This window comes from Dermacentor silvarum, chromosome 11 (genome assembly GCF_013339745.2).
Source record: "Dermacentor silvarum isolate Dsil-2018 chromosome 11, BIME_Dsil_1.4, whole genome shotgun sequence".
NCBI lineage: Eukaryota > Metazoa > Arthropoda > Arachnida > Ixodida > Ixodidae > Dermacentor > Dermacentor silvarum.
The window spans coordinates 32,491,085-32,779,442 of NC_051164.1; the positions used below are offsets into that span (position 1 = coordinate 32,491,085).

Consider the following 288,358-nt stretch of genomic DNA (forward strand, 5'->3'; position numbering starts at 1 on the left):
CCGCTTGGGGTGCCCATATAATTGCTATCGCAATAAAAGACTGAAAGTGCAGTTTACTTCTCCACAACGCAAGCTATCTGCGCTCAAAACATGTAGCAGTCGACAAGCATGCATCCATGACAGGCTTCTAGGCGTCATGCCTTCTACGCGATCCGAGGCCACGCTGAGTGCAGGCGCGCTCCGCGGAGTGCGGCAACCTGCCAACGTGTTCACACTTTGAATCGAGGAGCCCACAGAGTGTACCAGAAAATCTCTTACTCTAAATATGTTTCCTGGACCGCCTCTACTATCAGCTCTGAAAATACCGCTCAGGCACCCAGAGCATGAAAGGCAAAACTATGTTCATCGTGAGCAGCGTCTTACCCTAGCTCACGTGTGTTGTATGCCCTACGTCTCGTTTACTGTAACATTGAACAGGATAAACAGGAGAAAGATTAGAATTTATACTTAATTACCAGATATTTACAGTAGTTACCCTATACAACATTTACACAATCCTTAGAGTGCAACCCACATCGCAAACAAATCACGCTTCAGCTCTTTTCTAACAATACCAAGCAAAATGGCTCAAGGTAGAAAATAGTTCTGATAATGTCATCTGCTTGACACGTTACGTTAACTGTAGAGTGTAACTTGTAAAAGAATAACACTTGCTCTCTTTTTACTTTGTTTTGCTAAACTGCTTCCTGCAGTGCAGTTTATGAAAATGTTTATCCATTCATTCCTCATTTTTGCGGGCCGTCATTCATACATTTAGTTCTTTGTCAGAATCAGGGAGTGAGGCTAGCATATGACAGGCCAGCAATTCTTGCCAGCATGTCCTCGTGGTTCGGGTACTAGCACCTTCTCTGCTGCGCTTTTATAATACGCAAATAGTACACCAAGCCATGCAGCCCCAGCATTCTCGTCAACTTTTTTTCAAATTGAAACGACGTGGTCGGCAGCCACGCAAACTATTTTCCTGCCATTAACGCACTAAACCACTTGAACCGTGGCCCACGAAGCCCCTAAATCAATAATGGGTGTCGTTTGCCTCATGTCCGGCGGGTTCATGTGCCAGCATATCACTCCAAAGTAAATAAAATAAAATATTACACAGCTGAAAGAAACTCGCACTTTCCCGCAACTTCAAAAAACTGAACATTTTATCACTGCTAAGACCTAACGTCGCTCCGTGAGCTTTATTGAGAACTTGAGCATGTTTTTTTTTTCTCTCTCTCTTTCTCGCAGCCACAGCAAGTGAATTTTGGGACTGTGCTAGGCCGGTATTGCACGTGGGTGAACTCAGTTTTCGAAATGCGCAAAGTTAATTTTGGAGTGGGCCAAGTCAAGTTTGGGAGTTGGCCTGGTTGGTTTTGAACGTGAGTCAACTCAATTAATGGGCTACATTAAATTTGGAGGTGGGTCAAGTAAATTTTGGGAGTGGGTCAGTTGAGTTTTGAACATTGGTCAACTCAATTTTCGAAATGGGTAGTCAATTTTGAGGGCGGGCTACAGGTATGTTGGGGGTTGGCCAAGAGAATTTTAGGAGTAGGCTAGGGCAGTTTTGAATGTGGGTCAACTCAATTTTCGAATTTGGCAAAGTCAATTTGGTAGTGGACTACCCAAATTATGGGTGTGGGGCAAGTCAAATTTAGGAGTAGGTCAGGTTGGTTTTCAATGAGGGTCAAATCAATTTTCTAATTGGGCAAAGTCAATCTTGGTGGTGGACTAACCCAAATTTTGAGTGTCGATGAAATAAATTCTAAGAGGGGGCCGGGTCAGCTTTTCACGTGGGTCAACCCAGTTTTTAATGTGGGTCAACCCAAATGGGCAACACCCATTTTGGGGGTGGCACTGCCAAATTTTATGAAGGAGCTAGGTCGGTTTCAGACGTAGGTTAACTCAAATTTCAAATTGGGCATAAATAATTTTAAGGGTGGGCCAATTTTTGGGGGGAGCCAAGTCAATTTTAGGAGTGGGCCAGGTATGTTTTGAATGTGGGTCAACTCAAGTTTTCGAATTACACAAAGTAAATTTTGGGGGCGGGCCACCCAAATTTTTTAGGGTGTGCCAAGTTCATTTTGGGAGTCGGTCAGGTCAGTTTTCAATGTGGGTCAACTCAATTTTCGAATTCGGCAAGGTCAATTTTGGGGGTGGACCACTCAAAATTTAAGGGCCGATCGAATAAATTTTGGGAGGATGCCAGGTCAGCTTTTAACGTGCGTCAACTCAATTTTCGAACTACACAAAGTCGATTTTGGGGGTTGGCCAAGTCAATTCGGTTTTGGATGTACGTCAACCCAAATTTGGGGCTGGGCCAACCAAAGTTTTGGGGTGGGTCAAGTGAATTTTGGGAGTCGGCCAGGTTGATTTTGAACATAGCTAAACTCAACTTTCGAATTGGGCAAAGTCAATTTTCGCGGTGGGCCACAGAAATGTTGGCGGTGAGCGAAGTCAATTTTGGGAGTGGGACCAGGTTGGTTTTAAATGTCGTTAAACTCGATTTTCGAATTGGACAAAGTTATTTTGGCAGTTGGCCAGGTTGGTTTTGAACATGGATGAGTAAATTATCGAATTACTCAGTCAATTTCGGGCGTTGGCCACCCCAATTTTCGGGTGGGCAAAGGTAATTCGGTCTTGAACGTGAGTCAACTCAAATTTAGAGGTAGGCTACCCAAATTTTAGGGGTGGGTGAAGTCAAATTTGGGAGTCGGCCAGGTTGCTTTTGAACATGGGCCCACTCGGTTTTCGAATTGGGCAAAGTCAATTTTACGGATGAGCCACCCAAGTATTGGGGGTGAGCGAAGTCAATTTGGGAGTGAGCCATTCAAATTTTTTAGATGGGCCAAGTCAATTTGGTTTTGAACGTGGGTAAACAGAAATTCGGAGTGAGCCACCTAAATTTTGGGAGTGGGCGAAGTCAATTCGGTTTTGAATGTGCGTTAACTCAAATTTGAGGGTGGGCCACCCAAAAATTTGGGTGCATCAAGTCAATTTTGGGAGTTGGCCAGTATTTTTTTTTGAATATCGGTCAACTCAACTTTCGAATTGGCCAAAGTCAATTTTGGGAGAACGCCACAGAACGTTGGGCGTCAGCCAAGTCAATTTAGGGAGTAGGCCGGGTAGGTTATGAATGTCGGCACACTTAATTTTCGAGCTCGGCAAAGTTAACTTGGGGGTAGGCCACCTAAATTTTGGAAGTGGGTCAAGTCAATTTTTTTTTATTTGGCCAATGCCAATTTTTCGGGTTGGCCGCAGAAATATTGGAGGTGGTCAAGTAATTTTTGGAGCAGGTCAAATCAGTTAAGAACATGGGTTCTAGCGGTCATCGTCATCTTCATCGGCCGCCTTTTACTTATGGCGCGCTCAGGTGCATGCGCATGTGCCTTGTTCCTCCTGCTGAGTGCTCCGAGGTTAGAAAAACAGAAGAATAAAATATAGCTTCTTCTGCTCCTGCCATCGGCCTGAACGGTTCCGTGTTCTTTTGCCTGCCGACTCACGCATTGTTATAGTGGACCTAACCTTCGTCCCTATTATGTGGTGACCCGGACGTGATTACAAGGCGAGCATCACACCATGGAAGGGATCACGAACGACAGACCGGTGATCGGCGCAGAGGGCATCCCCACGGTGTAGGTTTACCTGCCATCATTTTGGCCAATGAACGCTGCAGCCTGGTTTACACGCGTGGAGGCCATCTTCATCCTTCGGCGCATTACTTCGCAACAAGTGAAGTTTTACTACGCTGTCTCTACACTCTCAACAGAGGTGGTTGCGGAGTTCTACGACGTTGTGGACGCGCCCCACGGAACCACCCCCTGTGACCACTTTAAAACGACGGTGCTGCACCGCACATCTGTGTCTGTGCGCAGGCATCTTCAGCAGCTTCTCAACAAAGAGGAGCTCGGCGACCGGAGACAATCGCAACTTCTACGTCGCATGCGGCGTCTTCTCAGTGACACTAGGCTGGACACAAACAGCCCGCTGCTGCGAGAACTGTTCCTTCAGTGCCTGCCGCAGAATGGGGTTATTGCCTTGGCTACCGCACCAGACGACCTGTCCCTCGACAAGCTGGCGGAGCTGGCCGATCGCGTCATTGACTATTCAGCAAGAGGTACTGTGGCAACGGCATCTACCGCACCGCCTGTCGCAACTCGAAGACCGACAGTCTCGCCTTGAGCAACTGATCGATGACCTTGCCGAGACTGTTAATGCACTACAACCACCGTCCCACCCTCGTCGACGAGACCACATTCCCGTTCCAAATTGTCTCCTAGGTCTAGCTCCCGTTCAAGCCCTCGTCGCCGCGTATACTGCTGGTACCACAGCAACTTCGGTGCCAGCGCATGTCAGTGCCATTCCCCTTGCGGCTGGCAGGTAAACATAGCCACAGAGCCACTGATGGCAGCCAGTGACTCTTGCCATACGACATGCCGCCTGTTCTGCGTCGCTGACGGGATTGCCGGACATCGATTTCTCGTGGACACAGGTGCAGAGGTCAGTATCGTTCCTGCCATGCTAAGCAGCCAACAGCTCTGCTATCAGCGCTCTCTTACGATCGACTTGGGTCTCCGACGCACCTTCCGTTGGGCATTCGTAGTTGCAGACCTACGCATGGCCTTATTGGGTGCTGATTTTCTGACCCACTTCGCCCCCAGCGTTGATCTCCATGCTCGTCGACTGGTCGACACGATGACCAGTATGTCTATATAAGGCATCCCGCACCGTACGACATTAACCACTGGAACGGCGCCTCAGATACCATCATCTATGTACGCCTCAATTCTGTCAGACTTCCCAGCCATCACTAAGCCTTCCAACCTTGAGCTGCCAGTACGTCACAACGTCACGCATCACGTCCCTACTGGCCCTGCAGTGTTTTGCCGACCCAAACGCCTCACTGGGGACTGCCTTGCCATCGCCAAAAGAGAATTGGACCACATGCTTCAACTGGGCATCATCCGTCCTTCGTCGAGCTCTCCACATGGTTCCCAAGCGTAAGCCTGGGGATTGGCGCCCGTGCGGCGACTACCGTACCCTCAACGCGCGCATCGTCCCTGATCGCTATCCCCTCCCTCACATTCACGACTTTTCTGCCAACCAAGTAGGAGCAGTGATTTTCAGCAAGATAGGTGAAGGCCTGCCACCAGATTCCGGTTGAGCCGGCGGACATCCCCAAAACTGCAACTGTGACACCATTCAGGCTTTTCGAGTACGTCTGCAGGCCGTTTAGGTTGAGAAACGCTGCTCAGATGTTCCAGAGGTTCATCTACGAGGTAACCTGGGGACTCCCCTTCGTATTTGCTTATCTCGACGACCTCCTAGTGGCTAGTGTTTCCCCCGAATAGCATTGCGACCATTTGTGCCTGCTGTTTTCTAGGCTGCAGGAACACGGCCTACGCATCAATCCCGCAAAGTGCATCTTCGGTGTCGACGACATTCAGTTCCTCGGACACCGTGTGGCTCGCGAGGGAATCAGACCATTAGAAAAGAAGGTTCAAGCCTTGCGCGTCTTTCGTCGCCCAACATCAATCCGAAAACTCCGCGAGTTTCTTGGGCTGCTCAACCTCCACCGCCATTTTCTTCCCAACATTATCATGCCACTCACCGACCTACTCAAGACCACGAAAGCTCCATCCTCCCCACTGACTTAGACGTCTTTACGCCGAAGTATCCTTCCAAGCTGCCAAAAAAATGTCGCAGTTTCGCCCGAAAGGCGAAGCATCAATTGCGATAGCAAATTAGTAGAGAGCTATTCCAAGTAGGGATAGTAGTTTTATCGGATGCATAAACTTGGACACATTTGGACTAACTGAATTAACAAGCGTGGTGTCAGCGCGCACAAGCAAACCAGAATAGATCACACCGAATGACCGCAGACAACGACTGTCAAAACGCTGGCAGCAAGCGCAGCCGCCGCAGTGCACGAATTGTCCGCGCGGTCAATCGCTTCAACGGAAACTGAGTGGCGAATGCACAGCGCATACAAAAGTCAGAGCCGTGGGGAGATAAGAGACGGTGCAGGCGACCGCCAGCGCCGGGCAAAGTACAGAGGAGTTGTGCAGAGGAGAAGTTGTTGGCAGAGGTGAAGCTGCCCCCCCTCCCTTCCGCGCTGCCTTGCCGCTTTCTTGCTTTCGCGTGGGAGATTGAGTGGCCAGTTCCCCTTGCGCCCGGTTGCAAGATAAGCATTTGGTGAAGCAGCACAGCGTCGCCCCGCCTCCCTCCCTCCCTCCTATACCCCTACGGCCTTTCGCGCGACGGTCGCGTTTGCTTTCCGCCGTGCGTTCACTCTCCATGATAGCACGCCTCCCCCGCTCGCTTTCACTCGCGCATACGGCGCGCGGCGAGGGTTTTATCGCGCTTGGAATCTATAGGGAACCTCACGGCGACGGCGACGGCGGCGACGACGCCGACGGCAGAAATCCGGTTGAAGTGTCCATATAATTGCTATCGCAATAAAACGCATTGGCGGATGCCACACTGCTGGTGCATCCTTTACATGTTGCAAAAATGCGTCTCATCAGCGAGGCATCTAGTACGGCTGTCGGCGCGTTGTTACAGCAGTTCCAGCGCAACTCGTGGTACCCACTCGGGTTTTTCTCGCAGAAAGTGAAACCTGCAGAAACGCGATATAGTACGTTCGGTCGTAAGCTGCTGGTGGTATACTTAGGCATTGGACATTTCCGACACTTCCTGGAAGGCTCAAGGTTTCACGTCCTCACGGACCACAAGCCTTTGACATTCGCTTTTCGCGGTAACCACAACATTTATACCGCGCGAGAAATACGGCGCCTCAACTTTATCTCCGAATTCACCATGGACGTTCGGTACATTGAAGGCCCAGTCAACGCGGACGCAGATGCCCTCTCCCGTATCGACACAATATCAATGCCCACACTTGACTGAAGAAATCGCCGCCGCCAACTTGCACACGTCGAACTGCGGGACATCCGCTCATCCTCCAAGTCACTGGCGCTGTCCGACGTTCCCCTTCCTTTTCCTTCGGGCACCATCGCTTGCGACATCTCACGGGGTCGAACACGTCCGTTTGTCCCACTCCAGCTCCGCCGTCACATATTCGACAAGCTTGACGGCGCAAGTCACCCGGGAGTTCGTGCTACGCAGCGTCACATTATGACCCGCTTTGTGTGGCCGAGTGTGAACTCCGACGTGCGCCGCTGGGCGCGTGAAGGCCTTCACTTTCAATGCTCCAAGACGACACGACACGCGAAATCGCCAATTCACTCCTTTCGCCCGCCCGACGCTCAGTTCGATCACGTTCACATCCATATAGTTGGCCCATTCCCACCATTCAGAGGTCCTCGCTACATCCTCACTTGTGTGGACCGTTATAGCCGCGGCCCTGAGGCGTTTCCTCTCACCGACGTAACGGCACTTACCTTGGCTTCAGCGTGTGTCAGGAGCTCGATCTCACGCTTCGAATACCCCAGCGTTGTCTCCACCTATCGCGGCCGACAGTTTGAATGCGATCTCTTCCGTGAACTCACGTGTTTGGCGTCCGCCATGTCCATACTACCGCGTACCACCCATGGGCCAATGGAATGGTCGAATGCCTTCATCGTCAACTTAAAGCCGTCTTGCTGGCTCGCCAGGCTCGCACTTCTTGGGCTGAAGATCTTCCTCTCGTCCTGCTCGGCGTGCGCTCGTCTTTCAAGGAAGACCTCGGCTGCACAACTGCGGAGTTCGTCTATGGCACAACGTTGCGTATACCTGGTGAAATTTTCGCGCCAGCTACTGTCGCCATGCTCGATCCAGACAGTTACGTTCAACAGCTCTGCTTCCTCTTTTCACGCCTGAGTCCTCGCCCCAATCTGGATGGAATCGTCGACTGGCGTTTTGGTGAGCAAGGACATGACTACAGCGAGCCACGATTCCGTCCGGCGTGAAGGCATCCGGCCATCCCTTATGCCTCCCTACGACGGCCCTTTCAAGGTGCTCAGCCGGACAGAAAAAGACTTTCACGATCAAGCTCAGTGGACGTGAACAAGTTGTGGCTATAGACAGAGAGTCAAACCTGCCACCTGGCGTCCTCGCCAGCATTATGCGCTTTCGACCACTTTACCACCGAGGAAACGAAGAATTTACCCGACCACCCAACACAAAGGACCGTTTCTTGGGTGCCCGCGCATCGCGGCGCTTCTTCTCAAAGGGGGGGGGGAGCTCTCTTGTGGCCATCGTCTCTTCATTGTCCTACCATTATTTATGGCACGCTCAGGTGCATACGCATGTGCCTCATTCCTCGTGCTGCATGCTGCGAGGTTAGCAAAATAGAAGAAGAATAAAATCTCGCTTCTTCTGCTCCTGCCATCGGCCTGAAGAGTTCCTTGTTTTTCGCTCGCCGACTCACTCACGCATTGTTATAGTGGACCTAACATCGGTCCGTAAACGGGTCAATAAAATTTTGGAATTGAGCATTGTCAATTTTGGGGGTGGACTATCCAAATTTTGGGTGTGGGTCACGTGATTTTGGGAGTGGGCAAGGGTGGTTTTGAGCGTGGGTCAACTGAATTTTTGAATTCGGCAAAGTCAATTTTGGGGGTGCGCCATGCGAATATTCGGGGTGAGCCAAGTCAATTTTGGGAGTGGGCCATGTCAGTTTTGAACATGGGTAAACACAATTTTCAAATTGAGCAAAGGTAATTTTGGGGTGGGCCACCTAAATTTTTAGGGTGGGTCAAGTCGATTCGGTTGGAAAGGTCGGTCAACTCAAATTTGGGGGTGGGCCACCCAAATTCTGGGCGTTGGTCAAGTCAATTTAGGAGTGAGTCAGGTCGCTTTTGAACGTGGGTCAACTCAATTTTCGAATTGGGCAAAGTCAATTTTTTTGGTCTGGGCCATGGCGTCTGTCCGACGCTCTGGCTATTCACCGTGAGATTTTGCAGTCCGAGCCGTAGCAGCTCCAGCGCTAGGAACTTTACGTGATTCCTTGGTCTCGATGATTTTGGAAACATCGGATGTTAACGCTGGACGCCGGATTTCCTGCTTCATGGGGCACAGCTTTCGCATACAAACAAATACATTCCTAAAAGGCAAGCCCAGACTATAAGACATTTGTGAAGCATACTGGCTCGCCCTTACTTGTTCCATACCAAAAAACTACAGCTAAATATAAAACCCAGATAACACGCGGTTTCACATAGCGCAACATTCGCTGACATGTCGGAAGACGTAGTTGCTAAAATTTCTCACTGTCTGCCTGAATTCTTGCGAGTACTTCAGTCTTTTTCTCTGTCATGAACACGCGAATATATCAGATAAAGAATAAGTCGTGCAGTCTTTGTAATGTACTTGAAAAGAAAATCACTCCCCACTTAAGATTGGCAAAAGTAGAGATGGAGCAGTGTAGCCATGCATTGACTCGAGCAGCAGCTATCTTTAATATGGCACGGGGCATCAAAGCAGTGCCGCAGACAGTGCGTCGTGCACGATGTATGCAAAAAACGCCGTGTATCAAAGGAAAAAACTCTAAAATGGCATTTTATAGTGCTTTATGTACTTACAATAATCTAGAGCGGTTATATTTCCTTTGACTCGATTTATAGGCTAATAATCAAGCAGAACCGAAAGTTCATCTTTCTTTTAACAGCTTTATGTAATAGACTATTAACAGAATATTTCTGCGCCGGTGAAGAACATTTCTGCATATTTTCTTTACATTTTGGGTTATTTTTTCAGTGATAGCTTGCACACAACTTTTTGTGGCACTGAAGGGAACGCTACGGAGGAAAATTGAACATAAGAGCGCTCCTGAGGAAAAGTAGTCCCACATGCTCACGCACGCTAGTTTAAGCTAGAGAAGCGATAAACATCTTTCTTACAACCACGAATTAATAGGAAATACATCAATATAGTGATAAGTAAGAGCAATTCTTTTCTGCCTTTCTTTTTACGTACTTGGGCCATTGCGAAACCGTCCTAAATCGAAGCTGTCCGTCGATTCAGTATCCACTTCCAGAAACGAACATTAGTAGCCTTTCTCCTGTCGACAAAATGGTGGTAAGCGAATCTTGTGTGTTTCTTCGGTGTTCCTCCGAACTAATTGCACTGACGAGCACCATGTTGTGCTCGAACCGCAGTCGGTCACACGCACTACAGCTGGCTCGAAGTTCCGGTTGAGAGCCTCGCGTTGAAACCTGGCCGTCGCACCGGGGAAGTTGGCGCTAGCGTTGCCGAAGCGTGCACCGCCGTTGTCGGGTTCCTGGAGAGCTAGACGACGGGAACGTTTGACCTCAACATCGCGCTCCCACAACTCGTGGTCCACGGCTCTTCGCTGACGTTTCGCCTGGGCTTCCGATGCCCTCACGCTAGAATCGGCACGCCGACGACGAGCCCTGTCCCGAGCTGGTTCATGCTGGATGAATTGCCATGAAGGAATGAAAACATTTATTGGGTCCTGCAAGTTGAGAGTTGCCTCACAAAGTGGGCTGCTCCCACGTCGGGACCGGCAGGCAGAGCCTTTTGGCCGCGTCGTGGGCTTGCTGGACGACCCATAGTTGCTCGGTCAGGTCCGGGCTGCGAATCGCTGCCTTGAGCCTGTCCCGATCTTTCGTGAAATTTTGGTTGGTTCGGTTGCACGACCAGAGCATGTGTTCCAAGTCAAGTGGTGCATAGCAGTCTGCATAGTCTTCTTGGTGTAGGATAAGTAATTGTTTGTAGCAGTCTTAAAGGTAAGTGCCTGTGGCCTTTTTAATGTGGCGTGTGGAGTCCTAAATTCTCGTTGGCTGAAATAGAAATGTTGTGTGAGCTCGTTGTATGTAGAGGGGCCATGCCTGTTCTCTTGGAGATGGTTTGGACCTTCGAGGGTGGCGTCGCGGAGGATCAATTCTAGCGCACGCTTATCAGCCATCTCGATGAGATTCGGAGGGGGGGGGGGGGGGGGGGGGGGCGCTTCTCTATATTGCTTAGATCTGCTGGGAACCAGCATAAGGAGTGGTAATAGAGCTTGGTCTTTTTGATGATGTGTAATGCCTGCTGTGATATCGTACCTTTCTGAAAAGCTCGGACTGCACTTCCTGAATCTCTATAAATATATGGTCTACTTCTATCAGTTAGTGCTAGAGCGATCGCTATTGGCACCGTGACCTCGGGTTTCTCCGCGACCTCTGGTTTGTCAGTGTTGACCGTGGCTGAGTTTATGGTTTCGCCTTTGTTGTCTACCAGCGCAACAGTGAAAGCTTTTCTGTCCACATGTCGGGCGGCGTCTACGAAGCAAACTCTTTGCTTTCCCTTTGCGAATGTTCCATGAAATGTCTTAAAAATTAAATCTGTCTGTTACGTAAGACAATGAATGCCTCATACCCCCTTAAGCAATGGCTCATACCTCCGTAAACGCAGCCACCTCATTGCGACGACCGAATAGAAGTGAAATTCTACGCTGGAATGATTAGCGGAAACGCAGTCATCTGTGGAAGCAGACGACGACGACGAACGCGGGAGCAGTGGCACGACCGCGTGCCGGCCACCTGTGCAGCTCTGATAGCAGCTGGTTTTTTTAGCGTTATACTTTGCCGGCGCAGGCTAGCGCATACAAGCTTCGCCTGAAGAAACAGCCGTGAAACGCTACATGACTACTTGGCGCACTGACACGCCAGCACAAAGAACACCCCAACAGCTTCGCCTTCATTGCCGCAGAAAGTTGTTCCCGAATATTACGTATAAGAGTCAGGCCACGACCATGAGTCGTATGCCCTAGTACTGGGAATGCTATGAAAAGTCCTTTAGGCAGGGTCGCTGTATTTATATCAATCAGTTGTCAGATTAGCATACACCTCGGAAAGGACATAATATTTTGTTTTAATTCCCGGCAGTAGGGATGCCGTCATAGCGCGAGTAAACTGAACACGTGACTACCTGCTCGGTAGCGTAACCCCGCAGCTACTCTGAGCCAATTTGGAATTTGAAACCATGATTCTGTACACGAGTCGTGCAACGACGATTCGCCCTTAACTGTGTTTTGCTTGCACGCAGGCGTCGGATACAAGCTGACGTTCTCCAAGGTGAAAAATGCTTTCAAACTCCATGACGTCATGCATATCGTCCGCAAGACCACACCTACTGCGGTCGTCGATGATGAGAAGCAAGAAGAGGTGTCCGTCGCGCTGGGCACTTTACACAACAGGGAGTTCCCGGCGATGTTCAAGGCGCTCGAAAGCTCCCTCCAACGGCTCGGCATTGCAGGCATCGGAGTGACGGTTGCCTCGATGAAGGACGTCTACCTCAAGTAGGTTGCTCTGCATATCAATGACTGAATGTATCATTGTCAGTATGTTATTATCAATGAACATATCACGGCAATGATTTAGTGAGACCAGAAGAGTGCAATACAAGTTTATTTCATGATGACCGTTAGAGCGTGACTGGAAAAGGATAGAGAAGAATTTGAAATACAAAGCGCTTTGTTTGCTTGAACTTGAGTGGTGAAAGCGCCGCTGTAGAGTACTTTGACTGGGCTTCTTTGACATTAGAAGCAGTTAGTCAAATTATTCTTTATATTAATAAATAAGGGCATTACGCCAAGTACACTATGTAGAACTGCGCTTTCTCGTTACACGCGATGAGCGTAACCAATGATACGGTGCAGGCAAAAAAAAAGAAAATGAACGAGAACAATCAAATACAAACGCAGTAAAAATCGGAAGCATTTATGTGATTTTTAAATTCAGAAATATCATCATTCAGGAATTGAGAATATCTATCGAGGAACGTGGCTGAGTGCCTTGGCTAGCTTACCTTGGCCCACTGACAGGTCACATTAAACTAGGTTATCCGGACCCGTCAATATTGCTGGGATTTGCGCCATTCATTTCAAGATATTCAATGCTAAGTTTGAAATTCCTGAGAGTAATTACACGTCGAGTTTCCTGTCACCAGTAGGCAGTTGTGGCGTTTAGACTGTTTTGAACGTTGACGCTTTTTTTTTAATGTATTAAGTTCTCTGTACCTACGACGAATCTTTTATTGGACAAGCATAGGACGTCAACACTTGAATCATATTGTTGTAATTAACAAAAATTAAGGCCCTTAGATCGCCCCTTTCTTTTTTTTTTTCTTGTAATTAACAAGTATGACGTAATAGTTCGGTAGATTAAACCATGAAGTTCTTCCGTTCTAAACGCCCCTTCTGGAAAGTCGCCAGATTGAGGTGCATTTTAATGACTAGAAAAATGCCTCTTTTTTCTTCAGCTTCAGACTGCGCATGCGACGCAATTTACGGAATAAATTATCGAGACATGTACTTGTTGCAAAAAGGCAAAAAAAAAAGTCTACAAAACGAAAATCAACGTCTTCCCCAGTAGCCTCTTTGCATAATGTTGGTCCTGTGTTACCCTACAGGATAAACCTCGACTGGGCACCTGGGGGAAAAGCGCGAGAACAACCCGTGAAAGGTACGTAGTGTTTAGAGAAGTTATAGTTCAAATATAATTATCACAGAGAGCATTCAATTTATTGGCCAAAGCACAATGTGATTGTTGTGGCACGTGGCACACATGAATATGCATAATTAAATATGTAAATCAGGGTTCAGATAACAAAATCACGTGTTACAGATTATCTATACAAATTCAAAAACTATCATCTGCACGAAAATCAATAAATAATGCCGCTGGAAGTGCGGGGTACAGCATAGTACATAAGCAAGATATGTAGATTGAATTTAGTAATGTGTACCATTAAACATGGTTTATTTAGTTGTGTGTAACAGTCCACTACATGAAAGGACTCTATTATATATATTGTAATGAAGAAAAAGACGCACCTAGGCTCGGGCGCTCGGACTGCGGGCGCGGACGGAGAGAGGGAGACGACAAAGCAGAGAACATAGAACAGCCGGCCCAGGAACGGGTGCTGTCTCTGTGTTTCTCCTCATTACAATGGCGCAGTCTACAATGAACCTGCCTTAAGGCGTTTCCACCTTAAGTGTTCCTCGCACGGTTCTTCGGCGTGCCGGGTCCCTCCTTCCCAGGAACGCCGTCCACGCTTCCTTCGGTATGGAGCCCGCCACCCTACCACCGTCGCAAGTACCCACTGCACCGTGCGGGAACGGCGTCGAAGCCTCCTCGGCGGCTCTCGGACAGGAATATACTCATGCCCTTGTCCGCGCCATCGCCGAGCTGACACAACAGCTCCAGGGTATGACGACCGCCTTCGCATCCGTCAGCGGTTGCGTCCTGCTTGGGAACGCCATCCACGCTTCCCTGCAGCCGGCGTTCGTGGACATACCGACGTTTCGCGGCTTTCAAGACGACGTCATCCTTTGGGTTCGCAGCATCAATGCCCTGGGTGATCGTCATGCCTGGCCAGACCACACAAGATGGCTGGTTGCCGCGAAACGACTCTGCGGTGCCGCCAAGGCATGGGACAACTACGCAGACATTAAACTTGGGTCGTGGCCTTAATGGAGTGCAGCTCTGATCGCTGCTTTCGGCTCGCTCACGTATGGCTGCGTCGAGCCCGGCCAGCAGTGCTCTACGGCCGGAGCTCCTGAGGAGCACCACCTTGACGCGGCAGTAGTCCCCTGCAGCGCCTCGCCATGGAGGCCCGCCGACTGCCCCGCCGCAGAAGGCGGCTCCCCGAGTGTCGTCGTCAGCCCCATCGCAGACGGTGGGAAGCGCACGGCGACGACTGCTCCCGCTTCGAGTCACCACCGAGCGGCAGATCACAAACCGGCGTAATCGGCTGCACTACTACCCATAAGCACGCAGCAGAACACCACTGCTACTTTGACTTCGGCATTCTTCTGGCACCCGGGACTCAGTACCCGGGAGGGTTTTGGCAGATTGCCTCGCCACCTGCCCCGCTGTAGCCCCAGAATTTGAGCCAGTTTTACCACCACGGGTCTCGGACTCTGTCTACCACTTCCCTCGCTTTACCATTACTTCCAGAGACCGAGACTACTTTTGGTCCACAGCCGTCAGCGAAACGGTTCCGATACACATCAACGCCGGGGTGCATGGAGGTGCCGACGCTATCACTCCTGGAACCCGAAGTATCCACGGATCCTGGCAGGGAGATGCTTCCTGACTCGTCGGAGTCGCATCGTTGCATGTCCACGGAGTCGTTCGCCGAATTTGCTGCCGTTCACAGTGCACTGAGATAGGCCTCGCTGAAGGTCATCATCAGCAGAGAGCTGCCCGCACGCGAAAGACGCGTAGCACGCGCAAGACACCGAAAGAGACGCGCAAAAGACCAGTCGCGCAATGCTCGCGGTTTTCTCCTCCGTGTACCCGCGCTCTTGCTCGGGGCGGTGCCGCCGCCTACGAGCAGAAAAGAGAAGTACTGCATTATGACACTAACGCGCACCGACAGTGAACGCTTCGGTGGTCTCAGCACTACGACGCCTCGATGCCAGCATTCGAAGGGACGCTGGCATCAAGAAGCACTACCAACGCCACCTAGGTGGCGTTCACCGTACTCAGCACAGCGGAGCGTGGCCTCCACAATTAGCTCTGAAAATGTTTCTGAAGTTGATCGCGGAGGCTGCAATTACGACGCGCTGTACGCGCTGATTTGACTCGGTGACGATTCAGTTACGTGCTTTGTCTTGCGCGTTGTATTAGTGTGTCAGTTACGTGCTTCGTCTTTCGCGTTGTGCTAACGTGTGCAGCGTAGTGCAGCTTCCATATGCACGACGGTTGCTCATGGTCATCGACGTTGGTAGTCGTGATGGAGGAGACGTGCCACCAGGCGTCAGCGTGGGTGCATCAACGTCTAAGGGTGTTCAAGCGCGGCTGATTCGCGCGCAACTACAAGCCTCGTTCATTTTGCGGAAACGTTGCGAAGAAGTACGCGACGACTGAGCAGAGCGGCTGCTCATTGTGCACGATCTCCTGCCCTACGTGTCCAATTGCGACGGGATATACGTCGACGAGACATGCTAACCGATCGTAACCCGCAGTGCCGACCCCCAGAGACGCTGGTTGCGCAAAGGACGGCTTTCCCTGGTTTCCATAATCAGCGTGTTCCCACAACCACCTGAACTATCTTCGGCAGCGTGGATGACTGTAATGAAGAAAAAGACGCACCTAGGCTCGGGCGCTCGGCCTGCGGGCGCGGACGGAGAGACGAAGACGACGAGGCAGAGAATATAGAACAGCCGGCCCAGGAACGGGTGCTGTCTCTGTGTTTCTCCTCAGTACAATATATATATATATATATATATATATATATATATATATATATATATTCCGTATCTATTCTGTATATATATTCCGTATATAGATTCCGTATCCACTGGCATCCGTCCGAACTTCCGTAGGAGCAGATGGGTCGAAGTGCGCCAACAGAGGAGAAGTCGTCAGAAGGCGGATAAGCGCAGAAAATGCCTGAGCTTCGAGATGGCCCCAGACGAAAGGCGTATCTTTCTTGAGAAGGTCGATGAGCGGACGGGCGATGTCAGCGAAATTTTTGACAAAGCGACGAAAGTAAGAACATAAGCCAATGAAGGAGCGAACGTCTTTGGTTGAGCAAGGTGCAGGGAAATTCTTCACGGCTCGAATTTTTTGTGGGTCAGCTCGGATTCCTACACCATTAACAAGGTGGCCGAGCACTGTTATTTCGCGGTGACCAAAATGGCACTTGGATGAGTTAAGCTGGAGACCGGCGCTGCGGAACACTTGGAGGATGGCCGACAGGCGCTGAATATGGCTCTCAAATGTCGTTGAGAAAACAATAACGTCATCTAGGTAACATAAGCAGGTCGACCATTTGAAGCCACGAAGGAGCGAATCCATCATGCGCTCAAATGTGGTTGGCGCATTGCATAGGCCGAAGGGCATAACTTTAAATTGGTATAACCCATAAGGTGTCACAAAAGCGGTCTTCTCGCGGTCCATAGGATCTACGGCAACCTGCCAATAGCCACACCGCAGGTCGATGGACGAAAAATAACTCGCTCCGTGGAGGCAATCGAGGGCATCATCTATACGTGGCAACGAATATACGTCCTTCTTAGTGATCTTGTTCAGGTGTCTGTAATCGACACAGAAACGCCAGGTGCCGTCTTTTTTCTTGACAAGCACAACTGGGGATGCCCATGGGCTAGACGAAGGTTCTATCATGTCTTTTGCAGCCATCTTGTCGACTTCTGTTTGTATAATCGCCCGTTCAGCAGCAGAAACACGATAAGGACGGCGATGAATAGGGTTTGCGTCGCCTGTGTCGATTCGGTGCATGACAGCCGTTGTCTGGCCAAGTGGGCGGTTGTCGAAGTCAAAAACGTCCCGGTACGACGCTAACACACGGCAGAGCTCATCAGCCTGCGCAGGTGAAAGGTCCGCGGCTATCATTTTGTTGAATTCACTGGTAGGCAAGCTGGTGGATCCTGCTGAGCACGTCGGACTCAAAGTCGCCTCAGATGTTAGCGTGGATATTTGACAGTCGCTGAGGGATGCCAACGTTGCGAGCGCAATTCCGGATGCTAGAACACGGGCGGATAAGCCGAAGTTCAGCACAGGCAGATAAGCTTCGTTGTTGACAATTTCGACAAGCGTGTGGGGTAGGGTCACATTGTGTGCCAAGACACCGTCAGTAATAGGGGATGCAACGTAATCCCCGTCAGCGACAGCAGGAGAGGGCGTCAAAAGAACATACGTAGTGGATTGAGGCGGTAATCGCACATACTCTGAAGAACACAGTTGCGTAGGTTTAGCAGGAAGAGTCTCTGGGGCAGAAGGGAGTTCAAGTTGCAGGACACCGGTGCCGCAGTCGACGAGGGCTGAATGTGTCGAATAAAAGTCAATGCCCAAGATCACGTCGTATGGGCACTGCTCAAGCAAAAGAAACTGAGCGCTCGTCGTATGGCCAGATATAGTAACGCGGGCAGTACACGTTCCAACAACAGTAGGTGTGCTTCCATCGGCAACTCTCACTGTACGTAGCGCGGCGGGTGTCAGGACTTTCTTCAGCTTCTCACGAAGACTCGAGCTCATCACCGAGATCTGTGCACCAGTGTCGATAAGGGCCATAACACTAACACCGTCGAGTAGGACTTCGAGCAAATTAGAGCGGGTAGGAACTGTCAGACGAGGATTTCGAGGCCGGGTCGAGAATGCAGCGTCACCTCCGGGCGCTGCACTCGTTAGTTTTCCGATGCGTAGCGTCCAGAGTTGGCAGGCGACGGGAAACGGCGGGCTTGCGGCGAAGGGAATCGGCGGACATCTGGACTTGGCACAAGTTAGTTTCCATCTTGGTCTCTGGCTGCGCGGCTCTTTTCAATACAGTGTAAATAGTCTCTTTTCTCAGTCTTTCCGCACGTAACAATATTACAGGGCACGTGCACAGGATATTTTATGTGAAAGGGCCCCTTCGGCTACTTCTTCTTCGTTTATTCTATCTGGGCAAGTGGATTGACCAATGCAGGGCAGGGTCTTAAACACTGATTTTATGTTCACACAAAACACTAGCCAGATAATGTAAGCATGTTCTCTGGTGTTAATGCGTCATGCAAGTTTGCTCCTGCAGCAGACAAAGGTCATGCAATGCCCCGCCTTTTCTAGATGCAGCGGATGCCACTGTTTAAAGAATTTTATAACCGCAGTATTATATGTCAGCCACACAACGAAATACCATGAAGGAAAAAAAGTCTATATAACCATTCAATGCTTATGTAACAAAGTGTTCGTTGCTGCCAGCTATCTGTGTTAGTGATGTTTTTATGTCACTGAATGAGTCAGTTGAAATATTTTTTACTGTTTACTGCATAGATATTTTGGTATCATGAAGTAAAAAGAGGCAACTTTCTTGAGCGACAGTTCTTCGCCAGAACATTAAAGAAAACAACTTCAAAAGAAAGTGTCTGCTATTATCACTATATCTGATTGGGTTGTTAAGGACAAATAAGTGTTCATAGAAATTGGGTCGAATGCAGTAAGATTGATACCGACCGATAAGGACTGATAACACTCGGATTGGGTTTGATTAGCTTGATAACCGATAAGGATTGATTGTCGGACTTAGTCCGATAAGCCTGATAAGGACCGATAAGGGTTGATAAGGGTTTATACTGGCCGGATCAAGTTTCATAACATTGATAATGACACACCGGATGGCGTGGAGATGAGAAAGCGGCACAATGCTTACGCATACTTATACAACTCCTAGAGAAGTGGCTGCGGGATTTCTTTTTTCTTTTTTTAGCAGGTAGAAATATACCTAAAGTAATGTACATAGTGGCTACTTCCAAGCTACTTCCACTTGGAGTAGTGATGAACAGGATATAGAGGCTGCTTCTATAACTAGCGATAAAGGTAGAAGTGCCTTGAAAGACATGGCCAGGGGAAAAGCTGCTGGAGAAGATGGAATAACAGTCAATCAAGGATGGGGGAGATATCATGCTTGAAAATCTTGCGGCCCTTTATACGCAATGCCTCACGACTTCAAATGTACCAGAAAGCTGGAAGAGCGCCAACATTATACTAATCCATAAGAAGGGAGACGTTAAAGAATTGAAGAATTATAGACTCATTAACCTGCTTTCAGTATTGTATAAAATATTCACCAAAATAATTTCTAATAGAATCAGGGCAACACTTCACTTCAGCCAACCAAAAGAACAGGCTGGCTTCAGGAAGGAATATTCTACGATGAATCATATCCATGTCATCAATCAGGTAATCGAGAAATCTGCGGAGTACAATCAACCTCTATATATGGCTTTCATAGATTATGAAAAGGCATTTGATTCAGTAGAGATACCAGCAGTGATAGAGGCATTGCGTAATCAAGGAGTACAGGAGGCATACGTGAATATCTTAGCAAACATCTGCAAGGATTCCACAGCTACCTTGGTTCTCCACAAGAAAAGTAGAAACATACTTATCAAGAAAGGGGTCAGGCAAGGAGACACAATCTCTCCAATGCTATTCACTGCATGCTTAGAAGTATTCAAGCCCTCACTCCTAAGCCTTCCCAGTCTAAGAAATTATTTAATTTCTTAGACTGGGAAGGCTTAGGAGTGAGGATCAACGGCGAATATCTCAGCAACCTTCGTTTTGCAAATGACATTGTCCTACTCAGCAACAAGGGGTACTTTACGTGCACCTAAATCTAAGTACACGGGTGTTTTCGCATTTCGCCCCCATCAAAATGCGGCCGTGGCCCGGGCCGTGGCCGGGATTCGATCCCGTGACCTCGTGCTCGGCAGCCCAACACCATAGCCACTGAGCAACCACGGCGGGTCGCGCTGCGACAACGAGGAGCACGAAGGCTCAGCACGCTGGCCGGCCGCTGGTTGGTGACGTAAGCAGAGCGTCACCTCGAGAGGCGCAGCTTTGCACTCGCTGCAGCCTTCTAGTTTCGGTTTTGCGCACTCTGATAGCCAAATTTGGTTCTGCCACAATTCCGCATGTAATGGCATTTCTCTGGATCCAAAAGCTGACATGGTTTGTACGGAGAGTTTGCTTCAACATCCCAATTACGACGAGCCCGCTGAAACTAAAAGTTTAAAAGTTTATTATCGAAGTTTTGTTAAATAGCCGCTAATTACCGCGTATCACCCGTCACACCGTGGTCGTCATCGCCGATAGTATGTCTCCGAAGCAATCGTCCCTTTATTTCAGAGCGGCTATTTTTAAATATTACTTAGAGTCTTGTTAGAAATACCCTGTACAGTCACTAAATCTTGCGCGTGCAACTTGCAGGAGAAGACATCGACGGTGTCTGCAAGCCAATTACAAAACGGCGCACGGTGGCCAGGTCCTTATTTGCCCTCTCCGCCAAACGTTTCTTAAACCTTGTGCGTAGCTGGGATGTCTTCCTGTTCTTTTTTCTGGTGCCCCTGGCACTGCTGGTGGCGACTACGTGGAAATCACAAGAATTAACCCACTACAAGAAGCTGGAGCGCAGCCATAACGAGACCCTCGACATCCCTGTAGAACTGGGCGTCCACTTCCCGAGATCGCACGTCGTGGTCGGCGAGTCTGCGACCACCGACGTCAGCCGAAACCTACGGACACTCGTTGAGGCGCAAGGCTGCAGCATGCACTCCACAAAAGACGCGGAGAAAGAGCTCCGCGTACATATCGACGAAGACTTTTCAAGCTTCATCACCACTTACCCATTGGCCGTGGCATTTGAGTCGAATAAGTGAGTATGTTTACTCCATTTATTCCGTTCGATACGGTTTCAGTACTTGTGGCTGCGTTAGTTGGTTTATATTTTTTTACGGTCGAAGCAAAGCGAAACCATCTGAAGAAACGGTAGGACAGGTCTGGTCCTTCACGTGGTTTCGCACTTTTCCTACCTATAGAAGGAGTATTTTGCATTGCACTTTAGGCGTAGATACATGCTGTGAGCGGCCCCATTTAAACGGGGCGGTAGACTGCGACAAAGCTATTGTTCGTATCTTGCCTAATGTCCTGCCTATTTTCTTTTTTGTTTAAATGCAAAGAATTCTCAGCATCAGACATTCTGAGCCACTATTGGAAACATGGCTTTTGTATGCCTCCGTTGTTTGTGGTTCCCCTGTTTTTGTGCCACCAAACCTCCAATAACCTTTAACTAATCTCTACGGCGTACATGTTAACTTCCCCCTGCTATCCCTCAACATAAGTGCTTCAATGAGGCCAACCGACAGCTGGGTTGATATCTTCACATTCTAGTAAAACATGTTCCATCGTTTTCCTAGCTCTACTGAAGCAAGCCTACGCTCTTTCTTTCTTGGTTTATATCACTTTATAGCTATGCGTTATAAGCATCTTTATTTCGCTTCGAAAAGTAAAGAGCCTCCCTTTGAGTTATCATAAATTGTTTCTTCCTGATTTCGCTTTTACCTCTTAGGTACACACTCATAGAAGGTTTCTTTTACTTTACCACCATCCAGGTGATCGTCTCAGCCTCTCTGACGTTGCGTTTGACGTTGTCTGTTGCCATGTTACTCACTACACCAGTGGCATACTTGCTGGTAAGCTTCCTAGTTTTTTTTCCTCCACCGTGAATAAATGTTTTTCCTGAACAAATATCTGAACACACTTGCAACCCATTTACATTCATTCATATTCCTCAGTCGTTCTTCTACATCAGCTTCACTCTGAGCTTCCCTCCATTCAAAATTTGGCCATCCCATATCACCATGCACAGCTTCATTTGTAGTCTTCCCGTGAGCGCCCAATACGAGGCATCCCACTGGCCTTTGGTTGCCATCGACTCCGTCTTGTACCGCTGACTTCAAGCAAACAACTGCTCAGTCCTTTAAGCGTTACACCTTTCCACATACTCGGAGAACCTCGTACCTATTGCATCTCCACAGCACTCTGTGTATCTTTATGGCCGCATTCCTCTTCCACTTTGCTATTATTGTGTTTGCTTGTGTTTCCATGTATATGCTACCTTCGTTTATCCACACACCAAGGTATTTGTATTTTTTCCCGGGGTATTTCATGGCACTGTATTGGCATTGTCTGTGCAATGTTTTCACTGAACACCATTCGAATACCTCGAATAGCATTTAATATGAATTTGCCTGTTAGCAACACCAAGTTTTCCGCGTAAAACAAACCTGGAAGCTGCTGCTCTACAAGCGTGCCCACCTGTTTGTATGACAGATCAAACCCGATATTGGTTCTTTTTAGCGCCCTTTCCACCCTTACCACGTACATCATGACCAACAGCGGGGATAAAGGACGCCTCTGTTTCAGTCCCTCGGCGATATCAACTTTGTTATCGCTCCTGATTCCCTCCCATTCAACCCAACGGTGGCCATTGTCTATCTACTTGAGGGCCCCCTCACGGCAACTGTCGCGATGAAGGCGACTCTTGGGGAGCTGGGAAGTCCCGATGCGGTTGCGGTAGGTGGTAGTGGTCCTGTTGCGCCGCCTGCGGCACCACAAGCTGCTGTGCCTCTTTGTCGTGCAGAGGCAGTGTCGTAGGCACCTCGTGAGGCTCGCACAACAGATCACTCGGCGGTTGATGACGATCCGGTGTAGGTGCCGGCGTACTTGCTCCCGCGCGAACGAAGGATGGGCGCAGATGGTTTGCGTGGATAAATTTAACTTGCTCTGCCATGCGCACAAGATAGGTCACATGACTAGCCATTTGCGTCACTACCCCGTCTTGCCAGGAAGTGGTCATCGCCACGCACACACTTCACTCGCACGTTTTCCCCCACCACAATAGTACGTTCAAGGTCTCTGCGGGCGTCTGTCTTTGCCTTAAAACGCCCACTTGTCTGTTCATCATATCCACCCGAAGTCCGGTTTTATGAAAGGCACTTTCACTTTCTGTCGCCTTAGAAAATGCTCGGCCGGTATCTGGCAGTGAAGGTATGCGGTGTATTTCGGTAGGACATAAGGACGCTATCTATTCCCTAGTGCAGCTATTTTCTCTTTCTCGTTTCAGCTTAAGCAAGCACATTGTTTAATAGCACTTGTTTGGTGGTTTGCAATGGGCGCCCGACAGCCCTGTTAGAACTCGCGTGACAGGGCGGTGTTCTTTTGTGCTTCACGTGGTTCTTTTACAGCGAAGCTGTTTATGGCTAGGCTTCCGTGCGTTTTTGTTCTGCGTGAGCAAACATGTGTGCCGATCTCGGTGATAGTGAAGAAAGGGTCCAAGCGCGATGGCACAACCCTATGGACTCCGGATAGTGGGCTCAGTTACCTGTAGCGCGTCCTTGAACTACCTTTGTCACACCTGGCACCCAAAGAGGTGCCAGGCACTTCAATGTTTTAATAATATATATATATATATATATATATATATATATATATATATATATATATTGTAAGGAAGATGACGAACGTCGACGCAGAGTCAGCAGCATCGGCAGCATCAAGCGCGCAGCAGAAGCTCGAGCGAGAGGACTGGGCTCGGTGCATCCTACGACCCGCTGTCGCTACGAACTCCAATAAATCCCCTTTATAAGTGGTGGAGCCGTGCTGGGTAACATTCCACTCTACCATCCTGTAACTTCGTTCGCGGACGCTACCCTCTGCCATGCCGGACGCCGACCAGCAGACTCTTCCATCGCCACCCGTCCCTTGTGCTGGCACCGTTCGCCAGCGGGAACCTCCCATCTTCAGCGGAACCGACGACAACGACGTTGAAGAGTGGCTGTCATCTTATGAACGGGTGAGCGTTCACAACAAATGGAATGACTCGGACAAGCTGGCTTACGTATCCTTCTATCTTGCGGGCGTCGCCAGTCTCTGTTTCAGGAATCATGAGAGGGATATCCGAACGTGGTCGGCGTTCAAGACGTCGATTACCGAAGTATTTGACCGACCCGCCGTCAGGATACTCCGAGCCGAGCAGCGTTTGCGTACACGCGCACAGGACACGGGTGAGACGTTCACCAGCTATATAGAAGACGTCCTCAATTTGTGCAGGCGCGTGAACGCTGCCATGACGGAAGCGGAAAAGATTAAACATGTCATGAAGGGAATCGATGATGACGCGTTCCAGATGCTTCTGGTCAAGGACCCGCGCACTGTTGGCGACGTTATCAGCTTGTGCCAGAGCTATGATGAATAGCGAAAGCAGCGAGCTCTGACAAGGCGACATCCCACACCTAATGCGGCGTCACTCTGCAGCCTGACCACCGGCCCCGAACAAGCCTCCCTGATAGCCCAAATCAAAGATTTCGTCCGCGAAGAAGTCGCACGACAGCTGTCTCTGGTGTCCATCACTCCGGAGTCTGCCAGCACTTTGCCGTCTCCTCTCCGTAATGTGATCCATGAAGAGGTCACGAAAGCGCTGCCAGCTGTTCACCACCAGTATGCCGTGGCTACACCGTTAACTTATGCTGCGGTTGCTGCAATGGCCCCTCGCAGTGCGCCCGTACCACGTTTCCAGCAGCCTGTGCACCGCCCTCCTCCTCCCGCTCCCTGGGCCAGCACTGCCGTCGCTAACCCATGGCGTACGCCGGACAATCGGCCTATATGCTTTGCATGCAGGTATCCCGGTCACGTCGCAAGGTTCTGCCGCCGCCGATGGCAGGCGTTCGATGACGATCGACGAGCGTCCTATGTGCCGCCCGATCCAAGTGCGCCTTACGGACCCTTCGATCCATCACCACCTCGCTCCCAGATTGATCGCCGTCCTCGCTTCGAACGCTTCCGGTCACCCTCCCCACGTCGCCGATCGCTTTCCCCTATGCGTCCGCGACCCGTCTCTAACGAAGAGGGAAACTAGACGACGCAGTTCCTGAGGCAAGAACTGCGCAAGTGTCGACATGCCGAAGTCCTCCTCCTTTACCTGCCAATTTCATTGATGTGTTTGTCGAAGATGTCGCTACAGTCGCCCTCGTCGATACCGGTGCCACTATTTCAGTTATGGATGCCAGGTTTTGCCGCTTGCTTGGTAAAGTGACGACGTCTCTGTCTGGATTGTCGCTTCGAACGGCAAGTGGTCAACCCATTTGCCCTACCGCTGCTTGTACAGCCCGTGTAACCATACAGGACGTTTTATACACGATTGAGTTCATAGTTCTTTCATCGTGCTCCCACGCCGTTATTCTAGATGGGATTTTCTCTCACGCCACAATGCCATCATAAATTGCACTCGGGCTGAGATTGAACTTTCCCACCTTGGTGACCTGGCCTCGGTCGATGCTCAACCTGCCGCTAAACTTCTCGTGCAAGAAGACACCTGTATTCCCCCGTGCTCTTCAGCATTCGTACCGGTCTCGTGTAGTGCTATATCCGACGGGACGGTCTTATTCATGCCCTCTCATCACTTTGTTACCCGAAAAGCGCTTCCTTTGCCCTTTGCAGCTCTTGACCTCGCCGCCGGTGTCAGCACGATGCCCGTTTCCAATCATCTTTCATCGCCGCTATCACTGCTCCGCCGCGAATGCCTTGGTTACGTCGAGTCGGTTGATTCAACCCGAATTGTCTCCGTCCTCGACGAAATGCCTTCTACTGCCGTTCATGAACTGAGTGCCCTCTCCGTAGCCGACTCAGCATGGACAGATGTGTTCAGCCCATTCATCGCCGACGATCTGACACATTCGCAGCGATCTCGACTTCTCGCACTCCTTCAGCACTTCCACCGTTCTTTCGACGTTGCGCAAACATCTCTTGGCCGTGCATCGACAGTCGAGCATCACATCGACACTGGCTCTCACTCACCGCTGCGACGAAGACCATATCGCGTGTCTGCTACGGAACGTCGCGTCATTGCAGAACAGGTCGATGACATGCTTCGTCGGGGCGTCATTCAACCTTCACAGAGCCCATGGGCCTCTCCCGTGGTACTCGTCACGAAGAAAGACGGTTCCATCCGCTTCTGTGTTGATTTTCGCCGGTTGAACAAGATCACACTGAAGGACGTCTACCCATTACCACACATCGATGATGCTCTGGACTGTTTGCTGGTAGCCGAGTTCTTTTCGTCGCTGGATTTGCGGTCAGGCTACTGGCATGTTCCGATGGCAGAGACCGATCGCCCGAAAACTGCCTTTGTTACACCAGACGGCTTGTATGAATTCACCGTCATGCCTTTCGGACTTTGCAACGCACCTGCTGAGGGCGACGCAATGCTGAGGGCGACATCTTGTGCACGATCTTCAAGCATCATACAATAGATACGGTCTTGAGTTGCACAGTTGTTCTCCTGTTCCCCCTCCATAAAAAAGCCGCAAAGGAATAAAAAAAGGCAGCATACGTATTCCATTCCTGCGATGGACTAATTTTACGCGACAGCACTATTCTACAGCACTGACTACAACCACTTTTTCTTCCTTGCGTGCCCTCTTTCTCCTCAAGTAATTGCTCTCATCCTCTACTGGAGGAAAAAGTCAGTAGATAAGAGGGTTTAGGCTGAAAATGTGGGATGGAAACGTTTTGTGTTGTAATATTTGGGAATTAAAACATTAGATGTGCCATATATATGAGACTTATGGATTATGTAATATTATACGAAACAGTGTTGTTTAGGTGAGTAAGTTGTGATTTAATCTGTCACGGTGTACATATTTGTGGATGCGGCTTATTTTTGCCATTCCTGGGCAGATTGCGGCAGGGAATATACTACAAACATTCCGCTTATGGTACACTGAACGTTCTGCTCAGCTTGAGTACCCCAGTTTTACTTCTGAGGGAAATATATTGCTACCGAAGATCTCTTTGGAGAAGACAACTCAGTGTTTGACGGGAGGCGTAACTTAGGACGTGTACGTAGCAATTGCTTCCACAATTAACTTCCACATATAATTCGCGCTAGGGATTCAATTATTTTTTAAAGAAGAAACGTATCAATACTGAGTGCACATTAACCAGATACTAGAATCACTCCGTAATTGCGGTGACTCGTCATAAAATGCAGAAAGGGCCGTTGTACCACTTTGACTTGCTCTTAATAGAGTCTGCAGCACCTTGCCATTAAATTGTGCAAATTTCGTATACATTGATCAACAGTCGGTGAAGCAGCCGGTCAAGTAGCCGTACGAGCGAATACAAATGTTTGTCCCCTTGAATCGCTGCTTGGTTCGTTTTTCAAGAAGACACTGACAACCCAATCTGAACTCTCGTGTGCGCAGCATCCGCATGGTGCCCAACCCGACGAGTGCCATGACACTTCCCATCGCCGTCAACCTGGTGGACACGGCTTGGCTGCGAGCACTGACAGCTCAGCCGGCGGCGCAGATCAACGTCACCATCGCTTACCTAGAAACTGGTGCCAATTCGTCGCTCCAGAGCGTCATTGGCGCACGTATCTTCTCTTTGGCTTACTGGCTGACGGGTCCGTCGGTTAGCTACAAGTGGGCCTACGTCGCGTACTGCATATTTCCGCTGTCCGAGCGGGTAAGCGGAGCTCGAGACGTGCAGCTCATGACGGGCCTCTCGGGCGTCGAGTACATCTTCGCCCACTTTCTCTTCGACTTCGTCTACCACGTCCTCTTCAGCATTTCGTGGTGCGCCATCCACTACGGCTTGAGCTCCTACGCACTAAGCACAACCGGTACGTGCACCCAACTCGGCGGACTCTTTCGAGACCTCGACGTCGCGCTTACCGTATAGCGATGATGCGGAACACTTCCACTCCTGTCCGGAGTCCCGACCCTCAACGCTCGTCTACCTGTAACATTTGCCGGGCACAATCCGCAACGTGACTCACTCTTGCTACGCTCAGTTTTATTCCTCGAAATTTTCCATTTAAGCACGGGAATGCTAGGGCCGTATTGTCCGGCGATCCATTTCCCAGATAGGGCTCTTATTCTTGACGCTTCCACTGTTTTCTTCGAGGCGTGACGTAGGCGCGACGTGGACGGAATGGTTCTGATGGCCCCTTTTTGCTTTCGTGACGTGACGCAAAGTTCACGTTTTGCCAACGAAACTGAAATAGAGGTACTGAACCTAACGTTCTTGATAAAGCAAAACAGTTTTCCTCCCCAGTAACATAAAAAAAAATTCGGCAGAGACGCTTAAAGGGACACTAAAGAGAAACCAGAAGTTGAGCTTTAATGGTAGATAATCCTTTCACGATCACAGTCATACCCATTCTTACTGCGAACAGAGGTTTAATGAGCGAGAAAATAGCAATAAATTGAAGTATAGGTGCTGACGCCCCTTCGAATTTCCCGCACTCTACGTTCGTGACGTCGGAGATCACTAGCGAAACCCGGTCGCGATTGGTCGAGAGCGATTTATCGCGGTTAATAAAACGTGAAAGGAAATACACCTTAAACGTACATAAACAGCATTTGCCAACTTTTCAAACAGTTTCAAGAGAGGAAGTGCAAGTTTAGCGCAAAATTAAATAAATAATAAAAAAAATGACATGGCGCTTCATGCGGTCGGGATAGTTTCGTTTTTGCTCCATGTATCATCGCGCGCGCCTGTTCCGCTCTACAGTGTTGCAGTGTTTGGTTTCGTGTTGCGTGGCTCAAAAAAACATTGACTTTGCGCGAAACAGCCAGAAAATACCTCGTGTGTGTAGTGTTGAGGGCTGTATAAACGGCCCAAGGCGCTTGCTCATGGGCAGCGGCAGCGATGACCCGACTGTGTCCTTTCATGTGGTGCCGCGCGATGAGCCCCGGCGTTCGCAATGGCTCAGTGCTCTGCCGATGATAAACCGGCAAAAGAGCCAGAGAAACCGATGGTGTGCTCCCTGCATTTCACGCCCTCGGATTTATGTATATAATCCTACCCTCGGACAATATCTTGGCGTGCCCCAGAGGCGAGTCCTTTCTCGAGCAGCTGTTACCTCAATGTCGCCTTCATCGAATCCCCTACTGGGGCCCCTGCAGCAGTAAACTGGCGGCTCGGTGAGTGCTGAATGGCACCAAAAAAAGCCACGAAAAAACTTAGAGTACGCTTAAGCTTCGCCCTTAAGAGTGGAACGCGATAGCATTATTGGACGCCGTTGACGCCGACACCGACACCGTGTTTTCTGCGACATGGGACCCGATCAAAACGAATGAGCAGGCGAAGTCCCAATTCGACCTGCCTAGGATGCGAGCGCCATCTGGATATCATTTTCACATGTAAAGTACCCGAACGCGCGGCTGATAGAAATGCTGGAAAAGGGGTTTGTGTATGAGTTTCCTCGTAGCAGAATTAGGTTTTCTCGTACGTTCAAATTACAATCCGACGCCGATTGGTAAACAATCCGACGGCGAATCCGACGCCGAATAGTAAAGTCGTACTTTACCATTTTTCTCACGAATTTCACTGCGACAAATTCAATTTTTGTTCACCAAAACCTTGCACCATGTGAAGGGCCTGCGCGGTCGGGGTGGTTGGGGATGATTTTCTCCGCCACCCGCCGACATCTCACGCCTACGCTGGTTGCCGACGCCGGATTTTCTGCGACACGGGGCCCTTAACGCGTTAAAAACCGTAGTACGCCAAGTACGTGCGCAACATTCTACGCTTGTTCTGTCGGGAACACCGTCGCCTGGCGGACCGGACGCCTCGCCTTCCGCTTCGCTTTCCGTCGGAGCGGCCGGCGGCTCACTGCCATCGTACGCGGAAACACCTATACCGCACGTGCACGGAGGATCATTTCGCGCTCCGTTTTACTGAAGTCGCTGAAATGTAGTCCTGCTTCCCTGGCGAGCTCTTGCTTGCAAGGTTCAGCGTCAGCAACGGTATCCATCATGGCCACAAAAAATCTAAGCAAAAGTCGCAGCGAGCGCAAACGCAGCGGCCATGCAGCCTATGATGCAGCCAGCGCCTCTGCCATTTACGCAAGCGGTGACGTATCATGGCGCCCTCTGATTCGCTGAGAGCAATGAAATCCGTGACGACACTGCTTCAGCACCGAATCTGGGCTGAGAGAATTTGAGGAAGATATAGTTGGTCTTTGTTTACGAAATACTCCGCTACTAACTCCTATTTTTGCACCCAACGAAAAACTGCATGCATTCCTGAAGGTCCCTCTTTTATTCCAGCTCAACTTCCTGTTTCTGTTTAGTGTCCCTTTAAGACTGCTTACGTGCGGCAATGCAAAGCTTTGGTGAAATGTTTTCGCTTAGTCATGTTGTCGTGCACGTTGTAAACTCGCACGACTTTCCTTTCGAGACATGATGGCGGTGGTGCACCTCATTTTATAGAATCATGATTTGGCGTCGCGAGTATTACGGCTGCTGTTTCCTGTCACGTATGTGGCTCTACCCACTATGAGGGATTGGCCAAGAAATTGATGCGTGGAGAGCAGCGGCGCAATTTGGTATTGGAGGATCGTTAGCGCGTGATAGAACACCATGACGACGGTCACCCGCACACCATCGACAGGGTCGCGTGAGCAAATAGGGACGGCACGATGCCGGTTTTGTAGTAAGACACTGAGCAATTTGACATCAATCCAAGCTTTTCATGACATGATTTTAGTCTTTGCGCCGTCGGCCATTTTTGGTACCATGTTCAGGTCACGCCAGAACATGGTACCAAATGCGCCATTTCAATTTTCTTGAAATGGCGCGTATAATGCTTTCCCATTAAAAGCAGCTAGCTCAAGGTGTACGATTCATGGACTGTGTTCAGGGCGTCGTCTACAGGATTCCCTTGTCATGCGGTGAGTGCTACGTGGAACAGACGAGCAGATGCCTTAACGAGCGCTTACGTGAACACGCCAATAAAGTCCGAAATGGAAGGGACGGTTTTCTGGCCCAACATGTTAGCACGCGTGGGTGTACCCCGGAGTTCGAGCACACCACAGTTATCAGTGAGATGAGGGATGAGCAAGAACGTTTTATCAGCGAGGCAGCTCAGATGGTTAGGGAAAGAAGCGGGTGTGTCAGTAAACCTTCGGTTACCCTATCTGACAGGGAACTAAAATTCTTGGAATGTCAGGGCACGCGCAGCAGGCCACCGTGACTGTTCATTCTTTCGCTATCTGTTTTTTTTTTTCCTTGTCAGTGGAAACACTTCTTGTTCTGTGTATCTGTTCCTTAGCATGCATATATAAAGCATGTCTGTCAATAAAATAATCAGTTGGAAGTCAGCGCTTGTCCGCGTCTGCTATTCGTCCCCGTGTTTGTTTTCGCACTATGTATAGACCGCTATTGCTATCGCGTTAAAAATCTCGAAAGCCATAACACGGGGCCACCTGGCAAAACCCGGTGGTGTTACTTCGACATCACATTTGTCACCACTTAGTCAAGTTTCTGTTACACCAACAATTTGGGGAGAATATGATGAAATTAAGGGGGAATATTCGGGGTACTCATTTGCTAGGCTTCTTGCATTAACATTTAAAAAGGTTCGGTTGCATGGGCCCTGTGGCCTTCACCGAGCGCTTGTAGTGGAGCTGCGCGACAAGCCATTTGATCTGCGAGATTAATGTGATTGACCAGGCATTATACAGCAGAACGAAATACGATGAAATAATTTACACCTTTTTGCACTTTTAATTGTGTTTATTATTTTAAAGCGTAACGTTAAGAGCAGGATTGTGGATCAGAGAGCAAACGAGAGTAGTCGATATTCTACTTGACATTAGGAACAATTATAGCTGGGCCGGTCATGCAAGGCCTAGGGCACATAACCTCTGGTCTATTAGAGTTACAGAATTAGCACCCCGGGAAGGCAAGCTTGTTACGGGCCATGGTTACGCCATTAAAACACGTTGTGTATATATTCTCTTGCTTTCGCTAGGTTTCTTTGTCCTCGGTTTCCTGTCTGCTGGGCCGCTTGTGATTGGCATTGGCTACCTGGTGGCGGAATTCATAGAATCCGTAATGGTTGGAGCCACTTTGCTCTCATTTCTGTTCGTCTTCGGAGGTAAGCAGCAACCGCATTTACAGGTCTCTGGTTATATTTAACGAGTTCTCCTGGAGCCTCGGCAAGTGCTGTGCAAATGATGTTCAGGTTCGAATGATTTACAGCGAGTCAACGTGTGCGTGAGCTCAAATAAGGAGAAGAGGCGAAAGTCTTGCAACGACTTCTAATCGCATCAGCATAATTTTAAACGTGAACGGGAAATAACTGATCCGAACGCAAGTTGCTTCTTCAAGTGGAATATACAATCCATCTATAGCCGCTTTAGAAACATGCAGCCATAGAGAAAGCAAATTCAACAAAAGCGGGCATTCGGCGAAAACTGGCAACAGGCCTAGTGTTCACATTATCCAATAGCTGACGCGAGCATGGAAAAAAAATGTGAAACGAACTTAATAGACAACGTTTTTCTTTTTTCTATTCGCACCAGCTGAGACTAGAAAGTTTTGCGTATAAAAGAAGTTCTATTCACTTCGATCAAGTGAATAGAACTTCGCCTTCACTTCAGACAACGCAATTGTTTTAGCACCCTCATGGTCGTTGTTTTCTTAGCAATTAGAACACATACTTACTAACTGAATTCTTTTGAACTGTACCTTCTTGTATCCTAGTGTCATTGGTTTCCTCTGAACAAATGTGTTAAATACTGCCGAATAGACCTCGCATACCGCAAACTTTGTTGCTTTTCGATACAACCAGCAACCTTGTTGCTTGTTGTATCGATATTTCATGCGTCCATGACAGCTTGTGTCTCTCATATCTATTGTATAACATGTATGTACTATATGTTCATGTACTTCAACCACTAGAAAAAAGGACTGAGTATGAAAGGCTCAAATTACTCTACCTCATACATAATGAACAAGTAAAGATTGATAAATCAAAGTACATAGAAGTGAAAACTGGGGAAACATCAAGACACCAGCATAGCATGTACACTCCTCCTCCCTGATCCCACAGCGATGCCTTCAAGTACAGTTTTTTTTTTTTTTTCGCGACCGATCGGTGGGTGTAACAGGCTGTCAAACTCCATTGTTTCATCTGAATGTGTAGCTTCTTCTTTGACAAAGCTGAACGACGCACTGTATAAGTAAGTTGTATAGTTTCACATCATGCTTGTTTGCTGTGCATCTGAGTGAAGTGACTTGGCTATCCTTTGATTCTATAATTCTAGAGCATATGTTATTCATAGATTGTTTGTGTGAAATGAAATGAATCAATTCGCCATTTTTTCATTTTAATAATATCATGATGTACCACTCTGCTAAAATCGCCGAAAAGGGATTGCAGTATGTGTTAATAATTTTTTTTATTTTTTGTGTGCGTAATGTTTAACTACCTCAGTTTCTTTAATTATTGCATTTGCGGCAGGTCTCTCGTGACATCGTTTTATAACGCATTCAAAAACATCAATTTGAAGTGTTCACGGCGTGCATTCTATTGAGAGGCTTTTTTTTTTTTTTTTTTTTGAGCGCTTCAGTGAAAGCGTGCGCCAACTGATCGTGCATGCACTTGCAAGTCGCAGCACGGGATTTTTCAGTTGGTCGCTCGATACCTTGGAAAAGTATTTATTTTACCACTTGAACGTATTGTGGTCACCTTTATGAATGGGAACACGCGCTTCTCTTCTGTAGTGGAGACGATGTCTTGAAAGTGAAGCCAGGCCGCCGCCATCATATTCAGTGTACGATGAAGGCATTAAGGAGTAATGAAGAATATGAAGCACTTTCGTTTAACTTTCTTCGTGTTTAAGACGTCTAATTTCGCCGTACAGATACTACTGAATGACTTTGTGTCACTGGTTTCAGGAGGCAACCTGAACGCTGTGGCACATTTTGTCGGAGGTCATGGTGTCAGTCCTCAGCGATGTGCAGTTAGTTTGCCTTTAGTTTTTTACTATACCCTAGCGTTTGCATTCACAAAACAAAAGCACTTGAGCCATGAGCAGACTCCAGCTGGCGTGGCACTCTTTCAAAGGTGAAGTCAGGTCAAGCGCTGGCTTCACCTCTGCTGGTAATAAGTTGCGAGGTTAGGATGGATAGTTGGTCGTGTTGGTTAAGCATGATCTGAAGTGAAGGCGCGAAAACGACGATGGATGAAGAGCCCCTGCAGAAGTTGCGAGAGCTGCCACTGCAGAATTTTTAAAATCCTACTTGCCCTTGTCATCCACATGGTGCGCAGCGTCGTGGTGAGAGAAACAAGACAGCGGCGCTGGTCCTCCTACTGCCATTCACTCCTTCTAACACGTGTTCTGCTTTCTTTGTTCATGCAGCGCAAGAGCGGAGAAAAATTATCTGATAGGGCGATCATGATGCTTGGGGTGCTCATGGCCGGTTACACCGGTGGTTTCCGAAGCGGCGATAGGTACAGCGCGTCCGCATCGAATTCCAATGAAATAGGTCCTGTTCGCACAAGGGCAGCAAGAACGATTGGGATAGCTGAACATTTGGTATCGGTGTGGAACCAGGTGAAGCAACGGTGTCCTTATCTCCTGTTTTTCCGCATTTCGCCGCGGCTGCTTGCGGCATGTGGCCGACGAGAATGTTTGCCACGCGCTCGCGTGTTCCCTCTCATAGAGGTGGCCAGATTAGTATAAGTCATTCCTAATTTATTTATTTATTTCGCGCGATGCTTATAAAAAAAACGTCTTGAAACTGCCAAGAAATCTGTGTGAATCCTGCTAGTGTTCTGCTGTAAACAAATACCGTAGAATGCTGCTGTTATGAAGTAAAGCTGGGGCTTTAAATACGGTTATATATACAGGGTGTTTTAGTTTAGCTGCGCCAAATTTAAAAAAAAATTGCCTGTAGCAGAAAGGAACAACTCTAATTCTTGATCTACACTTCTCGGTGATACGGTGTCCATTACTTCAACAAGAAATTCAAATGCCTAATTCAATACCTACCATACTTAGGCCAATTAACTTTTCATTATGTTGCGGCACATATCTTAATCTACAAACTCTAGCTAGTGAGTTTCCAAGGTGTATCCACTTCGGACGCATTTTCTCGGGCTGCGCCAGTTTCGAGATCTGCCACTTCTTTACTGGTTTCATCTTCCGTGATCATCTTAACGATTCTGTGGCGTTTCTTCTTGATTCCAGGTGTGCTAAGCAGCATAATTGCCAACGTTGTTGTGCTTTTGACTCATTCAACTGTCCCGCACTATGTGGCGCTCCTCATTCCTTCTTACGCCATGCATTCCATGCTCATCAAGATATGGAACAACGCTGACAAGATCCAGCAATGTGAGCTGCTGCAGAAAGCTGATGCCATGAAAATAGGTGCAGTATTTTTTTTATTTTATTTTTTTACGCAGGCGACCGGTTGATTCCTTCTTGACAGTCCCATGCAGTGTTTGTTTTGACATAGGGGTCTCTAAGACAACGTGCGTAAGCACAGGCTGGGGCCCATCAGCCGTGATAGCAGGCTAGATAGAACGATACATTCGTAATTTCATCGCGATCTCCAGCTACAACAGTGATTTGCTTGCCATTAGGGAGCAGCTTTTTCCGTACAAGCATCCACCTACCTTAGGCTCGACACATTCGAACGACGCATGCTTCTTGCAATAGCTAGACCTGTTGCAACTAATGCCGATCCTTCTCCTCTAACTTGACAATCGTTAAGCTTCTATCATTAAAAAGTATAACAACGAGGGACAGCAGAAGGAAAACATTATCCAGAAACTCCTCAGGGATTTGTCTAGTATGCGTTAACATTGTGCCACTTGCTCACCTCATCACGCAGCCCGGTGTCATTATCGATGTTATGAAACTTTATCCGACCTTTACATACGATAGCGTTGCGGTGGCACGAACCGATGACGCAAGCAAACTACTGCTGGTGCCGGCACCTGGTGCGCTGGTGCTGTTGTGATCATTATCAGCCGTTATCGCCCTTTAGCGTCTTACCCATCCGCGTCGAGCAATTATGAACCATGATCAACCGTACTCCGGCGGCGGGTGCATCTGGTGCGGCCGCATGGGCCTTATCTTGAAAGTGATCTGCAATGGAGAAGGAGACCGCTAATGACTTCGTGTCTTCTCAGCCGCTTAGGTCGCGTTGAAGCGAGAGGCAGCACGAAGGTGAATTCGCACGCTGCTCTGGGCCCTCTCTTAAAAGCGATCGCTTACGAGATGCACCGACAGATGGTTTGCCTCGTTGGATAAGCATAGGAACGCTTTTACGCGTATGCAATGCGTTTCCGCTCCGATTAAATTTTTAGAAAATCTGGGGCGGTGAGAAATCCTCCAAAGTTCAAACAACGTTCTGGTGAAGTAAATGCATGGATGAGTTTATTGCCTTTGCGAAAATTCCTAACAATTACTGGATAGCGTTATATGAGACGAATGTTTTAAACTAACCAGTCATAGGTTATATACAATCAACATTTTAAAGCATGCGCATGCGGTTTAATTACAAGAAACTGATATATTTTTTTTTATTCCAACAGTTCAAGAAAGAACAGCTTCGCTTGAAATAAGGTAGTGTTTCTGCAAGGTCACACAAGTCTACTGCAATCTTTTGCAGGCTGGGTACTCCTTTTAAACTCTGACAACGAATAATCCTGATCACAACAGTTTTCCCCAAATCCTTGGTTCTACAAGCTGAAACAGTATTGTAACGCTATCCCAAGCAAGACAAAAGTTCACGCCCAAGTCAACTCACTTGGAATGGTGAACTATACGTAGAAAAACTAGGCGAACCAGACTGACGACACCTGCGTAAACGCGATCGAAAATTTCCTTTTATTGCAACAGCAATTGTAGGAGACACTCGAGGTGCATTCGCGTCTTCAGCGCCGCCGCCGTCGTGCTGTAATGGTCTATGGTGCGTGCGCGGCCCGAGAGTAAACAGCCAGAGAGACAATAAGTTTTTTTGATAATTTCAGCAGTCTAAAGTCCGGAGCTTTTTCTTTGAGATTCTCATTACCTACAAGGAGAGGGTATTTTGTAAGTGTCCACCTAGTGTACTGTTCTTTTCGGTCGCTACTGATGCCTGCAGTGGGACCCTGCTCCACCCAATCAAGGATATGTTGGCTTGGGGCGCCTGCCATGCCTCTCGTTCCTACCCTGACTCAGCCATTCAGCACTTCAACGGCAGGCTGAAATCAACAGTCCACAAGGTGGACACTTGCAGATTACAAATCCCCTTCGTGACTCGCCCAGCACGTCTTGGATGGGCTTAACAAGTGCGTGGAGTAAAAGAGAGGTTTTGTTTCGGGAATTGAGCCGCTCATTTGGAGAGCTGAGATGCAGGGCACGGCGAACTTTGTAAAACGTACTGGTATGGGACTCTTGGGTTTTGGGGCACTTTTGCAGGTCGTGTGTGAAAGACGGGAATTGCCCGAAGTGAGGGCGGGTTGGGGGATCTGGTGGCCTGTAATATTCTATAATCAGCAAGCGGGGCTGTGCGCGCCTGTTAGTTCGTGCCCGTTAGTACGCAAGTCATGTTCATGCGGGGATGCAGGTTGTGTTCGCGTAGTTTCGGCGAGTTCCTTTAGCATGTGATGGTGTGTCGAGGTTAAGGTGTTCAGAGAGGCAAGGGGCGCCTAGTGCGTTTCGCCGTAAAATGGGATCCCAAGCACTGTGGGAAGCGAAGAAGCTTTGTATGCTGTTTGCTTTGATGGACAATAATTAGCAGTGGCGTTGGCGGCGAATGTGTAATTTCTTCAACGTTTAGTCCCATACGAGAGAGGTGAGTTGATCTTCAACGTCACCTTGCGTGCACTACTGCTGTTTGTCTGCGTAGTCCGCAGAACACACAGGGAGACGTGTTTGCTTGAGGCGTTGTTGTGCGTCATTGTTCATAATCTCTAAGAGGGTTGAGCGTTATCATTGCCTCACATGACACATCGCATCGGGACAGAAGTGCTAAACTTTATTTGAAATATGGGGCTGTATGTAATTCAATTATCATAATGTATGTATACATTACATACATTCGCGGTCTGCACCAACGTTTATAGATACTTTTATCTATAAACGTTGGTCTCCACCACGTTTCGCTGCCTAGCCAAAACGCTCCCGTTCCACGCGACGTTGCTTTCGGGCCTGGGTGTCCTCGACGCCGAGAGCACGCTTTGGAGCCATTTTTGCTGACGCGTGTTTACGTGCTCCATCTGCGGACGTGGCCAGCACGCTGTTAAGACACCAGCTCCAAGCGCTCTCTTCAGGCTATGGACAAGTGTAATGTTTACACTATCACAGCCCTGCACCTGCATTTTCGGCGCATAGGAAAGCAAGCGCAGCAGGTGACATACGAACAAACTGTGAAACGCTGCCGTGGCATCGCCAGCCGGGATGCGTGGAGGCGAGCGCTATCTGGTGGTGTTGCAAGCAACCAAGTGCGGCAAGACCACCAGAGCAGCAGCAGCGCCAGCAAAGTCTGGAGAAGAGGCAAACAAAGCTTCGCCTTAAAAACTGTCAGCCCTTCCACTGGGGTGGAGATGGAAGACCAGCGAAGCTGTACTATGGTGGGAATTATGTATTTCCAATTATTACTAGTAAGATGTGATGGTGTAATTGGTTATTTGAACTATTAAAGAATGAGAAATATATATGATCCGGTGGTTTTCATTTATTTAGTGACCGCAGGTACCATGGAATTGCGGTCGCTATGGTACACCACCATATGGTGTACGGCATAGGTTGGCACGTTCTTCATAAACACGTCACCAACGCCGCGCGCGTTCGGTACGAACGCGGGCAAAACGCCGCAGCCGTTGACATCAGTTCTGCGCGTTGCTGGTGCTGCTACATGTCCAAGTTTATACTGCTCCTCAGAAATTTGAGAATGACAGCCCATAAACAAATGTCATGAAACAAAACACCGGCAGCGCATGCCTCTTCGCAGACTGTGAGTGAGTCGCAAGTTCCTCTTGCGCCCGGTCGCAAGATACGCATTTGGTGCCGCAGCTAAACATCGCCTCCCCTCCCTCCTCCCGTCCCTTCATGGTCTTTCGCGCGACGAAGAAGTCGCGTTTGCTCTCAGCCGTGCGTTCACTCCCCGTGAAAGCGCGCGTCCCTCGCACGCTTTCACTCGCACATACAGCATACGGCCAATGAGCGAGAGAGAGAGAGAGAAATAACTTTGTTAAAGGTCCTGAAGGGGCCTGGGCATCCCTTACGGTGGCCGGCCCGGTGGCTCCGCCCATGTGGGGACTGGGAGTTGGAGTTAGCCAGCCACCTGTTGGGCCTTCGGGACGGCCTGGTGTTGAAGGTCCCTGTCGGGGCTCCTGAGATGGTTGGTCCAGACGTCCTCGGTGGCAGGAGACCCGAAGCTAGCGTTTCCCGTGGGACACTGCCACAGCATGTGATTTAAATCGCACAATGAGAGTTTCTTTTAGATGCTGAGCATCTTATAGCGGCGGCCTATAGTCGTTGGCGTCGGCGTCCGTCCGCACCTCTCCTCATTCTCTCCACGCCAGCTGTGTGATAACGCCTCTCTCCCCCTCTCCACGCCATCTGTTCGATAACGCGCTTCTCCCTCGGTGTCTTCATCCGCCACCTGTGCGATAGCGCGTGCATGCGCGCCTCTCTCTCTCCTCCTCCTCTCCGCGCCAGCTGCTTATATAAACCCGGTGCATGCGCCGCTGCCTCAGTTGCTGCTTCGGTTTAGTCACGCTGCGCTGTCCGATGCGCTGAATGGACGCCAACGAATCTGTCAACGAACTGTCTGGCACATCTTCAAACAGTACATCTTCAAGCAGCCAGTTCATTAACAGAACCGCGAGCACCTCTGAAGACAAGGCTGCGCAGAGAAGAGCTCGCCACGCAGAACGTAAACGTCGGTGACGCGCAGCGGATCCAGATTCAGTTCGCCCACGCGAAGACGCTTCGAAACGTCAGCGTCGAGCAGCGGATTCCACACTTCGAGAACGCGAAGCCGCTTCGAAACGTCAACGTCGAGCAGCGGATCCTGAGCTTCGAGAACGGGAAGCCGCGTTGGTTCGTGAACGTCGAGCAGCAGAACCTGAGGTTAGGGACCGTAAAGTTCAACGTAAACGTACGAAGCGAGCGGCGGAACCCGACCTTCGGGAACGTGAAGCCGCGTTGGTTCGTGAACGTCGAGCAGCGGATCCTGAGCTTCGGCAACGTGATTAGCGTCGGTTCGAGAACGTCGAGCAGCAGAACCTGAGGTTCGAGACCGTGAAGTTCAACGTAAACGTACGAAGCGAGTGGCAGAACCCGACCTTCGAGAACGTGAAGCCGCGTTGGTTCGTGAACGTCGAACAGCGGATCCTGAGCTTCGGCAAAGTGATTAGCGTCGGTTCGAGAACGTCGAGCAGCAGAACCTGAGGTTCGGGACCGTGAAGTTCAACGTAAACGTACGAAGCGAGCGGCGGAACCCGAAGTTCGAGAACGGGAAGCCGCGTGTAAACGTCAACAATGAGAGGCTGCTCCCGATGCTGCACGCGACCGCGAGCGTACCATCACATCGCGTGAACGCCGTTATAACGACCGCGATACTCCGCATCAGCCCATGGTTCCCCTCGGCAAGATGGTGTAATTTTTTTCGACATGCTGACACGACCATCGGAGACTGAGCCCTTAACAGCTTCGCTGTAAATGTGTAAGAGTGGGGTTGAAGAAGACAAAGATAATGTTCAATAGTCTGGCAAATGAACACGAAGTCAGGATCGCCAGTGAGCCTCTAGAGTCTGTAAAGGAGTACGCTTATCTAGGTCAATTACTCACAGCGGGCCCTGATCATGAGAAGGAAAATTACAGAAGAATAAAATTGGGTTGGAGTGCATTCGGCATACATTGCCAAATCCCGACTGGGAGCTTACCACTGTCGTTGAAAAGAAAAGTGTACAATCATTGCGTTCTACCGGTGCTAACATATGGGGCAGAAACTTGGAGGTTAACAAAAAAAGAGAAGCACGTAACTGAATCGTCACGCCATCAGCGCGTACAGCGCGTCATTGCGATCAACTTCAGAAACATTCAGAGCTAACGCCACCTTGGCGTTGGTAGTGCTTCTGATGCGCCAGCGTCCCTTCGAATGCTGGCATAGGAGTCGGTGCTAGCGTTCAAGTCGGTGCGCGTTAGTGTCATAATGCAGTACTTCTCTTTTCTGCTCGTAGGCGGCGGCACCGCCCCGAGCAAGAGCGCGGGTACCGGAGGAATGTTATAATAAGCGCCTGTGTAGCTCTCTGCAAATGCGTTTGTGGCGCAAGCGATCTATCGTCGCGGACGAGAGGTCGTGGGTTCGATTTCCAACTTTTCCATGTTTGTGGAACTTTTTCTTCTTGTCTTTCTTTGTATTATGTTCGTGTACATTGAGCTGTTAACAATACGTCAAAATCGGGATCAAGTTGAGGACCGCACAAAGAGCGATGGAACGGAAAATGTTAGGACTAACGTTAAGATAAAGGAAGGGAGTGGTGTGGATCAGGGAATAAACTGGGAAAGCCGATATTCTAATGGACATTAGGAGAAAAATGGAGCTGGACAGGCCATGTTATGCGTAGCATGGATAACCGGTGGACCATCAAAGTTGCATAATTGGTACCAAGATAAAGGAAGCGCAATCGAGGACGGCAGAAAACTAGGGGAGATGATGAAGTTAGGAAATTTGCGGGCGGAAGTTGGAGTCAGTTAGCGCAAGACAGGGGCAATTGGAGATCGCAGGGAGAGGCCTACGTCCTGCAGTGGCTGCTGATGTTGATCATAGCACCCTCTGAGAGGTTAATTCAGTTAACTGGAATCAAAGCTCTTCCGGAAACAGAAAATCCAATCTAGAAGCCCAGCGTATTCGTTGTGCTTGCCCTACGCAGTCTAGCTTCTCTCTTGCTGGCGTCAGCTGTAGGAGTTGCGTTCTATGCCATAGCTTGAAAAGTTGCTCTTTTACAGGTGCATTCTACGGAATCGATTGCAGTGGCGGTCTAATGGAACTCACTTACCCTGGAATAGGCTTCGAGCTCTCCGTCGTACTAGCCCAAGGTCTGCTCTTGATGGCGTATATGATCTTCCGGACGTCTGGCTACTTGCCTTCCACACACGACCTCGCGAGCAGAGAATTGCCCGCCGAGCAAGACGTCGAGGAGGAGAAGGAGCGGGTCAAGGCGGCGCGAAAGCAGGAAGGGCTCGCAGGCTACTCGCTCCTTGCGTGGAGTCTGCACAAGCGGTTCGACACACTGCACGCCGTCCGTGGCATCTACATGGCGCTGCGGCCATCCGAGTGCTTCGGCCTGCTCGGCGTTAATGGAGCCGGCAAGAGCACCACGTTTCAGATGCTGGCCGGGCTGATCAGTGTCTCGAGCGGCGACGCGGTCACGGTGAAGGCCAAACTCAGTGGAAACGTCCGTCAGGTGAGTCGGGCCTTGTAATCTCAATCTCCACCGCGTGATGAAAAGTGTTGTGGAAAAGGGAATGTCGCTAAAGCCAAAATTCCGACCAGTGGACTTGCCTTCGTCAGTGCAAATCACTGCCCTGACGAAGATTGATTCACTTTTCGGGCGACATCCCTTGTTCGACCACCATTAATTCCTTCAAGTGCTCGTCTTCCTGAGTACCGCTGTCTTGTTTACATCGAATCTGTTAGCCTCTAGTTGTAAAAGGTGACATGAGAAGGCAAGGAAACGCTACTACTGTAGGCACGTACGACAGCGGTTGCGGAAAAACTGGATAAATTTAAGTTCAAGGTACGGTATGGTGCGTTTCTGCTATTTCTGAAAAATAAACCCCATGCAAATTTGTCAAGCAAACAACTTACGCAGGGCATGCAGATGCAGGCCGCAATAAAGCGCACCGTAGGCTTTAGGCGACACTACGGAAGTGGTCACACGTCAAATCATCACTTCTGTGCCCGTCGCGGTAGCTTTGCGGCTATGGCATTGCTTGAGGTCCCGGGTTCGAACCCGAACCGTGGCAGCCGCATTTCGACAGGGACGAAATAAAGAACGCTCGTGCGCATAGATTTAGGGGCACGTTAATGAACACCCCGATGTCAAAATTATTCCGGAGTTTGCCACTATAACGTGCCTCATAATCAGATTGTGGTTTTGGCACGTACAGCCCCATAGTTCAATTAAAGTTTAATACTTCTGCTACGACACGATGTGCCATGTGAGAAAATGAATATGCTTAACCCTCTCAGAGGTTATGATGTACGGCGCACAACAACGCCTCAGGAAAACACCTCCCCCTGTGTTTTCTGTGTACTACGCAGACAAACAGCGATGGTTCACGCAAGGTAACGTTTAACATCAAGGTAAATTAAACATCCGCCGTCAACATCACCGCTAATTATAGTCAATCAAAGCAAACAGCACAGAAAGCTTCTCTCGCATCGATTCCCACAGCGCGTGCAATCAGCATAATTTTTACAGCGAAGCTATTAAGAGCTAGTTACCCCAGAATTGTGTCCGCGTGTAGACAAAAACTATCATCATCAGCATTGACTCGAGCTTGGCATCTTCTTGCGCAGATGGTTCGTTGGCGCCCCTCGGTTTGCTCTCGTGCCGTCGAATGTCGTGCCGAGCACGAGCGCGCTCGTGCCACTGCTCCCGCGTTCGTTATCGTCGTCTGCTTCCACAGCTGGCAGCGTTGTCGCTAATCATTCCAGCGTAGAATTTCACTTCTCTTCTGTCGTCGTAATGGGGAGGCCGCGTTTACGGGGGTATGAGCCATTGCTTAAGAGGGTATGAGCCATTCACGAGCAACTGACGACGTGTCCTAACGCGTTTGAGCAATATGCCGCCGCGAACGCGCTCGGGAAAGAGTTCGTCGTTGTCGTCGTGCCGATTCTAGCGTGAGGTCTTCCGAATCCCAGGCGAAGCGGCAGCGAAGAGCCGCGGACCCCGAGTTGAGGGAGCGCGATGTTGAGGCCGAACGTCAGCGAAGAGCCCCCAGCCCCGAATTGCGGGAACGCGATGTTGAGGCCAAATGTCAGCGTGGTCTTGCCCTCCAGGAACCCGACGATGGTGGTGCACGCCTCGGAAACGCTAGCGCCAACTTCCCCGGTGTTACGGCCAGGTTTCAACGCGAATTTCTCAACCGGAACGTTCATTATAGACATGTTCGTTTGGGTGATGCCCAACGACGATACGCCCATTCTGATCGTGGGGCAATATTCACTACAGCAGGCGCACTATTGTCACAGCTTCGCTGGTTTCCACCTTCACCGTAGTGGAAGGGCTCTGATTTTTTTTTTATCTCCACCCCGTCATTCACGACGGTAGGGGACCCGTAATAATTAAGAGCCGTTGTAGTGGCAGCTTGAAGACAGCGATGCCCCCTTCCTAGCAGACAGAGCGGAAGCAGCAGCGATCTGTTTAGGTGGCAAGAGGGAAATGACATTCACAGCTAATAATCGAAGGCAAAGATACGAATTATGACAATTATTGTTTTGAGAAAATTGAGGCGCAGACGTTATACAGCTATAATTTTTGTTCATTTGAGAATTCACGAAGTCTACTCTGGTAACATCACTTTTTACGAAGTACTCCAGAAGGTTTGATGTGTGTGTATGAGTGTGTGTGTCTCTGCGTGTGTTCGTGCGTGCTGGCTACTTGCGTTCTCCGGTGAATTCCACTCGCTGCCTACTATGCCTCAATTGCGTTGCACGTCTTCTAGTCTTTCGATTCTGCCCGATTGCACCACTAATGTACCTTTCGCTATAGAGCCGTTGGCTAGTCAATAAATGCATCGTCATGAGCTGGCAGTCCGCCCAGTAGAAATGTATCAAGTTGCGCTACACCTAGATGCTTTAATTATCACGCACCAACAAGTCTAAATCTCAATAGTGTAATACAGCCTACTCCGGTCTTTTCCTACCGCACACACTTATTGAAGGGAAGCACTTCACCGCTGACATAGCCTCTATCGGAAACAATGTTTGCGCTGTGCACTAGTCAACATTGCATACTAACGCCTTACTTGAATTTTTCGTAGTTATTACTTACGGCATTCTACGGCGAATCTGTTAAGGGGAGAACAAGATCGACACGCGGTACTAACCTCCAACAACGATTTTGTTTCCAGGAATGAATGACACTTACAAACCCACTGCAAATTTACCTACAAAGGGGGCGCAGGCGTCTGTAGCGATATGGCGGGGGGTGTTCGCACCGTTGTCGTCTGCTGCACTCCGCTGTGATAATCGCGTCCTCTCTGGTGGACGCTGGCCTACGATTTACTCTCGCCTACGATGCGGAATGCATAGCAGGTTGGCGACACACACTATGACTTCAAAATACGCCATACCTTTCTCTGCCTTCATGCGTTTTCACATCTGAGAGTAGAGTTCGGTGAGAAACAGAGGCAACCGGCAACACCGAAGGAGAAGCTAGTATCGCGAGTATCAGGTAAAGCTAAGAAAGAAACGTTTCAAGCCACCTTGAGGCGATGAAAAAAATTTCGAATATACATGCTCTGCACTCGGACGCTTTTCACCCTCCACTTCTCTTCGAACAACATGCGAAGGTTAGGAGACACCGACCTGCATATATAAATACGCACAAAGTTCCACATGTATATGCATGCTCACGCCCTTGCCGTACGTATACAGTATATTCCAGGCCAACAAGGACTGTGAGGAAATTTAAGAGCACACCGGCCCTCCCGCGCAGAGTATCTGGAACCTCCTATTCTTAGGTCAATCGAAAAGACAATCCCCCGAAAAACTGCTTAAAATGCTGAGGGACGAAAGGCTACATATTCTGAACTCTCGTGGGGAAGCACTAATACTGCTAATACACCATTCTACAGGCATTCAAGAGAAGACGCCTCAATCATACAGAAAGCACAAACATACAAAATACGACTTCATTAGCAGGGACCCAGGCTCCCCCCCTCCCTTGTAAACACTGAAGGGCTTTTCATCAAATAAACACACCCTGTGGAAGTTCATTGCCAACTCCATCTTCAGAAAGACAATTTTTTCGAAACTACCACCCAATCATCCCGCCAGCAGCTGAGAGGAGTGAACTCCACAGAAAAACTTTGCCGGCCACTTCTGGTGCAGCACATCAAGAACCTGCTGGGCCATGAGGCATAAGCCAACCAGTAGGCCAAGATTGCGGCTTTAGTTCCATTGGGAGTATGAAACGTTATTCGTGCTAAAGCACTATAAGCCCCATTTCGCGAACATCCGGTGGCGGCATAGCCAATACATGGTACCAAAAATTGCCGACGGCACTGAGTAAAAACGCGGCAAGAAATGCTCGGATTCACCTGAAGGTTCTCAGTGTCTTCCCTATATGCAAAAGCTCACGCAACACTTTTGATGGAGTGTGGCCCACCGTTGGCATCAGCTTCGATCAAGCGCTAACGATCCTTCACTACGAAATCGTGCCACTGCGCAATACTTTTGATGGTGTGTGGGTCACCGTCATCATCGTCTTCTCATCATCCATCATCATCATCATCAGCCTGTATTTATGTCTACTGCAGGACGAGTCCCTGTGATGTCCAGTGACCCCTGTCTTGAGCTAGCTGATTCCAACTTGCGCCTGCAAATTTCCTAATGCCATCGTCCCACCTACTTTTCTGCCGTCCGCGACTGCCCTTCCCTTCTCTTGGTATCCATTATGTAACTCTAATAGTCCCTCGGTTATTCATCCTACGCATTACATGGCCTGCCCAGCTCCATTTTTTTCTCTTAATGTCAATTAGAAAATCGGCTATCCCCGTTTGTCTCTCTGATCCACACCGCTCTCTTCCTGTCTTTAACGTTAGTCCTAAGATTTTTAGGTAAATCGCTCTTTGTGCTGTCCTTAACTTGTTCTCGAGCTTCTTTGCTAACCTCCCAGTTTCTGCCCCATATTTTAGCACCGCTAGAATGCAATGATTGTACACTTTTCTTTTCAACGACACTGGTAAGCTCCGAGTCAGGATTTGGCAATGACTGCCGTTTGCACTCCAACCAAATTTTATATATGTCTTCTGTAAATTTCCTTCTCATGATCAGGGTCTCCTGTGAGTAATTGACATAGATAAACTTACTCCTTTACAGACTCTAGAGACTGACTGGCAATCCTGAATTATTGTTCCCTTGTCAGACTATTGAACGTCATCTTTGTCTTCTGCATATTAATCTTCAACCCCACTCTTACCCTTTCTCGGTTAAGGTCCTCAATCATTAGCTGTAATTCGTCCCCATTGCTGCTGAATAGGACAATGTCATCTGCAAACCAAAGGTTGCTGATATATTAGACGTTGATCCTCACTCCTAAGCCTTCCCAGTCTAAGAGCTTAATACTTCTTCTAAGCATGCAGTGAATAGCATTGGAGAGATTGTGTCTCCTTGCCTGACCCCTTTCTTGATAGGTAACTTTCTACTTTTCTTGTGGAGAACCACGGTAGCTGTTGAATATTTGTAGATATTCACGTATGCCTCCTGTACTCCTTCATTACGCAATGCCTCTATGACCGCTGGTATCTCTACTGAATCAAATGCCTTTTCATAATCCATGAAAGCCACATAGAGAGTTTGATTGTACTCCGCAGATTTCTCGATTACCTGAATAATGACAAGGATGTGATCCATCGTAGAATATCCCTTCCTGAAGCCAGCCTGTTCTCTTGGTTGACTGAAGTCAATTGTTGCCCTGATTCTATCGGAAATTATCTTGGCGAATATTGTATACAATACTGAAAGCAAGCTAATGGGTCTATAATTCTTCAATTCTCTAACGTCTCCCTTCTTATGGATTAGTATGATGTTGGCGTTCTTCCAGCTCTCTGGTACACTTAAAGACGTGAGGCATTGCATAAAGGGAATCGTATAAAGGGCCGCAAGCTTTTCAAGCATGATATCTCCTGCATCTTGTATAAATCAACTGTTATTCCATCATCTTCCATCGTCTTCTATCACGCGCTAATGATCCTTCAATACGAAATGGCACCGCTGCGCTCCGCGTATTGATTTCTTGACCTATCTCCCACAGTGGGTAGGAACCATATACGGACAGGAAACAACAACCACACTCTGGACGCCAAATCATGAGCGTATAATATTGATGCGAGATAGGCTGGCACCTGCGGCCGCCAGCCGCTGCAACGAGAACGACGAAGTGTCTTCTGGAACACGCGCTCCCCGAGTGTAAGCCTTGTCTAAAAAGAACACCGTTTTGCCAAGGCCTCGACTGCTAACTTCGTGACATTTTCTGGTGGAGGTGCTGGGTAAATGATACGATCGCCCGAGACACAGCGTACTCCTGACTCGTCGCCAGTGCGTAGTCCGACAGAGCTCACCCCGGTACACGTCCGTACCAGCCGTCGTCTTCAGGGGCTCCAGCCACAGCACGGTCTGCTACCTGATCCTACCAGGACGATGCACCAACCGTCTACTGCCGCGCTTGCCACGCCGACGCAGATTCCTTTGCATCAGCCGCAAACACCCAAAGTGTTCCACGGAGGTGCTTTTGAAGACGTCGTAGACTGGCTTGACCACTTCGAAAGGGTCGCCGAATTGAACGATTGGTCCCAAGAGCGCAAGCTGCGTTATGTGTACTTCGCTCTCGGGGACTCCGCAAAGACGTGGTTCGAAAACCACGAGGCGACACTGACATCGTGGGACGAATTTCGTCGGCAGTTAGTTGCCGCCCACACCAGCGCCGACAGAAAGGAGAGAGCGGAGTTGGCTATGCAGGCAAGAATTCAAGCCCCTAATGAGAGCGTCACGACGTACATTGAAGATATGGCTCGGCTCTTCAGACGTGCAGACGCTTCAATGCCCGAAAACAAAAAAGTTGGACACCTAATGCGAGGCGTAAAGCAGGAAATCTTTGCCGGCCTTATCCGCAACCCACCGACTACGCTTGCGGCCTTTCTCACTGAAGCCACTGCAATGGAAAGGGCACTACAACAGCGCGCCAGGCAGTACAATCGAAACGTGACTGCAATTTCGAGTGGCGTCCCTAACGTGACACTGGGAAGCGACGTCAGCAACCGGAGAGAATTAATAAGAGCGGTCATAAGAGAAGAGCTCCAAAAAATGCAGGCGGTCGAGTCCCCGGTCGCGCGACTTTCTGTGGCGGAGATGGTGCGAGACGAGATCAGACAAGCCATCCAAGTTCCTGAACGCTTTGGGGCACCACAGCCGCAGGAGCAAGTTCGGATGACTTATGCGGAAGCCGTACGACGTCCCTCGCTGTATAACACCTCAAACGTCGTGCGCACCACGGAACAGACAGAAGTCGGGTTCAGCCGTCGTAATACGCCGTTTATCAACGAGTCCAGGCCAAGAAAGAGTGATGTCTGGCGCGCTCCTGATCACAGTCCGCTCTGTTTTCATTGCGGCGAAGCCGGCCATATCTACAGGACGTGTCCCTACCGACGCGTGGGTCTCCGTGGGTTCTCTCCGAATGCGCCGCGTCCACGACCTGGTGAGCGTCCGGTGGAGATCGAGAGCTTCCTGGCCAGTCGTCCCAATTTCTTCGAACAGCCAAGGCACGAGCCTCACTCGTCGTCACCGGCTCCGTCACGATACCGGTCGCCAAGTCCTGCCTTCCGTCGAGACGCCCCTAGGCGCCGTTCGCCTAGCCCTGCAAACCGGGAAAACTGAGTTCAGCGACCTCCGGAGGTGAGGCCGCTGACGCCGAGTGTACCGAATATCCTCCATTACGACGCAAGCGACGACAGCGACGACAACAGACCGACGTTCAAACACTCAGGCAATCCAAGGCACGTCGTAACATCGGATATACCAGTCAGCATAGACGACGAAGAAGTCACAGCTTTAGTCGACACTGGCGCGGACACCTCTGTTATGAGCCGAGAATTAGCCGCTAAACTGTAAAAAGTTTACACGCAGTGGACTGGGTCGCAGGTCCGTACTGCCGGAGGGCACCTCTTAAATCCCGTGGGCAGGTGTACGGCACGAGTGAATATTCGCGGCTTTACGTACGTCGGAGATTTCATCATCCTGCCGAGTTGTTCGAGAGAGTTGATCCTTGGCATGGACTTCCTGCAGGCTAATGGAGCCATCATTAATTTTCAAGAGTCGCGGGTAACGTTTTCGACGGCGCATGCCATAGCAAGCAACAAGCACGACGCTCATGACAACGCCTTGCGCGTCGTCGACAACAACGTCACGTTACCACCGAGGAGTAGCGTATTAGCCCTTGTAACCTGCGACCCGTTCGATGACAATGACGGCATTGCCGAGGCAAACATTCCGTTGCTGCTCGAACGGTATATCTGCATAGCTCGAGGCCTTGTTCAGTTGCAGAGCAAACGGTCACTAGTTCTTCTAACGAACTTCAGAAACAAGTTTCAGCACGTCCCTCAAGGCACGGCTGTCGCCTTTCTCAACGAAATTGCGCACTTCTCCGACATCGGCACTTTAGAGGTGACTTCACCGGACCTGACAGATGCTACCACGCTTAGCAGCCGCATTCACATTAATGCCGGTTTGTCGGAACAACAGAAGCAACGACTATTAGGCCTCGTGAACGAATTCTCTAGCTGCTTCTCTACAGAATCTAAAGTTCACCGCACCTCCGTTTCGAAACACCGTATTTTCGCATAGGAATCGGCGCGCCCAGTTCGTCAGCATCCATATCGCGTGTCGCCAATGGAAAGAGAGGCGATTAAACGCCAGGTTAAAGAAATCCTGAACGATGACGTGATTCAGCCTTCGACAAGCCCGTGGGCGTCCCCCGTCATTCTGGTAAAAAATAAGGACAATACACTATTTTTCTGTGTCGACTACAGACGGCTTAACAAAGTCACGAAGCGCGATGTTTACCCCCCGCCAAGGATTGACGACGCCTTGGACCGTCTACGTCATGCCCAGTTCTTTACCTCGTTAGATCTTAAGTCAGGGTACTGGCAGATCGAAGTCGACGAGCGCGACCGCGAGAAGACTGCATTCGTGACACCTGACGGGCTATACGAGTTTAAAGTCCTCCCATTCGGCCTGTGTTCCGCTCCCGCCACATTCCACCGAATGATGGATACTGTGCTCGCTGAACTGAAGTGGCAGACGTGCCTCGTCTACCTGGACGACGTCGTTGTGTTTTCAAGGACGTTCGATGAACACCTGGCACGGCTGAAGAGTGTTCTTGATGCTATCCGCAAGGCAAACCTCACCATCAAGCCTGAAAAATGCCACTTTGGTTTTCAGGAACTCAAGTTTCTGGGACACGTGGTCAGCCCCCAGGGCGTTCGGCCAGATCCTGAGAAGTTGGCTGCCGTTGCTGAGTTCCCTCGTCCTACAGATAAGAAGGCTGTTCAGAGGTTTTTAGGACTCTGCGCCTACTACCGTCGTTTCGTTGAAGGTTTCTCAAAAATCGCTGAGCCTTTGACGAGATTAACACACCACGATGTGGCCTTTCTGTGGACGGAAGAACAAGAACAGGCGTTCACAGAATTACGCAAACGACTGCAAATAGCTCCGGTGCTCGCGCATTTTGACGATGATGCTGAAACTGAAATCCATACGGACGCCAGCAACATTGGTCTCGGAGCCGTCCTTGTTCAGTGGCAAGACGGGACGGAACGTGTAATCGCTTATGCGAGCCGTAGTCTCACAAAGGCAGAGGCTAACTACTCGACCACTGAAAAGGAGTGTTTAGCAGTCGTTTGGGCCATCAGTAAATTTCGACCCTACCTGTATGGCCGGCCATTTCGAGCGGTCAGCGACCACCATTCACTTTGTTGGCTTGCCAATCTCAGGGATCCATCAGGCCGCCTCGCTCGTTGGAGTCTCCGCCTACAGGAGTATGACATAACTGTCGTCTACCGATCTGGACGAAAGCACAGCGACGCTGACTGCCTGTCACGTGCTCCGATTCCACTGACATCATCAGATTTGGAGCAAGATTTACCATTTCTTGGTGTCATTGACACGGTGAGGATGGCTTACCTACAACGTGCCGACACAGACCTGCTTGCTCTTATCCAGTATCTTCAAGGAGCTGACGTTGTTGTCCCACGCCCGCTGTCATGAGGACTGACATCGTACTGCCTGCGGAGCAATGTACTTTACAAGAAAAACTTTGAAAACAGTCAGGAAACGTTCCTTCTCGTCGTTCCTACGGCATTGCGCCAAGAAGTTTTGCAGGCATGTCACGACGACCCCTGTGCCGGACACTTAGGCTTCACCAGAACACTAGCGCGCATACGCCAGCGATACTACTGGCCACGGCTATTTTCGTCTGTTCAGTACTATGTGAAAACCTGTCGTGACTGCCAGAGGCGTAAAGTACCACCCGTCAAGCCCGCCGGTCTGCTCCAACCTCTGGACCCACCTCCAGCGCCGTTCAAACAAGTGGGCATGGATCTCCTAGGTCCGTTTCCCACGTCATCTTCGAAAAACAAATGGATAATCGTCGCAACTGACTACCTAACCCGTTACGCCGAGACCAAAGCTGTACCCCGGGCAACCGCTGCTGAAGTCGCCAAGTTTTTCGTCCTCAACATTGTACTGCGCCATGGTGCACCCGCTGTCCTCATTACTGATCGCGGTGCAGCATTTACTGCTGATTTAATACAAGAAGTCGTCACGCTGACGCACAGCAACCATCGGAAAACCACGGCTTATCACCCGCAAACTAACGGATTGACAGAGCGCCTTAACAGAACACTGGCCGATATGCTCTCGATGTATGTTGATGTAGAGCACAAGACATGGGACGAAATTTTGCCATACGTGACATTTGCCTATAATACAGCTCAGCAGGAGACCACCCAGCTCACCCCATTTGAACTTGTCTATGGACGTCGCGTCACGACACCTTTAGACGCCATGCTTCCCGTAGACGACGGCACCACGACAAGCGAGGGCGCTCATGACTTTATCCAGAAAGCAGAGGAAGCTCGCCAGCTTGCTCGGAACCGCATCCGCAGTCAGCAGAGTACCGATGCCCGTCGTTACAACCAGAGCCGACGGAATGTCCAGTACAACCCCGGCGACCACGTGTGGGTGTGGACACCTGTCCGTCACCGTGGGCTCTCGGAGAAACTATTGCGACGATACTTCGGACCATACGAGGTTGTGCGCCGGCTTAGTGATGTGAATTACGAGGTCCTGCCCCAAAGCGTTGATCCTCGCTTGAGTCGACGACGTCCCCGCCCCGAAGTTGTACACGTAGTACGGATGAAGCCGTACTACACCCGCGAGTGAAGTGCACCTTCCAAACCCTTCGCCGTCCTACGCAGTGTTGTGGTTATCCTTAGCTTTTGTGGCCACATTTGCTATTAGAGTTGTCCTACCACCTTATGCACTTTATTTTACCCAGCCGACCGGGACGGTCGCTTTTGAAAGGGGAGAAATGACGCGAGATAGGCTGGCACCTGCGGCCGCCGGCCGCTGCAACGAGAACGACGAAGTGTGTTCTGGAACGCGCGCTCCCCGAGTGTCAGCCTTGTCTAAAAAGAACACCGTTTTGCCAAGGCCTCGATTGCTAACTTCGTGACAATATGAGGTGTACCACCACCGTCATGTCTCAAAAGGGACGCCCTGCAAGTTTGCAACGTGCACGACGACATGCGGATGAAGACCTGCGCGAAAACATTTCACCAAAGCGACTACAATGCTTCCGCATTCCCACACCTAAGCAGTCTTAGGTGTCCCTGCCGAATGTTCTTAAATGCGTAAGCATTTTTATGCCTACTCAACGAGGGAAACTGTCCTTCCGTCACGTAAGACGAACCACTCTGAAGAAATTCATTTATAAAACAAAATAAGTTGGAAAGGAAAAAAATCATGAGCCATTCCACTCTGTCAAGGTGGATGACCAGCGAAGCTGTGTAGCACACGACACTGACATGACACAGAATTTGGAACAAAGGTACGAACACATTTATTGCCTTGATCGGTGGTCATTATTTGTATTGATCGGTGGGCAATTGGTGTTTTTGCGGCCTGCCGGCGTCGATTGCTCTCTCGCATGTGTTCTCACCGTCGCTCTTCATATGCGCGTTGCTCCTCGGGAGTGCGGACTATACGCTGCCTCCCCGTTACGACGACGTCATCGGTAAGTACGGTTCACAATTACGGCGAAAATTTTCGCGTTCGGCCTCTACAGTGCAGTACTAAGCCGCTTTTGGGTCCGTATTTGATTGTCTGGCCCCATGCCTGAAACTTATATTTTACCCATGCTGTGCAGCAGCGCCACCACGGGAGAGCGGAAGGAAAGGAAACTAGGTACGCAAGCGCTTGGAACGGCGACAAAGAGAGGGCGGTGCGAATGTAAACATGGCCGACGCGGGTCGCACAGCGGCAAATCTTTGAGAAACCTTTATTTTCTACCCGGGAGTCTACTGATCTTGAAAATGGGGTCTATTGATAACTAATCTACTCAAAATGCATATCCGAGGGGGACGCCGACGAGCCAGCTGTGCAAGAAGAGGACAACACGAACGTGCGAGCAGGGGGATATCATGAATCATCCTCGGCGCGTTCTACTCCGGGTGGCCCGGGCGGCCGCGCTCCCGGCTGGGCCGCTGTATCTTGAAAGCCATCTGTGACGGGTACAGAATCCGCTCTGCGCTGTGTTCTCGCGGCTTTGTTCGCGTTGACGCGAGCGCAGCACGTAGGCCAATTCGCTCGCTGCTGCTGCCTCGTTTCCTCACTGCAGCGTTTTGACAGCGAGTTTCCACGGTCATCGAGTGAAATGTGTTCATGTTTGCTTGTTCGCGCATGACACCATGTTTGTTAATTTAGTTAGTATGCCTATATTTACAAGTTTACACGGCCAATAAAACTACAATCCTTACTTCGTATAGATGTCCACCAATTTGCTATCGCAATCGATGCTTCGCCTTTCGGGCGAAACTGCGACTTTTTTCATTGCATCGATATTTGCGCGGTGCTTAATTTGTCCTCCTCTTTCTTTGTTAACCTCCAAGTTTCTGCCCCATATGTTCGCCAACATAAAATGCAACGATTTTAAACTTTTTTGTGACAGTGGTAAGCTGCCAGTCAGAATTTGGTAATGCCTGCCGTATGCAGTTCAACCAATATTTATTCTTGTGTAAATTTCCATCTCAAGATCCCTGTGAGTAGTTCCCTGTGAGTAGTTGTCCTAGATAAACGTACTTCTGTAGATACTCTAGAGGCTGGCTGGAGATCCTGAATTTCTGGGCCGTTGCCTGGCTATTGAAAGTTACCTTTGTCTTATGCATATTCAACGCCACTCTTACACTTTTGCCGTTAATGTCCTCAATCGTTTTTTTTTCAATCCATCCCCTGTGTTGCTGAAAAGGACAATGTCATCTGAAAAGTGAAGATTCCTGAGATATTAACTGCTGATCCTCACTCCTAAGGCTTCCCAGTCTAATAGCTTCAAGCAGGCAGTGAATAGCATTGCAGACCGCTTTCTAGATAGGTAATTTACCTATCAAGAAAGTGAATCACGTTAAGCTAAATGCGCTGTGACTATTGTCACTATCATCCGAACTCGACTTCTCCTCCGCAGTCATTGCTGCCGCACACTGAAGCGGAAGGACAGAAGCAGAACCAAAATAAAAGGATATGATGCGTTAGCAACACGTGACTTCCACATCTCGCGCAAGAGCAGCTCGACCTGCCCTCGACTAGTCTAGGCGCGGCCATACTGCTACTGCTCTGCCGTTAGGATGACAGAGCGCCCGCTCCTCCAGTGGAATGCGCTATTAACAATTCTAAGAAATCTTTCGACCAGACTAGCGACTTCGTTGTAAACCCTCAGGACCCCGAATTCGCCAATGCTTTTCACGCGCAATTCAGCAGTTTATATTGAAAACGGGGGCAATGCAGGTCTTTTGAGCGGAGTTCCGCAGCGGCTTCTGTGCTGCGGTGAAGGGCCTGCGACAACGTGGGCGTTGTGAAATGCGAGCTTAGTGCAACGTGTGTCCAAACCCCGACGTTGATTTGAAACGTAATTATCACTTATTTTAAAGTAGAAGTTACCTTGCGCATATCTCATTACATTCGACAAGAACTTACATATTGGCCAGTAATGCGGCAATATTTGTTTATGACGTATTGTGTATGACGTATTGGAGGCCAGACGGCTGTATGACGCATTGGAGGCTTTAGCTGCTGTGGTAGCGCATGGTGCTGCAACACATCCTGCGTGGGCGCCATCCCCAAGACCATCAACAGCAAGCCGCGACCACGCTTGGACGCAGCCGCAAGTGCTGGAACTGCTGCTGCGTTCAAGCGAGGCCGTGAACCAGCAGATATTCCAGTGCTTTCAAACGGTGTTAGAACTTGCTTATGCTTTGATGTATCGATTCTCAGACTGGCTTCAATGCTTCGTTGATATTTCTCCTGTTTACAATGCTTTGTATTATTTTATTGCGATAGCAATTATATGCACACTTCAACCGGATTTCTGCCGTCGGCGTCGCCGTCACCATGCGGTTCCGCATAGATTCCAAGGGCGATAAAATCGTGGCCGCGCGCCGTATGCGCGAGCGAAAGCGCGCGGGGGACGCGCGCTATCACGGAGGGCGAACTCACCCGCGCGCTATCACGGAGAACGAACGCGCGGCGGAAAGCAAACGCGACCGTCGCGCGAAAGGCCGTGGGGGTATGGGAGGGAGGGAGGCGGGGCGACTCTGTGCTCCGGCACCAAAGGCGTATCTTGCAACTGGGCGTAAGGGGAACTTGCCACTCATTCTCCCACGCGAAAGCAAGAAAGCGGGAAGGCAGCGCGGGAGGGAGGGGGGGGCTCAGCTTCTACTCTGCCAACAACTTCTCCTGTGCACAACTCCTCTGCACTTTGCCCGGCGTTGGCGGTCGCCCGCACCGTCTCTTATCTCCACACGGCTCTGACCTTTGTATGCGCTGTGCATTCGCCGCTCAGTTTCCGTTGAAGCGATAGACCGCGCGAGCCTTCGCCCGCTGCGGTGGCTGCGCTTGCTGCCAGCGTTTTGACAGTCGTTGTCTGCGGTCATTCAGTGTGATCTATTCATGTTTGCTTGTGCGCGCTGACACCACGATTGTTAATTCAGTTAGTAAGCGAATGTGTCCCAGTTTATGCAGCCGTTAAACCACTATCCCCACTCCTAATAGCTCTCTACTAATTTGCTATCGCAATCGATGCTTCGCCTTTCGGGCGAAACTGCGACATTTTTTATTATTATTAGTATCTGCAATGCATTGGACCTTGGGGGTGATATGTGCTATTTCTTTCTTTGTTCACATTCACCGCAGTGGCAGTCGCAGATCAGCTACTGCGTCCAGCTGGGAGGCCTGATGGACAGGATGAACGCGTACGAGTACCTGTACCTGGTCGGTCGGCTGCGAGGCATCCCTGAAAACGAGTTAAAGCCCATGATCGACAGCATCTTATCCGTCGTCGATCTCACGGAGCACGCCTCCAAGGAGTGCGGCGTGTACAGGTTCGCCGATTCATATTCATGCCGTAACATTCTTATCGTACTTCACACACGTTCCGGGGCTATGTATGTATGTATGTATGTACCTATGTTTCTTTATATGCACGTTCGCTTGTATCTAACTGTTTTACCGCCTATCTGGCTCACTGAGTGGTCAGTTGTCGCATGGGTAGCGCATTGGGCTGCCAAGCTAAGGTAACAGGGTTCCAAAGGAACCATCGAACCAACTTGTGTCTTGAGTATGTGGCAATGCATACATACGTGTCCCCTTTCAACGGACCTCTTTGATGCCAACTTGGCTCACTCGGTATGTGCTAGTAGGTGTACTGCTCTTCAAAGAACGTCTTTGACGCCAGCTTGGGTAACCAGGTGTGTTCCACTTGGAACGTGCCGCTCTAATATGACGAAAAAGATCTCTTAAATTGCTCTGATGCTGAGTGGAATCAAACCCACGTCACAAGGGTTCGTCAACGACAGCGATCCGACGCATTGGCAGGCTGCACGATAAGTGCACCGTGTATATGCCGCTCTTCAATGAACCTCTCGCCAACTTGGGTCACGCGTTTTCCAGCGTTCGCACTCACTGGCGCGCTAAGCATTTCGGAGGCCACGCGGTGGCTTCGCGGCGGCTTAGGTAGAGGTCGCTTTAGTGTCCGCAGAACAAGACACGGTGTTACTGCGAATTGGTTTAGTGTTAAATAATCAATTGCGCGTTATACTGCAGTAATTTTTTATGGTAGGGTGACTAATACACAGGGGGTGCCCACGTGGCACGTACTCCTCCCTTCGCCGATGATCGTGCCCCTTAGTGAGTGCCGAAGACGCGCTGCGAAGCGCCAAACGTTGCTGTTACGTGCGTGTTTTTTGCTTGTGTCCTTGCTATTTACGCAAAGGCCCATTTAGAGGTGCGAGAGATGCAGGATTCCCCGTCAAAAACTGTCCACAAAGGTAATATTTCCAAGTAAAAGGTCCCCGAGTTTCTCTCGTGTCGGGAAAACGCGAGAAAGAAGGTCGCGTATCAGGTAGCAAGCGCCACACAGAGGCAGCGTTGAAGTCAAACGTTTCTGCGCCTAAGAGGACGAGCTACGTGGGAGGATCTTACGCAAAAAACTCTGCGACCGCCACTCGTTGATACTGATGCTTCGATTTTTTTTAAACTGTCACTTTTATTAAAATAGATAAGGCGTGATTCCCAATTGACGCTTTTTTCTATCAATTGATATTTGAAACCAATATTCGGCCACTCAATTCAACATGAGAGTTAAACGGTCGTAGAGAGCTTTGATATTATTAATAAAATCTTACTTTATCTGGCTCTATCTGGCTTTATCCGAGTATATACAGCTCTTTCAGGGCCGCTACGAATGAAATCGTCATTTTGTCGACGCTCATATCAGTTAGGGCCACGCACACCTCTTCCCTAGTCAGCAGTCGATACACACCGATTAGGGAATCAATGCACACAAATGAGCTGACCTGTCGCCTCGTAGCGGCGTCCGGTCGTCAACTCAGTCTCTCTGCTTTCTTGGGTAACTGTGTCGCGATAGATTCCACCGTATTTAGCGCCTGTCTCGCAATCAGCAATATCTGCATGTGTTGCTGCATTGATGTGTAGTGAGCACTTCCCTCTTTCCTTTCCAGCGGAGGCAACCGCCGAAAGTTGTCCATCGCTACCGCTTTGCTGGGCCTGCAGCCGTTCGTGTTTCTGGACGAGCCGTACGCGGGCGTCGACGTCGTGTCCCGCAACAAGATCTTCCGAGCCATCGCGGAGATCAAGAAGCGCACGCGGACCACTGTCGTGCTTACGTCACACAAGTGAGTGCTGCCAACGTGTTGGCCAACGAACATCGGACAACGAAGCCAATGGGAAAATTACTGTATTCGAGCGAGGGGGAACCGTGGACTCAGTTTGTGAGTCACTACCAAACTGAGCCAGTGCAAAATCATTTCAAGGTATAAGCATAGAGGAAACTAACTCGGTTTTTTAACAGTTTCAATTGTCCAGTTTTTTGCTGCACGAATCGTAATGTTATGCAGCAGATATCCGATCGACATCGAGAAAGCGGAAGGAGACGAGAACTATTTTTCAGATATTTGAGCGGCAACACTAATAATTAGATAATCTGCGGCTTCTTTCCGCAGATAAATGCCGCTCTCCATGAAATTTCACGCATGTCCAAGTGTCGCATCATGCTAAAGTTAAGCATTCGCGCTTTATTTTTGGGGCCTACTGCCTAATGCATATGACAACCTGCCTTAGATGGCACGAAAGTGGTCTTCAAATAATGTGTCACCGTATTTGACACCACTGCGATAGGTAATTAAGAAGTCTGAAGAACCACATGCTCCTTACAACACATTGACTTTTGGCCAGTTCGTGAGAAAAACTCCCGAATTATTGCTAAAAACACAATTGTGAATGATTCCTTTATTTTTCTCTGACTTTCTTCGTTCAGGTGTATGTAGTAATATGCTCACTTCATTGAAGAATGCAGGACCACAGAGAGTTATTGGAAATGTAGAAAGAATAATGAAGCGGTAAACTAATTAAAGTATGGTAAAATACAAAGCGCCTCTGGTGGGAGCTGATTCCACATCCCGCACATCACGTGGGCGATGCTCTCCCAATTGGGCTACCGTGACGGCTTTTTCTTCGCAAAATTTCTCGAATGTTTGTGGACACGTGTTAACCCAGCTCTGATAGAGCGAGTCCAACCGGCGCCACTCAAGACCAGTGTTGAATTAAGCTCGGCACTGTCTCGAATCGAAGAAGGGCCTCCTTCCACGAGAGAGCCCGTGCTCCCGAGCACGCGCAGCCAGAGTCTACCGGAACATCTTAAAATAAGTATTGTTCCTGATGCTTTAAGTTTCGCTTCTTGCCAGTTGATCGCACGCCATCTTAAACATTTGGTGCTGAAACCCGGTAACTACTACCGCAGACTACGGTAGGCTACGAGTTGACTGACCATCATGGAGAGGCTGAGATCTAAGCGGACGTCGAGACGATCCCTGAATGCCAGGATTATCAACGAGGCAAGAGCTCTCCTCGGTGATGAAACAGCCACCTTAGATCAGCTCAACGCTGTTTACGAACGTCTCAAGGCGAACAGCGATGAGCTGAACAAAATCACCGAGGTGCTATAGAGCCACATAGCTGATTAAGAGTTCGAGCAAGAATGCAGCACAGTTGTGGAATACGAGGACAACGCTACCAGCGTCATGAGTGAGCTGCTTAGCAAGCTAGACCGCGTTGTTGAGTCCACATCATCGACACCGGAGCTTCGGACTTCAAACGTAGCCAGTACTGCGGGAGCCTCTGGAATCAGGCTACCCAAGCTTACCATTGCCCCATTTGCTGGTGATCTGTATCGATGGAACGACTTTTGGGAGCAATTCGACCAGATGATTCACCGCAGCGGAAGCCTCACAGCGACGGACAAGTTCAGCTACCTGAGGTTCTTCCTAAGAGGCGACGCAGCCTCAGCTATTGTGGGGCTGTCAACCACGGAAGCCTGCTACAAGGACGCTATCGACATATTCAGGAAGCACTTCGGTGATAGAACGAGGCTCGAACAGGAGTACTTCTCGAGGCTTCGTATGTTGCCTTCGGTCCGTTCGAGTGACCCGACAGCTCTTCGGAAGTTGTACGACCAGGTCGTCGTCAACGTCCGAGGACTGGAGACACTTGGGGTGATCGAGACGTCCTTTTCCACAATGCTGTGTGACCTGTAGCAGCGGGCTTTACCACACGATCTAGTGGTACAGTACCACCGGTCTTGCGCCATTCGTGCAACAAGTGATAGCACTAATACAGCACCTATCACGGAGCTGGGACGCCTATTAAACTTCCTGTCCATCGAGCTGGAGAGCTGAGAGAAAACCAAGTTCGCGAATCATCGAGGAAGAGACAGCCATAATGAGAATGCGCTAAACAAAACTCTAAGCCCACGTCTTCAGTTCGCCATAACAATACTATGCAAGTGCCTGAGAACTGTGTGTTTTGTAAACCGAGTCAACATTATACCGAAGACTGCTCGCTTCATCTCCACTATCGCAAAGTTAGCACATTTCATCTGGAGACATGAGGTGCCTTCTATACACGACTAAAGGTCACAGGGCGTGTGATTGTAGACGCAAGGTTACGTGCTCTACCTGACAAAGATGCTATGCGACAAGTATGTGTGATCCGCAAAAAGCAAGCCAGAAGACTCGTGAAACCGGCAGAACAAATGCCAGAATGCAAGAAAGGAATCCAAGCACAAACACGACTGTGTACGCACATCTAGGAAAAAAGTTGTCGCAGTTTCACCTGAAAGGCGAAGCATCAATTGCGATATCAAATTTGTAGAGAGCTATACGGAGTAATGATATTAGCTTTATCAGCTGTATAAACTTGGACATGCAGCAGCACCGGCAACACGCAGAACTGTTGTCGACGCCGTCGGCGTTTTGCCCGCGTTCGCTCAAAATGCATGCGGCGTTGGTGACTGTTGCCGGAGCCTCTAATATAAATAGGCACTTGGTGCCGTAGCTAAACGTCGCCTCCCTTCCCTCCCCCCCCCCTCCCCCAAGGCCTCTCGCGCGTCGGAAGAAGGCGCGTTTGCTCTACATATATGGTGATTGTAAAGGAGGAAAGAGACGCCAACTTCTGCAGCCCTTAAGCGAGCATGGCGCACACCGGATGCTGGCGCTGAGCCGTGCTCCCTCAAGGGCTGCAGAAGATAGCGCCAACCGTTCCCTTTCCCTCAAGAACCACTTATCATCACCGGATGCACAGTCTATATAGGCTTGATATAGGGTACCTCGATGCCCTCCTCGCCAACCACTCCGCTTCCACTGGGTGGTCGCGTTTGTTCGGACCGTCGTCCTCGCTGCCTGCTCGCCCGGTCAACGACGTCGTCTCCGCCGATTTCCTCTTCGCCTTTTGCTATCCACGAGCTGGACTTAGTTCTTGCCATCTGCGCGCTTGTCTAGCGCAGCCGTTTTTCGCGGCTAAGATGGCAGGGGCGCCCCCAGCTTCACCGGCGCAGCCGACCGACCACCCGCGGCGTTCTTTCGTACGCAGCTCGTCGCGCAAACGCGCGGTGAGCGTAGCCTGCCCACGATCTCTGTGGCAGCTCATCGCCAGCGCTGAGGCAGTGCGGTTGCACCACGAGCAGGCGCAACGCCTCTGCCGGGCCATCAGCGAACGGCCGACATCTACTGCCTCCTCAACGACCACCTCCGAAACGGGGATGTTCGCGACGCCGCCTCTTTTAACGAACGACCCGGCCAAGCAGCTGCACGAGCTACCGCCGCTGCTGCCTCCCTGGCCACTGCGGCGGCTCGGCAGACACCATCGACCGGCACCCTCGATACAGTCGTTGCGCCCTCGACAACCCCCACGAGCTCTTCGGATGTACTGCTTGCAGGGGATTTCGTCGCTGTTGCGGGGTTGCCGGGCGCGTCTCCCGTCGAACCGCAGTACGTCCCACTGCCGATAGACGCAAACCTCGAAGATATGGACACCACTACTACACGTAAGCGTTCGCATTCCAGCGAGCTCGGTAGTGATGATGACGGTGCCTCGCGCAAGCTGCAAGCAGTCGGGACTGCGCCACACATTGCATCGACGACTAAATTGCCGCCACGTGTCACAGGTGAAGATGATCGCCACTTCACCCCGGCTAGTGGCATTATCACCGAGGGCGAGTTTCAGCAGGTTCTGTCAAAGGCGCAGAAACGCCGCCAGCGTTCTGCGTTGCCACCGGGCCTAGCCGGGAACAGCGTCCCTTCTGCCGGGACCGAGCCTGCTGTCGCTCCTGCCGCACGACCTACGGCTCCCTGTAGTTCACCTGCGCCTACTGCACCTCCTGCCGTGGATCCCGTTGCTACTGCCGGGGTTCCCACAACTTCTGTGCCCACCTCGCCACTGACAGCCCGCACAGTGCTGTTTCGTCCGGCACACAACGGTGCCGCCTTTCCCCGTACCTCCCGCCTCGCCATCGCGCAGGCGCTCTCCGCGCTGCCTGGAGTAAAGTAGGTACGCGTGAACACGAAGAAGAACATTGTGGCTGCGGACGCGGCATCGCCGGAATGGACGGAGCACCTGCTGGCCACGTCAGAGATCGCCGGGATGCCCGTGACCGCGCGCCTTCCGGCCGACCGCACCCAGAGCAGCGGCGTGGTGCAAGGCGTACATGGCAACTACACCGATGAGGACCTGCTGGCTGCCGTATCGTCGAAGGTACGTGTGGTCGCGGCTAAGCGACAGGGCACCACCCTGGTGCTGCGTTTTGCTGCCCCTTACCCCCCCCCCCCCGCAAGGATCTACATCTTCAGCATGCCCTTCGAGGTGCGGCCCTCCCGGCCTCGCCCTCTGCAGTGCCTACATTGCGAGTGCTACGGGCACGCCACAGCAACCTGCCAGAGACCGGTACGGTGCCTGCGGTGCGGTGGCCCACACCAGACGCAATCGTGCTGTTCGAGCAGGGTCAGATGCCTGCATTGTGGAGGACCACATCCAGCCGACTCGCCTAACTGCCAGCTATGGCAGAGAGAACGGCGCCTGGCCACGATAAAGGCGTCAGCTCCCACACACCTGTCGCATCGTGAGGCCCAGGCGGTCCTACGGTCTACCCCCACCACCAGCTCAGCAGCAGCTGCTTCTGGACCGCCACGTGTTACACCGACCGGAGGCAAAACCTACGCTGCAGCAGCACTCGGTGCTCCTGACAAGGAGGCCACGACCTCTACAAACCACCCCCAACCCCACTTGCAGCAGCGTGTACCACAGGCAGGCGCAAAGAAGTGGGGCAGCATCAAGCTAGGGCCGTCCCCGAAGGAGGCTCCTCAGTCCACCAGCGATGAGGAGAACAAGAACCTGCGACTCCTTCTCAGGGCGATCGCCGACCTGCTGCCTATAGACAACCAACAGCTGCGTTCTATCTGCCTCAAGGCAGGTGGCGTGCCCCCACCTAGTAGTCAACACGGCTAGTCCCCTCCCGCCTGCAGCAGGACATTGCCGCCGCCACCCGAGCGTGCTCTAGTAGAGCGCAAACTCGTTGCGGCGGCGGCAGGCAGACCTCTCCATGCACCAATTGTGGAGCGAGTACGATGTGCTTGTTCTGCAGGAGGTGTACGCTGCTACAGCCAACCTGCGTCTTCCTGGATACGTGGGCTACAGCAGCCTCACTTCATCATCACCAGCCTCCTCCATGATCGAATGAGACTTGCTGCTTCTCCTTCTCTTCCCTTCCTTTCAACATCTTTATCTCCTTTTTCCCCTTCCCCTGACGCTGCGCCGTGCTCCCTATTGGGCAGCAGAAATAAGAGTCATTTTTCTTCCTCAATAAAATCACTACTACAGGCGCACACCGCGCGTTTGTTCTCCGCTGTGCGTTCACTCCCCGTGAAAGCGCGCGTCCCTCGCGCCCTTTCACTCGCACATACAGCGTTCGGTGTGCGGCGACGATTTCATCTCCATTGACGTCATACGGAACCTCACGGCGACGGCGACGGCGACGCCGACGGCAGAAATCTGCTTGTGAGTGTCCATATAATTGCTATCGCAATAAAATCGGTGCTCCACCAAGGTCACCAACCACCAGTTTGTTCACCAGTCTGGTCACCAACCACCAACCACGAAACCGGCCAAGGAACTGCAGAAAGCTATTCGCATTAACAAACCGCCAGACCGTCATCGCGAGTAACGATCACGACGTTTATCTACTGTGTAGATGTCACCACTTAAAGAAATAAGCAAACGTCACTTGTCTTCGCTCTTGAGCTCCTATATAAATGCATGTGAACAGATAAACCGTGTTTACCGACCACCACGACCCCAAGTTTCACGTGGCTTTTTGAACTTCAAGGTTAAAAGTTCAGTAACCCGAGGAAGTGTATTTGTTATTTGTGTCCTAAATTTTAAATACAAATGTTCAAACTGTAAAAAACTGTAAAAAACTGTAAAAAACTGTAAAAAAGTCCCAAGTACACAACATTGCCACAGAGCAATGAAAAATGATATGAGAGTTTTGTAAACTCCATTCGATAGTTACACGTGTACTTGTTTATCTTTCTGCTTTGAGCGCTTTTCACCGGCTAACAAATGTTAAACGTTGTCGCTCAGTACAAGACGTGCTTTCAAGGTTAGGAACTAACTCGAGTGTTGTCGTTGATTCTATTTGCTGTGTGTGTACTCGCCGAACAGTGCATAATCAGATGCCCGACACGAAATATGTTGTTAACTTCTGAAAGGCGCAAGGGCACCAGCGATTACCCTGGAACTTTCGACGGTTTGTGCATAAAAGCCGACGCGTTTGACTGACAGACCAAATTTTGGCGATCGCCGACTGTGCTCTACTGTAGCGTTGTGCTTCCAGTGTCACTTGCTTTTGTGGGCACAAGTTCGTGCAAGAAAAAGTTGGTTTAGGGATTGAGTTTTGCTACTGTGTTCTTCAACGCCACTACAGCGTGACAATATTGTACCTAAAGCGGACAAAATTGATATATAGTTCGCCACTCTGAATATACCACTCTGATTTTATACCACTGCCACTCTGAATATACCACTCTGATATAACACTCTAATTCGCCACTCTGAATTAAAGGCATACCTTTAATTTGCGGGAACTTTTGAAAAACGCTCTTATTTACTGTACCACTTTTACGGAACCTGTAAGTTAACATATCCAATTAGTTCGCTTGAGATGATCCAACAGATACGGTTTATAAAAGTGAGATATCCTCATTTGGCCGCCGAGTTATGGGTTTGTAAACATGGTAAACATGTAAACAAGTTATCAATGTAGGCAGTTTTTGTAAGGAAAAAAAAAACAAGTTTTATATCAACATTTTGCCTCCTATAGTGGCCAGAATTTTAACTTTCGCTCTCAAAAGCAACACATTTCATTCAAATTCCGGACATTGACTGGACTACACTTAACCACACATCGACTGCCGCGGACGCACTGATAGACCTAATGTTGAACTTTAACCTTCATCAAATCGTATCATCTCCAACGCGCACACAAAACACAACTAAAAATATACTTGACTTGATGCTTATTAGCCAGCACTTTCCAATAGACCAGGTTCAAACTGATGTAGTAGAGGGCATATCTGACCATAGCATACCTATCTGCTTGCTGCCGCTCGGCTTTAGCTTTGCAGATCAACAGCGTAGATCAACTGTAACCGATTATAAAAGGGCAGACGATAACAGTGTGCTAACCCATCGTGCAGATGAGTTTGAATTTTTTTCACAGCTAGCTTCCGATGCAGCCACTGATACTAATCTACTTTGGCTCAGGTTCAAATCTACTGTTATCCACTGCATTACTAACTTAATACCAACGAAACTAAGGAAACCAACAGTGAACAATCCTTGGGTAGAAGTAATTCAGGCAAAGCGAAGAATAAAAATACTGCGCAGGGTGGTGAAAAACACAAACTGCGAGCCGTCCATTCGGCACAAACTACAATGCGCGAAAGCAGAGTTAAGACAGAAAGCAAAAAATGCCAAACAATACTACTTCAGCGTCACCCTTCCTAGTTTTATTAAAAGCAATCCTAACAGGTTTTGGAGACACCTTCGCACTAATAATTCCACGGCGTCGCACACGGGTCCCGAGGAAAGAGAGGAAAAAGCTAATGCATACAATTTCTTTCGCTCAGTATTCACCACAGATAACGGTATCATTCCTCCCATTTCATCCCTTGGTCCATCAAGCATTGATTGTCTTGAAGTCACAGATGCAGGAATACTCAACCCAATGCTAAACTTCGATCCTAAAAAATCCAGTGGCCCAGACGATATTCCAAATGAGTTCCTTAGAAAATATGCGGAATGGTGCAGCAAGTATCTTGGGCTAATTTTCTGTAAATCACTTACTTTGTCTCAGCTATCAGACGACTGGAAAATTGCCAAAATAATACCCCATTCACAAATCTGGACATAAGTCTTCAGTAGCAAATTACCATCCGATATCTCTTACTAGCACTTCGTGTAAGTTGTTCGAACACATTATCCTAAAACGCATAACCGTTTTTCTTGAGAAACTAAACTTCTTGTCTTCTAATCAGCACGGATTTTGTAGCGGTTTGTCCACTATCACCCAGCTAACCGAGGTAGTTCATTACCTCGCACTTAACATCAACAACCGCGGCCAAATGGACATGATTTTACTTGATTTATCAAATGCCTTTGATTGCGTATGTCATCGTAAACTAATCGCAAAACTAAAAAGTGTGATCGGAGAGGGATTAATTTTTTTATGGATAAAAGATTTTTTAACAAACCGCTCACAGTTCGTGCTTTTCGAAGGTATTAAATCAGAAACAGTCCCTGTAACTTCTGGAGTTCCTCAAGGTTCCGTCCTGTGACCACTATTATTTTTAATCTTTATAAATGATATTACAGAAAACATTGACTGTAGTATGAAGCTCTTCGCAGACGACTGCATTATTTATAAGGAAATTCACAGCATCTCAGACCACCTTAAACTCGACGCGTCCATTGATAAGTTAGTAGACTGGTGCGCTAAATGGCGAATGTCCATTAATGTAAAAAAATCCGTAACCATTGCAGTAACACGTAAACAGAACCCGTCCCAATTCACTTACACTATTAATGGTAAACCACTAGCGAATGTTCAACAACATAAGTATTTAGGCGTTACGTTGACGTCAGACCTCAGATGGGACACACACGTTGCCAACATCACGGCAGCCGCACTACGCAAGCTATTCTATGTAAAAAGATGTTTAAGAATGGCACCCGCGTCCTCAAAGCTTCTAGCATACACTACATTCGCAAGACCAGTGTTAGAATATGCTAACACAGTTTGGTTCCCTCATTCCCTAACTAGTATAACAAAATTGGAGTCAGCACAGCGCAAAGCCATAAGATTTGTGTATAACAAGTATAAACGCACGGACTCTCCCACTAACCTTCTGACTTCTTCTGGCATTAGGACTCTATCCACAAGAGCAAAGCAGGCACGTCTCAAGTTTTTGTACCAACTGCTGCATCACAGCTCTAAGACAGATGTGTCTAAGTATGTCGCATTTTCACAGTCGCGCCCGACTCGTCATAAGCATAAATACACATTAATTGAATATTCTTTCAACAACGGCTCGTTTGGGCAATCGTTTTTCCCACTTACGATACGTGAATGGAATCGGTTACATCCAGATATCACGGACGCCGAAACAGTGTCCGCTTTCAGTGCAGAGTTAGAACATCCATCTAACCTCTAGTACCACCCCCATTGCCACGCACACCCTCTCATTTGAACGCTAGTTCCGTCTTCTTAGATTCCTGCACTTATACAATGTATTTCCTTTCCTAATATTTGCTGGTGATGGCCTATGAAATGTGTACCAGTTTTCATGGTGAAAGGGATTGCTTATGCTGTTGCACATAACTTCGTTCTTACACTATCACTTGCTTGCTTCTTTATTCCATTCCCTTTTTTTTAACAGATTGCAATCCTGTGCCTGGTTGTGCTTCGCGTTTTCTTTCAGTATTATTTCATGTTGTTTGCACATTGCGCATGATCGACAAGGCGTTGATTCTCTTTGGTTGGCAAACTGGTTGTAATCCTTCCTCGTGGTTGTACTTCATTTCGTGTGCGCCGCATGCATGTTTTTGAAATGTTAATTTGAATTTGTGCGTGATCTTTGCTTTAAATGCCCTGTGTAAGAGCGCATGTTTACAAAATGTCGATTCTTTTTTTTAACATGATTGTCTCTTTGTAATGCCCACCTGCTATGCTCTCAACTGAGAGTGGCAGTATTGAAAATAAATAAATAAATAAATAAATAAATAAATAAATAAATAAATAAATAAATAAATAAATAAATAAATAAATAAATAAATAAATAAATAAATAAATAAAATTGGTGCACTGGTTTTCTCGCAAAATAGTTTCCGCGTTCTACACTAGCTTGAATAGTAAAGCCGGAGTTGACCTCGAGCTAAGGCGTCGTTTAGTTCTAAAATGTACGTTTCGTCTAATACTGCGCTCCGCACGAATCTCAACAACTCGCAGCATGGAAGAATGCGAGTTTTCTTGCGACCGACTCACCATCATGGTCGACGGCCAAATGATGTGCCTGGGCACGCTGCAGCACCTGCGGGAGAAGTTCGGTCAGGGCTACCGACTCGAGTTCTTTCTCGAACCCACTGTCACTGTAGACGAAGGCAAGCTCAAGCAAGCTGTGGAGAAGCTGTTTCCCGGGATTCAACTGACGGACGCCCAGAAGGTGCACCGGTCATATTAATGCGTTCTCATTCTTAGCGTACTCCATGCCCTTTTGGGGGCTATGTGTACCTATGCATCTGTCTGTGTATGTCTTTATCTATGTATGCTTGTATGGCTGTATCTAATCGTTCTCCCGCCTACCTGGGTCACTGGGTGTCAGTATTCGAATATGAGGTGGCGAATTACAGGGTGTGTGGTGAATTACAGGGTGCGTGTGGTGTGTGTGTGGCGAATTGCAGGGTCGACCACATCTAAGGTGAACACCTCATTAGTATTCAAGCCGGTAAAACAACAGCGTTTATTCTGCTTCACGAGTGAAATTTTCGTTATACGATGTGTAATCATGGTGTCGATAAACACAATAATGATTATTCGTGTCATGTACTGAACATCAGCTTCTATGATGTCTCGAATACTAATGAGGTGTTCACCTTAAATGTGGTCGACCCTGTACACATCGGCCTGGTGTCCTGAGGTAACAGAGTTCAAAACCAATCATAAGACCAACTTGGACCATTGTGTATGTAGGCATTGTGTACATACGTACCTACTCTTGAACGAACCTTGTTCATTCCGAAAGTTTTCCTTCTTCTAATTTGACTATCGTGGATCACGTATCCAGAGACGGTTTCCTCCCCAACCCCGCAAAAATCCGTGCTGTCGCCGGCTTCCCGAAACCGACTTCGCTGAAGGCCCTTCAGAGTTTTATCTTGCTCTGTTGCTACTTCCCCTGCTTTGTGCCAAATATCGCCACCACCGTTGCACCTCTGACGCAGTTTCTAAGCGCTGGCACGGACATGTCCAGTTGGTCCCCTGAATGTGATGTCACCTTCCAGACTCTCCGCCACCTGTTAACATCGCCTCCGATATACTGCGTCACTACGATCGCCAGGCTCCTACGGAAGCACATAAAGATGCCAGTGGCGTCGGCCTTGGCGCAGTACTCCCGCAACGCAAACACGACTATACAGAATATGTGGCCGACCACGCGAGTAGCACATTCAAAAAAGCCGAGACCAAGTATTCTGTCACCGAATAAGAGTGCCTGGCCATCGCGTGGGCTCACGAAGTTCCAACTCTGCCTCTGTGGCCATCCTTTCGATGTCAACACGGACCATCACGTTCTGCTTTGGTTGTCGTCCCTAAAAGATCCCTTTGACCGCGTTGGCCACTGGGCACTTAGGCTGCAAGAGTATGACATACAAGTGGCGTAGAGACCTGGCTGGAAGCACAACGACGCGGATGCCTTTCTCGATGTCCGCTACCACTTGGTGCTCCAATGGTCTGGGCACTCGACTTCGATTCTATGCCGTCGGGGCAGCGCAAGTATTCGTGGATTGTTAACATCATTAACATCCTGTCCACCCCGTCTGCCACCTTGCCTTCCCGCGCGCTCCGCCGTCCAGCCACTCATTTTGTTGTGCGCGAAAACCTACTCTACTACCGCAACTATATGCCTAACGGTCATAAATGGCTCCCATTCGTACCGCGTCACATGCGTTCCGAAATATGTGAAGCTGTTCGCGCCGGCCCACAGAGTGCCCATACCGGTGGACTGAAGAGATACGAGGCTAAGCGATCGCTTTTACTGGCGCGAAATGTACAACTTTTTCCGCAAGTACACTCGCGGTTGCAGCGCTTTCCTGCGACGCGAAGCGCCTCTTCAGCGTTCGACCGGCGCTCTCCAACCTCTACCTTGCCCAGAGCGTCCTTTCGACCGCGTCGGCATCGCCCTTTACCACAGAAGCCTTTACGGCCCACTCCCGTCTACCACGTCTTGGAACACATGGATCATGGTTGTCGTCGACTACCTGAATCGCTATGCTGAGACCGCAGCCTTTCCTGCGGCTATAGCACGTAAGGTTGCTTTCTTAGTTCTACGCAATTTCATGCTTCCCCACGGCACGCCTCGTGAACTTTGCAGGGACATAGGGCGCGTTCTTTTTTTTTTTTTTCTTTGCCCGAAGTCGTCGAAGCCCTCGTTACCGACTGCCACGTAATTCACCACACGTTGTTAGGTACGAATCATTAACTAGCATCAGTCAAGTTCTTCGAATGCCACCACTCGCTGTCGTACGGCAATTATGGTGCCCAGTTAAGCGTCGACCATCCTAGCGGACCAGTCAGACAGGATGGCTATCCATCCCTCGTGTGCCGCGCGTGGAGCTTTGTCTTCCCCTGCGTGACGCTTCCAGAAATTGCAACGTCAAGCCGCCAAGGTTCGAGGTCATTAACCCTCGTCCCGAAAAAAGCTGCCTCTCCGCACTGGAATATCGTTCAAGGACGAGCCGCCCCCTCCAGCTTAGCGCCTTCCCGTCAAGGATGCAACGCGGGAAAATAGAGCCAATGGAGTGTCCCGATTGGCCGAACATGGCGACACCTGTACGGGCTCTACGATTGGCCGGACATGAAGACATTTGATGAAGATAACGTGACCCCGACGGAGTGAAGGGGTTATAAGCAAAAGAAACATCGAGAAGAGCTAGATGTTCTTGCCGCGGGCGGCATCGCTGCGGGCGGCAGCGTCTGATTTGCTGCCGTCTGTAACGATGACTTTTTCTGTTATTTTTCCGTTTTCTATTCCTGTACTTCATATAAATAAACCTTCATTTTTCCAAGTCCTCTTCAACGTTGGCCAACTCCCGCACACAACGGCAAAATCAAATAACTGGCGGCAGCGATAGCGATAAGCCTTCGACCCAGGTAGTCCTGAACAACTGAAAACAGTGGGCAGATGAACCCACAGATGGCCTGTTGCTGCATCCGTACGTGAGCGCGTGGTTTTATTCCCTTTTGATTCGCCAGACTTCAAATTTTGTGTGTTTATTTTTATTGTTCTGGGAATCGGGCATTTGTAGCATATTCTGGCTTTGCACAAATTATTCAAGGAAACAATTTTAATCACCAGTCGGGACAGCTGCTATGGATCTTGGGAAGTTGACGAGATCAGACTTGCTGCTGTGCGACGTGGTGGGAGTTGACGCGGACGAAAGCGTGGAAAATCCATCTATCCAAAAGGCAATCAAAGATAGCGGTAATGACGACGAGAGCCTTGAGGTTGCTTGGGAGGTGGTACAGGAAACTAAGAAGCGCGAGCGAGAACATCAAGAGCGCGTGAAAGAACGTGAGCGAGAACGGCAGAAGCACGAAAAAGTGGTGACAGAGATACAGGTCGAATTTGTGAAATCACGTGCAGTGGCGGGTACCGAAGGGGACAACCTTAGGAGATCAAGCGAGCTGGAACCATGTCGGATGGACCAATGGGTTAAACCCTGCAAAGTGGGAGAGCACATTGCGTTATTCTCGGTTCATTTCGAAAGAACTTGCGAGAGGTGTGATTTGGCTCCGGGCACCTGGTCACATCAGTTGGTGACTTTGTTGCCTTGTGAGGCGGCGAACGTAGTCGCAAGATTAAATGCGAGGGACGCGGAAGACTACGGGAAAGCAAAGGCCACGCTCTTGAGGAGGTACCGAATTTCCGCGGAAGCATTTTGGCAGCGATTCAGAGAAGCGAGCAAGAAGGGCGACGAGGACTACTCAGAGTTCGCGTACGGTTTGAAAACAAACGTTGTTGAGTGGCTTAAGGGTGTCGAAGTGTACGAAAGTAGAGACAGAATTGTTGAGTCCATTTGTCTCGAACAATTCTACCGCAGCATTCCACAGTCAGTGAGGTTTTGGGTGCAGGATAGAGATGCAGTAAACCCGGTAGATAAGGCGGCTCGGCTAGATGATGAGTACGTGATGGGACGAAAACTCACCACCGAGGACGAGCGTTCAAATGAAAGGGATTATCCGAGAAGGTATATCCACTGCAAAAGACACACACAGGTAAAAGCTAACAAGAGGCCAGAATCGATGACAAAGCCCTAGGAAGGGAACCACGATAGGGGAGCTAGCAACCCTCCAGAAGAAGGGACAAAGAAGGTTGACACGAGAGAATTTGGAGACACGAGAGAAATTGGAGATCGCCGGGAGAGGCCTACGTCCTGCAGTGGACATAAAAATAGGCTGATGATTATGATGATGATGATGACGCTCTCAGCTACCACTAATTAACAGTTTGACATTTAGATTAACAATAAAACGTTTTCTCGCTACTTTTAACTAATTGAATGTAAGGGTCTAAACAATTTGCTGGAGTGTTCTCAACAATACTTTCAGCAACGTGCACTTGGTCACATGCCTGTAGAACAACCCGTCTATTTCTTTAACTTGGAGCATAATAGCTGGGCCACCCGTATAGGATGTCATACGAGTTATGTAATATTCTCGTACATTATGGTAAGGCGGCATGTAGCAACGTTTAGGGGAAGGGAAATATACGCAATGACGCAATTTTTCTTTTTATTGCGGGTGGTGCCAAGTGTAGTACATCAAAAGTTGTTTTCTCTCCGTCCAGAACCTGCTCACCTACCACCTGATGGAGCGAATTCCTTGGAGCGAGCTGTTCACCAAGGTGGGAAAACTCCAGAAAAACTTCCCCCTTGAACATGTCCTGGTGGGAGAGAACACTCTCCAAGACATCTTCTTGAACTTCGCCAAAGCACAAGAAAGTGTCGATTTTCTGGGCGACGCCGTTACGGTAGACGTTAGTTCAGCGTTCAGCAGCACAAAATCTACAAGGACGCTTTCGACAGTTTCAACAGCATCTTCGACACCTTCGGCCCCTACGGCAAAAACGGCACCTTCAAAGTTGTAGGCCTGACTGCTGCTTCTGCATATCTCTTCGCGGGAGAAGCAATAAAGGCTTTTCTGGCACCAAATGCTTAGAGCTCAACACTATTTTGCGGCTTTTGGCCGCTGTTCGTCGAAGCCTGACTTAAGCATAGACGAGAAGAGAAATAATCCAGGAGCAGAAAGAGTTTAGGCTTAAGAAATGTGTCCACTGTATGCAGGGGCTTCCCCAACCACGGCCGCTGGATTAAAAAAAAAGAAAGAAAGAAAGAAAAGGTGCGGCCTGCTGCGCCGCGTCGCCGTCAATGGGCGAGCGCGTCTCGGCTGGGTTGACAGTTGCAGCCGCTTTTTTTGGTGAGGACGCCACTGCTCCGGCAGGCGCCGGTTCGCGCTACAGTGTTGTTGCCTCAGGATTTATGCGTGTTGGTGTGCTTTTTCGTGCACATTCTCGTGTGCTTTTTTGTGCGATAGTTTGTGTGAGCAGCGTGCCTCATGTTTCTTGTGCTTGAGTACGGTTCTCTGGTGTGCGCGTGTGTGACAGTCGGATTTTTCTAGCGGTGTGATGCCGCGAAGCTGTTGTGTGCCGCTGTGCAACTCGAACGCGAGAAGAGACGCTACTGTGAAGTACCACGAATTCCCCTGCGATCTACAGCGTCGGGAAGCGCGGCTGAAGAATATTACTCGCCAATGGCGGTCAGGGAAAGGAAGCAAGTGGGAGCCAAGTGACAGGTCGCTGGTATGTTCATTACATTTTACTAGAATGACTATAAAAAGAACACGAAGATTAGCCTTTGGCTTCCGACTGTGGTCCCGACTTTGTTTCCCGGTTATCCGCAGTACATGCAAAAAAAGAACGCGCAGCCCAGGGAACTTTTTTTTTTTCGAGCCCAGGAAAAACAGCGGCCGCAGCTTCTTTTTTTATGTAGCGGCCGTGCCACTGCCAGCGCAGAGAGAATACTGAAACGTGAGAGCGGAGCTCGGATGAAGAGAAGAACGAGGGCTGGATCGGGTGCATCATCATCATCGGGTGCGGCGCCGTGGACTGTTTTCGCTGAACGATATCTTCGCATTCATCGTCTTGTAAATAAACGCGATCCATCGTCTTGAAGTCGTCTTGAAGAAACACGTAAATCCACTCCCGATTATTCCTAATAAAGCACTTCTTTTCATTTCGGGTGAGTCGAGCGGGCAGCCTTCATGGAGAGCATTGAAGCTTACTCTACAAAAGATTGGCACTCCTAGGGCAGACTTTTCACATATGTGGAGTAATCGGCGCTTCAAATAACGACTTCAATATTCAACCTGTAATGTGCAACTATAAAACGCGTTATTTACGGCCTGATTAGAGTCACTGTCGCGCGTACCAACGCGGCTGTAGAAGCACTTCTCCGTGAACCGCTGTACCAGAGCAGTGGCGCCAGAGCGGGCGCGAGGAGAACTAGGCCCGAGACGCTGTTTCGGCGTCACGCAACGGGCCGCACCATTATATATATATATATATATATATATATATATATATATATATATATATATATAATATATATGATTAACAATTGAGAGGAAAAGCACTAGCTATCTAGTGGTGCGGCAAGAAACCGAGCCTCGTTCTCTGGCTGGTATACAAACGCGGCGGGCGCCGCGCTGGTAGACACTTTTCGCTCACGGTCAACTCACACTCACTGCGCAACGGGCCTTTAAAGCAATCGTTTTAAAATTTCAAGTTCCCGCAGGGATCGAACCCAGGCACTCTGCGCGGGCGTGAGTTGCTCTACCACGGCGCCACGACAGCGCTTCCTAACTGCTGCCGAAACATGCGCTATTGACCCTTCTCCCGGCGCTCCCATGGCCGCTACCATAATTGATCACGTGGTGACGCGTCCATTGCTTGCCTCAGCTGCCTCCGTTGCCTCCGTGTTTACAATGCAAGCGCGTGACGCCGGTGCGGCGCAGCAAACCTCCATTTCGACGCATATCGTCGACGGTGACTATGTGGACGACACGAATCTTTGGCCCCAGCTTCAGAGGACATGTAAGTGCTTTCAGAGCTCATTACGCCTTGTCCAAATGGCGCGAGCAGCGTATAGGGTGCTTGTACTAAAAGCGGGGCTAGAAATGTATTCCAACCTGTCCAAATTTTTCGCTTATGAATTAAATCAGGATCACTGTGCACGTTATTTATTTGGCAACCATTTTGAAGCAGCCGCTGGTCATGTTTCTGACTCAGTAAAGTTCCTCTGTGCGGCCACTATTTGATTTTTTTTATTTTCAGTCTAATCGCTTGCGGGTGTGCTCTGCTGCGATAGATTTGTTCTTGCGGTACACAAAGCTTGGAATGCAAATGTTCTGTACTTTGTGGTAGCTTGTAGCAAAAGCGTATCGCTTACTCTGTGGACCTTCACGAAACGTTCAGCTTCCAACATTCTGGAGGGGGCTCGAGCCCCCTCCAGAGTTTTCCCGGGAGGGGCTGACACCCCCCCGCCCCAAAAGTGTCATTGCCGGAGTTCAGTCACCAACATAATTTGAGGATTCTCTTGCGTTGCCTCTGTATTTTCACTTTTGTGGTGGCTAAAAGCTTACGGCACCATTGTTGGCGCGGACGTGGACGGCATTCAATTTCTACTTTCGCTTTATTTCGGCAAATCCTGACAATAGGAGCACAAGCGCATTAGAAGCACCAGCGGCGACTACCTCATCCGTGTTTCCTCACTTCAACATGTTTTTTTTTTTTTTTCTGCTGAGAACACCATGCACAGACACAATATATTTTAATACATACACAGGACAAAGTTTATTATATTTTTAAAGAGAAGGAGGTAGCAAACTAATTGGATAGCCGATACCTAGAGAATCCCTATGGCCCATGTTGCAATTTACAAATTATAGCCCGGGAATTCGCAAGGCCGATGCACTAGGAACTAATTCTCAGGATGGCACCAGTTTCTAGATATGAATTCCCGATCATTGTGGAGAAATGCATTGGCGTTCCAGTTACTTTTGTGCTTACCCGCCGTGGTTGCTTAGTGGCTATGGTGTCGGGCTGCTAAGCGGGAGGTCGCGGGATCAAATCACGGCCACTGCGGCTGCATTTCGATGGGGCCGAAATACTAGAACACCCGTATACTTAGATTCAGGTGCACGTTAAAGAACCCTGCAAGTAGTCTAAATTATTCCAGAGTCCTCCACTACGGCGTGCCTCGTAATCAGATCGTGGTTTTCGCAGCTAAAACCCCATAACTTGTTCTATTCATACTTTTGTGCTTCGATGCATAAAACGACATTTTGTTGAGAAAGTGACTGGCACGTCAATGCATTTCTCCGGAAAGTTAGAGAATTAATATATCGACACTGGTGTCAGCCTGAGAATTAGTTCCTAGTGGATCCGAACTCCACGGCTAGAATTTGTAAATTGCAACATGGATCATAAGGTAATTAGCTAAAACTTAATTGGTTAATTTTGTTAATTCGTCGATTATGCAATTCAATTTTCTTTGCAACTAATGTGCACATTTTCGAGTAGACGAGATCATGAACTAGAATTGTGCTATCTGCCACAGGCCACCTTTAAAAATTTTGGAAACTGTTCACTGAAACACCTTGTATATAGAATTCACTCAGTAACCAACATGATGCCAAGCCGGATTCACTCGAAATCAGAATAAATAGAAGTCTAGAACTCATGCGCAGCAGCGCTTATACTCGGACTCAAATTACTGGGGGAAAAAAGAGTGTAGTTTGGCCGGGAAGGCGAAGCAGTATTAGTGATAGCGAAGTAGAAGACAATTACACGAAGGAAGATTTGTACCGCGTAAATCCGTGCAAGGATCTCACCCGTGTAAGGGCCGCACCCCCAACTTGATAGCCAATATTAAAAAACAAAAGACATTCAACCGAGAAGCAATCGCATTCCGTGCAGTGATTCTGATCGGGCTCAACAGCGAATTGTCGCGCACGGCGTACTTTCGCGCGTCGCTACTGGATGTCGAGAGGAGGCGATCGCGGAGGTTTACGGCGGATTTCATACTCGTAGTTGGAAAAATGAGGCCAAATGGCCCGGTCCTAAGAAAGGCCCGTCAAAACCGCGACATAAAAATGCGGCCCTTACACGAGTTTATACATTAGTTATAATGGCCAGCATAAATTGTAGTGAACATTCACCTAAAATTGAAAATAGTAAGCATAGTGTAATGCACGGACCATGTAAACTTGTAAATACCTCACTGGATGACCTCGAGCACTCGCTTTCACAACGCAAGCATAATGAAGAACTCTGGCAACGGAGGCGAACGGTTCGTACAGCCGCGCGATTCACCGCAACTCCGAAAATTAAATTCATCATCATTATCTGCCTATTTTTATGTCCACTACTGACGGCCTCTGTCAGTGATTTGCAATGACCTCTGTCTCTCAACTCTGCGACACTAGGGGCACGGAAAGACAACCCAGCAAGGAAGTCAGCGCGCATGCAGTTAGCAGCCATCCCTGCTCGTCCTTTGTCATTGCACCCACCAATGATTACCAACAATTAGATATGGCACGCGGGCCGCATAAGCGTCGGCCGCGCACAGTCATTGACAGCTACGGCAGGGCTAGAGGAGAAGACGTGTGCTGTCCTTCCCATTCGCGTTTGATTACGTGACCTACAACTAACCGGAATATTGAGCGCGTGGGAAGATAATGCCCATCAAGCCGCCATCCTTTTCGGCTCACTGTTACGTGCTTTTTGCCGCACCCACATAGTATGGGTCGCTCATGTATATGGCTATTGGACATCGCGGCGACAACAGCGAAAATTTGCCTGAAGTGTCGATATAATTGCTTTCGCCATAAAGCGAGAAATCGAAAATTGTTAGCAAAGGGTATGTATATATATATACATGGGTACGTTTCGGAAAGCTGGTCGGGCCCCAGCCCCCCCCCCCCCCCCCCGGAAAAATGAAAACTTTCCATCCATGATAACAGGTGCCATGCTTTGCTCTACGTTCGCTCCCCGCCCGCACTGGGTTTTTTTGCTGTGCACAAGAGATGGCCGCTGTGAGCATCACGGCCTAGAGTTACTGCATATGCTACCAAAGGCAGATACAGTAACTCTACCACGACCGATAACGCGGGAAGAACAACCATAAAGACCACGTCAGAACTCCGTGTGATAGATCTGCGCAGCGAACTTGAAAATCGAAGCTTGGACAAAGCTCGAGTGAAGGCGGTGCTCATCGAGCGGCTGTCGCAAGCGCTTCGCGATGAAGGCGACGAAGCTGAGACACGCACATTTGAAGTGATTATAGACCCCACGCCAGCCAAGCAGGCTGCATTGACAGACAGAGCATCGGCGGCGGTTGGGTCGGAATGCGAAAGGCGGCCTACAATAAAGTAAACGCTGCATGCAGGACGTCGGAAAACGACTCCGCTGCAGAGTGGGTTTTGTGCACAGGATGCGAGCTATGGATTCGACTCCAACACACGCCGTTCGAGACAGTCGAAGAGGCGGCCGCTGCGTCGAGCAATATGTGCATACAATGTGAAAAGCTCAGGATTCTGAGTGAGAAGTGCACAGTGGCGAATAGGCTAGCGGAAGAGAGGTGGTAGTTGGCTGCGGACAACATAGCAACACAGCTACAGACGGCGAGTGCTACATACTACATACAAAGAGGGTGAAGGCAAAAGCCTGCGCCCTCAAGAGACATTCATTAAATTACTTGACATTCGAATGCGTTGTAACTTTTTCTTACTTATTTGTCCTGACCAAAGGTCGCGGGTTCGAGTGCCTTAATTGACGCTACATTAACTGTGCCTAAATTAACTTCGCCCTAATTAACACCAAAGGTCGAGGGTGCGACTCCCACCAAAGGTCCTAATCGAGTATCTTGATTAACTCTATATTAATTACCTGTGCCTTGATTAACTTCGCTTGAGGCGAAGTTAATCAAGGCACAGGTAATTTTTATAGAGGTAATTTCAAAGTTTATTTAGTTAACTTCGCCTGAAGCGAAGTTAACTAAATAAAAGGTGGTGGTTTCACCTTCCCCTTAAGCTCGAGGGTTCGACTACCATCGCAGGTCGCGGGTTCGAATACCTGAACCAACACGATGACGACGGTGACCCGCGCATCATTAAAATTGTAGCGTGAACGTTGCTTGCTTGACCCGCGCAACATCAGAATCGTTGCGTGAGCGTTGCATGCCTACTCATAGAAGACGATGACCCTCACACCATAAGAATTGTTGCGTGAGCGTTTGCATATAGGTAAGACACGATGCCGGGTCAGTGTAGTAAGTGAATTACTACACCGAGTCGTCATCGTGTACAATTTCGCTTCGACGACACGGTTTTCGCTCAAGGGCGTTGAAGGTCGACTGAACGATGATACATATAAGGCTTTCGCCTTAATAACTATCACAAGTAATAGGCACTCACATGAAAATCCTAACAGGGGATTTCAATTCCAGTTATCGCAGCATGCTACTTGAATGCCTCTACAGCAGATGTTTGTGAAACACTGTTGAGGTTACAATAAAAATGATGACATAGTGTAATGCCCCTTGGCACGCAGTACATACTGAAACATCGTAGAAACGGTAAAATAAAAGCACACTACAAACGAAAATGGTAAAAAGATTAGGCATGCAGTTTATACTCTCTCACCGGGACAAGCTTGCACGGCAAGTAAAACTGCGCATGAAAAAAATATACTTGTAAAAAGTAACGAAGTAGCAACAAACATTTTTCAACCTTTTGTGTGTTACCGTTGGCCCAGTAATCAGATTGTGCAGCCACTGTTGCCCTTGCGTGCGCTAACATTCACATCATCCTTTAATGCGACATATAAAAAAAAAAACTGTGCCATGTGCATTCGTGTTTCAAGCTACATCACGGCACTATCAGTTTTCGCTGACACGGTCATGCATAACTTGCATATCATTCCACAGGGCTGGCTAGAACTCGTCACAGCAGATAGTGAGGACATGTGGGCACCACCATCAAATTCCGCAGCGTCAATTTGACCGGAAAGATAACACATACTTGTAGTCTGGTGCACCAAAGGATTATATGTAAAAAAAAAAACTGAAGTTTATCACGGCTGAGGTGGCTCGCGAAGGCCATGCACAAGGACAACAAAGAGCTGGCGCAGTGTCCTTGCGATGAGTGCAGTCGCCTCCCGCAAGCCCCCCAGCTCCTCTTCTGGCTGCTGTTGCGCCACGCGGGAGGCCCTCATCGCATCCACCAGCTGCTGATGATGCTGCGGAACTAGTTCACCTACTGCAGCTACAGGCCATGCAATGTAAACATTTGTTTCACAATGTTTGCAAAGGTTACAGTTTCACCAAGGTCACTTTTGCTATGAACATATGCATATCCATATGACGTGGGAAATTATAGTTCAAGCTGTATGCGATCTGTCATGTTACAAACGTGTTCAAAAGTAGCTAGCTAATGCTACCAAGCTACCTCTGCCAGTAAGACGTCAATATTGGTGAATAGTTGAATTGATGTAGGCGAAATGAGAAAAAAAAACCGTGTACTTAGGTTTAGGTGCACGTTAAAGAACCCCAGCTGGTCCAAAATATTCCGCAGTCCCCCACCACGGCGTGCCTCATAATCACATCGTGGTTTTGGCACGTAAAATCGCGTAATTCAAAAAACAATTGGCGTACAAAAGATCACGCTGCAGTGGTGCATGCAACCATGCAAATGTTTTGTGAATTACTGAGAGATGGCCTGAGAAAGTAGTTTAAAGAGCACCTCAAAAGGGATATATAAGTGTGCAGGAGCCAATGAGCACTTGAGCCCAATGAATACAGATGCCCCTCATAAATAATCAGGCTGTCTCTTCTGTTAACATCCACATTCATTATCATCAGCCTATATTTATGTCCACTGCAGGACGGAGGCCTCTCCCTGCGGTCTCTAATTCCCCCTGTCTTGTGTTAGCTGATTCCAACTTGTACCTGCAAATTTCCTAACTTCATCCCCCCACCTAGTTTTCTGCCGTCCGCTGCTGCGCTTCCCTTTTCTTTGTATCCATTCTGTAACTCTGATGGTCCACCGATTATCCATCCTATGCATTACATGGACTGCCCAGCTCCATTTTTTTTCCTCTTAATGTCAAAGAGAATATCGGCTATCCCCGTTTGCTCTCTGATCCACACCGCACTCCTCCGGTCACTTAATGTTAGGCCTAACATATTGTCGTTCCATTGCTCTTTGTGTGGTCCTTAACTTATTCTCGAGCTTCTTTGTTAACCTCCAAGTTTCGGCCCCATGTGTTAGCACCGCTAGAATGCAATGGTTGTACATTTTTCTTTCGAACGACAGTGGTAAGCTCTCAGTCAGGATTTGCACTCCAACCCAATTTCATTCTTCTGTAAATTTCGTACTCATGATCAGGGTCCCCTGTGAGTAATTGACCTAGATAAATTTAATCATTTACAGACTCTAGGGTGACTGGCGATCCTGAATTCTTGTTCTCTTGCCAAGCTATTGAACATTATCTTTGTCTTCTGCATATTCATCTTCAACCCCACTCTTACACTTTCTCGGTTAAGGTCATCTATCATTTATTGTAATTCATCCCTATTGTTGCTGAATAGGACAATGTCATCTGCAAACCGGAGGTCGCTGAGATATTCGCCGTTGATCCTCACTCCTAAGCCTTCACAGTCTAAGAGCTTGAATACTTCTACTAAACATGCAGTGAGGGCTCACTCTTCGATGGTCGTGTCCGGCAATAGAAAAAAACTCTAATTGGCCGTGTGCTGTATGTGCGAGTGAAAGCGCGCGAGGGTGAGGGACGCGCGCTTTCACGGGGAGCGAACGCACGACGAAGAGCAAACGCGACTTCCCAGTGGAAGGGGATCGGTGGGCGAGGAGGGCATCGAGGCACCATAGACCAACGTTTACAGATACTTTTATTGCGATAGCAATTATATGGACACTCCAAAGCAGATTTCTGCTGTCGGCGTCGCCGTCGCCGTGAGGTTCCGCATGACGTCAACGGCGATGAAATCGTCGCCGTGCTCCGGACGCTGTATGTGCGAGTGAAAGGGGGCGAGGGACGCGCGCTTTCACAGGGAGCGAACGCACGTCGGAGAGCAAACGCGCGTTCTGCGCCGTGCTCCCTGAAGGGCTACAGAATTAAGCGTCTCTTTCCACGTTTCCATATATGGAGAGCAAACACAACTTCTTCCTTCGCGCGAAAGGCTGTGGGGGACGGGAGGGAGGGAGGGGAGGCGACGTTTAGCTGCGGCACCAAATACGTATTTATATAAAAACGCCGCGCGCGTTCGGTGCGAACGCGGGTGAAACGCCGACGGCGTCGACAACAGTTCTGCGCGTTTCTGGTGCTGCTGCATGTCCAAGTTTATACAGCTGATAAAACTACTATCCTTACTTCGTATAGCTCTCTACTAATTTGCTATCGCAATTGGTGCTTCGCCTTTCGGGTGAAACTGCGACAATTTTTTTTCGAAAAAGTATTGCGACGTAGCGTTAACGCGACCTTTAATGCGCCGCGAAGACGGGGCGGACCGATCACACTCAAGGCACAGATCAGTCTCAAGATGAGTCCCCACAAGCGATGAAGACGAAGAAGCCGATATGATGATGAACATGTGCAGCCAACGAAGAAGTGACTGAGAAATGCCCACAGTATCTATAAACGTTGCTCTGGACTGTGCATATGCGTGCCCGCTCTCCCACTGCGGCGCATGCGCGCAGCCCTGCCAGCCTCTGCCGCCTGTGCCGCCGACTCTCTCTGGTCTCTCCCCTAACAGTGTCGACAACGGGGTTAGCTGTTCCATCACGTAGCCAGCGTTTTGACAGCGGTTGTGTGAGGTCACACAAACAACGCGTGGAACTGTTGTCGACGGCGGCGGCGTTTTGCCCGCGTTCGCGCCGAACGCGCGCGGCGTTGGTGACGTGTTTATGAAGAGCGTGGCAATCTTTGCCGTATACACCCTATGGCGGTGTACCGTAGCGACCATAATGCCATGGCCCCTGTGGTCACTAAATAAATGAAAACCACTGGACCATATATATTTCTCATTCTTTAATAGTCCAAATAACCAGTTAATCTTAATAGTCATAATTGGAAATACATAATTCCCACCATAGTACAGCTTCGCCATGGTCTTCCATCTCCACCCCAGTGAGAGAGCTGACAGTTTTTTCTAATATATAATCACAACATAAGCACTGTTTTCGTTAAATTTAACAATTAAATAACGAGAGAGAGAGAAACGAAGAGGGAAAGGTAAGGATCGAGGTTAACCAAGGACGTGCCCGGTTGGCTACCCTACACTTGAGGAGGGGGAAAGGGGAAGAATAGATAAGGAGAGAAAATAAAAAATAGAGTAGTCATTCGCAGAGACAGTCACAGAAGAATCTCCGCTGTCACAAGCGTTCGCACAATCCAGTACTCTACACGAACTGCAGAGGGGCTTTTGTGGCCTTTTGCATGCAAGAATGCATAGGCCATGGCCCAAGAATCTTTTCTTCCGATAGCGTTCTGTTATCTAACAGGTTGAGTTTATCTTGGAGAATACGTCCTTGAGTGTCAAAAGATGGACAGTGACACAGAAGGTGCTCGAGAGTCTTGATAGCAACCCAGCAAATTGAGGAAGTAATTTCAGAGGATACAAAAACAGAATGGACATATGCAAATTTAACAGGACTATTTGAGCTAGAGCTTACTAAGGTACGAGTCAGGACAAAAGGGAACAGAAGACGTAAACCCAAGAGCTGGTGGGATGAGGAGGTTAAGAAGGCCATAGAGAAACGCCAGGAAGCATCCAGGGAACACAGATATTCAAAGCAGAGGGGTGAACCAGAAGCTGATGTAGGCAGAAAATGGAACAACTTCTTAAACTGTAGAAGGGAAGCATCCAATTTGATCAATGAGAAGATCAGAAGAAAGGGGAGCCAATGGTTGTCAGAAGTAAACAAAAAGGATAGAAAAGCAGCGAAGAAATTTTGGAAACATCTCAACTCCTTGAGTAATAAGACTAGCCTAGAGCAGAGGTTTATAGTTACAGCTCAAGGTGTTCGACTAGAGGGAGATGAGGCAATGGAACATATAAGAACAATGATGACAGAAAAATTTAAAGAACGAAACATAGCATGTGCTCAATCAGGTGAGGATGGACTAGTCAGTGCATCGTTGCTGACAATTCCGCAATGGCTCGGCAACCATTGAAATACAATGTCGTGTCCTTCTTTGAGCGCGTGATGATGAGCGTGCCTAATTTCGTTCACTAGCTGCTCGTGTAATGCTTGTCGTAGGGAAAACTGCAGAGTTTGTAGGACTGCTTTGGAATCACTGAATATGGCCCAACGATTTGGCGGCTGCTGGAGCACGTAATTGAGTGCACCTTGAAGAGCCGCAAGTTCTGCTGTTGTAGACGTGGCATTGTGCGAGTATTTAATTTGCAAAGTGATGGCGTTCGATGAAACAACTACTGCTCCGGTAGAGCTGTTGGAAAGGATTTGCCAGTGCGAAGACCACAGGCTACAATCTGTAGTATTATAACAAGACATCATGCCTCAATACCATCTGGCTTCAAGCCTGCGAAACGCCCAACATCGGCATTGTGGTGTCTCCGGCAAATTCACGTGTGCCTCTCAGTTCCTGGGATTAGCAAAAAGGCAGACTTCTTAACACTAGCTCTGAAGCAATGTCTCTGGTTGTCATCAACGAGTATCATTTTGACTGCATACACATTTAAATAATTAACTTTCCCGTGTTTCTTACGTGAATTCGGTGATAGTTACGATCGTTCCGAAAACAAGTTTCGGAAATGCGGCTTCGGAAATAAGGTTTAGGAATATATCCGAAAACGAGCTTCGACTCCGATGGTATAGGCACCCTAGCCTTTCAGACCAGCTAAGTTCACTAGGAACCGGGACATACTAAATGTGCTTTTTGTACAGCTTGCTCGGGCAAGCGCACTCGCTTGCAGTCATTGCAGCCACTTAGTGTCACGATGCTATTTGACCGAACTAGAGTGTTCCAAGGGGATTCCTAGTAGTATTAAATGAGGACGAAACATTACCTGAAAGGTCATTCGTTTATTTCTAACGCGTTATCATTCTATGGATACTTCGCGCACTTTTCGGGGCTATCTTTGTTTGTATGTTTGTATCTAATCGTATTCCCGCCTTCCTGAGCCACTGGGTACCTATCACGCCAAATTTTTACTCAACGAAGCTGTCGCCAACTTGGGATACTGTGTATGTGCCACTGAGTGTGCGGCAAACGAGGGAGCAAATCTAAGCTTTTGGAGGCACCGGTGCGTGACGCTTCTCGTCTGGGCCGGAGGCCACGCGCGGAGTTCTTGGCGGTGCCGTTAGATGGCGCCACGTGTTCTGAAAGAAGCGCGAGAGAGAAGCGTGGATCCCTCATGACGCGTTTCTCAGTGTTCGCGCGCACTGGCGCGCCATGCATTTTGGAAGCCAAGCACAGGTTTCGTGGTGGTGACGGTCATAGAGTTTCTCACTATATTACCTAGCGGGAAAACTAGCTCTGCTGCGCTGTGGTATCGATGGGAATACCGGCATATTGTGACTTCGGATTGGCATCATTCTCGGAAAGCCAGAAAGCCTTGAAGACGCGCCTGGCTAGCGCCCTTCCGTCTGTCACAATGATTTAATTCCTGATAAAACAGAACGTAAAAAGCTGCTTTATCTTTATTATTACACAAAAAGAAGTTTTTTTTTTTATTTTGAGGGCTTACTATGGGATGTACAATTATATGAAACGTAAAAAGTATCAGCTGGCCTCTAAAGTTGGAGGGCAGACGACAAGATTCTCGCTCGCTTCGGAACAACTTGTCGTCTGTTCTCGCTTTTCTTAGCTTGATGCTACATTGTAGGTGAGTAAATTTTATGAGAGCTGTAATATGGGTGAATGAAAGCCTTTTATGTAGATTTTATTTTAAGAACGCGTTATTTGTGTAGCCATAGCCACGTTTTAGACGAAGCCTCGTACGACACCAGCCAACACAAGCCTCGCAGGCACATATCCCGTCATTCCCATGACGGCACATCGCCCTTTAAGGAACTCGCATAGACAGTGGCGCCAGATTACCCTCTAGGTGTTATAGTGAGAAACTCTATGGTGACGGTAGATGGCGCCGAGTGTTCTTAGTCAAAGAGGAGACCTGGGGCGCGATCTTGTACGCGTTCCAAAATGGAACGGAGGCGTTCCGTTCCATCGAGCCGCACACCATTGGCCAATTTCAACCGCGACGTTCAAATTGACCAATCATGTGCGGCTCGATGGAACGGAACGCCTCCGTTCCATTTTGGAACGCGTACAAGATCGCGCCCCTGCTGAAGCACAGGCCTCATAAATAATTCACTTCGACAATGGTAATACGCTGTGTCGCCATACTGATTTCATGTTAGCGCATTACTGTAATCTACAGTCATCATGAGATGGATTCTGCCGCAATTTTTTCCCCATGTGCCGCTAACGCATAAATGCCCCTTGCATGGTTCTTTTTATTGCAATAGCAATTATATGGACACTCCAAACTAGATATCTGCCGTCGGCGTCGCCGCCGTCGTCGTCGCCGTGAGGTTCCGTATGACGTCAACGGCGATGAAATCGTCGCCGCGCTCCGGACGCTGTATGTGCTAGTGAAAGGGTGCGAGGGACGCGCGCTTTCACGGGTAGCGAACGCACGTCGGAGAGCAAACGCGCGTGATAAGTGGTTCTTGAGGGAAAGGGAAAGGTTGGCGCTATCTTCTGCAGCCCTTGAGGGAGCACGGCTCAGCGCCAATTTTGCGCCGTGCTCCCTGAAGGCCCGCAGAATTAAGCGTCCCTTTTCTCCTTTCCATATATAGAGAACAAACGCAACTTTCTCCGTCGCGCGAATGGCTGTGGGGGGACGGGAGGGAGGGAGGGGAGGCGATGTTTAGCTGCGGCACCAAATACGTATTTATATAAAAACTTTTTTACCCTGTGTAACTTCGTACCTCGCCTAATTTCTATGCCTACGAGTCCTCCTTTCCTCGGCCAAATCCTTCTGTTGCACCCCTCCCGTACAAAACTGCCAATGACAGGCGGCTGCTCCAAATGTCGTAAATGCGCTTCGGTCAAGGCGTACACGCTAACAGGTTTTTCAGTCATCTGCTTTTGAATTTTCACCAATTAATGTCTGTTGCGACCACTCTGCATGTTTATGTAACAAACTTTGCCATCTTCGTATTTATCCTTTGTGCGAATTTTATGAACTTGTTATGGTCTAATTCTGCTCCTTCCTAGTATTTCGCTGTACTCAATACTGAATCTACCTTCCTGATTGCCTGGGGCCCGTTTGCACATATTTAAATATTTAAAAACCGTAACAACTGCCATTATTCACAACCTTATTAAAAAACAATACCGATCATGATGACGATGACGATTTAATGGCATTCGCTTTGAAACGGGGCGGTAACAAATAGTCACCTAGCCTGCTTGATTTAATCAGGTATGCTATACATGTTTTTATAGCTAAGCTGCTTATGGTTAGGGTTCCGTGGATTTTTCGTGTGCGTAAGCAAAACCTCAGGTTCCGCGCGAACACGCTCGTGCCACTGCTCGCGTGTTCGTTGTCTTCTTCCACAGCTGGTTCGTCGGTGTGAACGCGCTCGCGCCACTGATTCCGCGTTCGTCGTCGTCTTCTTCGACAGCTGGCTCGTCGGCCTCTCTCGGATATGCATTTTGAGTAGATTAGTCATCAATAGGCACCATTTTCTAGATCAGTAGACTCCCAGGTAGATAATAAAGGTTTCTCAAAGATTTGCCGCTGGATGATCCGCGTCGGCCATTTCGCACCGCCCTCTCTTTGTCGCCGTTCCAAGCGCGTGCGTACCTAGTTTCCTTTCCTTGCGCTCTCCCGTGGTGGCGGTATATATAAACAAACCAGAAAGACAAGTTGCCGTTCTCCATTTTGAATGCAACTTCTCTTTTGTCGTCGTAACGGGGAGGCAGCGTATAGTCCGCACTCCCGATGAGCAACGCGCCTATGAAGAGCGATCGACGGCGAGAACTGGTGCGAGAGTGCAATCGGACGCCGGCGGGCCGCAAACACCAATTGCCCACGGATCAATACAAATAATGACCACCGATAAAGACAATAAATGTGTCTACACATTTGTTCCAAATTCTGTGTCATGCACCTGTCGTGTGCTAAACAGCTTCGCTGGCCATTCGCCTTCACAGAGTGGAATGGCTCGTAATTTTTTTGGCCTTAGGTAACTGGCTCGAGCCTCAAATAGCCAGGCACTGCCCTTTGCGTTATCGTACAGATATTCCCCTTCTAATTTCTTTCTTCTCATTCTTGTAAATCTCCGTGGTCCTTCTTGTATTCATCCTTTACATACAATTCACTGTCTCTGTTTCTCTCACTTTCCTTTTGATGACTCCCAGTTGCCTATTTACTGTTTCAATTACCCTGTACTTGGTTGCCAACTTTCTTGACCTCTTCCTCTATTCTGTGTCCGCGCTTTCCAGGTACAGATACTTGTGCACTTTAGCCATTTATTTTCATCCGTGTTTGCTCGGTGCTTCTCTGACTTCAAAAGAGGCCCAACCTAGGTCACCCTGCACTGCCTCATTTGTTGTTTTACCTTTGGGCTCCCAAAGCCAACCGCCCTACCGATCTTTCCTTAACTTCCAACCCCGATAAGATATCCGCTGCCGGATTCGAGACGCTCGCTACGTAATGAACGATAAGAAAGTAAACTGAGGGGCCCATTTTATTTGTCACAACCCGTACACGTGACGTCTGCGGCAGAAAGAATATTCCACATCCACCGCCAAGGATTTTAAGTAGTGGCGCTGGCTCCCTGGGTTAGTTAAAACCCCTATATATAAAAAGTGGCGTCATTCTTAGATCTTGCCGTCACCGCGCTCACCCCGGCGTTTCCTCCTTGCCGCCTCCTGTCGCCCCAGCCTCCTCCTAGAAGATAGCGTCAACCTTTCCCTTTCCTCACGAACCACTTACTACTACTCCCCCATTGGCCAATCCGTGTCACGTGGAAGCACGCGTTGCGCTTTTGTATATTTTTTTCTTTCCAGCGCGCTCCGACTGCCATTCTCGGGCCTGTGCGACGAAAGTGCTGTACGCACAAACGGATCAAACGTGTTAGGGACAAGAACTTCGTTGTGATGGCATGCTGCTGCGCCTTAAGTTGCCGCAACCGACAAGGCGAGGGCAAAAGGCTTTTTTTGTTTACCATCCGGCGTGCGCAAACGCTTGCTGCACACTTGATATTTGCGCCGTCTCGCATCGTCGCGTTGCTACTTCCAAAACGGCATTATTAAGACCAGTTACTGACTGACGAAGCAAAATCGCGCCTCAAAAACGTCTCCGCAGGGCGCGATCGAAGTTGTCCTCGGATTTCCTCTGGTAGCGCGTTAGCTGTCGTCTGCCACGGCAGGCCCGACGCAGGCGGCGCCACTGTCGATATCGCGCCTCGATCGCGCTGGTCGCGCCGAGCGCGATAGTGGAACGGAGGAGGAGGGAAGTGGATGGCGCTACTTTTTATATATAGGGGCTTTAGGGTTAGTTCTGGTAGATAAACATAAGTACCCAGAAAGTGGATGGGAAAAACGGCGCCGCGGTAGTCAAGTTGGTAAGAGCGTCGCACGCGTGCCCCACCTGCGGCCAATTTTTTCATCCACTATCACTTCCAATAATTTATAATTTCTTTATTTCAGTTAATAAGTAGAAGTACTTGCCCCTATGCTGTCCCATGGTGTCTTCGTTTGTCGGCTTCTTATGATATGACTAATAAAATCGGAGCCCTCTTCTTCTTTCTGGGGTTTTACGTGCCAAAACCGTGGAGTTCTGATTATGAGGCACGCCGTAGCGGAGAGCTCCAGATTAATTTTGACCACCTGGGGTTCTTGAACGTGCGCTACAACGCAAGCATACGGGCGTTTTTGCATTTCGCCTCCATCGAAATGCGGCTGCCGCGGCCGGGATACGATCCTGCGACCTCATGCTGAGCAAATCGGGGCCCTCGGTTTCCTTTCTTATCTTCCATGTATGTATGTATAATATATATACAGGGTGTTTCAGCGAACACTTTCAAAATTTGTTGAAGGTTGCCTGTGGCAGATAGCCCAATTAAAGTTAATGAACTGGTCTACTCGAAGTGGCGGACATTAGTTGCGCAAAAAATTGAAATGCATAATCGACTAATTAATAAAACTTCACTAATTAAGTTTCTAACTAATTACCTGATGACCCATATTGCAATTTACATATTGTAGCCGTGGTCGCAACACGGATCCCTAGGAACGAATTCTCGGGATGACACCAGTTTCGACATATTAATTCGCGAACTTTGCGGAGAAATGCATTGGCGTTCCAGTTAATTTTTTGCTTCAATGCAAAAACCGACGTTTTGTTAAGAACCTAACTGGAACACCAATGCCTTTCTCCGCAAAGTTTGGGAACTATTATCTCGAAATTACTGGTGTCATTCCGAGAATTCGTTCCAAGTTGATCCGCCTTGCGAACTCCATGGCGACAATTTGTAAATTGCAATAAGGGCCATCAGGCAATTAGTTAAAAACTTAATTAGTGAATTTCTGTTAATTATTCCATTATGCACTTCAATATTTAGCGCAAATAATGTCCGCCTCTTCGAGTATACCAGCTCATCAACTAGAATTGTGCTATCTGCCACAGGCAACTTTAAATAAATTTTGAAAGTGTTCGCTGAAACACCCTATATATATATATATATATATATATATATATATATATATATATATATATATATATATAATCGCGCCTGTACGCCACAGGGGCTCCTCCAGGACAACAACTCGATGCATTAGCAATTAGAAGGCTGCGCCACAAATGCACTGAGTATATGCCGCTTTTCAATTAACGTATTTTACGCCAGCGTTTAAGCGAGTTGCGCCATGAATGCACTGGTATGGGCCGCTCTTCAACGAAGCTCTCGCCAACCTGGAAATAACTTGGCACCGTTTTGCCAGAGACGGGTGCCGCTGTAACGTACACTAATCGGTGCAGTGTACCGCTTCTCTGTAGAGACCTGTCTGCTCCTGCTTTCCCTTAATCCAAGTGAAAATAATTCGCTTGTAGGACATCCAAATCATGTGTCAATGCCATGTGCCATTTCGGAGACAAATAGAACATCCACCGGACGTCCAGTTTGGGATATATATCCTGCCACGGTTGTCCCAATGGATATCGCACGTGGACGTTCGTCCATGTCCATCTATGTGCGATGTCCTTGGTACATCCGTGGTATGATATGCCAAACTCGACATCCAGTGGATGTCCCATTTTGGATATATATCCTACCATGGATGTTCCAAGGTTATCCTATATGGACCTTTTTTGGCGTACAAGTGAATATTTGTCCTCAAAATGAGGCTTTGTCTAAGTGTAACAGCAATGTGTTTCTCGCATGTTCGAATCACGTACAATCCGAAGCTATAGTGTCTGAAGCTCGTGTGTACGCCGTACTTTATGAATTTTCTGACACACTTTGAAAACTTCAGTTAGTTCAATAAGCCACTTGCGCTTGGCTGAAGCCCTAGAATGGTTAGGAGTATGCTGCCCTTCTGCACTCGTGCGCGTAATTACATGAGCACGAAATGGGTGAACAATTGATGCGTGGGTGTCACACAGCGTGGGCTGCAACCGCAATGCACATTATGGCAAACACTGTACAAAGGGCCTCGGCATATATATCCCTAAAATGTGCGCAGCATATCCCCACTGATGTCACTCGCGGACACGCAATGGCCACAGGACACAAAAAATGCGGCCGAGCGGTCATGTGAGGGACGTGCGAAAGGATGTCCATGTCCTGGCAGTGGATGTACATAGAATTTCCACGGGACGTCATTCTTGTCACTGGGGCGACACTTACACAAAGTTTTGCTAAGGCGAAGGTTTTTACAGCCGAGTCTTGCGAAGTTTCCTGCTACCGTAACCAGGCCTGTTAGGGGGCAAACTAAATTGAGCTTCAGTCGGCCCCGTAACAGGCCTAGTCGTGGGCCCACCTTTGACGCGGGCACGTCAAAATTTTCTTACCCGAGTCCGGCCCGCGGACCTGGGTTTTCGTTTAAGCCCGAGCCCGTGCAGTGCATTCACCAGGAGCTACAAGGTTTATCCCGTGTTAACGTATACACCAACAACACTGCACGTACTGTACGTATTGCTCACAACATACCATGAGATGCCGCGCAGCCGACCACACAACAGCGCCTCTGAGGCACGCTGGCCTCCTACTAATTAATATATTTATCGAACAGCTATTTGGCATACATGACGCACAGTATATAAAAAGTCGTCCTGCATGGGGCCATATTACGCAACAATCCCTGTTATTTTTCCCTTCTGTTTGTCATTGTCATTGGCTGGCATGATGACAAAGTCTTCATTTATCGCCAGGATATGTCGGCCGCTCGATCGCTGCACGGTTTATCAAATCCTTACATAATACAGCTTTAGGTGCCATATTTCTTAGCATATTCATATTAAATTCTCCCTTCTCTTTACTACCACCATGACTCGGACATACTTGGACGCCGCCTTTATCGTCATGATCGTGCCAATTTAGAGCGATCGCATGATAATGAAGGATTGAACGACCGAATGAATGAATAAAACCTTTATTTCCACGAAAGGGGCGGGGCGGCCCTCAGCAGTTGTTGGGAATTATGTGGGACAATGGTGAATTGTCGGTTAATGGATTATTGGGTGAAGTGCCTCTTGGGTGAAGTACTCACTGTGTTTACAATCCCTCTTGACCCATATCGTTGCTCTCTGAAACCGAAACTTGGACTGGTCGCTGCAAAGAAGACTCCAAATAAATAAGCAAATGAGGTTTCGCGCCGTGATTACTGGGTCAACAGCTACTTATTACAGCAGAAAAAAAAAAAACAAGTTCGAACATTTTTGTGTCAGTACTCCTTTAATTGTTCTTCCGACCCTTGCACGTCTTAAAATTCCTGTACGTATGGTCAAGTCGGTCGCTCTCGCATACATGGGCCAATCGACCTTTCATGCGCCACTCGAAACAGGCCCTTTTACTGCCGTATACATATCGCAATGGCTTTCTGTGCAATGACGGGGTTATATTGCTTTCTCATGTGACTGTGCAGGAAAAGTGTTACATGTCGGATATCTCTGAGGCGGCATGCGTAACTCCAAATGAGGTGTTGCATGGAAAATTAAGTTTAACGTCCATTTAATACCGGCCCTGGAAACGTCCGGTGTAACACGCCACTAGGCTGCAAATGCTTCACTGGTTAATTGTGCGTAAATTAAGCATCTTCTTTTCACTGCAGGCTTCGCTGCACGAGCCTGCACGCAGCTGCTTGCACGAGTTTCGCTTTCGATCCGCTGGCAACACTGCGCTGCTCGTTCTGGGGCCATCCTTGCAGTCACGGGACCTCTGACAGGCGCTGAACGGGGCTCTGCGGTGGTTTCACCGCTGTAAGGAAACGTTTTACCTTGGGTACGTACAGCACAACTTTCGCCTTCGAGCGCGTGAACCATCTATCCACGACGTCTTTATGCGATTTCTAGCGTAGCGGGCACAGCGCCAGAGCTTACGGTCGCGAGCCGATGCCGTGGAATGTTCCGACGGAGTCCCGCGATGCGGCACACCTCCTCCGACGAAACTAACGTTTCGGTTTGGTCACCGCCGCGCGTAGTTTATTTCGAAGAGTGCGAAACGCGATAGAAGGGAAGTCGGATTGTTTGCCAGCGTTGGCTGACGAACTGAGGCTACCGTTTAGTCGTGATGCTCTAGTGGAACGGAGTTTCGACCGCGGGCGCACGTTCCCGTGTGGTCGCTGGCCGCACCGCGCCAGGAGTGCTTGCATTTTGTTGAAGAACTCCCGCATTTTGTTCTCTCAAGGAGGCAGCCCTCGTCGTCGGGCAGGCACCACCATGACCGAGTTCTGGCTCATCTCGGCTCCGGGTGAAAAGACCTGCCAGCAGACATGGGAGAAACTCTGCAGCGTCACGGCCAAGCAGAACAATTTGTCGACGAACTACAAGTTTCACCTTCCTGATCTCAAGGCGAGTAGTTTGCTCGCTTGTTGGCTTAGGACGCGTTACCTCCGTAAACGAAAATTGTCAAAACGCAAAGAATCACTTTGCGCGCAAGCTTTCGGTAACTAGTGCGCGGGTTATGAGCATCAGAAGCGTCTAATTACGCTTCGCGATTGGCGCGAATGAGGGCCAAAAGCTGCTCTGTAACCTGTGCTCGTTTGCTTCTAAGTGCATTTCGCCAAACTCGGGACCATATCGCAGTTTAGTGGAACAAGTTGTTTTGGCTCGTTCGTGCACGTTTTATACAAGAATGGTGGCGCAGAAAAATGAGAACACGCATGATATAAACAACATGCGCACCCCTCTAACTAATTTATTTTCGAAAAAAAGAAAGAAAAAGCGGACATTATATTCTCAAATGTGCAGAGAGACAAATAGGAACATCGATGCACATTTTTCAGTTATCGCATGCTCATCATAGTTAGCAGGACACCGACTTGGATTCGCCTTAGACTACGCACATTATACTGCATACATACAGAACCAATATGTCAAGCTCAGAAAGCAACACACGAATTGCTACCGTTCCTGAAGTGACACCTCGATGACCAGCGGTTTTTGTACTCTGTAAGCAGATCTGGATGAAGTGGCACCTTCAGTGTTCTCCCGCCTTTCTTTCTTTTCATGCCATAACTCCCTTTTCCCTGCATAGGCTAGCAAGCTGGACAGCCAATGCTCTGACTGGTGTTGCAGTAGTCGTGGAGCACTTTTCTCGTCGTGAGGATAGATTGAATTTTCTAAAACTACTGCTCCAGGAGGGCAGATGTAACTGGCAAATGGACACCTCAGGAGAGCATTTGAGATAATAATAAAGCAGGCGGCGCAAGATTTCCAGGGCACCCAAGGGGCAGCGGGGGGATCAAAGCCAGAAGTAGGTTGGTCAGTGGGTTGGGGCTGCCGAAGCCGGAGTGTGCCTGAGGTGTTCACATACAAAATTGGCTGTCCGCTATTGCGGACAGCTGATCTTATACACCCCCAGCATGCGTAGGCCTCAACGAGCCCTAATCCATCAACCAGCCCGGGTTCCAGGTTCGGTGTCTATGTTGCAGCTTTGGTGTCTTGGAGGTACTGCCAGTAATACAAAATAATGGCACCTTGTAAGACCTAGTAAAAAAGAAAAAGGTATTGAAGAAATATAATAACGCCCAGCCGCCAACTTATGATGCTAAGTTCAGCGTGCCGCGCCCCTCGACTTCAGCAACACCACTCAGAACCCTTGCCGCCGGACTTGCGTCTAGTTGACCTGTGTGCCGTTAACTTTCTCTCTCTCTCTTCACAAACATGCAGTCCTTCTGTAGGCACTTCTGGGTTCAATGCACTGATGGACCTGGGAGGCCTGCTGCGCTGCCCGCTTCGGCCTTGCTCCCGAATATACTGGCACTGCTTTCTGTGCCAGCAAATTTAGTAAAGTGCACACTCACCGCACTCCCCTCCCCTTGACGCTACCCTGGATCCGCCCCTGTTTCAGTGTTTCATATGATGTTGCACCCAATGTGGGCCCGGAAGAGACTTTCACAGAGAGCATATGTAGCCATGTGCCGATGTCTGACGAGATTGGATGGGAACGGCATCTAATATAGGAACCTTGCCGCCTTGTTTTACAGGTGGGAACACTTGATCAGCTGGTGGGCCTCTCGGACGACCTCGGCAAGCTCGACACTTATGTGGAAGGGTAAGCTGGCAGTCAGCCTGAACGGTGTTTACCAACAGAGCTGCATATGCTTACCCCTGTGATTCACATTAGAGCACTGCTGTCGCATTAAAATGCAGGTTGCCTCATAAACAAGTGCATCTAAGGGAACAGTAACGAAATATCTCAAGTCTAGCTAGACTAATAGGAAGCACGTAGGTCCCTCTTCCCTGAAGTGGAGGTCTGGTGTGCTAGGAAACAATGTAGAAGTGTCATAATTAGTGCAGCATGAGACAAAAATTCTGCTAGTGTTTTTTATAACAATGGCTACACTTGCTTCCCAGCTAAGTGTAATAATTATGGAGAAATTACATCTACCTTTTTGGATACTATATTTTGAAACGGGTTCTAGCTACTATCAAAATTGTTGGCATTTCTTGTCTGTCTTCAAAGATTCCCTAGCCCCATCTTCTGGGTTTGGTTGGTATGCTGTCCACTTAAGTCAAATGCTAGCCTGATATTGATGCCGGATGCTTTCACATGCAATTGGAGAATTTTTGTATTGTCTCTCTTTCTGTTTTGTCAAGTGCTGTTTGTAGATGGGGGGGGTCTGCCTGTGCATTTATTATTTATGCTTTACGTATAGCACCAAGAAGACATTACAGTGGGTGGGGGGTTACAAATCGTTAACCCTTTCAGACGCCACTTTATCCTGATGATTGAAAACTTACTTTCACCAGATTTCTTGCACCTTCAGAATCATAGAAAGTGTACAGCTGCAGAAAATATTAAGAAGTTTCAATTCTTTAATGAGTTTTGTCAAGTTTACAGAATGTGGACTCTATGCGGGAACTCGCTGTAGGAACATCAAATATGAGAACATCAACTATATCGTGTATTGAAAAGCTTATTGTGTATTGAAAAGCACTTATCCAGCCACTAAAAAGTTATGCCTGGTGCATGACATTGGGAAAAACAGTGAAAGAAGTGAACCTGCTACATACAACAACATACTGACACCAAGCAAGAACACCCAGCCGTCTACCTTCCCACTCATTTTATTAAAACATTTCACACATGTTATCCACAATTGCAACACAATTCAAATCATAAGTGTTCCAAATATATGAGACACATATTAAATATCATTACTTTCATCAGTGCTGTTGCTGTTGATACACTATCTTGGTGTATACAATTGTGTACATGGTGTCCGAAAGGCAAACAATAATGATAATATCAGCAAAACTTCGCTCGTGCTACATATACACGAAGTTCAACAACTTGAATCAATTAACATGGGCTACAAAAACAATAGGTAAAACATGAGTGATAATATTAGCAGAACTTCTGTGACAATACATATAAACTATGTTCAAAAGCATGAATCAATCAAATCCCGGCCACGGCAGCAGCATTTCGATGGGGTAAAATGCAAAAATGCCTGTGTATCGTGCATTGGGTGCACGTTAAAGAACCCCAGGTTGTCAAATTTAATCCGGAGCCCCCCTTTTACGGCATGCCTCATAATTATGTTGTGGTTTCGGCACGTAAGACCCCCAGAATTTTTTTAATTGGTTTCGTAATGATGTAATTAACATAAACAGCAGTGAGACAAAGCTGGTATGTTTTCGTAATTCTTTCATACTGATGTGTTGCAATTGTGCCTGTCTACCTGTCCAACCTGTATCTGCTGTGAAACATGAGGCATCTGCATAGTCTTCGGATGTTGAACCCAATCATTCGTAACTTACCATTGCTCACCAGAGTGAGCTACTTGGCCTGGGAGCAACTCAGTGACAGTTGTTTCTCATCTTGTCATAGTTGCGACTGTTATTTGATGCCCATGGAAACTGCATCTGCAATGCTATGCCATTTCATAAGCAGGCAACGCTAAGAAGCTATAGAAAGAAGGCTATAGTTTCTGACTGTTTGCATTCGAAACCGAAAAGTAGCTAAGTGTCATTCGATTCAATGTAACATCATGTGCAATACGTTTATGCCGCGAAATGTGATGTCATATAGCACGCCGCTTGCGCTCGTGACCAGAACACATTGCATACTGGAAGCTTAACGCTGCACAAATTGTATGGGATTTGTGTAGCTGTAAAGCATGAAGTAGTCATTCCGCATAAAGTGTTGCAAACCAGAAACAGTGGCACAGCGAAACTTGCAGAGTGACACATCTGTAACCGCACTACTTGCGTAGATTCCGCAGCGTTGCGTGCTGTGCATGAAACACAGTATGTAGCATTGTGCTGCAGCCACCATTTGTCAGGGTACGAGCGATGTTCCGGTGCTGTTTCCAGGGTGACCCGGAAAGTTGCCAGCTACCTCGGTGATGTTCTGGACGATCAGAGGGACAAGTTAGCCGACAACCTTCTGGCCAATGGATGTGAGTTTTATTGTTAAGCGTGGTCATTTTAGACCACTGTATTACTATTCTGGGTAAATGAAATCGCTGCCAATGTAACGTTAGCATTCCTTTTGTTCAATTTTATTCCTTCATTGTCACCCACCATTCACAGTCGGCCAATCGCAGTGATAAGAAGGGTGGGGTGCCGCTCGTACCATCGACAAGGCAATAAAAGGAATCGCGAGGGGGTGTTATCTATATGTGCTGTCATTAAAGGACTAAGTTGATGTTTCTTTTGTTTTTTTGCCACAGTGCACCAGCTTTTCAGCCCCTTTGGCTTGCAGCACTTATTCTGGTGTCACATGGGGCACTTTCAATCACGACCGAGCCCAATAAGGATCGAATTCTCACTCGCAAATGGTTTCTTTCTGTACCTTGCACAAAGGAAGATTAGCATAGGACAAAAAGGATTTCATATAGCCTATAGAAAAACAATGTTATACCGGGGTATAACCATTGTTTTCTATTGGTTGTGTGAAATACGTTCTGCCTTGTGCAATTAAAGCATGGGCCTAACCACTGGTTCACTGAGAGGTTATAGGACACTGATAGGTAATAGATAATGCATTCTACAAACTACATTTGATTTTTTTTTAATTCATAATTTCATTTTTATGTGACAGTTTGCTGTGTAACCCAATATGGAGCACACAAATTATTCAACCATAATTGGCTACCTTGCAAGCTGATTCTCCACAACAGCATAGCAAGGGCTTCTGGACAGTTAGTACAGGAATACTGATGCAAGAAGCATTTGTTGCTTCCATAAATTGTTGTCGACGGCTGTTTTTCCAAATTGCAAGTTGAATTTCTGTGTAAGTAGCACATTAGCAGCCTTTAAATTCAAATGCTGTTTATTGGCGATATGTTGTTCAACATTTTGCAAAATGTTAAACCTGACAATTCAAACAAATTTTTACTCATGCAAATTATTTTAGTTAGGATAATCAGTGTTTCTTGAGCAACATGGCCTCTTCGTCGCTGTCATTGTCCCTTAAGGACACCTCGTAATCAGCATCAAAGACCTCTGGAACAGAGTTTATAAGAATTTCTTCATTTTGTGCATTGTTTATGGCTCTTGAATTCCAGCATTGTACAGCGTGGGTTTCTTGCCCTGGTATGCCCTGTCGGAAAATGAGGTCCACGAGCAACACCAACAGCCGACAAGCTTTGCTATGCCATTTGTCGTATAAAGCCAAAACCTTCTGTAAAATTTTTTTAACCACCTTTTGAGTAAGCGGCACAACAGGTCTGCAGATGTTTCATGTCCACAAATTATCACTGGCAGGGCAAAGGGTGTCCATCGAGGGCCCAACGAGTGTGCTCAAACCCGACACCTAAAGTTTTACAGCATAAGCTGTTATGGGCTCATTCCAATAGCCGTTTCGGTTCGCGATGGTGTCCGCTGCCGTTGGGGACCGTAACCGCTATCGCCGGAAATGCGAAAAAAGTACCCGGTTCCCGCCAGGGATTGAACCCGCAGCCCGCTGCGCGGGAGTCGGATATTTTACCACTGAGCCAGGCAAGTGCTTGCTATTGGGCAGCGGAAAAATGCCCTATAAACGCTCCCTGGGCAGACGCACAGGCGCAGACGACTCGAGCCTCCGCCAGTATGGTGGCACTATCTAAGTAAGGCGCCTGCAAAAGCAGCGTGCGCAGGCGCAGACGAGATGCGATTAAGACAAGGCACGCAATCAATGCGATCCCGAGCCTCCGCCAGTATGGTGGCACCATCTGGTTAAGATGCATGCAAGCGCAGCGTGCCCGACATGTAAGTTGCAGTTGTAAGGCTTTATCGAGCTCAGCAGACTGCTGTGCAGAGAGCATTACAAGCCGCAGCTCGCCGTCGACGCCGGGCGGATAGTTCAGATCGTTCTCGTCAAAACGAGGCCAAGAGACTGCCGCGAAAACCCGTTGTGCGTGGTGGCGAAATTGGAGCTACTCTTGAGCCGCTCCACCAGCTTACGCTGTGACTGTGCTGCGTGTGCTGCGCACGCCTGTGACTTTAATGTCCCAGCTACTGAATCACAAAGCAGCAAAAACAATGCATGATAATGTGACAGGCACTTACATTGCGTGGGTTTAAGCAGCGATGGTGCTGCACCATAGCTGCACAAGCCACACTGACGGAGCATTAAAAAGAAAATCTCTAAAAAGTGCAGATTTAGGAAGCCCAGTGACCTGTAGGTCATAAATTGATTTGTAGCTCTTCATTAAAAGGCTCTTCATTGTCAGGGTAGCTTTTAGGGTGTAGAGCCCCGGCATTTATTTTTGTAAACAGCATGCCAGCCAGCAACCACCAGGCCTAGGTTTTCATAAAGGCTGCACTGACGACTTTTTGCTCACTAAAAAAAGTTGGCTGCAAGAAAGAACTTGATGTGGAGCCAGTTTCAATCAGAAACTTGGGCTGCTGTGTTCATACTTGATGCCTTTGTTGTGCGCAGTGGAGTTGGAGGCGTACTTGACGCGCTTCCAGTGGGACATGGCGAAGTATCCCATCAAGCAGTCCCTTCGGAACATCACCGACATCATCAGCAAGGTACGGCTCTTCGACTGACGCATGATCGTGTGTGAAACTGTCTCTCTGCTACAAGATCTTGTCTTGCAAAACATGCAGAGTTGAATGCCCAGCATCTCCGCTGAAGCGAAATCACAGCACACATCACAGGTCGCGTTTTTTTTTTTAGTTATTAATATTTATGAAGTATTTCAATAAGCAGCTATTGGGGGGGGGGGGGGGGGGACAACAAGCAGGAAATCCTCCAAATTTCCCCACAGAATTGAAAACATCCGGCCCAGGCATCGTATCCAAATTTCTGTGCATAGCCAACTGTAAATGCTGTTTCAATTTGCAAGGCGAACTGCTTCAGTGCGTATGCACATAGAAGCACACCTACATAAATGAGAACATGCGGCCCACAATGCTCCCTCTTTTCTCCCTCATCTTCCACGCTGGCAGCACGTTGCTTCCTAGTGTTACCACCGCACTAGCACTCATGGGGCTGTACAGCGAGCCAAGTCTTCAGCTCACGACGACATGCTTAACATCAACCGCCCCGTAAATTCTCTTTGTCATGAGGTGCTGGAAGACAGAAAAGTCGGGTGCTTGCGTGGCCTAGCTAAAGGTTTAGCCGGCTGTGCGTGGATTTGCCTAAAGATTGTCTTTGTGGCTTCATACGGCTTTGTGATTGAAAATTGATCGTTTTCAACGAAATGTTGCATTATCAGTGCAACAATTCGTAGTGATAATGCCTGTTGCAGAGACTTAATCGCCTTGTTGTGTTTGAAGAACTACAATTTCTCGGTAATTTAGGAGTATAAAGCATGCCGCAAGATGGGGCCTGAATCCACACGCATGGAGATTAGACAAATCCGCATACTGCACATTATTCCCATGTTTGGTTTTTAAGGTGCCATTTTAAGAGAGTCTAAACCTACAAGCAGCCACTGTTGGTGTTGGTGCCTTGCAGCAAGTTGGCCAGATTGATGCGGACCTCAAGAGCAAGTCGGCCGCCTACAACAACCTCAAGACGCAGCTGCAGTCCATCGAGCGCAAGTCCACGTGAGTACGCACTGGCCACCGCCAGCTTAAGTTGAATTTTTGCTTAATTTGAACTCTGCATTCAGGTTGCGTGCTACGGTGTTTCTCTATTGAGCGCAAGTTTGCAGGTTTTGATTCCTGGACACAGCAACCGCATTACAATGGGGGCAGAATGCTGCAACACTTGTATACCTAGCTTTGGATGTAGGGCAAGAATTCCCGTAGAAATAAAGCACAGGGCAGGCTGCTCCCACCGACAAAAACCAACCACAAATTGGCGGAGTGAGGCACATATTTTTTCATTCAAGACAGAGCACTGGGGTGAGTGCATGAGGAAAATATGCAAAGAACAAAGTCAGACCACGGTATAACGAAATTGCATCCGAGATGAGAGCACCTTTGTTATATCCACTAATGTTCATTATATCCGATGACTTGTTATACCAGAGTTCATCTTGAAGTTTGACGGTAAAATGGACCATGCAACGACTTTCACTTTAGTTGAATGATAAAAGCATGCAGCACTATTGTTTAAAAATGGTAGAAAATTAGCACATTCCTAATTTTGTGATTAAGTTGTTTTGCAAAACTAAGAACTATTGCAAACTATTGGTCCTTCCTTTCTCATTCACATTCTAAACCTCCGAAATGAGAAAATCTTCCTTGTCAACTACTTGACCTCCATAACAAGTTTGCCACCATCTATCTGAACACTCAACAACAAAAGTGGGATAATGATGGTGAGGATGATTTATTGGCATCCCCTTTGGAATGGGTAAGTGCCAAATAGTCACCTAGCCTGCTTGGTGTTGCTAGGTGGGGCTTAGTTGCCACAGCACCCCCCGGCACTATGCTTTGGCAGACAAAACTATGTTTTTTGGTTGAGTACAGTGAAACGGAGGGGGGGCTTTTACACTAGTTTTACAACTACTGTTCTAACTAGTTTTACAGCTAACGGTGTAGCATGACGAAGCACAGGACATAGGTACGCAGAATTAACACACACATGCAGGAACTTTTGTGTGCGTTTATTCGTGTCAATTCTGTCACCTTCACGTGACATTGTGCTCTAAATGTTGGAAATGAACGTTTAATTTCTTGCATCTTAAACAATAAAGGCATTAAACGTTTAAAGACATTCGGACTGGACCAGCAGTTTTCACTGGTGGCCTTTTGCCTTCACAGGGGCAGCCTGTTAGTTCGCAGCCTTGCGGACCTGGTGCGCAAGGACCACTTTGTGCTTGGCTCCGAGTACCTGACGACCCTGCTGGTCGTCGTGCCCAAGTGAGTGCAAAAGGTTGTTGACAGTCAGTCAGCATGGGTTTGTAGCGGATGTTCCTTGCTGCTACCGTTGATCACTGAACCATGGGGCAGGGGTTCCAAACAAGAACGAGCCTTAATTTGGCTCTGGCCGTCATCGACTGCTCGGTTCGGTGCCTGCCGAAAAAAACCCTCCCTGGTGATGGTGCACAGACTGCTTTTGCAGCCTTGCCGTGGGGGTCTCGCAAAATTATAAGTGCACATGCATCTGACCACAGATTGTCGCACGTGCATGCAGAACTGGCATGTGATGCAGTTTCCTGCTGTTTAACTCACTCCTTTGGACATTCTGACCTATTTGTTTTTATTAATCTGGTGGCACAAATAGAGTTGCGAAAGTAGTTATTAGTAGCCAAAGTAGGGCGGCTTCTTGGGACCAACTGTATCACGTGAGAACCTAACCAACTCACAGGTGTCAGCAGAATCTAATCAGTGTCGAGAATGACTTTGTTTCAATAGAGTGATATCAGTGAAAAGTGTTTTAGATTGCATTACACTGACCAATTTGTTATATCCATGCTCATTATGTCGAAGTTAGTTGGTATGTTTTTTGAGCTGCCATGCTGTTGGAGTGCATATCTCACGTTACTATGGCTCTGTTAGAGCCTTTATACATTTAACAATATACTGCTTATAATAGAACTCATTATCTTACCTGGTGACTTCGATTTAGCAAGAGTTTAACCCTGTAGTTTCCATTGTATTGTATATGCTGCGCTGCGTTTGATATCTCAATATTCTCATTTGAGCATGGGAAACTGAACAGATATACTACAGTAGCATTTTTGATACGCTAGAGCGAGCTTTCAGTTCTGGTTAGTTTAGCAGAGAAATTATCATATTAATGAACTTATAACTCAAATAACATTTCATCGTTTATTCTGTTTAAATGTGCCCTCCATGGCCAGAAATAAAGGTGAACAAGTTGTTCTAATATTCTTTGATGTGCAACTATGTTCAGAGGGTTAATGTACATAGTTTTGCGCAAAAAGGCATCTCTGCTGGTTCAAAAAGCCCTTTGTGCGGAGATCTTTTAGATGGCTTTCTCGGTCTTGCAAACGCTGTGTTGAGCTTCCTTGCCTTCTGCCGCTTGTCCAGAATGCTGTTCAAGGACTGGCACGCCAAGTATGAGAAGCTGTCGGACATGGTGGTTCCATACTCCTCCCAGTGAGTGCCTTTTCCCCACTTGAAACCAGTACGGGAGATAGCCGGTGGATTCGTTTGGCATTCACAGGTGGCCTTTACTGTGATCAATGTGACCCAAATTTAACTTGTTTTTTTTTATTTTAGGCTGGCAATTTGGTGTCACTTTAAGGGAGTGCACTTCGCTTTTAACTGAGTGCCATTTTGGCAGCTTGATGCTATGCGGCAAAAGGTTTAATTTGGAATTGATGGCACTGATGATCCACAATTAAAAAAGGCATTTGAAATGACTATTTGTGTTTGCAATTGGGTAGTTAATATTGCTTTCTTGTCATGAAATGCACATATTAAGTGCAAAAGAAGAATGGGAACCGAGGGGCTCGATTTTATTAGTCATAACCACATAAAGCCAACAGACAACGAAGCCAAGGAAAGCGTCTGGGGAAAATTAAGTGTAGTTGAAAGTTGGAATGTAGAAAAGTAATGAAAGAAAAGGGAAATGAAAGTGGACGAAAAGATAACTATGCTCGCCAGCGGGAGCCAAACCCGCCGTGAAGTGGTTCGGCTCCCGCCGAAACCCGCCGATCTCACGTACCCCACGAAGTGGGTTAGTGCAACCAGCACGCGCTAATGCGGGAGGTTGCGGGTTCGGCTCCGCCAGCGCTTTCCTTGGCTTCGTTGTGTGTTGGCTTTATGTGGTTATGACTAATAAAATCGAGCCCCTCGGTTCCCATTCTTTCATATTTCATTACGAGGGTCTCGAATCTGGCAGCCTTGATGTCATTAGGTAGCATGCGAGGGTTTATTAGCCACATGCCTGCTCTCCCAAGATCACGTGTATCGTGACGCCATCGGGCTAGAAAGGATGTTCCACATCCGCCCACCATGGTTCTGAGTGGCGCTGGCTAACACTCCTAGGGCTAGATCTAGTAAACATAAATACCCAAGTTAGTGGACGAATTGATGGCCGTCACCGTAGCACAATTGGTAGTGCAACGCACGCGTAATGCGGAGGTTGCGGGTTCGGCTCCCGCCAGCGACAAGTTATCTTTTCGTCCACTTTCATTTCCCTTTTCTTCATTATTTTCTACATTCCAATTTCAAATACACTTAATTTCCCCGATGCTTTCCTTGGCTTCGTTGTGTGTTGGCTTTATGTGGTTATGACTAATAAAATCGAGCCCCTCGGTTCCCATTCTTTCATATTTCATTACGAGGGTCTCGAATCTGGCAGCCTTGATGTCATTAGGTAGCATGCGAGGGTTTATTAGCCACATGCCTGCTCTCCCAAGATCACGTGTATCGTGACGCCATCGGGCTAGAAAGGATGTTCCACATCCGCCCACCATGGTTCTGAGTGGCGCTGGCTAACACTCCTAGGGCTAGATCTAGTAAACATAAATACCCAAGTTAGTGGACGAATTGATGGCCGTCTCCGTAGCACAATTGGTAGTGCAACGCACACACAATGCGGAAGTTGTGGGTTCGGCTCCCGCCGGCGACAAGTTATCTTTTTGTCCACTTTCATTTCCCGTTTCTTTATTGTTTTCTACATTCCAATTTCAACTACACTTAATTTCCCCGATGCTTTCCTTGGCTTCGTTGTCTGTTGGCTTTATGTAGTTATGGCATATTAAGTGCAGTCACAGAAGCTGCTTGGACGGCAACGCCATTGCTTAGCTGTATAATATTCTAATTAACTGTAATGCATGCGGGGCAACAACGCAGTACCTGTGGCTGGTCAAAATTTAGCAGTGTATGCGCAGACAGTTTTTTTTCCCCGATTAAAGCAAATGCAATTGGAGTAATACTTGTGCAATGGTACTAAACCTCTTTGTTTTTTGATGCCCTTGTTTGCCCTTTCGGCTACTATTGGCGAGGCTGCACAGTTTGGGGTAGCTGTATGTACCGGAAGGAGTATCTCATGCCAACTCTTTCACGTTACTGCACTTTCTCGTGTGACAGCTTGACAACGACGCCAATTGACACTCGCTCAACGTGGCACTAAATATGCCAATGTGACAGGGATATAGCAAGCTGTGTTTTTGAGCATTAGCAATGGAATGCTCTCTGACTATGGGGTCACACTGTTAAGCATGAGGTCACGGGTTCAATACCACGCGCCACGGTGGCTTAGCGGCTGTGGTGTTGCGCTGCTGAGTACAAGGTCGCAGGGTCAAATCCCAGCCGCCGTGGCCCCATTTCGATGGGGGCAAAATTCAAGAACGCCCATGTCCCATGCATTGGGGGCACGTTAAAGATCCCCTGGTGGTCAAAATTAATCCAGAGTCCCCCCACCACGGCGAGCCTCCTAATCAAATCCTGGTTTTGGCACTGTAGGATTCGGGAGTCGTGGTCTCGGGGTCTGACGTCAAACTCTAGCCTACGCCACCAGTGTGTCACTTAACAGGTAGCTGGCCTGCGCTACCAAGGCGTCACACGGAGGCTTAGCGGTCCCACGCTGTCGTCCGAGCAGACTTGACGAGGGTTGCTTCGTTAGTAATGAGTATGAGGTCGAGAGGCAGGGGAAACGGAACAGGGGATTCATTTACATAGGATAGGCAAACTTATTTACCGAACAAGGGGATACACGTACTGGCCGGAATACGGAGCGCAGTACATCGTTCTCGTACCATGTCGGAGCTACTACATCTTTCTGGAAGAGCACTCTCCAGATGAGCCGAAAAGTCCACTTAAATGCCCGCTGTCCTCCCTAGATCCCTAGGCCTAGGAAATCTGCAGTCACACCTTCCTCCAACCGGAGCGTCAAAAGTCACCGAAGGTTCCGCCTTGAGGGTGAGGATAACGCATAATCACTCCGGCGCCTTTGTTCGCTGAACACACTTGGAAAAGAAGCCTCGGGCGCACACGGCTCACTGTCCCAGAGAAAGGTGTGGATGCCCGTAGACAGGGGGTGTCACACTTGACTCAATTAGCGCATCTTGGCTTCTGGAATGGCCCAGCAATTAGCTGTTTCGTCTGTCGAACGGCTATGGCGGCTAGCAGTACCCATAACAAAACAGCGTAGAATGTACTTTCCCAAGAGGTTCTCGGTTCCAGCGTCAAGGTCGGCGACCAAGTGGCATCCAGCAACACACACATTCGTAATGCGTCTTGCCATGTTGTCGCCGCTGGTCTTTCCCATAGGATGTAATTTCAGGTTCACGAAGCAATTCGTCGCAGGAATCAGAAGTGGCTCGTGCCTCCGCTGGCCGATAGTAACAGCACATAACACCCCAGAATTCAGTTAAATTCAATTCAACAGGTTCGATACCCAACTGCTGTAGCCACCTTCCACTAGAGGCAGAATGGAAAGAAATGTTTGTTTACGTAGTTTTAGGCACACACTAAATAACCCTAGGCAGTTGAAATTAATCTTAATCTGGAGCCCTCAATACTACGTAATCCAAGGTTTGATGAAAACTGGTCAGAGTTTGTCACAATCACAATTTCTCAAATTGTCACAATCGGAAAATGTGCATTCACCTAAGTACAAGGAAATACTACAGTGTCCCTAATATTTCAATGTGCAACTTTGTAGCCTTGTCGTGGGGGACTCGCAAAGTGATAGGCACAGATACACCTGACCACAGGTCGTCACACGTGCATGCAGAACTGCACTGTGTCTATGTAAATGTACTATCGACCAGAAATGTTAACGGACCAAGGGATCTGACAAAAAGCTGAATATCTCCGCAGCCTCAAAACGCAGCCTGGTATTCCCATTTTCAGCCTCTACTGGTACATGCGAACAACATGGTGATATACGGTTTTACTGGCTGTTTTTAAAAGCTGCTCGGATATTTAGCGCTTTCTGAGATCCCGTTGTCCGTAAACTTTTTTGGTCAATAGTTCATCGTAAAAAAAATTATATAAGTATATGTTGCTTGCTTAGTTTTGTTCAACTTGGGCTGAAAATGTGAAGCGTGCCTTTCTATTGTATTGTTTCTCAACGATGTATCGTTATGTAGTCTTCAATTTTGTACTTCTACTCCTGCTCACAGCCTTTGTTAGAGTGTAAATGAATAAATAATAAAACCCCGCTGAATGAAGGCCTTAAATAAATTCTTGAGTTACGAGCGATTTAATTTTTTCAAAGCAGGCAACAAAACTTGTACCTTACACGTGGCCTTCAACTTTACTTTAGGACTTTCATTTTGATTGAGGCTAAAGTAGCGTCTTTTTGTGCTGCTAGCTTGCTTCGATGACGTGTTAAACAGTGTGTAACCACCTGTGATGACCTTGCAGGCTGGTCTACGAGGATAACGAGCACGGCTTGTTCACAGTCACCCTGTTCCACAAAGTGGTGGACGAGTTCAAGCTCCACTGCCGAGAAAACAAGTGAGCACCACTCGCCATCTTCATCCTAGCGTATGCACTAAGAAAAGTTTGCACCCTTTGACGCGTATCTTGTCCCGAAACAATAATCATCATCTATCTTGAGTGCTTTTCTTTTCTTTTTTTTTTTTTTTTTGCTGTGCACCCGGCACTTCCCCGTCACAAATGGCATGTGCGTTATCAGCATGCCATAGCATTCGTGACGGGAAAGTAGCGAGTGCAGAATTTCCATAGAAAGAAAGCGCGAGCCAGACAGACACCAGTTAGCGTTCGGCGACAAGATACACTCCAAAGGGTGTAAACGTGTTCTAAAGTCTACTCCCTTTCGTACTTGGCTGGCAATACTGTGGAAGCTGCGCAACTATAGTGTGCACATGGAAGTATTACTCCGTGTGTTCTTCAGAGGAATCGTTTTAAACCTTTGACACTTCCTACAGAATAACTACTTAATGTGTTACAACTACAACTTGTGGTCGAAAGTTCACATTAAGTCAAAAGTCAAGCGTATTATTTGCACATATTTGTGCTTCCAGCATATGTCGCACCTCTGCTTTGGTTGCAAGTGCAAAAGTGCAAGCGGTGCACTGTGGCGACTGGTAACAGGAACATGCTGCTCCACTCAGTAGTGGGTAAAGGTTATTCCACGTAACTAAAGCTTTCATGGAATGAAATCGTCGTATAGTCTTTTTTGTTTGCCAGTAATACATCTCTCGTTATTGTGTGCTCACAGTCACATATTACGCAAAGTAAGTTGAAGGAAACAAGAAATCCTTCGCAGATACATGCAAATCCGAGCAACTCATGCACCAAAAGGTGGCAAAGCTTTTCCCAGGCTTGTTACTGACCGAAATCCGTCTCTCGTTATGTTGTCTTTTCGTCTCATTTTGATTTTGATATTCGTTATTGTTTCTGCGTTTCAGTTAAATTTTATAGTAAGTTAGTCTTCCCCATGTTTTCACTGGCTTCATTGTCTGTTGGCTTCATCTAGTAAGTAATGAATAAAATTGAGCCCCTTAGTTTTCCTTATTCTTCTCACTCGTTTTAAACTAGTGTCAAATTTTGAGTCGAGTGCACTGCATGAATAAATCCTGCAAGCGGTGTGAAGCCCTGCACATGATTCTGCTTGCTTCGTGCAGATTTGTGGTCCGCGATTTCGTGTATGATGAGAATGCACTGCTGGCCGGCAAGAACGAGATTGCCAAACTGGAGAGCGACAAGAAAAAGCAATACGTAAGTGGCTTCCATGTACACGTTTTGCAGTGCGTATCCCAGTGGCAGTGATGGAGGGCAAATTTTTTAGGGGTGTGCAAATATACTAGTGTCACCGAATCAAATCAAATAGTGAACATTCAAATAATTTTATTTACAAATTGAATATCAGCTATTCAATTTTTCTAATACAGTCAAACCCACTTATGATGATACCGGTTTTAACAATATATTGGTTATAAAAATGAGAAGCTGCTGCACCGTCAACTTTTGTATGTTTTCTGTGGTGAAATAACACGCTTATTACAATTCCCCCGTGCCGCATTATCGGTTATAACGATGAAGTCTCGCTACTGGGTGTCCGTGCCAAAAGGTAATGCAATGTGAAATCCTTGAAAAGAAAAAGAAATTTGAGCTGCTGCACGATCTCCTGTCACCCCAACGGTCGTCACGCGCTCGTACAATGGAACCTGTTTTCCAGCCATCTCTGCATCGCCAGCCTTGCGCGCCTCTCTCCCGTCGCTCTTGCACCCCTCCGAACACGAATGGACTGCACCAACAGCGCTGCTGCCAGATCGCTTGCTGGCCCCTCATTCTGTGCTGTTCTGCAAATGGATTAAGTCACTCGCGCTCGTTTTTGTTGGCTGCGTCGAAGTTGTTCCTGGCCACGTGGTTTCTCAGCCTCGTTTGACTAGCTGCCAAAATGGAAGATGGCTGATCCGTCCACTGATCATCGGCAATGCACGTCGTTGCCGGTGAAAAGAAAGCGCACTGCTATAGATATGGATACTAATTCCTTTTAACCGATGAGGCAATCATCGCGAACGTGCTTGCATCAGATAGCGACGGTGACAGAGACAACGATGATAGCAGCATCAACGATGGTAGGGCAGGCTGCCTCAACGTTGTCCTCGCAGGAGGCTCTGCAAATGATTCAGTCCCTCTGAGGCTTCGTTTTCACGAGGGACCTTCTGCCGCACTACGTGGATGCCTTGGAGAAGGATGTCGGCAAGCTTCACGTAAACCAAGCAAGGCTGATGGCCATGCGGTTTTCTCGTGCAAGCCAGTGAGAAGTACGTGGCGAGATGCTTGTGGCGATCTCGCCCCAGCACTTCTTCTGGATTTCTCAAGCTGAGTGGCTGCCGCGGCAACCATCTCGCATTTTTTAAAAGGCCCCTTTTGATGCCACCATAGCGATGCCTTGGCGGAGTTCGCATGTTACCTTGCCGCCCGTGACCCCTCTTTGCAGTTGTTGTAGCAGTACCATTCTTGAACGCCGACAGCCTGTTACACGTGATCAAAGTGCACAGGAAGCAGAGTTATCAGCCAGATGGAGGAAGGTGGTGGGGAGGGCCACTGGCCTCCTCCCCACCATTATAGTTTTCTCACAACAGCCTTATATCCCCCTATTTTGATTTTTTTTTCAAGCAACCCAGTCATAACAATTATTGTTTGTAATAGGTGGCTTCGACTGTATTCGATCTATTCGGTGTAGAGAACCGTGCAGTGCCACAGGTCACGTGTGCCGCGAAGTCCTTCATGCTCGATGCCGTCAAAGCAAGTGTTTCACTTCGTTTTCGACGCAAAAGTAGCGCGAAGTGCGCTGCGGACAGGCATCTCTGGCTGACACAGTAGCGGACGTTGTCACTGCAAGGACTCTTCGTCGGCCCAATGCGGGGATCACACACACACAGCACCCGAACGTCGCAATTTGCAGAACAGTGCGGCGTCAGCCGGGGTTGTCTCCTTCGGTACAATGTTTGTCTGGGCCGACAGAACCAATTCAAATAACACAACGTAGACAAGAGAAGCAGCACGGTTGTTTCGTAAAGTACGACAGCATGTGCAGAGATCGGGGCCGATTAGCCACCAATAGGCACGCAGCCGTCAATCTAACTCGCACGCGTGATATCGGGACCGATCACTGATGAGCCACTTGTACAATCATATTAGTGCCAAGCGTTCTGCGACAGCCCGTTACCACATCAGCCAGCAGTGAATTTTCGTGACGGCTCTACTGCTTAGGCCATTAAACCCAATTGCACTTTAAATTTTGGTGCCGAATCAATGCAGATCTATTTGCAGCATCCGCGTGACACTTGGGAAGCTGACAAACGAAAGAGAGTGTACAAGATGGCAATGAAGTTGTTCACAGCCTTCATCTTTGTGACACACAGTATGGCGGCCTCTTGTTCTCGACGTCATTTGTAGATACACATTGTTTTCTTTTTGTAGCTTGGTGCAACTCGTGACAAGACTAGTTTTGAGTTTAAACGGTGGGCATGAGAGTTGTGCAGAAAGGAAATGGAGGAGGGGAGGGTGCCTCACATGAATAAACCACGACCTTCTAGATTTGTATAATCTTGTTTTGTTTTCTTTTGTACTTGCGCATTATTGTTTAACTGTTTTTACACTGTGAAATTACCTTTGTTTCAAAAGCCTTGCTGTGAAGCCGCTGCCAAGCGAAAGGGGTTGCGGCTTTGTCAAGCTGTATCTGACAGCTTTTTCTGCGCTTCTGCTATCTGCATCTTTCAAAAGCAGAAATAATAAAGATTTCAGAATCTTTGGTAAGTGGCAAATCAGGCCAAACCTGACAATGATAAGCGTGGACAGTGCCTGCTCTTTTCTGTCTGCACGGGCTATGCACGGTGTGGTGATCAAGTCACATGATGCGCTGTCATTCATCTGTCGCACAGATTGGCCTTAAATAACCCACCCGCTGTAAAGTTGGAATAGCTCTTCTGTATTTTGGAGGAAACTGGAAATCAAAACACAGGTTCACTAGAAAACTGAGAACCTCATCGGTAATCAGTACAACAGAATGTCCTTAATTCATTAGTTTCAGAGGGGAAAAAGCCCTTCATTCTATTCAACAAGAATTGTATTGATAAAAAACATTATCTAGACCTTCATATACTAGAACTAAGCTGTAATCAGTATTGGCATACTAATTTTAGTGTTGCCTTTAATAAGAGTATACTAGTGCATATCTTTATTTCTACGTACTTAAGTTACTGATAGCTTGCTGCATTCTCGTTATTAAATGCTGGGAGACTCCCAAGCATCTGCAGCACCGTATTTCATTGCCCAAAATTTGCAAGTATTCAATTTGGTGGAAATTTTCTGATATTGAATATTCAATGTGGATATTCAGTTTTTTTTTTTTTAATTTGATTCAACATTCGATTCGATATCCACTATTTGGTATTTGCACACCCCTACAAACTTTCATTTCTAAAACAAACCTTTCTTTGTAAACCTTCCTGGACTTTGCCAACAGTGGCTGCTGGGTGCTGCTGTTTTGCGAAATAGCTCGCATACAAGACAACATATAACTTCGCTTCCTCGGCCTTAATCCCGTTTGATTGAGGGGTCAGCTCTTTTATACCTTGGTCTCCATTTCTCTCGGTCGTAGCCCTTGTCTGGGTGAAGTCCTGCAACGGCGAGATCAGTGTGCTGCGTGTCCACAGCCCAGCGCCGTTTCAAACGGCCCCTCGGCCGCTTTCTGGGCACTTCGAGCACAACCGAGGACTGAGACAAGAAAGACCGTACAGTGCTCGTGCAGTGTCCTTCTAGTCTGTCATCGTTTGTTCCCATGCCTTTTTAGGCAAACTAACTAGCCCAATGTTGCATGCATTTTCGGTCCTTCAGTTATTGCTGTAATTGCTCAGAATTGTTTCCTGTCCCATCATTCATTCAAGTGTGAGTGACCTTCTTCCTGCCTGTTGCAGGGGCTGCTGATACGTTGGCTGAAAGTGAACTTCAGCGAAGCCTTCACTGCCTGGGTCCACGTCAAGGCCCTGCGGATGTTTGTCGAGTCGGTTCTGAGGTGAGCTTCACATGCCTCCGTGTGGTTGCTTTCATGGTCGCTCAGCAGCTGGGGTGCTCTTACCGATAAGCATCGTGTTGTGGAGTCAATTCTCGGCCTTGATGGCCGGCTACCTTCTGATGGGAGCAACATGTACGTACAGTAGGCTTCCGTTAAGACGAACACCAAGCCGAATCATCAGATATGAGAAAATGTGTGTGGACATTTGTTGGTGTCCTGTAGACTCAATTCTAAAGAAATCTGCTTAAGGCTGCATTCACACTTGTTTTTAAGCAGGTGGAAGCGGAAAAAATTGCCTAGTAATGTGCTCGCTTTTCTGCCTTAAGTGGCCGAAAAACCAAGCGGTGAACCAGATTGGTCCTGGGCTGATTTTTTTTTTTTTTTGCCTCGGTGAAAGCATAGTGTCATTCTGCTTCACCAAAAGCTGCACTGACATAGAAACATTAAAAATGGCACCAAAAGTGTCAGCGGCGATGGTAATTGACACGATGAAAAATTACTCGGTGGTATACGACAAAACTCACAGCCTCTACAAAGACACATTTCACAAGCACGAGATTTGGATGAAGATTGCCAAGAGCCGGGCAAATTCATCACCGCCGCTTTCGGGGCGTCCGCTTCTTCAGTTGCTCGCTATGCATCTCCAGAAAAGAAAAGCTTAAATCGATTAAAACTATTTATTCCATTTGTTTGTTAAAAATCAGCGTGGGAAAAGTTGCACACAATCACCCCCTAGAAAAATTCATTTTGATGACCAATGGATCAGTGAATGAACCTGTACTGCTTGAAATGGTGTGGTGACGAGTGCCACCATGTGGACAAATGTGCTCAAAGTAGGTCGATTATGCAAAAGCAGCGGTGGCAAAACAGATGTGAACATCTTGGACATGCGTAGAAAAGAATTTCTGCCTGCTTTGGAGATTTCCCCTCTTTTTTCACTTCCCAAGTGTCAATGAAGCCTAACGCGAACTTGAAATTTGGTTATCCCGAATTTTGCAGCCTCCGCTGATGCCTGCTACTTGGCTTAGCAGGGAGGTACTCTGCTAGCCACGCGAGAAGCAAATGGTGTTTCTGTAGACATAAGCGACTAGGCCATTATCGACAATGACGTAGAAGCCTGCACGGCTGTTACCATAATTAAGAAAGTCTTCGAGGTGCCTTTGCGGGCTGATGATAATGATATGAGGACGCTGCCCAGGAGCCACAAGAACCAGCTGTGCTCACTCACGCACAGGGTTCATTCAATTTACCCTGCACTTCTTGAACTAGTTCATTGCGGTTCAGTGCCAGTTCCATGCTCGTACAGAACTGTCCCGGCACCTCCTGCACAAGTCCCATACTACCTCTCCCACAAGTACAAGCAGTGCTGTGAACTTGTTTTGCACAAAACCAGCACCAGGCAAAATGAATGACGACATGCAGACAACGGCACGTTGCACTGGTGAAATGAATAGCGAAGTGCACCAGCGCCTGAACTAGTTCAAGTAGTACAAGCAAGTCAAATGGACCTATGATGCACCTGATAACGCCCCGACTACATTGTGGAAACATAAAAGCACTGAAAATATTTTTTAGCAAGCTAGGTGAAATGACAGCACTTCTGACAGAGCACAGGTCTGCAATGTGCCGGCAAGCTGCAGCTACTCAGTGACTTAAAGAAGAGCGTACAGAGCAACACCGCTTTGTCTCATGTAAATGCAATTAAACGGCTGTTTTTACATCTGCCTTTTCGCTGCTTCATTTCTTGTCTTGTGTTGTAGACATTTGGGTGCACGAGGAATAATAGTACATAGTTTTTAGACAACTTATGTTAGGACGAATAGATTTTCATGGTCCCTTCCAATTCATCTTCATGGGAGTACAGTTGACTTCCGTTAATTCGATCCTGACGGGACCGACGAAACTGGTTGAACTAAACAAAAGGCCAGAACACGCCGTTGATTCACTTGGCAGTATTTGCCTTTAGAGTTAGCTTTGCCACAATACAGCCGTGTTATGCGGTGAAGCATGCTAAGCGGGAAAAGGTGCTTCGCTTGATTGCGTTCTCATGCCGCTCGATTTGAGAGGTGCGTTCACTAGGAGCCGCGTGTAATTCAACCAGTTGACTATCTGCGTCTGCAGAAGCTTTCATTTATTGTCTCTGTATTCCTTTGTGGCGGCGATGAAATTTCATTATATTGAAATCGGGCCTTAACAATCTTCGTTGTATTGAGGCTCAAAATGCATGAACAAGTTATAAAATGTTAAATACTTTGTTATATCAAGAATTTCATCAGATTAAAGTTCATTATAATGAGGTTGAACTGCATACACCTTCAATTCCCTTGCTTGCAGCTTCCACACGCACCAGCGCCAAGGTTCCCTCTAGTAATATTTTGTAGGAAACTCTTTGCCATGGACTGAGCAGCCACCTTTACAAATCGTTGTTCAACAGGTTGCACAGTTTTGAGTTGTGAAGGTTTCCCGGTCGACCCTTCAGTGCCGTAACAACATTGCAGGTACGGGCTGCCGGTGAACTTCCAGGGCATGCTGCTGCAGCCGCAGAAGAAGACGGCCAAGCGACTGCGCGAGGTGTTGAACCAGCTGTACAGCCACCTCGACACCAGCATTGCGCAGGGGCCCGTCGATGTGAGTCTGCAGGGCTTGTGGATGACCGTTGCTGAGCGAACTCGTTCTACGAAGCCCAAGTGCAATGAAATTTCACCTCGGATAGTTGTCTGTAAATGTTATATACATGTGAAAATCTTGGCAAAGCCACAGGGCTGGTCTAATTTCCTAACAGCCTTCAAATAGCATCTAAGCCGAAGACGTGGGCACCCGGTGTTTCGTGGATATGACGCATATCTGGGGCTATGGCCTCCGAGATTTTCGGCACGCTGTGGGCGCTGCCTGATCTCAAAGATCAAGCCCAGGCCCTGCTCTGGTTTTCAACATTCTGGGTTCAACATTTCCAGCAGACCGTAATGACAGCATTTTTTTTTTTTTCCAGTTTCGTAACAAAAATGTCTATTGTTGCAAGCTTTTTGCAGAATATCCGGTCATATTTCAAACAAATTTTACACAGAGGCTGCTTTGTATCTACACTATCGGAAGAGTGGTCCAAAATTTTGTTGCATTTGGCCGTTGCGAGAAGCTTTACAAACTTCAGAGGTCACAGGTTGCCACGTATGCCCAGCATCTCAGAGAACGGATCTTTGGGGCTGTTCATTCGCAGGACATTCCCGGCCTGAACATGGGGCAGCAGGAGTACTACCCATATGTGTACTTCAAGATCTGCATCGACATGGCCGACACGCACGTACGGCTCTAGGCGGGGGCGGCCACCACCACGCATGCCTCCAGCTTGGACCCGACATTCCATCTGTTTTATTTGTCTAGCAGTGTACAGATTAGCATTGTTGTGTGTCACGCAATAACCAAAAAAGATACTATATATAAACAACGAAACAATGTTGCCGCCTCAATTCATCACTGCCCGGGCAGCCTCGTCCTGCAAAAGAAGAGAAAGACTGTGTAAGTAAACGGAAGGGGGATACCCACTACAGAAGTTTATGAAAACACTACTTGTACTTCCATTAATTCAATGTCCCACCAGCCTGCACCCATACATATTTCAACCCAGAAGTTGGCCCTTGCTGGAATTCGAACTTGGCTGGTCAGCATGAACGTGCCCAAACCCAATCTTGTTCATAATGGCTGCAGAACCCGTCTGCTAGGGGGAATGTGAATTTATCTTTTGCCCAAAAATGCATGCTCGGATAGCAACAGACCCGTCTCTTGTATTTTTGGCATTCCAGAGTTCAAAAAATGCCGAATATCAAATGCAGTGGATCACAAGGAGGGCAATTTGTTGTGGACCATAGACAGCAACAAAAACCCGTTTTGAGATTGGAGAGTATTCTGTGAAGGCAAACTCCGCAGGGTTTATCCTATTTCTTATGGCCAGAATTGGGATGCATGTTATGTTACTTTGTATTAAAGGTTGCGATTGTCAAGAGAGACATATACATTTGATTTTTGTCGCAATGGCGCATACCTAGTGGCTAAGTTGTCTTAGCCACTAGCCAAAAGCAGCCCCAAGGGGGAAATGCAAAGGAAGCTTCGCTTTAAAAATTAGGTGCTCGCTAGAATCGCGTATTACACCACATGTTTGGGCATTTCTTTTTATGCTTTACAATTTCACCGGCCGGATCATTCGATCATTTCTATCGATTTCGTCGAGATCAATTAACGGAAATGAACCTGCTGTAGATACACGTGAATGACAAGCTCGCACATGGAGACGGACTTAGATGCCTGTGGTGCATTTGATTGGTTCCTACTGCACTCTGACTCAGGTAATCTACTTTATTTATCGAGCAGGGTACCGATTAGCCCTGCTATCGTCACAACAGTGGCGCACGTTTAAGTACTGCCTGAGCGACATCATCCTGCAAGAGACAGAGACAGGGTGCATGTAAGTAAAATAAAGTACAGGATAAAATCCCTGCATAAGATTTTTAATAATACTGGTGAATGACAACCAGAAACATGGGGCGTGATCTTGTAACAGTTTGGAAGGCAAACTGTTTGCTTTTCCTCGTGTGATTGGTTGAAATTGTGCCTTTGCTGATGAAAGTCCAATTCTGACCAATTGCAAGAGTGCAAGCGAAGGCTTTGCTTTTCAAACTGTTAAAGATAACACCCATGCCGACAGAAAGGGAGCAGCTGCCCTTCTTTGAACACTTGTACTGTCGGCTGCAAAAGATATAACAGACCTCGGATCCAAGAAAAAGCTGAAACCGCAGCTTAGTACTATATTATATGCAAACAACATAGTGTTCTGCAGGTTTACTGACTATAGTCGCAACTGCTTCAAAATTCATTTCCTCACGCCCCGCAGTCTGTAAACTTTTGTGGTATATGGACCAAGGAGTCCGTGATAATGCCAGTGTTATTTGCCTATCGACGTAATCTGAAATTATACTTGGTATTTGTGAACTTTTTGGTGCAAGTGTTAATTTCAGTTCATGCATCGGAACTGCAAAGGTACTTTTGGCAAGCCTGCAGTGCTCAGGGGTTTACATTTGTCCGATTCCTACTGCACTGAATTCAATCTGATCTTGATTGAGCTTCCAGTAGCATGCAAGCTGCCTTTGGGTACTTAATTCAAATTTTTTATACACAAAGATGGTCTTATACGACGATGCTAAAGGCAGAATAGGTCTCCCCGACATGGGCCCTGCCACCCATACAGTGCTCTACAGATAGACGTCGTAAGCACAAAACAGAAAACATGATTCAATTTTAAATAGACTGACACAGTGAGTACGAAATAAAAGCAATTGTACAAGATCATGAAGGCGTTACACACTCTCTTAAGAAGCAAAAGATTATGAAAAACAAGAATTACTACGATGTAGTGAACAGGAGACCTAACAAAGAAGTAAATGTCAACGCACCGTTATTCGTGAAATGATATTGCTTGCAATTTCACAGCCTTATTGAAATCATTAGGCAATTGTTTTTCTTTTAAGTATCAAGCCTGCTTGGATGTTCATTTAAAAAGTTTTGTGACTAAACATCTGGGTTAGAAAAAGAGGAATGTTTTAAAAAAATGTCGCAGTTTCACCCGAAAGGTGAAGCATCAATTGCGATAGCTAATTAGTAGAGAGCTATACAGAGTAAGTATAGTAGTTTTATCAGCTGTAAAAACTTGGACATGCAGCAGCACCAGCAATGCGCAGAACTGTTGTCGACGCCGTCGGCGTTGTGCCCGCGTGCGGCGTTGGTAACTGTTGTCGGTGTCTCTGGGGGCGGCTCGGAGGTTTTCAACGAGATCAGAATGGCACACTCGTCGAGCAGCGTCAGTAGTCCTTACCACCTTCTCACCTCGCAACGTTTTTATATAAATACACATTTGGTGCCGCAGCTAAATGTTGCCTCCCCTCCCTCCCTCCCATCCCCCCACGGCCTTTCGCGCGACGGAAGAAGTCGCGTTTGCTCTCCGACATACGTTCGCTCCCCGTGAAAGCACGCGTCCCTCGCGCGCTTTCATATACAGCATACGGCGCGCGGCGAGTGATTTCATCGCCGTTGGACTCTATACAGAACCTCACGGTGACGCCGATGACAGAAATCCGCTTCGAGTGTCCATATAATTGCTATCGCAATAAAACAGCTAGAAGACAAGAATACCGCCAGAATGCTTGAATGCAACCAGTCTAATGTATTGTTAGTAAATGGAATGTGTGCACACACGCACCTTTGCCTCCTGTATTGCAGCAGTCCAGTCGATGGCAGCAACCTTGGGCAGCACAGCACGCAGGACGTTTATGGCTACGTTGCTGTTGTGCCGCATCGTCTCTAGCACAGCTTCTACATCCACCTGCGTGTGACCACGTTGCACTCCATCTTAGACGTAGTGCCTTGCAACAGCACACTCGTTGCACTGAGGGAGTAGTTTGACATACATAGTTGGTTTGCCACAACACGCACTGCTAGTTGGGTCTCTTTACAGTTCCAGTCAGGTGTTGAGAAGCACTTGACACACACATGCTTGCATCTTCTGTTTGCCCATTTTGGGTGTGTGTGTTGTGGCATCTTTCAGGAACCTTTCCAACTAGTCGAATCTAGCCAGAACAAGCTCACACCCAACATAAATGCTTTCGTTATATAAGATGTTTGTGATTAGCATATACAGTAGAACCTCATTCATACGTACGTCTTGAAAAAAAACGCGAAAAAAAAGTGTAATAACCGAATATAACGTATGATCAGAAGTGACTAAAAAATTTGACAAACTGAACTGTAGTTGACATCTACGTTTGGCATCCTAAGAAACATTTTGTTGTTTTCTTATTGCGTAGTGTTTTAAGACTGCGACGGGAAACCAAAACGAAATGGAGCTGGCTGGCGACGCCGGATGCCGCCGAAGCGAAACGTGATGCTCAAATTACGCCGCCTGCAGCAGGGAGCGGCGGAGCGTTTGGGTTTTTGCCTATTAAAAGCGTGCAGTACATTTCCAACAATTCCACGAGCCATGAAACGAATAGGAGAAGATGCTTATTGCAATAGGGTTGGTGGCGATATGTGAATACGGCGCGCGACGACACCGGGGAAAATGCAATGAACGATTACTTCACTGCAGACACTACTGGGCCGGTATTTTGTAGCGATGACTTTAAAGTAATAATGCCTTTTCGCGCTTATCGCGCTTTGTCAGTGGTCAGAGCGATGGTCCGCTCGCGTTATCAACGGGATCAGCCGGCCGTGAGCGGTGGATGATAAGACTATTCCAAAATAAGTCATAAGACATTGCTACAAAATCGCGGCCCTGGTACTCTCCTTTACCCAAGGTAACAAGGGCACTTTCACACTAGTAGTACTAGTACTCGAGAAGTTGCACACCACCCATACAAGGGGAAATCAAGCTTGATACCGACTCCAGCACATGTTGCTTAACAGCACAGAGGCAGCAGTATTTGCCACTATCTGATTACAACAGCTGGATTAATAAGCAAATACTTTGAAATTGTGACGTCATTGCTTGCAAGGTCACTGGCTACTCTGACAAGAAAGGCGTTCAGGCTTTTTGGCCCGACTTTTTGGGCTGTTTCTGCAATGCACACAGCTGAAATACTTTGCAGATGCAATCACTGCGTACTCTATGCACAGGTCTTTGTGTCTGAATCGCTGGAAAATTGCTTACTGCCCTGGAAACCTTGACACATTTTGAGAATGTGTGGTTATCTTAAGAACCCCACATAACCTTTCTTAGAGAAGGCCAGTGCTCTCTGAAGACCTGCCTATACTCCTGGAATACTATTGAAATGAACATTGTGGCTATGTTGCGCGAGATCAGTTCGACGAAAATTACTGTCCATGTTTTCTAGTGGAAGTATTATTCGCCAAACTAACCACACGATCTTTGTGCTTCAATTATAACTGAATCTGCTCGGATGCTTTTTACAGCGATAGCTTTCTCTGTTATGGACTCCTAGGGCTTCGAGCTTGAGTTCTGCTAGACATCTTTTTTCTTATCCCACGTCACACCATGTCAACCAAAGTATGAAAGAGAAACTCAATTGACGCAATTCCTACAGGAAAGTTTGAAACTCGGCTAGCTAGCTGTGTCCTGCATGCACTGTTTGCCCATGCTACCATTCCGTAGCTTATAACTACTGTTCACAGTAAAACTAGCAGTTTAGAAGGCCTAATCAACAACCACTCACATGTTGTACGTCAAGCCGCCAGCTGTCGTAGTCCGTCACCAGGGCAATAGCAGCATACAGCAGGCCAGCCTCCTTGGCCAGTACCACCTGCATTATGTGTGCACAACCAACATTTACCACAATTGTATGACTTGCCAGTGCACTACTGATTACAGACCACATTTGCCCTGCTTTTAGGCGGTGGCCATCTTTTGCGGGAACTGACTGAACGAACGGCTGAGATAACGCTCAGCCTGTTCTCTCGCATGCTTGCCGCCAATGTTCACCCGTCAGAGCTTTGTCATCAGCTGTCCTGTCATCAAACCCACAGTTCCTGCACGGGCCGCACCGTTAAATGGCGACTGAGGTTGAGATTATGTGCACTTTCTCTAAACGCGGGTGAGAAGTAAAAAAAAAATTGTGTCTATAGCACCATTCAGAAATTCATCGACGATTACGATACTCCCCAATGCAAATTTCGAGCGCAGCTGTTTAGGTGTTTTGCATTTGCGATATATTAAGGCAAAGAATTTGATTCTGAACGACAGGGTCCTCTAGGCAGCGGTGCTGAGCCTCTGCTCGGGCAGCTCGTTTAGCAGCAGCGGCAGACGAAGTCATTTCCACCGGTTGCGTAGCTCATTGTTCAGAAAGCAAAAACAAGCAGGCAGGTGCGTTACTGGTCTTTAGGAGGTGAGCTAGCATGCAACCTACTTGCGACCCTAAAAAACAACACTCAATTTGTTGTCCTTTCCTGACCGTTACACGACAAGCACACCGCTTCATGTCCTACAGCTGTTTTTTGTACAACTACTCTTTCAACTCTCAACATGTATGCAGCTTACACCAGAGAACTTGTAAGCCCCTTCTGAGTACCTATGTGTGAAGATCGGCCAACATCCTCTTCAACACTTCGCAAAAACAAACGACAAGAGCTGATGCCAAGCTACCATTTCTACACAAGCTGCCCACGGTGTCTTCTAATTCTGGTAGGGCCTCCTCAAGGCTGCCTAATCGGTCATAAATAAAAATAGATCGCACTGCACTAGAGGTTATGCAATGTCACAGCTTGGCAACTACAGGGAATCATTCCTACAGGAAAACTGCTGAAACAGGTGGAAAAAGAGCAACAGTAGCGACAGCAAGCTGATGTCATCGGCGCAAAATTCATGGAACGAGAAGACTGGACTTGTAGAATGTAGAAGCCTGAAGTAACTTTTCTCTATATAGTGTCACTTTAAAGGGATGCTATAAAGAAACACTTTAAATAAACACTTTTAATAAACACTAGAGAGAAACACTAAATCATTTTAGACTGACTACCTTTCAACACTTTGTTTTTACTAATTTCACATTAAAAGATCGGATGTCAGCAGAAGAAATGAAGGTCAAATTTCTAGTTACTTGGATTTTGTGCCGAAATCCCAGCTCTGGTGATACAGCATGACACCACAAACTTTAATGTATTTTGTGTATTTGGGCTGTCGTGGTTTGCTAAAACATGCCATGTTTAATGTTTTCTTCTTTTGGAACACAGTGCAGCCCATATTTACCAGTAAAGAACTTAACTAGGTCCAAGCAGGTGCAGTCAAATTTATAGATGTCGCAGCCAGCTCGTGCAGAAACTTCAGGGCAGTGTCGTCACCTGTCTTTCAATTTACTCTCTAATGGCAAAAGAGTGGCTCTTCTGCTATTGCAGTAGGGCAACTGATTTATTTTTATTTGTTTACTTATGTATAATGCCCTCGGGACATATGCAATGAAAGTGGGGTGTGGTTACAAAGCAAATGGGATAAAAAGAAAATCCACCATTTGTGGTAATAGCTTAACGATACTCCTGATCATACAACGTTAGCCAATGTTTCACGAAAACGTTTGTCATCGGTGATAACTACGACACTTAGCGGACAGTGGTTCTATTCTTGGGAAGCATGGCTGACAAAATAAGTTTTCTACCTTATTTTAGCGACCGACGCAGCTTGAAATGTACTGCGTCCGCAGTACGAGGTCATCGTTAATCGTGGTAAAATGGCAAATTTTATGAAACAAAAGGCTGGCAACTTTGCGACGCACAGTTAGTTTGACAATTGCTAGGTTAGCTTTTATTGAGGTTGTACTCACAATTAGATTATATTTCCAAAGGATGAAACAAACAGAATTTACTAATATAGTTCAATTTGTTTTCTTCTCATTAGCCTTCATTTAACTATCTTTTTTCTAACACAGCACAGCTCTTGCCTCACTGTCTCTTGCGTCAGAGCTATCAATGTCTAAAGCAAGCAAAGCTGCACCTCGGGCACGGTGGTCATGTTGATGACGTCGCAATTCCAGGAGCGGAAGAGGCAGCTCTCGACGCGAGTCGAGAAACGCGGGCCCTCAATGGTCACTACCGTGCCCGTGCCGTGAAATGGGATGTTTATGGCTCGCGCAGTCTTGAGCAGAACCTGCAATGACAACAACAGAAGCAGTGGTAGGCCAGTTACGGGGCCATTGAAGATTTATTCAACAAGCTAAAAAAAAAGATAGCAAAAGGACATAAACATGGGCAAGTTGAGGTGGATTCATAGCTGGTTTCGGTAGCAAGACGACGCTTCTTTTTTATACCTACTGCAGCGCTATTAGTATATCACTATAGCAGTAGCGGAAAAGTAGAGAAACAGTACATCAGCAAAAGACAAAGCAAGAACTTGCAAACAATCGAAACAATTAACACATCTCCCCCTGCGTTCCGCGTTCGCTTTCATTTGTCCATGTGCTTGTTCGCTCAGTTACGCCGAGGACAATGCCGACGCTCGCCACAGGAACGGGCGCCTAGGAGCTGCGCTCTAAAATTTACTTTGCCAGCTAGTTCCCTTGGCGGTAACCCCTAAAATGCGGCACAGTCAATTTCTAAGCAAGCTTGCATTTTACCAGTCCTTTCAAATGGTGTATGGGGAATTTTCACCCTTGCAGAGGGAGAGTGCCGTGCTCCTATGAGCCAGGCAACGTGCAGTGGTTCCTTCAGTGGGGCCATTAGAGGCACTTTCTCCTTTTTGCTTAGCTTCAGCTGCATCGCGACTGTGTCAGCGGACCACCTGAGTTTGGGTAACAAGATATTAAATTTGGCAAAATATAAATGGTTAAAAAAAAACACAAAGGAGCTCTTGTGGCGCAAAGGTCTTGTATTCTTTAGTGTCCCACATAAAAGGCTCCTCATCAGGTTTGGGCATTACAAACAAACAAGCGCAGTGCATAGATCACGCACTGGAAAGGGTGTCTTCAATGTAGTATCAAACTGTTGCACAGTGTGATAACATGTGAATTTTCAAACAAAATCCAGTGAGCCCTTCCTCTCAAGGGAGCCCCACTTCCAGCCAGAGTCAAGGTCACATGCGCAAATGCCTCTAAGTAAGATGCACTGCCTGCAATGTCACCAGTTATGGCATGTGACCTCGGTAAATCATCCAATGAATAATGTGGAATACCGTCAATTGGAGTGCGCTGCACAGTAAAGAGAGGAAGAGAGGGAACACAACAAAAAAAAGGAGGCGGGGCTCGGGACCTATGGTGCAGGCCCTCGGCTCTGGCATGGGAGAAGGCAGGGAAGGAATGCCACTTGCAGATGCTAGTCAAGGCAGAAGGACAGGCTCTCTAAGCTTGCAGTGAAGCTCACTTCCTGGCAGCCAGGTAACATGGCATTTCAATTTGTTCTATCTCCTCTAATAGCGAGAGACGATGAAAAAAAAAGAAAGTCACAGTTTTGCCTGAAAGGCGAAGCATCGATTGCGATAGCAAATTAGTAGATAGCTCTACGAAGTAAGAATATTAGCTTTATCGGCCATAGAACTTGCACACATTTGCTCAATAACTAAATTGACATGCACAGTGCCACGCGTGCACACGTAAACCTGAACACATCCCGCTCGATGACCGCGGCAACTCGATGTCAAAACGCTGGAGTGAAGAAGCACGGCAGCAGCAGCAAACGAATGGACCTTTGTTCTGTCTCTCGCTTCAACGGGAACTAAACGACAAAAGTACGGCACATACGAAGCTACCGGCACTCGGCGCGCCACACTTTGTCCACATCGAAGATCGCTTTCAAGACAAGACTGTGCGCTTCCGGGCCTTCCTCCTTCATGCGTGTGATTGAGCCACGATTGGCGGCTGACTCTTGCAAGCTTTCACTCGCACATACAGCGTGCGGTGCGTGGCAACTACGTTATCGTGTTTGGACTTTATACGGAACATCACGGCGATGACGATGCCGACGGCAGAAATGCGCATGGAGTGTCGATATAATTGCTATCGCAATAAAAAAAAAAGCTCCCTCAGCGACACTTTTCAACTTCCATCATATAACTAAAATTTCCTGTGACACCTTGTAATGTTGCAGCTGTTTACTGTCTATGATATAACTGCTGAAAGCTGCACAGGTCTCAAATGTTTTATTCTGAATTTCTAAAGGTACTTCTGGTTTCTTAGCTTAATTATTCAACTTGCCAATAAGTGTGCTGGTGTAACTTTTCTTCTTACATTTCTTGGGGGTCTTTTTTTTTTCTACTTTTCTGTACATGTGAGAAGTAAAGAAATGATAACAGTTATACAGTATAGACCACTTATAACGTAACTGCTTATAGTGCAAGACCGGATATAGTGCGGTCTTTTGAGACTCCCGTTAATTTTCCCATAGCACTCCATGTATACACGTACCGCTTATAGTGCAGTTGCGGGAAACGAAATACCGGTTACAGTGCGGCTGCCTGGGAGTACGGAAGTCAGCGGAGACGGCGAACGCTCCCCTCAAACGGGCGCCCCAAGGAGTGCTCGAGGAAGAAAGAGAGACGAAGTGGAGGAGAAGGGCACGTGGTGCGAACGAACAGCCAGTGAGGCTGAAACCAGTATCTTGAGTGCGAGTCGTGAAATACCACGGCGCGCATAGCGAGTGAGGGCCACGAAACGGCCAATGCTCGCTTCACGATAACGGCAGTAAACAAAACTTCAGCGAGCAAGCAGGCGGCGCCGGCACGGCACGGCGAAGGGCGCACGCGGAGACCGTGAAATGTGAGGGAGGAGGGCAGCAGGGAAGCGGATTTCGCCTTGGCAACTCCGCCGCTTCGATGGCTCCCCTCGCCTTCCCTCGTAGCTCCCTCACTTTCGACTGTCACCGTGCGCCCCGCCGCCATGCACGCGCCGCCGCTACATCCGGCCCGGCGCCAGCTCCCCTCGTTTTCTGCCATTATAGGGAAGCGGGCGTTTGCCGGCGTGGGTAGTTTCGTTGGGCAGCCTGGGACAGCGCCGCTGCTTCCCTCTGCGCCGTAGCCGCAGCGTGCAAGGTCAACACGTGACTAGAAAGTAGAGGAAGCATAAAGGAAGAAAGCAGGGTTCACTGCCATTTTCTACTCGTGGCTGCGGTAGCGTGGCTGAGACGTCGGCATGTTCCGGCGCAACGCAGAATCGGCGACCTTGCCATTTGAGAGAGGGTGAAATGTCCGCCGCGTTTTTTTTTTCGTTTTTTTTTTTGTTTGTTCGCGCGCTACATTGAGGGGTCTCCCCTAAGCTTTTACTCTATGGCGGTGCCAGAGCAATGCCGGTTGGAGGCGCCGCCGCGTGATTTGGTATGAATTAACGAGATTTGACTGTTGAATGCAAACATTCCAGCCGCATTCCTCGACTGTCGCATACGCGTGGCGGCTCGGTGCACATGTTTTGCATATGTGTGGGCCTTGAAAATTGTTGCTTTGGTTATAGTGCGGTACCGCTTATAGTGCGGATATTCGCGACTCCGACGACTTACGTTAAAAGTGGTCTACACTGTAGTATTCCCATAATACATTGCATCAGATTTGCCGATTGGACATTACCTGAACCAGGCGACAGGGACACAAGATGAATCTAGGGACGCAACATGGTGCTGAACTTACAACTGGAGCTTTATTTTGATGTGCGTCTGAAGAAATAGTCACAACAGCATCAAAACAATGTGAAAGAAGGCAAAAACAAAAATAATATATTTTTTCACTTTCTATTGATGCTGTAGTCCACCTCCAGCTAGCCGTTCAGGTAGCTGTTAGTTCAGCGCCATGCCCTGTTGTCGTCCCCTAGCGCTGGTATCACATCAATTCCCCTTCAATGGATAGGAAGGCTAACCCACCTGGCGAAGCCCCTCGTGGAAAGGCATTGCAGCTGAGATGTGGCAGACACCCTTTGGTGAGTTGTGGCTACCGTCGTAGAAGGTCGACTCCCGTTTGGTCGTCCTACACACATCGCCAAAACAAGTCGCAGCCACGTAAATTATTTCTTTGCTCCAAGATTGTATTGTCGCATGGACACGACAGAAAAAAACAGGCAGAAGAGCTCAAAAAACATTCCAAGCTTATAGACCCTTTTCATAACTGCCAAGCTAGCTTTCCTGCGAGGAAGTCTGCCAAGCTAATGGCGGCGTGGTCATTTTTGCAAACAGCGTTTACAAGCACAGTCTTGCGACATGAAACATGTAGAAGTGGCACTCGTGACAAACATGTGCCAGCTAGTAGCATTTCACATTTATTTAAATAATCACTCATCTCACCATTGGTTCCATAAATGCGCATTGCAGCAAAGCACGCTCGTAAATTGAAAAAGGGGTCTATTGGGCAAACATGTGCCTGCAATAGAAACCATACCACTTGGCCGAGGTGAAAGTGACGACGGCATGGTCGGCAGATGTCAAAAGTGATTGACATGCCCTTACAAGTTTTTTTTATTTTCCATCCAATCTTGAGCTCACACTTCACAAGTTTCTGTCCAGTTGAAGCTGGAGTATTTGCCTTATGTTTGAGACCCTGAGAGACCTTGAACCTTTCTTTTTTTGAGACCTTGAGTTGGAGAACTTGAGGATCGAGACCTTGAGCGGTATTTCATGTTCCTGAAGCTATTATAGAGAACTCAGGCTCGGTTTTATTCTTTTTGATTAGTAACTATAGTGCCAGCATTTCTTCAGCGAAGTATAACCTTGGTTAGCCAAACATACTGTTATGCCACAATTGTTCTCATTTGTGTCCTGTTCAATAAATGGTCAAAATTAAATCAACCCTACTTTGAAAGCACTTTTCCTTTTAACAACTTATATTTTGAACCCGCACTGACCGTTGTCTCCTTGCTGGTATTTACGCGTGTTGTACTAATGCATATATTGAGTTGTTTATCCCCTAACCTAAGAGTGATTGAAACCACCTCCCCACATCTATTGCATACATCTCACAGACATTGATGCCTTTAATAATGCCAGTATAACAGTTACTGTTATCGGTACTAAGTCTCTGTAATGCCCATGGGCTTTAAGAATGCAGGCATAGATAAATATTACATCATGATGCATCATAAGTGAACTGGCAGTCATTACAATAATTCAGGAAGCCAACACGTGCATCACGTGCAATCTGATGAGACAGGTCTGTCCTTTTCTGTAAATGGCTGCAGCATTCGTGATACGGCCAAGATCTGATGCTTAAAGCATGGCTGCTGCAAAAACGCATGAACGTAACACTGATAGCACCAAAATAAACTTCAGTGACAGGGAAAACAACTTGCATGTGGCAGTCCCAGAGCTTAGAATTTTTTTACGCAGAGGGCATGAATATTTTTCGACAAAGAAGCTGACACGCTTGATATTGCGCAGTCATGGGCAAGCCAATGCTGATTCAGCAAGGCCTTTTGTAGCCTTTCCTCATTTTTGTCATTCCCACTGAACTGAATGTTGAGTTGCTATGCCAATGTAGAGCAATTGACCCCGCCCACCATCCTGATGAGATTACCCGCAGGAATAATATTTATTATTTAGCTCAGGCACTCATGAGAGCATTAAACAGCAACTAGGCAGGTTGATTTGCCATATGCAAAAGGTGTCACAGGGGGCCTTCTTAATTTCCACCCAGAACAGCAGCACTAGTTGACTGAACAACAAGAACTAACAATGGCAGCACAAGCACTACAATGGGTGACATGTCACCAAGCTGCAACCAAGTAGATGGAGGTTTTTTATCTAGCGACTTCTAAATCAAATCAAATTATGAGGTCTGATGTCTCAAAGGAATGCATGAGCTATAGGAGATGCCGTAGCAGGGAGCTCTATATTAATTTCAACCCCCTGTGTTTTTATTAATGTGCACCTAAGTCTTAACTACACAAATGCTTTGGCAATCCGTCCCCCATCAGAATGTGGCAGCTGCAGACGGGAATCGAACCCACGACCTTGGGCTCGGAGAAACACGACAATGATAAGTATGCTGCTAATAGTTGTGAGTTGCGACACACATTAGGAAGGTCAGAAAAGGCAGTCCTCAACAGTTACTACCGCAAGAAGAGAAATTTTGGTTATCCGGGACGTAAATTTGCCTTTCGGCAACGATTTCATGCACACTGTTGTCAGCAAGCGTACCTGTCGATGAACTGGTCCAGGATGACGATGTCACCCGGCTTCATTTCCTCGCGCAGGGAGCCACAGGCGGTGGTGGCGATGACGTGGGTGCAGCCCATCTCCTTCAGCGCCCAGATGTTGGCCCGGTAGTTGACTTTGGACGGCATCACCGAGTGCTTGCGGCCATGCCTGCATACGTAACCGGGGTTTCAGTGGGGACGGACGAATAACATGACTAAATTACCGACAGTTATTCAGGCTCCACCATTCAGGCTCCGCCTAGGAGCCCCACGAAAGCACGGCCCATTTTCACTGTCTGCCATGAGCCGCACTCGTAATCAAGAAAGAGGTCATAAAGGTCACGTGTGGCATGGTCACTGAGCTCAGCACCCATCCAATCGGCAAGCTTAGCCTTTTCACTCTAATTGATACCATTTGGACTCACAGGATTTATCTGACTACACAAACGCAGCAATTCAGTTTTCAAAAACAAAAGTGCTATAATATAGAAAGGTCACTGAGAACGTTGCACACACCCATCATGTACTGCCATGTGCTTAATACTGCAAGAACTCCAAACTTTGCTTTGAGGGACTATTGCACACGTGCCCACCATTTCGAGGCAATCCCGAATTCCAGCTAAGGAAATACTTTTCGAAATGTTTCTTTTTGCACATCACATACCCTTAAAGGGACCATGACACGAAATTTTCTGGCTTAAATTACGCACTGTATGTTATACCGTACGCGTCCCACAGCAAGCTAACAAAATTTGAGAGCATTCGGTGGAGCAGAAAGCTTCTATTTGAATTTTTTTATGTTGCAGTTGAACTGTAACGCAGCCTTGTGACACTGAATGATGATGAAATGAATGGGCACCCCTGGAAACTGCTTCGGGTAACAGAAGCCGGTCTCGAAGGCCATACTTTTGTTTACTGCAAACACCAGAAATGATTGCAGGAGCTGGAAGTACGTCATGGCCGTCATGCGTCGTTTCGCTTTTACACGTGCGTCTCGATGCATCTCTGCGGTATGCTGCTGCTTTTTACTGGGAAGTTAGGGAATTGCGGGCACAAATCAGCGGCGACGCCATTGCTACGCTGTTGGATGCTACGCTGGTGGGTGCAATGACAAAGGCAAGTGCCTCTGCCTCGAGTTGTTGCTAAACTGGACTTCGCCCTGCCATCTGCTAGCCGCCTGGTTAGCTCAGACGGTAGAGCGGCTGCCCCAGAAAGGCGGTGGTCCCGGGTTCGAGTCCCAGACCAGGACAAATTTTTCTTCAACTGCAAGGCTTTTCTTTCAAGGAACCAGTATGAATTTCCTTTGTAGCAATTGCTTCGATTGGGTCGATGTCTCATTTTCCGTTTAATTACTTCTCTCCACCTAGCGGGTTTCCACTGAACTACTATATTATGTCATAAACTGAAAACTGTTGGATGACTGTGTCATGGCCCCTTTCATAAGCCTGGAAAAACAAACCCACACAAAGTATGCTAGAAACAAATACGGATGTTGTGAAAACATCTGAAGTAAACATGATTCAAATTAGAATCGTGCAATAAAATTTTAGCCATATGAACGTAGCAGTGTGTCCATTCGGTACTTTTCACATACTATTTGACCCAACACAGCTTCATATCGAAAGGATATGCCTTTTTTGAGCCATGCATTGGTAATTCAGGGTTAGTTATACTACCTTAACAGGGTTAGGTATATACTACCATTCAGGGTTAGGTATACTACCTTAACTACCTTAGTTAAGGTAGTATACTAACATTACATTTTTTATTTGCCATTCTTTATGCGTTACAAGCACACTAAACACTAGAAAGAAACACTGGCCAGTGTCAGAGCACACTAGATAATGTACTATAATAAACATTTCTATGAAGGCAGTGTGGGTTTCTGCATTCAGGAGGTTGATAGGTCACGACAGCACAAGTCACTGGTTCGCTTTAATACCGAGACCACTGCAGTTGCCACATGTGAGGACAGCCAGAATAAACGCATCCAGCACCATTTGGTAAATTTTTTCTACGAGTTCATCACATCATCACACCTAGCCTTACTGACTCACAACGACAGCAAATTTTGTTCTGTGTCACGACATAATGATAAAATGCAGACAACAGCAGCTCCGGCATTTCAAGACCAACTTTAGTATAGAATCAAAAAGCCTTAGAAGCATTTTCCAAGCTTGATACTTGCGTGGCGAAGCGTCATCCTTTTTGCGAGAAGTGTGTGGTATCCTTTCTACAATTTCAACAACACGGGTCAGTACTGCACAACAATCAATAGCACCAGCCACCCTACAGCTACAGTGCTTCTATCTCGCTCACTTCCTCGTCTTCCTATGTCAGGTGCAACTTATGTCATCTCAGCTTCCCGTTTCATCATCATCGTCATCATTCATACACGTTTACGGGTGAATTAGATGGCTATTAGACAAGGTCCATTAGGCTATTACACAAGGGGGAAGGGGTTACAGTAAAAATGAATGAAAAAAAGACAAGGAGGTTACGAGTTTCATACAAAACACAGGCTATGGATTCCTTTGAAAACAGAACTAGCACACTGAACGCAACAGAAAAGTAAATAAGTACTATGGAAAGTCGCACTATAAATCGTGAAGCACAAAAACGCACAGCAAGCAAATATATAGAGGTTACAGGTTGATATGACTGGTAGGCAACCAAAGACTACCGCCCACAATTTTACCATGGGATTTTTTACCATGGGGATTTTGACAGTGTCTGCTTGGGCAGTCAACTTATTTTCAGTAGAGATTGACCATACTGTAATCTACAGCAGCCACAGACTGAATTTAGCAACTTTTTTAAAATTTTCTGCTAAGTTACAATGGCCAAAAAAAAAGGACAGTTTAAATTCTGTGATGTCACATTGACGTGGTTGTAAGGGGTTCCGGTGTGAAATTCAAGAATTGGAAGTCTGGTCTTCGTTTTCTCTCCTAGTAACCAACCTCTTCCCACAAAATTAACAAAAATTGAGTTTTTAAACCTTATCAGTCTAAACTGATGGTCACTTTAGGTTGCGACAGTGAGCAGGAGTGGGAAGTAAAACTGGTGTGAACAAGATGGTGATTCAAGCGAGTTGATCTATGTTCATGCTGATCTTTTTGAAGCGCAACAACAGAGACAGCAGTATAGAATCCAAAAAAACTGGAGACGTGCTCTACTTGCAACAGAAAGTTTATTATTCTGTCAGGAAAATGTTATGTTAAACACTGAACGAGCAATCACGCAAGCACAGCACAAACTCACTATCTGAATAAACTCGAACAACAAGGGTTTCATTGTAGATAGTCCGTACATGAATATGGTAGTGCAGAGCCCAAAGATTACAGGCAGGACAGACAGGAGGCAAGACCACATGCGACGGTCTGTACACTAAAAGAGTGGATCCCTTATCTAGCCAAGGGCCTCACCTTGCCAACAGCACGCAGTTGACTTCGCCAATCCGCCCACTTATAAGAACATCAGAGGGCTGAAAGAAAATCGAGTAGTTATGAGACTTTATTCTCAGTTACAGCACTAGTGCCAACTAAGCAACATGCTGTATATGCACACAGAAAATGAGAGACATCACCCTTAATAGATACGAGACAGTGGTTTAGTGGCTATAGCATTCTGCTGCTAAGCACGACGCCACGTACTCAATTCTTAGTCTTGGTCGCCTGGGTTTCATTAACGTGCAGCCACAGCAGGCTACACATTAATGAAGCCCAGGAGGTCAAGATTAATCTAGAATTTGGAGCTCTCCACTACAGTGACTCCTGTAGCCAATGTGTTGATTTCTATTGTGTTCACAGCGCTAACAGACTTAATGAAGTAAGGGATGGGCAAGAGTGAAAGTGTGCCCACTTACAATTTTCTTTGCATGAAGGAATGGATATACACACTACAGGAAAGAAAACATGGCAAAGGAAAGTGGTTCTGTTGCCTCTTATGGACTCAGTGGACGAACACTTGAGTTGAATGGTGGGTTTCAACTTTTAATGTCTCAAAGCAACACATGGCCTACGTGAGATGCTGTATAATGAAGTACTCTGGATTAGCGTTAACTATGCTCTGTTTAATACATATCAGGCAATGCTACGAAATCTAGATAGACTTATCTCACTATTTGTACTTGCAACCAATGTACTGTGTGTCACATACAGAAGATATGAGGGTAAATCAAATAGTAAAGACTGTGATCACATAACATCTTCATTTCTACACAGAAAGAAGAACTACACTTATCACCATATGTGCCCTTCATAGCAATGCACTTTTCGTATTGTGATATCAGCCTCTGTGTCCTGTCCGCAAAGAAGGCGGATACTCAATGTCAAGCATGCCAAGGTTTGTGAGTGGTAGCGCTGGCTAACACTCCCAGGATTACATCTGGTAGTAAAAAAACATAAATACCCGAGAAAGTGGATGGGAAAATGGATCCGCAGTAGCTCAATGGTAAGAGCATCACACGCGCAATGCAAAGACGTGGGATCGTTCCCCACCTGGGGCAAGTTGTTTTTTTTCATCCGCTTCAATTTATATTAATATATCATTTCGTTAATTCAATTAGTAAGTACAAGTGATTTCCCCTATGTTGTCCTTGGTGTCTGTGTTTGTTGGCTTCTTATGAAAAGTTGGTCATCGTCCCTTGCTTTTTGCAAAAAGACCAGCAACAACACTTAAAGCTAACTCAAGGAGAAAATAGGGAAAGACGGGGAGGTTACCCAGTTCGTTCAGTGCGCGCATTGGGGGGTAGGGCGATGTATTAATGTATATGGATCTCACGCACAAGGTTGTGGTTACTGGGTCCTCTATGAAGTCCAGCGCTTCAGTGTTGCTGGGACATGGAGAAGACGCTCCGAAATGGGCCAATGAAAAGCTGAAAAATCTTTCATATGTGATTTTCTGCCTTTAATGCCCTAAGTGGCCTTCACTATAGGAACATGCCAGCACCAGTTCACTTCATCGGCCAATATCTGGTGAAGCGTTAAGATGAGAAAACAAATATTGAGCCCCCGAGTTTGACACTCTGAACATGCACATCTGTGAGGCTGCTGCGTGGCATGATCTCAGGTGTTCTACTGTGATTCTCGTCAAATTCATGTTCTCCCCAGCAATAAAATCTTTGCTCCATCGCTCTTAAATAAGTTTCACCCTTTAAGGCTTATCTTGTCCCACAACAATAAAGTATAAACCGCATGCACGCGATCTTGCGCGCGACAGCGACAAGCGACGCGATGGAGATGGCTGTCGCATTCGCTCGTCGCCTACAAGTCGTACCGCATGCAAGCGACGAGACGAGCGACGACTTTGAGCGACGTCTTCCCGGTGTTGCCAGTATGAGGGCAGCAAATACTCGCCGAAACTGGCGTGATGGGTGTTTTATTAATTTTAAGTTGATGTGTTTTAGTGTAAAGAGCAGCATAAATATTTCTAAAGGTCTTGCACTACGTTCTTATACTTGCACGTATCAAAATTTAGTCGTTTTTCTCGTTCTGTGCGACAATCGGTAGTACTTGACTGATGTATATCCAGTTCCAGCTTCGCCCTATTGGCTAGTTGCTCATAGCACTTCCGGGCGACGAATTCTAGAGTTCCAGAACCGAGCGATCGAGCGACAAGAACGAGTGATCTGTTCGCGCGACGGCCCGTTTCATCGCTCGAAGCCATCACTCGAAGCCGTCGCCGTCACGCACAAAATCGCTCTCATGCGGTTTGGGCTGAATCGCCATTTGCCTTGCTTGCGTTTCCTTTCTTGAAAACTATGCGCTTGCTACTTTACTGTCAAGCATGCAACATCAGATTGATAATGAGCAGGCCATTCATGACCTGGAAGTACCGGGTGCGTAGCATTAAAGAAAGGGAACGCAGGAAAGTTAGATGACGATTTTTGTTGTGGGACAAGGTAGGCCCCTAAGGGTGCAAACTTTTTTATGAGTGATTGATTGAACTGAAACCGGATTGCAATCATGGAACTCAGCTGAAAGTAAAACCAAACACATGGTAGTTGATGTTAGCACATATAGTCACTCATAAAATGGGCAGAAAACAAGGTCAATATGTGTTTTTTTTTTTTTTTTTTTTTTTTTTTAGAATTACATTATTGAATGTGACCTAAAAGCTGCATAATGTGATTTCACATAACGAATCATCGATCGATCATGGTATACAAGCTCAGAGAAAACAGCTCCCGTTTTATGAGAACAAAAACAGAGCTTTAATTAGCATCCCATGCATATGAAAAAAATTACAAAATTTATCGCTGGCATAATACGTGATTTTTATGGCTGCTGCAGATCTTAAGTGGCACATAGCAGATAAGAATGGGCAAATAATTCTGCTATAAGTTAAATTCCACTGCAACGCAATACATTCCCTCGAGATGTCATCCCGTCCCACTTAGAATATAAACTCAGCTTCTTCCAGTCCCTCGGTCTCTCTTCTAAACACTTCTTTATTCACTCTATAAAGGATCCGTCATGAGCATGGGCACCTGTTCAGTCAAATTACCTATTTTCTATCACTACAGTAATTACCGGTGTTCAGGCGTCAGCCGTGCGTTATGACATTCGTGATGCAGTCAACAGGCTTTCCACTTGCTCCCAACGAATCTCCCGCCTCTTTCAATCTCATCTATTGCCGGCAACCATGCGTGCAACAGCTCGTCGAAAGAAAAATGATCGCGATCATTCAGTGAAGCCAGAGGCGGTAATCGCTGGCTACCAGCAAAGGTAAAGATTAAAAGACTGCACTGCCACCTGCGTACCTCTCCGAATGGCGTGCTCACTGCATGCTCCTTGCGGTCTTCCAGGATGTCCGGGTTGTCGAGGCCACTGCCTCCGATGATGCCAACCTGAAACGATCAACGATCGTTAATTGGCACGAGCTTGCAATGCTCTCGGCGCGATCGCACTCACTTTGATGGCTTTCTGCGCTCCCGCCATTCTCGACTGATATCAAGGGATGTCGACCCTCCGATTGAGAAGAGTCGATCGGGTGGCTTCGATGGCGAAGTAGCACGTTCTTCTTGAGCACTGTCGTCAAGATTTCAGCCGATGTTTAGACTGACGCCGCAGATCACTTTAGTACCACTTGAATGAGGGGCGTCGGCTACCGCCAGCTGGCTGACTGCGAACTAACGATGATGATAGTGCCGGCGACTTGTTTTTCATGTGCGCTGGTACAGTCTGGTACGGTCAGGTTACAGTGATTACTGAAGGAAACTATCAGCGTTAGAAAAAGAAAGTATGTAACTGTGTAAGGACGGTCATGCATACGCGTTGCTGAATGCGCTTAGTTCTGGTTTCGGAACATCGCGCTTGCTCGCTCCGCTGACTTGCTTCGGCAGGAATGCTTCAACTTTTCAGCACCTCCTAAGTACGAGTATCTTTTTCGCCTCATGAGTACGCAGTCCTGCATATCCGCAAAAATATATGATTAAGAAAAAAATTGAAGAGCGCATAGCGTGATCCGGATCTCTTTTTCAGATGCAAAGAAATTATTTAATTTCGTTTGTAAAGGAACGCCAACTGTGTGTGTGAGTGTGTGTGTGTTTTGCGTACAAAAACAGCGCAGCTCACCATGCCTCCCGAAAGCCCACGTCTTTTTCATATCTACTCAATGCATGCTAAGTTCAAATAATTTCAACGCCAGTCCGCACAACGATGCCAGTCAGTTGAAAACATACATAATAGAGCCCTCGCCATCTAGCTGTTTGTGCTGGCAGAGAAGTGTTTCTGATAACTGCAGCTGGCAAGTCTCCCAATATGTGAAGCAGACGACGGGACGTAGGCGCTCAGTGCTTACAGTGATTTGACACTGCGGGTTTTAAGGGCTGACGCACCAGAAACCGCATTTTCGTGTGCCTGCTTTTGAGAAAGGTCGTCACTTGTACGAGACAGATCACATTCGTGGCATCAGGCAGTATATAAAGCAGAAAACGAGCGCAAATTGCGATGCAAATGCACCACGCGAACGGAGCTCACCGCGGCAAGCTAAGACGTGGAACTCCAGCAGTTATATTCCAGATGTTATTTTGCTTTGCGCTTTAACATTACCACGTATTTAACCATGGAAATATGCGAATGACACAAAAATTATGGACAGAAAAAAAAGGAGACATACGTCTTCTTTATTCTGTTTCTTGTGCTGCTTCGCCGATCGCACATGTGTCAGTAAGTTCCCGCTCTCTGTCCGTCGTAGTTCTTTTATATTTGCAATGCTTCCCCATTCTTATAATTGCTTATAAACTAGCCCAATCTTCAGTCACGGCCCATTTTAAATAGCTTAGCGCGATGGGAGCCGTCGGTGGCGGCGAGTGTGAACACGCCACTGCGTTGGCGTTCGCCGTCGATGCACAGCACAGTCGTGTGCCGGACGCAACCAGAGTTGGGAATTGCTAGGAAGGAAAATGTACATTAAAGGAAGACTGATACACTGGTAAGACGGCAAAATGACTACAAGTCTGAGTGTTCGACTTCGGTGCCCAAGCTCCGGAGCCGTTACACTGCGGAGGCGAAGACAGGCAAGTGGGACACGAAGCTCGTGCGTATGAACGGCTCTTTTATTAACGTTAGAACAACTACATCATAGCAAATCAGCGTCGGAAATGTACAGTGCCCAGCGATTGAAGCGCTGGCAGCGCGCAGTTTCTTGTTTTTTTTTTTTTTTTTTTTTTTTTTCTTTTCGTGCCACAGGTGAGCGCCGTGGGACCAAATGGAGTCATAATGCGTTACGAAGGTTCTTGCTTTCACTCTACACCACAATAGTGCAAGTCTCCCAATAGCTTTTAAACGCACTGCATGATTAACACATAGGCAGCCACGAGAGTTATTTTGCAGCATCACTGATTTACATTTCTTTTCTATAAGAACAGCCTTCAGCATAATTCTTCACCATAGTTCTCTTGAGAAGGCTCATCACTTCTGTATGATGAATTATCGTAGCCATGCCCTAGCGGCAATAAGCAACCTGAACAGTTCTTGAAACTTTCATGCAGGTTCAACAATGCTTCCAGGACTTCTCTCAAGTTTCATGCCACTGATTCGCAATGTGTTCAGTTTTGCGCTCATACCTTAACAGAGCATGTGTCACAACTGATGGGCTAGTGAAGCTGTGCATACTTAAAAAAAAAAAAAAAAAAAAAAAAAAACTGTCAGGGTCAATTTTTACAACTAAGGTTTTCTTTCTTTCTTTCTTTTTTTTTTTTTTTTTTTTTTTGAATGGAGCCCAACAATTACATCTCAAACACACGCAGTTTATTATAAAGTCCCTTGTGAAAGGTACGTGGACTATTCAACTCGTAATCACAGTTCAGTTCGCAAGCAAAGGTTGATCAATGCATTCAAGAGGCGCATTAGGTATATGGCAGATGCTGCACCAACATTTGAAGCTGCAGCAGCCATACGACAGTAAAATCAGTCAAGAGATCTTGCTTTTGCTTCCAGGACTACGGTGAGAGCACTTCCAATTGCTCTTAGCTCGAGCGCAGCGCTCCGTATGAACCAGGCAATTCTACTCCAAACACTCAATTTTGACCAGCCGGATGTGGAGCGCATGGCTCAAGGAAGTTGACCACTAGAATGTATCATTAGAGACGTCATTAATAAATGGACGGTGGCTCTGAGTGGGACTACACACAGAGCAAACAAAATGAATTGCTTGAAAGAATGCGCTGATGGGGTATAGTTGGTTCATACTTACATGCAAGGTTTAACAAGGTACACGCCTTATCTCATGAGCTGCCATCTAAATATGTCGGAATGAAGAATTCGTTTTTCTTGGCAAACCACTGCACCTGACTTTCACGATTTGTTGCATTTAAAAGAAAAGGTTAAAATCTAGTGAATCAAGGAAGCAGTTTCGTTTAGGTCATCATTTCTTTTACCAACTGCATTGTTGAAAATTGAAACCAAAAAACTAAAATACCAACATTTTAACTCTTTAACTTGGTAATAAAAAATTCACCAACAATTACGATACTCCCTAATAAGAAGTATGAACGCAGCTATGCATGTTTTTATTTCACAATGTATTGAGGCATCGCACCGATCACCGCACCGGGAAATGAAAGGCCAACCTGCATGAGAGACCGGAAAACGCTTGCAGCGAACTTTCTGGGGTTTTTTTTCTTTCTCCCGCTCCGCCTGCACCATCTCGTAGCAGTCGTTGCGAGTCTTGAACGGCACTTTGCTTTCATCTTTCGCTGTGCTCGTTCGCTCGGTTACGTCGAGGAAAAACACCGACGCTCACCCAATATTGCGCTCTAAAAACTACATCGATTCTGTAAACTGCATCTAATAATATTTCTAGCGCAGACAAAATTGATGTATTATATGCCATTCACAAATACATGACAAATTTGTGAGTAGGCCTTTTGTAAAACCCTCGTTAACATTGTAACAATTTCACATAAATTGTAAATTGATATGTATCAAATTTGTTCAATTTAGTTGCTCCAACAGAGGCAGTTTATAGAATTGCAATCTCTCATTTTGGTGTAGATTTTGGCATTTGTAAACTTCACGCAATATTCTTTAAGCTTACTAATTTTCGGTAATTTTTTTCTCTTTAATTGCATCCCCTAAATCGAGATTCTGCTTCGAGTTACTAGAATTTACCTTTTGCTCCCAGGTGCAACAAATGTCATTGAAATGAGTGCAATGGTTGTCTCTTAAATTTAAATCATTCCAGCATTTTAGATGCACTAGAATAGGAAACCTCCGAGCTATGTAATGCCTCCTGTTAAAACTGGTCAAAAGAAAGCAGACACAGGACAAACGCCTGTCTTGTTTCTGTGTTTTTCAGTACAGTCTTTAGGTGTACGGTTGTTTAAACCTGCAAGAAGGTCTTGCATCCTTACCCCGCTACAACTGCCTTAAATGTATACAAAAGGAAAACATTGGGTCGAGCTAGATTAAAACATTTGGTTCCTGTTATAACAAATTGCCATTCTCAGTGCGAACAGAGTTGTTTTGAGCAATCAATGACAAAAATGAAATATCGGGAGCGATGCCACACTGGCACCTAGAGCACTGCACGGGCCGATTTCTTTCAGCCCGGGCCCGGCGCGGGTCCGGTTTTACGTTGGGCTGCCCGCCCGAGCCCGAACAAAAGTTTTATGGCCAAACCCGGGCCCGGCCCGGGCCCGGAAAATAATCTACGTTACCCACCCGGCCCGGCCCGCCACCCCTTTACCTTAGGCCTGAGCCCGGCCCGAGACCGAAAAAGACATGTTTTTCAGAGTCGAGACGCACGAGGATAACTCGTTGCACGTTACATCACACCACCACAAAGTCCGAGCCCGGCCCGGGCCCGCGTCAAAAGACCCGAGCCTGGCCCGAGCCCATGCAGTGCTCTACTGGCACCTCTCAAGTAACATCAGCACTAGCTGATTAACACACAGTGCCCGAGAGGGAAGTCTTGTGGGGATTACGTCAACTCGTCTGTCTTGGCACAGGCGATTCAAACTGACGAGCAGCAGTGGCCCCTCCGGTAGCAATTTTCTATGCAACAAAGTCATTTATTTATTTGTTTATTTATTTACACATTCCTCACGGACTCCTGTTTGGAGTTTTGTGTGATGGAGAACGGTACATTGATATCGTACAAATATATTGGCACATCGAAAACAATGACAGACTCCCAGGTGAATGATCTATCGACCTGCTTAATCATTTTTCTTTGTGACCCTGTAAAGTGGCAGCAGGCCAGAGTGAGACAGGAACAGGCAGGCTTGTGAGAAGAGGGCTGTATTTGTGCATTGGACGCTGGGCTCGAAGACGATTGGCGGCAGGAGGTGTTGTGGCGAAGGTGGGTGAGGGCGCTCGGGTGTGGAGAGAGAGAGAGAGGCGGTGCGGAGGTGGGGCGGCCTAAAGCAGGCTGCACGAGCTCTTCTCCCGGAACGGGTTCGCCTTCTGTGAGTGGAAGCCCACGAGCAGGTAGTCGTCACTCTCGTGGTCCTGGATGTACTTCTGCACAGGAGCGGGAAGGGAGACCCGGCACAAACTTGAGAAACAATACTTACTAGGCCTGCTGCATGCCACAGGGTGCCACTAAACTTTTGGCGCTGGTTCATACGTGTTACAAAGTAAATAACGTCTCCAACCAAAAGACAGCATTAAATCTGACGGTTTTTTGTTTTTTTTTCTGCCCTAGGCCACCATCCATTCAGCTCCTGAGGAAGGAGCCGGCTCTTCCCCGAGACCGTGAGCTTTGTGAAACTCCCTTTTTTTGAGGAACACTTTTGACACACAACACACAGCCCTGTGTGTTGTCTTTTTACTTGCGCCTTCTTGTGTCCATGTTACCTTTCGCGCTGCATCAAAAGTGTTCCTCATGAATCACCAACAAGCCCCCATCGCTACCCTTGTCCCTTTTTTGGTTGCAGACATTATTGAATTCATAAGAAGACCAACCAATGAGCAATAGAATGAGATATTATGGTCGTAACCTTAAGAGGCATGGATTGGAGAGCGAACGGGGGCAGCCAACATTTGAGTTCACATCAAAAGAAAGAAGTGGAGCTGGGCAGGCCATGTAAAGCGTGGGGCAGACTATTAAGATCTACAGAATGGCTGCCAAGGGAAGGAAAGCGTAGTCGGGGACAGTATAGAACTACCTAGCGTGATGTCATTAGGAAATTTGCAGGCATAAAATGTAAGCTGGCACAAGACAGACAACAAGGGTAATTGGAGTTCGTTGGGGGGGGGGCGCTTCATCCTGCAGTGGGCATAAACATAGGCTGATGATGATGAAGTCCAACCAGACAGGTAATAGCCGCATAACAGCTAATTGCTCCCCTGCCCCTGCCCCAGCAGCAGAATGGAAACCAATCTCGAAGGCCATGCTTTCGTGTACTGCAAACGCTGGAAGCGATTGCAGCAGCTAGAAAGACGTCATGGCTGCCGTGTTTTGGACACCACCTACTTTGTCGAAATGTTTAGCTTCCACGCTCACACATGTAATGAATTATCATGATTGGTGCTTCGACTTGAAGAGTTATGCCTCCCACATTTTCAGTAACTTGTTCGCAGAGCAATGCCATTGACATGGGCTAGACTAACAACAGAAATGGTTTCCAACCATTCACATTTCATTCCCATATGAAATTAGTTCCTGTTTTTACACAGACAGTGCTAAAGGATGACCTGAATGGGATTATTTCAGCCTGCGTTGAATGGTGCAATGATTCTGCCAATACTATTACTAGTCTCTTATGCTCTTTCATAACGTCTAACAGACTTTCAAGAAACAAGATGGCAGCAGTGACTCGGCAAACGCACCTTGAGGTCTTCAACCGCCGCAGACACCTCCATGCGCTTGAGGCCAGCCTCTCTGCGCAACTGCTCCACTATCTTTCGCTGCTGCTGCAGGTTTGACATCTACAAAACAAGCAGGGGAGTCAATCAGGCCTTTTCTTTCTCTACATATTACGTTGCACAATGTAGAGGAGTGATGCGAATAATAAACACTGGCAAGACCAAGCACAGGGGCTGCCCATGCTCTGTTTCACTAAAAATGTGCAATTTCATGAAAGCCGTGGGCAGCAACAGCCAGTCGACTAGTCACCAAATCCCCGAACCCATCTGCACATGAAAGCAGTAAGTGCCCACAACGCAAGTTGTCTAAACTGCAAGTGTCACGATCCATCGCATGCATACAAACTTTTCCAATTAAGAATAAAGGCAACATGCACCTGCCTGCCCATTGCATGTCCTGCAAGTGCAAACTATAGTTTCACGAGATTCAAGATTATGGGCAGAAGTAAAGAAACTAGAGCACGCAATCTTTTGGAGCCCTTTTATATTGGGAAAAGAGGAACAGATTGCATCAGCAATACTCCTGTGAGTCTATGTGGAAGAAAGATTCACTCTCTTTTTAATATTTTCCCCTCGTCTTAATGAACCTGTACACAGGCACATTATTTCGCAAGTATTTTATGGTCTTCTAGGGGACTGTAATAAACCGGTTTTGAGTGTAGTGCCCATGGTGTACAGACTTCTGTCCTGTGTGTTTATTTGCGCTACAACGGCTTGACAAAGAGGGAACATGCATATTCCAGAGCAGCTAAACTGGAAAGTCAAGATTGTGGTACCACCAACAGGATGCATGTAGGAAGGCCAAGAGGTGGTTTAGTTAAGTGACAAAACAGGACGGGAGCTACACTGACACGGAGGCAATTGATAACTCACGACAACGTTGCGAGGAGACGAGGCGCGCCTCCGGAAAGGTTCAGTCGATCGATTCTTTAACATTACCGCACTAGCGTCGAGCAGGCAGCTGGTCAGCACTTTCTAATGGCATGAAGCAATGATATCAGCAAGAACCTGTTCATCTTTTGCTGATATAGTCGCTTCGCAACATTTGAAGGCGTCCATTGGCTGGCCAGTCGACTCTTGCGCAGTACTGTTGAAGAATCGGTCGACTGTACATCTCAAGGGAAGGTGCCCTAGGAAGTGGATAAAACTATCGTACAGAAAAGTGGAAAGAAGTGAGTGTTGGGTGCAACCTTGGTAAGAATGTGACCGCCCCATCGGTCACTGTATACACATTTGCGTATGCTACTTGTTGCCACGTCTATACAGGTGCAGACAAAAATCATTGGTACACGGGAGCTGGTGGCCAAACTGCATCCCACTGCCCTCTAGCAGCCTTGGGAAGAAGCTAGAAATTGTATCACGCATCCATTCAGGCCAGCGCTGATAGTGTAGCTGTTATTGTAGTTTGCACGCAGTACACACACCCTCACGACACAGGCGACTATGCTATCAGCACCACCGTGCTGGCGAATTTCCAACTGCAGAAACTGTGAGAGTTGCTGCAATGCATGGGTAAAGCAACTGATCAAGAGTTGCAAACTGACCTATCGGCACTGGCCCATGTGCACGCATAATACAATTTACAGCTTCTTCCCGAGGCTCCTAGAGAACACCGGGATGAAGTTCAACCCCAGCTCCCATGTTCCAATTACTTTTGACCACATCTGCCCAGTGGCAGCAAGGGAAAAGACCACGGACATTGAGCTTCAGGTAAACTGAACGCTCTGCTTACCTAAACTCAAGACGCCCACTTTGCTCAATGCGCTGTTTATGTTTGACGGCATGTTCATCGTTCTGTCAGCAATAGTGATGGAGCAATTTGCCCTGTCTCCCTAACGCTTGCAGCCAATAACTAGCGTATGCATGTGCTCTGAGCAGGAAATTTACCTTTTCTTTTTATGACGAAACTCGGCATGACTGACTGCACAATAAATCGATATTCAATTGCTCCATAATTACGATGACTCTCTAGGTGATGCCAGAATGCACTTTGACTTGCTTTCAATGCAGTCTCCGGCGGCTTGAAATAAAATTACACAAATTTGACACGTTTATCGTTAGTCTACCTGAAGGCGGAAACTGTGGCCTAACCAGTCGCAGCCCTCAATGAACTCGACCTTCAGTGAAACTACCTGGCATGATTGAAGCAACAGGTATGACTGAGCATTTAAAGATTCAAGTCAAACATGCTGAAAACAACCGTGCAGAGGCTTTAGATCAGACTTGACTCGAGCGCAATCGAAAGTGACCGTGCAAGAGGCATTAAAAGGCTCCAAAGGCTCTAATGCGTAATCGAAAACAAAGAACCCACGTAAAAAAATAGTACTTAGGCGTTAAACGAAATCTAGCACATTTTTGCACGCGCAGACTATAACAAACCTCTGAACATGGGTGCGGCACGAAGTATCACTAGCAGGAACTGCGTTTCGGCACTTCTGCGTGCCGATCACTACCGGTCGTGGTGCCGATGCTCGTTTCCTGTCACGAACCCCGCTGGCGGTGGCTCACGTAAGCCGGAAGCCAAACAGCAGTTTCGAAAGTTTCAAAAGCGAAGCGCCGCTGTCATCTCCCGTCGAAGGTATGACAGGCAGCGCGACATCGGGAAGTGACACACGACTTTGAAAGGTGATCGCGACCATGAGGAAATTGTAACCGATACAATACGTTTTTTTTTCAATAGGACTCTGGCATCGGTTGGCTTCGAATCCAACGAAATCGTCAGTAAAGCACGATACAGGAACGAACATGAGTGCCGGAGGGGCTGGGCGCGTCGACTCCGCGCAGGTTAGAACAGAGCTTCCTCGACTACCAACGTACACTAAAATTTGATGGAAGGTTCGTCTCTGCTACGTCGAAAGTGCCAATTCTCAACGAGGTGAGATGGTCGTGCAAGGAAGTGAGAACCGTACCTTTTTATACAGGGAGATTCGGAGGCCCTGCCTTGGACTTGTTGCACTTCCTTCTCAGTAAAGATGGCGCACCGGAAACAGGATGCCGACCGTAAACAACACTGAAACAAAACCTATGTTATAGTAATTTTTAGTGTCCTGCGTTCTTTTAAAGTAATATCTATATAGGAAATGTATCCACTAATAAGTAAGCTTGTTTTGGTTTGCTTCAGATCATTCAATATCTTATGACGTCAGTAATGACGCCAGAACTCTTATCCAATCGGAGCATTGAACTTGAAAGATAAATGGCGCGAAATTTTAATTTTCCCCTCGGCTACGTGCTTTTTGGTACATCCGACAGGTCGCTTTCGAGCGCTTTAGAGCTCTGTGACGGCACGGTTTACATTCACATGGTCTACATCAGCCGTCTCACCTGGCAGTCTCACACTCGGCACTCAACAGTCTCATCTGGTTCATTCGGAGAACTAAGGAAGCTAGGAGGGACTGTCACTTTTGATCTGACAGTGCTAACGAGATTCGACAGAATTTCGGTCACGTGTCTTCTCCGATTGCTCTAGGAGCTGCTGAAACGTTCGGCTCGGGCAGGCTTTCTCTGTTTCTAATCTTGAGAGGGCTCCACATCGCTACAACCCAAACCGGAGAGCTGTAGGAACCTGTCGAATATGCCATACGCAATGTTTGCAGCAGCTTACAGATGCAGCGATCGCTTTATAAAATTCCCGGCCCTGTTCGAATTCCAGGCATGCTTCGCTGTCCTGTTGGTGCAGGATCACCTGGGCCCAAGCGCTACAGAGGAGTTTAGAACGCCACTAGTTTTTGCCGCATTACGCTGGAAGCGGAATTCAGTGATACGCTCTACTGAGATTCCAGCACTCATAAAATAAATAATAAATAAATAAAATTCTTGTAGGTCAGAATTATTCCGGATCCTCAGGAGTCTTCCGCATCCTAGCTGAAGCTTCGTGTAGCTAAAGCAAATAGCATCAGACAGCCTTTGGAACGCGACAAATAATGACATTGACTTACAGCACGCCAGGCCGCATTTCGATGGAGGCGAAATGCAAAAACGCCCGTGTGCTTGCGTTGTAGTGCACGTTAAAGAACCCCAGGTGGTCAAAATTAATCCGGAGCCCTCCACTACGGCGTGCCTCATAATCAGAACTGGTTTTGGCACGTAAAACCCCAGAAAGATGAAGATGAAGATGACTTACAGCGCCTCGTGTTCGTTCATTCTGTCCTTCCCTAGGCTGTCTACAGCGGTAATTGCTAATGATGAATGTTTACTAGTTTATACTAAATTATAAGCTTTGTTGCATGTGGAAACGTAATCACTGAGTCATGCTAGAAGTAGGCTCAATGTAATTTGTGTTTATGTTATCTCTCTCGAAACTGTATTAGCGGAAAAATACACGAACAAGTGAAAAGAGGATGACAGGATACACGCTAGACTTTTAATTACTATGCTGGTTTATTTTGCACGTAGCAAAAATGTGCCAGATTGAAAGCACGTGGCACCGTGTAATCGTAGCCCCTGTCATGAAGCCGCGGCCTTTGAACGCTGCGCATACCGTCCTTTTTGTCATCATATCACTTGCTCACCCTGAGAGCCTCTGCTTACATGTTCACGCGCTTGCTATATCTTGTTGTACGCACTAAATAGATCGGCAGCTATTGAAAATTAGACGACGAGTGTGTTGCTGTCCTCTGTTGGCTCGTTCATGTAAGTTCTCGGTAGTACACAGCGTTTAGTCTTAACCACGTGGCGACATTATCAGCCAATCACTTTCGCACTGTGCGAAGAAAGCGTGCTGCTTAGCAGTAGCGCACCCAGGATCTCTGCCAGGGGGGGGTTGACAGTTTGCCATTACCATCTAAACAGCACTAATTTCAATTTCTTCACGGGAAATTGTCAAGAAAATGCGCTTTTTGCGAGTGTGCAGACGATTGCGCGTCTTACATCTTAGTTGCAGTACTCAAATACGCAAGGAAAGAAAAGGGGTTAAACAAAAGGGGGGGGGGGTTAGGTCGTCCTCAGGGGGGGGGGAGCGTGACAACCCCCAAATCCCCCCCCCCCCCCCCCCCCCCCCCCCGTCGGTGCGCCACTGCTGCTTAGTACTGTGCCAGGAATACTGTCGCCTACGTGTCCGGTGCTACTCATGCGAAATCTCGCGAGAGTTATTGTATCCTCGAACGTGAAAAAATATACCGCCCCAGAAACAATTGTACAACCCAGCTCTTAGGTCATGCTAAGTCTTCTATTTCTTCTCCGGAGCAGCCTTAGGTGACTGTGTGACCCTTAGATGCTATGCCCTCTTGGGACCTTTAGTACATTATAATGATTGTCGCCTCCAATTCTTTACCAAAATTAACTCAATCGGAAGCGATTATACGCAGAATGTTCATCCCGGATATAGAGTCATAAAATCGTATTAATGCGGAATTGTGTAGTAGTGGTTCAGGGTTTTTTTTTTTTTTTTTTTTTTTTTTTTTTTTTTTTTTTTTTTTTGCTGACAGCTTTCCCGACGCGAGTTTATAGGGGTGTGCGAATGGTAAGTTTTGAGACCGAATCGAATATGAATCGAATAGTGCCAAAAGCGAATAGAACCGAATTTCGAATATTTTTCTAATAATGAACAGGCCATTTTCACAATTAATATAAAACTGTGCTCACATCCTAGTGATCGTAATGTCAGCAAACCCAAAGTGGTGGCTTTGGCGTTGAGCTGCATGAGTCCGAGGACGCGGGATCGAATCCCGGCCTAGGCTGCCGCACTTCGACGGGGGCGAAGTGCACGAACGCCCGTGTACCATACGTTGGGTGCACGTTAAAGAACCCCACAGGTGGCCAAAATTAATCCGGAATCCCCCACTACGGCTTCTGCCCGTTAAAACCCCAAATTGTAATTGTTTAGCGTTAGCAAGTTCATGTCATTACATTACACGTTATGAAGCGTTGTTTAATAAAAACACGATTGGACTATTAGGAACGAATAAGCAGTTTGTTCGCATTCAAATGGCTCTTCGGAGAGTACGAATGATGCTGTTTGACAGGTAATATCTGGCTCCCTGAGCGATGTAGCTTGCTCCACTACGTAAGTTCGCATGCTTTTGCCTGTAACTACATAGGGCCGCCAAAACGAATAATATTCGTAGGCATTCGAATATTATTCATCACTATGAGATTTGCAGACGGAATCGAACCCTTGTTCGGTTCGTTATTCAAAAGTTTCGAATATTCGCATACGTCTACGAATCTGATTTAGACAATTCTGCAGTCGTAGAATTGAAGCAGCAAGTGAAGTGGGAGGTAAGGCACCAAGGCAACCATGCAGTAGGTAAGCTCTCCCAAGTAACAAATGACCTAATAAAGAAACGGCAAAACATGAAAGTGTCAAACTCGGGAGACCAGATAGAATTCGCTGAACTGTCAAAACTGATCAACAAGAAGAAAGTAAGGTATATTCGAAATTATAACCTGAAAAAGATTGGGGAAGCAGCAAAATATGGACGCAGCATGAAATCGGTGAGAAGAAAACTTGGCATAGCACACGGCAAGATGTGCAAAGATAAGCAGGGTAATATCATCAACAATTTCGATGACATAGTAAAAGCAGCGGAAGAATTCTATACTGACTTGTACAGTACCAAGAGCAGCCAAGCTACTTTCATTCGAAGTAGTGATGAACCGGATACAGAGGCTCCTTCTATAACTAGCAATGAAGTTAGAAGGGCTTTGCAAGACACGACCCGGGGAAAAGCGGCTGAAGAAGATGGAATAACAGTCGATTTGATCAAAGATGGAGGAGATACCATGCTTGAAAAGCTTGCGGCCCTTTATACGCAATGCCTCACGACTTCAAGTGTACCATAAAGCTGGAAGAACGCCAACATTATACTCATTCATAAGAAAGGAGACGTTAAAAAATTGAAGAATTACAGATCCATTGGCCTGCTTTCAGTATTGTATAAAATATTCACCAAAATAATTTCCAATAGAATCAGGGCAACACTTGACTTCCGCCAACCAAGAGAACAGGCTGGCTTCAGGAAGGGATATTCTACTATGGATCATATCCATGTCATCAATCAGGTAATACAGAAATCTGCGGAGTGCAACCAACCTCTCTATATGGCTTTCATTGATTATGAAAAGGCATTTGATTCAGCAGAGATACCAGCAGTCATAGAGGCATTGCGTAATCAAGGAGTACAGGCGGCATACGTGAATATCATGGCAAATATCTACAAGGATTCCACAGCTACCTTGGTTCTTCACTAGAAAAGTAGAAAGTTAGCTATCAAGAAAGGGGTCAGGCAAGGAGACACAATCTCTCCAATGCTATTCACTGCATGCTTAGAAGAAGTATTCAATCTCTTAGACTGGGAAGGATTAGGAGTGAGGATCGACGGCGAATATCTCAGCAACTTGCAGATAACTTTCTTGTCCTATTCAGCAACAATGGGGACGAATTACAACAAATGATTGAGGACCTTAACCGAGGACGTGTAAGAGGGGCGTTGAAGATTAATATGCAGAAGACAAACATAATGTTCAATAGCTTGGCAAGGGAACAAGAATTCAGGATCGCCAGTCAGCCTCTAGAGTGTGTAAAGGACTACGTTTATCTAGGTCAATTACTCACATGGGACCCTGATCATGAGTACGAAATTTACAGAAGAATAAAATTGGGCTGGAGTGCATAAGGTAGGCATTACCAAATCCTGACTGGGAGCTTGCCACTGTCGTTGAAAAGAAAAGTGTACAATCATTGCATTCTACCGGAAGATATGGGGCAGAAACTTGGAGGTTAACAAAGAAGCTCGAGAACAATTAAGGACCGCACAATGAGCGATGGAACGGAAAATGTTAAGCCTAACGTTAAGAGACGGGAAGAGAGCGGTTGTGGATCAGAGAATAAACTTGGAAAGCCGATATTCTAATGGACATTAATTAAAAGAAATAGAGCTGGGCAGGCCATGTAATGCGTAGGATGGATAACCGGTGGACCACGTGGATACCAAGAGAAGGAGAGCGCAGTCGAGGACGGCAGAAAACTAGGTGGGGTGATGAAGTTAGGATATTTGCAGGCGCAAGTTGGAACCAACTGCATGTATATACAGGGTGTCCCAGCTAGCTATCACGCAGCGCGATTAAAAAAGAAAAAAGAGGAACGGCGTTACGCGAAGCAAACCTAGTGTGTATTGTTTCCAGTGGAGTAGCCGCCAGTAATTTTTTCGTTACTGATATTTAATTAGGTAATTGTAATGAATTATCTAACTCGAAAAGTATAGTCATATAATTATCAAAGTATCAATGAGAAATTTGTAGAGCAACTCGAAAAACTCCCGATACAGCTTTCTGTTACTACATACGTGTTACATAAATGTGTTTTTCTGAGTGTCAAAGATGCCTGCGAATACACGCAAAGTGCCGCGAGACGCCAGTCTCTCGGCACTGACAATTACCTAATTAAATATCAGTAACGAAAAAATTACTGGCGGCTACTCCACTGTACTGGAAACAATACGCACTAGGTTTGCTTCGCGTAACGCCATTCCTCTTTTTTTTTAATCGTGCTGCGTGATAGCTGGTACACCCTGTATAGCTGTAACTCATTCCAGTTTTTACAGCGGAGCTGTTAGAACCTCACTATAATGATCATTCCGTCGTCCGCAGTTTCGCCGAGCTGGGGGAGGGAGAACTGAGAGAGAGTAAAAGCAGAGTATAAAAATAGCATCGCGCAGCATAGCGGATGCGAGGTGGAGAGGAGGAGTGAGGGAGGTGGTAGTGGGACGCGTAGAGCTACTGTCGACGCCGACCGCGTTTCCCCGCGTTCGCGCCGAATGCGCTCGGTGTCCGTGACTGCAGCCGATGCCTCTGGCGGCGGCTCGGCAGGTTTTGACCAGAGATCTGGATACTCGTCGCTTCCGAAAGACTCAAGCGAGAGATTGCTAATTTTAGCATTCTCAATCCGCACTGGCATGTCAAAAAAATTATGCGTGACTCTGCTATCGCAAACACCAGAGACCAGCGGAGATGGGGGAAGCCCAGCAAAAGTTAGACGAAGTGTGTGGTTCGCCACTTCTTTACTAGGTTTTCCCCAGCTCCGCTGGTCTCTGGTGTTTGCGATAGCAGAGCCACGCATAATTTTTTTTAATGGGTTCGTAAAATGGAAGTACGATTTTCCAGTTGGTTACGTTCTAGTTTAATCCTATTGGTAGTCCAATTAGACTCATTTGGGAATGTAAAGTGGGCCTAGCTGGTTCAAACTGGCAAGTCCAATTGGACTCAATTGGTTGCATACCTGATTCAATCGTAACCAATTCGAGGTAATGATGGTAATGATTTCCCAAATGTTCCCAAATGGGCCCAGTTGATTCCAAATGGCAGATCGAATTCGACTCAAATAGTTTCACTTCTCAATTGTGCCAGTTGGAACTAGGGATTTTCCAATTGGGTCCAGTTCATTCCAATTGGCAACTCCAGTTGGTTTCTCCACTGACCCAATCGTAACCAGTTGGAAGTAACGATTTTCTATTTAGTTTCGATTGCTGCCAGTTGATTCCTATTGGAAAAGCCAATTGGAATCAATTATTTTTTTGACTGGGGAGGAAAAAGCACTCACTGATTGGTCTTCGCCAGGCTCGCCGATTGGTCCGCGCCAGTGCTTCCGGCATTATCCACGTCACTCTCGGAAAACTGGGAGACGCACGTGCTCTCACGTGACAGTGTTATGCAATTTTTTAGAGGCAATATCTTGCAGATAATTCATTAGTTCTCTTTTCCCTCAACGCGCACAAGTTCAACAACATTCTCTTTTCTGGCCATTTCTTTTCCCAAAGAAGCATGATAATGACAGATCCGACAGACTTCAGAATGTTGAGTTACACTGGAGTGGTGAATCGCGAATACATCTAAGAACTCTCAGCCTTGCCGTGAGCCAACTCTTGCTAATAGAAAAAGAAAAAGAACGAAAGACTGGCTTGAAGTTCCCGCCTTCCGCCTGACGCCATCACGTTAGGGCGGCGCCTACTCGGTACTAGTACGTACAAACAAAGGTTTTGTTGCATTCTAAAGAAGCCGAAGGCTCCATCTAGAAAGTATTGATAATTTTTTGTGAGCAAGAATGGTCCAAACGTGCGAAGATACTGTGAAATCAGTGACGTCATATCAATGTACTGGCGCTGCGTCAGAGCGCGAAATTCAAAAACACAAACTTCGCGCTTCATTTCCTCCGCTAATGACAAACCTTGTCCCGTCAAACAAACACAAATCGAATCTCGAAAGAAAAAGATACCTCGCCAGAGTAGGCTAACTTGGAGTGTATCTTTAGTGTTCCTTATCAGCCTTGGTCGTAGAAGTTAGTAGCCACGTGTATGTTGCCGCGCGCAGTCACCTTGATGGTTACGACGGAGGACCGCTGTTCTTGCTGCAAAGGGCAGCATTCCGGTTTGTCTGATGGAAAGAACCCTGCGCCAACCCACAACCTTCATCCTCATCATCATGATGCTCATTATACACGTTGCCCGAAACCAATCGACACGTCGAAGTGGCTTTACCGTGAACTTAATTACCGCCAACATATCATCATCGTCGTCGCCGGGCCGAGCGCGAGCCGGGTGTATCTCGTGGCGTGGCGCACCAGCTGTGCCGGTCGGGGGGCGGCGGCCGACAACCCGGCCCACGGGGAGGCCGATGGCCATCGGCAGCAGCTCCGAGCGTTCCACGGACCGCCGGAGACAACCGCTACCCGCCCCGCACAGAGCTCACTTCGTCGACACACGGCTGGACGTGAGTTCAACGGGAAGACGCTACGCGGCGCGGTATATTGCACCGCCGGCAGAATCGCTGGTCAAAGCAGCTGTCCCATCACGCTATATGCAGTGCACCTGCCACACGAGGCAGCTGCCGATTAAGCCGCGTCCCATTATATATATCATCGCCGGGAAGAGACGCGCGATATCGTGACGGGTCATATGCGTGGACTGCCGCGGCCTCCATGGAGTGTCTTTGACGCGCCGCGGCCGAGTCGCGTTGTCACGTCGACCTTTGCGTCGTCAGGCTGTTGACTGACGACCGCTGAGTAGCAGTTTAGCGTTTTGTAGCTACGTTCGTAGCCGAAAGGAGGTAACGTGAAGATACAGGTTATCGAAGATCCAACTAGCCAGCGGTGTGGCGACGCTGAGAAATGTGAAGCGTCGGGTCGACACTTGAAGAAACGTATACGCTTCGTGTGGTTAGCATTGTCTAGCTTAAAACTGATAAGCAGCAGTTTAGCGTAATGAATTATATTTGTGTTTGCAAAGGAAGGGGTAACGCGAAGCTGATACCGGCTACCGACGATGGTGTGGAGATGCTGAGAGCCTGGTGTGTCAAGTGAAGAAACGCTGCATGTGGCTTAAACATTGCCTTCTTAAAACACGAACGCGTAACTCGCGTAACGTATGGTTGCCAGAACTTCGGAGCAGCGCAATTCAACATTGCACGCAGGGCCCGATGGCCGTGCACGAGCCCCACCCGGGCCGCCAGTGCCGGTCGGTGTCGTTCGACGACGGCAAGCGTCGCGTGATCGCCACCGACCTGGACCCGGAGGTGGACCCGCTCAAGCTCAAACCCATCGTGGGCCGTGTGCCGACACCCCGGCCTTCGCGCACCGACTGCGCTGTGTCGGCCACGCCGCCCGACGAGCACGGCGAGAGCTCGCGGCCTCCCAGCGCCGCCTCGCAGACCAGCCTCTCCTCTCACGAGCCGCCGCCGCCCCAGCACAAGGTGCGCTGTGTCACACACGCCCTCCCACCCGCGGTGTGACAGACGGCTCAGATGTGGCTCATAGAACACCTACCGCCCCATGAATTCTCCTGAACGAGACTTCGGGATATACGCTATTCTGGGCGTTGTGAAATTTCGTCATGTTGTCAATGTCGCCATCGTGTCACATCCGATTGGTTCGCAGGGCTGCTACTTCCTTTCTGGTTGGCTCACACTGTATGGCGGAATTTCCCAGTGTTCAGAACAACGTGCACTCCCATGTGTCCATTCCATTCTCGTGGACACATGGGGGTGCGTCCTGACTGGGAGCTTGCCACTGTCATTTCATCGTTTTCAAAGTTAAGCTAGAAACGATAAGCTAAAATATTCTAGTTTAACATTAAGCTATAGATATAGGCTATAGATGCACTATTATGTCGAGCGTTCGATCACCCACCTGTTATCAAGCAAGTAGGATTTCAGGTTAGCGAGAACTTCAGAATCGCGTCCCCAGCCATGTCCTGTTTTTTACCAAATATTCGAAATTTCCCACAAGTTTTCCCACAGTATTGTGCTCCTCCTGCTTCTTAAAAAAAATTTCACCGCCCATGCACCCCGTACAGATGGTAAACCAGCGAAGCTGGTTTACCATCTGTACGGGGTGCATGGGCGGTGGTATGAGCCACACGTTATTTCTTTCTTTCCTATGATTTTTGTTTGTTTGTTTGTTTCTTGCTTTCCGTCCTTCTTTATTCATTTATTTCTTGTCCCTGTCTCATACACACATACCTGGCTCATACCCGCATATCCAATTTGGGTATGCGCCACATGTGATTTTATTACCGTTAATCTGACGTAAGTGACGAGCATGTGGTGTTATTATTGCGATAGCAATTACATGGACACTCCAAGCAGATTTCTGCCGTCGCCGTCGCCGTGAGGTTCCGTATAAAGTCCAAGGGCGATAAAATCGTCGCCGCGCGCCGTATGCTGTATGTTCCAGTGAAAGCGCACGAGGGACGCGCTCTTTCACGAAGAGCGAACGCACGGCGGAGAGCAAACGCGACGTCTTCCGTCGTGCGAAAGGCTGTGGGGGGACGGGAGGGAGGGAGGGGAGGCGACGTTTAGCTGCGGCACCAAATGCGCATCTCGCGAACCGGGCGCAAGCGGAACGGCGACTCAATTTTCCACGCGAAAGCAGGAAGGCTGGAAGGCGGCGCGGGAGGGAGGGCGTGCGGCTTCTACTCTGCCAGCAACTGCGTACTTGTACTTTGCGCGGCTCCGGGCTGTCGCGCGCTCCGTATCTTGAAAGCGATCTCCACACGGCTCTTACCTTTGTATGCGCTGTGCTTTCGCCGCTCAGTTTCCGTTGAAGCGATAAACCGCACAAACCTGCACTCACTGCTGCCACCGCGCTTGCTCACGCTAGTGTTTTTAAAGTGGTTGTCTGCGGTCATCGAGTGTGATCTATTCATGCTTGCTTGTGCGCGCTGACACCATGGTTGTTAATTCAGTTAGTAAGCGAATATGTCCAAGTTTATGCAGCCGATAAAACTACTATACTTACTCCGTTTAGCTCTCTACTAATTTGCTATCGCAATTGATGCTTCGTCGTTCGAGCGAAACTGCGACTTTTTGATGTCATGACCTATCAGTCATGTTATTCATGCATTCGTACTCTTCCATGCCAATTTTTGGTATATACCAAGTGAACGAGACGCGAGTTTTCGTTAGGTTTTCGATAGGTTTTTCGATGGGTTTCCTTCCGCCGGAGGGTTTCTGTGGTCGGACCACGAGTGTTTCAGCCTAGGTATATACAACTTCACTGTAAAAAAAAAAAAGAAAAAAAAAAAAACTCGGGCGACACACGGCACGGATCACATCCAATACATATTACAGTCGGTAGCCCGCGCGTGGCACCAGACACGACTACGAAAGTTGTCGGTGAGTGCGCATCTCCTTCATTATTTAAAGCTGGCTTTTCCACATTAAGGGTCTTTGTGCGGAGAAGCCCGCGTAAGTTACTTACAGGGAAGCCGAAACCAAACGTGGGCTATCTTGCGCGCGACAGCGACAGGTGACGCGATGTAGATGGCTGTCTCGTTCGCTCGTCACCTACAAGTTGTGCCCCACGCGAGCGACTACTTCGAGCGACAGCTCCCCGGTGTTGCCGGTATGAGGGCAGCAAATACGTGCCGAAACTGGCGTGACGCGTGCTTTATTAATTTAAGTTGATGTGTTTTACTGTAAAGAGCAGCATAAAACTTTCTAAAGGTCTTGGCACCATAGGCGGAAAGTTTTCATTCTTCCGGGGGGAGGGGGCTGGAGCCCGACCAGCTTTCCGAATATATATATATATATATATATATATATATATATATATATATATATATATATATATATATACCATTTGCTAACAATTTTCTATTTCTCGCTTTATGTTTATGGCGAAAGCAATTATATAGACACTTCAGTCAAATTTTCCCTGTTGTCGCCGTGATGTTGGGTATTAAATCCAATAGCCATATACATGAGCGAACCATACTATGTGGGTGCGGGAAAAAGCACGTAACAGTGAGCCGAAAAGGATGGCGGCTTGATGCGCATTATCATGCCACGCGCTCAATATTCCGGTTAGTTGTAGGTCACGTAATCAAGCGCAAATGGGAGGGAGTGCTAGCGTCTTATTCTCTAGCCCTGCCATACCTGTGAATGACTGTACGCGGCTGACTTTTATGCGGCCGGCGTGTCATATCTAATTGTTGGTAATCATTGCTGGGTGCAATGATAAAGGGCGAGCAGGGATGGCTGCTAACTTCATGCTCGCTGTCTTTCTTGCCGGGCTGTCTTTGCGCGCCCCTAGTGTTGCAGAGTTAAGAGACAGAGATCATTGCAGATCACTGACAGAGGCCATCAGTAGTGGACATAAAAATAGACAGATAATGATTATGAATTTAATTTTCGGAGTTGCGGTGAATCGCGCGGCTGTAAGCACCGTTCGCCTCCGTTGCCGGCTTTCTTCATAATGCTTGCGTTGTGAAAGCGAGTACTCGAGGTCATCCAGTGAGGTATTCACAGGTTTACATGGTCCGTGCATTACACTATGCTTACTATTTTAATTTTAGGTGAATGTTTACTACAGTTTATGTGGCCATTATAACTAACGTATAGACTCGTGTAAGGGCCGCACTTTTCTGTCGCGATTTTGACGGGCCTTTCATGGGACCGGGCCATTTGACCTCATTTTTCCAACTACGAGTATGAAATCCGCCCTAAATCTCCGCGATCGCATCCTCCCGACATCCAGTAGCGACGCTCGAAAGTATGCTGCGCGCGACAATTCGCTGTTGAGCCCGACCAGAATCAGCGCACGGAACGCGATTGCTTCTCGGTTGGATGTCTTTTCTTTTTTTTTTAAGTATTGGCTGTCAAGTTATGGGTGCGGCCCTTACACGGGTGCGATACTTACACGGATTGATACGGTAAGAATCTTCCTTCGTGTAATTGTCTTCTACTTCGCTATCACTAATACTGCTTCGCCTTCCCGGCCAAACTGCACTCTTTTATTTTTTTAGTACTTTGGGTACGAGTATAAGCGCTGCTGCGCATGACTTCTAGACTTCTATTTATTCTGATTTCTAGTGAATCCGGCTTGGTATCATTTCAGTTACTGAGTGAATTCTTTATACAAGGTGTTTCAGCGAACACTTTCCAACATTTTTGAAGGTTGCCTGTGGCAGATGGCCCAATTCTAGTTCATGAGCTCGTCTACTCGAAAAGGCGGATATTACTTGCACAGGAACTTGAAATCCAGAATCGACTAATTACCAAATTAACCAATTAACCTTTTAGATAATTACCTTATGGTCCATGTTGCAATTTACAAATTACGCCACATGAACCGCAGCCAACAAACATTTATTGCGATAGCAATTATATGTACACTCCAAGCGGATCTCTGCCGTCGCCGTGAGGTTCCGCATTAAGTCCAAGGGCGCTAAAATTGTCGCCGCGAGCAGCTGCGGTATGTGCGGGTGAAAGCGCGAGAGGGACGCGCGCTTTCACGGAGAGCAAGCGCACGGCGGAGAGCAACCGCAACGTCTTCCGTCGCGCGAGAGGCCGTGGGGAGGTGGGAGGGAGGGGAGGGGATAGGCACCAACTGCGTATTTCGCGGCCGGGTGCAAGGGGACCTGGCGACTCAATCTTGCGCGCGAATGAAGGAAAGCGGGAAGGCAGCGCGGGATAGGGGGTGCGGCTTCGGCTCCGCCAGCTACTGCGTACTTGTACTTTTTTGCCGCGGTCGGTCGCGCGCGCCGTATCTTGAAAGCGATCTGCAGATGCCTCCTACCTTTGCACGCGCTGTGCTTTCGCCGTCCAGTTTCCGTTGAACCGATAGACCACATGAAGGCCGATAACCACATGACATGTAGCCACTTTCGCTCGCTGCTGGTGTCGCGCTTGCTCACGCCAGCGTTTTAACAGCGGTTGGCTGCGGTCGTCGAGTGGGATCGTCGAGTGTTTGCTTGTGGGGGCTGACACCATGCTTGTTAATTCAGTTAGTAAGCGAATGTTTCCAAGTTTGTTTATACGGCCGATAAAACGACTATCCTTACTCCGTATAGCTGTCTACTAATTTGCTATCGCAACTGATGCTTCACCTTTCGGGCGAAACTGTCTTTTATTGAGCAACTTTAAATTAGCTCCTCAGTTTCACTGAACTTTTTTTCAAAGCGCGTAAACAATTTATTTTGAAAGTTGAAAAACGAGGCCAGTAATTTCGAAACAAAGTAACACCGTAGAGCAGCGTGTTACAATGAGTGATACGACTGCCGGACGAGGGCAGGCGCTTCATTCAGCCACGTGACCGCATGAATATCTCGCCTGAAAAGCCAACCAAAACAAGCGCGACCGAAAGCTGACGCGAGCAGACGATACTACGAGTGCAAAAATAGCGGTCGGGCGGGTCCGCATCACACCTTACATGACACCAGTCTCCCGCGCTACGGCCGGTCCGGAGTAGCGCGCACCCTTGCTTCTTTAAAAAGTGAGCGCGCACCTCCAGCCGTGCCCCGCGGCCGGCCGTACCCGCGCGTACATCACTGAAGGGGGCAGCTCTCATTGGTCTGTTTCGCTTGCGGATCGTTTGCCGCCGGGGACCGCGGCAGTTTAAATTGGTCCAGGACCGATCGCTCCATGCGGCACGAAAACCCTGCTTGCGGCAGCTTATGTGGCGCGCGTTTTGCCGCTAGCGTCGCCGGCCCTTAACACGTTGTTCGTGGGTCGTTAGAATGTAATTTAATGTAGTACACTTGAATATAAAGCTTGGAGTTTCCGAAATACCAGTTTGCAGTCGTATCATCCAATTTCAAGCGAGAACGCGATCGTATCAATCGCATGAAAATACATGCTGTTGTACGTACATGTTGGCCGGGAAAAAAACATCATATCCCGAAAAACGTATTACGCAGTACTGTATGAACGAGGTTCCACTGTGTTTTATCCATATTCGAACTTTGGAATTAATAGTCGCACGCATATATGGTGCTTTAGCTAAATTAGCCAAGCTGTTCAAGGGAGAAAACAAATTTTTAAGAACACGGTGCAATATACGATTTTAAGACCTTCGGTGTTTGGTCATCGGACCTCTAACGACCGAACACCGTAGTAGATCTTATAATTGGTGTCTTCCGCGGTGTTCTTCAAGTTTTTCCGTTGAACAGCTTGGCTGAAGTTAGCTGCAGAGACACGTGGCATATATACCACCACAGTGACCGCGACACTGTTCGCCTCGACACGCAGGACGAGCTGGCGCTGAACCCGGAGCTGCTGATGATGCGCCTCACGCTGGAGTGTGCCGGCGAGGCGGACAAGGAGCGGGTGGCCGACGAGGCGGTGATGCGGCGAGAACGCGGCGAAGGGCTGACGGAGGACGCCCGCGCCGCCGCCAAGCTGCTGGCCGACGACCTGACCAGCGAGGGGGGCGGCAGCTGCCTCACCGAGTAGAGGAGCGCCTCGCACGAGCGCCCGCCCGCCGCCCGCCGACCGGCGGTTGATGGCGGGCCCGGCGCCGAGCGAGGTCATCGGTGAGGGACGCCCGTCGTCCCGCGCTGCCGCACGTCGTCTCTGAGAAGGAAGCCCCGTCTGCCTCGCCGCCGGTCGAGACCGCAGGGGCTCGTCGTCGTTATCCGTCCACCTTGACCGCCTTTGCCCAAATACAATTCTTCTTCTCGCGTTGAAACCCGCTGTCGTTTGGTTAAATCGTGACAAGGAAGATAATTCTGTCCTTGTCTTGTCTGGCGTTGCTGTTCGTCAGTGCTTGCACCGTATGGCTGTACTTGTGTAGATTTACAAAGCAATCATGTTCCAGCTTCTAGTTTGCCCTTATTTGCGGTGTCAGTGGCTATAGCCATTCTCGTTAGCTCCGCGGCTAACCACGAGGTTGTGGCTAGCCATCCTGGAGTACTGATTGGCCATCCTGGAGTCGTTTCTGAATGGCTCACGGGGTTGCTACCGCCTCTATGATTGGATCAAAACTTGAAATTAAACAGCGTCCGGACGAGTAGCAACTCTGGTTACCTCACAAGCACGAACGTGCCAAGTACCTACCTGCAAAACTCCTTCCGAGCTCGAAGGGGGGGGGGGGGGGGGGTGAGCGGTTCATTGTACTTGGAGAGAAGAGGGTAGCGTACGACGAAAGGAAGAGGGCCAAATAGCTTACTTTGCCCCCACTTTTCACCGTGTGTGTGAGAGAGTGGGGGAGGGTACACTGGGCAAATACCCCCCCTCCCCCTGAAATTTCTTTCTGTGCCACTTGCGCAGCCATCGGCCTCCTCCCCGACCTCGGTCACTTGCGTGCCCAAGCATTTCTCGCTACGCCAGTGACACTATTGTATACACACGAGGACATTATAGTTTCCAAGCGCGTGCCCCCTCGACACTTTAAGCGTGCACGTGTCGCCGTGCGCCCTTACAAACAGTCCCTTACAAATACAATCACAAGCTGTCCATAACCGCTTTTAGCCAAGGAACCCCGCCAGTAACTGTGCTTTCTGGGAGATAATGTGATTTGATTATACGTGCTCTCGAGTGCTCGCACACTTTAATGCGGAATCAACGTGAAACATTAGATTTTCGCGCAACGACAGCTTCTTATTGACCCTTTTCGTGGAGCAGTTTGCTCGAGAGAAACGAGATGGCGCTTTCGGCGGTGCGCCGCACGTTGCCTCAGCGAAAGAGCATGAATATGGGACCGCTCATGCCCTGCTGCTGTGAGATCAGCTGTCGGAAATGCAACTGGGTGTTCGCCAACGCAAAGTGCTTCATTCATGCCGCAAGTTGTGGAACGGTATAGAGGGAAGATGTGCGGAATAGCTGGCTGCAAAAATAGTGACTGGCATATGAGGGAATGGAATGAATCTGAGTGGTCAAGGTGACGGACCACTGCTACAACCACGCCTGTTATCGGCACTTCCAGGTGTGCGGCTTTCCTCGAGGGTAAATAAATTTGCTCACCCGCCAGCGTATTATCGCCAACCTTCAAAGAAAGGGCTTCAGCCCCGGAACGTTCGCAAGAGTGAGTACCGCCCGTTATACAGTGACAAAGGGAGTATCGTCGCTTCCTGGTATAGTAAGTTTTTCGAACGTTATCTACCCACAGCCACCCTTACTCACACGATCGAAAACGTACGCCCACTCTATCGCCAATGTATCAAGAATAGACTAATGGGCCCACACTTAAATCAATGCGTCGGAGCATGGGGGACGGCGACTACACCGACACACAAGAATGCTCGAAACTGCACATTTCGTCACAGAAAAGAGAGTAAGCGGGTGGCTATAGCGATAATACATATTTGATACCAGCTATTACGAAGTACAGAACATCTGTGTTCAAAGCCCTTGTGCGCAGCAAGAACAAATCCATCGCAACTGCGCACACCCGCGAGCGACTAAGCAGAAAATGAACTATAGCGACCGCACCGAGGAACTTTACCGAGTCAGTAACGTGACAAGCCGCTGCTTTAAATCGTTTGACAAATAAATAACAAAGACCGAAACACTCTGATCCTGATTTAATTAATAAGCGGAAGGTTTGGACAGCTTCGAATCCATTTCCTGTCGTGCGTTTAGTACAAGCACCATGTACGCTGCTCGCGCCGTTTGGGCAAGGCGTTATGAGCTCCGAAAGCGCTTACATATGCTCTGAGGCTGTGGCCAAAGCTTCGTGTCGTCCACCCAGTCCACTGTCTACAATATCCGCCGAAGCAGAGGTTTGCAGAGCCGCACTGGGACGTCATGTACATCCATTGTAAATACAGAGGCAGCTGAGGCAAGCCATGGATGCGTCACCACGTGATCAAACATGGCGGCGCCTTGTGAGCGCCGTGAAAATGGTCAATAGCCTGTAATTCAGGAATCGCTAGACCACGCGTGAAAGTCGCCTATCTGGAGTTCACATCGCTCTATACCTGCAGGCTACGCATCAAGGTCGCGAGAATATTTGGCGGTGGTGGAAGCGCGATCCCGGAAACTTGTGCTGGCCCCTGAATACCCGAACTTGGAATTCGTCGCTTCTGTCGTGCGCTCGATGTGTTTCTATCCCTTGGTTAAATTACTGACAGATTTTGCGTCTCGTTTTTTTTTAAAGTGAATTAAGCTTTATTTTCGAACCAGCTCACAGACTTTCCTGGCCGAGGCTGCGATGCTGCTGTCTTGCTGAATAGCTCACATTACAGCCACTACCATCTTTACTACCCTTACTTCCCAGTCAAAAAAAGTCAGTGGGTCCATTGGAAGAGTACTAATTGCCACTAATTGGCTTTCAACCAATTGGAGTGCACCAATTACATCCAATTGGTAAACCAGTTGGTAAACCTATTAAAACTATAAGTGGCCAACCAGCTGAAGTAGACTGGTATCCAACTGGTCAACCAATTGAACACACATGGCCATCCAATTGAAGCTAAATGGTGCCCAACTGGTCAACCAGCTGTAGTATTCTGGTATCAAACTGGTTAACCAGTTGAACACATATGTTGCCACCCAATTAAAGCTAACTGGTGCCCAATTGGTCTGTCAGTTGAACACACATGATCATCCAGTTAGAGCCAACTGGTCATCCAATTGAAACTAAACGGTGCCCAACTGGTCAACCAGCTGAAGTAAACTTGTGTCCAACATTTTAACCAACTGAACACACATGGCCTTCCAATTGAAGCCAACTGGTGCCCAACATGTAACGTGTGCCTAAGTGCACATGCATGAAATAAAAACCATACAAAGAAGGTAATTGTTGCTTACAGTAATTTATTACATTTAATAATATCGTGATGGTGTGGTGATCGGGCCCGCGGTCATGGCGCGCGGTAGTAAGGACACAGTAGCCGCTGTGAGGGGTGTAGGCACACTGACTGCACAGGTCACGCGCTTTACCTCTTATTGTACAGTTTAGCACGAGTAGCGCCACCTGGTGGAGCCAGCTACCACAGATGAGTCGCCAAGTAGGTGGGAGGCACCAAGTCAAGAACTAATTATAGATGGTGATGGCTCTGGGATTTTAACCTGAGCTGAACGCACTTCTAATTAGGCTGCCATGTTAGTAAGAAACATTACAACTAGAATTTTAAATGGAAGACAAATATGTTCCAATGGGTCTACTCCAATTGGAGATGTACAACCAATTGGACAAACAAGCATTCCAATTGGGAGACCATTTGGAAATCACTGTTCCAATGGGGCTCCAATTGGAACGTGTGCAACCAACAAGCGCATTCCAACTGGGAGACCAAATGAAAAATGGTGGACCAATTGGAATGACCAATTGTAACTGTGAGGTCCAATTGGCTTTTCCAATGGAAGTGCAGCATTCGAGTTGGTTTCCAATTCATTCCATTTGGGTCCAACTGCTAGCAACTGGTTGGAAAAATTCACTTTTTTGACTGGGTTGTGTCTAGGGTGCTGACCTTGTTTTCTGCGGAATTGCTCAATGATAAAACAAGTTATAGCTAATCATCCTCATTGCGATTAATATACGTCAAGAGCATAATTACTTTAACAAAGCAAGCCTATTTATGCTTCCTTTCCTAGGGTTTGATGTTTGGCATATCTGCCTGTCGGTTTTTCGCCGAGTAAGTCTACTGTTGCACTGTCTACAGGATTCGCCCGCTCTAGTCGGCGTCATAGCAAAGCTGACCAGTTACTGAGCGTGGTCACGTGGTTAGGGTCTCCGCGTCTTGCGGTCTTCACTGGCAGGCAAGTGATCGATATATGGTGCAAAATGGTTTGCCGAATATAACCAGTTGCATGGCATATTTGACAACAGCTTCGCTTCTCAGATTCCAACATGGGGGTTGGATCTGCATTTCTTAAAGTTTTTTTTTTTAACGTAGCTAAAGCGCCTTAAAAATGGGCGTCAAGTACAGCGCGCGGCTTCGGACGTACGCCATAAAATCACGTTACGTACCGAAAGAAGAGGTGGCAGATGGCCGTCGATCACAGTCCCGTGGTATCACAAACTCGAGCCCGCCTGTCAGTCCGATATCGTGGTTGAAGGCCACTGACCGCGCGCACGTCGCCGAAAGCTGCCAAATAGTATACAGTTAAACCTGCTTATAACAAACCTCCATAAAACGAATTCCTGGATATAACAAAGTTCTTCTATTCGCCGCCGTTACTCCATAGAAACACATGTATTTGAGACCTCTGCGTAACGAAGTGGCAGCGGGAGGCCCCCTCGAAATAACGTATTTTCCCCGCCGACAACCTAGAGATTTCGCCCCAAATTTTGTCATTTTTGCGCGAGCCGCAACCGGAAGCACCTTCTCCGCCACGACGCAATGCGAAGCGGCGGCGGCGCGCTTGGCGCGCTCGAATTCATGGCGACTGCGAGGCGAGAGCGAGCGCGAGGCGGGCCTGCATCCCTCGACCCGGCGATCTTGCCGCCGCGGGCATGACCCCCCCCCCCCCTCCCCTTCATTCAAACCTGATCCCGCCGCTTGCTGCAGCTGGCCTAGCCCGCAAAGCCGGCACTCTCCTTTTCCAGTTGATGTTGCCGAATTAAAAAAAAAAAACAAGAACGTTCTTTTTTCAACGTTCTGGCAGCGCCACTCTTTGGTTACTGCGCAAGTCTCTGCGCTTCACTTCACTAACCTGACACTAGCTGACACTACACGACTCTACGACGCCATCGTGTCGCTCGCTCTTCGTTTCCGACGCCTCGCGCTTGTGCGAAACGACACGCGTCAAGTGCACGCATCCAGTACCTGGTGTGCCATTCCAAGGATGAGTGCTTCGACGAAACGGAAAACGGATGCGCGTTACAATCGAGGGAGCGTTAGAATCGAGTAAATACAGTAAGCGTTTCTTTTTTGAATCTTCGTGCCGAACCTGCATATAACGAAATCCTCTCTATAACGAAGTTTCTCGGGAATTTGTCAATTTCGTTATATCCAGGTTTTACTGTAAATGGTACGCAGGTGTTCCAGGGCACGCTTTCCCCTTTTGTTCACTCGATTTGGTGAATAGCCTCGACCGTCATTTCGGTAGAACGTCTGTAATTGGTATATGCCAAAATTAACGTACATGTTTACCTGACGCGATGCGTCTTCCTTTTCACGTCTTCATATAATAATAATAATCTAATAATGTAATTATAATGTAATAATAAATGTGAAGACATAATGGCATTCATACTTCCGAATTATGCATTATGCTTGGTTCTAGATCTAGACGTGTGTCGATATATCACCAATTAACGCACGATTTGTATGCATATATATAGTGCCGCGTTTTACACGTATACCTTAAATCACACTCCACCTACTTTTTATGCACGATCAGATAGTTTCTGTTAGTGTATAATATAGGACGCGTTCATCGTCAAGCACCCATCATTGCTTAGGTAGGGCAAAATGGCAGGGTAGGGCGAATTCGCACGCACGCACGCACGCACGCACGCACGCACGCACGCACGCACACACACACACACACACACACACACACACACACACACACACACACACACACACACACACACACACACACACACACACACACACACACACACACACACACACACACACACACACACAAATTTCATGTGCTAGCAAAACATATCGTAGCTTCTGAAAGGCACAATCGTTAGCCGTAAGACACTGCTTGAAAACTCGTTTATATTACTTTGCCGTATCGCTCGTTTATTTTGACGAGTGACTATCCGATATGGCTCAGCCGCATCGCCATCGCGAGGCGCGAAACGTGGAGTTTGTTTACATGTTCCAAGCCAGCGCCGAGCAAAAGTTGAGAGCATGGTTTAGAGGTTTTGGTTTCTGCTTGAATGTGTCTGACGGTATATTTAGGTTAGATCCGTGTGATAATACGACTCGAAGTCGTCGTTATCGGCAAATGTCGATGGGCCGAACAGAGAGCGAACCCGAACGCCTACGACGCGGTGTTGAGCATGTTTTGAAAGCAACCAGCTACTCCGACGACGATGTACAGGAACTGCTGAAGAAAGTGCCGAAGCGATGGCAGAGACACGGGGACTTGGTGATCCTTAAACGGGGTGCTTTTGACGATCACCGTTGGGACCCTGTCCGTAAGTGTGACACACGACGTAAAGGTCGTGGTATAATACGGGTGCTCTAATCGCGGGCTCGACCGCGATCGAAAGTGGCCGTGTGACAGCCGTATTACACACGGGTGTTGGGCTTGCAGTGCATGCTGCATTGGCACTCGTTGCCCCATACTTGTAGCTTGTAATGTATGACGAAGCGAGCTCGGATAACACAGCACGTAGCGTACGTCTGACGTGCTGCTGCACTGTGCTGTACACGATGCTTGTCTAGGGCGTTCTGCGTGTAATTGCGCACATTTGTCTTGTCTTAGGCGATAGGCTGTGGGACGTCATCTGTGATGCCCTTCGTTGCAAGAGGCTAGCGCTGTCAGGCAGGATCACAGACGACGGACACCGGACACCCCGAGTGGAGTTGGTGCGCGGATTCGATGGCTGGGTCGTGCACGTCGATAACAAGATCAAGTATGTGCCGCTGGCCTGTACATTTGTGCATTTCGCTTCAAACCTTGTGCTTGCCAGATTTGGTGCATCCTTCAAATGTATGTTTGACACGTGCTGCAGGGAGAGAGATTGTGTGTAGACATCCGTTTATGTGACGACCTGTTTGCAATGCCAGAAGTGTAATTTCCCATCTAGCTTAACATAACAGTAGTCTACTTTATGCCGTGTGTATGAAAACAATAGTCGGTTGGGGGCTGTTGGTGTGCCAAACGTGTACAATCACAGTATTTTCAGTATTCATGCTTACAGACAAATGTGTATTTGTTGTTTGGCACTAATGCAGGTACACTTTTGACGTGACCAAGTGCATGTTCAGTGCGGGAAATGTCACAGAGAAGCTCCGGATCTCCAATATGGACTGCCGAGGCGAGGTCGTCGTTGACCTCTTTGCAGGTCTGTTGCTGAGCCTTCTAAACTGCAGTTACTCTTGTTTACTATTGTAGAGCACGAAAGAAAATACAACTGACACACACGCTGCCGAACTAATAACTGAGCACACGCCCACTGCGTATTTTTGTTTTCCTTTGTTCCTGGCTTGCTGTGAGCACCTGCTGGTATCCGAGCAGATGGCGGGCGCTACACTCTCATCTCACTGTGGTAAAGTTGTCGTGCTGAAAACTTGCTACGATAGTGTTACCGCTGTTTGGGTCACTAGTTCTCGAACGATGATCAAAAGTTGTGTGGAGAAGTGGTTTTAATGTCCGAGAAGGCTCCCCTGTTCAGTGAAGCTTCTTAATTCTTGCTAAGATGAAAAACCCAAATGGTGCATTCATCCACTCAACTGTAACATTTGAATAACATTCTTTTTGAATTGTGATGTTCCAGAAGCATTTGTTTAAAGCTCCCATCATGTTTTGTAGCATGCAGTGATATATAAAATTCATGCACATTAATACAAAACACACTGTTTATGTTCACAGTCTATATCACCTATCTGATCATCATAATAGAGTCTGCAGGAAGCTTTAAAAACTATTGAACAGCAATACCCAAAATATTAGTCAATGTAACTTTGCCATGTGGGAAATGTGTGATGACTAATTAGTGTCACCACAGTGAATATCAGAAAGTAAAGGGACATTTGTTGTCATCTTTGCCACAAGTCGGGAAACATTCAGGTACTTGCATGCTGTTTAAGTGAGCCCTTTTGTGGTCGTCTTACTCTGGCATTATGTTCCTCTGCAGTAAATGTTTATGTGACACTATGTGCCATCATCTCTTTCTGCTGCTTGCCACGGTGACTCGGTTGGTGTGCTGCTGAGCATGTGGTTACAAGTTCGATTCCTGTTATTGGTTACCACGTCCCAGATCGAGGCAGAATGCGAAGGCACTCACAATGCTTAGATTTAGCTGCACACGAAGGGTGTCAGTAGGTCAAAATTACTAATTCGAAGCCATTCACTACAGCATCCCTCATAGCTCACTGTATGTAGAGGCTTTAGATGTCAAATCTCATCCCAAGTAGCACAAGAAGCGGAACTGATGCGGGCTGATTGTTGTGCCAATGTGGTCCAACCTGACACCGATGTAGACGAATGATGATAGAGAGAAAGAGTATTTTATTTATGTAAAGGCCGAGAGGTCGGCCTGAGCTTGTTTGCTCTGACCTGCTACTCGTGAGCTGGGAATGGGGGGAGGAAAGAGAGACAGAGGATGATCATGACAAGGGTATTGGTGCATCAACACTGGTCGTCAACACTGCCGCGTGCTGAAATTCTCGAGTCCAGTCCTGTGTTGTGCAGATGTGGTATCATGGCCCATACTTGTATCGTGGAGCCAGGACCAATGTTGGACTTAACACTGGCTCTTGTGCTGCTGAGGATAATTTTTTTTTTCTGACAATGGTTTTCTGCGCTGGCCACCACAGGCATTGGCTACTTCACCCTACCGTACCTTCTGCACACCGGGGCAGCCCATGTACATGCCTGCGAGTGGAACCCTGATGCCTTGGAGGCATTGCAGAGGAACCTGAAGTTGAATGCAGTTCAGGATCGGTGCACTGTCCATGCTGGTGACTGCAGAGAGGTGAGCTGGCACCAACTATGTATGACCAGGAGCTGACCACCATGCATTTGCACCCCGTAGGTTGGAATGTGTGCTGATGCATACAAAGCGCCAATAGGTCACACACGTAGCTTGAACAGCTAAGCTGGAATAAAGAGTCTACACAGTCAAACCTCAATATAACGAACATGGATGTAACAAATTGTCAGATATAACATAATATATATAAATACAAAGATAAATATAAAATGTCTCCTGGCATTATTATCGTGTAATGAGGATGTGCTTGTAATGAATGTCAGATAAACGAAGCTTTTTTGAGTTGAACGTGAATATAACAAGGTTTGTTTGACTGTATTGTTGTGGAACTGACTCTTTATTGACTCATTACATCAGAATTACTGGTGGCTGTACCACGAGGCTAGCTGCTGCATATAGATTTGTATGGGCAGCCATAATGTTGAAGCAATCTTGACTTCCTCCATCAGTCGTGCACACTTCATGTTAATATGATGCTTTGTGAGTCATCTGCGATGCTACAGTGTGTTGCTGGCCGCAGGCTGATCAGAGCCATTGGTTTTGTCGTGCTTGACCCAAAAGCTCTTGTCGCCATCGGGAGAAGCCTCTTAAACATACGCCTTCTAAATCGGCTGGGACTTGATGAGGCATTCAGTCACTGTTGTCTGCAACTTACTGGTCGGGTGTGGCATGGTTATCAGTTTGCCAAGTAACCTTGTTTGCAGGTGCCTTTTACATTTGGGAATAAGGTAGACCACCTGCAATACCAAGAGTAAGGGAGCACGGGTACATCAAATATTCATTATTCAACTGTAATTCTCCAGGCATCTGTCAAGCTTACCTCATGTTCATTGTGGATGCTGTCTGATCTTTGATAAGACCTTGACTCAATTCGTGTACAAAATACAGAGAGAATGTCAAAAGCTTTTCTTATGCTGAAGTGCCTCACTGCCAGCCGTGTTGTCCAATTATCCATGCCTCTGACAGAACAAATGGTAATGTATGTAAACGACAGTCACAGTGGGCTCAGTTCTTCAAAGGAAGGTCATTGTTATATGCTTTTTACTGCATTTTACTAACTGCTTATTCTGTCACGTATTTGACAAGTGCAAGTGATCGAATAGTCGACGGCAATGTCAGCTTTTGGCTCTTTTGTGATGAGAAACACCTTTTCATCATGCATTTTCAATTTATGGAAACCTGTCTCTGACATTAACTGTGCACTGGTGCACACTAACTGTTTGTACATCAGGGATTCAAGCAGGGTTTATTAGCTAAGCTGTTTGATGTCACAGGTTATGAACAATGCGGAGACGAGGCATTAGAACACAGGCAATGGTTCAGTGGTATGAGCTGTACTGTACTGAGAAGCTGACAGTACTGATGGAGTCTAACCTCTATTAATAAGAGAACATGGATATAATGAATTATCAGGTATAACGAAGTAAATCTGAAACAATTCCTGCTGATATTAACCTGTAACAAATCTGCGCTTATAACGAATATTGGATGTAATGAATACAATTTTGTGCCGGATGTGGCCTCGTTATATCGAGATTCTACTGTATTAAGAAGCAGCTGTGGAGATGTGCTGTGCCTCTTTCTGCTGCCACAGGTCTGCCCCGAAGGCGTGGCGGATCGAGTCAACCTGGGCCTCATACCGTCATCTGCCGTGGGCTGGCAGACGGCCTGCAGGGCACTGAACCCAGAGCGCAAGAGCTGCTGGATGCACGTCCACGAAAATGTTGAGTCAAAGCCCGGCGCAAAAGGATCTGAGCACTTGGAAGAGCGTGTCCATCAAGTGTGCACCACCATGGCGGACCTGATGAAGCAGTGCCATTCAAGTCACAGCTGGAATGTTACGTGCACGCACATTGAGCGTGTCAAGTCGTACGCACCTCACGTTGACCACGTTGTGATGGACTTGAGGTTTGATCAGTTGGTGTGACCTGACTAGTATACCTACCTGCTGTAGTGTGGTTCACATTGATTACGTCCAGAAAAAAGGCACCACTTAAAGCGTCTATACAGCTCTCCAACATTTTAATAACCTTACGGGAGTGTTGACTAGGACGTCAGTCAGTTCCGTGTCACGGAGCCCTCCTGCAAAAGTAGTGAGGATTGGCAGATGTGTGCAGAGCATCTTAGTGACTGAGCATTGTATGCTAAGCTATTCCATTGAAACCAACGCAACCCATGCTGTTTATCAGCTTATCGGTCATTTGCACCTGCTTAGTGTAACTGTAGTGGCGCTCTCATCAACCGTGCTGCCGACGAAGAGGACAGCCATACGAGGAGCTCTCGTGAGGTGACGCTTGATCATCGCCAGTTCTTTCCGCTCCGCACATCTTCGCATTTGCAACTCACCGTGGTGGCGTAGTGGGTATGGCGTTGCGCTGCTAAGCCCGAGGTCGTGGGATCGAATCCCAACCACAGCGACCGCATTTCGATGGGGGTGAAATGCAGAAATGCCCGTGTACCGTGCATTGGGTGCATGTTAAAGAGCCCCAGGTGGTCAAAAGTGTATGGTGTGCCTCATAATCAAATCGTGGTTTTGACTCGTAAAACCCCAGAATATAATTTTTTTTTTTGCATTTGCACTCTGTAATAAATGCAGCCATGGTTGCTTTCACGACGACCTCCTCATAACCATTGTGCGCACATATGTGCATTTCCGTTTACATTGGAAACAGGTAAGACACAGTGGCTATGCAGAGCTTAACGGAATAGCCTAGCACACAATGCTCAGATCGTGCGCATGTGCCTGCTGTCACTACTTTTGTAGCTGTGCCCCGCTACATGGTGCTTACCATCGCGAGATTATTAACGTCTTGGAGAACTGTACTTACCAGCTTCCCTTTGGATCATGACTTGTTATAATAAACAGTGTCTCAATTGTTACATTTGCACAAATGCATAAATGTTGTGGTGTTGTATATTTCCCTTCTGCTGAGGTGCCTGCAGGCCATTTGTAAAACAAGCAATAACCATTACTTTATGTGGAATGTGCAGTGTTGTTTATATTGGTCAGTTGCTGGGCAGTTGCCTTGATATGACTGTTATCGTGCTCGAAACTACCGCTGGCACTGAGTCATTCCTTCATAAATCAGCTTCATTATCGGCTCCACTCACAACTGCAAAAGTGAAGGAAACCAGTCTTGACGAAATGAAAGCAATCAAAAACTTGCAGAAGGACACAGGTATGGTAATTCTACCGGCAGACAAGGGCAACACCACCGTTGTTTTCAACACGTGGGACTATGAGGAGAAGGTGACGATGTTACTGAACAGCCAAGAATATGAAAAACTAAAGAAGGTCCCCACAACAAGAACACAATCAGTGTTGAACAAGACGCTCGCCGAAACATTTCACAGCCACACAAATTTTTGAAGTAATTATCTACAGTAAATATGCAGAAATGAATCAGCACCAGTGTTCTAAGGCCCACTGAAATTTCATAAACTAGGAATTCCCCTACGTCTGATTGTGGACTTCTGCTCTCCAATGTCATCAATGTCCCTGTCCCTGCAAAGAATAATACTATCACCACTCACTGGATAGATGACGACCCACAAGCTTTGTCAGAAGACTTTGTCAAGCTGACATCAAAGATAAGTCTCGAAGCCAATGAATGTCTGATTTCCTTTGACTTAATCTCCCTGTTTACCAAAGTGCGCATAAGGTTTGTTGTGAGTGCTGCTTGGGACGTCCTGGAATGCGACGATGTGCTCAATGAAACAACCCCCCTTAGTGTAGATAAGATCTGTCACCTCCTGGAACTCGTGCTTGTCAGGTACTTGCTTTTCTTTAAGAGGCGAGCACTACAAATAAAAGGACCACCCATGATGGCATCGATTTCTGTCACGATGGCCAAGACATGCAGAATATTGAGGATAGTGCTCTCACTACACACGACCTTAAACTGAAAGTTTTTCTCAGGTACGTGGACAACTGCTTCTGCATTGTAAAGACATTACAAGTCGAAATTCCAGCAGAACCCATCTCACGATGAATGTCGGCATTAATGTGATTAGCATTGAAGCGATATGGTGACACCGTATCGCCAATGCTGAAACGTGCATGGAGCCAGGGTCCTTTCTCGTGCTTCCCACTACACATGCTGTGCTGTTCAGCTGCGACTCTACAAAGTTCACGTCTGGTGCGGGTTTGATTCTGCCGAGCACTGAAGAAATTTTAAACCATCTTTTTTGTGATTGAAGTGTGCCACAAATGCAGTAGCGCATGCTCAGTTACCCAAGTTGGTCTGACGGTTGTTTTAGAGCCCTGTTCCATCAGCACAGCAGCCCGACGTGCTACCCATTAGACCATGGACTACCCACTCCCACTGACCCAAGTTGGCGAGCCAACGGTTAGAGACATAGATAGGTAGATAGATTGATCGATAGATAGTCACCAGAAAGTGTGTGAAGTGCCCTAAGAATGCTAGACACATTAAAAACCATCTCAACTACCTAAACTTCATAGAGCTTGGTGTGCAGTTCACGTGCGAGTGTGAAAAAGATGGATCCCTCCCATTCCTCGATGTACTAGCTGCTCTCTAAAATGTTCCGTCTGCCATGAACCAACCCACACAGGCTGCTACCTACACTTGAGCTCGAACCATTTGGCAGGCTACGAGGCGTCTGTTGCAAATACTTTTATTAAAAAGAGCTGAAACTCGGGGCACATTGGAATCCGGCAGATAGAAAGAAAAACAGTTCTCAGTGAACTTGGGAAAGAATGGTCCGCTACCCAAATGACTTCATTGAGAAAATCATCCAATTAAAGAAAAGAAATGCCAAACTACAGAAACTGCAACCCTTCACTTGCCCCTTTCCTCAGAATTGAGTATTCTGGCTCTACATTAAACATGCCAGAAGCAGCCAGCCAGATATATTAAAGACAGAAGGTCTAAATGTGGCCCACAAACCAACAAATGCTTTGATAGCCTCCTCCTGCGACCGAAAGACTGTCTTTCAAAAGAGAAGGCTTAAGGCATCATTTACAAGACAGCGTGTGCCTGCTGTCCAGCTACTTACATTGGGCAAACAAAAAATCTAAATGAAAGAATGGGAGAAACACAGGAACGACGTCGGGGCCTTCTCTCGAGCACACGGTGCCATCGCACAACGATCGGAAGATAATGACCACAATATTGCTTTCCATGAAACTGAAATCCTGCAGACAACCCTGGAAAAAGGCTCTTACTAAAGTCATTGCCACATTACAGAACACAGCAAACAACATGAACTGTTTGAAAGGCAACCTCCGCCCCGTGTATGTCCATGGAGTACACACCACGACGAAAAATAGAGAAAAAGGTGGTGGGGCAGCATAGCAACAGTCTCCAATGTCGACACCTCCCTTCAGTAGTCCACGTGCCCTTCTTCTACCTCCTGCCCTCCCCTTTTCGTCCATGTCGGTCAAGAACACAAGAAAGAAGAAAAACACCCCTAAAAACACCCAAAACAAATTGCAATCCCTACTAAAACACCTATTACCATAGACTTTTATACAAGCTGCACGTCGCCACCCTTCGTCGTTAACCCCGAGGAAGGAACCAAAGTGGCTCCAAAACGTTGGGTTTTAGTAAATCCACTATGCGGTTGGAGTCACTCTTCTGTTGCAATGTTTTTCTACCGCCAAGCATTTTATATCTTTATTGCAAATTATTGCACTTATTGTATTATATTTCACTTATTGTACTTAGATGTTAATTTTAATCAGTAACATCTACCGACAAGTGACTATATTTGCAGTTCCATTTCTTCTTTGTTATGGTAGCTGTTTATAGCAGGTCATTAACAGTTTTGGTTTAGTGTTCCATAATGAAAGTGGTACAACATGCAGGGGTCGGAACCCCGTCAAGCATTAATCACTTTTTTTCCTGCCTTCTCTTATCACAATGCTTCCTGGTTAGGCTAATGAATTAGGTATTTAACAATTATAATAATAATTTTTATTTCCATCTCTAGTTCATTAGCCCAACGAGATAAGGTAATTCTGTCAAATTGTTTAGCTTCCAGTATCAGACGGCATGCGCTTGCCATGCTGAGTAGATTTCCTGGAAAGGTCGCACATCTTTTGGGCTGAATACATAAACAGCCGAGACCAAAAAAAGAAGCAATAAAGTCAGTAGCATAACCGCAACCTTACTTTGTTTACAAACCGGTTGCAACCGGATTGTCTTAATTGCGCCACTCCCATAGGGATTAAAAAACTTATTAAATGGAGGTGCGTTCTGGCCTTCAGACATCCCCGTGGCCCATGTCTCAAGTTCCAAAACTGCTGCCACTGCATCGAACACTACCCGAGCCTCAGCCTGTGCTTAAAGGGCCTTGCAATGAACACAACACTAACTGTGTGAAATTCTGAACGACGATCAATTTGTACCACGAAAGACGAGATGTCATTTCCTTCTCAAAGAAACTAGCTGCCTCTGGCATAATGTCTTGCACTCCTGTTGAGCTCAGCAATTTGGTTGTACAGAACAACAAAAAATGCAGGGCTTCACAATGTCAACTCCAGCATATACTATTGTAGGAATCGGGATGTTGGGAATGAGATTGGAGCTGCGATACTGTTATGATGATTCTGTTCCCAATTCTTTATCTTCTAGCTCTTTGTCAGTGGACCACGATCTTCCTGGCTGTGTGCAGTGGATGATAGGAAAAATAAATTTAAGCGAAAAGAAGCATTACATTACACCAGCCCAGAGTGCTCTTCTACATGTAGAGTACGACAAGCATAAGAGGCATGCAATAACAGCTGATTACCAATTGTGCGTATCGTTCAGTCCCTATTTTGGTAGTGCGATGACACGAGGGCAAAAATGAAGGAATGACAGACCATACGCTGTTCTGACAACTCGCAAAAGCAATCATGTCTTCCTGAATAAATTGTGGTCTTGTTAATTTTGCTTTTCCCAGTCCTAGCAGCATTAAAGTGTTTGGTGATCAATAAAAAAATTTAACTGTTTTAACTCAATTGATGATTATGATGTTCTTTTCTGGTGTGTACCCACTAAGGGGCATAGGCCGGGGATCGGGTGGCAGGAGGCAGCTTAATAGGATTCTTACTTTGAAGAGGAGCAAACACCAATTAAAAACTGTCCAGTCGTTTCTTATTCCTTGTTCTCGTGTTGTCACATTACCTAAATACGAGCTATGAATGCACTCCAACTCACGTGTCTTTGAGTTTTTTTTTTTTCCCCACCTACTCTTACATTTAGCTTGTTTTCTTGTGCAAACATGACATGAAGGTTCATGCTGTTGTGCGGAACTAGTACTGTTTGCCAAGGAGATTGATGCAACTGCAGTTTTTTGTGGCTTCGTTGCACACGACTCCCTGACTCACTCATCGTACGCTGGGCCAAGATAATGTGAAACTATTTCAATCCGTTTTTATTCCAAGTCCGCCATTAGCCTTTCCGTGATAGGTCGAAAAGGGTGGGGCCAGAGCTATTTTAGAGGTCAGCTACACAAAACATAATTATGGACCAGAAAAAGGCGTGGGACTCGCGGTGAAACTAGGCAGGCATCGCTTCGCGTGATCGTTTATTACAGACGTACCGATGCAAGCGACCAAGCTACCAGCAAAGCGTCACTAGGAAAGTGATAAGTAGGCATGGCAGTTTCTTCCGAGTCGCGAAAATTCATGTGTTGGTGCACAGTTCAAGGAATCAGAGTGAGACTGTGTAAGAGAACACACACAAATGGCTTGATGATTACAGCTGCCATGTTTTAAAAGGATACTATTCTTCTTTCTGGGGTTTTACGTGCCAAAACCAGTTCTGATTATGAGGCACGCATACTAATCAGACACACTAAACAGTTTAGACTGATAAAATGAGTGCTTGAAAACTACATATTTGTTCATCTTGTTGTAAGAGGTTGATTACTAGGAGAGAAAATGAAGGCCAAACTTCAATTTTTTGAATTTTGTGGCTTATTTCTAGATTTCTCTTGGCTTATTTCTAGATTTCAGCAAAGCCTTCGACGCTGTTCAACATAATATCTTGTTAAGAAAATTAGAAAAATATGGCATTAGAGGGGTGGCGCTAAAACTGATTCACAGTTATCTAGAGAAACGTTATCAATATGTATGTGTTAACAATTGGTCCTCCAGCAAACAGGGCGTTCCTCAGGGCTCTATTCTGTGACCCCCATTCTTTCTTATCTATATAAATGATATTACAGCTATACATGGATCCCCGCAATTAATAATTATGCAGATGATACTAATGTTTTTTTCACTGGAGAAACCATGCAATGTTTAGAGACCTCTTATTACAGTTATTAGAGACTACTTATTACAGTTATCTGCATGGCTTCATAGAAATCGTTTGAGTCTAAATATAAATAAAACAAAGTACGTCATTTTTAAGCCAATTAATAAACATGACTGCTACCCGGTTAACATTAGATTTGAAAGACGCTTGCTCGAGCAGGTTAGTGAAGAAAAGATTTTAGGTGTCTGGTTTAGCCACAACCTCTAACATTATTCAACTAAAATCAAGCCTATCTCGCACCATTGGGTGCATTTACAAAGTACAACATGTAATACTCAAACGTTTAAAACAGGTACTATACTATTCACTGGTTTACTCTAGAATGAGCTATGGAATCTTGACTTGGTGAACAGCAGCAGCTACTAAATACCACAAACTTAATGTACTATTACAAAAGCAAATATTGCACATACTGGAACATTTTAAAGGCCACAAGCAGTTATTAAGAACACAGCCGTTATTTAAGAAATATAACATGTTAAAGGCTGAACAGGTGTACTACTTTAATTAAGCTATTGCAATGGATCCATAAATACAAGTTGCATATTTCCACAGTGCCCAGCTCAAGTTCATACAGTACCCGAAATCCAAAACGAAAACTGCTGCAAGTTAGAACCAACTACGGAAGGCAAGCATTATCTTTTCAAATAACCATTGCTCTAAACAGAAAAGATATGCAGGTAGACTTTACTAAAGGTGTATATACATTTAAGAAATACTGTAGGAAGTTTCTTGAGAACAGCGACATTATGTTTTCACTACTGTAAATTACCTCAAAAAGTGCGTTTTGTTCTCCTTTGCCGTGCTCCTCTCAGCTACTGTAATTTTGATACACGGCTGTGAAATTGTGCTTGGTTCTTGTGTCTCGGTTTTTGTGATGAGTGCCATGGCTATGAGTGATGGTGTTGAATGTGCTGAATTGCTGTGCTCTGTATTTATGTTGCAGACATTATGTTGCGTATGTAAATATTTTGTACCAATTATTTGCTGCGATAACTTCATATTCCAGCAGTGACACAGTCAGTCAAAGAACTTTATTGAAAGACCCTGCGAGTTTGTGGGACGGGCAAATGGTCCCGCCTAGGTGACGGCCAAGCGTTCTTGAGTCCTGGCGGCTTCCTTGGCCCACTGGACAGTTGATCGTCAAGGGCAGAGCTGAGCAATACAGTCTCCCAGTGCACGCGGAGGCGATCGCGAGAGGCTGCATCCCCATTATTGTTTGTTATGCCTCGACATTCCCATAGCATATGTTCCAGATTGGCTCTAGAACCACAGTTTTTGCATTTATCTGTCTTGCAGATGTCTGGGTAAATGAGGTAGTTCCCTTTTAATATTGCCCACTGTCTGAACCTATGATGTCTGTCTGACTGAACTTTGTTATTGCATTTTGTCTGCGTATATTGTGCAAGGGGCCCGGGGCCCTTGTCAGGTGCTCCGTCGCCTTTAGCCTCGGCCCTCTCTTAGACTGTGTCTCGGGAAACAATAAAGAAAGGACGAAAGAAAGAAAGAAACCCCGACTTCGGTATGTCACTGCGATGTCATGGATTTCAAAGCTGTATTCTTATACTTGGGCTGTTGTTGGGGATGCAGTAGCGTTCTCGAAACTACCTAAGAAAAGTATTTTGCTTCTTGTGATACAACGTTACTAAGCTGTAGCAGATGCCGTCAGATTGAGTTGCTGCAGGAACTTCCAAGGTGGTGTCACCATCCGGCTTTTCTTGCACCTTTGCTGACTTATCGAACACTCTCTCACAGTGAGAGTGGCTTTTACGGTAATTTAGAAGGGTAATTACTAATTTTCCAATACAGCTCAAATTATTTTTCCTTTTAGTGTCTCTGTAACACCTGTGGACACCTACCGAGGACAGGAATGCAAACCTTCGTTGTAACAAAGTCACTGGGACAGGAAATTGCCTTCGTTATAAGTGACATTTACTTCAAAGTGGAGGAGCTATAGAAGAGTCAGTAATACAGGAAAACGAAAAACTTCGCAAAAAGCAGTATTTTAAATAAAACGATTTTGTTATAACAACGGTTTACTGCACTTTGTGCTCGTGGTTGAGTGCGAGCGTCCCACCAAAATTAGGGGGACGCCTTGTTAATACACAAACAGACACACACACACAACAGGTATATTTTGGCAAAGCATGTTTTATTGTTTTGTTCACTTAGCACTCTGGCCGGCATCGGTTCATTGCACTGGAATGCACACGTGTTGCTGGCCCACGACGGAGCAGCAACAATTGTGATCAATGCTGGACGCTAGCTGTGACGTGTGGACGGCCACACAACAACCTGCCGCAACACCAAGGAAACTGCGCTCAACAAGGGTTAGCCGTGCGAAGAGACATTTGTTAACCCTGCCATTGGACAGATGTCTAGCCCGGAACTGCCACACCTCCACGATGAAAAATCTTTATTTTTTTTGGCGAGATGTTCCTGGCAATCGTGCATATGTGCGAATTCCGAGCTCAGAATTGCCAGGTATTGTCAAATACTGTTTACCGTGGCGAAAGCACGACACTGTCCAATGACCTATCGTGATCGTTCTGCGAGCAGAACGAGTGATCGCTGAGAACAACTAGTGAAACATCTCAGTCTACAAATATCTTAGTAAATGCAATGATGAAAAATGTTGCGACACCAGTAGAGCAGAACCACAATATAGCAAACCCGGATATAACGAAATAGCGCATATAACTAACTATCGGATATAACAAGTCAAATATAACACAGTAAATAAAAAGCTTTCTTGCCAATATCAGCGTATAACAAGCACGCTTATGGCGAAGGTATTTTTGTGTTGTATGTAATTTCGATATTACAAGCTTTCACTGCTGTTTGCTTTTTAGGTGTGAGGAACTTAAAGAGTAGAGGCAGAGGCAGAGGCTTGTTACAGTAAAAGTGGGAACAATGACAAATGATAAAACAGTAACAGTACAATAAAACATTACAACCTATGCATGGACATCGCGAACGCTAGCATGGTTCCACACTCTCGCAAGAGATCTAAAGAAATGAGAAAAATGTGACCTTAATTCGGGGAGCATCAGTTTAGTCCAGATGAAGTAGGTGATGGCTGATGCCTTTTACATGCAAACAAGGCATCACACACACACTGAACCTCTGGAGTTACCTGATACCTATGGACACACGATTGGTTCACATTAAAAAAAAGTTAGGCCTAACAAATGAGAGAAGCTCCATTCTAAACTGGTAAACGCTGAAACGTATAAGAGGGCTTTACATTACACAACGTAAGTGGGAAAACCCACAGCATGAACACTGCACAGCACGCAAATAAAAAGAATCTAACAGCGAATTCCACTACCTGGCATTTCAAGTGGGCAGATGAATCACACCTCGATAGTGAAAGTGCAAATTTGACAGAGGAAAACATAACGTTGTGCGCTCCTCATCACTGTGGAAATTGTGCGCTCATCCTGTGGAAGTATTACCGGCAGAGGTAATACTATGCAAAAAGTGAAAAATTAAGGTCCCTGACCAAATCAACATTATTATTACACCTCTTGGAATGCATACAGGTTCCTTGTTCACAATGCTACGGACTCTAGTTGAACCTGTGCCTTGAGTTGCAGAAAAACATGACTCGGAACAGCTAGTAGAAAATGCGAACATCATCTAAATCAAATTGTACAAAACAAATTTTTTGTTGTGGGCGGAACAAAAAAAAAAAAGCTTTCTCCAGATCAATCAGTGGAATTCAGCTTAAGCTAGTGGTAAACCCCGGAAATTAATCTCGCACTCTTTCTCGGATGTAAATAGACACAAGTTGCCTACGATCCACGCATTCATCTCTACGTGCCTCCTAAATTAAAAAAAAAAAAAAATTTCTTTTTGACTGACACTAAGAAATGCTTGCCAAGTTTAGTCATTCAGCAATATAGAAGCATTCAATCGCACATTTCTACTGCACTGACAATGCTAAAATGCAGAACTAACTGAAGCTCAATTTATTTCGGAATACTTTCGCGGAAAAACAGCGCAGCGTGAGTCGGCGCTTTCACCACATTTGATGTAAAAAAAAGGGGAATTAGTTCTATAAGCACTCTTTGAGCATCACTGTGACTGCGGATGCACTACCGATTATACCTATACATAAATCCGCTTCCTGGCATGAACAGTGCACCGTTCCCTGGTTTTAGCAGAGATATGCGTTAGCGTGACAAGATACGTCGATTTGCAGTCTTCTGTGGCTTTGATTCATTCTTTGGATGGCAACTACCACGAGAAGCTGCGCAGTGCAACCGCCACTTCCATTTAATAAGCAAGGGCGTGGGCCTAATTTAGATTGTCACCAATCACCAAACAGACAGGCCTGTTTCTTTTAACTCTCTTGTGACATGTTGAAGTGGATCTTTAACCCCGCAAAGCCTAATATATCATTTTTGATACGCAGAGTTTGACAACTCAAATATATCTGATTTTGGTGCGATAAAGTCTGTGGCAGCATTTCTGATACCCTGGAGTGAAACTTCAACGGCAGATAGTTCAGGAAACTAATTAATTCATTACTATACTATCTTTTTACTCGGAAAACATTTAATTCCTTTTTTACACCAATGCACTCTCCATGGCTGTAAAACAAGTTCTTCCAAGTTTCCTTAACATGGAATTGTGTTTGGGCTTTTTAGGCTGCAAAGATAATGTAGGCCCGCATCTAAAGACTCGGCTGGCTCCAAATTAAAGAATGAATACTGAGATGTAATGGGGGGGGGGGGGGGAGGGAGGGTCCTCTGAATTAATTTTTGCCCCATAGAAATTTTGAGCGTGCAGCTAAGTCGAAGTACATGAGCGTTTTCACATTCAGCGTTCAACGGAATGCGACTGCGGCGGACGGGAATCGACCCCGTGACTCCGTGCCGAACAGCTGAATGCCACGGCCACTGAGACGCCAAGGGCAGGGCAGCTCGGTTTTGTGGTTTAGCTTTTCTGACGTCCCCTTATTCGTACGTCGACGTTTGCACAAACGACACTCATTTGGCCGAAGAAACAGCACCTTCGTGGCTGCCATAGCTCGAGAGTATGGCACACTGCTTTGCATGCAAGACAACCTTCTCGGGGAGGACGACCTGGGACAGAGATACGCAACTGTATGTGGACAGAGCTGGGTTGCGCTGCAATGCGGCACAGTCGCAATGTGAGCTTTCGTGGACGTAAGGTGTGTCGCCCGGCGACGGACTCTCGGGAAGCTTGCGCTATGGCACCTTTAAAGCCAAACACCGAGTGACTGCTTCGATAACAAGTGACGGGGCCCTTTCTTCCAAGCAAAGGCTGGGTTCTGTGGGCTAACAAGACGAGTGTTTCTTTTTTCTTTTTACAGCATTCTATAGAACAACAGTTGGAGGACAGACCTCGAGCATTATTTCTCTAAGGAATGTATACACAAAAACAAAATAAAATGCACTGTCAGGAATCTTCAGACAATTCGTGTAGCATGCATTAAATTTAATGTATGCATGTAGTAAAGATGTGAACAACTGCGATTGGCAATTCAATGAAAAAGGGTCAAACTGATGGTCCAAACCTTCCCACGTTCCTGCGGGCCAGGAAAAAAGCGCTACTGATGACCAAGAACACAAAACCATTATAAAGGTGTCCCAAGCTGGCCCCACTTAGAATATGCATTCTTTCAGAGATGCCACCATTCTAAAAGCCAGCCTGGACCCAAACTGTGTCTACCACTATCTTGAGCTTTCGAGCCGCGAACACGCCGGCATATTTTTTCCTAGTCTGACTTTGTTTGCGAATGAGTAATATATGTGTTACTATAAGCAGCAGAAACAGGTATGCCTGCTTTCAAAATCCGAAGCAAAGGATTGCGAGGTCACAGCGTTCAATTCAATGCACATGTGGATGGACAAGAACGAACTGCCATAACTTGAACGGTGCAGCAACCAAAACTTGCAAGTAAGCTTCACCACACACCCCAAATGACCTGCATTGTTTATCAGTGTGATGTGTGAAACTTGAGCCGGTCTCTCTGACATTCAGTGGCACGGATGTCTTTTTTAAAAATAAATCGAGAACTTCTGTGCCCTGACAAAATTGTGCGAGACTCATTGCCACGTCCTAAGAATAGGCTCAACTGCTGACGGCCTAGTTGTACACTGACTTACACGGTCTTCTGACTATCTATAAGCATTTCAAAGCTTGATCTCGCGCTGTCAACAATGACCATGCAAAATCTGGACTTTCGTTAACAGCGGCGCGACAAAATGCCACGGCAACAGTCAACTGTAGACAAGCACACAGACAAACACGTTTGGCGGTTATGGCGAGGGGGCCACGTACAGATGTAACGGCTTAAAAAAAGAAGTTAAGCGACTGATTTCACCTCAAACTATGCATTTTCACAGCTCCTGTAACCTGGGAATCCGCGATGGTGAAACGCTTCTGATGAGCGGGACACGCAGCCCTGCCCAAACACTTGCCTCAAAACTGTGATTCACCAGACTGGCAAGCGAATCGAAACCGGGGCAAAGCCCGAGAAAAGGAAAATACAGCTACCACTGGGCGACAGTTACGAGTGAACATGGTGCGACAATGACACCCACAACAATGCTGCTAGCTAGAGGTTGATTGCTGTCGTGGTTGGAAGTCAAAATTCACGAGATGCGAAATTCGGCCCAACTACCTCGTAACGCCGAGTCGTGTACGTGGCCGATACTAATGAAAGCGTAAGGAATGGAAATCCCGGTACACTCCCTGAATAAGAAAAATGCGCGCAGCATTCTACAGACACGCAGGCTGACTGAGTCACTTATCAGCTGAAGTTTGCTACGAGCGTCACGCCGTACCACTTTTGTGAGTTTCGCTTGAGCTGTCGACGGCAGGCAGCCTTTTGGGCTACACAATGCTATCCTCCTCAAAGTCCTCTGGGACTGCTGTATGAAAAGCTAATTACTGGCCTTTAAAAAAAAAAAAAGAAAGAAGAAAACTAGCTCATCAAAATATGAGCTGCCAAATGCTTCTTCCCCTTAGCAATGGTCTGGTGAGTTGTTACACTGACAAGGTTGTTACAGGCCAGAGGACGCTGCAGTGCCTAGTACAACCGTATTTCTAAAAAGCCTAGAAGTGACGCGTGTCACCTCGGTCACTAGGGGGGCAGCAGCAGCACCGAGATGTCGCACGAGAATGAGGCTTAACGCAAAAGCTCCTCAAGTGGCCATGTTTAGGGCCTATTCCCACCAAACTGCTGCGGCTGCAAATGACAGAAATGGCTGCGAGCGTAGCACTGCTGCTTCTGCATTTGACGGCTAGAATAATACGACGACCAACTGACGTTAGGCATCTCGTGCAATCAAAAAGAAGCAGCTGCAACTGTGTCGTCAGCTTTTGGCTGCGTCTCTGATTCGTTGCCTTCAGTTGCTGACCAAGCGAGGCAGTGGTCTGAGCTTGTGTGAGTTAAAGGGCCAGATTGTGCATACATATTCCAGTCACATCTGCATCTGCAGCTGTGTGCGGGAATAGACCCTTAGAAACAGCTGGAGGTCATTGGGAGACACCAGAACAAGTAACACCTAGGAGGAGAAATGACCTGGCAGCATTAGTGTGGGCAGAAAGCCTAATAAATAAATGCAAAAAAAAAAAAAACAGAAGAAAAAACACCAGGATGGAAAGGCGCAAAGGGAGAAAAGCTTACAAGTGCCAATTGCAGAATGCGAAGTTGCGTCAATATGCTTGGTTGCTATGGCAACCACCACGACTGCCTGAGGCAGTTGCTTCTGTCACCACCAGGTGGCACCAGCATACTAGTTTCAAAGCTGGCTGACAGATTGGCTGACTGATCGTTCGACTGATTCATGGGTTTTGATGTTGCAAAGCAAACACTGGGGCTAAGAGGAGAGACATTGCAGTGAATGGCTCCGGATTACTTCTAACCATCATCTGAGGGTTTCATGACATTATCCGTTCGTGCCAGCATGCTGGGAAACAAGTTTTCTCCTCCCAGATGTTCCTTACTCCATGTGCTAACGCAAGCAAACATCACAGCTTGCTTTCCGTATATGGCCTTGGCTCCGTCAGCATGGCTTGCCCTAGACTGCTGTAAGGCAGTGGTGATCCGGGAAGGAGTGCTGCCGACGCCCTAGCTCGGGCGTCTGCCGATGCCATTTGGTGCGCCACGGAGGACGGACTTCGGGGACACCGGGCTCACGTCGGCTCACTCACGCCAGCCGCCATCAGATGCCTTTGTCACGGCTGCCTGCGTCACAAGCACGAACACTTTGCACTCTGGGACAGCGTTACAAAAAAACAACACAAAGAAAGAACTGAAAAAAATTCCCTGCAAAAGTTGTTTGGAAGTAGCCAAATAAGGAACACCGTAGTAGAGAGCTACAGATTAAGTTTGACTGTACGAGTCTTTTATTCTGCAAAGCTTAGTGCATTAAAGAAGGCGTTTGAGCAGCTGGTTTACTAGTTTCAAGTTTACTAGTGATAGAGCTTGATACGCAAGTGCTTCTGCGTTGTACTCACATCAATATGTAGCCAGCCCAGCGGGAAATCAAACTCGTGACCGTGCGCCCAGCTACAGAATGCCACAGCCATCATGGCAGGTTGAACAGTGCTTTCAGACTACTACTATTAATGGTAGCCCTACTGCCACGGTGGTATAGTGCATACTGCCAAATTCGGAACGAAATTGGCTGGTCAAGCACTCGACCACTCACTTGGTTGGTACCTTGGTTGGCACTGCTGGAACCACGTTCTGGCCAGTGTTGCCCTCTGCAGGACAGAAACAGAAAATTTCAAAGCCAATGTCAACCGAAATAATGTGCACTTTGGCTAACACAGGTTCACAGAGTCATGTTGTTTTTTCCTTAGGTGAATTCGATTTTTGTCAGTGACAGTGCTCAATATATACTTAGTACACTCTTTCTACCTGCACTGTTATGGTGACATCAATTATCCTCCTTTATTTTTTTTATTTTTTTGTAATAGCTGTTAGAGGTGACTGGTTCATATACTTTTATGGCTGTAGTTTTCTCATTTCTGTTTTTTTTTTCCATACCATCTGCTGCCTTTTATTTGTCGCGTCTGTTAGGACTAGTCGAAGTTTTTGGTGACTTTTATTCTTACGTCATGCGATTTGGTACGCTTGTTTTGGAAGACAAATAAAGTAAACATCGTGTCATCCATGCACCTGGACTCCATCCTGCCAGCTCTGGCAGGACAGCGAAAGCTACAGCTCGTATCAACCAACCACAGCAGAGAACCAGAAAGAGGTCCCCCCCTTTTCCATTACCGATCGCCCTCTGTGCGGCATCGGACTGAATGGAGCGTCCCGGCAGAATTAGCGCCACAAAATGGGCGAGCCTTACTCCTGACTTCTTTGAAATACGCAGCAGGCTCTCGTTGCTGATTGGCTCACACGAGCTCGAGCAGAAGTTGGTGAGATAGTGTACACACTTACAGTGAAGCTTTAGCTTGGGAGCTCCCATCTAAATATGCGGGACTAGTGAAATCGTTTTGCTTGGCTAACACTGCAGCAATTCTTGATGAGGTTTGTTGCATTTAAAAGAACAAGTTCTAGCAACTTGAGGTAGCACATTTTATTTTAGGCTGCCGATTTTTTTTAGAAAAATTATTGAAAACTGCATATTTCCACAAAGCTCAACTACTTTCAAGTTTACAACTCTAACTCGGCAATGAAAAAACAGGGATTTTGCAAGAAAAACGGGGTGGGCAGTGTCTCCGGGATGATGAATTACTCAAGACGTTACATTGATTAAAGACAAGTGATTGAACCTTTGCTGAAGAAAGCATGTATGCATAAGGTGAAAATAAAGATTAATTGATTGATTGACTGAAATAAGAATGCAGTGACACAAGAATGAATTTCACTGACCTGATGAGTTGAGCTGCTTGGCGACAACTGGCTGAACAGGTGCGGCGGTTGGCTGCAAGAAGTTGCGATTGCGTCAGCACTTGTCCTTGGCGAAGCAGCAAATTAATTCATGACGAAATTGCTCACGACAGACCATGCTGTGTAACACCTCCCCTTTTCTGATATATCGCATCTGTTCGATTACAAGGTGAGGGTGCAGTTGGGGAACCAAAGAAAAAAAAAAGAAAATTACGTATGCGCACTAATATAAGGTGATATAGAGTAGCCGAAGGGTTATTCAGACTTGGCAAGGATTGACTGAATTACTAACACAGCCAAAACGCAGGATGGGGATCATTAACAGAGGGAAAAGGAGCTTCAACACACAGAGTGTGGATTATATGCCAATTTTGACTTTAGGTGTGGCTTCACGGCAGCATGAATCTTGCCTTACAGTGTGGCGTCACACCATCATGACGTGTGCTGCCGTAAAGCCACACTATAAGGCGAAATTCGTGTATAAGGCGAGGGTTGACTTCAAGGCTAAGAATTCAGGGAAAAAAAAAAAAAAAACCTCGCCATAGATTCAAATAAATACGGTAGTTTCACTTAGAGCTGACACGAATAGTTGTGCCCGATTTAACCACTGCTATAGGTGTGGTTGTGATATAAAATTGTACATGCACATCTGAAATATTCCCTCGAATATAACCTGCACCGCCGCTGACAACCCTCTCAGAAGAAAAAAAGAAATGAAAAAAAATCTGCTTAACTTGCGCCGGTAACTACGTACAGCAACATTCACATCTTCATGAAGGCAATCCAGCATAATTGTCAGTGCAGAGCAAAAGCTCCAGAAACAATCATGTTTTGTATGCTCAGCCAATGCCCCCTGCACTGATATCTCAGCTGAATTGTGCTGCAGCTTTTCCCCCCAGCAATGTACTTCCCACTCCCACTAACCTGCACCCAAAGGCTAAACTTGTGCATAACCAGCTCCAGCATTAAGCTTCTTGAATTTTTGATGGGGCTTACACATGTGAAAATACGGTATATTTTCAAAAATGCAACGCGATATAATATTTTGGTGAAGCAGTGCACTTGGAGAAAAGACGTTCACACAAACACGAATGATGAGGACATACACAGGTGCTGAACAGCACCTATTGGTTTATTGTTCAAATGCAAGCTTTTTTAGCAAGCGCTTTGGTAAGCGCACATGCTACGACAGCTGCATGGTGAGGAACTTCATGACTAATGTCGAAGTTAATGCGATTAGCTTTGAAGCAATGTATTGAACAATGTGCTGCTGCCTCAGAGATGCGTTATGTATGAGGCATGTATGCAGCTGCATTCCTCTTTCGCTTCCCCCTGAACATACTGCGTCATTCAGGGTGCGGTGCAGTGTGCCCATGGCACTTGCGTGAACGAAACATTCAGGTAATTTTGTCCGAGTATATATGACGCCGGTTCGATTACATCAAAGCAGTGCAGGTATTTAAATGTTTTTTTTTTTGCCACTGAAGAGTATTTTGCCATACTAAGTGGGACACAGTTACCCAAGCTGGCGTCAAAAGAGCGGCGCATACTCAGTGGCACACACCCGGCGACCCAACTAGGCATGAAACAAAGAGATTTGCTGAAGAGCGGCACGTATCTACTGGCACATACCTAAGTTGTCATCAAAGAGGTTCATTGAAAAGCGGCGCATACTCAATGCTGCATAACGAGTTCCGCATAGCCAGTGACCCATGTCAGCGTGAAAGAGGTTCGTTGAATAGCGGCACATATGTACATAACGCCACCTACCCATTGACCCATGTTGGTCTGACAGTTGGTTGACGAACGCTCTTCCTTCAGCACAGCAGCCCAATGATGTACCCATTCTACGATGACCTATCCAGTGACCCGAATGGCAGGAAAATTGTTATAGAGATAGACAGACAGATACGCAGATAGATATATAGACTGTTAGCCCCAGGAAAGTGCATGAAGTGCCGCAAGTGTGCTAATCGCATAAAAAAATAGCATACAGATGAAAGCGTACATTTGAGCAATAAACCAATAGTTGCTCTTCAGCGCCTGTGGATGTCAGCATCAATCATGTTTGTGTGAACGTCATTTCTCCAAGTGTGCTGCTTCACCAAAATTATGCATCACCAACCTATTCAGTCAGTACCTATTAAGCAATAAAATAATTTAGCACGGCTACACATGCTTTGTCGCTATGCTGCTTCTTTTGGGAAGCAGACAGAGGAGTCGACTTGTGTTAATTTGACACAGATGAAACTGATCGAATTATCTGGCGGGTCGAATTTAACAAGATGCAGAAAAAAACGCCACAAGAACACACCACTAATTTATTTGTCAGTATTTGTCTGACACTAGCATTCCCCCGAATCAAATGCATGCCCACTTTCTATGTGTCCAACGTAGAAAAATAACGTAGAAATTACATTAAAACTCCTAAACTATGTAGAAATGTAACGCGTACGCAATATTTCAGCACAAAACATGGGCAAGGGTCATGTGTTGCCCGATGCCGGTCGGTTTGCTAAAGTCAACTTCGCCACACTGTCTCTTCAGTCAGCTTCGCCGCAATACACACCTGTTGTGCGGTAAAGCACATGAACGCCGCGAAGGCGGTTTCGGCTGGTTATCTAATTGCACCGCGGAGGCAATTTTCGGCCCAATCTTCCCGGAAAGAGAAAAAAGGCACAAATATTGTAATTGTACATTGTGAGCTGCAGTTATTGCTGGAAAATCTTCCTATGGCAGGCCGGAAATAGGTGTTTTCGACGCGAGATGATGTGTATCAACACACTCACTGTCCCTTAAGCTCCGTCAAGACGGACACTGCCGCTAAAGGGGCCACTACTGGTGTCACCACAGGGGCCAGATGGGTGCGTGACGACTCATCACGCTAGAATTATTTGGCTGAAGGGCAATTTTCGGATAGAAATAATAAAAGTTTGGCCCCTTAGAAATGCATGGGCACCAGCCGGGACTTTAGGTTGGGATCAAATTAACCGAAAAATTTAATTAACTGGGGTAGAATTAACGGAAGTCTACTGTATAGGGGTACCTGGGGGCCTTGATGTGATGGTGGGGAGTGTGCGTAGAGGGTAGCCCGTTGTAGGAGCTCAGCAACTTCGTCACTTGCCGAGTGATTGACACCAAGCTGCCAAGGAGATGACAAAAGAGAGAGAAGAAAGAGAGGCATTAATCATGACACTCTAGTACGCTCATCACAACTACATGAGGACAGCACCTCGGTTCATACTATCTATCCCAACTAAGATGCAGAGAAGTTAAAAACAGAAAGAAAAAGAGCGATCCCTTCTGGGCGAATGGAACCAACTCTATGTTGTTAGCAACCTACTGAAGAAGCCTCCTGTATTTTTTGTGTATTTGTTAATAAGTTCACTTTAGTACTGATTAATTAAGCTTAAAGGAAAGCTCGCAGCAGCCTTCATTTGAATGTGGAAAAAAAAAAGAGCGACACAAGTGGTAACATGTTGCAAACTACGATAAGTGGTGTTTTAAAATGTGCTCTACAAACCTGGTAATGACATCGTGACCAGAACGGTAATTGAAAAGTTAGTTGTTTGTTCACCTCTAATTGCAAAGTTAATAAGAACACAGGAAAACTAGGCCAGAACATAGCACTGCTAACTGGACACTGCGACTTGTTTACGAACACTCAATACACCTCGAGTTTCCTGTTAGATAGCTCCAAAATGGTTGAAGTCTACATATCATGCTATGAAGCTATCATGCTATGATGTGATTGAACCCCGTGTCTTCCAGCAGAGCAGTCCAATGCTCTAACCATTAGGCCATGATAGAACGCATGCTTCTCTCGTGCCAAGGTCCCTCTTTGAAACGTCAGGTGCACTTGTCGTGCCAGTTTGCTGCATTCTTTCTACGTGACAGCTAGTGCTGGAGGCAGCGCTGCGTCAGACTTTGCTGCCTTCGGGATTGGCCCTTAATTTTCATCAGATGAATACGCCTACCAAGTGGGTGTCATCCGCCTATAGTGCTATCACATTAAAATACAGGAGGCTTCTTTCTGTGGTTGCTAACAACACACAGGTGGATTCATCTGCCCCAAAGTCTTCACTCTTTTTTTTTAAACTTGCTCTGTGTTATGCGGGACACCAGGTATGCACAACTGAGAAGCAAATAACAGATGGGAGCAACAGACCTTACATCTAACTTCCAACTGTGAAAGAATATGACAATGGATTAGTTTGGTTCACTTTGAGAGGCGTGGGAACCAGCAACACAAATGTAGATGGAGGCTACCAATGAGACTGTCGTGCCCTTCCCAGTCTCCATCTACATCTTTTGTGCAGTTTCCTATGCCTCCTAACTTTCAAAACTTCGTCATCATCATCAGCCTATATTTATGTCCATTGCAGGACGAAGGCCTCTCTCTGCGATCTCCAATTACCCCTGTCTTGCGCTAGCTGATTCCAACTTGCGCCTGCGAATTTGCTAACTTCATCAACCCACCTCGTTTTCTGCCGTCCTCAACTGCACTTCCCTTCTCTTGGTATCCATTCTGTAACCCTAATGGTCCACCGGTTATCCATCCTACGCATTACATGTCCTGCCCAGCCCCATTTTTTTTCGCTTAATGTCAACTAGAATATCGGTTACACCCGTTTGCCCTCTGATCAACATCGCTCTCTTCCTGTCTCTTAACGCTAGGCCTAACATTTTTCGTTCCATCGCTCTTTGTGTGGTCGTTAACCTGTTCTCGAGCTTCTTTGTTAACCTCCAAGTTTCTGCTCCATATGTTAGCACCGGTAGAACGCAATGATTGTACAGTTTTATTTTCAACGACAGTGGTAAGCTCCCAGTCAGGATTTCGTAATGCCTGCCGTATGCACTCTGACCCAATTTTATTCTTCTCTAAATTTCTTTCTCATGATCAGGGTCCCCTGTGAGTAACTGACCTAGATAAACATACTCCTTTACAGACTCTAGAGGCTGACTGGCAATCCTGAATTCTTGTTCCCTTGCCAGGCCACTGAACATTACCTTTGTCTACTGCATATCAAAGTTACCTATCAAGAAAGGAGTCAAGCAAGGAGACACAATCTCTCCAGTGCTATTCACTGCACGCTTAGAAGAAGTATTCAAGCTCTTAGACTGGAAAGGCTTAGGAGTGAGAATTAAAGGCGAATATCTCGGCAACCTTCGGTTTGCAGATGACATTGTCTTATTCAGCAACAATGGGGATGAATTACAACAAATGATTGAGGACCTTAACCGAGAAAGTGTAAGAGTGGGATTGAAGATTAATATGCCAAAGACAAAGATAATGTTCAACTTTCAAAAATTAATTAAATTAAATTTTGCACATTTATGTGCCAGATATAATTACGAGGCACGTCGTAGTGGGGAACTCCAAATTAATTCTGACCACTTCGGGTTCTTTAACGTGCACCCAATGCATGGCAGATGGGTGTTCTTGCATGTGGCAGGAATAGGGGTGATACTATGTCCATTAGCATACACAATCACTCTTTCACAAGTTCACACAAAGACCCATAAACAAGGAATAGCAGCCACTGACCACAAGGGAAAAAAAGAAGGCAGAATGGTATGCCACATGCACTGTACTAGAAATAAGGAAGAATTGGATAATACCAATAAAAAGATAAAACAGAGCATGTCTTAAGCATCACTGGTAAGACACATAGGCAATGTGCTTGCATCATACATTATAACATTATTAATAAGAGCGCAAAGCCAAGGACACTTTGGATGGCAGAAAGGACCGGTTACAAGGTTTCTACTAGATGATGCCTACGCCCACAGCCAAAGGTACTAAGCTGAGAATAAAAATTGAAGCAAATTTTGTAGGCATCCATTTGGCAATGCTATGCGTACAGCCCAATGGCCTCTATCTGCTGCCACCGATAAGTACATCGTGGTGTCTTAGGAACCACTTGTAACTGACTTTATTCAGTAAAGCACGTCATCAGTGTTGCTGTCTGCTTTTGCTTTTTTTTCATGCATCGTGGGCAGAGCCATCGACTTGACCTGAGGGAGCCTTGGCTCCCTCTGGCCACAGTTTCTCAGGACCAAATAAAGCTCTTGTCACCGTCATGTGGGATTAGTGTGAGGCTTGTCTGGGAATATTTATAGTGAAACCTCAATATAACAAACATGGATATAACGAATTATTGGTTATAACGAAGTAAATATAAAAACCGTTTTCACCAATATCAGAGTGCAGTGAATATATGCTTACAACGAATATCGAATATAAGAAATGCCTTTTAGTGTCAGATGCGGCTTCGCTATAACGAGGTTCAACTGTAAATATGCACGGTTTTCCCAACTTCTTTTAGTTGTGAGTAGAGCTCTTGTCAGTCTTCTTATTCTGTTCTGCGTGGCCCGCAAGACGCTGCTACGAATTGATACCAACTGTGCCAAGTTTCAGTTCTTCACCAATCAGTATTTCCTGATTGAATAATGACACTGCACTGGGACGCCCTGTTTCAGTTTCCATGCTCGATCAGTCAGGCCGGTGGCTTACCTGCGCCTGCAGTCCGTGATAGACAGTGCCCAGGTGACTGGCGTCCCTCAGAACATCCACGGTGGAGCCGTTCACCGTAGTGTTCGGGGACAACAGCCGGTCCAACTGCAGCCACAACAAGCAAAAGATGTGTTAATGAGCGAGAAAAATAAAGGTATTGGGAGGGGCCAGATTTCCTGTTAGTCACAACCACAGACCTGCCAACCTTCGTCGAAGCCAAAAAATACTGAAATTTGGCGAAAAATACTAAAGATTGTTTTCAACGCGAGACGTCCGTTTATTCAAAAAAGGTTAGCTGGCTTTGTTCTACCGAGACTTTGTGAAAAGGCACGTTGTTCTACATTCGCAGCAAAAATAATCTGCATCATAGAAAAACAGAAATGTTCATATTTATTTGCAAAATATTCATGCAACGGCAGCCAAAATTTCTCCTGCAGTTTTACTTGTGACGTTGCAGCCAGTAGGTCTGAATAACCGAGCGGGCCTGAAAGTCAGGCTGCGAAAATTGCTCGACAACTATATTTGCATTCTGTCGAGATCAGTTTTGCCCTTAATAGGACGCGAATGAAAATTGTAAAATTATTGGTGTCAATACAACAATCGTCAGCAACCTCTAGAAAGTGGGCATTTTAAGGTAAAATCGTAAAAGTTGCCAGGTATGCATACAGAGACAATTAAGCGAAAGACTGCACGAAGAAAATAGATTGTTATGTTTAATTGAAGCGAACGAATAATACGGTAAAGGGAAATGAGAGCGGATGAAAAGATAGCTTGCCCCATGTGGGAGCAAACTGGCGTCTTCTGCATTACACCCAGCGTGTTTTACCAATTAAACCGCTGCGGTGAGCATCCTCTCCCTTACTATTTGCGTATGTATACAAGAATAGTTGTGGGAGTGTTTAGCTGATTAGCTGCATGATCTTAAATGATCAGCTGCCCACAGTAAAAGCAGCAGATGCGGAAAAACCTATTTATTGCGAGCATCACTGGCTTCAGCTTAGTTTTCTTGTATGTTTACAACCAAAATATACTTTAGGCCTAACTGGTTTCTGTACCAAACTAGGCGACTGTAGCAGCTGTGACTCGGAGTGCTATAGCAACAGTGAAAATAGTCACAAACAAGCATCCAAGTACAGTCAGGAGAAGTCCGTAGACCGCGGCACTAGCGAAAAATAGCAATTTCTTCTAATACGAGGGTCGTTTATTAAGTGTGGTAAAAAGCAATGGAACATACCCTGTTTGCTAAAAACGATATTTTATTTATCAACATAGTTCCCTTCCAGCTCCACACACTTCTTCCAGCGGTGCTCCAATTTTTTTATCCCCTCAGAAACAAAGGATGGCTCGAGGCCCTTGAAGTAGCCATTTACCACTGCGATAACCTCTTCATCTGACGAATATTTCTTTCCACCCAGCCAATTCTTCAGGCTTGGAAAGAGGAAAAAGTCGCATGGGGCCAAGTCCGGAGCTATTAATAGGGTTGATGTGGGACAACCTCGAAACCAAACTCGCGCAATTTGGCCATTGCAACAAGCGATCTGTGGGGCGGAGCATTGTCTTGGTGAAAGAGGAGTTTTTTTTTGCCCGTGCCAACCCAGGCCGTTTAGTGCGCAATTCATTTTTCAGTTGATTCAGGAGTGTTGCATAATATGGTATTGCTATCGTTTTGCTCTTTTGTAAGTAGTCTACAAAGATTATTCCTCGTGAATCCCAAAAGACAGTCGCTATCACCTTTCCGGCTGAACAAAGTCTTTTCCTTTTTTGGAGCACCTTCATCAGGCCCAGTTCATTGCTTTGACTGCTGTTTAGACTCTGGAGTGTAATTATGTATCCACGTCTCGTCAACTACCACAAATCGACGCTAAAAGTCCTGCGGATTGCCATCAAGCATCGATAAACACTGCTTCAAGATGTCTGCCCTCATGCGCCTTTGGTCGATCGTCAGCGGTCGTGGCACCCAACGTGCGCAGACCTTCTTCATCTGCAATTTCTCATGAGGAATATAGTGAACTGTCTCTGCCGAGATGCCTACAATTCAGCTATCTCACGTACCTTCACTCGGCGGTCTTCCATGACAATTCCATGAATTTTCGATACCATTTCTGGCGTGGTGACCTCCACCGGATGTCAAGGACGTGCTTCATCTTGCGTCGAAATTCGGCCACGCTTGAAATAATTTTTCCAGCAGTAAATGATCTTCAGTGATGGTGCAGAGTCTCCATGAACTTCGCTCAACTCGGCTTTAATTTGGGCAGTCGTCCAGTGTTTTAAATAAACATGTCTGATCACTGCTCGAAATTCAAATTTTTTCCATTTTGGCGGGAATCACCTCACAGCTCAGTGCCAATGGCTGTCAGAAGTTTACTAACTGTCGGTACCAGTGTAAACAAGTTCTGCCGTCATATGAAGGGCGCTTCTCGCGTGCCACTTAGAAGAAAACAGAATTGTAGCGCTATCTCTTGTATTTTTATCATACTTATCAAATGAACCTCGTACAGCAGTGCAATGTGAAATTCTCTCAATACGTTGCGTTGGTTGAAGAGGCACACGTAGGCTGTACCGGTTGAGTTCAACGTGCATGCTTACGCCAAGAAGATAAATTTTTGCAGCATCCGTGGTCCACAGACTTTTGCTTGCGACTGTACCTGCAAATGAACTGTTTTGTCTACCAAATGCTGCCATAAAACTTAGAAATCATAAACTGAAACTGAAGCTCTTTTAAGGTTTCTCTAGCCCTCACACGATCAGTGTTAATGAGCCGAGAAAGATTTACAGAAGTGTTCTGCCATATCTGTGCACTTGTGAACGTCAATATGTGCCTCAATCATCTCAAGATGAAAGCTTCTGCATGCCAAGGAAAAGCAGAAGGGGTGACTTGTAAAGCGTTTTCCCTAAAACTTGTTCTATAAAACTCATTCAATAAGCTTGTTCATTAAATTGTTCAAAATGTTCACGCAATCTATGCCAGTGTCTTTGGCATGATTGGTAGAGCAACTGTCTATTAAGCTGGGCGACTTTGGTTCAAATCCCACCTTTTGACATCATGAGCGGTGTTTTCCTTATTCACGAATGAGATGTCCCAGATCCCTTAACTAGAGGTGTGCGAATATCGAAATTTTTGAATACGAATTAAATACGAATACTTAGCTTCAAATACCGAATCGAATATAGAATAATGCACATGCATTTATTATCAAGGTGGTTTAATTTGTTATGTTGGAACATTGAAATTACATTGTTAATGTTAAAAAACTAGACTAGTGAGCCACTATATGAAAACATTGTATACAGGTATTTGGCTCATGTTAACTTGGAAAATTTAATAAATTCCACTAGCTGTCCTCGCCAGCCTGCGCCCTATTACACTGCATCAAATGCCCGTAACTCGGAGGCATTTGACCGGGTGCCAGTCATAACTCATCACACTTACTGTCAAGCAATAAGCTTCGAAATTGGGGTGGCGCTGCAAAAAAAAAAAAAAAAAAGTTGTCGCAGTTTCACCTGAAAGGCGAAGCATCAATTGCGATAGCAAATTTGAAGAGAGCTATACGGAGTAATTATAGCAGCTTTATCAGCTGTATAAACTTGGACATGCAGCAGCACCGGCAGCACGCAGAACTGTTGTCGACGCCGCCGGCGTTTTGCCCGCGTTCGCTCAAATTGAGTGCGGCGTTGGTGACTGTTGCCGGAGCCTCTGATATAAACAGGCACTTGGTGCCGCAGCTAAACATCGCCTCCCTTCCCTGCCCCTCCCCCCCTCCCCCACATCCTTTCGCGCGTCGGAAGAAGGTACGTTTACTCTACATATATGGTGATTGTAGAGGAGGAAAGAGACGCCTACTTCTGCAGTCCTTAAGGGAGCATAGCGCAGAACGCGCGTTTGTTCTCCGCCGTGCGTTCACTCCCCGTGAAAGCGCGCGTCCCTCGCGCCCTTTCACTCGCACATACAGCGTTCGGCGGCGCGCGGCGACGATTTCATCTCCATTGACGTCATACGGAACCTCACGGCGACGGCGACGGCGACGGCAGAAATCTGCTTTTGAGTGTCCATATAATTGCTATCGCAATAAAAAAAAGTGCACTCTCGCTGTCCGCAAGCCCGTGCCCCGTGCTACTAAAAAGGCTGGCTTTCCTGCAATGTTTAGTCGTTTACTGGCTAAGTGTGCTTTACAGGCGAAATTTCGCTAACAGCACGTAATCATCGCAAAATTCAGCACAACATCGCTCCAATATTCTTAGATTAAATGGAAACAAATGCTAAGAACTGTGTTTTCTCGTACACAGCCAGCAATATATTCGATTTGATTCGAATATTCATATCCAACCACATATTAGAACTTATAGAATATTTGCACACCCCTACTCTAAACGCGTGAGCAAACAAGTATAGACGTTGATGGTACCTACACTAGGACAGGTTTGGGGCGCGAGCTAGTTGGTATGGGTCATTCATTTTACACAGTGCCAAAAAACACAGACAAGGGAGAACACGGGATGGCGCTCGTCCCATGTTCTCCCTTGTCTGTGTATTTTTTGGAGCTGCGCAAAATGAATGATCCTACACTAGGCTCCGTGCCCCCACAAGGTGAGTCTTCGGTTGCGTGCATCTTTACAACAATGTTTAATGACGAGAAATCTGGCACACAAAAAATTACGGCAACTTGGTCCACTGAGTATGTGCAACTATTCAAAAGCAATAAAAATCATAAAAAAGATTATCCGGTGCAAGTGGGAATCAAATTCGCATCATATATATATATATATATATATTCAGACAGTCGTGTCTGATTCTATATTCACACATGCGCCTCATGTGGACCTTGCGGTAGTTCTGCTAGATGGGGCGGCATGTCGAGAGGTAAGTGTGAGAGGGACCCTGCTGCACACATGCCTCCCACATGACTTGTGGCAGCAACACAGTGTGCAACTACATTGATTCAATGCTAAGTGCATTAATGTCGAAATTCATCGTGAGATGAGTTCTGCCGGAATTTTTAGCGAACACAGTAATGAGCTAAAGTGTGAGTTCAAAATTATGCGTACCACTCATTTGCCTGTAGTGCACCTTCTTGGTTCATGCATTAACTTTTTAGCTGCCAACACACATTTCCTGCGTATTTGGCATAATTTATTTATTTCCAATGCCCCTAAAGGGGTATTGGAAATGCCATAAGGGGGCAGGGCGATACAGAAAAAAAAAAATGAAATGAGCTTCCTGTTACACAAAAATTATGCAGCAAAGCACCACACACAAATAAAACAAGTTGACCAGTAAGGATAAGTAATAAAAAGTACATGGCACGTTGCAAATGAACAAAACTGCAAAGAACGTGAAAAAATACACTAAATACAAAATCAATTACAAAAATCAATGAAAAGGACAGAGCAACAGAAATATACATTTTTTTCAGCGAGTTTTTTTGTGCCCACAAATACGAACAAATGCTGAACTCAAGTTAGAAGGTTGAAGCGGTGACTTACGGCTAGGCTGAGGTTCTCGGGTGACAGGTCGGCTGGGCAGCTGTGGGTGCAGTTGAGTACGCCTTCCAGCTGCGTCTGCAAAGAAAGGGCACACGGCACATCATCATCATCCTATTGTCTATAGGCTTAGGCCTGAAGTACGCGGAGCAAACTATCGGCATCCAAGTGACGGGCTTCACTCAGCAGCGATCGCCAGATGCTAGTGCAACACAGTGAACGACCTGCGTCATGCTGCTGCTTGTTTATCTGATGCATGAAGTTCGTCGTGAAAGTTGCTCCATGCACACTCTGGGCACTATAGGTCGACAGGCTGAAACTAGCGTTCGTCGAGATTCCTTTGCCTTCTGCACAACCCAAACTTAAGTTTTCCCTTGGCGGTTTCATCGGCGAAAGCTCTCTCTCAACCTGCTGTACAATTATCATATTCACTTGAATCTAATGCGCACTTTTTTTTCCACGGTTCAAAAATTGCGTGCACATTATAATCGAGTATGAGCCTAAATCTGCGTTACCGTATCGCCACCGGCAATTCAAAATGGCCACCTCGTATACACTTCGAGCCTAGCTGACATAGTTTCCTCCATGTGCTGTAGTACGTGCGCTTAGGTTAGTCTACCATCTGTCTTCTGTTTTCAGCAATTGCTCTATCAGCATGGAAATGCCGACTGCGAAGACAAGCAGAGTTCATCATGATGCCACATTTAAAAGGAAAGTGATCATGTGTGCGAAGATGGATGGAAATCGGGCTGCATCATGGGCATTTGGAGTTCCCGAAACTTGCTTGCGGGACTGGCGCATACAGGAGGAGAGTATTTTCGCCAGCAAAGCAACACGGAAGGGTTTCAGTGGACCGAAGCAGGGCCGGTTCACCGAAATAGAAGAGCTGCTCACAGAATACGTACAAGAGCGGCGAGCGGCCCGTGGCGACCGATCTGCTCCAAGTCCGGGCGATGCAATTAGCCCTACAAAAAGGGCTAATAAGGAGCGACTTGAAAGTGAGCAGGTCCTGGCTATTAAACTTTATGAAAATAAAAAGCTTTTCTCTTCAAAGGCAGACAGCGATATGATACAAAGGGGCAGAAGAATATGAAGAGAAATTGCAGTTTTCAGCGGTACGTTAAGCTTGCGCCACAGAAACAGCTCCCACTTCGGACACATTGCAAATGCTGATCAGACGCTGCTGTTCTTCGACATGCCTGCCACCACAAACGTTGAAAAGAAGGGGCAAAAGCAAGTGCGCGTGTTATCTTCCGGCCACGAAAAAAAGAAACAAGTCACCGCAATGCTTTGTTGCACCGTGGATGGGCACAAGTTGCCTCCATATTTTACCTTCAAACGTAAGAGGCTCCAGAAAGGAATCATGTTTCCGAGTGGCGTGGCTGTGTGCGCAAATGAAAAAGGCTGGATGAACACAGACTTGGTTGCAGACTGGATAGATCTTGTCTGGCGGAGGAGACCCGGTGGCTGTTTGGGCCTGCGTGCGATGCTTGTGCTCGACGCGTTCAGGTGCCATCTTGACAAGTGCATCAAACACAAGGTCGCTGTATGCAACACCGACCTTGTTGTGATACCTGGCGGCATGAATTGCAGCTGCAGGCACTCAATGTTTGTTTGAACAAGCCAGTAAAAGATAAGATTTGGCTGCTCTGCACCGAATAGCTTGTCACTGACTGCCACGAATTCCTGCCCAGCAACAGGACGAAGTGTGCCTCACCGCAGGACTTCGCTGGATGGGTGAAAGAGGTGTGGTGCACGATCCCGTCTACCACAGTCAGCAAGGCCTTTAAAAAGTGCGCGATTTTGAATATCATTGACGGCAGCCAGGATGAAATGCTTTGGTCCGTTGATAAGCGATAAGGAGTTGCCTGACAGTGACGACGAGTGATGCATACTGCCCCACGCGACTCGTACTGGCGTAATGAAAACAATCTTGGCGGCAAGATATGCAGTTTCCTTTTGTGTTTTTTTTTACTCATCGCAACTTCAGTGCATTGGGAGTAAATAATTGTTTTTCTAAGTGAGAGAAAGTTGTATTTGTAGAAAGCATGAGGTGCACAGTACGGTACAGGAAATTTTTTTTTTGGTCACGAAAAATGGGTGTGCGTTAAGGTTGAGGGCACAATAGAATCGAGTAAATACTGGTATTTTCTTTCAAACGAGTATTGTTCAGGCTCTCGCAAATCTCTGGATGCCTTCACTAGCGGGGTAGGGGGCTTCTGTATCAGCTGGTAGAAGCTGCCAATTCATTGTGAAGCAGACGACGCACCAGCCTCTGACGACGGCAATGAAGTGCTTCCTCTTCTCGTGACACTGCGGCACGAGGAGCGTGCCCCTGTTGAAAACCAGAATGGTGAACGCCGAGAGGATGTGACACCTTGGTAGCTGAGCTCGCCTCTTGCAATGCGGTGCATATCATTGCAGCTAAGCATTGGCTATTCTCGTGCTCAACATAAGTGCCTTGTCTTGTGGCCCGCCTCCTTCAATCCTCAGCTAATGCCATATAACCATCTTTCTCACGTTGGTTGAACTGTCATATTTTCAGCTTCCAGAGACACCAGTTCCATGTTTCTCGATGGTAATTTTTTAAAGAAACTTCACAGTCTAAATATGCCATCCACAACAGCTTACCACATTTTATTCGAGACAGAGTTATAATCTTTGCTTGCCAAGATTTATAGCATCAGCAGCTGTCAGCAGGCATTCGTGGTAGTTGCCAGCTTATCACCCATGAACACAAACTCCGCTTTATGTTTGTCTTTATCTCCAGCCTGTGCACGTTATCGGCTGTTCAATCCATCCGATCTCCGATATAATCTTCCACGCGTATGAACATATCAAGGGCAAGCTTCGTGCGACGGCCTGCCACTTGCCACCCCCATCCCTCCTCTACCCCGGGCTAGGCCTAACCATTGCTGCCTCCCCGGGAGTGTGTGACCAAAGTTGTGGTTTGATGTCCAGTCGATGAAACTCTTTGCAGTGGCCTTGTGGCATTTGGAAAGCAGAGGAACCACAATTCACAACAAAAGTCGGTGCATGGGCACAACTGGAATCAGTCGTAGCTTCGTATGCAGCTGCCATGTTAGCGACGTCATGAGCGTAGATCAGTCTGAAAACTTGAGCGACACACCATCTGGTGCCTGGAATTTCGGTCACATTATACGTTGGTTCTACGGAGTAGGTGGCAGTGCACCAATGCAGTCTGAATAATCGAGCAGGTACAAGAAATCAGGTGTCAGAAAAATAGTCGCTAACTGTATCTGTGTTCGTTATATTACTTTTCGCCTGTAATGGCATGAAGAATATCAATGTCCAAGATATTTGTGAGCCTTAACCTCGCCCCCATGCGGCATGATATTACTATCACACATTGTTAAAATATCAGAATGTTCTCAGGACCATTTTCTGTCCTTAAATTTGAAAGTGTAAGCTTTAACGTTGGTCTATGTAGGTGGATGTGACTTTATATGACCACACCGGTTATGCGAAGCTGACTCACCTGCTGCCTCAGCAGAATGTCAGTGTGGTTCTCAGTAGTCGTGTGCACCTCCTTGAGGCCAGGACTCGAGGCCGACTACCCTCTGGTCGACGACGGCTCGCACCTCTGCCAGGCACTGTTGCACACTCTGCAATGACATTTCAGGCCAGGTCAGGTCAGATTTATTGATTGGTTTTGTGTTGCAACAAACTGGACGAAAAAGGTTAGTCAAACGAGCTCCCAAGGTACAACTGTCTGGGGGACCTACCGCAAATCTTGGATACTATGAGATATGTAACAAAAATGGAGAGAAGTTGGCAAGTGCAACATCAATTTTAAAGGAGAGAGTATTGTAAGAGCTTCCAAAGCTACGAATGATGAAACAGACCAAACAGATTGAAAAGTTTATTTATTCTTGTTACTGTTGTCAATGCAGCTCACGAAACAGTGTTAGTTATTACCCTACCACAACTAACGTGTTCTTTACCTTGTGATCAATGTTTTGTAACCCTGGCAGCTTGGTCTTTAAACGGAGCACAGTACGTTCTAAATACAAATAAATAAAATAAACATATAGATAAAAACAGCAACAGATGTTGGTTCATGGATGGTAAGTGTGCGAAACCACTACTGCCACTTCTACATGAGCAGGACCTCCATGCTTTCACTTGAATAAACATGTACGTCATAGGGCAAGCTGCTTAGCACAAACAAACCAACAAAATACAACTATGGACTTCTATACATGAATAAAGATTACAAAAAGAGCAAAGCATCCAGACGAATGGTAGAATAGCACAATAGAATAGAGAAAAGTTGTGTAGTTCAAACAGACATCTGTAAATATAACTTTGAGAAATTGTGGAATGAAGTTAGATGATCACACGATTCTATGATAGAAGGACTTGTTGTTGGGCTAGTCGGTATGATGTGTATCTGTGTCTCTTCTTTGTAATTCTGCCTTCACGCTACATTATGATCACACGATTCTATGATAGTTGGAAGTGAGTTCCAAATGAATATGGAGGTGGTTCACTCATTCTGATCTCCCAAAGTCACAGCTGGTTTACGAGGGACTCTGGTACAATTCTCTGGTATAACCTCAACTACCCGCATCTCATTAAACGAACACTAAAGACACATAATAAAGGTGAAGTGATGCATTAGTGCTACAGGGTGCCCAAAGTGTCCCTTTTACCAAGAACAGAGCTATCACAAGCAAGAGAAATACTGTAATGCAGTGCCAACACTGTATGACAGTGTTGGCACTCACTGTATGAAAGTGTTGGCACTGCCATGGTGAAAATAGCATATATATACTCCGTTTTATATATAGCAGGCAATGCTATGAAGGCTAAAGAGACTTCAGATGCTGCTCGCATTCATGACCAAAAAGAAGTGCATCATATATAAAAGAAAGACATGGGTGTGAATCGTGTAATTTGATGTAACATTAAGTCTCATACTTTTACGATGCAAAATATGACGGAGTTATTGCACTGAACCTATTTACTAATGCATGAGCGGAGCAGACCGAATGTGCGACCAGCGGCCACATTGCAACGCCTGTTCTTGCAACTAAAGCATAATTCGTCGCATACAAGCAGCACCAACGTGTGTAAATGATATGTAATTTGACGTAAACATACGTACACAATTTTTAGTCATAATATACGAAGTAGTCATTTCGTAGAAAGTGTCGCAGATCAAATACAACTATGCTGCAAGACACGCGGAGTGACACATTTCTGACCACAATATATGCATTCCACAGCGTTGCCTGTTAAATATGCAACAGACCATAGCGCCCATGACGTAACGTGTCTTGCTTACTACTGGTGAATTGTAGTCAATGAGTAATAGTAAAAATTTGACTTAAACTAAGAACTGAACACAAATAATGTGAATCGTACACAACAAGTAAGCACTGCAAGTTAAATCCTGCCTTACAACCGTGCTGTGCTCTACCTTGGGCTTCCGTTACAATATTTAGCTGACTGGTTTCAGTGCGGAGTACTTGACCATGCCATTTTCATGTCACTGGCAAGTTGTCAACAGTCTCAGCAGGCTCACACTGACACCTAAAGCAAAGACTGGTCAAGCCAGAGAGAGAGATAGCCTCTGACCTGTTCCAAGTCGTGCAAACTGGTGTGTGTCGAACTCTGGTCGTCCATCGCCACTGCGGAAGCATTGCTGATCCGCTGGACTTGCTCCTGTGGTGAAGAAACGAAAAGGAATGCGGCAGCTGGCACCTATGGACGCACAATGCTGAGCAGAGTTCCTTGAATGAGCAGTGCTAAACCAGTTTAGCCTTGAATTAAATTTTGCTATTAGCAGTACAACACATATACACGCATATACTGCGTGGTTTTTCTTTGTTTGAACAGTAAAATAAATCGTATAGAGTACTATATAAAACAATTTGACTTGTTCAAGTGGATTGATCAACTGATGAGGTGGATGTTCCTTACGTGACAATCAGCAGGAGGATAAGTAAACAGATTCACTAGTTAACGTTCCAATTGTTTACTTATAGTTAATACAGCACACATTTCTAGCACACATTTTTAGCAAAACCACCCCTTCTGGGGTGGTTTGCCATCACAAGGCTTCCAAGTAAAGGTTTTGAGACTGATGAGCGAAACTTTTTCAGATACAGAATTTGTTTTTTTGTGAAGCTTGATGCAACACTTGTAGAATTGTAAAAACGAGTTTAAACTCGTACAAACATTAGGGAAAATTCTAGAGAGCTAGCAGGTGTGCTAATGGGTGGAACATCAGGTTTTTGTGTTTGTGCTGGGGGCCACAGTTCGAACCCACCATTAGACACATAATTTTTTTTTTTATCGCAGACGCCCAAGACAAGGCCCTACCAGAATGGTACAAGGCCTGAAATAGCAACCTACCTACCTACCAAAAAGTGCACGTTATGCGGCACAAAAAATGCTTTCTATTAAAAGGCATGACTGGATTTGTGCCCAAGACAACGCATATATACAGGTTATCACTTGTAGAAGGATATGACAGGTGTTCAGTATATGCTGCAACACTGTGTTGCAATGTAAAGATGTAAAGATGCTGCACACTGCACACCTGCCAGAAACAGAGACACATGAACAATGCCTTAGAACAGTGCAGAATGTTCAAGGGATGCCGCCAAGCCAATGCCCCACGAGAGTCAGAGAACATTAACAACAGACAGGAGGCGAGGGTACAGCCTTAGCGCAACACCTCTGGCTCAGGACTTCGCCCAGCGACAAATGCCACTCGCCCAAAGACTTCAGTGTGAAGGCCGTCAAAAATTGACAGTTTTGCTACAATGGTGAACAGAGAGCAAGGTTTAGTTAGCACTGCGCTGGAGCTCTTCGGATGATGTTCAACAGTATGTGGGGTCCATATGTTGATGTACAGGCACAGGTAAACAAGGTACAGGTAAACCTCGATATAACAAAGTACTTAACTTTTCATAACCTCTTGTCCATAGAATACCATGTACTTCTAACCTCAATATAACAAACTGTGCTTGTATTGTGATTTGAATATAACGAAATGTCAGCAAAGGAATGCCGAGACAATAAATGAAAACTTCCGCAGACGCAGATGGTTGGAGAGAAGTTGGCGTGCCTCTCGATTTCTTGCGTGTGTGTCGGCCCTGGCTGCGTACGGCTGTAAGCGTGGCTGACCGTGTACGCAGGCGCGCACCCTGCTTTAGAAGTAATCTGCTGCGTGTGCAAAGAGTGGGCGTGCCAAGACGGAGTGGCACTGATTTAAGCTGTCTTCCCGCGTGTTTAGTATTGAAATTTGCGTAATCTCGAGTTTCGGTGACCCGTTAGAGTGAGAGGCAGAAGAAGCATTCGCTCCCCACTGCCGGCGCTTTTCACGATAGTGTCGTCCCAGTGCGGGCGATGCTATGAGCCGCAGGGGCGAAGTGCCGCGGAAAGCTGGGCTGGCTTCGCTTAATTCATACCGCCGATGTGAAGATATTGTTGACGTGGCATGAAACCGCATCATCCGTCGCCGACTCCCAAATTCATCAAAATGAATTGTTTTATCATTCAAACTTGCTTTTTTCGATTGTCCAATAATTCGGAAAATTCTGCGGCCTCTTCTCCTGTGAGAAAAATCGATCGGCGACTGTATTTACTTGCATAATATGTTCAATTTCAATACAATGAAATTTCGACACAACGAAGCAAATTGCCGATTTTAGCGACTTCGTTATATCGAAGTTGCTGCAGTGCTGTAGAAACATCACCCTAGTAGCTACCAGGCATCTCACAACGCTGACGTGATGAATTGTGCAGCGGTGCAGGCATTTCACTTCGATGGTGCATGAGATTATATTAAAGAATCATCGGCAGTTGCAGTTTGAAGTTTACTGTCCATTCCGCTCAGACCACTGTATACACACAGCTGTGTTACAGGAATGCCAGTGTTTGTGCGAACAATACTCATGCAAGAAACAGAAGGCTGTTTCTTGCACTCATGTAAGAAACACTGCCCTGGCTCAGCAGCAGAGCTGATTTAACAGAGCATGACAGTGCAGCCAGTTGGCTTTGCCATCTTCGCAGCTAAACGTACTTCCCGTCTGTCACCTCTCTGGAGAGCTTCATGCTATGACATCATGACCACTCTGACAGAGACAGCAGTGCAAATGCGCCTTGAGTGTTCATGTAATTGATATCACGTTGGAAATGCATGCATAGTCTGCTGCTTTCAGAGCCCTGCTCCAAGGTTCGGAGGTCCCAGTTTCAACCCAGGATGCAACGGATGAAGTAGTGCAGGCTGGCCCCAAAGATGAACCTTACTGACAAGCAGGTCTCAAAGAAAAAGAGGGAGCCCTGACCTTGACCTGGTCGATGTCCTTGCGCAGCACCTGCAGGTTGTTGTGTTGCTCTTTGAGGGCCTGAAGGCCGTTCTCCAGGCTGGACACCTGGCTGCCCAGGTTGGCTACATTCTGCACCAAACAAATAGAAGGGAGAGGGGGGACAACACCCCGTCTGAATCTTGGCTTTAGTTGGGTACATAGTCATAATAAATTAGAATTGGAAGTTGCGTACACGCATGTACACAGAAGGATGCATCCCTGACCACAAACCATGTATCAGCCACAGAAGAAACAATCAACAAAGAAAACACCAGATCAGCGATCTACAAATTAGATGTGACAATCTGAGTGTTTGATCTCGACTACATTATGCAGATCGGCAAACACTGCGCACCTAAAGAGTTTGCGATAACGTACACTGGCGCAGCGACACTCACATAGTAGGAACAGTAGTTATGTTTCCCATGAAACATACTATACTGTGTTATTTAAATGAAATAAATACTGGGGTTTTATGAGCCAAAAACACTATCTGACTGTTAAGCACGCCGTAGTGCTCAAAGTGGCATTGTCAACAAGGAAACGTATTGGTTCCGAAACGTCTATAAACATTTGACTTGGCCAGTGACCCTTTGTGTTTTTTCCAGGTGCATTTCTTGTGTGAAATTTCACCATAGTGAAAAGGGAGTGCATCTATGACCATGTTTTATGCTACGTTCATATTGGCCTTGTGTGGAAACTGAATCTGAGACCTGAAGAGTTCGCCAAAACGTGCACTGGCGCAGCGACACTCATATTGTAGGAACAGTAGGTATGTACGTTGTAGTGGGTGACTCTGGAATAAATTCGACCACCTGGGGTTCTTTAATGTGAACTCACGCGCCTACTGTTCCTACGGTGTGAGTATCCCTGCGCTAGTGTAGATTTTCGCGAACTCTTCAGATCTCAGATTAAGTTTCCACACAAGGCCAATGTGAACATAGCACAAAACACGGTCGTACATGCGTTCCCTTTTGACTACCATAAAATTTGCACACAAGAAACACACTTGGAAGAAACACAAAGGCTTCTGGTCTCTGGTCAATTAAAATGTCTACAGATGTTTCAGACTCAATACGTTTCCTTGTTGACAATGCCGCTGTGAGGCATTATAAACACGGAACCCTTATGAGTTACGAAATGTCAATTGACTTTTGAGTGTGTTTCTTCTACTACGACGCTACCTGACCAGACGAGTGATCACCGAACCCTTGAATGTGAGAAACACACCTGCTTGAGATCGGTGACAGCGCTGGGGAGCCCCTTAATTTGGGGTGCCGAGGCTACGCTCTCTTGCAAGCTGCCAGTTGTCGCCTTGAGCTCAGCCACCTGCAAACACCACCAGAGGGAGCACGTGCGGTTCACCAGACAGTTCTTGTGAACTGGCCACCATGGCCAGCTTGTCCTGCTCATGGTTGCTTTTGGTCAATGAAATAGCTTCTCAGTTACACATCTGTCAGCTCAAAACGGGACGATGTAAGAAAAAGGCGAAGCAGAGGCGACATAAGAGAGGAAACAAAGGAAGGTTAACCAGAATGAAACAAGGCAAGGACGGTGTGACACATACTGGTTTATATATTTTAATAGAAACTGACCTTTAACACCTTCAGGCGCTATGTGCACAATTGTACATGTGAAGATAGCGCATCAAAATCGAACGCATTAATTAAACCTGATATTTAAGATGTGTTGGAAACATCTTGAAACATTTCTGATTGGATGTGTACTGCAAGTTTGAATAATAAGTGTAAAGTGTCTCAGTAAAATTAGTTGGAAGGTACACATGGCTGGATATTTGCCCTGTGTGTTTGTCTCTATATAGCGTTCACTTATTTCATTGTTTTTGCAATGTTTTAGGTAGTTATATGCATTAGGTAGGTACACTCAATGACCGATTTTCCGGACGCCCGACTTTTCAGACGTCTTCGCGGCACCACCACGTAACCCATACAGTCAATGCATCAAAACGTCTGAAATTTCAGACACAACAAACCTTCTTCGTAGGCGTTTAATGCCATGTGTTCATGTCTTTAATGCTGCCCAAAACAGCATTATTCGATGCCGCCACCGCCACCATTTTGATTATCTCGCCTCCTCGAACTGGCGCTCTCGCATACAGATCCGCTGGCAGTCATAGCCACTACTGCGGCAACGCTAGGCCTAGTTACTTAGACGTTCGCTATCAAGCTTCTTTTTGTTCGGCGCCGTGTCACTGAAACAATTCGCTGCTGTTATCAATGGCGCCGACTCCGCCTTTGTAATCCTCGCCAATGTCTTGGAAAGTCGGAAAGCACGCCGCGTGGCATGGTGCCGGTTACTGAAAGTCGGCTTCGCCTCAATACAGCAGTGTCACGCAGTGAAGCATACGCGAAGTATTGCGGTGAAGCACATCAATAGTGGGAAGGGGCAATTGCCACGGGACATGGTATGTTCTCCTTAATTATGCACGCGTGCACCCGCCGCCTCGTAGCACAGCATGAGCTACGATACACATAATAAGTGTACTGGCAGGACGAGTTATTCTGGACGTGCCTGTGGCAATTTGAGCCCTTGGGAGCAGTAAAAGGCATGCATTTGTTTTTTCGAACTGCCAGATTTTTCGGATGTTTTCGCGGCCCCTAGGGAGTCTGAAAAATTGGACGTTGATTCTCCACGCGCCTAAAACCTTTGCTTCTTAAAACAAAAGGGGCGGGAGTCCAAACAGTCAACACTATGCTTTAGTGTCCTTTGCTTCGCCGCATATTGAGGGCACACGCAAAGTATGTGGTCTATTGTCTCGGGAGTGTGACAGACGCTGCAATCAGGGTCCCGTTCTTGTCCAATCTTGTAAAGGTATTTGCGAGTGTACGCCACACCAAGCCGTAATCGATGGATCAGTGTTTCCTGGCCTCTCCGCATCCAAAGTGGAAGTCGGAATCGCAAACAGGCGTCAAGTCTATGGAGCATTGATCATGCCCAGCGCACCATAAGATCGCTTTTGAACTTTATGTGTGAGACGGGCCTAGACGGTCGTCTCTAGGACCTGTGCAGTGTGCAATGTGCGAAATGTGTTTGTGCGATGACGTTGTGTGTGGACAACACTACTCCTGCGTGTAGTGTGTGAGAAGTGCACAACCGCGTATTGGACAACGTGTGTAAATAGTAGCTCATTGTACGATATCATAATCACCTGCCACCTACCTCTCCCTGTATCTCCCACTTCCCCTTACTCCAGTGAGGAGTAGCAGGCTAGAGACACGCTCTCCGGGCTGACCTCTCCTCCCTTCTCTTCATTAAAATCTACTCCTCCTGGACGTTGATTGTAGTTAGGTAGTTAAACGCGTAGCTACAAAAAGTAAATAAAAATTACAAACGAACGTCTGCGACAGGATATGAACGTGCAGATTCCTGATCCGAAGTCAGACGCCTTATCCATCTGATTATGCAGACATTGCGAGAGAAGTGTCACACCCCTGTTAAATGCGTTAGCTATAAGAAGAAAATTTGCTTCCATCAGGTATATATTTCAAGTGTGTGGACAGATGCTTTTCAAGTATGCTAGACCTGAAACAGTTGATATTATCATAGCTGACATTCTTGTAAAGAGTTCTCACATAGAGTCCACATTTTGTAAACTTCAAAAAACTCACTGAAAAAATTAAAAATACCAATTCGTTTGGAAGCTGTATGGTTTTCAAGATTCCAAAGGTACACGAAATGTGATGAAACTAAATTTTCAATGAACAGAATTAATTAACGCTTGAAGTGGTTAAGATATCCCGTGGCAGGTTTCACAATTCTGTTACACCAATTGGATACTTGAAGAAGCGGACACTACTTTGCAGGACAAATTACAGAGTGATGTTTGATAATAAAAAAAAGTTCCACTCATTAACTTCAAAATTAATTACTTTAGAGATACAAATTGCGAAGCTGAAGCCAAGAAGTAATGAAGCAATATTCATTTCACAGAAATCCACTGCTAGCACCAGATTTAAGAAATACACCTTCCAAGATCGGCAGCAAAAAGTACTGATGCTTCAGATAACACTTATCAGCACTGAAGAGGATGGAGTACTGGTATGTGTTAACTCGAACATCAATGAATTTCGCACAGAAAGAAAATACCTAAGGAAGCTCAAAAGTACAGAGACCTCTGTAATGATAACGAAATCACAAGTGCACCGAAGTTTACAAGTCATTTGAAAGTAAACAGTGCTAAAAAATGGGATGGAACAAGATGACACAAGACAGTGCGCTATTTGATCCTGTTTCTTTAGTGCCGCTTGCTTCGAAATCATGCATCAACTAGCTCACCTAGCCGTGCTATTAGAAGTCACGCTTGCTTGCTCACCTATGACAGTGATGAGAATCAGAGCGCAATAGCTTCTCACTTTGTCTGAACTTCAGGCTCCTACACAAACGACTACTGCTTATGACAGGATCAGCATACCCGACAGCAAAGTATTGGGCCAGTGCTAAAGAAAGGAAATGCGCACAAACATGATGACGGCACCCGTGAGGTGTGAAATGCACTGACCTGCTTGGCTAGTGTCGCGAGGTCCGCCGCAGTTCGATGCAGTTCGGTGGCTGTGCTGCTCAGGTTTTGCTCGAGGCCCTTGATCTGGCCGTGGAGGTCGTGCAGCTGCGCCGGCAGCTTCTTGCCATCCACGTCCACTGCACGTAAGTTTGGGCACTCAGCACAATGGGACTGCAGATGTTGAAAGCTATACGTGCTGATCAAAAATATTAATACGGAACAGCGACAGATGGAGGTAACCCTTGTGTGGCTGCAGTAAAGATGGCGACGAAGACAAGCTCATCTTGGTCGCACTTGCTCTACCTAGCTTTGTGATTGTACCTTGTAGATATCTTTCTGCCCCACTTGCACTTTGACAATATCAATACTGAACAATAAAAAACAGTGATGAGTGATGACAAACTGACATTGCTGGGAAGGAAAGTGAAAATGTGAAAGGTGGCACCTCAAATAGCAGCTAATAGGTGGTTGGAAAACTTAAACCAGGAAAAGCAGGGTGTGCAGGAAGTTCCGCAATGGCACCTCATATTAATCCAAGATTGTATGGCAACATTGCAGTGACAAAGAACAAGAACTGACTCATAATCACTGCATAAGCTTGTGCCTTGCACATGCATCACACTGATTCCCTCTGTCACCACTAGCAACGCAGTGATGCTGCTAACCGTGCAACTTGTGACAATGATTTGCACAGTTAAGAAATGCACCAGAAGTGGTTACCAATTGGCCTGACACCAAAATCTACCAGTAGTGTTTAAGTGGAATGCCACGAAAAAGAGTCATCAATAGCTAATTGCAGTTTGTTTCATCAAGTTTTAACTTGGTATTGTCTTGCACAATCCTTTTCACTGTATGCACTGCCACAAAACATTAAGAAGAAATTCTTAAAACTGAACATCAGCTTGAAGTCCAGCAGCTGTTCAGTGTTGGTTTCCTTGTGTTCTTAGTCACCATCCCCATTTTAAAGGGGCCCTGAACCACCCCTCGGGCTTGGTGAACTAACATAGGCCGCGGGTAGCATACGCTGCTGTGAACATCTCAGCTAAGTTTTGCTGTCTAGGGGTGCGTGGAGCTCGCAAGCCCCAGAGCGTGATGTCACCTTTCTCTTAAACGCTCTCGTTTCAACAGAAGACATGATACTCACTCTGTTCTGTGTGCTTTATTGCGTAATAAAGCACATTCAAATACGCGGCTGCTATTGGTTGCTGCGGTCGGCTACACCGCGGCCGCCGCGGGGTGCCGCCACAAGTCCACTGGCTGCTCGCTGTGGGCGACCATGTTTGGCTTACATGTAGTGCGTCGTAGGCACCAAAATCGGAAGTCGTGGTGTCTACGTTAACATCCATAATAAAATTTGAACTGCGTGCCACAGTGACATTTCGAAGGCGAAGCATTGTGGACCCGCCCGACTCAGCCGTAGCCTTCGCAGTGCAAGGTATTGAAGGAGGAAAGGGAGCACAGTGGAGGCCGTGTTAGATTGCCAATAACTCCGCTTCTGCTGCACGCATTGAAGTACTTTTTGCAGCAAAGTATTTCTGAAATAGCCTATTTTCACTTCAAATGTCTTTGTCCACTTCGATAAAAAGTGGTTCAGGGCCCCTTTAACACGACACATTAGCTTTATTGGTTTGTCTTTGAAGCAATAATACACCAGACATTTATTCCATGCTTTTTGGCTATGCGTACTGATACCATTGTAGATGTGTGCAGTAAATGGTACAAAAATGAGCACGGTGGCTTCAAGGTGGCACATAACTGAACCAGGCATAAAACTGACCCTCAAATGACAAATGAGTCAACTGTGCATGCCATAATAAGTTCAGCACCTTTAGAACAGTAAACACAGCTAAACGATTAAGCTGCAACTTTAGCTGAAAGACATGTAAAAAAAAAGTCTGTGAAAGTTGTAAAACATCTGCTGCTTTGTACGCGACCAATCAATATTAATTCACAGTGTGTTCAATGCTGTTGGCTGGAAAGTACTTACATGAACCACGGGAAAGTGCCTACACAAGTATGTGCATGTGTGTCTAACAGTGACACTGCTCACAAGTGAGCATATTAGGAGGTACTGTTCCGGAGCATTCAGGGTGGTAACTAGGGCTAGTTTGTTATTCACAGTGAACTTGTTTTAGCACTGACAGACAAGAACAGATGAAAAATTGGTTGAGGAGACACGAAGCTCTTTACTTTCTGATCATTTAGTTTAACAAAAGCTTAACTAATTTATTCGAATCAACTTTGAAGTCATTTTGAGCGCTCAATATGCCCGGCATCCTCTTTTCATGTGTCCGTGAAACAAGTTTAGGAGCATGGCGCATTCATGCTGAGCACGGCACTTCTTTACTTCTGCCATAATAATATTTTGGCATGGTGAATCGGTTTCACAGGGGAAAAAAGTGCATGCGAACCTTGACATAGCTTTGATTACATCTGAAGTTCTGAATGCCATTTGAAGGTACCTTTAAAGCTGGCTTCTCTGCAATATGCGCTCCCATGAGGAGAAGCCCACTACTGTGAAACAGCCAGTATTTTGGAAGCATTCAGGTGTGCGTGTAACTGGCAAAGTTACTATAACAATGGTAAGCATCATTGGAATTGAGTTCCTGGGTTCTCTTTCAATTCCAGCACAAGCTCTCTGCGTACTGCGCCATCACGATACAAAGTACCAGCATATTCTGAAAGAATGCAGTCCTTTGCTATGCATGCGATCCGTGCAAGTTCCACACGCTGATCTAACTGATTAACTCATTGATTGAATGCTTCATTAATTGAGTGATAATTGATTGAAGTATTGATGGACAGCATTTAACTTCTCAATGTTACAGAGCGGTCAGGGAGAGATGCCATAGTAAAGGATACGAATTCATTTTTATCAACTGTGGTTCTTTAACACAAAACTATATCCAAGTACAACATGAGTGCCATTCACACCTATCAGAATGCAAGCCGCGGACTACAGTAAGTGATACGCAGCAGAATTACACAGCCACTAAGCCCCCATGGCTAGCTGGCACATGGCGCTTATTTCACATTCCGCAGCATAGTGTGTGGCAAACTAGGTAAATCAAGAACATGACAAGTAGAATGAACGTGCATGAGGTAGTGTAAAAGCAAGTACAGAGGTTGTCGAAAGCATAAAGGCAAATGTCAGGTGCACCTAGTGCAACATGAACATTACGAAACGTGAGCCAAAATCAGACAAATGCATGTGGAAGGCAACTGGTGGCACTGCAAGGGAACCATGCGGCAGGGCACCTTAAATATAGAAAGGAGGCTGGCTGTTGCAGCGCATTTCTATTGATAATCACTGCTTTTTGACATTGTCGTGGGGCAGAACCAAATGTTTAAAAAATAAACGAATGAACACTGAGAAATGTGCTATCTCCTAAAATAAACGCTCCAACAAAGAAAGCCTACAAGTGATCTGCAAATGTGGATAAAAATTTTGACAGATATTTGACAGATATTTTGACAGATGGACACACCGGTAATCGAATCAATTCCAATCACCTTAGCAAGTGGAAGCTAGCTTTTTGGATGCCCATTAACACATCTTACTGCAAAAGAGCCATCGAATCATTGCATGAATTATCCAAGGCGAGTAACAAACATTTGTGCTTGGCAAACAGAATGATTACACATAAACCACGAGAACAGCACAGATAGTGCTGCAGATACAGTATAGTGGAGCGAGTTAGCAGCCATTCAGTGGTGAAGAAAACGAAAGGTTAGCAGTGTTGCACAGGCTCAGCAAGGGCCTAGTGGAACCAAGAAAAGCTACGCATAGCGTCCTATGTCTTCCCACAACTCGTATGGTAACCATGGCTTTACGTTGCAAACACGACCGAGGGCTTTTGGATTGATTGATTGAATTAATTTTAACATCCCAATGAAACACTCTGGCTATGAGAAATGCCATATAGGGGAGCTCTCGATTAGCTTTGACTACCTGAGGCTCCTTCATGTGCATCTAAAGCGAAGTACATAGGTGCTTTTGCATACCACCCCCCTCGGCAATCGAACACACAACCTTGCGCTCATAGCAGAATGCCAGTCAATGACAGTGAGTTAGGGCTTTTAGAGTAATGGCAACAAAGTGATAATGAACTTGCACATTTATGTAACTTCTGTGCAAAAAGCAAGGGCCACGTGATAGAAGTGAAGAATGTATTTGTGGCATGAACAGCATGTCCTTGACACTGAGTTCAATTATGGAGAAATAAAATATGGACAGGTAAGCAAAGAGTACAGGACCATCACTTCCAAGTATAGTAACTCCAGAGTATGACCTTGCGGGGTGTACGTGTCCAGTCGCCAAAGGTAGTGCAGGTCTCAAATAAGTGTGCAGGCAGAAACCATGCAGACATCACATGGAGGCGCATAGGTTGAAACAAACAAGTGCCCTGACTTGTCTGTTGAGTGTCGGACTGAAACTTTTTCTGTCCCGGTTCAGTGAAAATGATTAAATTATGGTTAAACTCTAAAGAGAAAAATAATGGTTCAAACTGGTTTGCACCAGTTTATGTCTGCTTGCATAAGCTAAGAATAATTCCAGGAAAGCAGCCTGAACTTATTTTGTACAAGAACTCAATGCCAAGCTGCACAGGAAGGCAAAAAAAAAAAAAAGGTATGTATGCTGCTCTTCAAGTTGCAAGCAGTTAAAAAACAATCAGGCTGTGGAAGCACAACCTCATAAGCAATACATCATTTCTATTCCACCTACTTCCATTTACGTACCACTCTAATCAAAAGGAACTGCCCAACTAGGATATGCTTCTTAATTTCAGCGATTATTATACAGGTCTCCCCAGCGCCCCAAAGACATATGTGACGGTCGTCAATATCAAACGCTCATGAGTGCATTGTTAACATGCCTGCCTCCCGGAGACATGACACCTTTAAAACTGCACTTACAATGCTGCCACTTCTAAAACAACCACAAATTCATGTTCATCTACAGGCGAGATAACATGGTTGAGCCACAAGCTAGAAGGTGACCAACCTAGAGCGGAAACTTGTTTTTTTTTTTTTGGTCAGTTTCGTTCCGGTGTGACAAAAAAAGTAACATTTTGACCCAGTTCAGTTTTCCATAAAAATAACAGTTTTTGTCAGTTTTGGGTGAAGTTCTAGTTTGATACCCCATTTGTCGGTGGTTCCTTTGCCCATGAGAGTATATAACTAATACCTGCAATAAATGGTAAAATATGGTGATAATAAAACATAACAATGATCGGCATGTGAACTAGAATGAGGTGTCCCTCAGCCCGTGAATTATGAGCTATGGCAGATATTTTCATGTCCTTAGCATCTTGTCATGTGCTGTACTGCATATTGTATATTGTAAACCTTTTTGTCCAGAATTGTCCCAAACTTGACATTACTGATAAACTGGATATTAACCACCATCATCCAGCCTATTTTACAATTTCCCAAAATCAAGATGAACTTGTATCTAAGATATGACAACTTTTATGGATGTTTTATAAGGCAGGATTGTGGTCCCTAAGAAACATGCGGCCAAGACAAGTACTATCACTTTGACAGAATGATAAACCGTGTAAAGACAGTATAAGTAAACAAAGATATGCATTCCACCATCCCATTTCGTTCACATTGATGTTCACATGCATCCGCTATACCCTGTATCAACATTGTACTGGGACCTTGGCCAAACTCTAAATCGAGTTGCAGAGCATGGCAAGTAAAAGAGCACAACGTGACTGCAGCAGAAGTGAAGACAAAACTAACTACCCAATGCGTGCGGCAGTATTACCTCGGTGCAGGTGTGCCCGGAGGCTGTCCAGGTCCTGCCTGAGGGCAAGGTGCAACCACACCAGCGCCCCCGCTGCCCCCACCAGCAGCACCAGCCCCACAGGTAGCCAGGCCCACCATCGCACCGGCCTGGGTTGCGTCAAGGGGCAACAGTGTCACCACCTTGGCCTTTCCCATTAAGATAAATCAGAGCAGATACATGGGGTTTATGACTGATACCGCTCTTAAATGAAAGCAGCTTTGAAACAACATTATCTCAACGACAGTGGCTCTGGATAGAAGAAACATGTACGGGAAGTTAGAATTATGTCTAGCACTATAAAACTTTGTTTTTAGGAGCCACCAGTTCTAAGATACTGTCTAGAAAACGCTCTACCACAGGAATTCTTTAGGAGGGTGTAGGTATCAGCTATGACACACTTAGCAATAGAATCTCCCTCCACATTTTTCCCAACACAGAATTTATACGCATGACTTACATCCAAATATACTGCACTCACAATTAGGGAATATGATGCCCGTTTCCAATAAAGCTAAGGAGGTCTATGTAAGGATGCTGTATCTCTAATTGGCGTGGAGGCTATGATTCACACATCTGTCTCGGCATTAAACAAAATACCCGTTTTTATGTGCACGAAATGGCAGGCATACAGTGCAGTAACCTGCTTTAGCACTCCAGAAGGTTTATCCCTATACCATTTTCCTTATCATTTTGCACACATCTGACCGTAAATTACAAATAAGTACCCACGAGTGTTAAAACGCAGATTCATAAGTTCTTTGGTGATGCTTGCTTGGCGTAATATGTTTTCACGTGCAATCAATTGTTTTTTCGCCCCAGCGGCTAAACTAGGGAAACAGTGGCCTCTTTCCACAACTTGGACAGTCCTTGCCTATCGACACCCCCTCTCTATTTTGTGACAGGTTCTGCATTGCACCGACGAACAACCCGGCCATCTGCAACTGCCGTGAACCACATGGCACTCATGGCACACAATGCAGCATGACGAACGTTGGAATGACAGCACTTAACGCCCTGGCCACTCCTGGTTCCCTTATTTCTAAGTTCTCTCTCTTTTGCATGTCTCCATAGCACATAAGCAAAGCACCAAGTTTAAAGGGATAACTTTTTTTTTTTTTGCATTTCAATCTATCTGCTTCCATCCTTTCCATCGACCCCCTCCCCCTTTCCTTTTTATCGGCCATGCCAGACGGTGCAGATAGCGTAGCTACGACTCGGAGGCGGCGACTGCGGACTCGAGGGAGGATTGTTCCCGCCTCGAGACAGGCCGGGGGGGTGTTACACTCACGGCGCCGCGGGCAACCGGTAAGCGGCGAGGGCCGCGTACGACGACGTCTCGACGTCGGACGAGTCCGAGCCATGGCCGCCGTGGGGGCCCGCGGCCACGACGGCTCCCTTGCGGAGCAGCTCCTGCACCGCGTGCTGCTGCTGCGACAGGACGGCGCGGGGCGCCGTCGCGCGACACGACACCAGGGCGTCCAGCTCCTTGCGCTTCTTCATCTTCTTGAACGGCGGGCCCGAGCAGGCATCCGGACGGCACGCCAGCTTCGCGGCGCCTCGAGACCACGACTACGCGCGGTCCGCGACGGGCCCGGCAGCAGATCGATACGGCGGCGCGGAGCGCTAACGATCAATCCCCGCGCGCGACGCCATTGCGGCAGCGGCAGACGCCGCGTCGCGGCCAGACGGCACGCGGTTTTCGCGCGAGCAGACGACGCGCGGTCGACGACCGCGAGTGGGACGACGGGCGCATTGCGGGTTCGACGAGACTTCGACCCTGGATCCTCCGCAGGAGCTGAACACCTTCGAGAAGCACCTCTCTTTTTACGAGCTATATATAGAGGGACTTGCGCAAGTTTCCGGACCGGCAACAGCGCGAAGCGTGGCGCTCGAGTACACGGGACGGGAGAAAAGATGGCGGGAAAGCGCGAATGCTATCTCGGGCGCGTTGATTCGTGGTCAACGTGGCGTAGTTTGACGTAACGCTGACGTTCCGGTCCTACCCCAACTGTCATCCTCGCGCAGTTTTGAGACTGGCACTGAACAACGGTGGCAATTCCGAATTAAGGCGCAATCCGCCTGTACGCTGCATCATGCGTGACGCTCGAGATAGTCGAGGACTACGGCAAAATTTTGCATCGCGTAAGAAAAAAAATATTTGTAGTGATTCTGCTCCTACGGAGAAGGCTCGGTGCAAAATGGTGTGCGCGAAATGCGAACGCGCGCATCAGAAGCAACTCGCTAAATTTGTCTTCCATTTCGAAACTAGAAAGCACACCGCCATTACCGCTCACCGGAAGTGACGCAGACCCTGACTCATGACGCCGCCAGTACCGCTCGCCGGAGGTGATGCAGAACCCAGACTCATGAACTAACCCACCTGACCACTAGGGGTGCCTGTCGTCTGCTATGAGACACGCTGAGGTCGTTAATTTAAAAAGGTGGTTGCTTGCCTTGCTGTTTCACCGCAATTACTTTCGTGATCTCTGCTATCTGTTTTTACCAAAATGAGATCTTGTTTGCAGATGTCCTTTCACTCATACTCATTGGACACCAATCAGTGGCGGAAACTATTTGAAGTTTGGGTATATACCGTGCGTGCTTTCTTCACAACCCTGTCTGCAGATCTTGCAACATGCCACACCTGGGACTCGCATGCACTCACAATGTGGAACTTCCTTGTGGTTTTCAAACACAATGGAAAGTGTCTGTTTGAAATGCAGATACCGTATTTTCTGGTCTGTAAGTCGCACCTTTGTATAAGACACACCCACCTCAAAACGGCAGTTTTTCCGAAAAAAAAAAACGTATAAAAAGTCGCACCGCTGAAGCGATAAAAAAAAATTACAGTGACGTTACACTCCGTGAACGGGGGTCACGCGCAAGCGTATGGGTGCCATATATTTCGACTCCAGGTGCATTTCTGCCGTCGAAGTTGCCGCCATGTTCCGTATAAAGTCCAAGGGCGATAACATCGTCCTCGCACGCCATAGAGCGTCCGACGGTGAGCGGAGTCGCGCACAAGGGAGGAAAGCGGGAAGGCAGCAAGGGGGGGGGCGTCTTGTACTCTGGTAGCAACTGCGTAGTTTGCGCAGCGGCGCGCGCCGTATTTTGACAGCGTTCTGCAGATGTGACGAATACGGGGTCGGCCGACTCGCGGTCGGCCTGCCGCCGCTTGCGTTGCTGCTCCGTCCTTCTCGCACGGCGCTCGGGAACTCGATCACGTGAAGAACGTACCTGCCACCTCGATAGCGCACACAGAACCCGTCGCAATTAAGTCAACCAGTGAGCTTCGCGTGGCCATAACATTGAATCTGATTTTGACGACAGTTTTCCCGAAAAAAAAAAAACGTACATAAGTCGCACCGTTCCATAAGACACACCCCCGAAAAATTCAGAAAAAAACCTCGTCTTATACACTGGAAAGTACGGGAGTTTTGTCTTCTATTTATTTATTTTTGTTTGATATAATATGGAAGTTCCAGGAGTCACCGATAATTTGTTATAACCTATTTATCATATAATTCTGACTGCTGACGACACAATTTCTTTTATAAGACACCTGTTTTGTGTACTTATAATGACGCTGCTGCCACTGCAGCTGACTGGCAACATGGTGTCTCACAAGCTAACACATCTGCTAGCTTTTTCAACCACGCTCCTAGCACCTTGGAACAATGCTGAATAAAGAATTGATTGACTGAGTGATTGATTCAATGATTGAAGGTTCCACATGCACTCGCAAGCGTCGAAAGGCCCATGGCTGAGTTCTCAATCTAAATGACAAAAGCTTCTGTTCCAATTCAGTCGTGCGTGCACATGCTGAGCCTTACTACTACAACCTTTCCTGTAAGGACGTTTTCCCCATTGCATGAAGCTGGTTCTGATAACAAGTCATCCATACACCCTCGGGCACCTTGCCAAACCGTTCCATCTCTGCATTATATATCATGAACACAATACAGAAATTATATAGAAAAGAATATAGAAAAGTGTGAAGATATAAAAATGTTAGAAAGAAGAGATAGAAAAGGCTGCTGAAACCATTGACGACAATCATCAAAGTAAGCGAAGCTTACACTGTTTTGAACCATACTGCGCTCGTCTCTCCGTTCTCTTTTCTTTTTTTGCCTACCTGAAGCATTGTTTTATGTGGCTGCTGAACGGCTGCACCTCATAATCTAGCACAGGCATGACACCCAGACGCACTGCTGCATGCGAATTTCATCCTAAATGGCTGTCTCACTTTCGTCATGTAGTGTTACGTAACATGTAACACATCCTACCTGACACAACATGCAAGGCCGGTTGCATCCTTTCTGCCGCCAACCAAGCACACGTGCCCACTCCATGATGGCGGTAGATGATAGCATGCACAGTCTACACTACAACACCGTCCCTCCTCACCACATCTTTCCTCAATTCCAACAACCAATCAAAGCATCACAATCCTACCGACTCTACAAGGAAAGCTTTGCTTTAACCCCACAAAGCCCAAACCCCATCCAAATACACATGAAAACATGTTCATCTTTATTTCTAGCCATGGATACTACATTCATATAAGAAAATACAATTAAATGTTATTTCAGTTAAGTATTTGATTCCATCTTGAGCACGCAATGTTGTGCAACATTCCACATTACTGTACAGCACTGTACAGGAACTGAACAATACATGTGGAGGCACCAGCACCAGTTGAACGCAAACAAACCACCTTGCTTGCCCAGAAGAGCTGATCGGACGCAATAATCAAGTATGACGAAGTTTCTGTATGGTCTGTGACCTGACAACCATTGCTTGGTGAGCCTAAAGAACGCAGCAGAACAGCAACCAGGTGCCTGTTGTAATAAGAAAAAACAAAAGACCTCTGTACCTTACCCGTTTTCACATTTGCGAAGCTAGTGCTTTCCCGCATAGCATGGGCATCACTATGGGTAGTATTCGCACCAACATTTTTTTGCATGATCTGACTTACAAAAATTGGGAACTAGGAACCAGGTGCATACTTTATATATTTCTGACCTTCTTTTACTCTCAGCACTTAAACTGAATATAGCAAATTATTACTTTCATTCATGTTCTTTGAGGTGCTCCTTTAATGTTTCACATGTCAGGCTTAAAATGTCAGTGTCCTCTGCAGGTCTAGCTCTAATTACCCCAAGGAACACATTCTGAAAGACAAAATCCAGAACAAGAGGGCTCAAGGAGATGATCACAACTCCCGAACCTACCCTACCAGAAAGCCTGCCAGGTTCTAATACACAAAGCTAGGTCTGGCTTCACACTGACCCCCACTTCACGAAGCAATGTCAGGCTTAAAGAAGAAGGAACACATCTGTCAACACCGAGGAGGACACAAACACACCTGAGGAGCTTAGCATATCTTGCGCACTATGTCGCACAGAAGAAGCAAACCAAACATCAAACGACTGCTATGGAACTGTCCCACAACACAAGATGCTCGAGATAAATTTACTCCAGCATGTAGTGTCACCAGCTACAGGGAGGGGTCTCCTCACCCATAATCTCCCTCTGGAAATGCAGAAACATTGCCTGCTATCACTATGGTTATTTACCACAGAGAGTGACTTCACTGGACTGACCTGAGCCAGACTGCAGCACCTTTAGTGCAACCACCTCCGTAATCCTGCCCAACAGCCTCCTGTACCCTATCGAAGCCTATAAAGCCATCCCTTCTCCAAATAAAGGTTTTATTCGTTCATATTTATTCAGACAACGATTACTGATGTTGTATTCCCTCGCTGGAGAAGTCGTAAAAGGAACGGCAGAGGATGGTCACAGAGTTTCTGGGAGAGACACGGGAAGCAGACATCAGCTTGCTCTCTTCTCACAGTGCCAGAAGCAGTGTTGGCGGTATATTTTGACATGACTGGTGCTGAGTAAGGTGAAATCTCGCTATAGTGATCATATCCCGAAAATTATATGCTCGAGAAGAGCTCCCCAAGATGTTTAGGCAAAGAACAACCAGATGCTGATGTTACATGTAGTTATCAATAAAAGAAAAAAACATGGCGGCGCATCGCCATCTCTCTTCGAAAACAAAGCTCTGCGCACAGTTTTCAACAAGGCTTAACTTGACATTCCAAAAAACTCGTGTTGTTGCATCCTTTCAGGTACAAAAATTGCGGTCATCAGTCATCACCAACTCGAATTGCAGCAATTGCCAACTAGTCTACAGGCTGCCATAAAATGAGAGGCACTTTGCCTTTCATGTCGGAGGACCTACAGTAAGCAGATGTGTAGATGTAAAGGCATTCTTTCACACTAGACGGCGTTTATTTTTTTTGTAAGAAGCCGACATATTTCAACATAGGGCGGCAGCAAACAGTTCAGAATGTTCTAACGTCACACACAAAATTCAAACATTTTTCTATGCAAAGAGGTGATTTGCTGAGTTCGATTTATGAATTGCAAATATGATTTTCAATCTATGACACTGTACGTACTGCTATGTATTGTTACTGCAGCTTCCAAATGTTCCAAGGACTTGTTTTAATCAGAGTCAATATAACAGAGTTTGGCTGTATACTCACCCATAAAGAGGAAAACACAGTGAAACTTGATACTATCCACTAATGCACAAGACCCCTACTGCAGTGATACTACTGCTCCAACTTGCGGGAAAACATCAGGTTGGATTTTTGCTGTTTAATATGTTGCCATTAAAAAGGCAGCCAATCAGCCAATTACCAAAGAGCACTAAATGTTGGCGCAGTCCAGTGCAGTGGCCACTGATTGCCCAACTTGCTGCTTCTGATGATTACCTTAAACACAGCATTGTATGTTGACAAGCTGCTGGGGGCCATCTGCTTGCAAAAAGCAGTAGACAGAAATTGTTGTGGAACAGCACAAACACCGCAGTGCTGGTTTTGTATACAAAAGGCACAGTTCCTTGAAACTCTGCGAGTTTCAGGTTGCCACCAGGATCGCTTCCATCAACGCATTGAACACTAATGGTACGTCATCAGTGCAGCAATTCTCACTGGCTGAACTCATGGCAATTCTCAGTGGGTGAACATGAACACGGGCAGCAATCCAAAAGGATTATAGTGCATACTGATGAGGAACACATTATTGGAACCTTCCAAGTGCCACGAGAACAGGCACGGAGAGGGACAACATGGTATTACGATGATGTCTTTGCAGTGGAATCAAACATTAATTCTGTGGGTAGATAGTGAAGAAGTTGTGCGCCCCTAGTGGAAAGGACGCCATGAAACTCGTGTGATCTCCTTTATTTCTTGCAATAAAATTGATTGACTAATTGGGCTATTGATCTGCTGTCAATGAGGTGGCAGTTAAAGCTGGTCTCAAGCATAGCAAACTCGTTCCTTCAAGGCCAGCAGATGATCACAGTCCACAAGTCTTGTTTGAACAATTTAATGGGACACTGAGGGCAATATCAAGTCAATCTAAAGACATAGAATAGCGCTTCAATGAGTCCACATTATCACTTTTACAGACAATAGAGCATGTTAAACAAGATGCGTTCACATTAACATCTCCGCTACATGCTAAAGAAATTATGTAAATGTAAGATGGGATTAGTCTTCAACTCTCCGAGTATGCAACACCATCTCTCATACTGTGGTATGTGCTACTTATTACTGATAAATTTTATTCAACCATTCACAATATTAATTAAAAAAATTATGGTGCATTTGAGCATGAAAAAAATGCAGGTCAGCAACATTATTGCCCTTATCCTACAGGGAAACTCACTGGTGCCACCTCTTCACGCTGCTCTGCTGGCACTTTCCAGAGAATTATGGCGCCTACTATGCAAGGGCCTCCTAAGAAAGCAGGAAGTGCTGCTCGCGAGGGCATGAGCTTCGAGATTACTAGCACAGCTGCTCAAGAGAGTCCATTCGATTGCGAGCTAATCTGAATTACGGAGGAATTGCATGGCCATTTTCAGCAGTGATTTCCGCTGCAACTATGTCGTCTTTTGGCATTAAACAAATATTGCGAGGGTTATAGAAGGGCAATCAATCAATCTATGCTAGATGTGTTCAGTGTGTCTTTTCAGTGTCCCTTTAGAGCAGTACTGAGATGACATTTTCGACTTCTCGCTTAATTGTGCTAAATCCCAAAGCCTAAAAAAAAATTAAGCATACTCAACTCCAGTTGACATCTAAGAAATGTGTAATTTGTGGCTTTAGAGAGCTCTAGGAGCTAGCCAAGCAAAGCAGGACTGCAGTCAAGCAGACCCTCATATTATTATGAGTGCGACCTCAAATCTAGACCAAGTAGTGCCTGACCTTAGATGCAAAGCAAGAGGAGCATTGATGTCATGGTTAATTATGCAGCTCTACACCCTTTCTTTCGGGGCACAAAGCTCTTACTTTATCTTGGGCAGCAGCCTATCCAACTAGTGGCTTCTTTCTTTTTACTGGCTGCTTCATGAAAGAGGCCAGATACCAGATACATGACAAAAACTGGGTTGACTTGGACATGAATGTGTCACATTAGTAAGTTACTGTAATACTGCAATACTACTGCAAACCAGTTTCCGTTTTGGTATCGAGCAGTTTGACGCGTCATGTTTTTGCGATAATCTTAACTCACTCGGTTCCTGCAATTGCTGTAGCTGCCGTAAGGAAGAGTAGCCTGAAGAAACGTGTATAGCACTCTTGATTACTGCTATTTATGAGCAATGTCATCATACCTAGCCATATTCCAACATGACATCAGAAAAGCTTGCTCTGTGTCAAGATGTCGCAATAACTGCAATAATGCCAGGTACGGCATTTTGAGACCAACTTCGGTATCGCATTAAAATATCTTATAAGTGCTTCCCAACCATCACACTTGCCAAGTGCTATCCTTTTATATGTGAGAAGTGTATGGTACAATTTTTACATATCCAAATATATTTCGTGTCTGCACGTTACGTTGCGCACACACGCGAGGGTGCTTTTGGAGCCCAGCTGTTCGCACGCTGGAAAATCGCCCCTAGAGAGAACCGAGCGTAGACACTTACTATTTTGTCGGTAGATGGTGTACAGGTGGTCGAGGCGGGAGCGCACGCTCAGCAGGAACCAGGCCTGGGCCACCAAGATGGCCACCCCGAGGAGAAAGCCTAGGGCTTTGACCAGCGAGATGCATCCTTCACTGCCGCCCCCACAGCACGCACTGCCAGAGTGCGGGCTGCCCGTAAGCACCAGGCCGCGGGCACCGCGAAGCCGCCTGCACAGACCGGGACCCCAAGCGTCAATGAGCTGTGCATTCATGCCTGAAGCACACAGTAGCTGCAGATTCATTTTTTTAGTACACATAGACGATTAGAATACCTATCAACCATTTGGCTGCCGGGTGTCTATCAGAAATGCAACAAATTCAACTTCTAAGTAACACATAGGCACGCTGTAATTTCACATGCTGTTTATTGGCAATATGTTGCTAAAGATTTGAATGTTTTTTTTAAATCTGGAAAAAAAAAAATAATACATATGCTACTTAATGATTTTATTAGATATTGTTCCACAGGCAACATGGTCTTTTGTTGCGGTCGTTTTCCCTTGAAGACACCTCATAATCAACATCAAAGGGCTGTGAATCACAGTTCATAAGCAGTTCTTCAACTCCTGCATTGTTAATAAATGCATAGAATTATTGCACTGGTCTGCAATGTCAGAAAACTAGAGATGTGAGCAACACCAGCGCTGGATAAACTCTGCCATGACATCTGTCATATTACCATAGCGACCCACCATAAAATTTCTGTTTAACCAACTTCTGCAGTAGATGGTGCAATCAGTGCACGGATGTCTCAGGCTCACGAATTATCTCAGGCACGATCAAAGGTGTGCTTTAGCGGCCAGACGAATATACTTGTGGCAATGCACATAAAACGCTTAAGAGAGAAAGAGAAGGATAAACGAAAGGCAAGGAGGTTAACCATGACTGAGCCCAGTTGACTACCCTACACTGGGGGAAGGGGAGGAAAAGATTAGGAGGAGGAGAGAAAGTCCAGTGTAGATGTTGTCAACGCCCCCCCAGTGAAAGTTCCCTGCTCTATTTCCCAAATGGTCGCTCAGTCTGGTAGTGTTCAGAAAGCGCAGTAGCGCTATTGTGGCCTTCTGCAGATAAAATATGGGAGGCTAAGTAGAGAAAACTCTTTAAATTAAAAGCAGAGAATTTTGCACGCATTGATGTAGTTTCCGACATTCTATTCTGGATAGGGATAAGGATTGAGAAGGCCCTAAAAGGACGAGGAGGGCGGGATAATGAAAAATAAAAAGCAGATCACAGGGCAGGAAAATATATGATCACTATACAGTGACTTGTATTCTCTAATAGTCAACATAAAAAAAAAAAAAAAGATTTTGCACTTACTGCTGTTTTATTTTTGCTCAAATATTGCAGCAAGATCGCATTTTATAACCCGAATCGTTCAATATAACAGTTGGCACTGTTGCTTGTCTGATTTGTCCAGAAAAAAAAAAAAAAAACAAGTTTCCCCTTATTTGTGCCCCTCGTCATGTCGGCCTTGCATCCTCCAGAAAACCATGCTTTGCCGTGCAGCAAACAGAAGCGATCAAATGACATCATAGCTGCCATGTTAGGACACTTTTTACAGCTAGAGGCTTGGATGAAGGCAAACTAAATTAATTTTTTTTAAGGGCAAACTAGCCAAGTAAAAGCGTGTAGTGTTTATTGAGTGATCCAGGCCTTAAAATGCAACCTTGCTACAAAATTTGGCCACAAACAAAGCACCGAAATATTTTTTTGTTCAGCGGATAAACACAGGTCTCTGCATGTATAGGCGAGGCAAAGGTGATCGTGTTGATGTAAATGAGCTTGTCACGTGAGCCTCTGTCTCGAAGGAATGAAAAAAAGGAAACCTATACCTTTATGTTGTTTTCATATATTTGACCACCAACCTAAAAATTCCATATAACCTACCTCAACACAACCACATTGCACCTGCCCTTTGTGCCTCCCCCCCCATATAAAAAAATTTAAGTTCCAGTAGGACACCCATATTGAAGGCAGTTCGCCTTTGCCATGATGTCATAGAAATGAGCGAACGTAACTGGCTAGTGCAACTACACAACTTTTCGTTAAGTTGGATGGTGACGTATGTGCCACTGTGTGCCACTACAGCATGGTTCCTAGGCTCCAGCAGTTCTTTGGGAACAACCTGTTCTACTACAAAAATTAACAAATCCTTTCTATAATAAATATCCAGGCAAACACATCTGATCAATTGTGAGGTAAACTTGGCCGATACGGCACATCGGTAACGAGACATCTATAAAAAAAAAAAGTTTGGCCTCCTTCCTCTCACGTCAATGAGCCTTGTGATGTGTGGCCCAGGCACCATGCCACCAAAGTTCACCCAAAATGCCAGCTCTCCAAAAGAGCTACCATGATGCTAAGAATGTGAGGCGACCCCAGAATGAATCTGAAATCGCCAACAAACATGCTATCCATACCAAAGAGCACTGCAGTGGAGGTGAATGTAGATTTATGAGGCGAATTAAATGGGAATATATTCCGAAGAATGTAACGATTGACTGTTATCTGTTCATTCGTTTCATACAGTGAAACTTCACTTGAACAAACTTCAAGGGACCCCACGAAAAAGTTTGTTAAAGTGAAAGTTCGCTGAACTGAGGTAGCTATGTTGCAATTTATCAGGAGCTAAAAAAAAAAAACATTCGTTGAAATGAAATTTGAACCCTATTATTTGCAATGCTGCTTATTTAAATGTGAATTTCTGCTTATTTAGCATGTTTTGAAGAATGCAGTAATCTTTTGCTGCATTTGTGCACTAAGGACTGCAGTGGTGATGAATTGAGTCACTGTGTCCAAGCTCTCATAAACCTTCGCCAGCACAACACTCCGCTAGGCAGCGGACTTCACTTTTTCCAAGTACATCAGTGCTTCTTTAGCAGAAATTCTTGGTGCTTCCTCTACAAGGGTTACTTCTTTCTCCTCCTCTTCTCGTTCTTGAGGTAGGACGCTCGTTACAATCTCTTCTATAGACAGAGTGGCGCATGTCTCAGGTGACATAGTCCTCAAAAGGCAAAGCGCTGTCTGTACACAGTCTTTCAGACAATTCCTTCCAGCTACCGGGTTCCTACGTTAACTGGGTCAGGCTTCTGCATTCTCAGATTTAGCAGAATGCGCTGCACAAGCCGCTTCCTCTAGTGCACTTTTACATTTTTTATGACACCGAGATCAAGAGGCTGCAAAACTGATGTGCACTTTGGCGGGAGAAATTTAACTTGGATGTTGCTGAGACGTGTGTCGACTAAGTAGGCCGAACAATTGTCCAATATAAACAAAATCTTGCGATTCTTTCTTGCCATCTCATTGATAACATCTACAATCCACTTTGTAAAAAGTTTACACGACATCCAATCCTTCGAATTATGGTAGTAATCAAATGGGAGCGATACCAGCCCCTTAAAACATCTTGCGTGGGCATAGCAACCGATGATCAAAGGCTTCATTTAATGCATACTCGATGTGTTGCAGCAAAACAATGCTGTGATCTTTAATAAGGATAGCTTGCCACCTATGCACGTGTCATCTTTATAGCACAGGGTTTTGTTCGGGAGCAGTTGGTAAAATACACCGGTCTCGTCTGCGTTGTCTCGTCTGCATAAATCCTTTAGCCATGTGGCAACAGCGTCATCTGCTTTACTGAAATATCCAGTGCACAGTCCCTTGCGTGCGGGGCCGAGCTACGTACTTTCTGATGTGGCCGCGATTGCTTGACGCTGGCTTTTAATTGTCAACAACGATGATGCTGAGATCCCAAATGCCTTTGCACCGTCGACTTGACAGTTGCCCGGAGTCCAGCATATGCAAACCATCCAGTTTTTTGTCTAGAGACAGGCGCTTCTGTTTGACACTCATAACGAGCACGCAGTTGCAGGGCTAAGGCTACAGCTGTCACTGGTCTCTTACACACATGTTACCAGCTTTGTGATATTGTTTCTGTGTTTTAGGACTGACATTTTTATGTTTGTAAAAAATTATGTATCTTTATACCGCTCATACGATGAGTTGTGTATGCGATTTAGTTATTCTTTTCTTGTACATGAATGCATGTTAACTTACTGCGTAATGCTTTTTGCAAGGCTTGAGAAATTAATTCTGAATTTGTTGCGAAGTTCTTGTGCACAATCCCAGCTGTTTCACGGGTGACCAGGACCTTCTCAGGCCCTTGCCTGTTGGCTTGGCGCCCTCTTTTCGTTGAAAAGAAATAAACTTTCACTTTCACTTTCATTGCAGCTGTGGTTCCGTTTGGTTACGAAAATACATACGTAGCCAGCCAATCCAGTTCAAAGCCGAAGGGGTCCGACTGCTCGTCACGCGGTATGAAGCGCCGTTATCCGCGTAAAATAATGGTCTCCACGATGGGCGCCGGTGGCGCACTGCTGGCGGAACTTAGCTTAACAGCAAGTGTGCGGCTGGTATAGCCAGCCACACAGCAACAAAGAACGTCAAACGCAAAGTGAGAGAGGCTGAGACAGTGTCATGTGTGGCGGCAATGGAAAAGAAACCTGCTATGACTAACTGCCTCAAGGGAAAGAATGCTATCAGGAAAGAAACAATTTATGATAACTCAAAGGGAAGCTCCTTACTTTTCGAAGCGAGATCAGGATGCCTTAGAACGCATAGTTATAAAGCGAGGTAGACCAAGGATGAAGACGCATGTGCTTGCTATGGTAAAGCTAGGGAAACAATGAAACAGGTTTTATTGGAATGTGAAGAAATCTATCCAGCTACCAGTCTAGGCTCCTCTGACCTCCTTGAAGCCCTTCGGTTCAGGGATAGCAAGGGGAAAGTAAACATGTACGCTATAGAGATTAGTAAGAGGTGCTTGGAGGGTTGGTGGCAGAAAAGTAGGGAGACAACAAACAACGGAGACGTACACAAATGGAGTCCCCAGTAATGGTTCAAAAAGTTTGATGCTTGGAATTCTATGTATGTGTGTGTTTTCTCAAAAATAAAGGTAGGACATTAGGCAAAATAATAATGAGAGCTTGGTGGCACAACCCACCATCCCGTTTCAAAGGGGACGCTCATAGCATCCATCCATCCATTATTGCGAAGGCCACGGTAAAGCTATGCTACAGAAAGTGCGGTTGTACTACTGATCAATATGACGTGGGAGGCATTGGATGGTGTCACAAAATATGTTCGTTAAACTGAAATGCATTAGCATTGGGTCCAATGGCGCTTCAGTGAGGGATTTAGAAAAAGTTCATACAAATGAATAGTTTGTTTAACTGACGTTCGTTCAAGTGGAATTTTACTGTACTTGCAAGCCCACTTCCCTCTGTAACGCCAATATAACACCTGGAGGATAAAACGCCTATAACGCCTGGAGGGTAAAATAAATAAATAAATTTAATTATGACATTTCACTACAACAAGGGCTTAGTAGGCAAAGTGGAATGAAATACTTCCACATAAAAATTGAGCAGTAATGTCATAATTACTTTTATTTATTTATTTTACCCTCCAGGCGTATTAGGCGTTTTACCCTCCAGGCGTTATATTGGCGTTACAGAGGGAAGTGGGCTTGCAGTAAACAAATAAATAAACGAATAAATAAATAAATAAATAAATATATAAGAAGTTGTGGGGTTAATGCCACACTATATGACGTCTGGGAACACCATGCCACTGACGTTATCCAAAAATAACGCACAGAGATGTTACGATGTAAATAGGCAACATGTTCCATTAATTGATTTCTTTTTTTAAGTGGAGGAGGAACTGTACTTAAATCAATTATTCTAGGCTCTGAAAGGAGGACCATACAGTCAACCACAAAAGATTACAGGACACTTGTATTCTACGGTGAATGTGAATTTTTGGTCCGGTTAAGGCAAGACACTTCTGACGTAATGGATCACTGTGTAGGTTGTAAAAGTTATTAAAGACTGAAAACTTTGGTTTTAGAGGCTTATGTGAAAATTTGGCTATTTTGCATATCCTAAGCCTTGTAAACTTTTATGGCCAGCAGTGCATTATATGCCAGCGTCTCGATTATTCCTCGGATGTGATTCCAGTGAACTTTGATCTGTTAATTTTTACAAGACAGTGAATTATGAGGAACAGAAATTTTCACCTTTCCTTCTCAGATCTCTTATCGAGCAGAGGAAGGTGGGCTACACTTGCAAAGATCACTCGAGAATGGTAATTTTGATATTTATGAAATAAAAACCTATATGTGAGCCCCCAATGTGTGTTTTCAATTTTTCAGCAATTACACTTCGTACAGGAGTCCCATATGACTTTTTTGTATTCACTAATTGTCTTTAATAGCACCTTTAAAGCCAAACATCAACTATAGTCTAGCCTTACTAAAATTTCGCTCAAGGTGAAATCTGTCCTGTAATCTTTTGTGGTTGACTGTATGGTCCTCCTTTCAGAGCCTAGAATAATTGATTTAAGTACAGTTCTCCCCTCCACAGTGATTCACTGGCCTTAAAACAAACATAATCAATGTGCAAATTCCATCTAACAAAAATCAGAGGTTAATTGACCACCAGAATACTTAGGTTTTTTGACTCAAAAAAATTTACAGTCACTTAAAGGGTACATGTATTCTAAACCATGCTTCTTTCTGCTTACTGACATACCAATTGACTTTCTGCATCTAATTCTATTTGCCACTCGCATCACCAATCTTACATTTTCAGGAGATTTAGGTTTAGTTGTATCTAAGCAGCAGGAACATATATCCTACTATACATTACACAATCATCTGTAAACAACTGAATTGGTACTGTGATGTCTGTGGGCATGTGACTGTTAAAAATTAGGAATAAAAAAGGGCTTCACTGCACCCCCTTGGGGAACTTCAAAAACAATGCAAGCAGGTTTGAACCTTGAATTTGAACGTATTGCTTACAATAGCAAAAATAAGAGAAGAACCATTGTGGTATGCTAGGGTTAAAGATAGCACCAATTTTTAAATGTAACTTCACATCATACACCTCGTCAAATGCTTTCAAGAAACAGCAAAAAAAGTTATGTTTGTGTGATCCCCGGAACTGGTATAGTCAGAAACGCCGTGAACGAGTTCAGCAAGCTGTGTAACGACAGACCTTTATGAAAGCTATGTTGGTGGTGAAATATCTAATGGTAATCATCAATTTATGCTAAAGATGCTTATAAATAGTGCGATAAAGCAGCTCAGAGGAAGTACTTGTAGGTTAAATGCCACATTCATGATTGTTGCAAGTTTTGCGGCAGTAACTTTCTTCCAAACATTAAAGAAGCCGCCACTAGTTACAGAGGACTTAAAAACTATTGTCAAGTATACTTCGAAACCCATGCAGCATATCTGTACGAAAGCTTAAGTTGTGGTTCTGAAGGTCTCTTTGTTTTGATATTAAGGCAGCAGATCCCTGTTGTAATAAATGACCTCTGATGTACGAGCACCGGTCAAAGGTTAGATAAAAGATTCAGTTGATCGAAAGGCACAGTTGGAAAGTAAGTATTCGTAGTCAGTGCAGTAAGGCAGAAAAACTGGGCTGGTCAGTGAGTACAGTCGATGCTCCTTAAAATAAAGTTCACATCAAATATGAAAATGCCTTCATTATATCCAATAATCATTACAAGTGTACCCAATGACATTGCTGAAAAGAATGCCGTGATCGGGGTACATATGTAAAAAAAAAAATGCAAATGTTTGTGATGCCTCTGAAAGGCCAAGAAAAGGTCCCCTGTAAATTTACATGAGCCGTTTGTAGCTTTCCATGCTGATACGTGCCACACGAACAACACTAAAAAAAAAAAAAGAAAACATGTTTTGCATCGTCGTTAACATGTAACCAGGCGATCAGTCAATCCCACAAGATCGGCATTTGGCTTCCCAGAGGCAGGTTAGCCATGTCAAGCTATTGGCACATGCTCGTCCAGAATGTTTCACTTCTCGTTTCTCTTGCTCAGTATTTCAGAGTTTTGCTATTAGAAGAAATACTTTGAGCTGCCGAGCGAACAAGTATTTGCTTCACTATAACTGATGTTATCTCAGACTTCATATATTCTATTTCATTATAGCAGAATATTCCCTGAAATAAAGCACGGCCAACAAAACTTTAGACTTATTTCGTTACATCCGTGTTTGTTATATCAAAGTTCAACTGTATTCGTCACAGGAAACGATATCACCAGAAGTGCAATTTTACTCGTGTTAAGTATCAGGTCTTGCTGTAGTTTCTTCTTTGCTCTTGTCTTATAGTTCATGCCTTTGATGCTTCCACTTAACCCTTTGACTGCCGGGCTTTTTTTGTGTGCCAGTTTAGTGGACATTTTGTGCCACATATAAACTGTTTCTTCATTGTTGCTTTCTTCCGACACAGAATTCATCAACAGCTTACAAATTCCTTCCTGTCAAAGTGCAGACGGACCTGCCACACTGCTGTGCGATAGCTGTTTTGCTGAGACCAGGCGAAAGAGCACTGAGACATTTGCTCCACCTACTATTACAAATTTAACTTACAAGTTTTAGGTGCTTTTATGACCTCTCTATAGATGGAACAACAGGTACGCAATGTCCATTTTTGCACGAGTTGTTTCATGAGAGACAGGGAATGCGTTGGAAAGACAAAATGAGTTTACTCAGCTGTGGCAGTTAAGGTTAAACTGACTCCTATTTGAATAAAGCTTTCTGTCAGTGCTTGCCTTCTCTGCTCACGTCCTGTTCCGGTTTGTGCTTCCTGCCACGAATTGTGGTCACTGACCTAGGCAGGACTCAACTGACATTTAGGAATCAGTGTCAGTTTTTAGTCAACGAACCTGAAACATAAATATCTGATGGCATTCATGACATCGAACCACTCTCTCAGAAGCATGCACCAAGGAAAAAAAGCCATAGACAAACTGAGCTTATGGCTAGCAGTATTTGCAAGCAAGCATGATAACGTGAAGGAATAATGTGGCAGGATGGAGTCGCTTATGAAGTGCACTGACCATGTTGCATGGGGCTATAGAGTTTAAAGCATGAGAATAGTACGACAATGCACACAATGTCAATGACCTTTTGTAAGTGAAGCCTTGCTTTGCCATATGATGAGGAACCATTTCTCACAGTAACCATATGCAAGAGCTCATGCACTGCCGTTAGAGATAATGAAAGTGAAAAAAGTATGAAAGACGTGCCAACAAAACATGTATTGGGAAGCTTTCCGAGTGATTCTTATGCACTCTTCGTCAGAAAAGTTACAGGACAGATTTTTTACTTCTTTCTCTATGATATACAAACTCAAGAAATGGATTTCACTGAGTTACTTTTTATGTGCTCAGAGTTTCCACCTAAACTCCCTAGGCACATTTAGTTGGGCATTACAGGAGTGACATGATGGACACAAATTCAGAGCAATGAGTTAACGTTATGTTCTGCGTTAGGCTAGAGATTACCCCTAGTGAGACATGGAAGAAGATTCGGCAACTGTATGACGATGAAGCATTAACCAGAAGCCATAGCTTAGAATAGCACCGAAGGTTTTGGAGAGCATCAATTTGGTGCAAAACGATCCTGGATTCGGCCGCCCATCAACGTCACATACCACCGTAAATGTAGAATGTGTGAGTCAGGTACTGCATGAAAATCAGCAAGTTACTGTGCGCATGATATAAGATTTATAACTGAACAGGGGTGCGTGCCAGAAGATTGAACACAATGGTTCAAGAAAACGGATACTGAATGCGACATCATCTTTCACACACTGACAAATAAACAGAGCGAAACCAGACAAACGATTGCTGCTAAACTTTTGGAAAGGGCCAGAACTGATCCCACATTTGTGTTAGCACTGCTGCTGGAGATGAAAGTTGGTGCTACCAGTTGCGGTATTCTGAGGCGATCACTTTCGACGATGGTATCACTTTTGAGAGATTTCACAAGGCTCAGCCCCCGAGAGCCAATGAACTTCTTTCTCGTGTTTGCCCGACTTTTGTGTGCAAGCGTCCAGTGTCCATCCTCGTGAAAGTGAAACTATCTTCAAAATTGATCGTCCGAGAATGAGTTCCCCTTATGACCCCCCAAACAGAGTGACAAAGTGTCAAATGGTGAGTTCACGGCTCAACTCCCTCTAAAAATGTGAAACTGAAAACAAAGAAAATGTTGATCGAACTTTTTTTATGCTGAACGCTTGGTGCACCCTGAATATTTCTCTGACGGAGAAACAATGAACCAAAACTTCTTTGATGTGCTAAAACGGTAGCAGTAAGCAATTTGGTGGTGCTGCCCTGATTTGTAATCACTTGGATAGTTGTTATTTTTGCATGACAAAGCGAGACCTCACACTTCTCTATCAATCCAAGAATACCTGGCCACGCATCTCTTGCTCTACGATGTCCTCCACATTCACCTGAACTGTGATTTATTTATTTATTATTATTTCTTTGAAATAATAATATTGCCACTGAAATGGAAATGTCATGAAGATGTGGCAGCAATCTAAACTGCTGTGACTAATGAGTCGAAGAGCATCCCTGATGAAGCTTTCTCTACTTGCTTCCATGATCTCCAAAAATGATGACATTGTGTGCCGATGGCCAAGGAGACTACTTTGACAGGACCCGAAATCATTAGTTTGTAAGTCGAATGACTGACTCCTTTTACAATTAGCTCTGTCCTGGAACGTTTCTGACAAAGCTTGTACATTAAGTGTCGCTCACCCTGGAAGGTAATGTTTTCAAAAGCTGATTTGGCCGTGCACAGTTTATCGCACAGGTACAGCCTCGTCGTAAGAGCGTAGTGTTGTCACAAGACAACAACGGTCCTGCCCTATTCCACTCGAGAGGCGATAAGGCTCAACTAACGCCCGAAAGCAGCACAGGTTGCAGAACCGGACTGTGATAACATATTTCACTGACAACGCAAAAAAAAAAAATTTAGAAGAAGGTGCCCACTGAATCCCAAACAACAGGTGGGCCAAATGGTTTCATCGGAGAAGCACCAGGCTTCAGAGTTCTTTATTTCTTTTGGAAATGTTAAGATGGAATTGGTCAGTCTTCGAAACTGCATGTTTGCAGCGATTAGACCTGAGGCGCAAATTGCAGTGTAGAGAGGAATGGTTCGTCGCAACGCGTGCCAGACAACCAAGGAGATGAACCCTAAGGTTTCAGTCGATTATAAAACAGTAAGAGCAGTTCTATACATAGATAACAAACAACTATGAGCCCGGGTTATCAACCCCGTGACGAGAACTTATGCCAGAGCTATCAACCCCTGAAAAACAGGATTTCTACTTCGCAGCAAAAAAACCCAACACCTCGAGGTTCACACGACGAGGCAGCACAGCGTGTGTGAACGTCTACGCATTCCAGAAGCGCCCTCTCCGAACGACTTACTTTCGGAAGCGCACTTTGCGCTTGGGCGGCACGAGCTGGAGCGGTTCCGGTTCGGATTCACTTTCCGATGACAACTCGAGTAGCTTGGCCGCTTCGCTCTTGTTAGGAGCGGGGCCATCGCGTCGGAACGTCGTGTCCGTGGTCGGCGCCCCACTGTTGGTCCACTCTTGAAACGGTAGCTCTTGGGACATGCCGTCGCAGTGGGCCCGGACAGCCGCGATCGTCGTTGTTGCTGTTACCGTCGCAAGGTCAAACCACGGCACATTTCACTACGTAACGGCGACAGGTACAGACAAACAAACACATCCGCAAACACCCGAAGCGAGAGCACTGCATCCTATTCTAGCGCAACATCTGTCTTCTCAGACTTTCACAATACAAGCTCACGGCGCTTATCGGGCCGCTTATCGGATTCTCATGCGGTCTGGATTGACTTGGGTTGGTCCGAATCAAAGCCAGTCTTTGACATTTCACATACTAGAGTGGGTAGCCTTGAAGCAGAGCCAGCCTGAAGCACTAAAGGTGTTTCGCGACACCACGGCCGACAGAAAGCTTATCTAGCATAACCCGAGCTGTTGCAGTAAATACAGACCCCATAATACAGTTTCTTCTAAAAATTTGGCTGGAAAATTAGGGAACTTACGATTTTTACGTGGGTGATGTAGTAAACGTTGTGGACGTAACAATGTTTGGATCATTAGACCTGCATTTGCAGTCCTGCAGTAAACAAAAGTATGGCCTTTGAGATCAGAAGCGGGATCCTATAACGGTTCCAATTGCGAACCGGTTCGCTTCGCCGCTTACGATACTAAATAGGCCACTCCCAAGCCGGAGGTGAAAGACGAGGAGGACGCGACCAATAAACGAGAGAGTACCGCCTCTGAAGTGTACGTCATCATAATGACGAGTTAATCGAGGAATTGCGGAATTTTTCTTCTTGCTCAATATTACAAATATGAACTATTACTTAAATATTGCCCTGGAAGTTTTCAAATATCATCGCGTTTTGACATATATTCCTTTATTCTACATTTCCGCACAACTGATGGTGATGGGGCTATTTCCTTTGATTCGAGTGGTTACAATTTTAAGCGAAGCTTTATAGGCTCACAAGTGTCGGCGGTTGTGGTGGTGGTGGTGCTGTCACGCTGAAAAGTGGGCCGATCCTGGAGATAGGGAAGAAAGGGTCCAAGCCCAATGGCACAAACCAGAGACAAAAAAAATGTGGTTGATCCCTCTTATATAGGAATCGGTATAGAACACGAAAGTGAAACGTGTCTTCACAGAAGTAGTGTAATGTTTATTGCACATTGATATATAATGTCTATTGGTGTTTTGTGGCCAAAGCGCCCTTAGGCGTTGATGCACCCACGCTGACGCCTGGTGGCACGTCTCCTCCATCACGACTACCAACGTCGATGACCATGAGCAACCGTCGTGCATATGGAAGCTGCACTACGCTGCACACGCTAGCACAACGCGAAAGACGAAGCACGTAACTGACACACTAATACAACGCGCAAGACAAAGCACGTAACTGAATCGTCGCCGAGTCAAATCAGCGCGTACAGCGCGTCGTAATTGCAGCCTCCGCGATCAACTTCAGAAACATTTTCAGAGCTAATTGCGGAGGCCACGCTCCGCTGTGCTGAGTACGGTGAACGCCACCTAGGTGGCGTTGGTAGTGCTTCTTGATGCCAGCGTCCCTTCGAATGCTGGCATCGAGGCGTCGTAGTGCTGAGACCACCGAAGCGTTCACTGTCGGTGCGCGTTAGTGTCATAATGCAGTACTTCTCTTTTCTGCTCGTAGGCGGCGGCACCGCCCCGAGCAAGAGCGCGGGTACACGGAGGAGTGTTAGATATATAAGGCGCGTCTGTGTAGCTCTCTGCAAATGCGTTTGTGGCGCAATGGGTTAAACGCTCGGCGATCTATCGTCACGGACCGAGAGGTCGTGGGTTCGATTTCCAAATTTTGCATGTTTGTGGAACTTTTTCTTCTGGTTTCTTTCTTTGTATTATGTTCGTGTATGTTCGTGTGACGTATTTCCGTGACGGAAATACGTCACAAGACTTCACTGACGTATTTCCGTGACGGAAATACGTCAGTGAAGTCTTGGTGGACCCCGGCATAAAACACCTTCGTGTTAAAAGAAAGCGAGAGAGAAAGAAAGAGATAAAGAGAGAGAAAGGAAGAACGAGAGAAAGAAAGAAAGAGAAAGAGAGAACGAAAGGGAGAGAGAAAAAAAGAAAATGACCAGCCTTCCCCTGTCAAGAAAATGGGGGTAAGCGAAGCTTGTCATGTGTGTATCGTGTGTCCTTTCATTCAATCAACAAAACGAATAAAATTTTAAATCCCTACTCTTACGATTCTCCGAGAGATATTTCAGTTTTAATGCATGGCATTACTATTATAAATTATGCAGTTTAGGAAAATTAATCTGTCTTTTCTGATTACTAAATTGCACATTAACTGTAGTTTCAGAATCCATATCTAAAAGTTCAGGTGCTCAATTCTTGGCCAATCCCCCGAAGTGGGTACGAGCCATGTGCTGAGGAAATCATCATCATCATCATCATCGGTCGACTGAACGATGAGAATATAAGGCTTTCGCCTTAAATGTGTCTTCGTACCTTTGTTCAAAATTCTGTGTCACCTCTGTGTCGTGTGTTAAAGGAGCTTCGTTGGTCATCCACCTTCAGAGAGTGGAATGACGCATGATTTTTAAGGCGAAAGCCTTATATGTCTCACCGTTCAGTCGACCTTCAACGTCCTGGAACAAAAACCGTGTCGTCGACGCGAAATCGTACACGACGACGACTCGGTGTAGTAATTCACTTGCTACACCGACCCGGCATCGTGTGTTACCTACGTGCAAATGCAACAATTCTGATGGTGTGCGGGTCCCCGTCATCAGTGTTAATTGAGATAGAGTTAATTCAGGCACTCGAACCCACGACCTCTGGTGTTAATTGGGACGAGGTTAATTAAGACACTGGTAATTATGGTAGCGTCAATTAGGGCACTCTAACTCGCGACCTTTGGTCGGAAAAAACAAGTAATAAGAAGTAACCGCGCATTAAAATGACAATTTCAAGTCATTTAATGAATGTACAGCGCGCAGGCTTTTGCTTTCATCCTCATTGGTATATGCTAAAGTGACTGTCAATTGTTTTTCATAAGAAGGAGTTGAGTTTGCTTTATTTTTTTCTCGAGAATTTCTAGTGATTCATAATGAAACATTAAGGAAGTGTTACACGTTTGTGGACATGTCCTACGGCCATGACCGCTGTAGTAGCTGCTAATCACTGTGCACCAGACGACATGCAAGCATAAGGAAAAGACGATAAAGTGTACCAGCCTCTCGTGACCGCGCGAGAAGCCCCATTGCCCGATTTATAGGAGAAAACTTGGAGCGCGCTTAAGCTTCACCTTTAAGAGTGGAACGCGATAGCGTTATTGGACGCCGTTGACACCAACGCCGACGCTGACGCCGGATTTTTGGCGACACGGGGCCCTTAACGCTCACGCGTTAGAACCAGAGACGCTCTGATAAACATGACGAAGCTGATCGTGAGGAATATGATGCCAGAGAATAGTACATAGCCCACAACGTAGAATTGACTAATAAGTGGGAGGTAGCGGAAAATTACGCAGGCGGGGGGAGGGAATAGTAGTAGTAGTAGTAGTAATAATGACAATAATAAATATTGAACGTTCTCACAATATGTTGTTATTTTTATGTATATTTAGTTTGAACTGAAGGAAAGAGAAGAAAGAACATTTTTAAGCAGCGAGTTTGCTATAGGGAAAAAAAAGGAGAGGGCAAGATTGCTGCCTCCACTAGTGGGTACGTAGTTTAGAGGCGAAAACAACAAAAATGGCCTGATTAAACTTCGTGTAAAGTTCGTCAGCTACTCGTTCCACAGGGGCGTCGTCACTGGGCTTGAGCCACAGCATGTATTACGATGTAGAACTTATTAGGAATACAAGACGACTGCCGTATTAAGTTTACAAAATTACCTACAGCATCTATTATTTAATTTCTTTCTTTGAAATAAATTATTTAATCTTAAAATTTATTTCAACTTTCTTCTCATTCTTGCATTTCTTTCTCTCACGCGCACTGTAGTTTTCTTTTGTGGGCAAATATTATCAAAAGTCACTTGAAAAACCACCTCCTTCTTGACTCAATGTGGGCACGAAGACTTACAATTATGTAAAGGATTTTCTTACGAATAGAACGGCAACGATCAGCTTGGGAGGGCAGTCATTGGAAGGTATTAAACTAGGAAGCAAGGGTACGCCGCAGGGATCAGTTCTGTCGCCCACCTTGTTTAACGTCGTGATGATGGGTCTCCCCGGGAAGCTGGCAAGCATAGAAGGACTGAACCATACGCTATACGCGGACGATCTGACGCTATGGATGAACAGAGGCAGTGACGGGCACATCGAAGAGACGCTGCAGAGGGCAATCAAAGCTATCGAGGAATATCTGGAGCCGATTGGCCTCAGGTGCTCGGCGGAGAAGTCGGAGGTCCTTTTCCTAACATCACAGACGCGGCGACGGGGAAGGGGACAGGACCCGGGGCACGGCATCGAGCTGAGGGTAAACGGTAACATTATTCGCACAGTCGACAGTATCAGGGTCTTGGGTTTGCGGATTCAAGCAAACGGCAAAAACGCCGAGACGATCCAACGACTGGAAGCGAGTACCAGCCAGACGTGCCGATTACTCAAGCGAATAGCAAACAAACACGCGGGTATGAAGGAAGCGAACCTCCTAAGGTTAGTGCAATCTTTCGTAATTAGCAGGGTTGTATACGTAGCCCCCTACCTGAAATTCACCAAAGCAGAGAAAGAGAAGGTCGAGATCATTATTAGGAAGGGGATCAAGACGGCTCTCGGTCTTCCCCCGAACACATCAACGAACAAAATCTTAAGTTTAGGGGTGTCCAACACCCTAGACGAGCTCATTGAAGCGGCGACAGTATCGCAATATCAGAGACTGCTACGCACTCAGACTGGTAGAAGGATCTTGGAGCGGCTGGGGTTCGAGCCCCAGGCATGTTCCAAGCAGACAGGCAAAGTCCCACCGCGAGTCAGGGACAAGCTGAGAATACTCCCGTTGCCCAAGAATATGCACCCGGTGCATCACGAGAGCAGGCGAAGGGACAGAGCTGAGGCGCTGCAGAAAAGGCTGGAAGGCAGGCAGGATGTGATATACACGGACGCGGCCGAATACAAGCAAGGCGAAGTATACGCAGCCGTAATTACACGCGAAAACGGAGGCCCTATCTCGTGCTGCAGCGTCAGACATTTAGGAGCAACGGAGGCGGAAGAAGTCGCCATTGCGCTGGCTTTGACTCAAAAGAATGTGAGAGTTATTGTTAGTGATTCCAAATCTGCAATCAGAAATTTTGATGCGGGCAGGATTTCCGCCGCAGCTGTACACATATTAGCCGTCGGACAGCCCCCGGCGGAGCAGGTTTCGCTAATCTGGACACCGGCTCATCAGGGTTTGCGAGGGAACGAGAAGGCCCACGCGCTGGCCCGAGGTCTCACTTACCGGGATTCCAGCGCTGTCTCGACAACACCCCCAATCGAGGAACCCCTACAGACCGCTGACGATCTGAGCACTTTTCAAGAAATTCTTAACCATTATAAGCTGGGGCGTAAGACTTACCCGAGAGCGGATAAGAACCTTACCAAAAGCGAGGAAGTTATGTGGAGGAAACTGCAAACTGGGGTATTTCCGAACCCACAACTGTTGAGCAAATGGCATCCCTCGGTGTATAGCCCTCGGTGTACACATTGTAATGGTATAGCGGATTTAATCCACATGGTTTGGACCTGTCCTAACTTTGATGAGCCAGATAGATGCAGAGAATCCTGGGAGTCCTTGCTACTCAACGAAGAAGAAAATGCACAACGGCAAGTCATCGGTCTCGCCCTGACCGCCGCCGCGTCCCAAGGGATCCTGGTCGACGGTTAGGGAGGATGATTGTGGGTTTAGGCTGAAGCCTCTACCCCGTCATCTAGTTGACGGGTGCAAATAAAGTCTCTTCTCTCTCTCTCTCCTTCTTGACTAATACCCCGTAGTAGGTAAGAGCCATTGTTGGCCGAGAAACAAAACAAAAAGTTTGCGTAGCAGTGAACGTGAAGGAATAAAGAAGATGAAGAGGAGGTGAGCTCCATGGGGACGGGCTGAGTCGCGCAAATGTAGATTGATGTCCAAAAGGTTTAGGCACCCGGACGCGTAGAGTAAAGGTGCGGATGCACTGAACGCACTATCGAACGCTTCCCAACGGCAGCTCACAATGGCGCAGAACGGTATACCAGCGTTGGGTGGGTTCGCGGTACCACCAGTGGCAATGCCGAATGAAGGAGTTCCAGCAGCGAATATAAATTTCGGCCCACCCCTGTTCGGCTTCGGACAAGGCTTCTTCAACTTCGGGCTAGGCCCCTTAGGCATGGGACGCGGTAACTTGCAACAACCGCAGGGCGTCGGAGACAACCTAACGACGCTGTTCGCGTTCGCCAGAAGAAACTTGAAACCGACCCGTGGCCGGAACAGCCAGGTGGGACACAACTTACGCCCGCCGGATTGGAGTAAGATTGACTTGCCGACATGCCACAAGGATCTCTACAGGGAAGACTTCAGGACGGCCCTTAGATCGACGGTAGAAGTGGAGGCCTACCGGGAAGCCAACGAGATCATTGTCACGGGACGCAGTGTGCCCAAGCCGATCCTCCACGTCGACGAAGCTGGCTTCCCTGACTTTGTGAAGAAAGTCGTCGAGGCTCGCAACGCTGGCTCGTCACCGGCCGCGTTGCAAGCTCAGTGCTGGCCCATAGCACTTAGCGGCCGAGATCTCGTGGCCGTCGTCGATAGCCCTGCATCGGAAGGGAAGTCGCTGGCCTACCTCGTCCCGGCTATTGTCCACCTTCAGCACCAGCCAGCCGTGCTGCATGGGGGTGGACCCGTAGTGCTGGTGCTGACAGCGACGCGCGAAGTGGCCCAGAACGTTCGCGCCACTGTCGAGGAGCTTAGCGAGAGGTCGGGAATTCGAACAGCGTATGTCGTGTCTGGCTTTCCGAAGGAACCTCAGCGGAGGCAGCTGGAGGATGGCGCCGAGATCTGCATCGCAACGCCAGGCCGCCTGGTAGCCTTCATGGAAGACTGCAAGGTGAACTTGCACCGCTGCACGTACCTGGTGCTGGACGAAGTGGACCGCATGGTGGCGATGGGCTTCCGCAAGCAGCTTTGCGCCATCGCGAACAACACCCGACCGGACCGCCAGACGCTCGTGTGGCTCTCATCCCGCACGTTAGAGTCGCATCGACTCGTAGAGGAGTTGGCGAAGGACTACGTCACCGTCAGCGTCGGGACGGTGACCCCGGAGTACAAGAACCGGCAAATAGAGCACATCGTCTATTTTTGCGAAAAGGCTGATAAGGAGGACGAGCTCATCGCCCTCTTGAAGGACATCCTCAAGGAAGAGAGTGACAACGCCATCGTATTTGTCGAAACGAAGAAAACGGTGGAAGAACTGACTTGGAGCATGCGCCTCCAGGGCTGGCTCGCCGTCGGCATCCACAGCAGCAAGACGGAGAGAGAACGGGAGTGGGCCCTGAATGCCCTGCGGTTCGGCAAGGCGCGCGTCTTGGTGGCCACAGACATGATAGCGACGGCTCTCCACCTGGACAACGTGCGCTTCGTCGTCAGCTACGACTGCCCGAGCAACCCGGGCGAATATTCGCGCCGCTTCGAGCACGCGGCCCGGCTTGACGGTACGGGTAGGAAGTACACGTTCTTGGAACCCGGAGACAGTGCGCGTGCCAGGGAGCTGATGTGGTTTCTCCAAGATGCCAAGCAGGCAATACCTGCGCAGCTACGTAAGGTGGCGAAGCAGGTGACACGAAAGTAGGAGCAGGTGACATGACAGCAGTCTCCGAATAGCTCCTACGGCTGCTGGACATTTTGTGGAAATCGCCATTGGAATCACCGCTCGCCACCGATAATATCTGGCCCACCGTATAGTGACACGGAAACAGTGCTCCGCACGTTGACAGCGGACGTGCAGTCGCTATAGATTGAGCCATGCGTAGAATCCCGCAGGGAATAAAACCAAATTCCACTTGCAGCACAGAGGCTTTCTTTGTTTCTTTAACGACAGCCGAACTATGAAGTCCAGACATGCATTTTTCATGCACGCCTTGTCGGGCACTTGGATAAAACAGTGCTCCTCAAAGTATCTGCCGTTATCCGTTTTCTGGTATTTCTGAGCCCGTCATCACATTCTGACGTGTGCAGCATCAATACTGAGTCTCCGGAAATTCAGAGCATATTTTCGCTATTTTCTGGGGATATTAATAGCCATAAGGTTTCTACAGCTTCGGTATTTCATTAAAACTAAATTCTGTGGTTTTACGGGCCAAAATATGGTACGTGCGCTTCTCAAGCGACACAACAAAAAGACGGGTCTTTGAGCATTAAAGCAGTAGCTGCAGTCCAGCGCCTGGGTATATCCTTTTTCACGTGTGCGTGAACTTGTCAGTGTTTAAGTGCGGTTTTTCATCAATATCAAGAATATGAATCTGATTGTGAGGCAGTCCATAGTACTCTTTAACTAGTCATCGTTTTTCGTGCGTCAGGACGCATACGGTTGCGTGAATAGGAACTCCAATATTTTCTGACTTCTCTGCGTGTGTTTGTGCGGAAGTGGATTCCGCTTTGGAAGGGTGGGAGATTAGACAATGATGCCCAAATAGGAGAACGCAGGAGCAGCGTGGCGGGAGGAGCGTTTTGAGGCTAAACGAGTCTGAAACGAGTTTGCTTAGATTTCGGAGTAAGACAGTTAAGTTCTCTGCTAGTAGGCAGAGAAATTCGGTCAGACATTTGAATAGCAAATTGGTGAAGGGCCTAGGCGAAGAAGAAAGTATTAGAGCAGGATAGGTATGGCAATGAATAGAAGAAAACTGTAGAGCCCCCATGGAGAGCAATAGTTCCTTGCGAACAAGGAAAACAGATCATGATGACGTCTCTTGCGGTGTGGATGATTCTCGGTTAGGGCAGAAATATTGCTTTCTTATGGCAATTTTTGGGGCCGAGGAAGCAGGAAAGTTATAAAGCTGCATATTCCTGCTACAGATATCACGGGAAATGGCCGATTCTCCCTCAGGAACTGTCACTATAAAGCAAGTAGACGTGCCGAACAGACACTAAATATATTCACTCCACTCCTGTAACCATTATTGAGGTGCATGGTCGTGTTCCGGTATGGAGGACATCGCTTCTTCGGCGAAAGGCAAAAAGAATGTCATCCACCCGAGAGCAACACGAAGCTGCAAAGAACGTCCTATATTCGGGTGGATGACGATTTCTCCCTTCCATGGTGCTTCCTTCCCCTCACGGGATTATACAGAATTGATTTGCAATAGCCCCTTCGGCCATCTAGCGAGCGTCACCGCGATTCACAATGGGCAACATTTTCAAGAAATGATGTTTAAAAAAAAGTGGTCAAATTTGAACGTCTTTCAGTTAGCAACGTCGAAAGAGCACTACCAGCTAGTCACATTCGCATTTACTGCACTCAGTCGTAACTATCGAGCTGCGTTATGGAAGTGTTTGGCCACTACCAATGCACTGCCATAACGACGAACCGACGAGCTGCAGACGAGCCACTTAGGAAAAAAAAATGATGTCGACAAGGGTAGCGATGGGGCGTGTTGGTGATTCATGAGGAAAACTTTTGATACAGCGTGAAACGTAACATGGACACATGGATTTTTTAACAAGACGAACTAAATAAAATATCTACATCTGCTTAAAATTACTAATTATTCGGGGTTCGATTCTATCTTCGAAGATTGTTTTACCCATTCGTAGTATATTAGGTAAGAAAATATCTCTATTTGAACATTTCTAAACATCGTTCTTGTGAGGAAACCTTTTGATGCAACGCGAAACGTAACATGGACATGAAGTAAAAAAGACAACAAACAGCGCGTGACTGCCGCCTGGGTCGCTTAGTATGTCGGCCGATATGTTTGTCTCTTTACTTGTGCCTTGTTGTGTCCATGTTACGTTTCGCGGTGCATCAAAAGGTTTCCTCACAAGAAAGATGTTTAGAAATGTTCAAATACAGATATTTTCTTACCTAATATAATACGAATGGGTAAAACAATATTCGAAGATAGAATCCAAACCCGAATAATTAGTAATTTTAAGCAGATGTAGATATTTTATTTCGTTCGTCTTGTTAAAAATGCTTGTTGAAACTGTTGATGGATGCAATACCGCTCACGACTGGACGTACGGTCAACTGAAGAGCTTGTATATGAGAGAAAGCTGAAATGTGATCGTACGTGGTGCATGGTCACAACAATAGTAATAAAACAAACTGCATCACCAGATTGTACACAGAGTGTTCCGTTTCTCCATGGAGATAAGTAATACTTAATACTGTAACAATAATAAAGTTCTTTGCTTGTCTGTCTGTCTGTAATATTAGAAGAGCGCACACCAGTCTATATTGATGCGAACGTGATTAAGTACTGAACAAATAAAAGTTGTTTTTGGAATAAATCGAGATGACAAATCTGTAGGATGCCTAAAGCAAGGTATAATTTTAATAATGACTGAAAATTATATAGCCCAACCTACTTCCTCCCTTTATTCAATAAGGAACTGCTGCTGTGCACAAAAATTCTGGCTGTCGTGTAGCAGAATATGAAAAGTTTTCATATCCAGGAGCATTTCATTCTGTGAACTTAAAGTGTGATTGTGTATTAAATTCGATAAAAAAATGTTGGACCTTTTTGAATTGTGGATTGCCAAATCGAATATCAATAAGGACGGAAACAAACCGTGCTTAATTAAGACGGGATGGTGAGAACATGAAAGACAAGTCGCGGACTAACTACTGGTTTATTGCGGGGAATGCAATATACCGGAAAAGCAGATACAGCGCAGGAGACCAACAAAAATGCGGCATCTGCGAAGACGCTGCATTCCTCGCAATAAAGCAGTGACTGGTCAGCGCATTGTCTGTTTGTGCTCTCACCGTCCCACCTTAAGCGCTGTTTGTTCCGGTCTTAATGATGTACCGACCAGCACAGTTTAGCACGCTCCTGGAATACCAATAAAATCGCAGCAGCTATTTGATTGATATTCAAAATTTTGAATATCCTCGCAGCACGAATAATATATCTTCCTCTTACATCGCTCTTCATTATTTTCCCTGAGATTTTAAAGCGAGGATATCTTTGCCTACCCTCCCGGGTTTCACGTGGCTACCAGCTGGGTCACTCAGTATCTCGGCCGACATGTTTGTGGATATGTTACAAATTTTACGTCTGCGCCGAATAAACTACCAGCGAACAGCCGTATATAAGGTGCAAGTATACGCGCCTCTGTTCTGCATAACCGCAGTACCAACCCTAAAATCCTACATAAAGCTCGAACGAATGTGGGCGCACAGATATCTCTAAGGCACACCGACCTGCTAACGGAATGGTGAGTTATACGGTGACAGCGCGCCGAAAGCAGGAGACGGGTACATGTATTACAAAAACCGCCAGCTAATACAGCTAATAGATCAAGTAGGGTTCGGTATGCCATCTTTGATGGCACGCACCCACTACGGGGGTTTGGCAAAGATTTGGATGGTAGTCAGGAGGAAATGAACAAAAATAACATCAAGTGTAGAGCCGTCTTCGTTTTCGGATCTTCCACACTGCGAGATGGAGTCCGCTAAAACTCACACAGACGACGCCGGGTATGCGCCGCCGATAAATTTAGCGGGTACGCGTCAACAATAAACTTCAACTTCAACTTCAACTTCAACATCATTTGGAGACGCCTAAGGTCCTGGAAGTTCCATCTCCTTGGATGTATTTAGAAAATCCCACTGTAAACTATGCAGGCATATACTTTAACACTATAACCAGTATTTTGACTTACAATATCAGTTGTTATTTACGCTTTAAAGTTACGAAAATATTCGCCGATCACATGTAGTGGGTAGGTTCCAATGCTTGGGAACAAGAACAAGTCCCTAGGTTCAGGAGACGGGCAGTCATGCAAGACTTCTGGAACCTGCCATTAACAAATCTAACTGATTATCGACACCTCCTGTTTCCTTGGAACAGAAAATTCTGCCATAATAGAAAACTTGAAGTCCTCTTTACCAAATTCAGATGTCGCATTCCTACATTAAACTTCTATCTACATCGGTCTGGTCTGTCACCCTCCTCCTTGTGCTCATACTGTGGTGAAGACGAAACAATAGAACACTTCTTCCTGTCATGCTGCCGTATTTCCTCATTGAGAAAACATGCTTTAGAAGAAAAAATTAAGTGCTGGATTAAATTTAACGATACCCAATATTCTATCTTTTGGGGCCTCTGCTCTCGGACACTGTCATAGGGATGTTGGTGCAGCTGTTGTGGGGTACATAATTGAATCAGGACGATTTCCTTGCTAAATTCTTAAATTTTATATGAATAATTTCCTTTCGTCATTCAAAAATTTTCAAAAGTGATCCTGATTAGACTCCGATAATTGTTTTCCTTCAATCACCCGATTCTTGGCCAATCCCCCATAGTGGGTACGTGCCACTTTTAAAGGCAAGCAAGCAAGCAATCAAGCAAGTCCCTACTTTAGAACGTGCGATCATATGCAAAACGTCCCAATGGATCTTCTAGAGCTTGCGTTGCATGCTGACGACAACGGCCTGGTTCTCGTAGGAGTTCGGTTACCTCTGCTCACCGTGGCTTTCTGTTTGGCAACGGCGATGACGTTCCAGCGCGCCGAGGTCACCACGACGATATGCCAGGTATGCCAACCGTGACGCTTTTGGGGGCTTCCGGCAATTTACAGCTAATAGCAGTTGTAATTAAGCTAAGAATTGGAAAAAATCGTCTTCGTTCATTCACGGCACCTAGGCCCATTGGCTAAGTAACGCCGCGAAACAGCGTAAAAAAATAGATACCCGAGAGATCAAATTCTAAAGATCATATTTGTGACGAATCCATTGTATTACTTTTCTTTTTCCCGTGATCGTTTTTGTCCGGTTATCAAATTATTCCTCGTCGCAAGACACACCTATGGTATCAGAAGTTTTCTGAACGTGGGCGAAAAAAAGCCTCTAAGGCTGTGTCGAAAGGCAAAGAGGGAAAAAGCTTAAAATATATTATCCCCTTCAGTCATGGTGTGCGCATTTGTGTACGCGGCTTATTTTTGCCATTTCTGTGCTGTTGTGGCAAAGAATAGACGACAAAAACTAATATTAGGGTAAATGAAACGTTCTGCATACCTCAAGTACATTTACTTTACTTCTGACGGAAATCTATAGCTACTGAAAATCGCTTTGGAGAAGGCACGTCAGTGTGACGGGAAGTGTGGCGTGGGATGTTTCTGTAGCAATTAGCGATATGTTTTTTCTTTCTAGTATACTTGCAACCCATAATTAACTTGTGCAGGTAATTCATCCTAGTGGTTCAATCATTTTCTTATGAAGAAACCTATCATTACAGAGCACAAATAATTCAATACATAATCATTCTGTCATTAGGGTGACTCATCATAAAATGCAGTAAGAATCATTCCACCACCGTGACTTGCTCTTAATGGAGTCTACAGCACCTTTGCTTAAAATTATGTCAATTTCATGCATTTTCGACAGTCTATTATAATTCGTGAATGAAGGGGTGATACTTGTTTTACGCGCAAAAGCAACAATATGATTATGAGACCCACCGGCATGGGGGTTTCTCGATTAATTTTGACCACCTGAAGTTTTTGGACGTGCACTTAAGGGTAACTAAAGGCTCGTTTTTGCATTTCGTGTCCATTGAAATGTGGCTGCCATGGCTGGGGTCGAACTTGCAAACTCAAGCTTAGCAGCGCAACGATATAGCGACTAAACTGCCTCTGTAAGTAGTAATGCAAAGGGCAATGCAGTTGTATTCACGGTCAGAGTCAGTTGTTTCAGAACGCGAAGTTGTAGGCAAATAATTCCCATGATGACTGTTAACGTGCATAGAGCATGAAAAGGGTTCAAAACATTGAGCATATTTTTGTGAGATGGTCGCAGGACCAGTACGACGGTAAATGTGGCAGTCATAATAATCATCACGATCCTTACCCACTGCAAAACGAAGTCCTCCCCAAACGATATCCAATTACCTCTGTCTTGCGACAACGGACTCAGTCCTATATGCCGAATGTTTTCCTTTCATCACAGCGCATATAGTACTCTGCCGTCCTCGACCGCCACATCTATTTTTTTTGGTAGTCCCCTCCAGAATACGTGCAGGAGCGCTTTTATCTAGACCATTTAGTCACAGGGACCCAGATCATGAGAAGGAATTCTGCAGAAGATTAAAAATGGGTCGGAGCACATACGGCACATTTTAACTATTAATGTTTCATGATTTCTCGGCAATTATTCTTTTACTTTAACAGATCAGCGGTCATCTGACCTACGCTATCACATGACCTGCCCAACTCTACATCTTTTTCTTTAGCTCAACGAAGATGTCGGTCACTACAATTAGCTCTCTAATTCTATTATAGGGTTTTCTAATTCTAAACTGCAGTCTTTCCTCTTAACATTGCGCATATTACTTTTTGTTCCATCGCTCGTTGCGCTGTCTTTACGTTTTTCACAACTTTATGCTCCAGATTTCAGTAGCGGTAGAATGCTATGATTGTACATTAAAAAATAAAATCGGTAAGCTGCTAATCATGAATAGTTAAAGTTCGCCGTATGCATTCCTACCCATTTCGATTCTTCTGCAGAATTCCTTCTCACTATCTGGGTCTCCTGTGACTAAATGACTTAGATAAAAGTATTCTTGCACGTATTCTAGAGGGACTGCCAATCACGAATTGCGGTTATCTAGCCAGACTCATTACGCTAGTCTTCAGCACAATAATGTCCAAACTTACTTTAGACTTTGTGGGGTAAGGTCCACAATCATTCGTTGCAAGTAACATCTAGGGCCGCTGGACGGAACAATGTCAACACAGATTGCAGGTTGCTGAGATATCGTTTGTTGATCCTTACTCGATAATCTTCCCTGAATAATAGCTTCGATACTTCAAGCATGCAATGAATAACATTGGAGAGATGTTGCCTCCTTTCCTGACTCCTTTGTTGATTGAATATTTTTCTGCTTTTCTCGTAAAGAATTCAAGTAGCTGTGGAATCCTTGTAGATGTTTGCTAATATATTTAAGTATGCTTCATGTACTACTTGTCTGCAAAATGCTTCCATGACTGCTCTACTGAAATGTTCCAAATGCACCTCAATAATTTTATACATTTTCCGTACAAATCTTATGGAAATATACGCAATTTATATGGAATACATACAGATTTTATAAGAATATATGGATATACAGAATTATTCTAATAATATAGGGAAAGCTTCAGTAGGGGCTGATGTTTATATTAAATTGACCGCCTTTTCAGTAATCTATTAATGCCATGAAGAGAGGCTGCTTGTACTCCCGCTGATATTTTATTCACCTGATTGATGACGTCACTGTTGGCCATTGTTGAATATACCATTATAAATCCAGCCTGCTTCTCTCGGCTGTTTGAACTCAAGTGTTGCCCTGATTGCAAACTTCATGAATGACCATCCAGTGCCAATGAAGGGAATGTTACTGCAGCAAAATACGCGCAAGTAAGAACACTTGTGAAGAAGCAAAAACAAAAATTAGTTTAGGCTGTGGAAGGCAAGATGCAAATATATTGTTTAAAATTGATAAAAGAAACAAAATAGATCAATGAGTGTTAAATGTGACCTATTTTCCTGCTCTTTCATTCCACGTTAGGGCAAATGCGAAACTGCCAAACGTGAAGCTAGGCTGATTCAGTGTCTTTTCCGAGAAACCAGAGGCACTGTCAAACGTTGCCGGAATACGTGGCTCGGTAACACACTGGCAGAAGGTCCGGCCTCGTAGCTATCGCTTCATTGTCACATGATATTGTCCTTGAGTATATTGGAAATAACATTGGCAAATATTTCGCAGAATAAAAAAAGCAAATAATCGGTATATAATAATATTTAATTCTTTAACGTCTCTCTTTTATTGAAACAACGTTTCGATTTTTCCAGCATTAAATTTCCTAATGCTGCAAATTTTTCCAGAATTAGGAAAACATGACATAAAAGTAAAAGCATCTTGATGGCACTTTCACCAATTTGCTTCTTAAACGACGCCTTCATCATCATCATCATCATGACTATGATCACTATACAGCACATACAATAACTCTCCATCACCACACCAAAGACTGACACCTGGTGTGCCATTGAGGACATTTTAAAATTTAGCTGCATTGTCATATTCGCCATCTTCTCAGCTCTGATTGACTCAGAGGGCTGCTACGGCTTCCCTGATTGGCTCAAAATTAGGTAAATACAGAATTGGACAAAGTGGCCGAATTTGAAGATGTCCAGAATAGCACTCCTGGACACTGTCCAGCGTCCCCACATTGCCGATCTGCGACATGTTCGCATTTTGAGCCAATCGTAGAGGGCGCAGCTGAGCTGTCAACCAAAACTAGCTGAAAAAAATGTCGAATTCGACAACATTTGGCGGAATTTCGAAGCGCGCAGACACGCGTAGCATGTCCGTAGTTCGTTGCGGCGTTCCGTAAAAGGTACGATTGAGTATCTCTGCTTTTATCGCAGGGTGTATCAGTGACAAACTCCTGGCCATCGTTGAGCACTGTCACCGACGTCTGGCCTCTATGCTGCGTCTGGCGTGCGGTCGTCGCGTTGCACGTGGCGCCCCGACTGCTGCTCGTCTCGAACTACGCGCAGTATCTAAGATGGCGCGCCGCGCTCGTGGCGCCCCCTCTGCGGTCCGCCTTCGCTCTTCTGGCGTGCTTTTGCTCGGCGGTACACGCGTCCTCGGTGGGTTCCCTGTTCATGATGGCGTGTGCGTCGCGTCGCGACCACCCCATCCTGCACGACACGATGTTCGTGAACTGGACGTGGTGGTCGGTGCTGCACATGGCCGGCACCTGCCTGGCACTGCGCATGTCCCAGCACCGGAGCGACGGATACCTGGTACGAATAAAAATTTGTACTCAGCTAGCTGGTACGAAATGTGCCTATAAAAAACGAAATCACAAGGAAATTACCCTATAGTTTCGGAAAAAAAAAACATGTGAGGAAGGGACGAAAAAAAAAAAAGGGATGAATAAACGAGAACATGCTCCACTTATGCACGCACCCCAAACAACAAACACGAACCAAAGAAACTGACCCTTTGGAGTTGTGTTCGTTCCATGTTTACAATGCATAAAGCCGAAATTATTAGGATCGCGGTTATGTGCATATACGTAGTATGATTTGCTGTGCGAGTTCGTGCGTAATGAGGGTATGATGGATCAGTCAGCTGAAAAGAATCGAGCACAAGTATAGAGGAGGACGCAGGACGAACGCTGGACTTACCACTAAGTTTCAATTTGAAGACAATCCCACAAATCACGCCCGCGCAAGCGCAAGGAAACAAATGAAGAAAGAAGAAAATGCCCTAGAACACGTGCACAGCCGGGTATCTTTAGTGTCTCGTTTAAGAATTGCCCGCTCTTTATCAGTAAAGTGGATAGGGGGTTTACCTACGCGCAATTCTGTGCCAAATGTTCCGATACGGAAAGCTTCACATAGCTCCCTTTGCAGTCTATTTCACTTCTTAACCATGACTGACGCATGCAAAAAGTGTGGTCGGTAGCTACACCTCTTGTAATAGAGGGTTTGGTTTTCTGTTGTACCCGTTGGAAGAAGAATGCGGTGCTAACGCAGCCGCTCATCTATTCAGCTTCGCACCGGTCGCATAATAGGAGAAACTTATCAACCACCGAAGAAGCGCATTTCCTGGGGATGGATTCAGCGACGACCACTTTCGGCGATAGTATCCTCTTTCTGGAGTTTTACGTGCCAACACCAGTTCTGATTATGAAGCACGCCGTAGTGGAGGGCTCCGGATTAATTTTGGCCACCTGGGGTTCTTTAACGTGCACTACAACACAAGCAGCGATAAGTATCGCCTTGGCCACGCCTTCGCCATTGGCGCGCGCTGATTGGCTCTTTTAGCAAAACCGGAAAATAAATAGCGCCACCTAGTAATTGTCGTCTACGTTAATTTTACGTCAGCGCATTTCCCGAAAGCGGTAGAGTGCTTTTTGCCACATCCACTGTTCGCGTCTTTATTTTACTGTGAAATGCGTTTGTACAACTGGGCCAGTTTACACGGCGCGAAGAGCACCAGCGTTGGGCTACATCTTGTCACATGATTTAGGCTGCGAGAACGGCCATGCCAATAGGGAATCACCTCAACTTTCTTTGTTTTTATCTTAAGCTTTAGATGGATTCTGCTTTCTTCCCAGGTTTGTTTCTCGTCATTTTTTTCGAAGAATGCTTTGGCAACAGCCGTCAACAGTGAGGTCAGGTACCCTGCATAAGTCAACTTTGCCACCTGCGCATCAAAACGGCCCTACAGTCCAAAGTTGGACGAAAACTCGTTAGGCGAGGGTGATACATTGTGAAAAATAAAACAAACACTCGCCTAAGGTGCAAAAGGAAATATAACGTAGAATGACGTTTAGAGGCCGCTACGGGCCCCTTGTAAACAAGGGACCCGTAGGGACACGACATTATACGTCACAAGGGACACGTCATTATATGTTTACTATAGGTTTGTATGTTTTATAGGTTTTATTTTGAGCCTTAGGCGAGTACCTGTTTTATTTTGACAAAACGGCCCTGTATGAAGTGGACGCAGCTGTTATTTAAAGCATTCCTGAAGCGCAAACAAATTATGCCTTGTTTTACAAGCTTTGAATAGGAGAAGTTGTTGACAAGAAATGCATTAGGATCTTGGGGAATAACGTCAGCATACATGCTTATCATCTTGAACGCCAGGTGATTAGACAGGTTAACACCGCAAGCGTATTTTTAAAGCTCGTATCTCTCTCTTATCACCTTGAAATGTTGAAAGCAGGTCCAGCATTCTAATATATCTCGCAAATTTTGTAGAATCTGATCCTAGTAAGAATCTTTAGAACTAGGTAAAGTCTTGCCCACAATCCCGTCTAGTTTGTCACTGGGGTTGAGCTTTAAATACACTGTAGAATAATCAACCTATATATAAAAACATGCACAGTGTTTTTTTTTCCTGTGGCCTTTCAAGTACAGTGCGGTGGAACTTGGATTAGAAATAATGTGGAACGACTCCGGTGCAGCACTAGGCATCTTAGATACCTTTCTTCTGAATGAAGAGCCCTATGTGAAAGAACACAAGAGTGTTCGATGACTAAAACATAGGGGCATGCGAATACAGTCGAACCCGGATATATCGAGTCCACATATAACGAATTATTGTGTATAACGAATAGCAGTAAAATCACCTTGAAAGTATTTGTATAACATTTTTATTTTATACATAGGATTATCTATATCTCGAACTATTCGTGATCCCCTTCAAAATCCATATATCCGGGTTGGACTGTATTCGAAACCTTCGAATAACGAATCGCAGTTTGTTCTATTCGATTCGGTCGTCGAATCGAATAGTTGCTATTCATAGATACTAATATTTTTCGGATAGTTTTCGAATACTTTAAAATGTCAGCTGTGCGTAACGAAACATAAAATTGGGGCAAAAGTAGGATAATTTCCATCCTCACCGGCATGACATACGCATAAAACTTCAAAACCTACGTAGTACATAGGTAGGTGGTGCTACGGGCTACACTACAGGGATAATTCTCCCTTTCCCACAGTCCTGTATATGCGAACGAACTGCTAAATTGTTTGTAATGCTCCGTTCGTTCATTTTTCTAAACAACGCTGGATAATTTGCAGTGTAATGACAGAAAGATGCTAAGCTCCTGAGTACTAGGATCTGAATACCGTTTTACACCAATTTTGAAAATGGCTGCATATTATTCGAAAACGATTCGAAAAGTATTCGATATTCGATTCGATTCGCTTATGGTACTATTCGATTCGTGTTCGATTAGGTCTCAAAAATTGGTATTTGCACACCGATACTAAAACATGAGAGGCCCCATAGAAGAATCCTCCGACAAACAGCAAGAAATAATTAAAGCAACCTTCTCCTCTTTTTGATCAGTTTGCGTACTGCTACAAACAGGTCCGAATGTGGGATTGAATGAAGCATGCCCTCAATAGACGTCGTGGTATTGGCACAAAGCTCATTAAACTTCAACCAGTCCACGACATCCAGAAAGCTTTGGACGGCAGACAGGTCCGAGGGATCCAGAGTTTGCAGCGTCCGCTGCGAGAACTCACTGACCAACTCCTGGCACGAGCCTCCTTCTGTGAAGACGACCCTAAACGGAACCTCTGCACTGTGCATCTTCGCAGCGAAGAACACACTCAGGACGTCGTCATCACATTGCTCTGCCCTTTTCTCGGAGCCCTCGAGTAGCAGATCCTTTAGAAGTTTCATAGCTTGAGACCTTGGCCTTGTAGACGACACATGAAATGGCCAAATTGTTCTGAATGGCATGACAGGAGCTTTCTTGAAAGAAGTCCATTCGGAGAACAACAAACCCACCCGCTTTGTCGGACTGCACCACGCTCAGTTGTTTACTACTGAAGTACTGGATTACCGGTATGAGAACCTTGTTGTCATTTACATGATGGGTAACCTTGCCCCTTAGCACACCATGGAATTCTTTCGAAAAAGCCACCTCTTTTTCATTCATCCGAACTTTGTCCGCTCGTTGGCTAACTGTAGCTTGTAAAGGTACTGAAAGTTGGGCGAATTGGTAGCTGTTCATTATGAAACTGCAGCGCGTACACATGGCATGAGGACACAAGGCAAAGGTAACACAGAAGCGCTTGTGCGTTACTTTTGCCTTGTGTGCTCGTTCCTTGTGTGCGCGTTACTGTAGCTAGTACATGAGAGCTCGAAACCTGAAGCGCCAGGTTAAGCTTCGGACCTTTGCATGGGAAGTTGTAGTGTGCTCTTTTTTTTTCTGCACTTGCGCGGCAGAGATGCGAGGGATTGTCATCAAATTCAAGCTTAGTTGTAAGTCCAGCAGTCCCGCGTCCTCCTTGTATTTGTACTTGCGTCTTTTACCTGCTGGCATTATTATAGCCTCATTATGAGTCAACAGACGAAGGAATGACTTTGGGGAAATTAGTGCACATACGTATTGTACATAAAAAAATGTCGCAGTTTCGCCCGAAAGGCGAAGCATGAATTGCGATAGCAAATTAGGAGAGAGCTATTCGGAGTAGGGATAGTAGTTTTATCGGCTGCATAAACTTGGACACATTCGCTTACTAACTGAATTAACAAGCGTGGTGTCAGTGCGCACAAGCAAACATGAATAGATCTCACTGAATGACCACAGACAACGACTGTCAAAACGCCGCCGCAGCGGGCGATGGTTCGTGCGGTCTATCGCTGCAACGGAAACTTAGCGGCGAATGCACAGCGCATACAAAGGTCGGAGCTGTTTGGAGATAACAGATGGTGCGGGCGACCGCCACAGCCGCGCGCACAGTACGAGCGCAGTTGTTGGCATAGTAGAAGCTGCGCACCCCCTCCCTCCCACGCTGCCTTCCCGCTTTCTTGCTTTCGCGTGGGAGATTGAGTGGCAAATTCCCCTTACGCCCGGTTGCAAGATACGCCTTTGGTGCTGGAGCACAGCGTCGCCCCACTTCCCTCCCTCCCATACCCCCACGGCCTTTCGCGCGACGGTTGCGTTTGCTTTCCGCCGTGCGCTCGCTCTCCATGATAGCGCGCGTCCGCCGCGCGTTTCGCTCGTGCATACGGCGCGCGGCGACGATTTTATCGCCCTTGGACTTTACACGGAACCTCACGGCGACGGCGACGGCACAAATCCGGTTGAAGTGTCCATATAATTGCTATCACACTAAAAAAGGACTCGAGCACATCTGGGAGGACTTCCACATGTCTGATTTGAGCGCCTTCGGAGTAGATTGTTTGAGTGAATATCTTAGAAACGGGCAGGATTAGAAGGATATTCTCGTAGCATGGCCTATATATAGCTTATCGTGGTGTGCAGCCAGGGCGTTAACGGAGATGACCCTTGATCACTCTTTTCATTTTGCCTATCTTGAAATGGCACAATGTTTTTAACCTCCTTGTTTTTTCCATGTGCTCAATTTGCTTCGGACACTTGTACTAGGAACGTGAGTGATATTGAATGCAGCCCAGTGGCATCGTGGTAGGAGAGGAGGAAAGGAAAAAAATTCGACATGGTGAACAGGAACATGCCTTGACACTTTGAGGTTGTGTTTGGATAAAAATTGAGAAGGCACTCAACAATCTCACGTCTTTTATTCCGCGTGCTTTCGTGCAACCATCGGGACGCGTTCGACGCCGAACGCCAGCTTTTCGAGGCACGCGTGCTGTTCCGCGAAATTTCTTTTGGGGCATTAGAAGGTTTAGATGGTGTGTTGAAGATGTAGGACCACCTTGACCTTCTGTCTCTCTCTCTCTTCTTTTAAATGCGATGCATTTCTTGGTGAACATTTGCTACTTTGACAGTATCTATCTATCTATCTATCTATCTATCTATCTATCTATCTATCTATCTATCTATCTATCTATCTATCTATCTATCTATCTATCTATCTATCTATCTATCTATCTATCTATCTATCTATCTATCTATCTATCTATCTATCTATCTATCTATCTATCTAGCCGCCTAGGTCTTCGTGCTATGAGGGTCGTTTCTTTAACTTGGCATGTACAAAAATTGGCATAGTATAACAAGAGTGTGTGACGAACATGAATGATAGGTCATGACATGAATATCATGACATGTGCGTCATGTAGGTCATGAAACAGCCACCTACGTCTTGGTCACTCATGGTCGCTTCGTTAACTTGGTATGTACCAAAATTGGCACAGTATGACAAGAGTGTATGACAAACATAAATAGGTCATGACATGCGTGTCATGCAGGTCATGAAACAGCCACCTACGTCTTGCTGCTCTCATGGTCGTTTCGTTAACTTGGTATGTACAAAAATTGGCATACTATGACAAGAGTGTATGACTAACATAAAGAATAGATCATGACATGAATGTCACGACATGCGTGTCATGTAGGTCATGAAACCGCTATCTAAAATGACAATTACTAAGCGAAATAAGATTAACACTCAAAAACGACTGACTAAGTGAAGCAAACACTACAGGATGCTGGTAGAAGTCATAGTCATGAGCATGACTCAGCAAAATGACAATGACTCAGAGCAAAAAGTATAGCACTCAAAAACCACTGAAATGGGTTCGGACGTGGGAACTAAGTGAAGGAAACACTAAAGGATGGTGGTGCAAGTCATAGTCATGACCATCACTCAGCAAAAGTCACAATGACTCAGCGAAAAAGACGAACACTCAAAAACCACTGAAATAGGTTCTTACGTGAGTACTAAGTGAAGGAAACACTAAAGGGTGGTGGTACAAGTCATATTCATGACCATGACCCAGCAAAAATGACAATGACTCAGCAAACAAGATTAACACTCAAAAACAACTAAAATGGGTTCGGACGTGGGTACTGTAGGACTGGGAGTCGTGGCCTCGCCAGCAGTTGTAAGAGTTGGAGTCGGGGCATATCCAAAGTGGTAGCTGGCCCATGGCGTCGTCCGCCTCATCCACGCTGAAGACGTTGTTGAAGGGAGGAACAGGTCCTCATCGAGAACGAAGAGTACTGGGTTTATTTACATTATTTACATGAGAAGTTGGAGAACGATACGTCTCCTCAGTCTAACATGACTGGACCGAAGCATACCAGATCGAAGCCCTGCCTACATCTCAGGGCAGATGGGAGAGCACTCTCGATGGCCCCCAAAGGTCTCTTAAAACCTCTCTGTCCAAGCTGCGGTCCCACCATTCTCCAATCGGAGCGTCGAGAGTCAACGAAGGTTCGCCTTGAGGGCGAGGGTGCGCATAATCCCCCGGCGCCTTCGTTTCCCGACCACATTCGAAGAAGCGCCCTCGGGCACACACTGCTCACTCCCCCACATAAAGGAACAGGTGAGCAGGTGGCTTCGCTCGTGAACACTCGTGAACAGGTGGCTTCGCGCCTGACTTGAACTGACGCGTCGGTTGTTCCTGGAATGGGCCAGCCATCGACGGGTTTGTTTGGAGAACGGCCTTGGCGGCCAGCTGGTCTGTCGAGCAGCCGTGAGAACGCGTCGTAGTAGAGGCCCTTTTCCAAGAGTCTCCTCTTCCTAGTGTCGTGACACGTAATCTTTGAAAGGTGTAGAGGCATGGTGTCGCCGCTGCATCATCTTTCCCGGCCGGATGTTTTTCAGCCTCCCGAAGCGATTCGTCGCAGGCAATCAGGAGATACTTCCAAGATTGCTGCCCCCGCTGATCGCCGAACGTAACAGTACTAAGTAAAGGAGGCACTAAAAGATGGTGGTAGAAGTCATATTCATGACCATGACCCAGGCAAAATGACAGCAACTCAGCGAAAAAAGATTAACACTTAAAAATCTCTCAAATGGGTTCGGACGTTGGCACTAAGTGAAGGAAACACTAAAGGATGATGGTAGAAGTCGTAGTTACGACCATGACTCAGCAGAAATGACTGACTCAGCGAAAATTGGTTAACACTCAAAAACCACTTAAATGGGTTCGGACGTGGGCACTAAGTGAAGGAAAAACTAAAGGGTGATAGTACAAGTCATAGTCATGACCATGACTTAGCAAAAATGACAGTGACTCAGTGAAATAGTATTAACATTAAAAAATCAATGGAATGGATTTGGATGTGGTACTAAGTCAAGGAAAAGGCTAAAAAGGTTGATTGTCGAAGTCATAGTCATGAGCATGACTAAGGCTTTCGCCTTAAGGTCTCTTCGGCATAGCTAAAGGGACTCCTGAGGACTCGTGACATGAATGCCATGACACGCGTGTCACGGAGGTCATGAAACAGCCACCTACGTCGTGGGTACTCTCATGGTCATTTCGTTAACTTGGTAGGCTGCACGCACACTGCTTCGCATAACATAGGTTCCACAGGGCGTGGGATATGCCGGATTTCTTCATGTACCCCCTTCCCCTTCCTCGAGGCACTGAGTCATGCTCCCTGACGGGGTGCAGAAAATAGCGCCTTTTCCTCTTCACAATCACTCTTTTGCTCCCATACATTGCGCGTGTATGACATGCATATTGCATGCGGTGTTGGAGTGCTTGAAAAGCCTAGGCTTGTTTTACTTGAGCAGCTTAGACCCCTTCTGTCACCTGCGGGAGAGGGCTATGGTGGCGGGAGAGGAGGATGGCGGTCGCATGCCGTACCGGCGTTCGTGCCGCTGCAGACAAAACACATACGATGAACAGGCATATATTTATAGCCACGCATCTTCTTTTTCAACGACAACGTCCTCGTGCGCGTCATCGCCATAATGCTTTCTTGGCCGTGCTAATTTCGTGTGAACACACCGCGCAAAAGCATTGCAGACGGTTCCGTGAGTGCCGTTGTACTCCCGCGCCCCAGTCCAGAGATGTGGTTCTCGCTCTGCCCGGTCAAAACGTCTTTACTATCGCTACAAATGTGCCGGTTAACGGCTCTGTTGTCGACAGAATTATGCAATGAGACGACAGGCGCTACCTCACTGCAACAAATGCATGCCTTCAAGCGCATCATTGGCTCACGTCGGTTTCGACGGGAATTCAGGGCGCAGGCTCCTTTCCCAAGCGTATCACCCCTGAAGGAAGCCGAACGCCAGGCCGGGGTACGCTTGTACCCTTTTGAGCCAGTGGGTGCCCGGCGGCGGTGGTAATCGAACCCACAGCCTCCCGCAGCCGAGGCGGGCGTTCTACCACTAGGCCACTAGGCCACTTGTTAAATAGGGACAATAGCTTTCTTTAAGCGTTTGGCTATTCACTTACATCGAAAATGATTGTTGATGGTTTCTGAACCACTTCTTTTTTGTAAAGGAGACTTTTTTTCTCTGCAGATGCGCCGGTCCCGCGTTCTCAAGGAAAGTCTGTTCGCTCTTTCGGTAGCCGCAAACGTCGGCATCGCCTACTTCGGCGCCGCGCACACAGGGTACTGCGCCGACATGGGTAAGCAGCGTATCAGATCATCAACGGACATAATCTGCCACGGCTGCTGGTGCACTCGTTGAGTGTGAGGCGTTATGATTGCATCTCGCGCATTTGCGTTAATTTCTGAAGTACTGATTTTAACACATGCTGACACGTTGTCGCCAAAACCCGGAATGATAAACGTCGACCTTTAGTGAGAAAGTCCACGCAATGAAGTTGCGCTCTTGCTCTTATGGAATGAATACCAAAAAAGGTAAAGGTAACTTCCTGCTGCCATCAAGAGCACTCCGGCAGCACTTTAATTTTCAGCATATCCTTCAAATTGTTTTACGCGTGTTCGGTTGTCACCCAAAAGCTCTGATTAAGCACACATGTCGAGCGAAATCCATATGGGCAAGCCTGCAAATCATGCAGAAATAGTGAGATAAAACATTTTTTCAACCTTTACACGATGTCCGTAGGCTCCTTCTGTGAAGAAAAATGTCGCTTGACAGAGGAATAATGCTGACTAGCCTGACCGTACTTGCCTGACTAGCCTGACCACACACGAAGCGCAATGTGTGTGTTATACGTGTTCCCTCTTCTATCCATGTTGTGTGCGCGCAATGCTACATGGTCTTAATATAGCGAGACAGCTGTTCAACCTCGACGGTTTATTATGCAGGCCGCCCGCTGAAGAGAATGACGCTGGCCATGATGATGAATATATACAGATAAAAAAGATGAAGGGGTAATACAATGCTCACACAATTACCTCCGCGCATAGAAGTGGCCAACCTGGCCGCTGGCTATGGCGGCGAACGCCGTATGAAAGACTTTAAACCTGAAACATGCACAATCTCTGTGGTATGGCAGCGACCGTCCATAGGCGTAACAACGGGAGTGACACGATAGTTAACTGGCGAAGTGAGTTCCTGAAAAGCGTAGGGCCCGATAAAACGGGACTTAAATTTCTCGCATAAGCCAGGAACGCGAACTGGAGTCCACAGCAACACTTCGCCTCCAGGCTGGAAGGAAACGACACGGTAGGAAGGACCATAGCGAGTTTTGCGGTATTGTTGACTGGCGTGGGTGTTGAGGTGGGCGTGTTGGCTACACTGGGCAATGCGCGAAACAAATAGCTCACACATTGTTGTTAACGAGGGCACGGGGACGCCAAAGAAAGAGACGTCGAGGATAGTGATCCGTTGACGACCATACACAAGGAAAAAGGGTAAGTGCCCCGTTGTGCACTGGACGGCCGTGTTGTAAGCGAAGGTGACGAATGGGAAAATAACATTCCAATTGGTGTGGTCAGGGTTGATGTACATTGAAATCATGTCGGACAGCGTGCGATGAAAGCGCTCTGTGAGGCCATATATAGTTTGAGGGTGGCAGTTGGAAGTCGTTTTATGGATGGTATATTGGACACACGGAGAAGATGGTTGAGAAGTTTAGACAGAAAGGCCCTGTCACGGTCACTCGAAAGGAGACGTGGGGCTCCGTGTCGTAAAAAGATGGCTTCCAAGAAAACGGATGCAACCTCCGCTGCGCAACCGAAAGATAGTGCGGCTGTTTCAGCGTACCGTGTCAAGTGGTCTACAGCTGTGACAATCCATGGTTTACCACCAGCCAATAAGGGTAGTGGTCCATACAGGTCGAAAAGAGCTTCAGGACACGGGACAGGTGGTAGTAGTCCAGCCGGAGGTGAAGTCAGTCGTTTGCGGTGTCGCCAGAGCGAACAGAAAGCCACGTATTTCGCTATGATTGTTGCACGTCCGGTCCAAGAGAAGCGGCTGCGAATTCGCTCATATGTTTTGTGGAAACCAAAGTGACCGGCAGTGGGATTGTCGTGAAAGGTCTCTAGTATCCGGGCTCCAAGTGCTCGGGGAACTACAGGAACCCAACGGTGTCCTTCGGAATGAAACACGTACCGGTATAGCATCGAATTTTCGATTTGAAGTTCTTCAACTGCCGACGGAGTCGAGCGTTAGGTGTGCGAGAGTATCCGCGAATACGTTCCATAACGGAGTGGCAGTAGGAGTCACTACGTTGGCAAGTTGCAAACGTATGAGAGAGAGAGAGAGAGAGAGAGAGAGAGAGAAAAGGTAAAGAAAAGACAGGGAGGTTAATCAGAGGTTATCTCCGGTTGGCTACCCTGTACCGGGGGAGGGGTAAAGGGAAAACGTATGAAGACGGTGGTAGGGGACAATGAGAGAGAGCATCGGCATCCTGGTGTTTCCTTCCAGACTTCTAGGTGACGTCGAAGTCGTATTCTTGTAGACGAAGTATCCAACGGCCGAGACGTCCCGTTAAATTATTTAGCGTCGCCAACCAGCTCAAGGCGTGGTGATCAGTAACGATCGCAAAGTGGCGGCCGTGCAGATAAGGCCGAAAATTTTGGACGGACCAAACAACGGCAAGACACTCTTGCTCGGTAATCGTATAATTTTCTCTGTAGCTGTTAGCGTGCAACTTGCGTATGTGACCACACGTTCTTCGGAAGTTTGCTGACGTTGCAGAAGAACAGTGCTGATACCATGGCCGCTGGCGTCAGTATGTAAAAGAGTGGGTGCGGTGTTGTCGAAATGACAAAGCACAGGTGCGGACGTGAGGGCACGCTTGATAGCGTCAAAAGCAGTTTGGCATTCGTCCGACCATACGTAGGGAGCTCCACAAGGAAGTAGTTGATGGAGCGGTGCCGCAATGGTGGCAAAGTTACGTATGAAGCACCGGAAATACGAAGCTAGGCCAAGGAAGCTACGCAAGTCTTTCGCTCGTCGAGGCCTGGGGGAAGCGCAGGACAGCGGTAATATTATCGGGGTCAGGTCGAATGCCCTCCTTGCTAACAAGATGTCCGAGTACTTTAATGGTTTTGCTGGCGAAGTGGCATTTTTTTGTATTCAGCTGAAGGTCAGCAGCAGAAAGGCATGTAAGACTTCATCGAGGCGCTGCAAGTGCTGATGGACGGTTGACGAAAATATGACTATGTCGTCAAGGTAGCATAAGCAAATCTTCCACTTTAGCCCCCGTAGTACAGTGTCAATTGTCCGCTCAAATGTGGCCGGAGCTTTACACAGGCCGAAAGGCATTACGTTAAATTCGTAAAGTCCATCGGGTGTGGCAAAGGCAGTTTTTTGCTTGTCTGCTTTGTGCATGGGGATCTGCCAGTATCCGGAGCGTAGATCAAGGCTGGTGAAATACTCCGCGCCTTGTAATGAATCTAACGCATCATCGATTCGGGGCAGTGGATATACATCTTTGCGGGTTATTTTGTACAAGGCACGGTAGTCTACGCGAAGTCGCACTGAGCCGTCTTTCTTACGCACCAAAACGACAGGTGACGACCAAGGGCTTGAGGAAGGGTGGATGATCCTTCGTTTCAGCATGTCGGCAACGTGGGTAGTGATGATCTGGCGTTCGGCGGAAGAAACACGATATGGCCGCCGGCGCACGATGGAAGTTCCATCTGTGTGTATGCGATGAGCCGTTGCAGAAGTCTGTCCCAGAAGAGGAGAGTGCTCGTCGAAGCAGTCTTTATGCTTCGATAACAACGCCAGTAGATCCTCCGTCTGCTGTGGCGTTAGATCGGTGCTGATTGCACTAGCGAGAACAGAATCAGGGACCGTATCTATAGCTGTGGGTGCTTGTGAAACAGCAGTAGTCGAGGTAAGCACAGAGACAGGCTCAGTGTCCAAGCCGCAAATTACAACATGCAGCGCCTTTAGGAAGAAGTACTGGCTCAGTGGTTTTGTTGAGTACAGCCAAAGTGACCGTGCCGTTGGTGAAGCGAACAAGGCTGGGTGCCAGATTAGTCCCTTTGGATAGGCAACGGGCTGATGGCACAACTAAAACGTCACCATCGGCGATGTCAGAGTTAACTACAAGAAGTCGTTCGCGGCCAGGAGGCACCATACAATCGTCAGCAGTTCGTAAGCGAAGGCGCGGTTCGGGCACGTCGTCGGAATTGTCGGTCTCAGTCAAGTGAACCAGGAGTTGACGGCACGAAATGAAAGCAGACGCCGAAGAGAGAAAGTCCCACCCTAGTATAAGCATGTGAGCACAGGAAGTCAACACTGCGAACTGGATATGGTGGCGAATCCCGTCAATCGAAACTCGAACGGTGCATTGCGCCGATGGTCGAATCACAACATTATTTGCAGCACGTAGCGTAGCTGCATTGTAAGGTGTAGTAACCTCGCGTAGACGAGAACACAAGTCAGCGTGAATAATAGAAATAGCTGTGCCCGTATCAATCAATGCTGGAACTGTAACACCTTCTACACACACTTATAAAGTATTGACCGGGCACACTGTAGGAATTGTAGTCTGTGCGGGCCATGCAGCTTTCCCTCCAAAAACTGCACCATCTAGTTTTCCTATCGGTAGTCAGGAGTGCGGGTGGACGGTAGCAGGGGTGATGTCGAGCGTCGGAGAGGGGAGGGCGAGCGGCGGCGCCCTGGACGGTAGTAGTGAGGCGCTTCGGGATTTGGAGGCGGAGAAAGTGAGCGTTGGGAAAGCGGGCGCTGGTAGGGATTCGAAGGAAGCAACGGGCCTCTCTCGTAAACATCGTAGCCTCGGCGTCTGTCCTGTTGGCGTCTTCGACGAAAACACGATATGTGCCCGCGAATACCGCAATAGTAACAAATGGGGCGGGGTGTAGGCCGGGTAGGGTAAAATGCTGTGGCAGGTGCACGAGGTGCCAGAGTCGCCAGATGGTTGGGAGTAGCAGGAGCAGGAGGCGTTGTCTGAACGAACGCTGGTTGGATAGCGGCAACCTGAGCATACGAGGTCGACGGCGAAGGAGGGGCACAGCCCACAGTGCTGGTTATGGAGGACAGCTCCTCTTTGATGATGTCGCGCAGGCCAGGAACCGAAGGTTGCGGCTGAAGAATGGGAGGACTGAGCAGGCCATATACACTTGGAGCTCTTCGCGTATGAGAGTCCAAATCAGGACATGCAGGTCCGTATCCGAGGATGGAGGCGTGTCACAGGCGACAGGTTCTAAACGGATGGCCTGCAGGGCGTCCAGATGTTGGCAAGTCTTGATAACACCGTTAAAGGTATTGGGATTCTTGATGGCCAGTGCGTTGAACGCGACGTGGACAATGCCCTTGAGGATATGACTAACACGATCAGATTCAGTCATGGTTGCGTCAACATGACGACAAAGGGCGAGGACGTCCTCGATATAAGAGGTGTATGTTTCCCCGGGAAGTTGCATGCGTCCATCAAGCTTTTTAGTGGCAACCTCCGAGCGGACGTTTGGGGCGCCGAAAGTTTGCCGAAGCTGGTGTTTGAATGCCGCCCAGTCAGGCAAGGAGCTCTCATGGTTAAGAAACCAAGTCCTGGCAACGTCCGTGAGGTAGAATGCGACGTTCCGAAGCTTGTGAAAATCATCCCATCGGTTACACTCACTCACTCGGTCATCATTGTCCAGGCAGTCATGAACATTTTCAATAGGAAGGCCAGCGAACATGGTTGGATCGCGCTGCCGCACGCTGACTGTCCGTGAAGGAACGGCCGGTGGGGCAAAGACGGTGACGCTGGGGGCTCCTGGTGGATCTTCTTGGGACATGGTGGCGGAAAGACGGAGCAAGCAGCGACCTGAACGAAGCTCCAGGGAAACTCGAAGTCGTAGAGGACCAAGGGATCGAATGCAGCCTCCACCACTTGCGAGACAGCTGTTCAACCTCGACGGTTTATTATGCAGGCCGCGCGCTGAAGAGAATGACGCTGGCCATGATGATGAATATGTACTGATGAAGAAGATGAAGGGGTAATTTAATACTCACAATATTTACATACCGCTCGTTGGCATTTTTGACACTCCCACAGAACCTGCAGGTTGTCTGGGCGTCCATCACAAGTTGGGCACTCAGGGGTTCTGTACCTACCTGCCAGAGTTGATGGTGGGTGTTGCTGGGTCGCTGTCCCATGCACTTCTCGAGAGTGGTGGCACGGCAGGTGAATGTCACGAATGAAATGTGAGCGGACGGTTTTGGGGACGCTCGACTGTCTCGCGGCTCCTGACGTTTGTGTTTGTGTGATTATGTGATCAGCCCCGTCTCAAGAAGTGGGCTACGTTTAGAATAATAATGGGCAACTACCTAGCCCACCAATACCCCCTGTGCAAGTTCGCTTCTGTTCCCCGCATGGCTCTAGCATCTCTTGACACTCGGCGTCTTCGCATGACACACGTGCTATGGTGGAAGACAGTTCCATAGTTACGCAGTTATGACGATAGATGGCGCTAGTGTTTTGATTTTAGCGCCACCGGACAGCGTGGATAACGTGGGCGCAAGAGAGAGTTGCTTCGCTGCTCGGTGCTTCTTGAGGGACTGGCCGGGGAAAGCCTTCCGTTCTGCTTTGGAGCGCGGCACTTGCATGGGCGAACGCAATTGCACGGACGCTCTTCATCTGCGCCTTCGCTCGGTGGCTTTCTGTGACGAGTCAAACTTTCTCGATTATTTAGCGTGCTTTGTCGAGAAACCATTTCGTGTGCCCCTATCCGCTTGCTGGCATCGTTGCACAAAAGAAACAACGAATTCCGCATTGTATGTTCGCACTATTGCGTGCTGTTTCTTCTGTTACTAAGCACAGTTGCAACCCAACGAAGCTTTCAGTGCTACGTATTTTGTGGCCTTTCCAAAGACGACGTGTGGTCCGGCTTCGTGTTCGGCAGACTTCCTTCACCACGGAATATTTTAAAAAACTTCCTTGGTCTCTAGCCAATGGTGTAAGGAGTAATAGGCTTGTGTAGCCTATCACTCTCGTCAGTATGCTCTGCGTGTAACGTTCTGAAAGGCTTCCAACATGTTCTATGCATACCCAGGAATTTTGGACCTCATTGGCCAGCACCTCTAAAAAAATCCGACAGAATTCATCTCACGATAAATGTCGAGGTTATAAATGAATTGACACACCGCATTGCAACTGTAGAAACGTGTCATGTACAAAGGTGTTTGTGCAGCTGGGCAGCTCTCTCGCGCTTTCCTCCGGAAACGCTGCGCCCTCTAGCGCCGCCGCAGTGAAGTTCCCGCGTGTAGCATGTGTGAATAATATACGGGATGAATTTAAATAATTTTCTTTTCTCATCGAACAGCAGCACATACCAAGTTGCGCGTGCCCCGTGACCAAAGTTTGCGTCAGATTCGTTGAAAACAGACAGACAGACAGACAGACATGAACTTTATTTGGTCTTGAGGAACTACGTGTGGACCCCCTACGGGAAGTCCGTAGTAGTCGCTGGCCGCGTCCACGTAGGGGCAGGAAGACCGTGGTCCTCCGCCCTTTCGCAGGCCCTCTGGACAGCCTGGAGTTGGACTGAGAGCACGCTGCTTTTAAGGGCATTGTCCCAGTCCGCTTCTTTGTTTAACGGTGCGTTACGTAACGCGCAAGAGCACATATCCAGTTACACTTAGCTAGTGACCCAAGTCAGCGCAATATATACATTCATTGAAGAGGGGCAGATACCTGTGACCGAAGTTATAAATAGGTTCGTTGACGAACAGCACAAACCAAGTTACACGTATACCCATGGCCCAAATATACATAAAGATATCGGTCGGACACCGGAAGCGTCAACAAGGTGGCCCAGCACAGCAATTTGACGAAGAGCGAAGTGGCACTTCGACGTATTTAGCTGGAGGCCAGCTCGTCGGAAGATTGCTAGAATACTCGAAAGCCGCTCAAGGTGTGTTGCGAAAGTGGGGGAGGAAATTATCACGTCGTCCAGGTAACATAAACACGTCGACCATTTAAATCCTTGAAGCAGTGTGTCCATCGTTCTCTAAAAGGTGGCTGGTGTGTTGCAGAGGCCGAAAAGCATGACTTTGAATTGGTAAAGGCCGTCAGGGGTCACCACGGCGGTCTTCTCGCGATCCAGGTCGTCCACGGCGATTTGCCAGTAGCCAGATCGAAGGTCCAGGGATGAAAAGAAGGTGCACCATGGAGGCAGTCGAGGGCGTCGTCAATACATGGAAAAGGGTACACGTCCTTCTTGGTGATTTTGTTGAGGTGCCAATAATCAATGCAGAAACGCCAGAAGCCGTCTTTCTGCTTTATTAATACGACGGGGCAGGCCCAAGGACTAGATGAAGGTTCGATGATTTCCTTCGCAAACATTTCGACCACTTCTTTTTGAATCACTTCGTGCTGTGATGCGGACACATGGTAAGGTCGACGGTGAATGGGCAAAGAGACACGAGTGTTGATTCAGTGGGTGATATTCTCTGGCCTAGGGGTCCATCAAGGATGTCGAAAATGTCGCTGTAGTAGGCCAAAACTCGGCAGAGAGCATCGGCCTGGTCAGGCGAAAGGTTTGGTCCAATCATTTTTCGGAAAATGGTGTCGTCAGAACTTGGTGACCGGGAAACGTCAGCTTCTTCAGGAGCATTTAAGGCGACATCCTTGACGTCATGGTCTGTTATAGTGGGGAGTTGGACAAGCGATATCTTGCGGGGAAAGACTTGAGGGGTCAGACCAAAATTTAATAGCGGGATGAACACACAGTTATCAGCGAATGTGGCGATGGTATGTGGCACATTAACATTGCACGTAAGGCGTACGTCCGTAATCGGAGTGACGATATAGTCGCCGTCGGGAGGGGTCGATAACAAACACACGTGCGTGACGGCTCGAGGCGGCAGGAGAACAAACTTGGTAGGGCTTAAGCGGCTGACGGTCGCTTCACAGGCATCTGATAAAAGAGGAAGATCGAGGCAGAGTGTATCAGAAGAACTATCAATTAAGGCCGAGTGTGCTGAAGTGCACCGAGACGGCGCTTCTACCGCCGGGGGTAAGGCTACGAAGTTACCACAACCCAATAGAGACATTCTGCCTGGAGCAGACGTCAAAGGAGACGGGTCTGTCTGGTGCTGGGGGCTGTCCACCATCTTGGCTACTGTGCATCTCAGTGTAAATACAGTGTAAACAGCCCCGCCTTCTGTCGTTTTACGTAGCAATATTATTTGAAATGTGGTAGATATGTAGTTTCACATACCCAGTGACCCAAGTTGGGGTGAAAAGAGGTTCATTGAAGAGTGGCACACAAGGACTGGCACTTATCCAGTAACACAAAAAACTGGTTAACTGAAATGAGTGACCTGTATCATAGTGTTACGGTGAGATGCGTTTATTAATCGAAAATGATGGATGCGAGAGGCCTAGGGACCGATGATGTCACAGTCCGAACTCACGTCGTCTTCCTTCACTTTCAAGCATCCTCCCGTATCGTAGCAATTCCCCCCTTTGCAGACGATGCCCACCGGGCGAGTCAGTTGGAGTTCCGGTGGTGAAAACGTTTAAGGCGGGCGACATGGACGACGTTGGTCTTGCTTGAGCGGCGGCCAGTAGACACGAGTCGACAAATCACGTACGTGACATCACTGAGACGTGCTATAACGACAAAGGGGCCGGTGTAACGGGCCAAGAACTTTTGGTATAGGCCGCGCTTCCGAAGTGGCGTCCATAGCCACACCAAATCGCCTTTCTCGTACGATACGTGCTGATGGCGCTCGTCATAACGGGTTTTAGAGCGTTCTTGGGAAGCAAAGGTACGAAGGCGGGCGATGCGCCGGGCCTCTTCTGCGCGGCAAAGTGTTTCGGCCAGAGAAGTTTCGGCGGTTTCGGAGAACGGAAGGATAGAATCGAGAGCTGTACGCGGTTGGCGGACGTATATATAGGAGATAAAATGGGCTGTATCCGGTGGTCTCGTGTTTTGCGGTATTGTAGGCGAAAGTTATGAAAGGCAACACAGTGTCCCAAGTTTTGTGAGCGGAATCAACATACATCGCAAGCATGTTGATGAGAGTTCTGTTGGTCCGTTCAGTTAAACCGTTAGTCTGTGGGTGGTACGGGGTGGCGTGACGAAAATGAGACGTAGAAAGCCGGAGAAGCTCTTCAGCCACATCGGCAACAAATTGCCGGCCACGATCACTGCTAATAACACGAGGGGATCCATGTCCTAAAATGACGAATGAGAGCATGAAGTGTGAAACTTCAGCGGCCGTTGCTGCACGAATCGCGCACTTTCTGCATAGCGTGTCAGGTGATCGACGCATACTATAATCCACCGGTTGCCTGTCGTTGATCGCGGCAGAGGGCCGAGCAGGTCAACACCAACTACCTCAAACGGTGAAGCAGGGGGCGTGATGGGATGCAGAAGTCCGGGAGGGCCGCTAGTTGGGCGCTTGTAGCGTTGACACAGTTCACAGCTCGCAACGTACGCTGCTACACTCTGGCGCATCTTTGGCCAGAAGAAACGTTCTTGTGTGCGCTGAAACGTCCTGGAAAATCCCATATGTCCAGATGTAGGGTCATCGTGCATTACTTGGAGCACATCACGACGCAAGCTTGTCGGCACGACTAGAAGCAAACGGGCACCCTTGCCAGAATAATTTTGCTTGTAAAGAATGCCATCCTTTACAACGTAACGGCGTTGACCATTCGCTTCGGAGATAAATAGAGGAGCCAGACTGGTGTCGCTGCGTTGCTCCGTGCGAAAGGTGGTAAGGTCAGGAAATAGAGGGTCAACAACTGCTAGGTATTCATCGAAACTGTCTGCGTCACACTCGGTCGTCGAAAGGGGAGCCTTGATAAACAATCAGCGTCAGCGTGACGACGACCGCTCTTGTAACACACTTCAAAGTCATATTCTTGTAATCGTATGGCCCAACGAGCAAGACGGCCGGATGGGTCGCGTAGTCCAGTGAGCCAACATAACGAGTGATGGTCGGTGACAATTGAGAATCGGCGTCCGTAGATATACGGGCGAAACTTGTGGACAGCGAAGACGACCGCGAGACATTCTTGCTCCGTCACCGTATAGTTGCGCTCAGGTTTACTTAAACAACGACTGGCATAGGCAACCACATGTTCTATGGTGTCATGCCGTTGAACCAAGACGGCCCCGAGGCCTATACCACTGGCGTCGGTGTGAAGTTCGGTTGCAGCAGATGGGTCATAGTGGCGAAGTAAGGGCCCTGAAGTCAGTACAAACTTGAGCTGCTTAAACGATGACTCGCATTCTGCTGACCACTGAAAAGGCACGTCCTTGTTGAGTAGACATGTCAGGGGGTAAGCCAGGTCGGCAAATTTAGGCACGAAGCGACGGAAGTACGAGCACAAGCCCAAGAAACTTCGTAACTCTCGTAGTGACTGCGGTTGTTTGAAGCTGCTAACTGCAGCGACCTTTTGAGGGTCAGGCCGAACGCCGTGCTTGTCGACAAGATGACCAAGAACCAGAGTCTCACGGTTGCCGAAGTGACACTTCTTAGAATTCAAGGTGAGCGAAGCTCTCTCAAGAGATGTAAGAACGATGTCAAGACGGCGATTGTGCTCGTCAAATGTACGGCCAAAAATTACAACGTCATCAAGATAACATAGACAAATTTCCCACTTCAGTCCACGCAGAATAGTATCCATGAAGCGCTCAAACGTGGCTGGGGCGTTACACAAGCCAAACGGCATTACATTGAATTCAAACAGACCATCTGGGGTTACAAAGGCCGTTTTCTCCTTGTCATCCGAACGCATGGGAATTTGCCAATAACCGGACCTTAGATCCACGGAGGAGAAGTACGAGGCAGAATGCAAGCAGTCAATTACGTCATCAATCCTGGGAAGCGGGTAGACATCCTTTTTGGTGATAGAGTTGAGACGTCGGTAATCCACACAGAATCTCCAAGAACCGTCTTTCTTCCTTACAAGGATCACAGGTGCAGCCCAAGGGCTGCATGACTCCTGAATGACCTTCTTTTTGAGCATTTCTTCCACCTGTTGAGCAATGATTTTGCGCTCTGCAGGTGAGACACGGTACGGTTTCTGCCGGATAGGATGAGCGGATCCCGTGTCAATCACGTGACGAGTACGTGACTCTGGCACATTAAATTGTTCCTCGCTCTGCGCAAAATCAAAGACTGCGGCATGCTTGGCCAGGACGTGGACCAAGGCTCGGCGCTTCTCTGACGGAAACGACTTGTTGACCATACCCAGAAACTTGTCCTCTGTAGGGTGAGTGACAGCCACGTGGTCTACTGTTTCGTTGCTTAAAGCTGCAATACAACAACTTCTCGCATTTTGTTCGAAGAGGGCAAGCCGCATTCTACTGGGTAGCACGACAGGCTCACTAGAACAATTCAGCACCCATAATGAGGATCGCCCATCGGTAATAGAAATTGCGCAACGCGGCACGAGCACATTTTTCTTGACGCAGTTGAGGGGGACCGGCTCTACAAGGACATCAAACGTTCCAGCGTCTACAGCAGGGGTATCAACGGGCACTCGCTTCATCGACTGGGGCGGCAAGCAAATATCGTCAGTGACGGCGAGGGTACCATGACAGCGCGGAGACCCCTCAGTAAAAGCGGATAACAAAATTTCACCAGCGCCGCAATCTACAGTGGCGCCGCACTCTCGTAGAAAATCGATCCCCAAGATTACGTCGTGCGTGGAGCTAGCCAGAACAGCAAATTCCACCTTGAACACTCTGTGGCCTAAAGCTACACTCGCAACACACATCCCGACAGGGTACAGCGACTCCCCACTCACTGCACGGAATGTGGCACAGTTGCTGTGGGTCCTAGCCGTGATTTAAAATCTAAACTCATAACCGAAACAGCTGCTCCAGTGTCTATCAAAGCCATCGTCGGAAGTCCGTCTACGAGGACGTGAACCTTGTTCTGCATCATCGAAACTGGTGGAGGCATGCGTGTGTGTTGTGACAAATGTTCGGCGACCTCACCTCCATCGGCCGCACCACCTAGTTTCCCGGCGGTGGGGAAGTGACACGGCGACCAGGCGATGGAGAACGGCGCCGACGTGCAGTTGGGGGCGTCAAGCTTCGTACGGAGGCGGGCGAGTCGCTGCGGGTGTTCTGTCGGTAGTTGCCCATGAACGTACATGTCACCACGGGAGTTCTGCTGGAAACTGTTTCCGAAGTACGTGTCCCTTGTCCAGCGAGCACTACCGGGCCGATTGTTCCGTCGAGGAGACGCCGGCGGATTCTCGTAAAACCGTGGTTGTCCGCGACGGCGCTCAGGGCAGAATCGAGCCACGTGTCCACGGACACCGCACTGGAAGCACACAGGTGCCTCACGCACATCACGAAACCTTCCACTGGGCTCCGTGTATTCGTGATGATCGTCCCACGATGACGCCATATTATGTGGTTGGTTGAAGGCGTTCTGCGGGCCATCGCGACGATGTAAGTCGTAGGTTGGTCGTTCCGGTGCTCGTGGTCGAGGCGCATCGTCATACCCCGTGGCATGAACGGACGCACACGTTGCGTCGTAAGGCAAATAGGCATCGCTGACACGTGCTCTTGTCGCAGCGACAGCTTCACGTCGATCAAGTTCTTCGCGTACGATTTGTCGTATCGTTGACGCGAGATCGCAGGGTGGTATAGGACCGACGTCAACACTCGCAACGGTGGTGACGTTGGCGAGTCTACCAAACTTAGGTGTAATGCGCCTAGCCTTCAGAGTCTCAAACGTGCGACAATGCTTGATCACGTCGGCTACAGACTCCAAGGTGTCCTTTCCTATGAGGAAGTTGTAGACGTCCTCGGCAATCCCTTTCAGAAGATGTCCGACCTTGTCTTCTTCTTTCATGCGAGGGTCTACAGACTTGCACAGTTTCAAGATTTCTTCAATGTAAATTGTGCAAGTCTCGCCTGGCACTTGAGCACGCTGCATCAAAGTCTGCTCAGAGCGCTTCTTCTTCAAAGATGGGTCCCCAAAGCAGCTCTTTACTTCATCCACGAAGTCTTCCCATGTGGCTAGAGTTTCTTCGTGGTTTTCAAACCACACGAGCGCCGTGCCTTCTAGAAACAATGGCACGTTGGTCAGCCGGGTGTCCGAATTCCAACGGTTGTATCGACTCACCCGACTGTAGTGGTTCAGCCACTCTTCAACGTCTTCTCCGACCTTTCCGGCGAAGGTCCGTGGCGCCATGTGATGTTGCCACGTTGCGCCAGACGAAGTCAGCGCGTTGTCACCGTTAGGAACCGTGTCCATTGGAAGCGGTGGTAGTCCGGCCAGGCGGCGGCTTCGGCGTAATTTCAGATGTTGCGCTTCCGTGGTCGTTCGTCCTGGACTCCTCTTCGTTACCCAGCACCTCGACCAATACTGTTACGGTGAGATGCGTTTATTAATCGAAAATGATGGATGCGAGAGGCCTAGGGACCGATGATGTCACAGTCCGAACTCACGTCGTCTTCCTTCACTTTCAAGCTTCCTCCCGTATCGTAGCAATACGAAGTGGCACATGCTCAGTTACCGAAGTTTGCCTCAACAAGATTTATTCAAGGGCAAGCAAATACCTAGTGGCACATACCCAGAGCTCCGAGTTGGCGTACAAAACGGTTCAATAAACAGCAGCACATATCCAGTGCCATATATCGGCTGACCCAAGGTGGTCCAACGGCTGCTTTGGAACTACGTTTCATCAACACAGCAGACCGATGCACCACCCATTAGACCATGTACTACCCACGCTGTGTAATGATTACACACACACACACTATATGTATATATATATATATATACAGATACATACAAGTCTGGCAGAATACACCTCACGATGACTGTCGACGATAATGCGATTAACATTGAAAACAAATGTAGTGACACACCGAATTGCCGAAGGTTGTTTATTCGGAATGTGTACTTGACATAATGAGACTTCTGTTGCTTCGGCTATGTGCGACACACACTTTTTTCCCCGATAGCGGCCCGCTTTGCCATGACACTCGCATACCGAGGTCGGTCTGAGCACGATGGCATGGCGATGACTGTATGACGACGCAGTGCATGGTGACGATGAAATGACGAAGAAGGAATTACGTCGATGGAAGGATAAAGGCGGTATTACGACAATGGCATGACGATAATGATATGACGATCCTGAAACTATAGCTATCGTATAGCGACGGCAGCGTGAAGGCGACGCATGAGGAAAAAGAGATGATGACGAGTGCACGAGAACGACGGCGTGACAACGACGGCTTGACGACGACAAGCGGATGACGAAGCTGTAATGACGACGATGCCACAACCAAGACGGCATGATGAAACAGGAAGCCACTATGACGACAACAGTTCCGAGTTTTACGTGTATTTGAATAGGCGGCATTGGAGTTGACCCAAAGCTAAAACTTCTTTTTAAGGTCTACATAGTTTGGAAATTATGAATAGCTCGCCCCGGCGTGTCCGTGTGTGTATCTGCCCCTTTGCCAGTGTGTGTGTTGACTGCGTCTATCGTATTTCCCAGCTAACGCCTGCAGTATAGCACACGAGTTCATCAGCCAGGCTAAGGCCTCCAGCTGCTCATGAGTGCCAACGTCTCTATCTCTCCTGACTCTCGGTCTAAATTTCTGTTGCAATTTTCAGGCGGCGTCGAAGACATGACGGTGCCCCTGCAAGGCGCGCAAGACCTCTTCGCCATCAGCGAGCTGGTCTTCATGGTGTGCGCCATGGGCTTCGACCTGACCATCCTGTACGACGTTCCCGACGACGTGGCACACGTGGCGTGGCCAATGTGATCATCGACACCGGCTCCCGCATGAACCGGTGTCATCGGAGAATGTAGTCATTTTGGTTTGTTTAATTTAGAAAAAAACTGCGCTACATTGCAGGACAAAACCAGCAGACAATAGCCGAGAAGAAGGTTTCTTTTGTGTTACAAGTTTTGTTATTGTTGACAGTAGCAGCACAGAATGAATTACCAAGCATATTGAAGTAAACAGTTGTTCATCTCGTTTTTTTGTATCTCGATCCGAGCTTTCGGTGCGTTTAAAAATATCACCTAAAGTATACCCATTGTTGTAGTGTGCTGGTGTTTCATTTTCAATTTGAGGTTTTTTCTTTGTCTCCTGTTCTTCTGCATGATGACTGCTGCATGTTTTATATATTACATTGCTGAACGGGTGAAGTATGACTGAGCGGAACCGCAACTCGTATCCACCGACCCAAGGTTGTAAGCTTTCGGTTACGCTGAGGATGCAGCGACTTAAGCATGTTCGGGCTTCAGAAAACGCGCCACTGTGCAGCAGAGAAAGTAAGTGGGTCTTTTTCACTGTTACGATTTTTCCTTTGTCAATGTTCTTTCTTACATTTGACAACGTGCGGATATTATGCTGCAGCGCCAAGCATTCCGAATACAATGTTGCTGAAGCTTAGTTTCTGTGTCGTGTTACATGATTTTTTTTATTACGTGACGCTGTGACGCAGAGAAAACAGAGTTTGAGCTTAATGTTATTTATCCAAAGCTGGAGTGTAACGCTCAAAGAATGACCGTTACATTTCGAAGTCAGCGAAGTTTCGTCGTCATGCTGTCATTCTGGTGTCGTTCTCTTTCTTATGACACGTCATCCTCGTCGGGCCATAGTCGTAGTCATTGCGATACAATTGTCGTCATGGCCATGCCGACGTCGATACGACTTTGTCTCAGTTACTCTCATCATACCGCAATCCTCGTCGTGTTATTATTATCCAGGAATAAATGCACATCAGACTCACGAAATGTAGATGTGCTTCTTTACCCCAGTGTTAATCAAAGCGTCAGAAACACGTGCACGTAATTGGCTGACTTGCGCAATAAATGACCTTCGGGTGGGTTAAATTTTAAGTCTGTGTATTTTTTTTGTTACTGATAATTGAACAACGTATCCTAATTATCCCTCAATTACAACTTAATAGCTAAAACTTGGAACTTCTGCCTCCTGGCGTCCGCTTTTACAACTCTCTCATTGTCATGCCGTTTTCTTTTCTGCAGAACCTCACAGATTTTCAGCACTTTACGCATGTGTAAGACATGCTCACCACTACAGTGCCTTGAGCAAGTGCAACTTTGTCTTCCATGGGAAATTTAAGGAGTGGGACCGATTGACGAGTTCCCGGTTGTCATGCTAAAACATTTAACAAAAGTAAAAAACGATGTCAGAGAATGCGACAAAGACTACGTGACGACAATACGACGTTTCCGTCGTGCTTCTTAACGATAATTCATCACTCCCTCTCTCTCTCGTTGTTCTCCTTCATTGTCGTTTTGAATGACAAATACCAATTTCAGCTTCGTAAATGACGTAGATGTACGTGTATCTTCGTAAAACCCGTTTCTCTGTAGTGGGTACCTAGGGTTGCCATGTTCATCGTTCCGCCCTTCAAGTGGACGGTGATTGCTCATAACACTCTAGTTCTCTTTTCTTCTCCCATGAGCTGCCACATGACACAATGTGGGAATGAAATCACACAAGTGCGCAGTGGGCTGCTTTACACAGTCAAAAATATCGACTTGTGAAATCTAGTCTCCATTGGACATCACTCGTAGCCGTCCGGGTTTGCCAATTCCTAATAACCCTTACTGCATTTGCAGGAACTATACTAGAACCCGGGCATGCTTAAAGTAGATGATAGGCATCCACCGTACCGTGATTCTTTCGCGCTAATAAAATTTCGCACTGAGGCGGTGCATGGCAATGTTTTCGGGCTTAGTACCTGTTTCCGCTGCGCTTCAGGTGCGTTTCGACGAATTAAATTGACGACAGTACCGACCTTTTTGTTAAATACCACGAGAATACAGTAGTTTCATATAAGGAACATAACGTGAGAAATCTGGAGCTGGTATCTGCATGCCTACTAGGAACTTTATATGAATCGTGACTGTGGCTGCTCGTACGTCATGAGAATGATGGGCAAAGCGTTTGGGCGATATCACGTAAAACCATTCCAATATGTTTTTATTTCAATCCCCCTGATTGACGTCGTACTTACGTAACTGGCGACGCAAGCATCCGATAATGACTCGCAGCGCTATTTGAACAGCCCGATCACTCGCACTTCTTGTTTATAGGAGGTCACCTTTGTTTGCTTTCAAAGCGAATAAAATTGCTTACATTCACATGGTTTTCTTATCTAATGGACTGAAAAGAGGCGAGGAGCTCGCATATGTTGACAGGGTTTCAGGGGACAGGGTGCGGCCGAGCTAGCACAGTGAAAGTAGATAACGAGATGAGGAGGGTAGTGCCGGCGTCTGCGATTGGTCCGCTTCCACTTGCTTAGCCTGGGGTGGCTGGTCAAAAATTGTGGCGGCGACCAACGGAAGGTTAAAAATGCCGCTTACATGGTTCTTCAGCGAACAATAGCCGGCAGAGCAATATCGTACACGTGCCGAAAGAACTAGACAACCTTACACTGCCCCGCGAAAAACTGTATAATGTGCAAATAAATCCAATAAGTGTATCTACGTTGGGGGCGATTACTTACGGAGTCGCCATCTGTCGGAAGCGCCTCGCTTGCATAGTATGAGGGACAACGCGTTGCACTCCTCATAGGCTTGGCTGTCGGCGCTCAATAAAAACAACACGCGGGAGCCCTCTTGAACATTTCTATAAGTACTCTCGAAACGAAGGAAGTTTTTTACTGTCAAAATGGCAATCTAAAGTACGTAAGGGTTTACAGGCACTTTCTCTGCGTAGAGTGAACGCCCACTGCACGCTGTCGCCGCTATGGAGTCCCCTGAACCGCCTTCTTGCGTGAAAGGTATGCGATCGCTGAGAGAAAACTGTAAAATATGTTTTTATAGTGGGCTGTCGGTATAGCCAAATGAATCATAACAGAATGAAGCCTCAATGCAGCGATCGCACGGGTTCGCAGCAACTGACTGTGCATCTGCATGCATGTCCGCGCACAATATATGTTTCGCTTTCGCTGCAAGCGCGCTTTCGCATCGTGCCGTGAGCTTTACGCCGTAGCATATGAACATTTGACAGTACACAAACAACTATTGTTGCGTGGACTCTCTCAGAGCTGTTAAAAAAAAATCAGCCCGTCCCCTGTCGAGGAAATGATGGTAAGCGAAGCTTGTCGTGTGTTTCTGCGATGTTTCTCGGAACGAATTGCACTGACGAGTACGACGTTGTACTCGAACCACAACTGGTCACACGCACTGCAGCTGGTTCCAATGTTCCGGTTGAGAAACTCCCGTTGAAACCTGGCCGTCGCAGCGGGGAAGTTGGCGCTAGCGTTGCCGAGGCGTGTACCACCGTTGTCGGGTTCCCGGAGGGCAAGACGACGCTGACGTTTCGTCTGGGCTTCGGAAGCCCTCACGCTAGAATCCTTACGTCGATGACGAGCCCTTTCCCGAGGGAGTTCGCGGATCCGTTGCTCAAATGCAGCCTGCTGCTCGACGGAACGCAACACGCACATTCTTCCCATCCCGACGCCAAAACGGATCTGAGGCGAGGGAAGCCCGACGGAAGGCGCGTCAACCCCCTTTCCTCCTCTTCCCCTCCCCACCACACACCAAACAACATAGAGGAAGGAAAATATAGAAGGGAGCATACCGCAACGCAATTGTCGCCGACTGTGGTGGCCCAACACGTGATAAAAGCGTCACAGCACGGAGGATACGTCAGAGCGCGCGGTAGGTTTTAGTACTCCCGGTTGATTTTTGTTTTTCAATGCCCATTCGAAACCATTTGAAACTGTCGAAATAAACAAAAACAAAACCAAGGGAAAAAAACAATCTTTTTCCTTCCTGCATTTGAGCAGCTACCGGCAGAATTTGTACCGAATAAAAACTACCGGCAACCAAACGTCTCGGCAAATCTCGATTCTCCGTGATCTCGACGCAAGAGGTCACGGTAACCACTGCTGGCTACACGAAGCTTTCGCTTGCCAAGGCTGGCTGCGTGACGTAATGCTCCCTCCTATATTTTTCTTCCTCCATGCCAAACGACCCTGACTAATGGCGGGTGTCACGTGATCCGGGGCGCGTGCCACAAATCCTGCTCTTTCTTTCTTTATTTGTTGTCCCTGGCTCATATCCAATGTCGGTATGCGCCACACGTGAGTTTTTGCGTGCCACCAACCCCACCGAAACTTGTGAGCCAATAAAGCTTCGCTTAATAATTTCGTTATAAATAGGCCCTATAACGCATTCGACGCATACGGCGACTTGTGATGTGCCATCGCGACGATTCAATCTTTTTTTTTTTTTCAAGCGAAGTTTGTGTTGCCTGACTCGTGTCACTGTCGGCGTGGCTGCTGTCGTCGTACGCGAAAACTCCACAGTTGCAGATGTGATGAAGTGGCCTTGAGCAGGTGCTTGACAGGTTCCCCTCCTCAGCCACAACTGGCGCGTCCGCGCGCGCTGTTTCTCGCCATCGCAAGGCCAGATGCGCCATGGGTAGGCCGCGCTTGATCCACTCCGCCGTAGAGGAGGCAGCCTTCAAAGAACGACAACGGGAGCGGGCCCGTGAACGTGCCAAAGTAATCCTAAGTTTCGGCAAGTGGAAGCGAAACGACAACGCCGGACCGATGAACGAGTTTGACAAGCCGAAGCAGAAGCGGAACGACAACTAGCCAAATGCCCAACCCTTGACCAGCCACAACACAACATTCCACAAGGGATTTGTTTACGGCTTCAGAGGACAAGCTTCGCGTGCCCCCTTGTTCCTGGTAGGGGAGGGGTTCTGATTTTTCTTCTAAATTCTTGGACGTTTCAATGTTAGTATTTCTCAAGTTACGTCGCACTGTATGTTTATCGGTTTTCTCAGTGAGCGATTTCTCGCTGCTTATTTTTCTTAATCCAGTACATTCATTGTTTGGTGCTAACACAAACATGAGCTTATGCCATGCCTTTTAAGTGCAAAGCAATTTAGGGGCTCGGGCTGTTGGCGTCTGTCACGTGATCACGCTCAAAAACAAGTGCTCAAAACAGGGTCAAAACAAGTGCAGAATTGATCAAAACCGCTTCAAAATAAACTAACACGATTCAGAATAATTTAAAAGACAGGAATAATCAGACATTAAGAGCATTAATTACCAGAAATTTGTTAATATCGCTTCTATCATCAGCAAAGGCTTTGGCTCCATGTGCGTGGCGGTTTCCCACCAGTTGTGCCATAGCACAGGCGTCAAAACGGATGATGGATTGCTAAACACAAGACAAACAAAGGACAAAACAAGATAAACACAAGGAAAACACAGAGGAAACACTGGCGAATCACTGCTCCGCACTTCCCCAGCTTTCACCTTCAGTGGAACTGCAGTTTTATATGTTTACCATTGCATTCTAAAATGTGCTTCTTACCGTTCCCCTTTCCATTCCAGTGAACTTGCCAGTACCTAGCATCAACAATTTCATAGACCAAAGCTTCATGCCATTAGCTGGGCAGCGTGCGTGGGTGAGCCTCTCAGTGCGCGCTTTCTGCTACTCACCGAAGATCGCAGCCCCGACGCCGGAGCAGAAATCTTCCCCACGGAAGTGCTTGCTCCGAGCTTACCCGAGCTTACCCGTGCTTACAGTGCTTGCTCCTGCTTACCCGAGTTGTAGCCGATGGCTAAGTTTCGCGATCCATTCTTCACGCACCTTCTTGTCCAGCGGGCACGTGTGAATGTTGACGTGTGAATATGCGCAGGTCTCCATTGCGTACGCCCGGCACCGCGGCACCGAGCAGTAGCCTACCATATTGGACGCCTGTTAAGGCCACCGCTATACCTATTATAGTGCTTTCAAGTGTTGTCA

The 288,358-nt window shown here is 46.9% G+C and overlaps 8 protein-coding genes across 12 annotated transcripts; 5 read left to right on the plus strand and 3 right to left on the minus strand.

The window, feature by feature from the left end:
- The first annotated feature begins 69,483 nt into the window (after positions 1–69,483).
- On the plus strand, positions 69,484–74,440 carry LOC119432502 (ATP-binding cassette sub-family A member 9-like). Its single transcript, XM_049659194.1, has 2 exons — positions 69,484–69,693; positions 74,092–74,440. The coding sequence occupies exons 1-2, from the start codon at positions 69,520–69,522 to the stop codon at positions 74,389–74,391; spliced, it is 474 nt and encodes a 157-aa protein (XP_049515151.1). The 5' UTR covers positions 69,484–69,519; the 3' UTR covers positions 74,392–74,440.
- A 20,276-nt stretch (positions 74,441–94,716) lies between these two features.
- On the plus strand, positions 94,717–118,339 carry LOC119433615 (V-type proton ATPase subunit C-like). Its single transcript, XM_037700868.2, has 13 exons — positions 94,717–94,859; positions 95,265–95,428; positions 97,066–97,133; positions 99,401–99,486; positions 101,952–102,046; positions 102,978–103,069; positions 104,234–104,332; positions 105,467–105,535; positions 109,760–109,852; positions 110,986–111,079; positions 114,790–114,887; positions 117,386–117,515; positions 118,102–118,339. Exons 2-13 carry the CDS (start codon positions 95,297–95,299, stop codon positions 118,195–118,197), a joined length of 1,152 nt encoding a protein of 383 aa, XP_037556796.1. The 5' UTR covers positions 94,717–94,859; positions 95,265–95,296; the 3' UTR covers positions 118,198–118,339.
- Positions 118,231–138,609, minus strand: LOC119433616 (S-methyl-5'-thioadenosine phosphorylase). 2 transcript variants are annotated; one of them, XM_037700869.2, is made up of 9 exons: positions 138,388–138,608; positions 138,237–138,323; positions 134,899–134,957; positions 131,475–131,642; positions 129,210–129,312; positions 125,368–125,520; positions 123,101–123,187; positions 121,132–121,254; positions 118,231–118,377 (listed from the first exon to the last, which is right to left on the minus strand). In XM_037700869.2, exons 1-9 carry the CDS (start codon positions 138,412–138,414, stop codon positions 118,348–118,350), a joined length of 837 nt encoding a protein of 278 aa, XP_037556797.1. In that variant the 5' UTR covers positions 138,415–138,608; the 3' UTR covers positions 118,231–118,347. The 2 variants fall into 2 exon arrangements, with proteins under 2 accessions (XP_037556797.1, XP_049515297.1); XM_049659340.1 differs by lacking the exon at positions 118,231–118,377 and adding an exon at positions 119,088–119,317 and having other exon boundaries at positions 138,388–138,609.
- A 4,594-nt stretch (positions 138,610–143,203) lies between these two features.
- LOC119432365 (guanine nucleotide-binding protein subunit gamma-1) lies at positions 143,204–147,817 on the minus strand. The gene is made up of 3 exons (XM_049658603.1): positions 147,699–147,817; positions 144,754–144,852; positions 143,204–143,442 (listed from the first exon to the last, which is right to left on the minus strand). Exons 2-3 carry the CDS (start codon positions 144,850–144,852, stop codon positions 143,341–143,343), a joined length of 201 nt encoding a protein of 66 aa, XP_049514560.1. The 5' UTR covers positions 147,699–147,817; the 3' UTR covers positions 143,204–143,340.
- On the plus strand, positions 146,166–162,675 carry LOC119432364 (uncharacterized). 2 transcript variants are annotated; one of them, XM_037699531.2, is made up of 3 exons: positions 155,336–155,493; positions 156,193–156,471; positions 162,250–162,675. In XM_037699531.2, the coding sequence occupies exons 1-3, from the start codon at positions 155,398–155,400 to the stop codon at positions 162,451–162,453; spliced, it is 579 nt and encodes a 192-aa protein (XP_037555459.1). In that variant the 5' UTR covers positions 155,336–155,397; the 3' UTR covers positions 162,454–162,675. The 2 variants fall into 2 exon arrangements, with proteins under 2 accessions (XP_049514559.1, XP_037555459.1); XM_049658602.1 differs by lacking the exons at positions 155,336–155,493; positions 156,193–156,471 and adding an exon at positions 146,166–146,499.
- A 6,042-nt stretch (positions 162,676–168,717) lies between these two features.
- On the plus strand, positions 168,718–182,127 carry LOC119432359 (tRNA wybutosine-synthesizing protein 2 homolog). 2 transcript variants are annotated; one of them, XM_049659140.1, is made up of 5 exons: positions 168,718–169,045; positions 169,336–169,486; positions 169,809–169,918; positions 171,393–171,550; positions 181,670–182,127. In XM_049659140.1, the coding sequence occupies exons 1-5, from the start codon at positions 168,721–168,723 to the stop codon at positions 181,793–181,795; spliced, it is 870 nt and encodes a 289-aa protein (XP_049515097.1). In that variant the 5' UTR covers positions 168,718–168,720; the 3' UTR covers positions 181,796–182,127. The 2 variants fall into 2 exon arrangements, with proteins under 2 accessions (XP_049515097.1, XP_037555455.2); XM_037699527.2 differs by lacking the exon at positions 181,670–182,127 and adding an exon at positions 173,163–176,401.
- Positions 182,128–196,288: 14,161 nt separating this feature from the next.
- On the minus strand, positions 196,289–241,166 carry LOC119433314 (EF-hand calcium-binding domain-containing protein 14). Of its 2 annotated transcripts, none has more exons than XM_037700467.2 (9): positions 240,745–241,166; positions 229,391–229,596; positions 214,587–214,723; positions 211,298–211,396; positions 210,047–210,157; positions 207,327–207,413; positions 205,222–205,348; positions 201,726–201,800; positions 196,289–196,349 (listed from the first exon to the last, which is right to left on the minus strand). In XM_037700467.2, the coding sequence occupies exons 1-7, from the start codon at positions 240,933–240,935 to the stop codon at positions 205,253–205,255; spliced, it is 927 nt and encodes a 308-aa protein (XP_037556395.1). In that variant the 5' UTR covers positions 240,936–241,166; the 3' UTR covers positions 196,289–196,349; positions 201,726–201,800; positions 205,222–205,252. The 2 variants fall into 2 exon arrangements, with proteins under 2 accessions (XP_037556395.1, XP_037556396.1); XM_037700468.2 differs by lacking the exons at positions 229,391–229,596; positions 240,745–241,166 and adding exons at positions 220,363–220,490; positions 221,672–222,106.
- A 5,767-nt stretch (positions 241,167–246,933) lies between these two features.
- On the plus strand, positions 246,934–248,888 carry LOC119432503 (probable ATP-dependent RNA helicase DDX5). Its single transcript, XM_037699671.2, has one exon. The coding sequence runs from the start codon at positions 247,063–247,065 to the stop codon at positions 248,671–248,673; it is 1,611 nt and encodes a 536-aa protein (XP_037555599.1). The 5' UTR covers positions 246,934–247,062; the 3' UTR covers positions 248,674–248,888.
- Positions 248,889–288,358: the final 39,470 nt, after the last annotated feature.

Bases quoted from the DNA above. Each gene is read 5' to 3' on its own strand.
- LOC119433314 (XM_037700467.2), bottom strand. From the start codon at position 240,935: ATGTCCCAAGAGCTACCGTTTCAAGAGTGGACCAACAGTGGGGCGCCG. The intron at 207,414-210,046 runs GTCAGGGCTCCC...TCTTCACCACAG, and splicing joins AGGACATCGACCAGGTCAAG to GAGCAAGTCCAGCGGATCAG. The intron at 205,349-207,326 runs GTCAGAGGCTAT...ATGTCATTGCAG, and splicing joins GTTTGCACGACTTGGAACAG to AGTGTGCAACAGTGCCTGGC.
- LOC119432364 (XM_037699531.2), top strand. From the start codon at position 155,398: ATGGCCATCGGCAGCAGCTCCGAGCGTTCCACGGACCGCCGGAGACAA. The intron at 155,494-156,192 runs GTGAGTTCAACG...CATTGCACGCAG, and splicing joins TCGTCGACACACGGCTGGAC to GGCCCGATGGCCGTGCACGA. The intron at 156,472-162,249 runs GTGCGCTGTGTC...CTCGACACGCAG, and splicing joins CGCCGCCGCCCCAGCACAAG to GACGAGCTGGCGCTGAACCC.
- LOC119432502 (XM_049659194.1), top strand. From the start codon at position 69,520: ATGGTCGACGGCCAAATGATGTGCCTGGGCACGCTGCAGCACCTGCGG. The intron at 69,694-74,091 runs GTGCACCGGTCA...CTCTCCGTCCAG, and splicing joins AACTGACGGACGCCCAGAAG to AACCTGCTCACCTACCACCT.
- LOC119433615 (XM_037700868.2), top strand. From the start codon at position 95,297: ATGACCGAGTTCTGGCTCATCTCGGCTCCGGGTGAAAAGACCTGCCAG. The intron at 95,429-97,065 runs GCGAGTAGTTTG...CTTGTTTTACAG, and splicing joins TTCACCTTCCTGATCTCAAG to GTGGGAACACTTGATCAGCT. The intron at 105,536-109,759 runs GTGAGTGCCTTT...ATGACCTTGCAG, and splicing joins GTGGTTCCATACTCCTCCCA to GCTGGTCTACGAGGATAACG.
- LOC119432503 (XM_037699671.2), top strand. From the start codon at position 247,063: ATGGCGCAGAACGGTATACCAGCGTTGGGTGGGTTCGCGGTACCACCA.
- LOC119433616 (XM_049659340.1), bottom strand. From the start codon at position 138,414: ATGGCGGGAGCGCAGAAAGCCATCAAA. The intron at 138,324-138,387 runs GTGAGTGCGATC...TGATCGTTTCAG, and splicing joins GAGCGCAGAAAGCCATCAAA to GTTGGCATCATCGGAGGCAG. The intron at 129,313-131,474 runs GTACGCTTGCTG...CGATGTGTGTAG, and splicing joins CTGGACCAGTTCATCGACAG to GACGACCAAACGGGAGTCGA.
- LOC119432359 (XM_037699527.2), top strand. From the start codon at position 168,721: ATGTTCCAAGCCAGCGCCGAGCAAAAGTTGAGAGCATGGTTTAGAGGT. The intron at 169,046-169,335 runs GTAAGTGTGACA...GTCTTGTCTTAG, and splicing joins TCACCGTTGGGACCCTGTCC to GCGATAGGCTGTGGGACGTC. The intron at 169,919-171,392 runs GTCTGTTGCTGA...TGGCCACCACAG, and splicing joins CGTCGTTGACCTCTTTGCAG to GCATTGGCTACTTCACCCTA.
- LOC119432365 (XM_049658603.1), bottom strand. From the start codon at position 144,852: ATGTCAAACCTGCAGCAGCAGCGAAAGATAGTGGAGCAGTTGCGCAGA. The intron at 143,443-144,753 runs GTGCGTTTGCCG...GCTCCTGTGCAG, and splicing joins CGGCGGTTGAAGACCTCAAG to AAGTACATCCAGGACCACGA.